This window comes from Loxodonta africana, chromosome 1 (assembly GCF_030014295.1).
Source record: "Loxodonta africana isolate mLoxAfr1 chromosome 1, mLoxAfr1.hap2, whole genome shotgun sequence".
Taxonomy (NCBI): domain Eukaryota; kingdom Metazoa; phylum Chordata; class Mammalia; order Proboscidea; family Elephantidae; genus Loxodonta; species Loxodonta africana.
In genome coordinates this window covers 210684953-210973310 of record NC_087342.1, presented here as the reverse complement: position 1 = coordinate 210973310, position 288358 = coordinate 210684953, and the positions used below count along the sequence as shown (strand labels likewise).

Sequence of the window (288358 nt, the reverse complement as noted above, 5' to 3'; positions counted from 1 at the left end):
TAAAAGAACATTTCAAGATCTATATTGAAGTACAAAGCTGTCGGTGATAGGATAATATCCATACGCCTACAAGGAAGACCAGTTAATACGACTCTTATTCAAATCTACACACCAATCACTAAGACTAAAGATGAGGAAATTGATGATATTTTATGAACTTCTGCATCTGACATTGCTCAAACATACGGAAGTTGGAAAGAAAGAAGGATTGGTACTTGGAAAATAGGGCCTGGGTGAGAAAAACGATGACAGAGATCACGTGACAGAATTTTGCAAGACCAAGGGCTTGCTCATTGCAAATACATAAACAGAGAATAAACACATGAACCTTGGTGGATAGAATACACAAAAACCAAATCAACTATATTTTTGGAAAGACATGATGGAGAAACTCAATAACATCAGTAAGAAAAAGGCCAGGGACCAACTGTGGAAAAGCCCATCAATTGCTTCTATGCAAGTTCAAGTTGAAGCTGAAGAATATTAAAACAGTTCCACAAAAGCCAAAGTACAATCTTGAGTATATCTCACCTGAAATTGGAGACCATCTCAAGAATAGATTCGATGTATTGAACACTAAGGACCAGACACCAGACAAGTTGTGGGATGACATCAAGGACATCTTACATGAAGAAAGCAAAAGGTCATGAAAAACACAAAAAAGAAAGAAAAGACCAAAGTGGATGTCAGAAGAAACTCTGAAACTTCATCTTGAACATAGAATAGCTAAAGCAAATGGAAAAAATGATGAAGTAAAAGCTGAACAGAAGATTTCAAATGGCAGCTCAAGAAGACAAAGAGAAGTATTCTAACGAAATGTGCAAAGACCTGAAGACAGAAAACCAAAAGGGAAGAACATACTCAGCATTTCTCAAGCTGAAAGAACTGAAGAAAAATGTTAAGTCTCGAGTTGTAATTTTGTAGGATTCTATGGGCAAAAAGGAAACCCTGGTGGGGTAGTGGTTAAGTGCTACAGCTGCTAACCAAAGGGTCAGCGGTTCGAATCTACCAGGCGCTCCTTGGAAACTCTATGGGGCAGTTCTACTCTGTCCTATAGGGTCGCTATGAGTCGGAATCGACTCGACGGCACTGGGTTTGGTTTTTGGTTTTGGTTATGGGCAAAAAATTGAACAATGCAGGAAGCATCAAAAGAAGATGGAAGGAATACATAGAGTCACTGTACCAAAAAGAATTTATCAACATCAAACCATTTCAGGAGGTAGCATAAGATCAAGAACTGACGGTATTAAAGGAAGAATTTCAAGCAGCACTGAAGGCATTGGAAAAACAAAGCTTCAGAAATTGACAGAATACCAATTGAGATGTTTCAACAAATGGATGCACCGCTGAAGTGCTCACTTGTTTATGCCAAGAAATTTGAAAAACAGCTGCCTGGCCAACCAACTGGAAGAGATCCATATTTGTGCCCATTCCAAAGAGAGGTGATCCAATAGAATGTGGAAATTGTCGAAAGATATCATTAATATCACACACAAGTAAAATTTTGCTGAAAATAATTAAAAAGTGTTGCAGCAGTACAGCCACAGAAACTGCCAGAAATTCAAGCCAGATTCAGAAGAGGACGTGGAATGTGGGATATCATTGTTGATGTCAGATGGATCTCGGCTGAAAGCAGAGAATACCAGAAAGATGTTTACCTGTGTTTATTGACTATGCAAAGACATTCAACTGTGTGAATCATAACAAATTATGGACAACACTGGAAGAATGGGAATTCCAGGTCACTTAATTGTGCTCATCCGAAACCTGACATAGACCAAGAGGGAGTCATTGAAACAGAACAAGGAGATAATGCATGGTTTAAATTCAGGAAATGTGTACATAAGGGTTATATCCTTTCTCTATACTTATTCTATCTGTATGCTGAGCAAATAATCCGAGGAACTGGGCTATACAAAGAAAATTAAAGCAACAGGTTGGAGGAAGACTCCTAAACAACCTGAGACATGCAGATAACACAAACTTGCTTGCTGAAAGCAAAGAGAACTTGAAGTTCTTACTGATGAAGATCAAAGACTGTAGCCTTCAGTATGGATTACACTTCATCATAAAGAGAACAAAAATCCTCACAAATGGACTAACAAGCATCATCATGATAAAGGGAGAAAATGTTGAAGTTGTCAAGGATTTCATTTTACTTGGATCCACAATCAACACCCATGGAAGAAGCAGTCAAAAAACAAAAGTTGCATTGGGCAAATCTGCTGCAAAAGACGTCTTTAAAGTGTTCAAAAGCAAAGATATCACTTTAAGGCCTAAGGTGCACCTGACCCAAGCTGTGGTATTTTCAATTGTCTCATACGCACTTAAAAACTACAATGAATAAGGAAGATTAAAGAATTGACGTGTTTGAATTATGATGTTGGCAAAGAATATTAAATTATACCATGGACTGGCAGAAGAATGAACAAATCTGTCTTGGAAGAAGAACAGCCAGTATGCTTTTTAGGATTGAGGTTGGCAAGACTTCGTCTCAGGTACTTTGGACATGTTATCAGGTGGGGCCAGTCCGTGGAGAAGGACATCATGCTTGGTAGACAGTCAGCAAAAAAGAGGAAGACCTTCAATGGATGGATTGACATGATGTTTGGCCATAACGATGTGCTCAAACATAGAAAGTTAAGGCCCCTTAGATGCCCCTATTATGCTTATTTTTCAGGTTTGAATGGAAGAAATTGCCTCTTCCTGTAATAACCTTAAAAAAAAACCTACCTTCTAGATTCAAACTGCTTTTCTAAAGTGATGATTTCTCTTTCTGGAGCATCCTTCCTTGTTCTAAGCATCTTGGTCTTGTATGTGATTGTTGTTATTGTTAGTTGCTGTCAATTCAATTCTGACTCATGGAGGCCCCATGTATGCTGAGTAGAGCTGCTACATAGGGTTTTCAAGGCTGTGACCGTTTGGAAGCAGTTTGCCAGGCCTGTCTTCCAAGACACCTCTGGGTAAGTTTGAACTGCCAACATTTTGGCTAGTAGTCAAGTGCTTACCATTTGTACCACACCCAGGATCCAACTCCCCCCACCTCTAAAAAATTCTGAGGTAGGTTTATGTAGCAGATGTCTATGCTGACCAACTTCCAATGACTTCAGTCTTTGATTCACATTTGATACTAGATGAATGATTTAATCACTTGGCTTTTTTTAAAGATCAGAGTTATTTTTATGAACAACATATGTTAAAGCAAATTTAATCTCACACATAGAATCTATACAAACAAATAACTTTCCTCACAGTCCCTGATTACAGTCTACTTGAGAAGCCAAGACTAGCACACATAAATTAATTATGGAACAATGTAAGGGTGCTAAGCTAGGTGCTAAATCAGAAGATACTGCCCGTAAGTAACCAAGGAACACAGTGCAGCATGAGAAGAATGAAGGCAGCAGGTGTCACTGGTCTGTGAAGGGATAGCCTTTGAGGATCAGAAGGATTTAAATAGAAGGAAAGAAGGGAGGCCATGTAGGTGAGGGGAATAATCAAATAAAGGCAAAAAGAAAAAAATAGTAGGGATATGTTGGCGGAGGGAAGCACAATTAGGAGATTTGCCTGACAAACATATGGCAGAAAGTGATGCGAAATAAGGTCGAATAAACACAAGTCCAAATTCTGAAGGGCCTTACCTACAGACATCAGAAATTTAACTTTAGATGCTAGGACATAAGTATTATGTGTTGACGATGTTTGTTAATAACTGAGTCCAACCAATCTGAATTCAGCATTGATTTATAGTAATGTTACAGTTAGGTCCTTGTGTAGCGCAAATGGTTAAGCGCTAGACTACTAGCCAAAAGATAGGTGGGTCAATCTCACCCAGAGGTGCCTCGGAAGGCAGCCTGGTGATCTGTCTCCAAAAGGTCACAGCCTCGAAAACCCTATGGAGCAGTTCTACTCTGCACACATAAGGTTATCATGAGTCAACTGCAGCTAACAACAACAATGTTCCAGTTATTGTCCCAGTTAGAAACAAACAGTTGACTCAAAGAGGTAAGTGAGGTGAGTTTCATTAAAAAATTGGATGGTTTAAGGGAAAACAAAAAGTTATGGAGAAATAGCCTGGCATTATATTACTACCCCTGGGGTCTCCATGAGTGAGGGGTAACTCGAAGACAGGTAACAACAACAGACCTTGGGGTCAAAGGAAGGAAAAGTTAAGAGAACCCTAAGGAGGTGGTTGTTGTTAGTTGCCATCAAGTTGATTCTGACTCATGGTGACCCCATGTGTGCAGAGTAGAACTGCTCCACAGGGTTTTCAAGTCTGTGACCTTTCAGAAACAAGTCGCCAGGACTGTCTTCAGAGGTGCTTCTGTGTGGGTTTGAACCACCAACCTTTCCAGACAGAAAAACAAACCAACACTCAAGCACCCTAGAGATGAGCAGGGAGAGAGCCAAGCAAAGATGCCCTCCTTCCTTACTCTGATCTCCTGCCGCTACCTCCCATGGCTGAAACCAAGCAGAAGCTGCATGATAAGAAAGCCCTTCCATGCAGACATAAAAGTCAGTGTCTCAGGCACCCAGAGCAAAGGAGGAGAATGGATCTCAGAGGCGAACAGAAAGTATCCAGCACAGATGATAACCCTGAGTGGGTTTAAGGCAAATACATTTTCTGTGGACCAATAGTGGTTCTATCTGATTGACAAACTCTTCATAACAATTATTCCCTAAACCAAAGCTCTTGGGAGCAGAGACCTGCTGATAATAAACCCCTTAGAAACTGAAGAGTAAACACCACTGTCACTAATCTGGGGGCAGGCTGGGACTATTCTAATCATGGCTTATCATTAACAACCCTGGGGCAAAGCCGAGAGGGCACTCAGAAGGGAAACCAACTGGTGGTCAGTAGCTTCCTCTTTCTAAGAGAAACACCTGTGAGGGTAAGAGAACTAGAAGAACTCAGCAAAGAAAGAGATGTTATTTCATTTCCAAGCTTCTTCTAGGGTATCGTAAGCAACAGTGAGCTCAAAAGTTATTTGCAAAGGAGCTGGCAACATTTCTTTAAGCCAGTGTAACCTACCTCAGATTGAAAATGATCATGAACAGTGTTTTTCTCATTTTAAATCAGGGGTTTGAGGTTCATTTGTGAGAAATCAATGTAACCACATTTATCCTTGGCCTAGTATTGAAAAAAATATATATATAGTTACAGTAAAATGATTTTAGTCTTTTAAAATTGTGGGTAACATGAGTGATTCTGACAGAATGGAAATTTCAGACTAAGTGTACGAAATTGCGATTCAGTAATGATGTGGAATTTTTTTTTGGGGGGGGAGGTACATTTAATCTAAAGATGCATAGATAATCTCCGTACAAAAATGTAATTGTGTTCCCATAAATGATGTGACTCTGAAATTGTCACAGGGTGGGCTTGATTGCATTTTTATCACCCAGCACATTCTCAGTCCTAGTTAAATGTACGTTGTGAAATGTACGTTGTGAAGGCAGTGGCTTAGGACAGTGTTAATGACAGCCAGCCTGGGCAGAACACTACCCTCCCATTTTTCCCCTTAGGAGAAACGGCTTCCAACGTCCATTTGAAATCCCTCTTAGTCTCTTAAACTGTTTTCCATTGATGGCAGCAACTGAGAAAGGTTTTCAGCAAAAAAGAGTCAAGTCAAACCAGTTTTGCATACAACAAGCATATAAATTGGCTTTGAATTTAGAAGCCGTGTTACAAACTAAAAAGGCTGCATTATCCTTAATCGCCCCGTGTGTATGTGTGTGTGTGTGTGTGTAGATGTGTGTGTGTGTAGAACAGTTCTTCTAACACCTCTGCCTCTACCAGAACACAGATGACCTTCAATCAGGGACAGTGGAACGGGTGAGAGGTACCGTAGATGCCTCTACAGTCCCCCGCAGATACTGTTTCACAAGAAGACTGGATAGTCTGAGTTACTCTAAAATATGCTATAAAAGAATATGTACAAAGTCCCACAAAGCATATAGAATATTTTAAGAAAATACCTTTAATAAACGATCCTTGAATAAATAATATGTTCTTTTAAAATGGAGCCCTGGTGGTACATTGTTTAAGAGCTTGGCTGCTAACCGAAAGATTAGCAGTTGGAATCCACCAGCTCCTCCTTGAAAACCAAAAGGGACAGTTCTACTCTGACCTTCAGGGTCCCTATGAGTTGGAATCAACTCGACAGCAACAAGTTCGATTTTGATTTTCTTGCAAAATGAAAATATGGGGTTAGAACACTATATCTTGAAGCTTAAGAAATTCACACACTTTTTATTGTGTCTGCATAAGAAAAAGGTTCTACAGAATAGAAATGAGGACAAGAAGAGGAATAAAGGTAGGTCCCTGTAGGTGCCTCTTGAGCTTTGATGCGGTTGGCTCAGTTCAAAGGTAGATCTTGAAGTGAGCGCTTCGTAGTCTCCATCTCAGTTAGATTTGGCCCAGAAATAAGTGGCTGTCCGACCTGCTTTGCTGAGCCCTGGCTCAGAAGCTAGGCAAACAGAAGATATTCCATGGCAGTGCTGAAGGGGCCAGTCAGTCTGGAAATGCTTTACTTCATTTTGTAACCAGGAATGCGGTGAGAAGTGGTGCATCATAAGATCCCCACCCCCATTCTACCTTGCTTTAGGGAGGCCACTTAACACTGAGCACTCACAGTCCCTGGGAACCATAATGTATTATCCTTAAGATGCAGATGTGTCCTTTGCTCAATTTTCTACATATGTTTTAGGTAAGTGAATCACCATATAAACTTTCCCAGACCTGTTGTTTAACCTTGAGGTAGAAACATGTGCTTCAAGGTCTTTGTATCTCAGCAATGTTTCCAATTATCCAATAGCATTCCACTGATAGAGCATCCATTTAGGAGACTGTTTGGGGCTGTGACTTATTTGACTATTGCTCTGTGAACCCCATTCTCAACCATGCTAAACAATTCTAGAGGCCTGGGCAGGATAAGTGTGACAGTAACCTGCGACCACCTGTGGTTTTGTTCCACTTTGAATAGGAACATCACAGGCTGGGACTCTCAGGTCACACTTGAGGTGTGGAAGAACTAAACCTGAGCCTGCACCTCCTCCTCCTTCCCACAAGTGCTCCAATGTATCTGGTCCTGTGTGCTCTCCAGGTCTCTGGGAAGTGGTAATGGGGAAGAATGGGAATAATGGGAAGTGTAGAAACATAGCTACAAATAGAAGGATCACAGCTCACTTGACTGCTGGAAGGCATAGGAAGTATTCATCTTCTCAGTAGAAAATTTCTACAATCTGACCCCCTAAAATCCTGGAAAATTTTCTCTCTAGTCATAGAAAATTCCTACTAAATTTCTGGAATACATTTGCATTTGAATCCCTGTCAGATTCTATCAATTATAATTCTGAATTCAAAAATTAATCAGAGATTTTGACAGAAATTCCCAAAGTATTATGGCTATGGATTCGTAAGAAGCAAGCTATAGCTGCACTATGGCTGGATTTAGATAGAAATTCTGACTTTTTTTTTTTTAATGAGATCAAGAACCATAGATGTGTTGACCTCTTGTGAATTCCATAGCACTTTATATTCTCTATCCCGTATGTCACGGATTGAATTAAGTCCCCCCAAAAATGTGTATATCAACCTGGTTAGGCTATGTTTCCCAGTATTGTGTGGTAGTCCTCCATTCTGTGATTGTAACTTTATGTTAAGATTAGGGTGGGATTGTAACACCACCCTCACTCAGGTCACCTCCCTGATCCAAGGTAAAGGGAGTTTCCCTGGGGTGTGGCCTGCACCACGGTTTATCTCTCAAGAGATAAAAGGAAAGGGAAGCAAGCAGAGAGTTGGGGACCTCATACCACCAAGAAAGCAGCACCAGGAGCAGAACATGTCCTTTGGACCCAGGGTCCCTGCACCTGAGAAGCTCCTAGACCATGGGAAGATTGAGGACAAGGACCTTCTGCCAGAGCTGACAGAGAAAGAAAGCCTTCCCCTGGAGCTGACACCTTGAATTTGGACTTTTAGCCTACTTTACTGTGACGAAATAAGTTTCTCTTTGTTAAAGCCATCCACTTGTGGTGTTAAAAAATTTTAATGTTTGCACCAGTTACTGAGATAACTGCACAAGGCTGCCCATAGCTAAAGGCAACTGGTCTGGAGATCAGCCTTCCAGGGCCCAACCTCCTGGGAGTTGCAGAGAGTGGTATCTCGGTACACTGCTGAGCAATCTCAATTCCTGCTCAATAATGTGCCAGAGACTCTGGCTGAGAAACTTTGCTGCAATTTTACTGCTTAATTGTCTGTTTCCCCCCTAGAGAAGGGCAGGAAAGGGAATACATTATTCACCATTGGATCCTTCTAACAGCACCTGACATACACCAGGGATTCCATTAAATGCTTGTTGAATGAATGAACACAAATCCATTCCTTTTGTCAAACTATTCATGCCTTCCTTGAAGCCAGGCTGCTGTGTCATCAAACCCCTGTCTTCATCAAGGGCCGTCTTCAATTGGCTGACTAAACTCAGGTTTTGTAGAACAAATGATGTCCTCCTTGCTTCGTTCCAGCTGTATCTGCCCATGTGTGTAAAAAAAAAAAACAAACTTCCTTTAACAGGTGAAGTTTATCTATTTCAATTTGTAGGAAAAAAAAAGTTAACACCTTTCAATTGTTTAAACCTTGTTAAAAATTAGGACGACTCCTGTCTGCACCCCTAATAATATTCACTGATCTGTTGTGTATCTGTTACCATTAAACTATCATTTCCTTCCAGGCAGGAAGGTGTCTAATTTACATCTTTGCATTCCTGGTGCCTAGCACAACGCCAGGCACATAGTCTGCGCTGCCTAAATGCCTATTGAAATGAACTCTTTCTGGGCTTTCAGAGCCCCTTCATTGACTGCAGAGAAATGGAGGGGCTGGCCATTTATGCCATTGTGAATAACCAGTGTCCCTCTTGCATGTGTATGGTGTGGAACGCTGATCGGTGCACAATGCCCTGCAAACAGATTAAAAGTGTCATTGTGAAGACAACTGAATTGATTTGATGACACTTTGATCCCAATCGAGGTGAGGTTCATTTAAACTGTGACTGCTTAACTGCCAAATCTGATTTACCTTTTCTCTGGCTGTTGTGTGCATGCTGGCTTGGGAAGTGAGCTGCCTTTGCAGTTCCTCTGACATCATGGGTTATTCCTACATCTAGGTGTTTCAAGAGACAGTGAAAGCAGGTAACACCTTTTATTACCTACATTGCCATCTCCCTTGATTCTCAAAGCCTAGTACAACTCCTGGATGTTGTGGTTGTATGCTGTCTAGTCGAGCCCGACTCATAGCAACCCGATATGACAGAGTAAACTGCCCCATAGGGTTTCCTAGGCTGTAATCTTTACAGAAACAAATTGTCAGGTCTTTCTCATGCAGAGCCACTGGGTGGGTTCAAACCACTGCCCTTTTAGTTAGCAGCCAAATGCTTAACCTTTGCGCCACCAGGCCGCCCTGATATTCTGCCTTAATTCTAAGAGCATGACAAATAGATACATTAATAGAAGTGCCATGAATCTGACCACCCAATAATATTGAACATGCGTATGAGGACCCCAGAGTTTTATGTCAGTCATGATAGGCTACAAAAACAAAGTTCATTTGTTGTTAAACTGCATGTCATCATGGTCTGGCAAAGGGGTTCTCCTCTTCACAGACACTCAGTAACTGAGGCTGATGGATGCTTCATCTTGATACATGCTTCTCCAATGAAGAGGCAGAGAAGAGAGAGCATGCCAAACCACATTCTGGTTCTTAAAGCTTCTGGCCAAATATAACACACGCTCGGTTACAGATCAGATGTGTAATCTGTACAGTTTTCATTGCCTGATTTTCAGAAGTAAATCTCCAGGTCTTTCTTTCTAGTTTGCTCCTTCTCCTTTGCTTCCAATCTTAGTCCATGAGACCACCATCCACTCACACATTGTCTTAGTTACCTAGTGTTGTCCTAACAAAAATTACCACAAATGGGTAGCTTTAAAAAACAAAAATTAATCTTTCCACAGTTCTGAAGGCTAAAAGTCCAAATCAGGGTCTTGGCTGTGTCAGTTCTTTCTATGGGCCTCTCTCCTGATCTCTGGTGACTCCCGGCAATCCTTGGCATTCTCATTGGCTTCTGCCTTTGTGTGGTGTCTTCCTCCTATGTGTGTCTCTGTGTCCTTTCTGCTCTTTTTATAAGACACTACTCAAAAGAGATTAGGCTTGGGACCTGTCCTACTCTGGTATGACTGCATTAACATAACTAAAAAAAGTCTCTACTTCCAAACAGGGTCATATTCCTAGGTATAGGGGTTTTGGGTTTTTTTGGGGGGGGGGGTTGGGGTTTTTTGGGGAACACAATTCAACCCATAACATAGAGTGAGAAATCTGGGCTTTACCCTTTGTTCTTGTCTGTCTCTTTCCCAACATTCATTGTGGCCAAGTTCTGTCAATTCTACCTTTTAAACAGCTATTGAATCTATCAGTTTCTTCCAACATTCTCAATAGGGCAGTTAAAGTTGTCTTTCAAAAAATACACAAAAAAGGGAAAGAAAGAAAAGAAGGAGGGAAGGAGGGAGAAGGAAGGAGGAAAGAAGAAAGATAAGAAGGAAAAGAGAAAAGAAAGAAACACTTGAAAGCCTTCATTGGCTTGCGATAGACTCGGGCCTTTTATTACCTGTTCCTGCTGCCTCTCTGAAACCGTTACACCTCTGCAGCTCTCTTTTCCCTCCTTCCCACCCACCATGGCTAACCTGTTCATCCGGGCTTACTCCTAAGCATTCTTTAGGTTTTAGCTTAAATGTCAAGTCTCTGAGCTCACCCCCACACTCCCACCAGACTGGGACAAGCACACCTGAGACTTACTTCCATAACCCCCTGTACTTCTCTTATCATTACAAGTAGGAAATGTTATTATATTTGGACTCAGACTGGTTATGTTATGCATCCCTATATCCCCAGGGCCTAACATTTTGTGAAATGTTCAACCAAAAGTTATTGAATTTGTAAAGTAATAAATGACTAAAAGGACACTGAACTCTCATGACCTCTGTATAGAGCTTTTGTTTTTTAATAGGGATCAAAGCTTTGATTTAAGAGGTGCAGCTGTGATTGAAACTGGGAAAACCCAGTGCCGTGGAGTCGATTCCAACTCATAGCGACCCTATAGGACAGAGTAGAACTGCCCCATAGAGTTTCCAAGGAGTGCCTGGTGGATTCAAACAGCTGACCTCTTGGTTAGCAGCCGTAACACTTAATCACTACACCACTAGGGTTTTCTGAATCTGTGAAGGATGTGGGAATTCCCTGGATCCTAATTTTTTTACAAGAGTGAGGGTCGAGGTGTGACCAGCATGAGTGGAAGTCCTGCATATTCCCTGGGCACTCCCCTCTCCTCCTCCTGCCTGTCTTGGGACTTCATGGAGAAGGAAGCATTTGTCAGAAATTTTAGAAAAGGAGTTGATGTGTAGATAAGTCAAATGCATTGTTGAGGTAACTTAAATATCAGAATTATTTGCCCCACTGAATATTTCAAATATGAAACAAAATATCTTGACTTTAGATTCTTTAGGAGCTATGTTGTGGTTGTTAATTGCTGGTGAGTCAATTCTGACTCATGACAACCCCCTGTGTTACAGAGTAGAACTGCTCCATAGGGTTTTCTAGGTTATTATCTCAATAGAAGCAGATTGCCAGGACTTGTCTTCCATGATACCACTGGGTGGATTCGAACTGCCAGCTTTTAGGTCAGTAGCCAATTGCAAACCATTTGCACCACCGAGGAACTTTGTCTTTAGATTCTTCAGAGGCTTCAGTAAGAACTATACGGGAATATGTGATTCTTACCAAGTATGGCATTCTGATTGATCAAGTATTCTCATGACTAACCAATATTTCAACCTTTTTCTGCAGAGGAACCCTTGGTCCAAAGGACATGCTCTGCTCCCGGCGCTGCTTTCTTGGTAGTATGAGGTCCCCAACTCTCTGCTAGCTTTCCTTTCCTTTTATCTCTTGTAAGATAAAAGGTGGTACAGGCCACACCCCAGGGAAACTTCCTTTATGTTGGATCAGGGATGTGACCTGAGCAAGGGCGTTGTGTCCCACCCTAATCTTCTTTAACCACAATCTAATCCTGCCTCATTAACCACAGGCAGAGACTAAGATTTACAACATGTAGGAAAATTATATCAATCACGAAATGGAGGACAATAACACAATACTGGGAATCATGGCCTAACCAAGTTGACACATATTTTGGGGGGACACAATTCAATCTGTGACAACAGGTAAGTTAAGGATTTTACCAAGCCCAAAACTTGTTGCTATCTAACTGATTCCGACTCATAGCGACCCTATAGGACAGAATAGAAGTGCCGCATAGGGTTTCCAAGGAGAGGCTAGTAGATTTGAACTGTTGACCAGGGTTTTCTCTGTACAGGTAGAGTGACTAAATTATCATCTTTAAGATATAACACATTTGAGTGTTTTGAGTAAAATACAATACCTTTGACAAGTATATGGGATATTGGGGCAATAGCATAAAACAGGACTCTCCAAGAAAATCCAGGGCATAGGTTCACTCTATGAATAAGGCACATGAAGCACACAGAGGAAAGAGTAGTCAGTTTTATAGACTGATGTCGGGAATGATGTCATTAGATAATTTTTTGAGCTGAGGCATAAAAGACGAGTAGATATTTTCAGGTGGGCAATGGGGAAAGTACTTTCCAAACCATGAAGGCAAGTGAAGAGAACCGCTAAGGTGTGGAGAATATGGAATAAACAGCAAGTAGCTCAGTGGAGTTCTGAAGAAAGGAGGTAGGGGATGAGCCTAGAGTGTTAGGCAAGGGCAAGACCATGGAGGCAGGACCTTGTATGCCTTGCTAGGGAGGTTGGACTTTCTCCAGTACTCAATGGAGAGCCACTAAAGAGATTTAAGCAGGAGAATAACATGACTGCATTGGAAATTTAGAATTTTAGAAACTTACTCAGGCAGCAATGTGGAGGATGAATTAGAGGAAGATGGAACATAAAGCTGTAAGTATATTTCAAGTTTAAGGATCCTTTTTGACAGCCATTTGAGATTAATACTTACACAAAGGTAACTCGTATTGGCTATCTACCACGTTCCAGCTTTTAATGAATATTTCCCCCAATTAATTCTGACAACAATGTATTATTTTCTCCATCTTACAGATGAGGAAACTGAAATTCAGACAAAGTAGCACGCCCATCAACAGAATCAGGATTGGAATCCATATATATTTTATTCACGGCCAGCGTTCTTTCCACCAACCACACATCAGTAAGTCTTTAATATTGTGCCGTGTACACCACAGGGAAGTCCTTGGTAGATGGAATGTTGTCTTTAGAGCTCAAATGGGAAGTCCAGGTTTTGAATTCTGGTCGCCTGTGGAGCAGCTGCAGAATTACTTGTAAATAATTGTTTCTCTTTAGTACTGAAAACAATTCTGAGTTTCTCGGGGGTTGGAGTGGAGGCTTTCATAACATGAAAATTTATTTAAGGCAAAGGAGTTTGTTTTTGTTGAAATGTCAGCGTCAGAATACATGCGAGCGTGAAGACATGCTGATGTGGCTGCAAATGGCAGGTTGGCATCAGAATATTTCACCCAGTCTTTTAGAGAATGGTCTTTCTGGTTGGAAATCAGAAAGTGGCCAGGACATGTGGTTCATAGTGGAGAATTGGACAACCCTTTTGTCCAGACCAGAGGTTACAAATTGAAGGCCAGAAGTTTTGCAAATGAACTTTTGTTGATCTTTGAAGTGTCTTCTAAAATGTTTTGAATTATTTGACGTGATTTTAAGATCAGAACATTTTTCATAGATTTCCATCATATCCTGGAAATTCATAAAAACCTGGCCACACAGGACAGGCATCTTAGTTGGGGCTAAGTCAGCTACCCCTTGAGATGGAAATTCAGCTCTGTTCTTTCCCACAGCCCTCACCATTGTCCAATGTATTGTACTGCAACTCTCTTAAGATCTGTAAGCATGTGAGTTTATAACCCCTGGCCTAGGTCTTTCTTTTATTAATTTTTTGTGATGTTCTCAGTTTCATGGTTTGATGGCCCTAGTGCTTAATGATCAAATAATCCAAATGGAAAAGCCTTTTCAATTTTTTTTTTGGTATGTTGTTGTTAGTTGCCCTCAAGTCAGCTCCAACTCATGGTAACATTATGTAAAATAGAAGGAAATATTGCCTGGTCGATCCTGTGCCATCTTTCATTTCCTTACTCTTAAAAAAAAAAAACTAGTAGGCACACAGTCAAGACTTCAGTCTCAAGGCTATTTACCCTATAGTAAAACGGGTTAATAATATTGTAGACTAAGGAGATTACCAGGGGAAAAAAGAACTTTGTGATTTAAATAGAGTGCAAATCTTACCAGCACTCTTATTTATCCTCAGAGAGCACCTACTTCTAGACTAAGGAGATACCAGGGGAAAAAAGAACTTTGTGATTTAAATAGAGTGCAAATCTTGCCAGCACTCTTATTTATCCTCAGAGAGCACCTACTTCTATGCCTGAATGCTGCTCTATGCCATTCAAACTGAAGGAAGTAGATAGGAAGATAGCGTTCTTTTTATTCCTTTCATCTCCATGTCTTTGGGGCTTTTGTGTTAACACGTAGCTGTGATGCCAACAAACACCAACTTGGAAGATTCCAAAGGTTTTCTTTTCTTCCCTGCCACTCTTCAAAAACATCCCTCTTCCTTTTGCACATTTAAAAACTAAAGCCGAAGCTAGCACTTCAAACTTCCTTTAGCAAGAGCCCTGTTTCTTTTCTAGTCATGTGTCTTACTTTAACTAAGCCCCCAGAGCTTGCCAGCTGTCTCTCCTCATTGGGTTTGAGCTGGGGGAGAGAGAAACGAAGCAAGTTTTGATTGATGAGATCTTATGGGGATGCAGAAAATATTTCCAATTTTAATTTGTTAGGCTCATATTGACAAAGAGACCGTAAGATCTTAAAAGCTTACTTTATTCACATATTTTTTGGCCAATGAACAGTATCACCGTTGCCAAGTAAAAATGCTTCCTTTATTTCTCTCACTTCTGCTGACATAGAAATTTTTTTGGGAAAGGCTTAATTAGAATCAGATCTGGGCAGAACTGTTGATAGAGACAAGGTGCTTGGTAGCTGGAGCTTGTTTTTGGATATTTCTCTGGTTTTGTTCTAGATGGGAGTGAGGAGGCACAGTCCTTTGGCACTAGAGAGCTCTTCTCCACACTGGAGTCCTTTCACTACTGGGGAGAAAGTAAAAGCAGAGCTGTATGTACTATTCCTGCCAATATGGATGTTGCTGACCTTGGAGGTTTCAAAAGAATAAACTTTGTTTTATGATTCTTGGAAGAGCTTCTGCAGTGAAAAAAAAAATCGAATTCCTGATGAATTCTTTAGAAAAAATGATTTTTGCAATCTGTTTAGCTCTGTACTTGCATCCAGAAGCGAAAGAGTTAAAGATGCCTAGAAAATAAATACCTTCTATAATCATGAGTTTGGGGGAAGATGTGGGTGTATCTATTTGATGCTTGCCAGCTCTTGCCTTTCTGTTTACTTCCCTCTTGTGCAATCGTTCTTCATGATGCTCTTGTTGATGATAACATTTAATGAGTGCCAAAAATATGCTAAGTCCTCAGTGGTACGTAGAATGAGCAAGGCTCTTTCTCTGAGGTTTGATATCAAGACACAATAGTGGAGAAAAATGAAAGACTAAACCTGAGCTATAACCATAGAATTATAAAATAGATTCCACCAGCCGTTCTCAAAACACCACCAAACAACAAAAGAACCCTCCCCAAGGAAAAAACAAAACTCAACCCACAATGAGTCTCATTAATTGATAGTCAAACCCAAAAAAACCAAATCCAGTGTTGTTGAGCCAATTCTGACTCATAGAGACCCTACAGGACACAGTAGAACTGCCCCATAGAGCTTCCAAGGAGCACCTGGCAGATTCGAACTGCTGACCCTTTGGTTAGCAGCCGTAGCACTTAAACACTACGCCACCAGGGTTCCCCCCAATTGATAGTCAGACCACATATACTAGAAGATATGGAAAATACCTTTTCAATGAATATGTGCTTGTAATTTATTCTTTTAACATTTAATTAGTATTTATTGCATTGTTGCAAAGTCCTGGGATAGGACCTGTGTGGAATAAAAATTTGTTGCCATGATGTTCCTGACCTCAAGGGATTTTCAATCTGGCAAGAAAGGAAAAGATAAAATATACACAAGATATCTGTTGATTAGATAACACCAACATACTTAGTAGGAACTCACTGACTCCCATTACCCAAATAAACCAAACCAAACCCATTTGCCATCTAATAGATTCCAATTCACAGTGACCCTATAGGACCGGGAAACTCTGGTGGCATAGTGGTTAAGTGCCATGGCTGCTAACCAAAGGTCAACAGTTCAAGTCCACCAGGCACTCCTTGGAAACTCTGTGGGGCAGTTCTACTCTGTCCTATATGGTCGCTATGAGTCAGAATCGACTTGACGGCAGTGGTCTATAGGACTGAGCAGAATTGCCCCGCTGGGTTTCCAAAGCTGTTAATCTTTATGGAAGCAGACTGCCACACCTATCTCCCATGGAGCAGCTGGTGGGTTCCAACTGTTGACCTTTCAGTTAGCAGCTGAGTGCTTAACCACTGCCCTATCAGGGCTCCTCCCACTACCCAAGCACCATCTGTTTCTCCTCATTCACCACTAACTCACCTTGGTTTAAAACACATCATCTTTCCCCTCATTCTTTGTTCTGGGGTTATTGTAACTTTTTTGACACTTGCTGTTGCGTTGACTCCAATTCATGGTGACCCCGTGTATGTCAGAGGAGAATTGTGATCCACAGAATTTTAAATAGCTGATTTTTGGAAGTGTATCATCAGACATTTCTTTTGAGGCACCTCTGGGTGGATTTAAACTTCCGACCATTCAGTTAGTTAGCTGCTGAGTGTGTTAACTGTTGGCACCAACCAGGGACTCTGAAGGGCATGTAGGAGTTGGGAACATGAAAGGAACTAAGAACGTTCTGGGGAGTGAAAGTTCACACTTGAGGTAGGGAGGTTAAAAGTTAAAGAAATAATGGCACATTTGAGGAAATGAAATGTGTCCCTGTGCCTGAATGATGGGTTATAAAAAGGAGGAGGCAGTGAGAGACAGGGGTGGGGGTGGGGAAGTTGCGGCGGGGGTGGGGGGGGAATGTAGGCAGGCTCTGGGAGGTTATGTGAAGGATTTTATATTTTCTCTGTGAGAATAATATAAAGCCACAGAAGGGTTTGGGAGGTGTGTGGCAACCCTTCACTCTTACCACTTTCCACACCATAACTATGTGGAAGTAAATGTGCCCATAGGACATTTTACTCTCTTTTAATAGCATCCTACTATAATTTCAACTTTAGGTATATGTTATTAAGAAAAAGATTTTAGGGTTCAAAAATGTGGCAAATTGAGTTAACCCAGATATTATTTCTTTTAGATAAACATGTCTGTGCTGGATAAAATATTTAAAACAAAATTATAATACGAAACCATCAAATTACAGAAGTGGGAATTTTAAGTCAAAGCAGTGAATGTATTTGTTGTTAGGTGCCCTCCAATCGGGTCCCAGTCATAGTGACCTATATACTACAGAAAGAAACACTTCCTGGTCCTGCACTGTTGTCACAATCTTTGTCATGCTTGAGCCCATTTTTGCAGCCACTGTGTCAATTCATCTCATTGAGGCCTTCCCCTTTTTCAATGACCATCTACCTTACCAAGCATGATGTCCTTCTCCAGGGAACGGTCTCTCCTGATCACGTAGCCAATGGATGTGAGACAAAGTCTTGTCATCATTGCTTCTAAGGAGCACTCTGGCTGTACTTCTTCCAATACAGATTTGTTCATTGTTCTGGCAGTCCATGGCATATTCAGTATTCTTCAGCAATACCATAATTCAAAGGCATCAATTCTTGTCAGTCTTCCTTATTCATTGCCCAGCTTTCATATGCATATAAGGCAATTGAAAACACCATGGCTTGGGTCAGGTGCACCTTAGTCCTCAAGGTGACATCTTTGCTTTTTAACATTTTAAAGAGGTCTTTTGCAGCACATTTGCCCAATTTAATAAGCTGTTTGATTTCTTGACAGCTCTTTCCATGGGCATTGAATGTGGATCCAAGTAAAATGAAATCCTTGACAACTTCAGTCTTTTCTCCATTTATCATGATATTGCTTATATGCCCAGTTTCGAGGATGTTTGTTTCCTTTATGTTGAGGTGTAATCCATACTTAAGGCTCTGATCTTTGATCTTCATCAGTAAGTGCTTCAAGTCCTCTTCACTTTCAGCAAGCAAGGTTGTGTCATCTGCATATCTCAGGTTGCTAATGAGTCTTCCTCCAATTCTGGTGCCCTGTTCTTCTTCATATAGTCTAGTTTCTCCGATAATTTGCTCAGCATACGGATTGAATAGGTATGATGAAAGGATACAACCCTGATGCATACCTTTCCTGACTTTAAACCACACAGTATCCCCCTGTTCTGTTCAAAGAACTGCCTCTAGATCTATGTAAAGGTTCCTCATAAGTACAATTAAGTATTCTGGAATTCTTGTTCTTCTCAATGTTATCCATAATTTGTTATGGCCCACACAGTTGAATTCTTGCATAGTCAATAAAACACAGGTAAATATCTTTCTGGTATTCTCAGCTTCAGCCAAGATTCATCTGACATCAGCAATGATATCCCTGGTTCCACATCCTCTTCTGAATCCAGCTTGAATTTCTGGAAGTTCCATGTTGATGTACTGCTGCAAATGCTTTTGAATGATCTTCAGCTAAATTTTACTTGTGTGTGATATTAATGATATTGTTCGATAATCTCTGCATTCTGTTTGATCCCTTTTCTTTGGGATGGGCACAAATATGGATCTCTTCCAGCTGGTTGGCTAGGTAGTTCCCTCCCAAAATTCTTGGTGTAGATGAGTGAGCATCTCCAGAGCTGCATCCATTTATTGAAACATCTCAATTGGTATTCTGTCAATTCCTGGAGCCTTGTTTTTCACCAATGCCTTCAGTGTAGCTTGGACTCCTTCCTTCAATACCATTGATTTTTGATCATATGCTACCTCCAGAAATAGTTGAAAGTTGATCAATTCTTTTTTTTTTTTTTTTTAATTTTGCTTTAGGTAAAAGTTTACAGCTCATGTTAATTTCTCATTCAAAAATTTATACATATATTGTTTTGTGACATTAGTTACAGTCCCCACAATGTGGTAGCACAGTCCCCCTTTCCACCCTGGGTTCCCTGTGTCCCTTCGACCAGTTTCTGCCCCTTTCTGCCTTCTGATCCTGCTTTTGGACAGAAGCTGCTCATTTGGTCTCATATATCTGGTTGAACTAAGAAGCACATTCCTCACATGCATTATTATTATTATTTTTTTACAGTCCTGTTTAATCTTTGTTTGAAGAGTAGGCTTCAGGTATAATTTCAGTTCTGGGTTAACAATATGTCTGGTCGCCATAGTTTCAGGGGTTCCTTCGCTCTCTGTTAGACCATTAAGTCTGGTCTTTTTATGTGAATTTGAGTTCTGTTCTATATTTTCTCCTGCTCTGTCAGGGACTGTCTGTTGTGTTTCCTGTCAGAGCAAGAAAGTCTACCAATTCTTTTCGGTACAGTGATTCTGAGCATTCCTTCCATCATTTTTTGAAGCTTCCTTTGTCATTTAATATTTTCCCCATAAACCAAACCCCTATCTCATTGCCATTGAGTTGATTCCAACTCATAGCAACCTTGTAGGACAGAGTAGAACTGCCCCATAGAGTTTCCAAGGAGCGCCTGGTGGATTTGAACTGCCGACCTTTTGGTTAGCAGCATTAACACTTAACCACTATGCCACCAGGGTTTCCATTTTCCCCATAGAATCCTTCAATATTGTAATTTGAGACTTGGTTTTTTTTTTTTAGTTTTTCAGCTTGAGAAATACTAAGTGTGTTCTTCCCTTTTGGTTTTCTGACTCCAGGACTTTGCACATTTCATTGTAATACTTTACTTTGTCTTCTCAAGTTTTCCTTGAAATCTTTTGTTCAGCTCTTTTACTTCACCATTTCTTCTGTTTGCTTTAGCTACCATATGGTCAACTATATGCTATATGTTGTAATTATATGCTATTGTAAGTGTGGCAGGGCAGGGCTTCCAGCTCAGGACTAAGTCCTGCTTAGGTTCTTACCTTCTTCTGACCAAGAATGACCAGGAGAGGCTCAGAGATTCCACACAAAGAGTAAAATGCTCATGAGGGAAAGAGGGAGAGGGGTTTCCACCTATGCTAGCCTCCAGTCTCTCACTGGACAAAGGATTCCCTAGGGCTTATAAAAGTTTTTAGGCTGGAAAAAGGCATTATCTTTATTCATTAGATGGGATAAGACTTCCAGAAGAAGGGGAGGGATTATGAAAATTAAATATGTGCACAGTTACAATTCAAGATGGACTTCCTCGCAGAGGTTGCTGGAACCAAGATGGAGTTTGTCACAAAGGCTGCTGGGAGGTCAAACAGGACTTATTCTGGGGTGTTGTACATGCATGATGCCTCTGGATCTTGGTCCCAGCCCCGGCGAGGAGTCTGTGTTCATGTTTGTCTCATGTAGAAGGTCATTCATAGGCCACTTTGATCTTTACTGCACATGCTCTGCACCTGGTGAGGCCTTGAAACACAACTCAGAAGCTTTATCAACTACACTTTGGTTAAGCACACGGGGACTTGAAATGTAGCCCCTTATCTTGTCTAAGCACCTAGTTTGTTAATCACAAGTAGTTTTTGGGCACCAACAGCAAAAGTTATATGGTGGTCTGCACTTAGTTTTAGATTCAGAGACTATTTAATTATAGCTGGTCAAGCACACAGGGACTTGAAATGTAGCCCTTATTTAATTCAGCCAGCCAGATCTCTTCCCTGTCTCATAAGTACAACAAGAATGCTCCTTAGAAGCAAGATGGCAAGACTGCATCTTACTGCTTCTTACATATTTTGGACATGTTGTCAGGAGGGATCAGTCCCTGGAGAAAACATCATGCTTGGTAAATAAAGCATCAGCAAAAAGGAGGAAGACCGTCAATGAATTCGACTGACACAGTGGCTGCAACAATGGGTTTAAGCATAACAACGATTGTTAAGGATGACGCAGGACCAGGCAGTGGTTCGTTCTGTTGTACATAGGGTCACTATGAGTCAGAACCAACTCAATGGCACCTAGCAACAACAAACTGTATGTTCAAAAGCAAGTTTCAGAGTCTCTTCTGACATCCATTTTGGGCTTTTCTTTCTTTCCTCTCTTTTTAATGACTTCTTGCTTTCTTCTTATATGATGTCCTTGATGTCATTCCATGACTCAAAATGAGAAGACACAACTGCAAACATCCATTAATAATGAGAATGTGGAATCTAGGAAAATGGGAAGTATAAATCTAGGAAAATTTGGTAGTTGTCAAAAATGAAATGGAACACATAAAGATCAATATTCTAGGCATTAGGGAGCTGAAATGGACTGGTATTGGCCATTTTGAATCAGACAATCATATGGTCTGCTATGCTAGGAATAACAAATTGAAGAGAAATGGTGTCGCATTCATTGCCAAAAAGAACTTTACAAACTCTATCCTGAAGCACAACACCTTCAGTGATTGGATAATATCCACACATGTACAAGGAAGGCCAGTTAACATGACTATTATTCAAATTTACACATCAACCACTGTCTTAGTCATCTAGTCCTGCTATAACAGAAATACCACAAGTGGATGGCTTTAACAAAGAGAAATTTATTTTCTCACAGTCTAGTAGAATAAAGTAGGCTAAAAGTCTAAATTTAGAGCGTCGGCTCCAGGTTAAGGCTTTCTCTCTTTGTCAGGTCTGGAGAAAGGTCTTTCTCATCAATCTTCCCCTGGACTAGGAGCTTCGCTGGGCAGGAACCCTGGGTCTAAACGAAATGCTCTCCTCCAGGTGCTTCTTTCTTGGTGGTATGAGGTCCCACTGTCTCTCTGCTTGCTTCCCTCTTTTATATCTCAAGAGATTGCCTCAAGACACAATCTAATCTTATAGATTGAGTCCCGCCTCACTAACACAACTGCCACCCATCCTCCTCCCTCATTAGCATCGTAGAGGCAGGATTTACAACATATAGGAAAATCACACAATACCAGGAATCATGGCCCGGCCAAATTGATACTGACATTTTTGGGGCACATAATTCAATCCATGACAACGCTAATGCCAAAGATGAAGAAATTGAAGATTATTACCAACTTCTGCAGTCTGAAATTGATCAAACATGCAATCAAGATGCACTGATAATTACTGATGATTGGAATGAGAAAGTTGGAAACAAAGAAGGATCGGTAGTTGGAAAATATGGCCTTGGTGATAAAATGATGCTGGTGATTGCATGATATGCTTTTTCAAGACCGATGACTTCTTCATTGCAAATACCTTTTTTCAACAACACAAGTGGCTTCTGTACATGTGGACCTCATCAGATGGAATACACAGGAATCAAATTGACTACGTTTGTGGAAAGAGATGAAGAAGCTCGATATCATCAGTCAGAACAAGGCCAGGGACCAACTATGGAACAGACCATCACTTGTTCATACGCAAGTTCAAGTTGAAGCTGAAGAAAATTAGAGGAAGTCCACTTAAGCCAAAATATGATCTTGAGTATATCCCACCTGAATTTAGAGGCCATCTCAAGAATAGATTTGACCCATTGAACACTAATGACTGAAGACTAGACAAGTTGTGGAATGACATCAAGGAATGAAGGTATTAGCTGATGCCAAATAGTGTCCCTTAACTTTCTTCTTTGGTTCCTAGCTTTCAGCGCTGGGCTTGCTCTGTCCAGTCTGCACTTTATTCTGGTTTGCCCTTGCAATCACTCTCCAATCGAGGACAGCCTCTTTCTGAACTTCCCGTTCCATAAATCTGCTGCTAGAGAAAGAAGGACAATAAAAAATTTCTCTCCTTCCTTGTCAAAGTAAACCAGATTTCTCTCTTAAAAGATGACAACCCAGGGAGATTATAAAATTATACCTAGTACACTGCCCACCACTCCCTACTTCCTCTAATCGGTAACGATGGCCTGTCAGCAACATGCACTTAAATATAATTTGGAGAAAATTGATTCCTTAGCTCTGTTACCTGCTCTTACAGGGACCTTCACTTCTAATCAACCTTGAACCGCTTGGAACTGCATAATCTTCAAGCCAGAGTCTCAGACAGGGAAGAATAAAAAAAAAAAAAAAAATCTTTCTTCACTCTGTCAACTCTCTAAATCAGAAAATTGTATGCCTTCACTAACCTATTTCTGTTCTGTCCCTGAGAGCAGCAGAATCCATCACAGCTGCAGCCTGGAAGGGGAAGTGTCCTGAGTACAAACAGCTGCTTCCCTCTTATACCCGAAGACATGCGGAGGAATTTATAGAGCCTTACTGGCCAAGGCAGGGATTCAGCCATTTTCCTGAGAGACTCCCTTACCTCTGTCTTCCCACCCACCTTCCTCTGATCTTCAGCTCCTTAACAGGCTGAGCCACACTGGGTGGTCCCCTGCTGCCCTTAGGCTTTCCTTCTTCCCACAGTCTTTTGGAAACAAGATAGCTTCCTGGGAATTCTTGTGACTGATGAAAAGCTTCCCACAACCGGATATCTCTTCCTGGTTCTCACCTTGCAAGGTGAATGCCTGTCCTCTCCATCAGGAATACATCTTCTGGAATGTCTGAACTCTCCTACTGGTTTCCTGCAGAGGGTCTTGGAATGAAGAAAGCCACTAGCAATAAGGCTGTTATCTGCCAACCTTGCCCATCCCACTTCCCACATTGGAACATTGTGCCAGGTTATTTCATCATGAGGTCTTGTTACAGTATACTCTTCTAATGGCATCAAATGTCCCAAAGACAGTCAACCAATGAATTAATCATCTACTATATCCCCATGTCCTAGATGCTGGGAATATAGAACTGATATGATACCTATGTTACTTTGTTTTACTTTCAGGAAATTAATTTTTATCTTTTTATTATAAAAAAAGTCAGTAGTAAAAAAAAATAAGGCGATTGATATAACACTAAGGAAACACTGGGAAACCCTGGTGGCATAGTAGTTAAGTGCTACAGCTGCTAATTAAAAGGTCAGCAGTTGGAATCCACCAGGCACTCCTTGGAAACCCTATGGAGCAGTTCTACTCTGTCCTATAGGGTCACTATGAGTTGGAATCAACTCGACAGCAATGGGTTTTTAAGGAGACATAATTGTCAATAAATATCAACATTTTGCCAAATTTTTTGAAGGCCTTACATTGTTAAGAAAAAAATAAATGTTGCTGATAGAGTTGAAGACCTCTCCCCCCTTCAACTCATCCCAAATGTAACTACTAGCCTAAAGATAGTGGTCATGTATTTATAAAAAGTACCGTTTTGATTTTTTAAAATATGACAAAATGGTATATATTATATATTCTCTTGGACATTGCATCTTCCATTCAAAGTAATATTTTTGACATTTATGCAAGTTGATACATGTAATATATTCAATACTTTACCAGTTGAATATTATTCTGTTTTATGAGTTTGCCATGATTTACCTTTTCTTCTTTTGATAAATATGTAGTTCCAATTTTTTGCTACTAAATACAGTTCTCCACTTTAGTGAATAAGATAAAATCCAAACTTTTTGACATAGGGTATAAAAATCTTGATGACTCAGGAAAGGCTTAATTCCTTACCTCCACCCTGTGTTTCTATCACACAGAATGACTTGTAGTTCCAGCAACCTGCTACATTCTTTTCAGCCTCTGTGCTTTTGCGCATTCTGTTCCTTATCCCTGAATTGTTGGCTCCTAGAAGGCTCAGTTCATTCAGCAACATTTATTGGATATTTATCATTTTCCAGACACTGTGTTATGAACTGGAGACACAGTATCTTGTAAGACATTGTATCTGTCCAGGAGATTGCTACAGTTAAGTGAGAGAAGCCATCAGTAAACAGATCATTTACAATACAAAATACTGAGAGTCGTGGACAGTCCAAGAGTTGGAAAAAAGCAGAGGAGGGGTGTCTACCTCAGACTCAGAGGGTCTTAGAAGATTTCTAGGTTGAAGAGATCCAGAGCTGATTTTTAAAGAACTAGATGAAGGAGAGGAATTGGAGAGTATAGTCAATGTTTTGAGGAACATTGTTGAATAGAGGAACATAGAAATATTGCTGTATGGGGGGAAACTGTTAGAGGAATGGGTCAAGAGAGGGTTTTTGTTTTATGATGGAAGAAATAAAAACATGTTTGTATGCTGATGGGAATGATCAGTAAAGAAGCAGTAATTGATGTGAAGAGAGAGGGGAGAGTTGCCAAAATGCTGTCTTTGAGAGGACCAGGGAAGGTAGGATCCAGTGCACAAATGGAGGGCTTGCTCAGAGATTGGAGCTGGGGCAGGGGGGCGGGGAGGGAAGGCGGGGGTAGGTACAGCTACAGTAACTTCGCCTCACCTTCCTATCTCATATATTCCTTTTCATCTTTTGAAAAGCCCTTATTGTCATCTCCTCAGCAGAGATAGAGCTTTAGCTTTACCCCTATGAGCAGAAAGATCTCAAAAATATATCTTTGGAATAAATAAGAAATGATGTATGACCTACAGACTGTCTGCCATGTGTAATACTAAGACACAAAACATGTGTCCAAAGGAAATAATGGCTAAATTACAAATTATCTTTGCAACAGACTTGTTCATAAGCTGAGAACTCCCTTTAAACTTCTTTTTGAAAACAAAAAAATTTAAGCGTTAAATATATTTAAACAATTTTGCGACTTTTGGGAATGTTTTCAAAAGCTGCTCATAAAACTGTCTACTTTAAACAGTTGCTGTCCTGTTATACAGAGAAACCATCAAATTTTGAACTTTTGAGTATTTACTATGAATAATTCCTCTAAGGAAAATATTTTTTAAATAGAAAGATTAAATTATAATCATTTTATCGTGATTTGTTTATAATAATGAAAAGCTGGAAACAAAGAAACCTGTAAGAGGAAATGAGATTAAAATGTTCATTAAATACTATATAGCCATTGGAATTAATGACTGGAGAATAAGCATATTTAATGACAAGAAAAGCAGTTTATGATATATTTTTAAGTTAATGAAATAGTTTACAAATCATATGTTCAATATTTGTTTGGGGGAAAATATAGATTTATGAATTGAAATAATAATAAAAAAAGGCCTGGAGGGATATACACAAAATATCATATGATCTTCTGTACATGCTAGAATCATGGGTGGTTTTTTGTTTCCTTGTTATTTTCTTTTCCTTTTTTTTTGGAAATCTAAATTTTCTAAAAAAGGTAATACTTGTGATGAAGAAAAATGTTATTTTTAATTACAAGAAAAGAGAGAGAGAGATTGGCTGCTTATTCCACCTACTCATACAGCCAGCATTATGTCTGCATGGTCCAAAGTTCTCCATCAACATCCTCCCCCCATCACAGGCAAAAAGCAGTTAAAACTCTTCTAAAATAAAATACTATTCATCCAGTGTTAACATTCATCTGGGAGGGGTGCAAAGATGTGGCAAAGACTTTTAATTTTCCATTTTCAGAATAGGATATTTACAGGTGGTCTGGACATGTCAGGAGTAAATATTCATGACCAATGGGTGTGCCTTTCCAGAAAAATCCTTGGTGACAACGCGGCTGTGTTTCTTCAGGTGGTGAATTACTGTTCATTCATGATCTCAGAATATTTCATTTTCTCTAATCCCAGCATGAAGTTTAAGAAGTAGCCTTCAGTTTTTCAACTGACAGAAGAGGAGATTTAAACTGGTGAACGCAGTATGTCTGTAATATAGAATTGATAGCATTTCCAAATGGGTTCTACACTGAAGAAGTATTAAAAGTCACTGCCATTAGTGTTTTCCTGTTCGGCTGGTTATAGATGAAAGTAACATCTTCAGTTTTATGTACTTAATGTCCTCCGTCTTCTTATCCTTAATTTCCACAGTAATCTTCTCCAAAATTAGCCTCCAATAGAGCACAAGCTTCCTCTCCAAATTTAGCCTCTATTGGCACTAAAATAGCAACTTCCCCCCCCCATCTCTTCTTGGTCACAATCAGAGAGGAGAGAATTCAGTAAAATTCTTCCCTATGAAGAGCAATTCCTTTGGGAAAAATAACAACTCCCTGGAGATGTTTAACTGGCAGTTTAACTATTAATAATTTATACGATCACTTATCCTTCAGCCCTAGAATGAACTTTAGCTAAGTGTGGGCTTCTCTAGAGGCCAGGTGATGGAGGAGGAGGCCATCAGTGAATTTCATTCTGTAAGTTTTTTTGGTTATTGGTGCTGAAGTGAATGCCAGCGTCTGTGTAATAAAAAATAAAATAAGAATGTAATAAGCAAAAGCTCAACAACAAAGTGATTTTTAAAAATAAAATGAGAGTCAGGGCCAAGATGGCTGACTAGGTAGAAGCTACCTTGGATCCCTCTTGCAACAAAGACTCAGAAAAACAAGTGAATCGATCACATACATGGCAATCTATGAACCCTGACCATCAAACACAGATCTAAAGAGTCGACCTGAGTGACGGAGACTGAGAATGAGCAACCACGGGGAAGCAATGCGTGCTTTCAGAGCCTGGAGCCAGCGTCCCAGTCAGAAAACCTTGGCGCCAGGCTTTGGAATGGGCGCAGGGGAGCTGAGCACAGCTTCTGAGACAGCACAAGCACAGGACATGGGCCTGACCCTCAGGGGCAATCTCGACCCAGCCAATGCACACAGGCTACACACCCCTCGGGAATCTCAGATAAAGCAGTCATCTCCAAGCAAGATAAGTAAGTTTGTCTATATTCCGGGGTGCTACTCTCTCCTATCTATCTGATCCCTCCCCGTCCCTTCCCTGATGGCTTCATTAACATTGGAATTTCCTGAGCCAGAGAGTGAAGTGCTCTGCGGTTTTTTTTTTTTTTTTTTTGGTCTTTTCCTAACCCATTCTCCTGGTCTGAGAGAAGCAGCTACAAAAAGCAGCTACCAAAAATCCTTCCCTGACTTCCTGAAATCGGACTAAAAATACAGAACCAGCTCCAGCCAAGCATATGAGATCCACAGTCTTGGGCTTTCATCCCTACAGGGAACAAGATGGCTATTATAATGCAAAGGCAATTCTGATAGGGATCTGATTATAAGTGTTTTAGCAGATTACTGGAAAGACAAATTTCCCAGGTCTGATATCTCTGTGTATTAAACAGAGCCCTCACTGACCCACAATGGGGAACTGAGGGCTGAAGCTCCCCCCAGACCACCTAGCCTCTTGACTTAGGGGTCTGAGGATGGTGATACCTACCAATCTGTAGAGGTACATGCATTGGGTGCCTAAGGTACAGCTGCAGAGCCCACCCACCAAGGTGCTTTAGGAATAGAGACACACCTACCTCACTGGCACTTGGGGGAACCCTGTCAGCACCCTGCCCCCCCTGGAGTGTGACCCCCTGCTGCTACTAGAATCTGGTGCACACAACTATCACCACTACTCCTCTAGGGTGGATAGGTGACAGTCTGCACCATACACTTGGTGACCCAAAATCAGATTCTACTCAAGAATAGTGAATGGACTCTTAGGCTTATATATCTGGTAACAGCCCAAACCAGCTAGGAATAGGACATAAGAGATTCAAGTGCTACAACAATCAAGACAGCACAATCCAGTAGCTCATCTACATATATTGAAAGAAAACAAAACAAGATAAGCCTCAGTGAGCAAATATAAAATAAATCATTACAATATCTTATAGATGGCTTGGAGATAGCAGTCGATATCTAACCACATAAAGAAGCAGACCATGATTGTTTCTACAACTCCCCAAATTAAAGAATCAAAATCTTTCCCAAATGAAGATATGATCCTGGAATTGCCAGATGCAAAATATAAAAAACTAATTTACAGAATGCTTCAAGACATCAGGGATGACCTCAAAAATGAAATAAGGCAATCTACAGAAAAAGCAGAGGAACACACTGATAAAGCAGTTGAAGAAATCAAAAAGATTGTTCAAGAACATAGTGGAAAAATTAATACGCTGCAAGAATCCCTAGAGAGATAGCATTCAGAAATCCAAAAGATTAACAGTAAAATTACAGAATTAGACAACTCAATAGGAAGTCAGAGGAGCAGAATCGAGCAATTGTAATGCAGAGTGGGGGACCTGGAGGATAAGGGAATTGACACCAATATAGCTGGAAAAAAAAAATCAGATAAAAGAATTTTAAAAAATGAAGAAACCCTAAGAATCATGTGGGACTCTATCAAGAAGAATAACTTGCGTGTGATTGGAGTCCCAGAACAGGGAGGGATAACAGAAAATACAGAGAGAATAGTTGAAGATCTGTTGGCAGAAAACTTCCCTGACATCATGAAAGATGAAAGGATATCTATCCAAGATGCTCATCGATCCCCATATAAGATTGATCCAAAAAGAAAATCACCAACACATGTTGTCATCAAACTTGCCAAAAACAAAGATAAAGAGAAAATTTTAAAAGCAGCCAGGGATAAAAGAAAGGTCTCCTGCAAAGGAGAATCAATAAGAGTAAGTTCGTCACTACTCAGCAGAAACAATGCAGTCAAGAAGGCAATGGGATGACATATATAGAGCACTGAAGGAGAAAAATTGCCAACCAAGGATCATATATCCAGCAAAACTCTCTTTAAAATATGAAGGTGAAATTAAAACATTTACAGATAAACACAAGCTGAGAGAATTTGCAAAACCAAACCAAAGCTACAAGAAATACTAAAGGAAATTTGTCAGAAAAGCAATAATATCAGATACCAGCACAACACAAGGTCACAGAACAGAGCATCCTGATATCAACTCAAATAGGGAAATCACAAAAACCAATTAAGATTAATTTTAAAAAGAAAAAAATGCTCAAAACAGGGAATCATTGAAGTCAATATGTAAAAGATCACAATAATCAAAAAGAGGGACTAAATACAGCAGGCATAGAACTGCCATATGGAGAGGAAAACAAGGCAATATAGGACAATACAACTTAGGTTTTTACTTAGAAAAATAGGGATAAATATTAAGGTAACCACAAAGAGGTATAACAATACCATAACTCAAAATAAAAACCAAGAAAAACGTAACAACTCAGCAAACATAAATTTAACTATTATGAAAATGAGGAACACACAATTTACAAAGAAAAACTTCTCAGCACAAAAAAGTAAGTGGAAAAATGAAATTCTCAACAACACACAAAAAGGCATTAAAATGGCAGCACTAAACACATGTATAATTACGTTGAATGTAAATGGACTAAATGCACCAATAAAGAGACAGAGAGTCTCAGACTGGATAAAGAAACACGATCTGTCTATATGCTGCCGACAAGAGACACATCTTAGACTTAGAGACACAAACAAACTAAAACTCAAAGGATGGAAAAAAGTATATCAAGCAAACAACAAGCAAAAAATAGCAGGAGTAGCAATATTAATTTCTGACAAAATAGACTTTAAAGTTAAATCCACAACAAAGGATAAAGAAGGACACTACATAATGATTAAAGTGAAAATTGACCGGGAAGATATAACCATATTAAATATTTACACACCCAATGACAGGGCTGCAAGATACATAAAACAAACTTTAACAGAACTGAAAAGTGAGATAGACACCTCCACAATTATAGTAGGAGACTTCAACACACCACTTTCGGAGAAGGACAGGACTTCCAGTAGGAAGCTCAATAGAGACACAGAAGACCTAATTGCTACAATCAACCAACCTGACCTCATAGAATTATACAGAACACTCCACCCAACTGCTGCAAAGTATACTTTTTTTTCTAGCGCACATGGAACATTCTCTAGAATAGACCACATATTAGGTCATAAAACAAACCTTTGCAGAATCCAAAACATCGAAATATTACAAAGCATCTTCTCAGACCACAAGGCCATAAAAGTGGAAATCAATAACAGAAAAATCAGGGAAGAGAAATCAAATACTTGGAAACTGAACAATACCCTGCTGAAAAAAGACTGGGTTATAGAAGACATTAAGGATGGAATAAAGAAATTCATAGAATGCCACGAGAATGAGAACACTTTCTATCAAAACCTCTGGGACACAGCAAAAGCAGTGCTCAGAGGTCAATTTATCTCAATAAATGCACACATACATAAAGAAGAAAGAGCCAAAATCAGAGAACTGTCCCTACAACTTGAACAAATAGAAAGTGAGCAACAAAAGAATCCATCAGGCACCAGAAGAAAACAAATAATAAAAATTAGAGCCCAACTAAATGAATTAGAGAACAGAAAAACAACTGAAAGAATTAACAAAGCCAAAAGCTGGTTCTTTAAAAAATCAACAAAATTGATAAACCATTGGCTAGACTGACTAAAGACATACAGGAAAGGAAACAAATACCCCAAATAAGAAACGAGATGGGCCATATCACAACAGACCCAACTGAAATTAAAAGAATCATATCAGATTATTACGAAAAATTGTACTCTAACAAATTTGCAAACCTAGAAGAAATGGATGAATTCCTATAAAAACACTACCTACCTAAACTAACACAATCAGAAGTAGAACAACTAAATAGACCCATAACAAAAGAAGAGATTGAAAAGGTAATCAAAAAACTCCCAACAAAAAAAAAAGCCCTGGCCCGGATGGCTTCACTGCAGAGTCCTCCACTACTACTAAAGGTATTTCAAAGCATAGAAAATGACAGAATACTACCAAACTCATTCTATGAAGCCACCATTTCCCTGATACCAAAACCAGGTAAAGACATCACAACAAAAGAAAATTACAGACCTATATCCCTCATGAACATTGATGCAAAAATCCTCAACAAAATCCTAGCCAATAGAATTCAACAACATATCAAAAAATTAATCCACCATGACCAAGTGGGATTTATACCAGGTATTTTTTTTATGCAAATCTGGTTTAATATTAGAAAAACCATTAATGTAATCTACCATGTAAACAAAACAAAAGACAAAAACCACATGATCTTATCAATAGATGCAGAAAAGGTATTTGACAAAGTCCAACACCCATTCATGATAAAAACTCTCACCAAAATAGGAATTGAAGGAAAATTCTTCAACATAATAAAGGGCATCTATACAAAGCCAACACTAGTTTTTTGTTTTTTTTTTTATACAAAGCCAACAGCCAACATCACCCTAAATGGAGAGAACCTGAAAGCATTTCCCTTGAGAATGAGAACCAGACAAGGATGCGCTTTATCACCACTCTTATTCAACATTGTGCTAGAGGTCCTAGCCAGAGCAATTAGGCTAGACAAAGAAATAAAGGGCATCTGGATTGGCAAGGAGGAAGTAAAATTATCTCTATTTGCAGATGACATGATCTTATACACAGAAAACCCTAAGGAATCCTCCAGAAAACTACTGAAACTAATAGAAGGGTTTGGCAGAGTCTCAGATTATAAGATAAACATACAAAAATCACTTGGATTCCCCTACATCAACAAAAAGAACATCGAAGAGGAAATCACCAAATCAATACCATTCACAGTAGCCCCCAAGAAGATAAAATACTTAGGAATAAATCTTACCAAAGCTGTAAAAGACCTATACAAAGAAAACTACAAAGTACTACTGCAAGAAACTAAAAAGGACCTACGTAAGTGGAGAAACATACCTTGCTCATGGATAGGAAGACTTAACATAGTAAAAATGTCTATTCTACCAAAAGACATCTATACATACAATGCACTTCCGATCCAAATTCCAATGACATTTTTTAATGTAATGGAGAAACAAATCACCAACTTCATATGGAAGGGAAAGAAGCCCCGGATAAGTAAAGCATTTCTGAAACAGAAGAAGAAAGTGGGAGGCCTCACTCTACCTGGTTTTAGAATATATTATACAGCCACAGTAGTCAAAACAGCCTGGTACTGGTACAACAACAGGCACATAGACCAATGGAACAGAATTGAGAACCAGATATAAATCCATCCACATATGAGCAGCTGATATTTGACAAAGGGCCAGTGCCAGTTAATTGGGGAAAAGATAGTCTTTTTAACAAATGATGTTGGCATAACTGGATATCCATTTGCAAAAAATGAAACAGGACCCATACCTCACACCATGCACAAAAACTAACTCCAAGTGGATCAAAGACCTAAACATAAAGACTAAAATGATAAAGATCATGGAAGAAAAATAGGGACAACCTTAGTAGCCCTAATACTAGGCATAAACAGAATACAAAACATTACCAGAAATGATGAAGAGAAACCAGATAACTGGGAGCTCCTAAAAATCAAACACCTATGCTCATCTAAAGACTTCACCAAAAGAGTAAAAAGACCACTTACAGATTCGGAAAGAATTTTCGGCTATGACATCTCCGACCAGCGCCTGATCTCTAAAATCTATATGATTCTGTTAAAACTCAACCACAAAAAGGCAAACAACCCAATCAAAAAGTGGGCAAAGGATATGAACACGCACTTCACTAAAGAAGATATTCAGGCAGCTAACAAATACATGAGAAAATGCTCTCGATCATTAGCCATTAGAGAAATGCAAATTAAAACTACGATGAGATTCCATCTCACTCCAACAAGGCTGGCATTAATCCAAAAAACACAAAATAATAAATGTTGGAGAGGCTGCGGAGAGATTGGAACTCTTATACACTGCTGGTGGGAATGTAAAATGGTCCATCTGGCATTTTCTTAAAAAATTAGAAATAGAACTACCATACAACCCAGAAATCTCACTCCTCGGAATATACCCTAGAGAAATTAGAGCCTTCACATGGACAGATGTATGCACACCCATGTTTATTGCAGCTCTGTTTACAATAGCAAAAAGCTGGAAGCAACCAAGGTGTCCATCAACGGATGAATGGGTAAATAAATTGTGGTATATTCACACAATGGAATACTACGCATCGATAAAGAACAGTGATGAATCTGTGAAACATTTCATAACATGGAGGAACCTGGAAGGCATTATGCTGAGTGAAATTAGTCAGATGCAAAAGGACAAATATTGTATAAGACCACTATTTTAAGATCTTGAGCAATAGTATAAACTGAGAAGAACACATACTTTTGTGGTTACGAGGGGGGGGAGGGAGGGAGGGTAGGAGAGGGTTATTTACTGATCAGTTAGTAGATAAGAGCTACTTTAGGTGAAGGGAAGGACAATACTCAATACACAGAAGGTCAGCTCAACTGGAATGGACCAAAAGCAAAAAAGTGTCCGGGATAAACTAAATGCTTCAAAGGTCAGTGGAGCAAGAGCAGGGGTTTGGGGACTATGGCTTAAGGGGACTGCTAAGTCAATTGGGAAAATAATTCTATTATGAAAACATTCTGCATTCCACTTTGAAATATGGCATCTGGGGTCTTAAATGCTAACAAGAGGCCATCTAAGATGCATCAATTGGTCTCAACCCACCTGGATCAAAGGAGAATGAAGAACACCAAGGTCACAGGATAACTATGAGCCCAAGAGACAGAAAGGGCCACATGAACCAGAGACTTACATCATCCTGAAACCAGAAGAGCTAGATGGTGCCCGGCTACAACCGATGACTGCCCTGACAGGGAACACAACAGAGAACTCCTGAGGGAGCAGAACAGTGGGATGCAGACCCCTAATTCTCATAAAAATACCGGACTTAATGGTCTGACTGAGACTAGAAGAATCCTAGCGGTCATGTTCCCCAAACCATCTGTTTGCCCAGAACAGGAACCATTCCGGAAGACAACTCATCGGACATGGAAGGGACTGGAAAATGAGATGCTAATGAAGAGTGAGCTACTTGTATCAGGTGGACACTTGAGACTGTGTTGGCATCTCCTGTCTGGAGGGCAGATGGGAGGGTAGAGAGGGTTAGAAACTGACAAAATGGTCATGAAAGGAGACACTGGAAGGAGGGAGCAGGCTGACTCATTAGGGGGAGAGTAAGTGGGAGTATTTTTTTAAGTGGGCGTATGGAGTAAGGTGTATATAAGCTTATACGTGACAGACTGACTTGACTTGTAAACTTTCACATAAAGCACAATAAAAATTATTAAAAAAAATAAAATGAAAGAGTGAGAAGAATCTGTATATTCATAAAGTGGGCATGAAATTATAAATATTCAGGGAGTAAGTGTCAGAGAGAAAAAGATGAAGTAGGACAAAATTACCAGGTTAGCACGGATGTCTAGCTAATTGAGAAAATGCTCTAACTAAAGAGGAGTCCCTAGGTAGTAAAACAGCTAATGTACTCAGCTGCTAATCAAAAGACTAGTGGTTCACCTCAGAAGAAAGGCCTGGTGATCTACTGATGAAAAACCAGCCATTGAAAACCTCATGGAGCACAGTTCTACCCTGAAAATGGGTTTGCCATGCGTCAGAATCAACTCACTAGCTACTGCTATAACCAAAGGCAGAAATGTACAAACTAAAGATTTACAGAGCTTCTTCAAAGAAGACAATTAAGGAAAGAGCCCAAGAGAGTCATGAAAACCCATTGTAATAAACGGTCAGATATGGCACTTTTTTCTACCCATCAATGGAGAACTTTATAGTTTGAAGGTAGGAGGGAATACATACAGGAGGAAATATATTTCATTGGAGGGAGTGAGGTTTTGGAGGAAGAAAAATTTGAGAGTTGCCTCCTAACTGTGATTGTTGGGGCAAGAAACCTACCTTCCCACCCGGTATCTTTGCTTTCTTTTACGTAAAATGGGCATGTCAGCCCCAACATCCTTGGAGTTTTATTATCTCTGAAAGTAGGTAGTATAATGCCAGACATGTGATCGAGGCTCAACAAGTAGTACCTATAATTATTTCAAAGGATTTACAAACCTTGAAATATAGTTTCCTGTGAGATGTTCAGTGACTCTGATTTTGTGGAATAATATAATGTCTCCACATGTTTGACTAATGTAGCCAATTTTTTAAACTTTTTTTTATTAATAAACTAATATGATAAACCCATTGCTGTCCACTCGACTGCAATGCATAGTGAACCTATAGGACAGAATAGAACTGCCCATAGGGTTTCCAAAGCTGTAAATGAACAGAAGCAGACTGCCACACCTTTCTCCTGTGGAGTAGCTGGTGGGTTTGAGCTGCTGACCTTTCAGTTAGCAGCCAAGCATTTAACCACTGTGCCACCACGGCTCCTAACTAATGTAATATACAGGTTAATTAATAAATAATATGTTTTATCATCAAGCATCATAATTTGATGTTAAATATTGTTGAATTTGTTCCAAATGTTTATCTTTTTTATATAAATTTAAGAACAAGACAGAAACCAGAATGGAGATATGGGCAAGGGTCAATAATGGAGGGCAGGCAGAGAATGGTCATGGTCTTAGGCTCTGGTGTCAAACAGGCATGGTTTGAAACACTGGTTCTGCCCACTTAACCCTCTGGGCAAGTTGTTTAAATTCTCCAAGCCTCAGTTTCTTCAACTGTGTAAGTAAACATAGTAAATATTAGCTATTGCTATTAGTAATTACAGTATCAATGGTTGACCAAGAGTGGAAGGTACTGGAGTCTAGCCTTTGCCTTGGCTGATGTAGATAGATTTGTAGGTTGATGATAAGAAGTTGGAGGATACAAAATGGGACATACAAACAGGCATTATGTTTTCAGTTATAAGCTTGCTTTTCTCTGGCAATCTTGATTAGGTCTTGATACTCATTTAATATTAAATAAATATGTATTGACACATTTTTTTTGAGTTACTCTTAGGCACAGTGAGGTCTACAAAGATGAATGAACCCACACACTGCCTTTTTGAAGCATCATCACAGAGATATATCCAGGGGTGCATGTATATTGATACCTGTGAGAAAGCAGTAGGTACCGTAAGAGAAATATAGCCAAAAACCGTGGAGTTTAGAAAATTATTTCTAGTTGAAAGGAATATCTTTTATTTTTTAATTCCCCTTCTGTTTTTTTGTTTTTAATACAACAAAAGCTATTCAACATACGGACCAGGTGAGATGCAGACAAGCGCTCTGTTCCAAATCAATCAGGGGACGTTTGGGCACAAATTAGAACCATGTCATGAATAGCAAGCACCATAAATCAATATTTGGTTTCTTTTCAATTTAAGCTACGAGAATCAGTTTGCATGATTGAGCAGAAGCTCCAATATAGTACCAAATATACCGATGGAACAGGCAAATCAGAAATTTTTGTTCTAATTCAGTTATCTCATATTTGATTAACCTCAAGAGAAGAAGGAGCTAATAGTACCAGAACTTCCGAAATTTGACTGGAGCTATCATCCAAAGATTAAGCCTTACAAATGATGATTACAGAGAACTGTTAGTCAGGTATCACTATTGGTCTATATTCACCTGCCTGGAAAGCAAGCTGCCCCAAGGATTCTAAACTCACTTTCATGCATAATGTGGTATGTAGCCTATTGGGAAAAAGAAATATAACCTTAATTTTAAGCAGGCTCTCTTCTCTCAGAGAAAGTGTTTCTTATTTTGAACGATGATTAAAATGGCATGATTTTCTGTACTTGGAAAAATTAACTGAACAATGAAAGAAAGTCTTTTTCACAGATCTATATTGTTTGTGGCCTATGAATCCTCTAATAGATTGTTTTTTGATGTCATCTCTGAGACTCTTTAAGATTTCATAACTATGATCTAGTTTAGGCCACTTGAAGTATTCACTTTTAGATTAGTGGTTTTTAAACTAAATCAAAAGAAAAAAAATCAGCTGGGAAACTGGTTAGTGCAGAATGCCCTATCCCCATTTCCAGGTAATCTGATTCAGTGTGTATTCATTGGAACCCAAGAGCTAGTATATGAAGTCATTTTGATGCAAGACTGCACTGGAGAAACCCTGTTGTAAATTTTCTAAGCTTGATACATGTCACTCATCTGTCAGTTTCTCATACTATGGTGGCTTTGCATGTTGCTGTGATGCTGGAAGCATTTCAGTTAAAAGCAGGGTCACCCATGGTGGACAGGTTTCAGTGGAGCCTCCAGACTAAGACAGACTGAGAAGAAGGACCTAGTGATCTATCTCTGAAAAAAATTGGCCAGTGAAAACCTTATGAATAGCAGCAGAATATTGTCTGATATAGTGCCAGAAGATGAGCCCCCCAGGTTGGAAGGCACTCAAAATATAACTGAGGAAAAGCTGTCTCCTCAAATTAGAGTCAACCTTAATAATGTGGGTGGAGTTGAACTTTCGGAACCTGCATTTGGTGATGTGGCATGACTCAAAATAAGAAGAAACAGCTGCAAACATACATTAATAATCAGAATGTGGAATGTACGAAGTATGAATCTAGGAAAATCGGAAGTAGTGAAAAATTAAATGGAAAGCTTTAAGATCAATATCCTAGGTGTTAACCTATTGAAACCTATTGCCATCCAGTAGATTCTGACTCATAGCAACCCTATAGGATAGAGTAGAACTCCCCCATAGAGTTCTCAAGGAGCTCTTGGTGGATTCGAACTACTGGCCTTTTGGTTAGCAGCTATAGCACTTAACCACTACACCACCAGGGTTTCTAAGCATTAGTGAGCTGAAATGGACTTATAACGGCCATCTTGAATAAGACAATCATTTGGTCTACTATGCTGGGAACAACAAATTGAAGAGGAACAGAGTCACATGAATCCTCAAAAAGAACATTTCAAGATCTATCCCGAAGTACAATGGTGTCAGTGATAGGATAATCTCCATATGCCTACAAAGAAGACCAGTTAATACAACTATTATTCCCAAATTTACACACAAACCACTAAGGCCAAAGATGAAGAAATTGAAGATTTTTACCAACTTATACAGTCTGAAACTGATCAATCAGGATGCATCGATAATTACTGATCATTGGAATTTGAAAGCAGGAAATGAAGAAAGATAGGTAGATGGAAAATATGGCCTTGATGATAGAAGCGACACCAGAGATCTCATGATAGAATTTTGTAAGGCCAATGACTTATTCATAGCAAATATTTTTTTCAACAAAATGAACAGCAACTATACATGTGGACCTCACTGGATGGAATACACAGGAATCAAATCAACTACTTCTGTGGAAAGAGGTGATGGAAAGCTCAATATCATCAGTCAGAACAATTGTTCATATGCAAGTTCAAGTTGGAGTCGAAGAAAATTAAAACAGGTCCATGAGAGCCAAAGTACAACCTTGAGTATATCCCACCTGAATTTAGAGACCATCTCAAGAACGGATTTGACAGCCTGAGACCAGAAGACCTAAATAATGCCCAGCAATCACTGATGATGGCCCTGACAGGGAACACAGCAGAGAATCCCTGATGGGACAGGAGAACAGTGGGATACAGACCTCAAATTCTGATAAAAGGACCAGACTTAATGGTCCAACTGAGACTAGAAGGACCATGGAGGTCATGGTCCCCATACCTTCTGTTAGTCCAAGACTGGAACCATTCCCTAAGCCAACTCTTCAGACAGGAATTGGACTGGACTATAAGACAGAAAATGATACTGGTGAGGAGTGAGCTTGGCTTAAGTAGACACATGAGACCATATGGGCAGCTCCCGTCTGGAGGGGAGATAAGAAGGCATGGGGGACAGGAGCTGGCTGAATGGACGGGGGGAATACGGGGTGGAGAGAAGGAGTGTGCTGTTTCATTAGGGGAAGAGCAACTAGGGGTATATAGCAAGGTGTATATAAATTTTTGTATGAGAGGCTGACTTGATTTGTAAACTTTCATTTAAAACACAATAAAATAAAAATAAGAACATATTTGACACACCGAAAACTGACGAATGAAGATCAGAAGAGTTGTGGGAGGACATCATACATGGAGAAAGCGAAAGGTCATAAAAAAGACAGAAAAGAATAAAAAAGACCAAAGTGGATGTCAGAAGAGGTTCTGAAACTTGCTCTTCAACATAAAAAAAAGCTAAAGTGAAAGGAAAAAATGGTGAGGTAGAGTAGCTGAACAGAAGATTTCAAAGGGCGGCTTGAGAAGAAAATGTAAAGTAGTATAATGAAATGTGTAAAGATCTAGAGTTAGAAAACCAAAAGGGAAGAACATGATCAGAATTTCTCAAGCTGAAAGAACTGAAGGAAAAATGCAAGCCTTAAGCTGCAATATTGAAGGATTCTGTGGGCAAAATACTGAAAAACACAGGAAGCATTAAAAGATGATGGAAGGAATACACAGGATCACTGTACCAAAAGGAATTGAGCAACGTTCAGCCATTTCAGGAGGTAGTAGATGATCAAGAACCAATGGTACTGAAGGAAGGACATGAAGCTGCACTGAAGGCATTGGTGAAAAACAAGGCTCCAGGAATTTACAGAATACCAATTGAGATGTTTCAAAGAATGGATGCAGCAATGGAGGTGCTCACTCATCTATGTCAAGAAATTTGGAGGACAGCTGACTGGCCAACCGGCTGGAAGAAATCCATATTTGTGCCCATTCCATAGAAAGGTGATCCAACAGAATGTGGAAATTATCAAACAATATCGTTAATATCACACACAGGTAAAATTATACAAAAGATCATTCAAAAATGATTGTAACAGGGAACTGCCTGAAATTCAAGATGGATTCAGAAGAGGACGTGGAATGAGGGATCTCATTGCTAATGTCAGATGAAACTTGGTTAAAAGCAGAGAATGCCAGAAAGATGTTTACCTGTGTTTTATTGACTATGCAAAGGCATTGGACTGTGTGGATCAGAACAAATTACGGATAACATTGTCAAAAATGGGAATTCCAGAACACTTAATTCTGCTCATGAGGAACCTGTACATAGACCAAGAGGCAGTTGTTTGAACAGAACAAGGGGATATTGCATGGTTTAAAATCTGGAAAAGTGTGGGTCATGGTTGTATCCTTTCACCATAGTTATTCCATCTGTGTGGAGCCCTGATGTGTAGTGGTTAGGTGTTTGGCTGCTAAGCGAAGAGTCAGAAGTTTGAATCTGCCAGCACCTCCTTGGAAACCCTATGGGACAGTTCTATCCTGTCCTATACGTTTGCTGTGAGTGGGAATCGACTCTATGGCAATCAGTGGGTTTGGTTTGTTTTTTTTGGTTTAGGCTAAGCAAATTATCCGAGAATCAGGACTACATGAAGAAGGACACGGCATCAGCATTGGCAGCAAACTCATTAACAACATGCGATATGCAGATGACACAACCTCGCTTGCTGAAAGTGAAGAGGACTTGAACCACTTGCTAATGAAGATCAAAGACTACAGCCTTCAGTATGGATTACACCCTTAACATAAAGAAAACAAAAATCCCATAATTGGGCTCTTAAGCAGTATCATGATAAATGGAGAAAAGACTGAAGTTGTCAAAGATTTCGTTTTACATGGATACACAATCAATGACTATGAAAGTATCAGTCAAGAAATCAAACAATGTATTGCATTGGGCAAATCTGCTGCAAAAGACCTCTTTAAAGCATTAAGAAGCAAAGATGTCACTATGAGGACTAAGGTAAGCCTGATCCAAGCCATGGTATTTTCAATAACCTCATATGCATGTGAAAGCTGGACAATGAATAAGGAAGACCGAAGAAGAAGAATTGATGCCCTTGAATTATGATGCTGGCCAAGAGTACTGAACACACCACAGACTGCCAGAAGAATGAACAAATCTGTCCAGAAAGAAGTACAAGCAGAATGCTTCTTAGAAGCATAGATGTTGAGACTTAGTCTCATGTGCTTTGGACATGTTATCAGGATGGACCAGACCCTGGAGAGGGACATCATGCTTGGTAAAGTAGAGGGTCAATGAAAAACAGGAAGATCAATGAAAAAGGAAGGATTGACACAGTGGCAGCAACTATGGGCTCAAATACAATGTTTGTGAGGATAGCACAGGACTGGTCAGTGTTTTTTTTTTTTTTTTTTTTTTTTGTACAAAGGGCCCCTACGAGTCAGAACCAAGTTGATGGCAACTAACAACTAATAAGCTTGATGCAATAGCCTCTTTTAATTAAAGGTCTATTAAGTATTTTCTTCCTGCAGTTTCTGGGGCACATCCTGTGCCCATTCACCAGCAAGTAAATTTTTTTTAGTATGATAGCCTTTTCACTGTTTCTTGAAAATGCCACTCATTTACAATAATAGCCTAGGCTGTGAAAGAAAAAATATTCTTTCTGTGAAACTCTTTCTAAATGCTCTAAGTTAGTGGTCTTCCAAGTAGGTGCACTAACTCTAAGGATTACACAAGATGGTCCACTGGGATAGAGGAAAGAATTAAAATTTCTGTCTATGCTTGCTCAGCTGCTAACCAAAAAGGGCTGGAAATTTGAGTCTACCCAGGGGCACTTCAGAAGAAAGTCCTGGCAATCTACTTCCAAAAATTCAGCCATTGAGAACCCTGTGGAACACAGTTCTACTCTGACACACATGGGATCACATCGACAGAAACTGGTTTGGTCATTTTATTGTTTTTTAATTTCAATGTATTAGAACAACATGCACATTGCTTATAAGTCAGTAGATGTACATACTGAAGGGTGCATACTCAAACACTTTTTCCTGGTGGGAATGACTAAGAAAGAGGTTGGGAACCAACTGCTCTAATCAATAAAGTCTTCATTTTCCTAAATTATTATTGGCTTGCATCATTGCTTATGTTTAAAGTGTTTATGTCTTATTTTCCCAATTACAATGTAACCTAGGGACTGTTTATGCATACCCCCGTCTCCTAATAACACTTAGATTTATTCAATTAGTAGGTATTAAATAACTATTTGGAGATTCCCTGATTTGTCTCATGTCCTTCATTCTATTAATCCTGTAATTTCCATGCGATTGGTAGTACCGCTGACTCTTTCACATCTCTTTGTTTTCATGTGTTCTGCCAGCCGGAGCTACTCGTCATCCACATTCCCTTCTGATGAACTTAAATAGCTTCTTTGTGGCTCAGCTTCAATATTACCTGTTCTTGTGATGGTTTTTCCACTTTCCCAGCCTCAGTTAAGCTCAGTTGTGTTCTGGGTTCTCAGGTAATCCACATATAGTGCTGTTATACTAATCTTCCAGCTGTGTACAAAGCTGAAATCTCATTTGGTCTCTGAATTTAATGAGGGCAAGGCTTATGTCTGGAAAATAGGAGACACTCAATAAAAGTTGATTGAATGATTGAGTAATGAAGAGAGGACCAAAAGGAAGAAAAAAAAAAAAAAAGCTGTGCTTTTATCCTTTGTCTGAAAAAAAAAAAGCCAAACCTGTTACCATCAAGTTGACTCTAACTCGTAGAGACCCTATAGGACAGAGTAGAACTGCCCCATAGGTTTTCCAAGAAGCAGCTGGTGGATTGGAACTGCTGACCTTTTTAGCAGCCTGACTCTTAACCACTGTGCCACTAGGACTCCATCCTTTGTCTAGGGAGATTAAAAAAAAATCTTAGAAAAATGTTTACAAGTCTAAAAGAGTAGTTACCATTATCTAATCACCTTTTGAAAGATTTTCACAACCTCTTTGCATTTCAATGTGTGAATAAAGAATTACTGTTCTAGAGCTAAACAATTTTAAGGCAGTGCTGGAGTTCAGTTTCCTTTCATAGGCAGCAATTTATAAACAATTACAAATGAGAAATGCCCTGAGGGATGCACAGGTAGCCCAGCCTGCTGATAAGCTTATATGGTGATTTCAGAAAATAAATGGATGAAGTCAGCTCTAAATGAAGGCAAAAGGAATAACCTGAATCAAAGCGCATCTTTGTGGAATAGATATTCTTAAATGGATCTCTCTTCAGCTTTTCTTTCCTTTTTATGTGGACATTTTGAACACAGCCTTTGGAAGTTCTTATTCCAAATATGTTTTTAAACTTTCTATTTCTTAACAGCTGAGAATGATCCCACCACATTAAGTTTACATTTCCAGAATGATTCCTAATGTTCTCGAATTGTTATACTGTAATCTATCTCTGGAAACGCTGATGGCATAGTGGTTAAGAGCTATGGCTGCTGACCAAAACATCGGCAGTTCAAATCCACCAGGCGCTCCTTGGAAGCCCTATGGGGCCATTCTACTCTGTCCTATAGGGTTGCTATGAGTTGGAATCGACTCAACGGCAACGGGTTTGGTTTTTTGGTTTAGTTTAATCTACCACTAAAACTAATGAGATGGTTGTTACTGTTAACTGCCATCCAGTCAGTTCTGACTCATGGCGACCCCATTGTGAACCATAAAAAACCCATTCAGCTTTATAGAACACAAATACTTCCACTGACTGACGTGGTAGCTGCATATGAGGTACCCTGGCTGTGAAGATAACCCAGGTCTCTCAAGTGGAAGGTGAAAATTCCACAACTGAACGGCCATTGCACCCATCTAATGAGATTACCAAAGACCATTTGGATCCAGAGAGTGATTAGGAGGCCTGGTTTTACCCAAGAAAAGGAGGACAAAGTGTTCTGGTCTTTATAGTTAATGACAAATAATGAAAAAAATAAAATATGTATATTATATATATATATTTTCTTTTTTTACTAGTCTAGTTACTGAGACAATTAATGGAGCCATGAAAAGTAGCTATTCAAAACTATTTGTCCGTTATGGCACTGGCACTGGGTAATAAATTTAACTCTCTTAGTTCCATGGCCAAGTGCTTATCATGGAATAACAAAATACAGGTCTCAGTCACCTATCTTACTCCAGAACATTTGAAAAAGCAAAATTTGCAAGGAAATGCAAGTATGGCTACATTGACTGCTCTGATATCTTGTCTGACACATTAAGCATTAGGCATCTAAATCTAAATCTCACTTCGGTAATTTATTACCTATCCTCGTTGCATATTTGAAATTAAAATAATAACATAGTGCAAGAGAAAGAGAAATATAAAGTTGTAGCTGTATTTCTCCCTCCCAGATGCTGGAGATTCAGAAGTTAAGAAAACAGAAGTCCCTGCCCCAAGGAGCTTCTTGTCCCGGGAGACAGGAAATTAGGAAATAAACAGAATAACAAATACAATCATTTCAGACATGAGAAACAACATGAAAGAAACCGGGTGCTATGAGAGAAAGTAACTATTGAGCATGTGGGTTGGGGAAGTTGGGTACTGCTTTGATATTACGGTTAAGATGTGCTGATCTGAGAAGAGACTTGAAGGAATTAGCCCTATGAAAAGTAGGAGGAAGGCATCCTATTATCAAGGCCGTATTGGTGGTACCCTGATGGTGAAGTGGTTAAGAACTTAGCTGCTAACCAAAAGGTCAGCAGTTCCAATCCACCAACCACTCCTTGGCTACCCTGTGGGGCAATTCTAATCTGCCCTATAGGGTCACTGGTCAGAATTGACTTGACAGCAACAGTTTTGGGCTTTTCTGTATTGGTGGTGCAGTGGTGAAATGCTCATCTGCTAACCAAAAGTTCAGCTGTTCTAACCCACTAGCCACTTGGTGGGAGGACAATGTGGTCACCTGCTTCTGTAAAGATTACAGCCTTGGAAACCCTATGGGGCAGTTCTACTCTGTCTTATGGGGCCACTACAGGTTGGAATCAACTCAATGGCAATGGGTTTGATTTTTTTTTTAATGGAAGGTGTTTTGGGTTGCTAGTGTAGTTGCAGCAAAATGAGCAAGGGGTGGGGGCGCATCTTAGTTGTAAACTAAGCATTAGGAAATTATTTTGGAGAGAATGGCATGACCTGACTGACATTTTAAAAATACAAGTTATTAAAAGTATTTGGCAAAAGTTTGGTCATAAACAGGATATTTACCTAGCCTCAAATATCCTCTCAGGGATTACTTATTACAAAGGGAAAATGGTGACTTTATAATGGAAAAACCTGGAGGAATCTACTTTAACTGATAATAGTTAACATCACTAATAATGAAATAAATAGATATCATTTCCCACCTAATACAAGGCACTGGGGACATAGCAACATTTACGCCATGTTTCTAACAATGCAAAACCTGAATCTAATCATGAATAAAGAAAAGATAAACTCTCAGATTTATGAATATGCTCAAAAATAATTGACCTACAATCTTAAAAATATGTTAATGTCATATTAAAAAGAATGCCTGGGGAATGGTCAAAAAAAGAAGAAAAAAAGACAATTATATATGATGTGCGATCCTGAGATTGAATGCTCAATTAGGGATGGGGGGGTGGCTATAAAGGATACTATTGGGACAATTGGAAAATTTTAAATATAGATTATTAGATAATGCTATTGCTATCAATGGCATAGTGGTTAAGTGCTACGGCTGCTAACCAAGGGGTCGGCTGTTTGAATCGCCAGGCACTCCCCGGAAACTCTATGGGGCACTTCTACTCTGTCCTATAGGGTCGCTATGAGTCGGAATCGACTCGATGGCAATGGTTTTTTTTTTTTTTTATCAATGTTAAAGTCCCAAATTTCTTCATTATTTAGTAGTTATATAAAAGAATGTCCTTATTTTTAGGAAACGTACACTATTTAGGAATAAAGAGGCATGATGATTACAATTTACTCCCAGTGGCTTCAGAAAATTTAAAATTATGTATATATATGTACACACACATGTATATATGAAAGAGAGAGAAAGCAAATGCAGCCAATGTTAATGACTGGTCAATGGCGTGAAGTCTGATAAGTGTTTATTGAACTGTTGCAATTCTCCCCTGTTTGAAATTACTTCAAATTAAAAAGTTAAAAACACAACCACTCTGGCTACTGTGTGGAGAATAGATTTTAAGGATTTAAGAGTAGAAGTTGCATGGCCAGTGAGGCGGCTATTGAAGCCATCCATTCACATAAATGGTAGTAGTGGGTTCAGCCAGAGTGATGGTAGCAGACGTGAAGAGAAGACGATGCACTTGTGATACGTTTTAGAAGTATAATCAACACAATTTACTCATAGATTAGATATGGGAGATAAAGGAAAGGGAAAAAAATGTCAAAAAGTCTTGAGTTAGCAATGAATGGTACTACTTGTTAATATGAGGAGACAAGTGAGCACGTCTGTAAACTGAAGGGGATGCTCTCAGGGAGTGGGAGAAATCTACAATACTGGAGAGAAGGGATAATTATAGGGGAGAGAAAATGGGATTGAGGACACGAATGGAGGGATTGACCCTTTTTTGGAGCAAGGACACTCCTGCTGCTGTCATAGAACGAGAATATGGATACAGATCCAGGCTGGCTTGTAGATTTATTGGTGGGACGTTGAAGGAGTTCACATCTGATTGCTTCTATTTTTGAAACCAAGTACGAGGTCAGGTCACCAGTTGAGAATAAGGAATAAAAGAGGTTGCAGGAAGTTTAACAAGATAGGATGTTAAAATGAAGTAACATTTAACTGTCAATCTCTTTGAAAAAGGAAATGAGCAATGAAGACAGACTATTAGTCCCATTTTTTGTGAAGAGTTGTCCCATTTTTGTCTTTCTGCTTAGGAAGAGTCTGGAATTTGGACTCAGACAAATCTAGGTTCAAACTTTAGCTTGATCACTTTCCAGCTGTGTGGTTTTGATCAGCATTTCTCAAAAAAAACAGGGATGGGAAAACCTACTTCATAGTGTTGTCCTACGAGGAATGCATGACTTAGTATACACAAAATGCTTACCACTCTTTTCATCATACAGCCAATGACTAACACATGGTGGCTCAAAATGAACACCCAGCATTTCAGAGCGAGTTAAAGAGCACCCAGAGATTATACAATTACGGGTCTAAAAATCTAATATCTTTAAGAGAAATCCAGATCTGATCCTTTTTCCTACAATCTTTCTCCTAACAAGATATTTCATTTATTTTAATTGAGATATAAGAATCCTAAGAAGATTCTGGGCTTACATACACACACTCTGGAAGAGAAAAACCTACCAAAATTGATCCGGAATTGATACAGATGTTAGAATTAGTAGATAAGGACATTAAAAGAATCATCGTAACTATATTCCATACGTTCAAAAAGTTAAGTAGAGACATGATTTAAAAAAGGACCAGCTCCTGCAGAGTGGATAGCTTCTTCGGCTCCCGGCTTCTCCAGCAATCAGCTACAGCAGTACATAGTGGTCACTAGCATCCAGGAGAGGGCCGTTACCCCTGAAAACCCACAGGGGTTCGTAGAGGAGTGCCTCCAGAGAGTTCTCTCCCATTGAACAGCTTTTCCCAGCACTCCAGAGGACAGATTTCCAATAAGTCCAAGGAGGCTGATTTCCATTTATAATCACCAAAATCTGGAGTAAATTATCAATTCTGCTGGTGTAGCACCACAGTGACTTCTCTGTCCTCCAGTGAGCCAGGGCCATGCCTTCTCCAACAAGTTTCAGATCCCAGCACAGAGACGAGGCCCTTTTGTGGGTGCCCTGTGGATAGTGGCTGTTCCTTATATCTGCTATTCCTATTCTCTTTAGAGTAATCATTGTTTTCAGTTGCTGCAAAGTCAATTTCAACTCATGACAACTCAATGTATGCAGAGTTTAGAATGTTCCATAGGGTTTTCAACGCTGTGACATTTTAGAAGCAGATCTCCAGGTTTGTCTTCTGAGGTGCTTCCAGGTGGATTTGAATTGCCAACCTTTCAATTAGTAAGTACTCCAGCTCTTAACCATTTGTGCCGGGGACTCTAGCCAACAACTCTTTATTCCAGTCTCCTGGCAGAGTTAATACTTCCGTATATTAAACTTCCCCTGTTCAAATTATTTTGTGGTTTCTCTCTCCTGATTGAACTCTGACTGATATAAGAGGGAAAACTTCCCGACTTATTCTATTAGGCCAGCATTATTCTGATAACAAGACCTAAGAAAAGTATCACAAAAAGGGAAAACTCAGAGATCAATGTTCCTCATGAACTGAGATAAAAGCAAAATTTTAGCAAATTAGACACAACAACATATGAAAAGAATAATACATTAGGACCAACAGTGGTTCATCTGAGGAATGCAAGGTTGGTTTAACATTTGAAAAGCATCTTTGGTCATTAGGGAAATTCAAATTAAAACCAGAATTTGGTAGCTCTACATACTCATTAGAATAGCTAAAATTGAAAAAAGACTGACCACACCAAGCAATGGTGAGGATATAGAAAGATGGAAACTCTCCTACACTGCTGGTGAGAATGTAAAAGGGTATAACCGTTTGGAAAAGTTTGTCAATTTCTTAAAAAGTTAAACATACATTTTCTATATGATCCAGCCATTCCATACATAATTATCTACCCATGAGCAAAGAAAGCATTTGCCCATAGAAAGTATTATAAACAGATGTTCATAGCTGCCTTATTTGTAATAGCCAAAAACTAGAAACAACACAAATGTCCATTTGCTGATGAATGGATAAACAAATTATGGTTTACCCATAAAATAGAAGACTATTCAGCAATAAAAAGGAATAAATTATCAGCATGTACAACAACGTAGATGAACGTCAAAAGAATTATGTTGAGTAAAGGAAGCCAGACAAAAAAGAGTGCGTACTACATTAATTTTGGAGCCTTGGTGGTGAAATTGGGAAACCCTGGTGGCCTAGTGGTTAAGTGCTACAGCTGCTAACCAAAAGGTCAGCAGTTCAAATCCGCCAGGCGCTCCTTGGAAACTTTATGGACCAGTTCTACGCTGCCCTATAGGGTCACTATGAGTCGGAATCGACTCAACGGCAGTGAGTTTGGTTTTGGGTTTTGGTGGCGAAAAGATTAAGAGCTCGGCTGCTAACCCAGAGGTTAGCAGTTCGAATCTACCAGCTGCTCCTTGGAAACCCTGTGGGGGCAGTTCTACTCTGTCCTATAAGGTTGTTAAGAGTCAGAATCGACTCAACAGCAATGGGTTTTATATAATTTCATTTATATAAAATTCTAGAAAATGCAAACTAATCTGTAGTAACAGAAAGTAGAGCAGTCGTTGCCTGGGATAGGAAGTGGGGTGGCGAAGGGGTGGGGAAAGGGTGGGAAGGATGGGCTACAAAGGGGCAGAGGAAATTGTAAGTGTGAAGGATAAGTTCACTATCAAGTTTGTAGAGATGATTTCCTGGTCACAACTTATCAAGTTGTACATGTTAAATATGTGCAGTTTATTGTATGTCAATTATACCTCAATCAAATTATGAAGTATGTGTGCATGTCTGAGAAAATGAAAGACTGTAATAAATCATTGAGAATTTTAAAAGCCAAAAATGACTATGGGAATTAAAAAAAAATGATATATATTATTTTTCTTAAAAATTAATTAAAACAAAAAAAAACTTTAGCAAAAAAAAAAAAAAAATCCAAGAAGAACATGTCATCCCACTGGTTTCTGGGTAGATGTTTTTACCTTCTAAGGTAGTTGGAGCCAGGCATACACCTCCAGATTTTATTCACAGCAAATAGTATTTAGGCTAATTTCTCATATACTCCCACATATTGCAAAAAGCTTTATAGCTCTTCATTTTATTCATCTTTGATTCTTGCTAAAATTTTATTGCTTCCCACAACTATGATCAGAGTCAAGTAAAGCCAAGTGACATGAAGTCATGTTATGTGTCAGCCACTGTTTCAGTAAAAGTCCTTACTTCATTGTTAATGGCTTATAAACGCCCTTTTAAATTTTACTGTAGCTCCTTTATGGTAGAATCATCTTTAATCATTCATGATGTAGAAAGAAGAAAGGAAAAGTCAGACCTCCTTAGGCTCAGTATTGTATCAAAATGAAAAATGGCATATGAAATGTACTTAGCAAATTGTCGAGCATTGTGAAACCATTAGTTTTTATTGTTATCTGTTTGTGTGTGCCAGCGAGTGCCTGTCCACCTGTCTGTCTGTAAGCACTGCTCCACTAGGTGTCTGTTCCTAGGTGATGTTTGCACCACAATTCCTGCCAGTCTGTGAGCTCCATGGGCCATGGATCATGTTTACTCATTGCTTCCCCCTGACTGAAGTAAAACAATAATACTGACGAACATAATGATAATTATGTATTGAACAGTAGTCTGTGCCAGGCACTGGGATAACCATTTTATATATATTCTCCCATTTAATTCTCACAACAATCAGAAGATACTATTATTGAGCCTATTTTACAGATTAGGAATTGAGGCTTAGAGAGCAAAACTAATTTGCTCAACAAAAGGCTTCAATAGACACTTCATAAAAGAAGAATACACTGAAGTCCCAAAAGCAGAAAAATGGACTGCTTCCCACAAATGCCCACCAAGGTGCTAAACATACAGTAGGCACTCAGTGGTTATTTCCGGAATTGAAGAGACTCGAAGCTTTCGTTAGGAAGAGAGGAAGGTTTCATTGTAATATTTTTTGCGTGGCGACATGCCCTTGCATGTTGCTTCCTTAGCACAGGGCAATGCAACTGAATTTCTCTGCAGCTTCCTGAGAAATTTCCCACTGCATTTGACTGTGTATCCTCCCGTTGCCAAAAGACCAGATGCTCTTTCTTTGATCTGTGTTTGTTTGGTAGTTGTATTGTGCATGCTATTAATTGGTCAATTGGGACTCAAAATATTTATTCCTTCATGATCCAAGCAATACTAATTCTTTCGGGGGCAGAGAGTAGTTGATGATATATTTTGGCTTGAAGACCTTATTCTGTAAAAGATCAGACTGTTTACATTTGTCTTTTAAAAAGGCTAGAGGTCAAAAATCCTCGTTTCTTTTTCTCATTTACATTCCACCATCCCACCCCTAGCCTGAGAAATCATGAAAAAATTCTGCACATGATATGTGACTAAATGTTCTTATCTCTTACATAATAATAACTTTGTGAATGGTACATATATGTATGGTGTGTATGTGTGATTTGTGCTTGTTATAAAAATATTCTTTACTTGACATGAAGGTGTATTAATTTTTTTAACAATCCTGTTCTTTGGAAACATTTTTGGAGAAAACCTTACCATGTCATGAATGCTTACTGTGTGTGAGGCCCCATGTTAGAGTTTTAAATAATATCTATAATCCTATGAAAAATAAAAAGAAAATTCAGGGTCAGAGAAATTAAGGAATTAGTCACATTATAATTGGGACAATCAGGATTATTCGATTCCAGTTGTCTCTGTTTTAACATTTGGCTCTAGAGTTGTAGGGGTTAAAAAAAATTCTATTCTGGGGAAGTTGCTGCTTTCTGATTCTCTTAACACACTTCCTATCTTAGATTTTTCTGTTCTCTTCAATGTTAAAACCAAAAAAACAAACCCATTGCCGCTGAGTCAATTCTTACCATAGTGACTTTATAGGACAGAGTAGAACTGCCCTACAGCATTTTCAAGGAGCAGCTGGTGGATTTGAAAGGCAGGCCTTTTGGTTAGCAGCCAAACTCTTAACCACTGCACCACCGGGGCCACTCCATGGAAACCTTATGGGGCAGTTCTACTCTGTCCCACAGGGTTGCTATGAGTTGGAATCAACTCAAAGGCAACTGATTCTTTTCAAAGTTAAGAGAGACTAGAGCTAGTTTTGAAAATTATTCAAAGCTTAGTTCTGATGAAATGTTGATCTAATAAGAGCAGAGTTGCCTAAACTCTTTACTGGCTGTTACCCAGAGCAAAGCTCTGGGACAGAGTGGAGCAGACTAGTGTGGGGGCACCTTGGCAGGGGCTCTCACAAGCTTTCTGGGGGCTGAAAGTATTGTGATTGCCACTTTGAAGCCCCTGTGATTCTGCTCTGGAAAGGCAGGGTAGAAAGACAGGAAGGCAGTCAATAGAGAAGAGATCCATTAAAAATAGAAATGGTGATAAAAAACCAAACCTATTGCCGTCAAGTCAATTGCAACTCATAGTGACCCTATAGGACAGAGCAGATTTGCCCCATAGAGCTTCCAAGGAGCACCTGGTGGATTCGAGCTGCTGACCTTTTGGTTAGCAGCTGTAGCACTTTACTGTGTCACCAGGGTTTTCAGAAATGGTGATAGTGATTAAAAAAAAAAAAATCAAAATGCAGAGTGCATAAGGGTTGGAGGTCAATGATATGTTTCAACAGCTCTTTTGGGCTTCTAACAGGGTATGGCTTGGTTTGCCCTGCGAAGGGTGGTTACAGCATAAGTCAGAGGCAATGCTCACCTTGCAGAATGCATTATAAAACTTGCTCTTCTGCCATAGGTGATATCTCAACAAAAAAAAAAGTGACAGCAAATTTCTTCAAGGAAGAACCCTATGGAATGAAATTGATAGAATAACATGAGAGAAGATAGTGGACAAGTTTATGTATCTTCTCTTTTATAAACTACATTCCCAATACATCATAGGGTCACCTCATTTCACCAATAAATTTAGTTATAGGACACAAGGGTGCCACCACGAGTTTTTGGATGGGAAAATTCAGAAAATTTAAATAGGTAAATTGGTCAAATCCTTACATGGGCTTATGGTAGGAACACAGGTCTCCCAACCCCGGACACTGTTGGTTAGCAGTTGGATTTAGTGTGTTTCCCTCCTGTCAGGAGAGGTTGTGCAGTTACTGTGGTCTGTAGTGCTTGGCCACTCTGGAGTAAAATGTCATCATTGCTTTGAATTATCATCATCACCAAAAGATGGTTAAGACCCTAAAGGGAAGCGTGTTGTACCAAAATAATTTAATAATTGTCTTTAAGGAGATGAATTATCTTCTCACACCAAGCTTCTAGAAATGAGACTCAAGCACTACCACTTCCCATCCTGACAATGATTTCTCATGTCAACGACACGGTTCTCTGAATATTTAAGTTATTATGAAGGAAGAACTAAGGGTCCACTGATATCTTTATTGCTATGGAAGGATTTTTGACATTGAGAGTTGTCATGTCTCTCTTATCAGGGTCCCACTGGAAAGAGGAAAAATACATTTTTACTGTTCAGGTCAATTAGGTCAGAAAGAATCTTTTGGGTTAACCAGCCTGACTCATAATGCTTGCTATAGGTACCCCAAAAATGTGTTGATTCAAAGAATTTTGAATTGACAGAAATTGGTATCAACAGGCTGCCCTGAGTCCTGGCAAAGTCACACTGCCCAGTAGACGTACTGAAAGCAGACTCATTACCTGAAACAAGAGGTGACTTTTTTTCTATAACTTCTCACCTCTTGCAAGTGGGAATGTTAATTATTCCAGCCTTTCTCTTTCTCTCTCAGAAAAGAGAAATATTTTAATCATTGTAGAACATGATTCAATGAATCCCCCAGATTCAGGTCATTTTTACTTATTTGCCTTTGGAAGCTTAGATGAAATGTTTCTATAGTGACTGATTTGTTAACCTGACCCAGTTTCTCCGGCTGAAGTAGAACACAGTTTGCCAGGTCCCTGAGAGACAGTGGATAAAGTGGTTCGAGTTCAAGTACTGGAGTCAGACTGACTTGGACTCCACACGCCATCTCTGCCACACGCTGGCTTGTGGACACGGGACAGTTATATAATCACTCTGAGCACATTTCCTAATCAGCAAAACTGGCATAACAAGAGTACATAGCCCTTAATGATTTTTCCTTAAGATTAAGTGATATAACACCTGGACGTGCCTAGCAAACGGTACGGTCTCTATAAATGTTGGCTATTATTATTACTGTTGTCCAAATTAGAGGACTTGATAAGGTTTCTAAGGAAGAAAGGGACTATCCCAGTGTAAAGGGTCAAAATGTGTCTTGACTGATGTAACTGGAATTGGGGTGGATGAGATGCAAGCGAGGTCAGAATAACACCTGGAAGGGATTTGGGAGTAAACTGGTCAAAGTAGGAGTTGCAAGTGTGACCTAATCAGGTTATGAGCAGTAAGTGCCAGAAAATGGCACTGGCTGATGTAACTCACTGAGTTGATGGAGACACGGGCTTAGGAGTAAGTAGGCAGGGTCATGGGGAGCCCAGGCTGTTGTGAGCTGTGGTTGAGTCAATTCAAACCATGACAATTCCATGTGTGCAGAGTAGAACTGCTCCATAAAGTTTTTTTTTTTTTCCCCATTGTGCTTTAGGTGAAAGTTTACAGCTCAAGTTAATTTCTCATTCAAAAATTTATATACATATTGTTTTGTGACATTGGTTGCAATCCCCACAATGTGAGAGCACGTTCTCTCTTTCCACCCCAGGGTTCCCTGGGTCCATTCATCCAATTCCTGTCCCTTCCTGCCTTCTCATATTGCTTTTGGGTTTTCAAGGCTGTGACCTTTCAGAAGCAGATCACCAGGCCTGTCTTCTGAGGCATCTCTGGGTGGGTTCAAAGCACCCTTTCAGTTAGCAGTTGAGCACTTACAGAAGGGTTCAAAACCACTGCCTAGAACCCACTTGATGATGCCACCTAGTACTGAACACCAGATATGGCCCTGGAAGCCCAGCCTTTCTTACCCTTGAAAGTGCCTGGTGTTGTTAGCTGCTGCTGCAAGAACCAAATAGTTCTCCCTCTGCCTACTTCCTTACATCACGGAAGAGGCAACAAGCAGAACCCAAGAACTGCTCCCTCCCAACTCTAAGACTAGCTCAGGGATACCTCCATCTTGTAGATAAGGAAATTGAGAGACCAAGGGCCTCTCTCTGAATTTCCACGGCTAGTTAGTGGCTAAGTTGGGACAGACCTCAGGTTTCCAGAATCCTAATAAGTCTTTCCTCCTTCCCTCCCTCCCTCCCTCCCTCCCTCCCTCCCTCCCTCCCTCCCTCCCTCCCTCCCTCCCTCCCTCCTTCCCTCCTTCCTTCCTTCCTTCCTTCCTTCCTTCCTTCCTTCCTTCCTTCCTTCCTTCCTTCCTTCCCTCCCTCCCTCCCTCCCTCCCTCCTTCCTTCCTCTCCCTCCCTCCCTCTCCTCCCCACCACTCTTCTCCCCTCTCTTCCACTTCCTTTCCCTTCCCTCCTTTCTTCCTTCTTTCCTCACCCCAAAGCCCCTTTAGAGTTCTGGATTAGTAGGTCTGATTTATTGAAAAAAACAAACAGTAGAGCAAGCTTGTTTTCACTTTCTAAATGGAAGTCAGTTCCACCCATAGGTGGATGATCTCCAAATGTAGGAAGGGCATTGAGATGCTAACCAGATGAAAAACTTTGAAAGCTGTCAGTGCCTGTAACAGGATTAAATCCTTGTTAGGGTGTTACTAGAACAGGGGTACCTGTGTGAATCATTCTGCTATGTGATTCATGCTTAGAATGTAGGTGGGGGAGGTCAATCACTACACCAAATGAGTTATTTACTGCCTGGAGCCCATTATGGTGAATTTGCTCTGTAGACCTCTGGATTGTCCATATGGAAACCCCTCAGCTGTCTCAATGTGCACTCAGAAATGTTTGGTGAGAGCTGGTTTTGACTTGTTTGGGAATTAAAGCAGTTTCCTTGATCTAGATGGTTTCTAGAATGTTCCCCAGAAAATGTTATAGGGCTTTTCAATCTGGAAAAAGGAGATGCCTGTAAGGGCAGGCATTATTGCTGCTATCCTACCACCTCCAGTCACAGCCAGAATACTTCAGCTCTCATGTTTGGGGGCAGCAGAAGAGGAAGTCTTCGAATCTTTGCTTTAAAGATGAATCTATTTACTTACATTTAGTCTAAATATGTAACTTAAAAGTAATTTTACCAAGTGTTGATATCAAAAATCTACCAAGTGTATTGATTAAAATATAAACATACGGTTTATAAAAAATTAATATAATTTTATAAAGGGGGATTTTGAAAAATAGAGTAAAGGAAAAAAATTCATAATCTTACCATTCTAATAAAACCACTTTGGGTCTTTTGGCCTATTTTCTGTCATAGATCTTCTGTTGTTCAAAGCCATCTGTTTGTTCCCGAGAATTTTTCTTGTAAGATCATCTCTGGTTGCATGTGTGCACTGAGGGGGTGTGTAGAAAGGGAACCAGCCCTGGGTGTTGGCAACATGTAGTAATGGATGTGAATGCAAATTCTGCCCTTTACAAAGGCTGTAACCTGAGCAATCCATTGACCTCTGTGAGCCTCATCTGCAAACTGATAATAATACCAACTAATAATGCCAACCTTGCAGAGTTGATACGAGAATTAATGGAAAGCAATAGAGCAACTGGTAGAATAGTGGATACACACACACTCACACACACTGAAAGAAGAAATAGGGATAACAAAGATCTTCACTCATTTCTCTTCTTCCATGGAATAGGCAACTCCTGTGAATGAGCCAAATTCTAATGGAGTTATGTTTATTAGAGATTAAAAAACCAAACCCGCTGCCGCAGTTTTCAATTCCAACTCCCAGCAATCCTATAGGATAGAGTAGAACTATCCTATTAGGTTTCCAAGAAGCAGCTAGTGGATTCGAACTGCGGACCTTTTGGTTAGCAGCTGAACTCTTAACCACTACACTACCAGGGCTCCTTATTAGAGATAGTGGCTTTTATTTAACCAATATTTAAATATGCATCTTTGTGTCAAGTACTGGCTTAAGTGCATAATAAATATTAACTCATTTATCCTCTTACCAACCTAGGAAAAAAAGTAGTATTATTTCACAGAAAAGGCCCCTGAAGTACAGAAAATTTAAGTCACATATTTTGGGTCATACACTTGGGATTCAAATACAGCCGGCTGAACCCAACCAAAGTCCATATTCTGAACCTTCATACTATGCTGTTCTTTGAGTTCTGAAAACAGAAAACAGTAGCCCTGTTCCAGCCCAGTACTGTCCTTGGACCTGGCATAATCATTCTTCTTAGGTGATAGCCTGAGCTATTGTTCTCCTCTGCTGTTGCTCGGTGCTGTCGAGTCAGTTCCAACTCATAGGGACCCTATGTACAACAAAATGAAACACTGCCTGGTCCTGCACCATCCTCACGTTGTTGTTATGCTTGAGCTCACTGTTGCAGCCACTGTGTCAGTCCATCTCATTGAGGGTCTTTCTCTTTTTCTCTAGCCCTCTACTTTACCAAGCATGATGTCCTTCTCCAGAGACTGATCCCTCCTGATAACATGTCCAAAGTATGTGGGACATAGTCTCACCATCCTTACTTCTAAGGAGCATTCTGGTTGTGCTTCTTCCAAGACAGATTTGCTTGTTCTTTTGGCAGTCCATAGTATATTCAATATTCTTCTCCAACACCACAATTCAAATGAGTCAATTCTTCTTCGGTCTTCCTTATTCATCGTCCAGCTTTCACATGCATGTGAGACAATTGAAAACATCACGGCTTGGGTCAGGTGCACCTTAGTCTTCAAGGTGGCATCTTTGCTTTTTAACACTTCAAAAACGTCTTTTGCAGCAGTATTGCCCAATGCAATATGCCTTTTGATTTCTTGACTGCTGCTTCCATGGGTGTTGATTGTGGATCTAAGTAAAATGAAATCCTTGACAACTGCAATCTTTTCTCCGTTTATTACAATGTTGCTTATTGGTCCAGTTATGAGGATTTTTGTTTTCTTTATGTTTAGCTGTAATCCATATTGAAGGCTGTGGTCTTCGATCTTCACCAGTAAGTGCTTCAAGTCCTCTTCACTTTCAACTAGAAAGGGTTGTGTCATCTGCGTAACGCAGGTTGTTAATGAGTCTTCCTCCAATCCTTATGCCCTGTTCTTCATAGAGTCCAGCTTCTCAGACTATTTGCTCAGCATACAGGTTGAATAAGTATGGTGAAAGGATACAACCCTGACATACACTTTTCTGACTTTAAACCATGCAGTATCCCTTTGCCCTGTTTTAACAACTGCCTCTTGATCTATGTACAGTTTCCTCATGAGCACAATTAAGTGTTCTGGGATGAAATCATCTAAAAACCAATTCTAAACTTGTCATCTTTCCTAAGGGCTTTCTCAAAGTTGGGCATTGCAGAGCTGCTTTGCAGTCTGGGTAGGCTTGTGCAAAGCAAACCAGAATGAAGATGCATCCACATTGAAGCCTGGCCCTTTCTCGGGATTATATGCACTCCCTGAAGCCATTTCCTACACCCTGTTTAAAAATAGATAGGCAATAAAACAATCTAAACATTCCTCAATTAAGAAGACAAGATAAAAGAGTAAAGATCCACCAGCCAAGACAAAAACCCAACAGCACAAAACCATCATGAGTTCCTTTAAATAAAAATTTAAAATATCTGAAAACAAAAGAATACGTGTTGGATTGATGCAGGCTCAATGCAAGGACTGCTTCCTGTCAAGAGCCTGAAGGTGTAGAATTCTGGATTGGAAATCCCTGTGGGAGAAACCTTAGGTTGAGAAGTAAGTGTCTTCAGGGAAAAAATGCAGTTTTCACTGGCGTGGGGGAAGGAGATGGTGAGGACCATTATACCCTAAGGCAATGTGTTCTTTTCCTCAAGAAACCTGAGAACTGCTGCCTCCCAACTCTCAGTCTAGCCCAGGAATGCCCTCATTTTGCAGATAAGAAATTGAGAGCCAGGGGGGCTCTCTCTGAACTCCCACTACTAGCTAGTGGCTGAGTTGGGACAGACCTCTGGCCTCCAAAATCCTAATAAATTCTTTCAACCTTCCTTCCTCTCAACTCTTTTAGTTTCTTTGTTAGTAGACTGGAGAATGTTAAATTCTTCTCTGGGAAACTGTCACTGTTACCCATTTTTCGTGTAATAATAATTTTAATTTTAAAAAATTGCTGTCAAATCAATCCCAACTCAGGGTGACCCCATGTGTGTCAGAGTAGAACTGTGCTCCATAGAGTTTTCAATGGTTGATTTTGGGGAAGTAGATCACCAGGCCTTTCTTCCAAGGCACCTCTGGGTGGACTCAAACCTCCAACCTGTCATTTACCAGCCACATGTGCTAGCCATTAATACCACCCAGAGTCTAGTGTGAGATGTGTTATATACATTATTTCTAATCTTAATAAAAATACTTATAGGAGTAGATATTTTTAAGCTCATTTTATAGATCAGGAGAGTGAAGCTCTCCGAGATAAGGAACTTGCTCAGAGTCACACAGTAGGCCCTAGAGTCACCAAAGCCACAGGTGCCCACCCTCTGATCCATTTTGATCTGATAAATGCACATATCTTCCCCTCCTGTTCCCCACTGTGAAGAGGGCTAGCATTCTTCAGCATTTATTAGCTCTAGAATTACCAGTTAATACAAGTAGGAGAGCTGAAGTCAGAATGGAGACACACATGGAGGCAAAATCCATGTTCCTTCCTCAATACCATGTAGCTTTCCCTGGGAACTTGGAAAACTTCTGGGCTTGGTACAAATTTAGTGTTTGAAGTAGTGTGCTTATAAATACCAAAAAACAAACTAAACCCATTGCCATCAAGTGGATTCTGACTCATAGTGACCCTACAGGACAGAGTAGAACTGCCCCACAGGATTTCCAAGGAGCAACTGGTGGATTTGAACTACGAACCTTTTGGTTAGCAGCTGAGTTCTTAATCATTATGCCACCGAGGCTCTGGTTGTAGATAGAACTATTTAAAACAAGACTAAATGGTTATTTCTTTTGAAGCTTTCAACTTAACTGAATCTAAGGAGGTATTGCACACTGGTTTCTTTGTCTATCTGTGAGGCATGATGGGAAAAAATTATTTTTATGATGTATCTGGGCCTGAAGTCATGGTGCCAAATGGCTAATGAATGAATAAGCAACATGAAGCTTAAAGAAGAGTGGAAACCGAGAAAGCAGAGTGACCTCTCAGTTATGATGTAATGTCCCCCACTCAGCCTATAAAACATCTTCAGAATAGGTGTTTTATGGAATGGCAAGACTTGGAAAGCTCAGCACTCAATGTGTCCAGGCATCTCTCAACCACATGTCATGAAGATCCCTTTAGACCAGAGTACTCTGAGTTATTCCCACCACCAAGTAATTAAACCTTCTGATATTCCCTCTTCCACGCTTACTCCTACATGGTTTTGTTAATGGGAACACGAGACACTGTAATGCTTTTAGCAGCTCCAGGTGTGGGGTATAAATCTATCTGCAGGAGCTGGAGACAGGCATGGAGGAAGAAACCCCTTCATGTGCATTTGAGTAGCTCTTTCAGGAAGTGAGAAGTCAAAAATAAAGACAAAAGAATTTCAGCTTGTCTCTGGTGCAATTTAACAAAGAAGTATCCATAGAAATGGAAATTGTGAACTTTGTGGTACTTGGTGCTCTTCCAGAGTTTTGCAACTGGACAGGTATCTACTAATTATCTGAATCATTACAGGAGCTTGCTCAAATTCATTTGCCAAATGCCCAGCATTGTGCCAGTATTAATTCTTGACACATTCTTTATCATACCATGCTTCAATTGGCAGTGGCATCATTCTGTCCTTGCATGTTGGTCTTTGTACTTCATGTCTTGAGAGTTGAGCTTCTTTGTGATGGTGCAGGGGCAAGAGGAATGGAACTAGAGTTAGATTCTGACCCCCATCCACTTGTCAAGCCTGGAGAATTGAACAGCTGCATTCCCTTCAGATCATAATAGCCCTTGAGGTAGAAAACTTTGTAAGGGTCAGTTTTGGACTTCAGAGTCCTGCTTCTGAATGCTTCCGTTTTAGGATACAGAAAGTTGTAGAAAGTCACTCCAAATCTGAGAATGAGAAAATCCAGATATTGCACAAAAACATTTCTTGAATCCATCGGGTAGCTTAGATTGTAAGCCGAACAAGTGAACTGATTGTCAAAAAGTGACTAGACTTATTAGGAGAGGCATGACAAATGAACTGTTTCACCTTTGGCAGAACACAGGAGGAAAAAAGGGATTTCCATAAAAGAAGATGTCTTAGTCATTTAGTGCTGCCATAACAGAAATACCACAAGTGGATGGCTTCAACAAAGAGGAATTTATTTTCTCACAGTTTAGTGGGTTGCAAGTCCAAATTCAGGGTGTTGGCTCCAGGGGAAGGCTTTCTCTCTCTGTCGGCTCTGGAGGGAGATTCCTTGTCCTTAAACTTCCCCTGGTCGAGGAGCTTCCCAGGCTCAGAGACCCCGTGTCTAAAGGACACGCTCTGCTCCTGGTGCTGCTTTCTTGGTAGTCTGAAGTCCCCAACTCTCTGCTTGCTTCCCTTTCCTTTTATCTCTTGAGAACAAAAGGTGGTACAGGCTCCCTTTACCTTGGATCAGGGTGGTGACCTGGGTAAGGGTGGTGTTACAATCCCAACCTAATCCTTTCAACCACAAGAAAAGCACCATGAGAAAATCACAAAATGGGGGACAGCCATACATGGCCAAACTAAGCTGATACATTTTTGGGGGGACATAATTTAACCCATGACAGAGGGTCAGACAAAATCGGTGAAAATTAACAAAAACCAAAGCCCCACACAAAGTAAGCTCACACTCACTTGAAGTTTCATCTCCATAGGCCTCCACTGGGTGTTATGAGACGTAGGGTAAGAGGAGCCCACTGTCAAGGAATTTGAAGACTGTGGTACATGAAAGTTTACAATAGTAGCATAAAATATGAAACTGAGTGCAAGGACTGATGCCATTGACTCAACCCACCACACTTTTGCCACACAGAAGGTGTGTTCATTGTTGTTGTTGTGTTGTTAGGTACCGTCGAATCAGTTCCAACTCATAGCGACACTATGTGCCACAGAACAAAACACTCCCTGGTCCTGCACCATCCTCACAATCATTGTTATGCTTGAGCCCATCAATCCATCTCGTTAAGGGTCTTTCTCTTTTTCTCTGGCCCTCTACTTTACCAAACATAATGTCCTTCTCCAGGGACTCGTCCCTTTTGATAACATGTCCAAAGTATGTGAGAAGCAGTCTTTCCATCCTTGCTTCCAAGGAGCATTCCAGTTGTATTTTTTCCAAGACAGATTTGTTTGTTCTTTTGGCAGTACATGGTATAGTCAATATTCCTCACCAACACTATAATTCAAAGGCCTCAGTTCTTCTTTGATCTTCCTTATTCATCGTCCAGCTTTCACATGCATGTGAGGTGATTGAAAACACCATGGCTTGGGTCAGGTGCACCCTAGTCTTCAAGGTGACATCTTTGCTTTTTAACATTCTAAAGAGGTATTTGCAGCAGATTTACCCAATGCAATGCGTCTTTTGGTTTTTTGACTGCTGCTTCCATGGGTGTTGATTGTGGATCCAAGTAAAATGAAATCCTTGACAACTTCAATCCTTTCTTTATCAAGATGCTGGTCCAGTTGTGAGGATTTTTGTTTTCTTTATGTTGAGGTATAATCCATGCCGAAGGCTGTGGTCTTTGATGTTTATCAGTAAAAGTCCTCTTCACTTTCAGCAAGCAAGGTTGTGTCATCTGCCTATCACAGGTTGTTAATGAGTCTCCCTCTAATCCTGATGCCCCGTTCTTCTTCATATAGTCCAGATTCTCCGATTATTTGCTCAGCATACAGATTGAATAAGTACGGTGAAAGGGTACAACCCTGACCCACACCTTTCCTGACTTTAAGCCACGCAGGATCCCCTTGTTCTCTTCAAAAGACTGCCTTTTGATCTATGTACAGGTTCTTCAAGAACACATTTAAGTGTTTTGGAATTCCCATTCTTTGCAATATGATCCATAGTTTGTTATGATTCACACTGTCAAATGCCTTTGGATAGTCAATAACACACAGGTAAACATCCTCCTGATATCCTCTGCTTTTAGCAAGGATTCATCTCACATCAACAATGATATCCCTGGTTCCACATCTTTTTCTGAATCCAGCTTGAATTTCTGGCAGTTCTCTGTCATGGTACTGCTGCAGCCGCTTTTGAATGATCTTCAGCAAAATTTTACTTGCATGTGATATTAATGATATTGTTCAATAATTTCCACATTTGGTTGGATCACCTTTCTTGGGAATAGGCATATATATGGATCCTTCCAGTCAGTTGGCCAGGTAGCTGTCTTACAAATTTCTTGACATAGATGAGGAGCACTTCCAGCACTACATCTGTTTGTTGAAACAGATCAGTTGGTATTCTGTCAATTCCTGGAGCCTTGTTGTTCACTAACGCCTTCAGTGCAGCTTGGACCTCTTCTTTTAGTACCATTGGTTCCTGATCATATGCTACTTCCTGAAATGGTTGAACATTGACCAATTCTTTTTGGTATAGTGACTCTGTGTATTCCTTGCATCTTCTTTTGACACTTCCTGTGTCATTTAACAATTTTCCCAGTAGAATCCTTCAATATTGCAACTTGAGGCTTGAATTTTTTCTTCAGTTCTTTCGGCTTGAGAAATATCGAGCATGTTCTTCCCTTTTGGTTTTCTAACTTCAAGTCTTTGCACATGTCATTATAATACTTTACTTTGTTTTCTCGAGCTGCCCTTTGAAATCTTCTGTTCAGCTCTTTTACTTCATCATTTCTTCCATTTGCTTTAGCTACTCGACATTCAAGAGCCGGTTTCAGAAGGAAAGGTGTATTCATTACTAGGTGTTAAATACTGTTTACCTCAGTTTTTATCATTCTGCCACACACGATGTCTGGCATTCATGAAAAAACAAAAAACAAACAAACTAGAACAACAACAGAAACTATGATGCATCCTCATCTATATCTATATCTATATCTATATCTATATCTATATCTATATCTATATCTATATCTATATCTATATCTATATCTATATCTATATCTATATCTATATCTATATCTATATCTATATCTATATCTATATCTATATCTATATCTATATCTATATCTATATCTATATCTATATCTATATCTATATCTATATCTATATCTATATCATCTATATCTATATCTATATCTATATCATCTATATCTATCTATATCTATATCTATATCATCTATATCTATATCTATATCTATATCTATATCTATATCTATATCTATATCTATATCTATATCTATATCTATATCTATATCTATATCTATATCTATATCTATATCCATCCACCACAAGGAAAAATGTTCCATTGTTAAGAGATGAATCAACTCTAGCACAAGTCTTAGAGATGATTCCGATGTTAGAACTATCAGAGAGAATTGTTAAAATAACTATGACTGGCTTCTGGGCTTAATGGTATAAGACCCTAAGAATAGCCTTTCTGAAGAAAACCACTATAAAAGTTACAACTAATACAAAAAGTAAGTACCTGAGCGTAGTGGAGAGTGAACAGAAGCAGAGAGACTCTGCTGCATGTGCATCTTTGTTTAAAGGAGGAAAGATGGAGATAAAAGTAATTCCTGTCCAGCCTAGCATTGGTAGTTTAGTGGTAGAATTCTCACCTTCCATGCAGGAGACTCAGATTCCATTCCAGGCCAATGCACCTCATGTGCAGCCACCATCCATTTGTCAGTGGAGGCTTGTGTGTTGCTATGATGTTGAAAAATATTTCAGCAGAGTTTCCAGACTAAAATGGACTAGGAAAAAAGGCCTGGCGATCTACTTCCAAAAACCTGCCAGTGAAAACCCTATGGATCACAGTGGTCCAAATCAAAACAGATCATGTGGATGGTGCACGACCAGGCAGCGTTTAGTCCTGTTGTGCATGGAGCTGCCGTAAGTCAGAGGCCAACGTGGCAGAAACTAACAACGATAAGACGTTAAATTCAAATTGTGACCACAGCGTGGTGGTGGTGCATGTGGAAAAACCTGGGGTCTTCCTGGGCTGGAAAACCAGAAAAGTGAAGTGGGGAAAGCATGACTGCTGAAGAGAGTGAGGAGATCCGAGGAGGAAAAGAGCCAGAGGAGGCATCTCCAGACCCGGTCTACCCACACCTCTGACTGACCTCTCAACCATTCATGCAAAACAGACTCAACATTGCTCAACAAAAGCCAAAGATCTGGATTGAAATCAGAGCTGCTGCCCAAGAAACAGAGTTTGCAGTTTATACCGAGCCATGAATTTTACATTCTCCGTTAGAGATTTGTTCTGGCGATGTTTTAAAGACTTGGGGGGATATTACATCATCGCTGACAGGTCATGCTGCTTTCTCAGTTTCCATTCTCCTTCAAGCTGCATTTCACTCATTCATTCATTGGCCGTTTGGAGCCATGACTTCATATACACATGTGCATCATAAACAAAGAAGCCAGCATGGAACACCTTCTTTTTAGTTTTGTCTTGAGAACACATTCTATTTTCTTGGTCCTTTAGGATTGTATCCTGAACATAAATGGTAATTTATGGAGATACTGTATTCTACCTTTTTTTTCTTTTTCTCCAATGAGTATTGTTTTCTTCGAACAATGTAACTTACAACATCAACAGATATATAACCAGAATGCTCCTTAGAAGCAAAGATGGCAAGACTGTATCTCACACAGTTCGGACATGTTATCAGGAGGGATCAGTCCCTGGAGAAGGACACCATGCTTGGTAAAGTAGAGGGTCAGCGAAAAAGTGGAAGACCTCAATGAGTTGGACTGACACAGTGTCTGCAACAATGGGCTCAAACAGAACAATGATTGTGAGGATGGCGCAAGACCAGGCAGTGTTTCGTTCTGCTGTACATGTGAGTCAGAACTGACTTGATGGTACCTAATGACAACAACAATAGGCACTGTACTGGGAGCTGGGGATATAACAGAGATTATGACAGAAAAGAACTTTAGCCTCATGGAAAGAGAGAAAGAAAGAACGCAGACAATGAATAAGGAAACAAATAGGTAAAACATCAGCGATTGTGATTACTGCTATGAAGGGAATAAATTTAATAATATACTAGACAAGGGATAGGTGAAATTTCTGTAAAGAACCAGATAGTAAATATTTTAGGCTTTTCAGCTATTCAACTCAGCCACAGTAGCACCAAAGTAGTTATAGATAACACATAACACAAATGAGTATAGCTATGTTCCAATAAAACTTCATTTACAAAAACATGGTGGGCCGGTTTTGGCCCATGGGCCAAAGTTTTCCAACTGCTGTACTAGTGAATAAAGCCCACTTTATTCTCTCTACCTTAGACTGGGTGACCAAAGAAGAGCTCACTGAGGAGAAATATTTCAGCTGAGACTTAAGGATGCAGCCATGCCAGTGCGTTCTGGGAAAAGAAGGAGTAAGCACAAGACTTCTGAAAAGCGGAAAATGTTTGGGCTGTTCCATAAACTTTCAGAAGGCCAGGGTGGCCAGTGTGGCGGATTAACGTTGGAAAGCAGACAGGGACGATTAGGAAGGGTTTACAGGTCAGGGTGAGGAATTTAGGTTTTCTTTTAAGCGCAAAGGGGAGCCACTGAAGGGTTTTAAAAACAAAGTGATGTGATCTGACTTGTTTAAAGGTCACTCAGTTGGCTGTGTGAAGAAGGGATTGAAAGGTTACAAGGGGAACAGTGAGGAAACCAGTCTGGCAGTGTTTGTAAGAATCCTGCAAGAGACTGTTGTGATTTTTACTTGTTATTCATATCCTTCTGTTACATGACTACTATTATTTGCCCTGTCCCTCAGTGGTGCAAATGATCAACCCACTCAGCTGTTAACCTAAAGCCTGGGGATTTGTATCCACCCAGAGAAAGGCCTGGAGATCTACGTATGAAGAATCAGCCACTGAAAACCCTTTAAAGCACAATTCTACTCTGACACATGTGGGTGGACATGAGTCAGAAGTGACTTGACAGGAATTGGTTACTGGTTATTTGCCCTATAAGGTCTTATCGTTCCTATGAAGGAGTTAGTTATTACCCAAAATTAAAATTTAGGAACCTAACTTCTCCAAGGTGATGGATACCCAGGAGCTGTGGTGCATACCCAGGAAGGCAAATTCTAGAGTCTGTCCTCTTAGCTACTCCCCTGTACTCCTTTGACCTAAAGTTGCCCTTCTCACCACTGCCTGTGGCTATGTGGTTGGGTGGTTTCCAGAGCTCTTTTGTGCAGTGGTTAAAAGCTTGGCATCTAACCAAAAGGTCAGCAGTTCAACTCCACCAGCCACTACTTGGAAACCCTATGGGCGGTTCTACTCTGTCCCTTAGGGTGGCTATGAGTCGGAATTGAATCGATGGCAATGAGTTTGGTTTTCTTTTTTGGCCAAGTTTACCGCGATTCAGCCGTAAGCCAAACCAACCTTGGCTTTTGGTGCTTACTGGGGCCCAAATCCTAACCTTGGTGCTAAATGCAGGGGAGCCAGTGTTCTCCATAGACAACCTTCTCATCTCTGAGTGTGTGCGCCAGAGGGTGTTCAGAGCTGGGACTGGGTTATGCGTTGATGGGCACTGTAAAGCATGACTGTATGTCTTACACAGAAGACAGTGTGTGGAAAATATTGAAAATGCTTTCAGTATCAGTTGCCCTTTGCTCTTAATGACTGACTGCACCAGAGCGTCATCACCTTCAGGACTTAACCTTTACCAAGCACCAAATGCTTCATGCGGTTATAACTATCTCACATTGAATTCAATGCATGTGAAGAATATTGAATATTTAGAACTGGAAGGTACTTGTTACATCATACAGACTGGCAGTTTTCAAACTGTGCTCTGAGGAGAAAGAACTAAGATTCAAGGGGAGAAAGAGAGAAGCCCAAGGGGGACAATTCTCTTTCAACTCAAGAAGTTTATTTTACGTATTAAACTTCTGGATAAGAGTTTATTTGTGGGAAAAAAAAAATCCACTGGTAAAAATGCTTGAGTCTACTTACCTAGTCCAATATTTTAATTTTTACAGAAAACTAATACAGGTCTGCCGTTGCTGGGTTCGGGGCAGTCAAGCGGATTCCAACTCACAGCGACGCCATGTGACGCAGTAGAAGTGCCCCATAAGGTTTTCTTGGCTGTAATCTTTTCAGAAGCAGATCGCCAGGTCCTTCTTCCATGGAGCCATTGAGTGGGTTACAACTGCGGATCTTTTGGTCAGCAGCTGAGCGCTTAACCATTGTGACACCAGGACTCCTTAATAAAGGCCTAGAAATATTAAGTTATTTGCTTAAGAAACACAAGCAGTTAGTGACAGGAAAAGGACTAGAACTCTTAATCCCTGAATTTGTCACCTTTAGAATCAGTGTGGTGCCATAAGAAATACAGAAAATATTGGGTTGACTGACCAGGATCTAACTATTATCAGTTGTATTTGAGCAAATTACTTAATCGTTAGGTCTCCTTATCTGTAAAAAAGCCTTATTTATTTTTTGTTTTCCTTCCTTCTTCTCACTATAATATTTTCTCTCAGAAATGTGACTTCGAATGAGGCAAGGAAGGGTGAGAAGAAATGAAAACCAACAAGGTTGGGACAATTTTTTTTCTTGCGTGTCCGTATCACTTTGCCAGAACTACGCTCCATAACAGCGGTGTTTTTGTCTGCTTTGCTAACCAATGCATCCCAGACTCTAAATCAGATCCTGGCACATAGTAGGAGCCCCATAAACATTCAGTTAGCATATGCATCTGTTGTTATTTGTTGTTGTTTTCTCATCGATTGCGACTCACGGCAATCCCATGTGTACAGGGTTTTCAAGGCTGGGACCTTTTGGAAGCATATCATCAGGCTTGTCTTTTGAGGTGCCTTTGAATGGGTTTGAATTGTCAACCATTTGGCTAGTAGTCAAGTGCTTAACGGTTTGTTCCACCCAGGGACTCCCATATGGGGTCACCCTGAAAGAATTAACCCATCTGTGGGGTTGCTGGGAACCCTGGTGGAGTAGTGGTTAAGTGCTATGGCTGCTAACCTAAAGTTGGCAGTTCAAATCCACCAGGCGCTCCTTGGAAACTCTACGGGGCAGTTCTACTCTGTCCTATAGGGTCGCCGTGAGTCGGAATCGACTGGACAGCAATCAGTTTTGGTTTTTATAGGGATGGGGCTAGGTTATGAGTCCGAATCGACTGGAGGGCAGTGGGTTTGATTTTGGCTTTGGCCAGAAAGGTAAACTATTATTAATGTTGCATCGCCCTCTGCTGGTAATATGAATAATTACATTTGCATCCATGAAAATGAAATCCTTGTTAACATTGCTTTAACACCGTTTAGAGAAATGTGAGACTCTCTTATGTCTTTTATATTAAGGTTTAAAAAATGATGTTTGTATATCAGAAAACCTCTTTATTTCCGATGCAAGATGGCGAAATATGTGCCCTCACCCACATTGAAAAAGCCAACCAGGCCCAGGAGGGAAAGGCTCCAAGCTGAATGTAGATCCATCAGGAGGGTGAAAAAACAGAACACGGTGTGGGGTGCCTCCTCGTGGATTTTCAGAGCCTTTGCTCCGAAGCAGGCATAAAGCTGAAGTGCCATTGGTGAGGTGGAGTCCCTTCCCTTCCACAGAGAATTTTAAATAAACTGTGAGACTCCTGAACATCTGGAAAAATCCCAAAGCTCGTATGCTATTATGCCTGGTCCTTTAAAAACAAGATCTCTTGGCATGTCCACATTCTTCCCGTCGCGTTTTATGAAAAATAAAAAATTTTGACCATATTTTTTTGGGGGGGGGCGCAGTTTTCTTTTTTCTTATTAGAAGCCAGGGTATGTGCTGCCATATGGGATTTCTATGGACCTCAGTTTTCTCCTATGAAATGTGAATTGTTCTAGAGAAACTCTAACACAACTTATAGCTCTGAAAACCAGGAAATCTGATAAGCATTTCGGTTCTTCTGATCCAAAACTGACCTCTCCATTTTCCACTATGCAGGATGCGGGTACCTGAAATGACCTTGAATTTAGGTGTTAAAGATAGCTTTAAAAAAGTTTGTTCTGCTTCACAGTTTTCCCTCCACACAGTCCTAATCTGGGACCTAGAATATAAGGATTCTATCTTCATGACCCCAAAGGCAGAAAGTGTTTCTGTCAGGGCTTAACAGACCCTGACATTTTACTCAAGCACTTCATATCCTACCAACTGGTCATCTTATTCTATAGTAAGATATTTAGGTCTACCCTTAAGACAGCTTGAAGAACTTACTGATGAAGATCAAAGAGTACAGCCTTCAGCGTAGATTACACCTCAACATTAAAAAAAAAAAAAAAAAAAACCTCACAGCTAGACCAATAAGCAACATCATGATAAACGAAGAAAATACTGAAGTTATCAAGGATCTCATTTTACTTGGATCCACAATCAATGCCCATGGAAGCAGCAGTCAAGAAATCAGATGATCTATTGCACCGGGCAAATCTGCTGCAAAAAATCCCTTTAAAGTGTTAAAAAGCGAAGATGTCACCTTGAAAACTAAGGTGCGCCTGACCCAAGCCATGGTATTTTCAACTGCCTCATATGCATGTGAAAACTGGACAATAAATAAGGAAGACTGAAAAAGAATTGATGCCTTTGAATTATGGTGTTGGCAAAGAATATTGAATATACCATGGACTGTCTTGGAAGAAGTACGGCTAGAATGTTCTTTAGAAGCAAGGATGGCAATACTTTTGTCTCAAGTACTTTGGACATGTTATCAGGAGGGACCAATCCCCGGACATCATGCTTGGCAAGTAGAGGGTCAGCGAAAAAGAGGAAGACCCTCAGTGAGATGGATTGACACAGTGGCTGCAACAGTGGGCTCAAACATGGCAACGATTGTGAGGATGGTGCAGGACTGGGCAACATTTTGTTCTGTTGTACATAATGCCAACTCGATGGCACCCAACAACAACATAACAAGGGCCAGAAATGTGACTCTGTAGTTGTAGCTCAGACGATGGTAGTCTCTATCTCTCCTTCTGCCCAATGAAATACAACCCATTGCCCTAGAGTGTATTCCAACTCACAGCGACCCTACAGGACAGAGTAGAAATACCCCCATAGGGTTTCCAGGGCTGTACATCTTCACAGAAGCAGGTCACCACATCTTTCTTCTACAGAGTGGCTGGTAAGTCCAAACCACCAACCAAAAGTTTAGCACAACCGAGTGTTTAACTACTGCGCCACCAGCACTCCTTCAACAAAATACACCAAACAAAACCAAACCCACTGCCGTCGAGTCGATTCTGACTCATAGCAACCCCACATAGCTTCCCCTAAATGGTTTGTGCTTGACTGCTAACCTAAAGGTTGGTAGTTTGAATCCACACCTCGGCACCACAGAAGAAAAGGCTTAGCAATCTGTTTCCATTAAGATTCCAGCCAAGAAAACCCTATGGAGCTCAGTTCTACTCTGTAGCACACGGGGTTGCCATGAGTCAGGACGGACTTGATGGCAATAGATTTTAACTGTCCACCCCTGCTGAGGCCCAACAGGGGGCAATGGAATCTCTGAGACTCCAATAGAATGTTGGTGGGCTGGTGGACAAGAGGATCCCCATTATCCCTGATAGAGCAGTGGGTGGAAGGGCCAGTTAAAATTCTTAAGGCAGGTCTGAGCAAGGTGGGGTGGTCGAGCTAGTTCAGGAACCCCAGGGGAATATGGAAACATGGTGATAATTTTTAAACTGTAAACCTACTACTTTAAGGTTCTACTAGATTATGTAAGACCACATTTAAATACTCAAAACTTTAACAACGAATTTGTGAATCTGAATTTCTATGAAGGTATCTTGGGTTACCATGTCATTGTGTGAAGAGTCAAGGGCTAGTATTACTTTTTAAACTTTGGATTATAAAATATTTTGAACCTATCTGAAGGTAAAGAAAATATTAAGGTGAATTTCCATGTTTCCATCACTCAGCTTCAACATTATTAACATTTTGGCAATCTTATTTTATCTTCCCCTATATGATTTTTCCCTTTCTCCTTCTCTCTCTGTTTCTCTTCCGCCCTCCTTTTCCCATTCTCTCTCTTCTGGAGCAAATCCCAGATTTATTATTTCAAGTGAAAAAACTTCAATATATATACAGTAGGCTGAATAATGCCCTCTCCGAAGTTGTCCACAGCCTAATCCTTGGGTTTCTGTAAGTATGGAAATATGTTACCTTACACAGTAAAAGGAACTTATAAGGTATAATTAAATTAAGGATCTTGAGATGGGGAGAATAGCCTGGATTATCCAGGTGGGTTCAATGTAATCACAAGGGTCTTTATAGAAAGGAGGCAGTAGGATCTAAGTTAGAGAAGGCAATGAATTAACAGTTTCCTGTGGTTGATGGTACAGACTGATTGCAAAGGGCCTGAGCAGTCTTTTAGGATGATGGCAACATTCTGCATCTTGTGATGGTGGTTACATGGGTTCATTCTTTCATCAAATCTCATTGAATTGATTCACAAAAGCAAAGAAAAATAGATACAAGAAGTAGAAAGATGAACTGTAATCAAAGTATGAAAAAAAAAAATCCAAAAATAAGAAACCCTGGTGGTGAAGTGGTTAAAGGATCTGTTGCTAACCGTAAGGCTGGCAGTTCCAACCCACCAGCTTCTCCATGGGAGAAAAAAACCTGGCGATCTGCTTCTGTAAATACTAAAAAAAAAAAATACTACAGCCTTGAAAACCCTATGGGGCAGCTCTACTCTATCACACAGGGTCTCTACGAGTTGGAATCGAGTCTACGGCAACTGGTAACCCAAAAATGGAACTGTGGCTTTGAGGAATGGTAGGTTCTCCTCACAGGGGATTTCCAATTAGGACTCGGGCTTACAATGACAGTCGACAATAGGTTTTTGATCATGCTATTGAAATTCGGCAGTCACAGACTGAATTGTTTTCCATCAGGGCAGAATTTTAGGAGTATTCTCTTGGAACGTGGGTCTCCTTAGAAATTGGTCGGCACTGGTGTTATACTCAAAAGGTTTTACCTCTGCTGGCTGCTATCTACCTACAAACAGAAAAGCATATTTACATACGAAACAAGCTCAGATGAACCAGGCCTCCCCAACTTTAACAATTTTAACAGCATGGCCCATATAACATTAATATACAAAAACAAGTAGCTACATCTCCAAAGAGCCAGTAGGTTCCTTGGAAAATAACTCTTAATGTCTTCAAATTCTCTCCTGGAATGTTCCAGGACAGGATCCAAATACAAGGCTGTGATGTATATGACTCAAAGCTAAATAGGTTGGTTGGATGAGTTTATTCTTTTGTTTGGAGGGATCACCCAATTTTATGAGAATTATAGTCCAGGGTTTCCGTGAGTCAGAATAGACTCAATGGCAACAGGTTTTTTTTTTTTTTTTTTACCAGCAGGACAGTATGTGATTCTGGGATCACAGGCTGCTTTCTCTGCTCACACCTCTATTTTTAAGCCCTTTGTATAAGATACTGGATTTTGGAACCAAGCGATCTGTAATGAGACAAGAGAAGGAGTTAAAAAACAAACCATTTCTCTTTCCACAAAATATGTTTATTACAGGAGGAAGGAGTTCCAACTTCCTGTAAAGCAAGTTCTCACTACCATACCATATATTTTATAACACCATTGGTAACATATCATATGTAATTCCTTTTTTTTTTTTTTATGTTAAGGGTTACTTGTGTAAGAGTTTGGCAAATATGGGTCCAGAAAATGCTTTGATTGCTTTCAGGCCAATGGAATAGTATTATTTTTATTTATTAAACATGCCTAATTTCCTTTCTGCATAATGAAGGAAAATTGCCCTGGATTATTCCAGGCTTTATAATTGTCCAAACATGACCAATTTCTAATATTTACTTAAATCTTAATTTAAACTGCTTGTGGCATTTAGTTCAAATCCTGCATAGCCCAAGAGAAATATGTCTCTTGGAGGAAGAATGAAGGCTATTCCTTCTTTTGATTATTGATGGCATTGTAGAGGAAAGGAATTCTAAGTTAAAGGTGATCTGGTCATCTTATTGTTCTTGTGCCAAGAAATATGGCACATGGCTCAGTCTTCATAATTTACAGTGTTTAGCTATTTATTTAAAAAACTGTTTTCTAGTAGAGTATTCTTACATATTCAATCTTCGGTTCATTCTCTCTGGCACAGTTTCAATTGGCTTTGCAGTTTTGACTTGGCAGATTTGGAATTTGAGGTGTCTATCCAAATGCAAATGAAAAAGGAAGGCGGAAGAATTGATGAATTTAAATTGTGGCATTGGCAAAGAATATTGAATATACTATGGAAAGGCAGAGAACAAACAAATCAGTCTTAGGGGAAATGCAATCAGGATGCTCTTTAGAAGATTGGGTGGTGTGACGTTGGCTCACTTACTTTGGACAAGTTATCAGGAAAGATCAATTGCTAGAAAAGAACATCATATTTGGTTAAGTAGAGGGTCAGTAAAACCCTTAATAAAATGAATTGACATAATAGCCACAGAAAGGGACTCAAATATACCAATGATCACACACATGACACAGGACTGGGTACCATTTTGTTCTGTTATACATAAGGTCACCATGAGTTGGCATGACTCAATGGCAACCAACAACAACAATCCAGATGCATGAACTACCCCTTCTGAATGTTAGCTGTGTGCAGGCTGAGACCATCACCCATACCACCACTGTCATACAACTTTTCAATGTCACTGCTCATTTCTCTTCATGATTTAAATCTTTAATAAACATATTATTGTGTTTTTTGGCATAAGTATAGAGATGTCATCAAAATTGAAATCGATAATATTACATTCCATTCATTTCTTTTCTAGACTCTCTCTTCCACACTTTAAAGACCTACTCATTTAAAAACACAATAAAACAACAACAACAACAAAACACACACAGAGAAAGAAAAACATTTTTGTTGCCTACTTTATGCCAGACCCCAGAATGGGCCCTGAGGACACATGACTGCTAAGACACAGCCACTGTCTTCAGAAACTCATGGCCAAAAGGGAAGAAAATATGAGGTTATGAAATCAATTACAATGTTAAAAATATATAATTAGTTTTATATCCTGCATTTGTTTTGGGCAGCATTAGCTTCCATAATCTATTTTGGCCTGGCAGGCAGGAAATTCTCTTAAGAGAAGGACACAAAATCTTATAGTCGTTATAGAAGGCAAGATAGTGAGCGTACATGGGAAATGAAGGATCAGCAAATTTCAGAACTGTGTTCATATCAATGTGGACAGGACCAGGTATTATTTCACTCTGTTGTACGTAGGGTCGCTATGAGTTGGAAATGACTCAACAGCACCTAGCAACAATGAAAAATAAGAAATGAGGCTAGGATGCAGGCAGGAGTGAGGTGAAGCCGTTGAGCACTGGTATGACCTGATCAGGTTTATGTTTTAGAAAACAAAATCACTCTGGCCTTACAAAAGATGGATTTCAAGTGTGGATGAGGTAATATTGCATTCCATTCATTTCTTTTTTGGTCTCTCTCTTCTGCTTCTATAGGGTTGTTATGAGTCGAAATCAACTCGACGGCAGCGTGTTTGGTTTTTGGTTAGAGCGAGCCAGAAATTAGTTAAAAGGCTAGTGTAGAAATCCAGGGAGAAAATAACAAAGGCCACTCAGGCGGTAGACTTACAAATGATTTTTGCAATAGAAGAATCTAAATAATATGAAAGTAAAATAGTATCAAAATGGAGAAAGAAAAGTGGTACATATGTTGAAAACCTAGAAAATTTTTTAATGGAGCCCTGAACCACATATTGCCTAGTTTCATGTTCTTATTTATTCATTTTATAGGGAAAAAGAATACTGTTATATTTGATGACCATTTTTCCCATGTAAATTCTGCCAGTAGTCATTAATTGCATTTTCTGTAAAATAGTTGCTTTTTGCTTAATGATGGATGAAACATAAATTGTGTATTCTTCTACCTGAAGTTCTGTTGTTGCTGCTGATTTAGGGCCCCTGCTGGTTTACTCTGCAGTTCTCTAATCAATTTAAAAGGATGTATTCCTCAATATCATCAGTCAGAATGAGGCCAGGGGCCAAATGCAGAACAAGCCATGAACCGTTCATATGCAAGTTCAACTTGAAGCTGAAGAAAATTAGAACAAGCCCACAAGAGCCAAAGTACGAACTGGAGTATATCCCGTCTAAATTTAGAGACCATCTCAAGAACAGATTTGATGCATTGTACACTAATGACCTTAGACCAGACAGTTGTGCAAGGACAACATACATGAAGAAAGTAAGAGGTCATTAAAAAGACAGGAAAGAAAGAAAAGACCAAAATGTATGTCAGAAGAGACTCTAAAACTTGCTTTTGAACATAGAGTAGCTAAATTGAATGGCAGAAACGATGAAGTAAAAGAGCTGAGCAGAAGATTACAAAGGTCAGATCGAGAAGACAAAATAAAGTATTACAATGAAATGTGCAAAGACCTGGAGTTATAAAACCAAAAGGGAAGAACAGAATCGGCGTTTCTCAAGCTTAAAGCTTTGAAGAAAAAATTCAAGGCAATATTGAGGAATTCTACAGGAAAAACCTTGAATAATGCCAGAAGCATCAAAAGAAGATGGAAGGAATATACAGAGTCACTGTACCAAAAATAGTTGGTCGACATTCAGCCATTTCAGGAGGTAGCATATGATTAAGAACTGATGGTACTGAAGGAAGAAGTCCAAGCTGCGCTGAGGGTATTGGCAAAAAACAAGGCTTCAGGAATTGATGGAATACCAATTGAGATGTTTCAACAAATGGATGCAGCCCTGAAAGTGCTCACTCGTCTATGCCAAGAAATTTGGAAGACAGCTACCTGGTCAACCAAATGGGAAAGATCCATATTTATGACTATTTCAAAGAAAGATGATCCAACTGAATGTGGAAATTATTGAACAATATCATTAATACAACATGCAAGTAAAATTTTGCTGAAGATAATTCAAAAATTGTTGCAGCAGTCCATCAACATGGAACTGCCAGAAACTCAAGCTGGATTCAGAAGAGGACTTGGAATGAGGGACATCATTGCTGATCTCAGAAGGATTTTGGCTGAAATCTGGGAATACCAGAAAGATGTTTACCTGTGTTTTATTGACAATGCAAAAACATTTGTCTTTGTGGCTCGTAACAAATTATGGATAACACTTTGAAGAATAGGAATTTCAGAACACTTAATTGTGCTTATACGGAAACTATACATAGAACAAGAGGTAGTTGTTTGAACAGAACAAGGGACTATTGCATGGCTTACAATTAGGAAAGGTGAGCATTAGGGTTGTATCCTACCACTATGGTTATTCAATCTGTATGCTGAGCATATAACCCAAAAAGCTGGACTACAGGCTATCTCACTTTATTGTGCTTTGCTTTATTGTGGTTCACAGACATTGTGTTTTTTACAATTTGAAGGTTTGTGGCAACCCTTTGTCAAGCAAGACTATCAGCTTCATTTTTCCAATCGCTTGTGCTCACTTTGCATCTCTGTGTCATGTTTTGGTAATTCTCAAAATATTTCAAACTTTTTCATTATTATTATACCTGTTACAGTGATCTGTGATCAATGATCTTCGATATTACTATTGTAATTTCGGGTGTGCCACAAACCGCACCAATATAAGACAGTGAACTTATTGATAAATGTTGTGTGTGTTCTGACTGTTCCTCCGACCAGTCGTTCCCCCATCTATCTCACTCTCTTCATGCCTCACTACTCCCTGAGATACAATATTGAAATTAGACCAATTAATAACCCTACAATGGCTGCTAAGTATTCAAGTGAAAGGAAGTGTCGCATATCTCTCACTTTAATACAAAAGCTAGAAATGATTAAGATTAGTGAGGAAAGCATGTCAAAAGCCGAGATAGGCCAAAAGCTAGGCCTCTTGTCCCAAATAGCGAAGTTGGAAGTGCAAAGGAAAAGTTCTTGAAAGAAATTAAAAATGCTACTCCAGTGAACACACAAATAATAAGAAAGTGAAACAAACTTATTGCTGAGATGAAGACACTTTTAGTGGTCTGGATAGAAGATAGAAAGTTCCCTTAAGCCAAAGCCTAATCCAGAGCAAGACCCTAACTCTCTTCAATTCTGTGAAGGCTGAGAAAGGTGAGGAAGCTCCAGAAGAAAAGTTTGAAGGTAGCAGAGGTTGGTTCACGAGGTTTAAGGAGAGAAGCCGTCTCCATAACATAAAAGTGCCAGGTGAAGCTGCAGCAAGGTCCTGAAGATCTAGCTGAGATACTTGATGAAGGCGGCTACATTAAACAACAAATTTTCAATGTAGACAAAACAGCCTTATATTGGAAGAAGATGCCGTCTAGGACTTTCATAGCTGGAGAGGAGAAGTCAATGCCTGGTTTCAAAGCTCCAAAGGACAGGCTGACTCTCTTGTTAGGGGCTAATGCAGTTGGTGACTTTAAGCTGAAGCCAATGTTCATTTACCATTCCAAAAATCCTAGGGCCCTTGAGAATTATGCTAAATCTACTCTGTCTGGGCTCTATAAATGGAACAACAAAGCCTGGATGACAGCACATCTATTTACTACATGGTTTACCGAATATTTTAAGCCCACTGCTGAAACCTACAGCTCAGGAAAAAAGATTCCTTTCAAAATTGTACTGCTCATTGACAAAGCACCTAGTTACCCAAGAGCTTTGATGGAGATGTACAAGGAGATTAATGCTGTTTTCATGACTGCTAACACAACATCCATTCTGCAGCCCATGGATCAAGGAGTAATTTTGACTTTCCAGTCCTATTAAGAAATACATTTTATAAGGCTATAGCTGCCATAGATAGTGATTCTTCTGATGGATCTGGGCAAAGTAAATTGAAAACCTTCTGGAAAGGATTCGCCATTCTAGATGCCATTAAGAACAGTCATGATTCATGGGAGGAGGTCAAAATTTCAACATTCACAGGAGTTTGGAAGAAGTTTACTCCCATCTTCACGGATGACATTGAGAGGTTCAAGATGCTGTGAACATTGTTGAAATGAAAACGAAGGATTTAGAAGATTACATAAACTTAGTTGATAAAGCAGTGGCAGGATCTGAGAGGGTTGACTACAATTTTGAAGGAAGTTCTTCTGTGGTAAAATGCTATCAAACAGCATCGCATGCTACAGTGAATTCTTTCGCGAAAGGAAGAGTCAATCAATGTGGCAAACTTCATTGTTGTCTTATTTTAAGAAATTGCCACAGCCACCCCAACCTTCAGCAACCATCCCCTTAATCAGCCAACAGCCATCAACATCAAGGCAAGACACTCCACCAGCAAAAAGATTACGACTCACTGAAGGCTCAGGTGATGGTTAATATTTTTTAGCAATAAACAATTTTTTAATGAAGGTATATATATATTTTAGACAACGTTATTGCACACTTAAAAGGCCACATTATAGTGTAAACTTAACTTTTATGTGCACTGGGAAACAAAAAATTCCTGTGACTCACTTCATTGAGATATGCATTTTATAGTGGTGGTCATGCCTATCTCCAAGGTATGCCTGTTGTCATGGACTGAATTATGTCCCCCCAAAAATGTGTGTATTAACTTGGTTAGGCCATGATTCCCAGTATTCTGTGGTTGTCCTCCATTTTGTGATTGTAATTTTATGTTAAGAGGATTAGGGTAGAATTGTAACACCACCCTTACTCAGATCCAACGTAAAGGGAGTTTCCCTGGGTGTGGCCTGCACCACCTTTTATCTTTCAAGAGATAAGACGAAACGGAAGCAATCAGAGAGTTGGGGACCTCATATCACCACAAAAGCAGCACCAGGAGCAGGGCGTGTCCTCTGGACCCGGGGTCCCTGTGCCTGAGAAGCCCCTCGACCAGGAAAGATTGAGAACAAAGACCTTCCTCCAGAGCCAACAGAGAAAGAAAGCTGTCCCTGGAGCTGATGCCCTGAATTTGGACTTTTAGCCTACTTTACTTTGCTGGAACAAATTTCTCTTTGTTAAAGCCATCTACTTGTGGTATTTCTGTTACAGCAGCACTAGATAACTAAGACACCTGTATATGAAAAAGAACATGACATCAGGCTTGGAGGAAGACTCATTAACAACCTACAATATACAGATGACACAATCTTGCTTGCTGAAAGTGAAAAGGACTTGAGGCACTTACTGATAAAGATCAAAGACTACAGCCTTCAGTATGGATTATACCTCAACATAAAGAAAACAAGAACCCTTGCACCTGGATCAATAAGCAACATCATGATAAACAGATAAAAGATTGACATTGTCAAGGATTTCATTTTACTTGGCTCCATAGTCAATGCCCATGGAAGCAGCAGTCAAGAAACCAAACGACATATTGCATGGGGCAAATCTGCTGTGAAAGACCTCTTTAAAGTGTTAAAAAGGAAAAATAATCACTTTGAGGACTAAAGTATGCCTGACTAAGACACGGTATTTTCAATTACCTAACGTGTATGCAAAAGTTGAACAGTGAATAAGGAAGACCGAAGAAGAATTGATGCTTTTGAATTTTGGCTTTGGCGAAACCACAGAGTGCCAGAAAAATGAAAAAATCTGTCTTGGAAGAAGTACAGCCAGAAAGCTCCTTAGAAGTGAGGACGGTGAGATTTCATCTCGTATACTTTGTACATGCTATTATTAGGAGGAACCAGTCCCTAGAGAAGGATACCATGCTTGGTAAAGTGAGCAAAAAAGAGGAACACACTCAATGAGATGGATTGATACAGTAGCTGCAATAGTGGGCTCACGCATGGCAATGATTGTGAGGATAGTGCAGGACCAGGCAGTATTTCGTTCTGTCATACACACGAGTGCTGTAAGTAGGAACCAACTCCAGGGCACCTAAAAAGAACAACGATCCTTTGCAGACATTGAGGTTTCAGCGGTAGAGCTCTTGCCTTCCATGTGGAGGTGTTTAATGGACCTCATGCATAGCGACCACTCTTCTGTCAGTGGAGACTTGTGCGTTACTATGATGCTGAACAAGTTTCAGTGGAGCTTCCAGGCTAAGACAGACTAGGAAGAAAGGCCTTGCAATCTTTTTCTGAGAATCAGCGCATGAAAGCTCTAAGGATCACAATGGTCTGATCTGCAGCTGATCATAGGGATGGCACAGGACACGGCAGCATTTCATTTTGTTGTGCATGGGGTCACCATGAGTCAGGGGCCGACGTGACAGCAGCTAACAACAACATTCCTTTAAGGAGTAGACAAATTCCTAGACAAGCAATTAATTATGGGCTTAACACCTAAGCATATTACATCTGCTTTCATTGATTTAGGAAAAAGTTAAGGGGCAGTGCTTACAATATTCTGCTGTGATCCATAGGGTTTTCATCTGCTACTTTTCTGAAGAAGATCACCAGGCCTTTCTTCCTAGTCTATCTTAGTCTATAAAAAAAAAAAAAAAAGCTCCACTAAAACCTAAGGACCACAGGTGACCCTGCTGGTATTTGAAATACCAGTGGCATAGCTTCCAGCATCATAGTAACACACAAGCCACCAGAGCCTGACAAACAAACTGACAGGCTGGTAGTGGATTCCAAGATATAGGAGGAAAAAAAATATATATTTGTATGAGTTGTCATAAAGATTAAAAAAAAAAAAAAGCCCACTGCCATTGAGTTGACTCTGACTCATAGCAACCCTATAGGACAGAGGAGAACTACCCTACAGGGTTTCCAAGGAGTGGTTGGAGGATTTGAACTGTCGACCTTTTGGTTAGCTGCTGTAGTTCGCTCTAGTTCTCAACCACTGCACCATCGAGCGCCATATTATAAAGATTAGGACAAAAAACAAATCAATAAACAAGAAAACTGCCTCAGACCCCTCAGAACACATGCCTCTGCACCTAGGGAATTCTAAAGAGCATTTTAGTGCTGAAGGAGCCCTGACTCCATCTGCCCTTTGAGCTGGGGGCATGGGAACACAAGATGGGGCAAGAATTTCTAGAGAAGGAGATATAAAGTGAAAGGAAACTCTGCTTTCTGCTCTCCTGGGGAGTCTTTGGCATCTGAATGTAAAGATGGCTCAGTGTTTGGTTTCTATTAATAAAATTTCCATAGATAAGACTAGACGTGGATTGGTCGAAGAAGCTACACAGAGAGATTTTTCTAGACTATTCAAAAATAAAAAGGAGCTGAGGCCAACTCCCTGCCTTTATAAGTGTCCTAACCTGTACCCGTTGCCATCGAGTCCATTCCAACTCAGAGCTATTCTTTAGGACAGAGTAGAACTGCTCCATACTGTTTCCAAGGAGTGCTTGGTGGATTTGAACTGCCGACCTTTTGGTTAGCAGCCATAGCTCTTAACCACTATGCCAACAGGGTTTCCATAAGTGTCCCAGCCTAATAAAAATGAATGAATTAAATTGAACACACATTAATGGAACACCAATATGTGTAAGGTATTGTGTTAATTGCTGCATGGGACACAGATGAGCAATAGTACTATACACAGGGCCCTAGCAGTTGGGGCCTAACTAATTCTTTAGTTTCATTTTTCACCATGTTCTCCTCTGACACGCTGTCAATCAGCTATACTGAATTTATCGAAGGCCTCCAATAAACTCAGAGTTTAATTAATTCCTGCCCTTAATCTGCTTAGCAGGCTCCGTGCTTGCACGTCGCATTTTAAAGTTTATCTCAGAGAATACATCCTACCTGAAGCCCTATCTGATCACTCTTCCATCTAGAAGTGATTGTCCCCTTTCTTGCTTTCACTGTTGCCCTTTCGCAGTGGGTTTGTATTATAGAAACACTTAGCACACAGTGAAGTATTACTTGGCTCCACTCTTGACCCTGTATTAGTTCTTTTCATCCCCTACCAGAAAAAAATGAATCTACTCATATATTTTAAGGTTATAGAGGCCTATCACTAAAATAGAATTGTGTATACCTTGAAAGTACAAAGAACCGCAACACTGAAAAAATATTTCCACCTATTTCCCCACTTAAATCTAAGAAGGCAAATAACTTGACTTGTCAGACATTTACATATTAACTGTTCTGATTTCATGTGCTGGCACTTGGTCTGTGGTTCCACCGTACATGTATCTACCTCAACACCGTAAAACCTTTATTGTACCTACTTGCTTATCTGTCTCTTGTACTGAACTATATAAGCTTCTTGAGTATACCACCTGTATTTTTATCTGCTTGACTAATATGGCACTTGGTACATGGCTGTATCATTGACAATAATAATAATCATGGAAGCAGAGATGACCCTATGAGCTTTATGTATATTTATTTGATCCTCGCAATAACTGTATGACAAAAAAGTATTTTTAAAAGGAGGAAACTAAGGTGCTGGTTAAGTCATTTGCTGATTTTCTGATTTATGCCTGTTGTTTCCCTTTACATAGTGTCCCAGTTTGGACAATAAGCTTATGGTTATTTCAGGCATAACCAAAATTCAAACCTAGGCAATGGGCTCCAGATCTCTGGCTCTTATCCTGAAATGGATGTTGAATGAATGAATGGTTAAAATTTAGTTCCTGCATTATAGAAGCTTATAGTCTTAATAGATTAGAAAAACTCACAAATGACTATAATACAGGGTGAAATGAAAAGGACAAAAAGAAAATAATAAGTTATGGGTGTTTCATGGAAGAGGAATGACATTTGTTTGGTGGCAGGAGATACTTCATTTGAATAGGAAGCATTAGAAATCGGGACTGTCTTAGTTACCTAGTGCTGCCATAACAGAAATACCACGAGAGCATTGCTTTAAAGAATAGAAATTTATTCTCTCACAGTCTGAAGGCTAAAAGTCCAAATCAGGGTCCCAGCTGTCGATTCCTTTCTTGTTGGTAGCCCTGGGTGTTCCTTGGTTACTTGGCGTTCCTTGGCTTACAGACAATCCTCACATGGTGTCTGTCTTCTCCCCATGCGTGCCTATGTGTCCATTCTGTTCTCTCTCTCTCTCTCTTTTTTTTTTTAATGTGCTTTAGGTGAAAATTTACAGAGCAAATTAGTTTCTCACTAAACAATACACAAATTGTTTTGTGACATTGGTTGCCAATGCCACAATATGTCAACACTCTCCTTTTCTTGACCTCGGGTTCCCCATTTCCATTTGGCCAGTTTTCCTGTCCCTTTCTGCCTTCTTGTCTTTGTTTTTGGGCTGGTGTGCCCATTTAGTCTTGTACACATGGTTGAACTATGTGTTATTGCTTGTTTTATAGGCCTGTCTAATCTTTGGCTGAAGGGTGAAATTCAGGAATGACTTCAGCACTGAGTTAAAGGGTGCCTGGAGGCCATACTCTCAGTTTGGCCTTTTTTTGTGAAAGTCTGAATTTTTCTCTCACTCTGTCCAGGACCCTCTGTTATGATCCCTGTCAGAGACATTCTGCTCTTTTTTATAACTCAGAAGGGATTAAGTTTAGGATCCAGCCTACTCTGATACAACAAAAGAAAACCCTTATTTCCACACAGTCATGTTTACAGGGACAGGGGTTAGAATTTCAACTAGTTTATTTTGGGGGAACACAATCCAATCCATAACAGGGACCATCTGAAGTGGGGAGAGCATGAGAAAGAACATTTCAAGGCAGAGAAAAGAGTGTGCCTGAAACCAATGGATAGGGGAAAGATAAGACATATTTGGGGGAAATGGCTCAGCTGGACTATGGGATCTATGTATTATGGAGAGCTTGAATTCTAGGGAAATGACTCTAGACTCAATTTCATAGGCAGTGGGGGTATATACCTAGAGCCGAGATTTAGGAAACTTAATCAGGTTGATGTGTGTATAATGTCCACCAATCGGTGGACATACCATATGGAATACTCAGTAAAAGTTGGCTGGATGAATTACAGAAGATATACAGCTTTACAAATGCAGAAGTCAAAAACAAAGAAGAAAGGAAATGCAGAATATTTTTCCACTCAAGTTGGTTAACAGTAATGTTGTTGTTGTGAGCCCTCGAGTCGATTCTGACTCATAGTGACCATATAGCACAGAGTAGAACTGCCCCTAGGTTTCCAAGGAGTGGCTGGTGGATTCGAACTGCCGACCTTTTGATTAGCAGCCTGTGCTCTTAACCAGAGCTCCAACAGTAACTTTAAGTTTCACAAACTCTTTGCTAGAGAGACTGATAGGATGTGGATGATTTTACAAGCGAATAGAAATTTATGTGCAGGTTAAGTAGAGAATATTTTCTGCTATTACTATGGTTATTCTGGAAACCCTGGTGGCATAGTGGTTCAGTGCTATGGCTGCTAACCAAGAGGTCGGTAGTTCAAATCCTCCAGGCGCTCCTTGGAAACTCTATGGGACAGTTCTACTCTGTCCTATAGGATTGCTATGAGTCGGAATCGACTGGACAGCAGTGGGTTGGGTTTGGTTTTTTTGTATTATGGTTATTCTAGTAGTCTAGTTGATTTATATTTTGAAAACTGATCAGGGCAGAGTAGGGTAATGACTCTTACTGAAGCATGACAATCCCACTGAAAGTAGTAAAACTGAAACGTTTCTCATGAACCAGCAGTGAGTGAAAATGAAATCCTCATAAGGGTTGGAAAACTTTAGCCTAAGCTAGAAATCAGCATTCTGAAAGAAAAATCACCATAAACCTTGGAGACAGCGTGCAGTTAGGTTTTTTTCACTAATACTTTGGCAACATCGACAGAACTTTGCTGAGATTTTATGTTTAGTTTGGTATTTGAGAGCCCGGGCTTTGAGGACACAGAATTGTCTCTGGCACCACAGATACCAGTTTTCACCAGGAACAGCAAAAGTTGGTAAAAACACATACTTCTGCTTTTAGTTTCACCCAGGCAGACAGAAGGTAAAGTCTAAGAATTTTCTGAGAGCACTGCAACAAATACAGAGAGGCCTGACTCTACTCTAGAAGGAAAACAAAGGGTGTGTTTTGCCTGAAGCTGAAGGATTCTTCAAGGTGAACTTCAGCATATTTCTGGAAGGAAACAGTATATATTTTAGGGCCGCAGACTCACTAGACTGAAGTTCCTCCCCTCCCTCACCAAGTTTAAGTTCAAATTCTTGTGTGAAAAGCTAGTAACTTTATGTAGGTATGAGTAACTCTTTCCTTAATAATCCCAATTTCAACAGTCATGGTAAGAGGGCCTTGAGAGTGGCCCATGACTCTATAACTGAGAATTTGACCTACTAGAAAATGGTGATACTAATCCAGGCTATGATACTTTTATAAAATACTTTCACATATATTATCTTAATTGACCTTCGCAATCATATCAGTAGCTCACCAGTCATCACCATCACCATCATCATCATCATCATCATAACCATCATCCTCATTTTACAGACCTTTTGGTTAGCAGCCATAGCTCTTAACCATCATGCCACCAGGGTTTCCTTTTTTAAGCTCTAGGAAGTGTTAAAAAAGTGTTCACCTTCCAAACTATCTTGACCCAAGGTGGGACCAAGAATGGGAAGAGATATATGAAGTGGTTAATCTCACTCCACCCTGGAAAAATGTCTTGCACAATCTCTCTCTCTATTCATTAAACCAGATGCTGTTGAGTCAATTCTGACTCGTGGTGACCTTATGTGTGTCAGAGTAAAACTGTGCTCCAAACAGTTTTTAGTGGCGGATTTTTCATAAGTAGATAACTAGGCCTTTCTTCCACGGGCACCTCTGGGTGGATTCGAACCTCTGATCTTTTGGTTAGTAACAAAGTGTGTTAACCGTTTGCACCACCCAGAGATTCTGATGATGAAGGCAGATGCATCTATATTAGAAAATACGTTACCTAGTATATATGTTGTGCTATATAATGTGTATACATATACATATATAAACATATAAATTTGCCTTCCAGGCCCTCAAGGAGACCATTTTCAAATGCCTGAACAATGTGGAACAATTTTTAAGAGAAGGAATATTCCATAAAGGCAAACAGTTCATTTTCCTGAATTTTAGGAAATAACACCTCTATAATTCAGGAAACACTGGATCCTGTTCCCTTCCTACCCCCGCCCTGGATTTACAGAGGTCTGCACTAACAAGAGTTTAGAGGGAGAGATTAGAGGACAGTGGGTTTGTCCTGCCACTTTGTTGTGGCTATGAAGAAAGCAAACTCTGTATACCATAATTCTATCAGAAAGCCTTTAGAGGTCCTGGGAGTCACCCTCACAACAGATCAAATTGGTGGGTGAAAAGGGCAACTGAAACCAAGGAGAGGCCCTTACCGTGGCCACTTTCGTCCCCAGTACATGCTAAAAACTGAGATATGGACACATTTCAATTCAAGGATTAAGGGAGGGAATAGTTCCCAAACTTCAAGTGATTTCTTAAATAAAATAGAAAATAGCAGAATAAGTATTAAAAAAAAGATTCTTTGAAGAAAAAAAAAATCCAAGTGAATTGGGAATTGCTTGGAAGAATGAAAGCCACAACCATGTTGGCAATCCGTTATAGCTTTTGTGGACAGTGAAAAAGAAAGAACAGCGCTTCGTAACTACAAACTGATTTTTCTGCAATGTGGCGAAGGCCTAGTAAAATATTTTCTAACTTTTATGTTTGGAGTGCTGGCTTGAAATTATGCCTGACAAGAAAATGGCCTTTTTACAATTCTGAGTAATGTAAGCAAAAACAATGACAACAATAACAAAAGCACTGCACACACACACACACACACACACACACACACACACACACACACACCTACCTTACGGTTAATTACCAAAAATTCTGAGGAAATGATCTTCACTATTTTCAGGTTAAACTGTTAACTAACCACTTGCCGTCGAGCTGGTTTTGGCTCCTGGCGACCCCATGTGTGTCAGAACTGAACTGTGCTCCCTAGGGTTTTCAACGGCTGACTTTTCAGAAGTAGATTGCCAGGTCTCTCTTCAGAGGCTCCCCTGGGTGGACTCAAATCACCAAACTCTCAGTTATTAGTAGCTGAGGGCATTTACAGCTTGCGCCTTCCCGGGACTAGAAGTGAGCTTATCAAGGAATTGACAATTTCTGTTCTCGGTAAAAATATATGGTTTTGTTTTCTTTTAAAGATCTAAGCTAGGAACTGTATCGGTCCCTAAGTCATCCAGGCATCCCTCGCCTCTGCTCCACATGTTGCATTGCCATAAAAAAAAAATATAGATGCCTCATTATCATGACGCCTGGGAGCTCATGTTTGATGCAACACACGTGGAGATTTCCCAGGGCTGTTGAAAGGGAATCATATGAAATGGTATCTTTTTAAAGTACTTCTTTGACCTTTGGCAATGAGTTCCATGCTAAGAACTGCCCTCTTATGTCCATGCACACAGCTTCTTCTGATTGGAATGCAAACCTGGTGCCGCATCCTGGGGTACAGCCTGCCTCTGCTGTGGGGCACATGCACACACCTTTATAAATGGAGCCTATTGCTTTTGCTCTTCTCATTCGCTCAGCGAGAGTCCTCTGAGGACAATTCTTGGCCACCGTCAGATCTATTTTGCTCGCTGTCTTCATAGCCCCGGCTGATCTGTTTCCTTCTTCCCCTCCACTCCCTGCCATGAACTGTACACTGTGTTGTAATGTACAGCTGAGGAGGAGAAATGGGATTTTTGTCCCCATGTTGGGGATCCTTAATTCCACAGAGTTGCTAAAAGAAGTCTGGGATTTTCTCACTGATTTTCGGAATGGGTATTGCCTTACTTCTGGAGCCATCTTCTCTTTTATCCTTAGAAGACGTGTTTCATGCCCTGATAATACTTAACTATGCATATAGAGAAGGCAATTATTTTGGAAAGAAAAACATACAACACATGTATTCCCTTGCAAAATTCAGGTTGAACAAGGTCCAGGGTCTTGCTCTGCATTTAGCATTTAGATTTTTGGACTCTGTGTTTAAATGGAAACTACCAGCATTTTTATACTTAAAAAAAAAAAGGTAGAATTATGGACCTAAAAAATACTTTAGCTCCTAATCAACCTCCCTATTTTAAAGATAAATAAACTGAGGCCCAGAGCAGATAAGTGACATGCTAAAGTCACACTGCATAAACCATTACCAGCCACACAAATATTTCCTAGAAATGATTCCAGTGACCTTTCTTCTATACTATCTGACTCTTTCAGAGTGAGGGAACAGTTGGCTTTAGAAAAATGGAATCAATTCACCTTTCTAGATCTTGAACAATAGTAATTCTATAGGACAACTTCCTCTAGTTCTTCCTTACTAATTAACAGAACTATAGTTTAATAGATTAGCTTCAGGCTGTAAGATGGTTTTCTGACTTGCAGAAATTAATAGACAGATAGCAATAAAACTCAGGTTAATACGCTGATTGTGACCTCAGATGTTTCTTTAATTGCAACGAGTTAACCAGAACAAAAACAGATTTAACAGATGTGCACAAAAAGCAAGTCTAGTAAACTCTGAATTTTTGTTCTGAAATTACAACTGTCCTCGCGCCCTAACAGTCATTCAAAGAACCTGATGAATTTATCAAACAGGGATGAAAAGAAATAATTTTGAAATGTTTTTTCATAGTCATGTCAATTGCTTAACTTGGGATGGTTTCTAAAACATCTCGATTTTACATAGTTGAAGTGGATAGAGAAAAATATGGAAAATTACAATTCACAGTTAATCTCCAAATGTCACTGTTTATTTTGAAGTCTCTGTCTTTCTAAATCTCTGGCTAAAGGTAATACAAGTGACACAAATAGTTAATGCCCAGTGGCTACCTGAAAGATGGGTGGTTTGAGTCCAACCAGAGGCACCTCAGAACAAAGGCCTGGCTGGCGAACTACTTCTGAAAAATCACCCACTGAAAACATGACGGAGCACAATTCTACACTGACAAGCACATGATCGCTATGAGTCAGAACTGACTTGACCACAAATGGTATCTTGTACCTGGTGTTTGTCACGCCTGTGCCCAACAGTGGTAGGATGGTGCTTGTTAGCAGTTCACTAGGGTTAGCTTGGTATTGTTCCTGGTTGCCCAGCATTCAAGCTAGATTCTCTAGCCATCTTGGGTTTCTGTGAATATGGCAGGTGGCAAGAGAAGTATGATACTCAGATCTTTCAATGGAGAACTTGATGTAGCAAATGAAATCATTCAACAGCATCCAGATATGGTGCCTTGGGATCTGCTGCAGTGTTAAGAGCTGAGGACATGCTCTCCCCAAGGAGCCCTAAGCCAATAACTGAGCACACTGGAGTATCAGGGCTTGTCCATTTCTATCCAGTGCAGGACTCTTCAATGGGCAATCTTTGTGCTGGAGCTCTCTATTGGGCTGGCCAAGACTTTCTCAGATCTGCATTGAAGTCTGAGGTTCTTCCTACCTGAACCTCCTTCCTTCCTACTCTCCTTTCACAAGTGTAAGACCTGCAGCAGAACCTCAGATCTCTTGTTGCCTACTCCTGCTTCCTCCCTCCTTTATCTTTCACAAGTGTTATCCTCAATAACCACCACTCATCTGTCAGTTTGTTGTACCATGGTAGCTTGCATGTTGCTATGATGCTAGAAGCTACCCCACCACCAATATTTCAAATACCAACAGGGTCACCCATGGTGGACAGGTTTCGGTAGAGCTTCCAGGCTAAAACAGACTAGCAAGAAAGGCCTGACAATCTATTTCTTAAAATAAGTCAATGAAAACCCTATGGATCACTATAGAACATTGTCCGATATAGTGCCGTCTAGATTGGAAGCACTCAAATTACACAGTGGCCATTATATATCAAGTATCACAATGACTATGAAGATGGTGCAGGACCAAGCAATGCTTTGTTCTGTTGAATATGGGGTCCCCATGAGTCGGAGCTGACTCATTGGCAACTAACACAAAAACAATCCCCAATAAACCACTTGTATTTCTAAGTCCATCTTGCTATCTGCTTCTTGTATAACTCAAATTGACACAACAACTAACACTTTTAGCTTTCAACACCCCTTAACAAATGATTTTTTTGCTTAATCTGAAAGTTGCAGTTGAACACAATCTAAGAATCTGGTCTGAATTAGCATCTTTGTCCTTCTCCCCATCCACAGTTACTACTGAATGAGTGAGCCTGGGCAGCCATATTTATACATGTGTTCTTTGACTAGGGTGTTAAATATAAGCCAATCAGGGGATCTTTCTTAAGAATTTAAAGTAAAGAAACTGCTTATACGGTAATGAGAACTGGAGCTGCAAGTTCATATTTAAGGTTGAGGCCAGAATCGGCACCATGCTAATTTCAAGCCTGCTATGAGGAATCAGAAACTAAAGTCCTTAGAGAGGAAGCTCATCTGCTGTAGATAAGGAGAAACTAGCAAAGATGAAAAACTACAGCATTACAAAGAAACTGGCTGTTGGATGACTGTACAGTTCCCTCAATCCTGGGTGCGCAGCTGGTTGCTGGGCTCCTTGAGGCCCCTCTGTGCTCCTACATCAAATCCCCCAAAATTAAAGCCAGTTTGAGTAATAAAATGGTTCCCAGGACAACCGCTCAAAAGCAGGTTTCTCCACTCATTCATCTCAGCCTGACCTTTTTCTTTTTCTGGAAACAGTAAAAACAATTTAGAGTTAATAGCAAATGGAAACCTTTTTGTTCTTATCCCACTGTCTGCATCATATAAGGTGACATAGCACAATTGAGGTAAATGGTCTTGAATAGCATAATGCTAATACTTTCTTTTTTCTCCTTTTGCTTTGTATTTCTAGTCTATGTTCTCACAAATCCACTAAAATCCAAAGTACTTTGAGATTTCCTTTTCTAAAATACAAAATGCAAGTGGCCAGACAAACTCCGAATTACAATTCATTTCAAATATTGCCTATGAAACTGACAACTATAAACATAGCCCAGTGCATCTGATCTTAATATTAACAATATCCTTCAGTAGAAAACAAACACATACAAAAAAAAAAAAAAAACCAAGGTGTCAAGTTCGGGACACTGCAGGCACTTAACGTTTATTGCTGTTAAGTGTTAATGCTACACAAAGCATTAACTTTGACAGCAATCGTTGAATTTCAGATCTTTCCAGATAAACCAATTATTTTTTTTTAATAGTTTCAAATGTGTGAGATCTGTCAGGTCGATTGGTTGGTGAACTTTCTGTAGAAAGGCTCCGTGTTTTAAATTTGCAACTTCTCATTCTCTATTCACTGGGTTGTAGTTACCTAGTGTACTTGATTGAGCCTCGGGACCATGAAGCAGGAAAATACAACATTCTAGAGGTCCTTCTTTTGCTCCTAGAGTACTTATACTTTTTATCTTATTGGGTTAATTCCTTACCCAGTGTAATCTGGACCACAGAAATATCAATATATGAAACTAAATTTAATGAGAATATCACCTGTTTTAATGGTTGCAGCAGTATATTGACAGGGAGCTGCCAGAAATTCAAGCCAGACTCAAAAGAGGACATGGAACAAGGGATATCATTGCTGATGTCAGATGGATCTTGGCTGAAAGCAAAGAATACCAGAAAGATGTTTACTTGTGTTTTATTGACTACGTAAAGGCATTCGACGATGTGGATCATAACAAATTATGGGTAACGCTTTGAAGATTGGGAATTCTAGGACACTTAATTGTGCTCATGAGGAATGGGTACGTAGACCAAGAGGCAGTCATTCAAACAGAATAAGAGGATACTGCATGGTTAAAAATCAGGAAATGTGTGTGTCATGGTCTTATCCTCTCACCATACTTATTTAATCTGTATGCTGAGCAAATAATCCAAGAACCTGGACTCCATGAAGAAGAATGGGGCATCAGGACTGGTGGAATACTCATTAACAACCTGTGATTTGCAGATGACACAACTCTGCTTGCTGAAAGTGAAGAGGACTTGAAGCACTTACTGATGAAGATCAGACTACAGCTTTCAGTATGGATTACACCTCAACATAAAGAAAACAAGGATCCTCACAACTGGATCAATAAGCAACATCAGGATAAATGGAGAAAATATTGCAGTTGTCAAGGATTTTGTTTTACTTGGATCTGCAATCAACACCCGTGGAAGCAGCAGTCAAGAAATTGAACAACGACTGGTCTGACAGAGACTGGAGGAACCCCCGAGACTATAGCCCCTGGACACTCTGCTAACCCAGAACTGAAACCAGTCTTGAAGCCCACTTTTCAGATTAGACAGGCTTATAAAACAAACAAAAAAATAACACAAGTCAGAAATGTACTTCTTAGTTCAATCAAATATACGAGACCAGTTGGACAACTCCTGTCCAAAAGCAAGACAAGGTAGGAAGGAACAAGAACTGGATGAATGGACACAGAGAACCCACAGTAGAAAGAGGGAGCATGCTGGCACATTGTGGGAATTGCAACCAGTGTCACAAAACAATATGTATATACACTTTTGAATGAGAAATTAATTTGAGCTGTAAGCTTTCATATAAATCATAATAAAGGAAAAAAAAAAAGATGAGGCATGCAAACAAGCAAGCACATAGGAAAGGGAAGACAGCACATGACAGCCAAGGAACCTAGGAGTGGAAGCTGAAAAGAGACAAGAACCTTCCCCCAAAGCCAGCACCCTGAATTCGAACTCCTAGCCTCCTAAACTGTAACAAAAGAAATTTTTGTTCATTAAAGCCAAAAAAGAAAGAAAGAAATCGAATGAGGTATCGCATCAGGCAAATCTGCTGCAAAATGCTTCTTTAAAGCAAAGATGTCACCTTGAGGACTAGGTGAACCTGACCGAAGCCATGGTATTTTCAATAGCCTCATATTCATGCAAAAGCTACACAATGGATAAGGAAAACTGAAGAAGAATCGATGCCTTGGAATTATGGTGTTGGCGAAGAATACTGAACACACCACAGATTGCCAGAAGAACGAACTAATCTGTCTTGGAAGAACTACATTACCAAGCATGAAGTCCCTCTCCAGGGACTGGTCCCTCCTGATAACACGTCCAGAGTATGTGAGGTGAAGTTTCACCATCCTCGCTTCTAAGGAACACTTTTCTTTGGTAAAGTTGTTGTTGTTATGTGCTGTTGAGTTGGTGACTAATAGCAACCCTGTAGGACAGAGTAGAACTGCCCCATAGGGCTTCCACGCAGCTGGTGGATTCAAACACCTAACCTTTTGGTTAGCAGCCGACCTCTTAACCACTGTGCCACCAGGGTTCCTGGTAAAGCAGAGGGTCAGTGAAAAAGAGGAAGACGCTCGATGAGTGTCTTCACACACACAGCACAGGGGATGCAACAATGGGCTCAAACATAGCAATGATTTTGAGGATGGCACAGGACCGGGCAGTATTTTGTTCTGTTGTACACAGGGTCACTATGAGTCGGAACTGACTGGGTGGCACCTAAGAACAACAACATCACCTATTTTATTCTGGTTGACATCCTAAATTTATCGAAATCATTTTATCTCACTCAGAATGAAAATAAGCCAAGCCCACCAAGAATAATTTCAGACATACTCCAAAAGCTTTTGACTCTGTTAGAGTCTAAAGATTTTGGAGTATGTCTGAAATTATTCATTATCCATTTATTCACAGGCATTTAAAGAAATTCTTGACCAATAAGGTTTGAGAATTTAGAATATTGTTTGGTTATGACTTTTCAAAACACAGCTAATAAAAATATTTTAATGAGCTAATTTGGAGGCTCTGCTTTTTTTTTTTTTTTTACTTGTAACAGTTTCTCCCCGAGTCCAGTCCCCTTTCCTTCTAATTATCCTATCAAAGTCACCTTCCTAAAGCTCAACCTGGATATGGTTCCTTCTATGCCCAGAAATCCTTATGCCTCCCTACTACCTGTGTGGTGCAAATGGTCAATGCATTCAGCTGCTAAGTCAAAGGCTAGAGGTCTGAGTTCACCCAGAGGTGCCTCGAAGAAAGGTCTGGTGGTAATACTTTTGAAAAATCAGCCACCAAAAACCCTAGGGAGCACAGCGCTACTCTGATACATACAGGGTCGCCATGAGTCGGAGTCGACTCAACGACAACTGCAAGCGCCTACTCAGCCTGAAACTCAAGGCTCTTTGCCCCTCTCTACAACTTCTTTCCCACATCTTGAAGTTAAGCCAACTTCAACTACTTTCCACTCACTGCTCTGGACTTTGGAGCCCTGGTGGCACAGTGGTTAAGAGCTCAGGCTGCTAACCAAAAGGCTGACAGTTCAGATCCACCAGCCACTCCTTGGAAATCCTATGGGACAGTTCTACTCTGTGCTATAGGGTCACAATGAGTTGGAATCAACTTGAGGGCAACGGGTGTGGTTTGGTTTATGGGCCCTGGGCTTTCCAACCTCTATGCCTGGAATGACTATCCCCAAGAGAGGCTTATCAGACCACCGCTCGTGTCTTGCTAGTCCAGAGCCTACATCTGAAGCTCTCTCGTAGCATTATCCTGTCCTTGGATTCTCTTCTTTCATGAGGCTGTAGGCTCTTTGAAGACAGCTAGGTACTTGGATTTGAATCCTGCACTTTGTTTTTCTATGACGCCAGGCAAGTTATTTACCATCATTAATCACCGGCTTCCCCAAATGAAAAATTAGTATAACAATATTTCCTCATAGAATTGTGGTGAAAATTACATGAGATAGGAAGTAGGAAGTGTCTGGTCCTCAAACATATTAAAGAATTTGATTTTTTTTCCTATCAAATTCTAATTAGTCAATTTAGATTAGAGCTGCCTGTGGTAAGACAACATGTCATGTCTTTTACTTTTTTGGGGGGGAGGGCAGGCTAGTCAGAATCAACTCGATGGCACTGGGTTATAGAACATAAATGCAAACATTTGAATATTTCACATTAATTCTTATTTTTCTCAAAGAAAAGCATTACTTTAATTATTCTTCCTAGCAATGAAGAGGGAAGGAGAGAAGCATGGAAAGAGAAAAAAAGGGAGAGAGAGGTGAGGAGTGAGCAAAGCAGGCAGATTGGGGTAGGGAAGAGAGAGAGCCAGAGGGAAAGGTAAAGAGATCTGATGCTTTTATGTAAGAGAAATGGAATGTTATTCAGCTGAAAACACAGAAGTGCCTCCAAGATACCGTATTTATAAAACCCCATTCCTTCAGATTTCAGAAATACTGTAAACACATCAGCCTGCAGACCAAACAAGTGTTTCCCAACTACTCCCTGCTGCCGCTCCCAAAGCTTTCTGAAATGACCTGCCCATAAATACTGCAGATGAGCCCTAAGCAACTGCTTGTCTGTTTTCTTAACACGGCTTGGCCAGGAGTTGTGGAGGTTGGCTCAGCAGTGCCTGACCAAAGCGCCTCACAACTTAGCACTGGGCAATACACTTTGCTGATTGGGGCTGTGAGCCAAATTGGGCCTTGGCTTTCTGAAGAAAAGAATTATCCTAAATAACCACAGTGAAAGGAAGAAGGGGAGGTTCTGTTCTAGTCATGCAAATGAATTTGGCTAAATGCTATCAAATTTAAGCCTCCGACAATAAAAAAAAATAGACACCATAAATTCGAGAAAAACATCCCAGCTCCTAATTTCTACATAATGTTACTGATTTGGTTCCCTTTTGGGGATGCTGAAGACTTCCCAAAAAAGCAACCTGCATTACTTTTAATCTCCCACAGAGCTTGGCTCTACATCAGTCACACTAAGAGAATCTAAAAACCTCAAAACGCATTAATCTCCAGTGAACTAGATTTTTGTAATATATTTCTAGTGTTTTGGCAAAGTACTCCCATGTCACTAACTTAATTGGTGGCAGGTTATTTTCCAGTTGCCAAATAAGCTTTTCCTATTGAAGAGTCCAAAACAAAAACATTCACTCATAAAGGAATTTAATAATTTGGAACATGAACATTAAGTATTTATTTGAAAAACATTTTCCATTTAAGTTAAATGGCAAATCAGGTATAGTAGCTTCTTGCTACTCATTCTAATTTGCACTCACAGTCATTTTTATTCATCATATTCAAAGACATTGCTACAGAAAACTATTTCACAAAGTACTCAGAAAAATATATACAGTCTCTCCAATAGAAAGTTAATTAAAATAACAAAGCCAGGTGATATAAAGATGAGATATGAAACAAGTTGACATGTATAAACACAAATAAATAAATCTGTACATATGAGTCTTCGCCAACAATGGACAAAGAAAATCTACATGGCAAGCCAGGGTAACAACAAAGGAAAATATCTCAGGATCCTAGAGTAAGACTCTATCTAACACGATGTAGTTTAAAAAAACAAAACAAACAAACAAAAAAAAATAGTCTCTGAATTGATACTATTCTCAAAGTTAGGTTACACTACATTGTGGGTGTTCCACTAAATTCATGTCTTAAAGGCAGGCAAAAGCTGTTTATTTGGAACTGAAGGTAGAACTTGGTTGACTTTTTCATCTATTTGCAAATGTTTCTATTCAGCTGAGTCTTCATTTCCTCACCTGGATACTGAAAATTTCTGAAGTGGAGCTGACATTGTTGTCAAATATGAAAAAAAGAAAAAGTTTTCCCAGATCTGGGTATGATTAGAAACCAAAAACAAAGTCATTTTTGAAGTGATGCCTTAATTACTATTAACTAAGTAAGCACTTTGTGCATAAATCTCAAAGGAGAAAGCTAATTAAATTCTATCATGTATCCCTAAGGTTTGGGGGAAAGTATATAAATATTCAGTGAATATTTAGGACTAACTTTCATCTATATGTAACCTCCGCCAAAGTAGCCTGTAAATATACACCTATAGAAAAGGGTCTGGCTCTACTATAGTGAATCTTACAGACTTTAAGATTTCCTACTCTCTTCTTCTGAATACAACCCTCCCCTGTTAAAACCAAGCTGGGTAATGCTTATGTCTTCAATGGTGGTGTTCCAGACTACTGCAAAACCGAATGGTAATAAAAACTCACCACCACATCACGTCGTCTTTCCTCCGAGCCTGGCAAATAGCTTCATGATGGATAAGTGAGAGACCCGTTGACGTGCTGCGTAGCCTGGAAGCTCTCCTACGTCTCATACTGAGAGCTAACTTTCTATGCAGAGCGAAAGGCCTCTAAGTGCTCAATTCTGGCCTCCGCCTTTCAGCAGATTGGTTTAACCAGTTATTTCTTCTTTTTTCATCACTTACGCTGCAACCTCCCAGAGCCTGATGTTTCCCAGAGCAAATGCAGAGCTTTCTACTGGACGGATTTCTAAGAAACTGGACACAACTCCATCATTTAAAAAAAATTAAAATGTGGTCTCCTATATATTCACAAGCAGGAACGCACTACTCAGGATAGTTTGAGAGCTACCTAAGCTGCTTAATTTTATACATGGCTTGTGTGCAGCAGCCTAACCCATAAATAACACACTATTTCTCCAGCCAGACCTCCTCAGGCTCTTACATAATACATTCAGAGGACTTATGTACAACTAGATTTTAGAACAGGAATTGTAGACTCGCATGTTTGACCTCTTGGTTATGATAAATCACCTATATGTCTCAGTCTCTATTTCTCGGAACAAAACTCTTGAAAGGGGAAGAAAGAGGCTTTTTATTTGTGTGATTGGAAATGTTTCAGCAAGGACAGGACCATAAAGCCTTAATGACTGCATGTCTCCTAAAAGGGAGAGAGTATTGTACACGTGGCAGGCCTGCTGGAAACTCTCCTTCCTCGCATGAGCCTGTGGGCTCAAGACACATTAAAAGAGCCAGAGCAGAGGCAGTACAAATTCATTCTTAAACACCTATTGGGAGAGCCACATTGATGGAACATCAACCCTAGACTTGACTCAAATGTATAAGATTCAATTCTAATTAATGATGATTCTTAAGCCTGGTGTCTTGGGTATCTTTAAGGCATATGAAGGATAAATTAAAGATTAGAAATTTCTATAGCCTCATTTTACCTAGGCCAAGATTTTGGGAAAGGTTTCTTTCTTAAGTTGTGGTCCAGAATGTTCAGCATTTGGTATGACCAAAAACCTTTTTAAATCTTTGGGTCAGACATTAAACATTCTTTTCAACATGTGGCTGAAATTTCATTGAAAAAGAGAAAATGCTACTGTGATAATAGAAACCAGTACTGGGATGGGACTTACGGATATTTGAAATATTTGTGTGCTTTTTATTGTTGAGAAAGATGGAAGAAATAACTACATCCAAATCTAGCTATTAGGTGGGGGATGAATGAGCTCTAACCTAGGGTTAGTTTTACCTTCACCTCTCCCTTGTCCTCTGGTTTTAATGTTCCCCTCTGAGTTCTGATTAGTCTGACTGAATTTTTTATATATATATATATATATATATATATATATATATATAAACTCACATTCCTTATAGCTAATGAGTCACATTTCTGTCTGGATGATGGTTTTAGAGATTGTGAAATACTTCCCCATGGAAGAAACACACTGAGCAGGTGAATTTTGCCTTTCACAAAAGCCTTCTTAACAAAAATATTCCTCATAGAAATGCAGTTACCTAGGTACTAGCACATTTGTATCTTTTTTTTTTTCCACTGCATACAGATCTCCACGTTTCTACAGGGTAGTTCCTTCTCTTTATATTACAGACATTAAAACTTCGTGCTGTGGCTGAAAGTGTCTGACATGATGATATTTTTATAGAAGTTATCTGAATGGGTGTTGCAATAATCCTTGACCTTATCAATGACCTGATGGACAGGGATGATTGATGTTTGTTCTCCATCAGCATGGGTCAGTTTTGATGAGGACTTTTCCATGAATGCACTGTCTGCAAGAAAAGATACAAAAAAATTAGGCTGCGAGAGGAGCCAGTGACATGCCTGACGAGCTGGTGACATGCCATACTGAACACTTCCATTTTTCCATTAAAGAAGTACGCAAAGGAAATGAAGCACTGGCTCTTTCTTAAGTGGGTAATATGCAGCAATAAAATTCCAGGTTTTTCATCTTCAAAGTACATTCCTAATATTCACTAAATGTTAATTTGCCTCCTAGTAATTTATGTTGGGGTTTGTTTTAAGAAATGTTCTCATAAATGGTATTTTTTTGAAGAGTTAACAAATTAAGAAAATCAGAAAGTTACTTCCAAATTAAAAAAAACCAAACCCACTGCCGTTGAGTCGATTCCGACTCATAGCAACCCTATAGGACAGAGTAGAAGTGCCCCATAGAGTTTCCAAGGAGCGCCTGGTGGATTTGAACTGCCGACCTCTTGGTTAGCAGCTGTAGCACTTAACCACTATACCACCAGGGTTTCCGCTTCCAAAATATATGTGACAAATGGCTCAAAGAAGAGGTGATGGATTAGAGAATGAATTAAAATATTCTCAAAAATTTATGGAAGAAATAACATGATGTCTGAGAGATGTTTTCAAAATAATACAGGGAAGGTAAGAAGGGGATAGGCTTATAAGAGTTGATAGGCACAAGCTGATTAATTATACTAACTTCTCTAGTTTTATATATGCCTGACATTTTCATAGTAAAATTTTTTTATAAAAGTAAAATTTAAAGGATTTTGGAGAATAAAAGTGAACACAAATAAACGTGAAAGGCTAATCTGAACACATTTCCTCATGGTTTTTAGCTTGTGGAATAACTGGAATATAAAAAAAAGGCATCTTTTAAATTTTTTTTTAATTATAGAAATAAAAATTCTTTTCATCAAGAACACTTTGAATAAAAATATATCTGTTTTATGAACTACGCTACAGCCTCAGGATAATATTACTACAGACAGCAATAATATCAGAGCAATTTATATATAATAATAATAGACCACTATATTTTAAATTTCTGTTCTGAATTTTTCAGTGCTATATTGTTTTTCTAAACCCCAAAGCTTTCTAAAATTGGCTCAGATAGTGCTCTGAAATTTGCTCAAGTGCCATTATCTATAAATACATATAGTTGTCTTCATGTACCCTGGGAGCATCTTCTAAGTACCTGCCCTCCCTCCTCTCCCGACACTCTGGAGGGAAATTCTACCCTAAGATTAACCACAGAAATTTCACACTGATGACAAAGCTAATATGACCTTTTACAATGTGCTCAGTCCCCCCAGTCATATGCTCTCTGTTCAGTACGGAAAAAGCAGAAAATCCATCCTGAAAAGATGACTTAAGGAAACATGGCTCCAAAATTGCAATGTTCAATTTGTTCAATATGTTTCCAATAAGCTGGACCTAGCATGTGATGAAACAAAATCCATCAATAATTGGTCAAAACCATCATCATTATATGTTGTCTTTGGAAGCTATTTCAGTTGTCCAGCTGTTTGCCTTGTGTTGGAGGAGATACTAAATATAAAATGAGGGCTAAAATAGAAAATGGTGTTCTCATCCCACATTAAAGGAAGCAAAAGAGAGGAACAGATGATGATTCATGGAAACACTGTGCAGACTGAAACATGGTGGAAAGATTACGTCCCAGCGCTGGTGAGGCGTTCCTGGGATTCAGGATATAAAGCACCCTCCCCACTCTGCTGCCAGCAAGCTGATCGATTCTGTGCTTTCTTCCAGCTCATATATTCACTAGCCATTGGTTTTCTTTGGGGGATTTTTCTAATGACTTAAATCCCAATAATGAACAATTTATGCTTCATATTTTTAAAAAACCACGCATCCTTAGAGAAAGTTCAAGGATATACGCATTTGTATTCATGGACAATTTCCAGGGGCATGTACTTTCAGAGATTTTGACCAGCAACATCCCAAAGATGTGATCCAATTTTATGAGTCTTCACAGTCTAATAAAGTAAAAGTCTGAACAGGGGCTGCATTTCAATATTTATGGCATTCCCCGTCTTCTCATTAGACATTCAATTACGAGCTACAAGTTAGAATCGACTGGACAGCAACAGGTTTTTTATCTTTTTAATATTGATTCTGATTAAAGCTGGAAGATTGAAAACCAGGGGCTAGGGAAATTAACTATTATTTGACCTATGCTAAAATTTCAAGCAGATAAAAATCCTCGAAAAGCAGGCTTGGAATTGACAATTTCTCTTTTATGACTTCTATGAATGTACCATGACATATCCAGTAACCCATAACAACAATGGCAAGTAGAGAATTCCACTTCTTTCTTTAACAAACCTTCTCTCAAATGCTGCTTTCTGTCATTACTTTACCTGACATGTGACCCACTAACTCCAGGGCATGGTACATTTCCTAGAAGGAGCGGCTTGCAGACACCCCATGCAGACAAGAGCCAGCACAGCACACTACCATTTGCAATCTCAGAAATTCCAATTCAGTGCAGGAATGTCATTGTGCTAGCTTAGAAATATCATAAAGAAAAAGCAATTTTGCTGGTGCAGCAAGAGTCTTAGCTTAATCCATGCAAAATATTCTCTTCACCTTGTAAAAAATTCATGCATTCAAAAAAGTAATGAAAGTTTACCTGGATGATCCACTTTTGTTGAAGGAATGCTCTTAGAAGACATTATCTACACCATAAACATATGAATGTCTAGATCAATTCCAAGAAATAAACCAACTAGATATTCATGGTGATATGCAGTGACTCTTTGCATACCAAGTGGTTCCAAATATACCAGCAGACCCGTTGAGAACTGGCCAAGTACCAGAAGGCCACTGGGAAATCAGATGACTGAAAATCATAAAATATTATCCCATAGAAGTCAAGTCATAGCTGGCTCTATCCTTATGCTAGCTGACAAGAACCCATCTAGCCCCAAGAGTTTGTTATATGAGAAATAAAAACAACCATATATTCTTTAAAGAAAAAAAAAATCACTCTGAAAAGTAAAGTTAACCTTTGGTAGCTCAATTTCTGCATCTCCTCTTTTATTTTCTAGTCAATTTTCTTTTCTTAATAATTCCAAAGTTCCCCACATTCCAAATTGTCTCCCTTGCTATCTTCTCTCCCCCATTTCACAGTAGCATTTCTTCGGGCTAACTATTCTCCAGTGTGTTAAGAAGAAAACAATTCCTATTCATTCATAATTGACTGATAATGAGGTGAAATGACTATCTGATTTTAAGTTTGATTAAGTAAAAAAAAAAAATCATGTATTATAAGAAAAGGATATTCTGCGCCACAGAACCGCCAAGTAAGCAGACTATTGTAGATTAGAATAAGGTGCCTGTCATCAATTTTCTTACATCAGGTATCCTTAAGCAAGGGTACACAGAACTCTGAAATTTAGGCAAAACTGGGTGCATGACTCAGAGGCTGTGCCTTATTCTGGAAGAATAACTTTCCTTTGACTCTTAAAAATGCCCTTGACTCCAAGAAACTTTTAAGAACTGCTGTCCTAAGCTTCTCCAAGTTTCAGATCCTTCTTTAATTAATTTCAGAATTAACCAACTCCCTAAACACTCAAACTTTTTTTCCACAGTGCCATCATAAAGACCAGGGCATGGCTGCTCCAATGGCAAGGCAGAGGAAGTGGTGCAAGGTGGGTAGGGTCATCTATAACTCAAGTGTTTGCAATATGGGCATTTATAGATCCATTACACACCACATTCTTCACTACCTATTTCCAAAACATCAAATATTAACCTCTTCTGTTCCACTCACTTCTGCTCATATTTAATAGCCAATTTTTTTTTAATTTCCATTTTTCTTTTGGAAGAGTTTTTAATTAGGAAAGTGCTGCATGCTAACAGTTGTCTGTTAGAAGTTTATTTAGAATTTAAAAGTAGTGATTCTGTTATTTCTCGTTGAAGTTATTAAAAGATTATACCTTTTCACACCACTTACTGGCTAACAAGCACTGCAAAAAAATTCTTTACTTCCGTGTTGTTGCCAGTATTGTTCATACACATGCTCAGTGGCAGAACTTGTAGTCACAGTGAAGTCACATGACAAAACAGGGGAGGAACAAAGGCTGTTTGTACCACTTGTACTTTCAGTCTTGTACCACTTTCCAAATATTATGCTCTCTATTCTTTCATATTTGATCAGCGATTTAAACAGCAACTGCCAATAATACCATCCAATGGTTCAGAACATAAGTCCTAAATGTAACCATATGTGCTGGATGGTGCTTCTCCCTGTTTCTATGCCATTTTGTCATGTATCTTTCGTGGCAGCCTGAAATAACTGGCAACTCAATCTCCATATTTTTAAAATAAAAAGACAGAACTTTTAAACAAAATACTGTAATTTTCGCAGAAAACTGAGCTTGGTATCAAATGATATTACAGTAACATTCAGAGTTGATGATATAGACTTGGTTGTAAAATCAATAGACAAAATATTCACAAAGGTGCTGGATAAAGTCTTAAAATAGACTATGATTTTCGTAAATCTAAAAGAAGCACCCTATTTGGCACTGTGATCCATTAAACTTCAGGATATGCCGATTTTCTCAATGAAATTATAGTTAGAACCGGAGAACATCTTTACTATGGCCAGAGTGACTCACCAGTGTGGCTATTCCTCTTGAAATAGGTGGTAGAACTGGATTTAGATTTGGATGTAAGGTAGGTTGAGTTGGAACCAATGGAGCTTGATGACAAAGATTTTCCTAGATTATCAGAACTTTTCTTGATGATATTGGTAGCTGTCTTACTCCAATCTGAAAGAAATGACATCGCTCTCCATCAATCTGCTTTATGCACAATATGCTCTGCTTTGAAAGAACATCACTGCATTATTTAAGTAACTTATCTGGAGCATTTGATCTTCTGATATGCTGTCAATGGCTCAGAGAAGAGACTTACATATAAACAATATAATAAACCGAAGAAACAGATAAATTTCTTCATTTGATCCTGAATATATGTTGTTGGGAGCCCTGGTGGCACAGTGGTAAAAGCAATTGACTGCTAACTGAAAGGTTGGTGGTTTGAAACCACCAGCAGCTCCATGGGAGAAAGATGTGGCAGTCTGCTTGCCTAGAGATTTACAGCCTTGGAAATTCTATCGGGTCACTATGAGTAAGAATTGACTCGATGGCAGTGGGTTTGGTTTTATATGTTGTTTAAAATCCCACTTTAACTGTGAAAAAAAAAAAAAAACACTATGATTTTAAAAAAAAAAAGTAGCCACTGAAGGCAAAAATAAACAATAAAAGGGTAATATTTTTCCTTCAGGTATTTTTTACACAGAAAAATCTCTCTGCCTCATAATGCAATTGGGGAATCTTAAAATTTTGAAAACATGGGTATGGTATAGTGGAACTTCTTGATATCTGAGGTGTTACATCAGACATAAAACCATGGGGAAGTCATTTAACCTATCTGGACTTCATCTTTCTCCTTTGCCCAATAGGTGGGTGAGGTCTAAAGTCTTCAGATCTCTCCTAGTCCTAATATTCTAAGATTTCAACAAAGCAGCTTTACATGCTCCAACTTTATAACTTGCTACCGTTGGGACTAGATAGCTCTAATGATAAAAGACCACATGGCAAAAAGTTCCAGAGTACTTTTAGATATAAAAACAAATGAACAACATATGTTCTTTACCTGAGTTGTCAGCTAACCGAAATCTCCCACAACAGAGATGTCGCCTCCACTGTTTCTGAACATTCTCTTTCATAGCACAATGGAAGATAAATATAAATAAGCCTGTGGCAAAAGAAGATATAAATATTCAAGTCAACTGCTCCATTTTTAAAGATAAATCTTATACACTACATGGATTCATTTTAAAATTTTTACACACGAATCACTAAGAAACAAACAGCTTAAGAAAATGAATCTTAAAATATGTAGTAGAAGTTTTGATCCTTTAGAACAGATTACAAAGGCTCTAACAGAACTATAATGACAACAAATAATTACATGGCTCTGATTCTGTCTTTGCCTGTTCTGCTAAGCATTCGTTATGACTTAACATAAAATTCAAGGTGAAATAAACAATATTCACTTTAGAAAGCACTTACTATTTTCCTTATATTTGTTTTAAAATCATCTAAAAACTTCAAACGATTTAGAAGAGAAAACAGAAACACTCATAAGCTAATCATCTATTTTCAATTTGTGTTTTCTGAGCTATTTCACGTATATATTTTATTATGGTTGTAATCATAGTGTACTCGGTTGAGCCATAGAAAACTGGTATTTTTGTAGGGAAAAAAATGAATAAAAGACAACAAATTCATGTGGCTCCATCTAATATTTTTACTTCCTGACCTGCTTTAGTTTTCCAACATTTTAACACTGAAATATTTCCATATTATGGTCACTCCCAGTGCCTATAAAAAACTAATGGTATCACTTGTGCTTTGGAAGTCAACTTTTCAAGGATTTTCCTTCTGCAATTGAACTATCTCCTTGCTACCTCATCCCTCTATTCCTCTATCCTTGGCTATTCCCATTACCTTACAAACATATTCTACCGAATATCTCTGAAATACGAACCAAAAATTCCTCCCTCAACCTCCAATCTTCTTTAAGCTTCAACATCTCCATTTCCTGTTTCAATAAAACTTTTGAAATGGTTCATTTTTGCTGTTTCCACTTATTTTTTCTCAACCCACTCACAAATGGGCCACAAATGGTCTTGTAAAAATCACAGTGACTCCCATATTGCTCACTCAATTTTCCATTCCGGTTATACTAGACTTCTCCCAGCTGCACTCAACATAGTCAACCATTTCCTCATTCTTGAAATACGTTTTTTCCACCACTTTTTTTTTTTGTTGTTGTTGCAAATTTGATCAGAATTCCTTCTTGGTCTCCTTAATAAATTCCTGTGCTTTACCTTTAAATGTTGATGTGTACATGTGCTCAGTCCTTCGATCTCTTCTACAGTTACACTGTTCCACGGAGTTCTAGTCTCATGCAGGCAAATAGTGTAAGTACTATAATGCTGATTTTCACATTCATCCACACTCCCTCTTATCCTCCCCACCACCATAATTTGAACTTATGGGATGTCTTCACTTGGCCGTATCTCCTCTCAACAGCATCTCAAACCCCAGAGTCCTAAACGGAAGTCCTCTCCCTCACTACCCTCAAACCACACTTGCCCTTCTTCTGCTTCTCAAAATATCAAGCTTATTCCTGTCCAATACCTCTTTGAATGCTGTTCCTTTGATCTTTCTGTAACAGGTTCCTACTGTCATTCAAGTCTCAGGTCAATTGTTAACTCCTCAGAGAGGCCATCATTCAGCATTAATTTTTGTTTGCTTACTTTTAGCCTCCAGTCACTCTCTTTCATATACCTATTTTCTTCACAGCACTAATGAGTACCTGATACTCTTGTATTCCTTATTCATTCATTCACTGCTTTGCTTGACAGTATCTTGCTAGTAGGTAACAGGCTACTAGTTTATTATATTAAGAGAACAAGGGTTATTATAGTAGGTAATAACAGGGATGTTCATCTATTCGATGTTCTGTTGGCCGGTTCCAGAACAATGCCAAGATAAAAGCTGGAACACAACAAATTTTTTTCTTCTTAATTGTGCTTTAGGTGAAAGTTTACAGTTTAGGTTAACTTCTCACTCAAAAATTTATACACATTGTTTTGGGACATTGGCTACAATCCCCACAATGTGACAGCATACTCCCCCTTTCCACCCTAGGTTCCCTGTGTCCATTCCTCCAGTTCCTGTCCTTTCTTGCCTTCTCATCTTGCTTTTGGACAGGTGGTCTCGTATATTTGATTGAACTAAAAAGCACATCCTTCATGTGTATTGTTTTTTGTTTTACAGGCCTGTCTAATCTTTGTCTGAAAAGTGGGCTTCAGGAAGAATTTCAGTTCTGGGTTGGCAGCGTGTCCAGGGGCCATAGTTTCAGGGGTTCCTCCAGTCTCTCTCAGACCCGTAAGTCTGGTCAGTTCACGTGAATCTAAATTCTGTTCTACATTTTTCTCCTGCTCTGTCCAGGACTGTCTGTTGTAATCCCTGTCAGGGCAGTCACTGGTGGTAGCCAGGCACTATCTAGTTCTTTTGGTCTCAGGCTGGTGGAGTCTCTGGTTCATGTGGTCCTTTAGTTCTTTGGGCTAGTATTTTCCTGTTGTCTCTGGTTTTCTTCATTCTCCTTTGCTCTGGGTGGGATGGGACAAATGGATATATCTTAGATGGCCGTTCATAGGCTTTTAAGACCCCAGACACTACTCACCAAAGCGGGATGTAGAACATCTTCTTTATAAACCATGCTATGACTTTTTTTATGACGTAGTTTATAAATCTCCCCAGAGACCATGGTCATCATGCCCCAGCCCCAGCTAATCAGTCCCTCAAAGTGTTCGGATGTGTCTAGGAAACTTCTACGCTTTTGTTTTGGTTGAGTTGTGCTCATTTTTCCTATATTGTATGCTGTCCTTCACTTCACTAAAATTGACACTTGTCTACCATCTAGTTCGTGATTTCCCGTCCTCCTTCCTCCCCACCCTCCTAACCACCAAAGAATGCTTTTTTCTGTGTGTAAACCTTTTCTTGAGTTCTTGTAATAGTGGTTGTCTTAGTTATCTAGCACTGCTATAACAGACATACCACAAGTGGATGGCTTTAACAAAGAGTTTATTTTCTCACAGTCTAGTAGGTTACAAGTGCAAATTCAGGGTGTCAGCTCCAGGGGAAGGCTTTCTCTCTCTGTCGGCTGTGTAGGAAGAAGGTCCTTGTCCTTAATCTTCTCCTGGTCGAGGAGCTTCTCAGGCTTAGGGACCCCGTGTCCAAAGGACACGCTCTGCTCCTCGTGCTGCTTTCTTGGTGGTATGAGGTTCCCAACTCTCTACTTGCTTCCCTTTCCTTTTACCTCTTCAATGATAAAAGATGGTGCAGGCCACACCCCAGGAAAACTCCCTTTACCTTGGATCGGGGAGGTGACTTGGGTAAGGGTGGTGTTAAAATCCCACCCTAGTCTTCTTTAACATAAAATTACAATTACAAAAAGGAAGACAACCACAGAACACTGGGAATCATGGCCTAACCAAGTTAATGCACACATTTTGGGGGGGACATAATTCAATCCATGACAGTGATCTCATATAATATTTGTCCTTTTGTGACTGACTTATTTCACTCAGCATAGTGCCCTCCAGATTCATCCATGTTGTGAGATGTTTGCCTGATTCCTCATTGTTCTTTAGTGTTGCACAGTATTCCATTGTGTGTATGTACCATAATTTGTTTATGCATTCATCTGTTGATGGGCATTTAAGTTGTTTCTATTTTTTGCTATTGTGAATAGTGCTGCAATGAACATGCGTATGCATGTGTCTATTTGTATGATGGCTCTTATTTCTCTAGGGTATATTCCTAGGAGTGGGAGTGCCGGATCCTACGGTATTTCTACTTTCAGCTTTTTAAGGAAGTGCTGTATCATTTTGCAAAGTGGTTGCACCATTTTATATTTCCATCAGCAGTGCATATGAGGAACTCAATGAATTTTTGTTAAGTGAATTACTATAACCATGATTAATCAATCCTCTATTGTAGTTAACTGAACACATAATGTATATTTCTAATGCATTAAATGTGTTTGGGGATGGGGAGTTAAGAACAAGAGAATCCAAAAAAAACAGAAATTAAGGGGTGATAGGAATACAATGAAAATACACTTAAGGCTTAAGTTTCTGAAAAACACGTAAGCAAGTTGCTGAGGTACTTCCCTGGTGATATACTATGTCTATATAAAGGAGAGGTTTTTGTTTTTGTTTTTAATTGTGTTAAAATATATAAACATAAAATTTGCCATTTTAGCCATTTTTAAGTGTACAATTCAGTGACATTAATTACATTCACCATGTTATGCAACCATCACCACTCTCTACTACCAAAATGTTTTCATCACTCCAAACAGAAACTTGATACCCATTATGAAATAACCCCAGTCCAGCCTCCCTCCAGCCCCTGGTAACCATTAATTTACTTTGGTCTCTATGTACTTGCCTATTCTAGGTATTTCATATATGTGAGATCATATAATATTTGCCCTTTTGTGTCTGGCTTATTTCACTCAGCATGTTTTCAAGGTTCATCCATGTCATAACTTGCATCAGAACTTCATTTCTCTTTATGACTGACAAATATTCCATTGTAGGTATATATCATATTTTGTTTATTCACTGATCTATTGTTGATAGACACTTGGGTTGTTTCCACCTTTTGGTTATTGTAGTTAATACTGCAATGAACACTGTTACACAAGAATCTGTTTGCATTCCTGCTTTCAAGTCTTTCTTGGCATATAGGAGCAAGCACTTTCACCACTGCATCTATTTGTTAAACACTTCAATTGGTATTCTGTCCGTTCCTGGAGCCTTGTTTTTCACCAATTCCTTCAGTGCAGCTTGGACGTCTTCCTCCAATACCATTGGTTCTTGATCATATGCTACCTCCTGAAATGGTTGTACATCGACCAGTTCTTTTTGGTACAGTGACTGTGTATTCCTTCCATCTTCTTTTAATGCTTCCTGCGTTGTTCCATATTTTTCCCACAGAATCCTTCAATATTGCAACTTGAGGCCTGAATTTTTTCTTAGTTCTTTCAGTTTGAGAAATGCCGAATATGTTCTTCTCTTTTGGTTTCTAATTCCAGATGTTTGCACATTTCATTATAATACTTTACTCTGTCTTCTTGAACAGGTTTCACAGACAATGGTACATAAATTGGATTAAAAAATCTGACATATCTCCTCTAAAATTATGTGGTAAAGAAGTCATTTAAATGCTCTATCTCCCATTATGAATAAACGGGATAAAATTAGATAATAAGCATGAGAAATTAGAATTCTTAGTAATGAATATATTTTTAAATTCCAAGATAATATATTTATACAAATTCTTTAGCCCTGAGATAGTTTTCCATTTCCAATCAGGACAGAATTCTCATAATAGGTTATTTTACTATTTGTAGTAGCTAGCCTTTTTTTTTTTTTTTTACATGAATTTAACTTAGTCTGGCAATAATTACTGTACTAAAATTCTTTTAGAATAAAATATCCCTTTTATGGGGAAATCAGCACAACTTAACCACAGCAAAGTCACAGAAGCTTCATATACACATCTAAAGTCCCTAAGGGACCAAGTTACTGAGCTGAGAGCTGTGGATCATGGTTTTGGGGAACACCTAGCTCAACTGGCATAACATAGCTTATAAAGAAAATGTTCTACATCCTACCTTGGTGAGTAGCATCTGGGGTCTTAAGAGCTTGTAAATGGCCATCTAAGATAATCATATTGGTCCTACCCCATCTGGAGTAAAAGGGAATGAAGAAAACCAAAGGTACAGGGAAAGATTACCTAAAGGACTAATGGACCAACTACTACAGCCTCTACCAGACTGAGTGCAGAACAACTACATGGTGCCCGGCTACCACCACTGACTACTCTGAGAGGTATCATAATAGAAGGTCCCAGGCAGAGCAGGAGAAAAATGTAGAACAAAATTCAAACTCACAAAAAAAGACCAGACTTCCTGGTCTGACAGAGACTGGAGAGACCTCGAGAATGCCCCCAGACACGCTTTTAACTCAGTACCGAAATCAGTCCTGGAGTTCACCTTTCAGCCAAAGATTAGACAGCCCCGTAAAACAAACAATATACACGTAGTTCAATCATGTATATGAAACTAAATGGGCACACCGGCCCAAAAGCAAAGATGAGAAGGCAGGAAGGGATAGGAAAACTGGACCAATGGAAATGGGGACCCCAAGGTCCAGAAGGGGAGGGTGCTGACATATCCTGGGGTTGGCAACCAACGTTACAAAACTATCTGTGTATTGTTTAATGAGAAAATCATTTGCACTGTAAACTTCCACCTAAATCACAATAAAAAATAAATAAATAAAATATCCCTTTTAGAGTTCAGCCATGGAAATGTGGAATAATACACATGAAAGCACGGGAAGAAATTCTAACCACTTCAAGAAAGAGGAGCAGAAAATGTAGCAAGAAGGCAAAAGGTGTCAGATGCTAAAATGAGAAAAAAGAAGCTATTCCTTCTTTAGTTTTCAGGTTTTTTTTCCCCCATCTAATAACAGATTTTAAATTGACGGCAGTGGGTTTAATAACAGATTTTGGTGCCAGAAGGAGAACTACAATTATAAAACTTTAGAGTTCTACACTGGCATCCAAAGGAATTTGTCTTATTTCCCACTCCTGTCCCTGCTCTTTCTATCAAATTATTTATTTTCCTTTGAGGACCTTTGTATCAACCATACTGCATTTCAAAAAGTTTCTTCATAAAACCCATTGTCATCAAGTTGATTCCAACTCACAGTGACCCTACAGGACAGAGCAGAACTGCCTCATAGGGTTCCTAAGGCTATAATCTTCAGGGAAACAGACTGTCACAATTTTCTCCGAAGGAGCGGCTGGTGAGTTCGAACAGCTGACTTTTAGGTTAGCAGCCAGGTGCTTAACCACTGCACCACTAGGGCTCCTTCATAGCACCACGGAAAATTATGTTCTTCTATCTTTCTGGAAAGGGCTTTTTAAGTGGCGACCTAGGACTATGGTCTTCATGGTAGTTTTATTTAACTGATCAAGGACTAGGGAAGGCTGCCCCATAAATTTTGGAAGCTAAAATAATCCAAATGATTGAATTCACACCTAAAACTTTTACTTCATCTTAACAGAGTAGTGCTAGCTTCATGAAATCTTTTTATTTCACAAAACAGAGCTCACAATGGTCCTTTTTTTTTAGTGAATTTTATCCTGAAAAACCACCACTCTGAGGAATCTGAGTCAAAATTCCTCAGCAATCGTTTCTTCAGCTTGATAACTGCCTAGATTCTTTATTTTACCTATATGAACGCAAGTACCATGCCAGACCAATAAGAAAAACAAAACCTTAAACACACTTTAAAGAAACGCATTCCTAACCAGTCTCCTATCTCAGCCCACTCATCTCTGAATTCTTAGTGAAAGAACCATCTTTCACTAACCACAGGTATATGATCTTTTTTTTTTTTTAGACCAAGATGTGGGCTCAAGATGTCTTAATTCTGGGTACCTTTTGAAATTTTCTCATTTAAAAATAAATAACACTTTTCAATTGTGATGGGGGAAGATGGTTGCAACTATGTGGGGCAGTGAGCTTGCCCATAGGTATTATCAGGGATGGACATGTAATAAACTCCACTTTGCCAAATCCTCCTAGAGAAGCATACAGGCCAAGGCTGGTTCAGCGGAGATGGTGAAGGGACACCAAAGAGGGTGTTCTAAACTTAAGGGTGAGAAACACTGTGAAAAGTCTCATCAAGCAGCTGGATTTGATTTCTGTTATCTAGTGAAAGCACTTACATCATAACACACTCATTTAGCATATTATTTTCACTGTAGATTGTTTGGGCTTGTGTTTAATCTTGGTCTTTGTATGGGTTATTTAACTATTACTTATGAAAAAAAAAAACCAAAAAAATAATAACATCAATCCTTTGGCTAGCAATTTGGCTCCCACATAGAACTCATTCCCTTTGCTTGAGTCTGGCAATACTATGCGGCTTTCCAAGGCAGATGTAAAATAAGTAGCTAAAATGATGTTCTCAGATCTTTAACCTGATTATTGGAAGCTGAAAAAAAAAAAACTACCAGAAAGTTTCCCTTGGATATGAAAATGAATGCTAAATACAGTAAAGTTCAGGACAGCACATGCTGTCATTCTTTTACTACTCTAAAAGGTCATTTCCAAGGAGCCTAGTAGGGAAACCATTTTTTTAAAAAAGGCTGGGGTCCTCATCACCTAATGAGTTCTTTACCAACAAAAGGCCATGGACACTTTCAGCAGGGTTACATCAATAAATTCTGACAAATGGCCAGCGTCCACCTTTTCTTACCCTCAAAATGATTAAGGGATGATTTTTTTTTTTTTTTTTTAGCGATCCAGAGACATGGGAAAGGGAAAGACTGCACACATAGACAGCGGCGGGGAAGAGGGACAGAACCAGGGTAGGTAGAAATGAAGAGTGATTGGTGACTCCATAACACACCCAGGAAGACAGGGAGTTTTAGTGGGAAAATCAGTCAAGAATTAAACCAGATGCTTGTACATGTTCCAGGGAACTGATTTTTGACAAAATTGGACTAGATTACCTGTGAGCTCCCTATCAAGCTGATGTCCAAATCTCTGAACAGCTACTGTGTTCTGCTGTTCACAGATGTAGCTGGCTGACTGCTGGGCTGGGGTCTTTAAGGCTTTATGGTTCTTTATAGAAACTTCTTGATCCTCCTTTCATACTACCACAGTGCCCTTTAGAAAATGACTTCCCTGTGGCACGAAATGAATTCCAAAGAATGTTTCCAAAGGATGTTTCCCTGCAGTGTGTAAGGTCTCAGCCAGTACGATGTCAAATGTTAGGGGTGAAAGGTGATTTATCCCTCTTCCTTGTTGCCAATTCAGTGTGTGTCCTGTAGACGTGATTATGGCACAGCTAAACTTTCATGAGGCTCCTAACTCCAACTTCTTGTGGCAAGGGAGGTTAGTTGACATTTAACATATTTTACACTTCATCATTTGTTTAAATTTTCTTAGCTTACCAGCAGGATTAAAATCATAATCGTGATAAATGAATTTACCTAAATAAATTTTGTTGAATAAGGAAAGAGACTGTATTTTCCTTTATTCACTAAATATATATTTACTAACTTCTTTTTAATGGAAATATTCACTTCCTAGAAACTTTGCAATAAAAAACTGAAAAGGCAGTAATTTGTTTTACTTTTCTGCTTTAGCCTTGACCTCTAATAATGTGCTTTTCTATTTTCATATATGCTCTACTGTAAACATTACATTGTCAGAATCTAACTGATCTTGGGCAGGTCATTAACTTTTCTTAACTTCAGTTTTTTTCATCTATAAAATGGAGAAAATACTCGCTTTCTCAGGTCTCTACTTTTCAGATTTGCTGCAAGAATTAAATCAGATCACAGATGTATATGAAGGTGCCTTGTAAACCACAATCGATCTGACAGCAACTCGTTTGACTTCTTTTATATATGTATATGAAAATATATATATGTATTTTAATTAAAAAAAAATGTATGGAAACCCTGGTGGCATAGTGGTTAAGTGCTATGGCTGCTAACCAAAGGGTTGGCGGTTCGAATCTGCCAGGTGCTCCTTGGAAACTCTATAGGGCAGTTCTACTCTGTCCTATAGGGTTGCTATGAGTTGGAATCGACTCGATGGCACTGGGTTTGTTTGTTTTTTATTTTTTAATGAAAATATATGTTTGCATTTATTTTTATACATACATTTACTATTATTTTATTTGCAATAGAGTCAGTTTTGACTCATGGCAACCTCATGTATGCCAGAGTAGAACTGTGCTTCATGGGGTTTTCAGTGGCTGACTTTTCAGCAGCAAATTGCAGGCTTTTCTTCTGAGGCACCTCTGGGTGAATTCAAATGCCTCGCCTTTCAGTTACCAGCTGAATGAATTAACCACTGCACTACCCAGGGACTCCTTTTTAATATATAGACTATATATATTTATGTATCTGTACAAGTACATGTGGATATAGACACACATATATTTCCAAGAATCCTGAGATTTTTAACATGTTAGAACCAATTTTTTAAAGAAATAAATGAGAAAAGAAATCTGCTATCAAAAGCAACTCATCTGATATGCCGTGACGTCAGTGTAGACTTGTCAGCCCACAGAGCCTACACCTCTATAATACTGCAGAGTGACTCACGGTATTCATAAGTAAGACCCTCCTGATATTTAGATGCTCATCTTCAAGCTAAATCTGAGAGAGATGAAAACTTGTTGGGCCTAGAGTTAATTTTCAGAATATTGTTTAACATTCCAAATCTTTTGACTATTGCCAGTTTTATAATGATAGGCTTCAATTAACTATGATACTACATTAACAAGAACTTTTATCCTGATCATTCTAGAAAAATGAGTGTACTTTAACATCCAAAACCAATGATGAGTGTTTTAGTAGTGGCATATTTCCTAAATTTCTCTTGACTCAGTTCACGTCTCCCAAGCCCCCTCATCCCCACCATGGTCTAAAACACCACATCACTATCTCGGACCTGGGCCACTACAATATCCTCTTTTCTCTACAACCACTTTTGGGCTGCTCTAATCCATTCTTCACACTGTGTCCAGCTTCATCTTTACAAAGGAAAACCTGATGTCGCTCTACATACCTAAGACCTTTCAAGCACTTCCCACTGCTCTTACAAAGATCTAAGTATGGGGCCTTCACAGTGTAGCCCTGGCTTCCCTCTTGCACTAACTCCTTCTGCTACTCTTCTGCTCATTTTCTGATCTTTGTCTTAATGCCCTGAACACATGCTGTCATCACCAACTATAGTAAATTTTGCATAGGAAATGTTCTTGACCCGAAATATTCTTTTTCCCACTCCTACTCCCATCTTTCACCTAGTTAATTCCTATTCTTTCTTCAAATTTCAGCTCAGACATCACACGGGCTTTCAATATTCCCAGGCAGTTTTTATATTGTGATGTATGTGATTAACATCAGTCTCCCCACTAGATCATAAGCTTCATGAGTTCAATGGACCACATCAACTTTTTGCTGGAATACAGAATGTCAGAAAGAAAGAAAGAAAGAAAAAAAAAAAAACCAGATACTATCCAGTTTACCTAAATACTACCTGAATTCATTTTACATTCACTGAATTACTTCTTTAAATTGTCTAAGTTCTACATGCTTCTTTTAATAAAACAATACTTCTTACAAAAATAAAGCTTCTTTTGGAAGGTTCAGAAAACTCACCAGCAAAAAAACCATTAAGTGACTTTGAGTAGCATCCTGAGAATTTTTTTTGTAAAGGCCTGGCCAGTAAGCAATTGTCAGTAGACTCATGAGCTCTGTATCACTGCATTTTAAATTTCCCTTTTTTTTGTTGTTTTGGAGGTGTTTTAAATATCACTGATGTGCAGAAATCTGTTCTGAATTTATACAATTTAAAGTCAGTCTTAAAACTCAGTGATTTATGAAGAACTCTGACTTGATGATGGTTTACAAAATTTTTCCCTCCTGAAGGAGACCCATGCTGGGAAAAATAAAACATCCCAATTCTCATGAATGGAAACAGAGCTGAACAGACGACTGTAGCTGTTGAAGGTTACAGAAACTGCCAGGAAATTCTAAAAGCAAAAACAGGGTTGGGCTAGTTGACCCATGTGCCTTTCATATATAATACTGACATATAAAACCATGGAATTTCTAATGTTAATGGACATTTTTGTTAATATTTAGGCACTTTTATATTGTATATTATAGAAGAGGTTAGATAGAGAAATAATCACTTTAAAAGGCTAGATCCCAATTAAGATGTATTCATATGCTACATACACAGTTTCCACCTTTGGGAGGTATCACACACACCTATTACTGTGGTGTCGATTCCGACTCATAGCGACCTTATAGGACAGAGCAGAACTGCCCCACAGGGTTTCCAAGGAGCAGCTGGTGGATTCAAAATACTCACCTTTTGGTTAGCAGCCGAGCTCTTAACCACTGGGCCACCAGGGCTCCTCTGGAGGAATACATGACATTTATTGTCTTATTTATTGAAGACAATGAGCCCACATCTTTCCTCTGTTATGAGAGAATGAACCTGAGTGAAATCTGCTGAATTAATGGTGGCAAAAATAGTTAAGCACTTGGCTGCTAACCAGAGAGGTTTGCAGTTCAAACCCACCCAGTGGCTCTTCAGGAGAAAGACCTGTAGATCTGCTTCTATTAAGATTATGGCCAAGAAGACCCTACGGGGCAGTTCTAGTCTATCACGTGCGGTTGTTATAAGTCAAAATTGACTCGACCGCATCTAATTGCGTAACAACATGCCAGAGGAGTCTCAGGTTGGATTTAAGGGCATTCCTGAAGTCTCTCCCTCTCTTCATCCAGCAATCAAGTCATTCACTTAATAAACAATTTTTGAGTGCCCACTACATTACAGATTTTTTGCCAGAGGTCACAGACTAGTTGGGGACCAAGGAGGATAAGCAGATAGTGCAATACAAAGCAAAAAACACTTCACCGAAGGTAACTACAGACTTTTCTTAGAACACACCTGTAGGGGACACCCACATAGGCACTCATTTGATAAGTAGTCCCAGTGTCATCTTTCACACTTTCTACCCCAGCTCAGATATGTTCAGCTTTTATCAGCTCTTCCTTTCCCACGTACCCACAAGTGCAGGACCAGTAGCTTCAGTTAAGCTGGCAGTACTGCCCTATTCAGAAATATTCCAAACATTCATTTTTTTTTGGAGTGTTGGCTTCATGGTACCCCTAAACATTAGGGAGTTTTATCAACATCATACAGTATATTCAATACCTTAGAGAATATCATTTAATTAAAAAAAAAATCATTCATATTCATTTAAGCTTAAAAGATAATTCCATTACGAAGTATACTAGGAACCCAGGATCATGAAGAGGGTACAGGGCTAGGCAACATTTTGTCCTGTTATACACGAGGTAGTCACGAATTGGCACTGACTTGAGAGGAACTAACAACAAGGGTACATATATGGAATCAAAAGCATGACAGTAAGATACTTGAAGAAAGCCTTTTATTTTTGTAAAAAACAGGCCACTGGCAAATGTTTGTTAAACTGTTGAACTAATTTCCATATCTCATGAAAAAAATGAGAGTTTTGAACTAGAGTAGTTATTTAACTCCAAGAGCCAAGTGATCAAGGTGAATTACTTCTGCCCCTGAATTGGAGTCTAAAAATTCTTCCGGTCAAGGATGGTAAACCTACATGGAAAAAGTTTCCATGTATAGCACCAATACCCAGCCAAACTGTGAAGAAGGTAAAAATTGTCTGTGCATCCCTTTAAACCCCCTACTGGGCTCTCAGCTAGATACTTCTCTGGGTCATATTCACTCACACAACAAGTAATTATTGAGTGCCCACTATCTGCTCTGAAGTGTTCTAGGCATTTGGGATACATCACTAAGGGAAAAACAAAAATGAACCCTGGCATTCTGCCTCATTTATCCAAAAACATTTTATATATCCAACCATCCATCCATCCATCCATCCAACCATCCATCCGTCCATCTGTCCATGCGTCTGCCCACCTGTCCATCTGTCCGTCCATCCATCCATCCATCCATCTCTATCAGTGTGTACCAGAAACTATGCTCAACACCTGGAATAGTGATATAGAAACTTAGCATGGCATCTGTCCAAAAGGGAACCTGTTTGCAAATACATTAAAATTAGCAGAAAATTCTCAGATACCACTTATCTTACCTTGTAATGAGTTGAAGATGGAGAAGAGGTACATGAAAGGGACATTTAAGGGTCCCCAGGCAAAGAAAGCAAAGCCCCATGTCATGCCCAGCAGGAACGTCAGGCTAACCACACTGCGCAGGTTCCTCAAAACCTCTTCCCTCAGGGTCCGGTTGCTTCTCTTGCCATTCCTCCCACAGATCTGTACCATGACTACAATGAACATGGCAACATTCAGGAAAAACATGACTCCAAAATATCCAGCACAGGTCACATAAAATATGACTGGATCCTGAATCCAACAGCTGAAAACAGGAGAAGAAACACAAAAGAAAAAGATTTATTACCATGTTCTGTTTACCCAAGACTTTTCCTTGCTTATACTACTGCAGATTTCATGACTAGGGTTCTCTCAAATGCCTTTAGAAGTTAAATTTGCTTCCCTGGGTCTTAGTTTCTTTTCCAATCATTTTTCTTTCTTTTTTTTTTTTTGATGACCTTTTTTTCATCTTATTAACTAGTCATTTAAGCCAAGAGTTAAAAGGAAAACTAGGTGGCTTCTTTAATTCTAACTAGGTGTAAACGTTAACTGGTTCATTCCAAGCTATTTCTAACCCTCTTTTCTCTTGTGTGTCTGTAGTCTAAAGAATGAGAGAGCTAAGTGCTCATTTCCCCAGCCCCTTCTGAATTTACACGTGACCATGTGACATTGTTCTAGAAAATGACATGAAAAAAGTCTCCTAAAGGCTTTTCGGGAGAGCTATTTTTGATGGAAGGAGCCCTGGTGGCTCGGTGGTTAAGTGCCCGACTGCTAACAGAAGGTCAGCAGTTCAAACCTACCAGATACTCTGCAGGTCAAAGATATGGCAGTCTGCTTCTGTAAAGATTACAGCCTTGGAAACCCTATGGGTCAGTTCTACTCTATCCTATGGCATCGCTATGAGTCAGAATCAACTTGAGGGCAACGGGTACTTCTGATGGACTTGGCTGGCAAAGTCTTTATTCCCTCTCCTGCTTCAAACATGAAAGCAAAGCTCCAGAGTTGCAGCAGTGAGATTTTATGTCCATGAAAAGAGACCAAGAGAGCTGCAGAACTACTGGCCCCAACATTTCCAGCCACAAAATCTATGTAACTAGTTGCCTACATCCATGTCCTTATCGTGTGAGGAAAGTAAATTCCTACTTACTTAAGCAACACGTACTTGTGGGTTCTATTACTGGAGACAAATTACCTTTTATTAACATAGTTGGTCCAGTTGAGCCAAGATTTTCATACAGAACTATGCTATTCTTATACTGAAACTTCTCATGTAAAATTAAAAATTTTACATTGATTATAGTGTCCTTTACAGACGAAAAAGGATATATTTGACATTTGGAATGATATGGAGATCAGGTAAGAGATGAAAGTAATTTTAGAACTGTACTATGTGTAATGTGTGCTATGAGTAAAGTTGACTCATACTGTAATTTGCAGATCTCCCAGTTCCTAATTAATGCCATGGAAGCTCTGACCTAAAAAAAAGCCCACTGCTGTCAAGTCGATTCCGACTCACAGTGACCCTATAGGACAGAGTAGAACTGCCCCATAGAGTTTCCAAGGAGCGCCTGGTGGATTTGAACTGCTGACCTTTTGGTTAGCAGCCGTAGCTCTTAACCACTACGCCATCAGGGTTTCCACGTGAAATCTTAGGTGTCTCAAAAATTACATGAATTATTTAAGGCAATTAAATTGTTTAAAATTCCATTGTAAATGGTCATCATTTGGGGTAATACCTTCCACAGTGGAACATGGCTTCCATGAAGGAAAAAGATGTGTCTTGAATATCGTTGGCTCCTAGGACCTAACATGATTGTTGGCATATAAACACTCAATACATGAGAGTTGTTGATGACACAGTAATTTAATACATACTACTGTAATGTCCTGTAATTGTTGACTAACACAGCTTTTAAATCCCCTTATTTAGAATGTGTTAACTAACTACTACTATTAAAATAGCTCATGAGAAAGGTTTCCAAAATAATACTGCTTGTCCCTGGAGCTGAACTTTCTTTATACATGGAAGTCTCCTGGAATCCCTAATCAGGATCTCTTGTTTTCTCCTAGATCTTGTGGTGTCTTTTTAGTGCTACATTAGAAATATAAAAGAAAGGAAGGCCATGAGGGAATGGGGTAGATTGGATAAAAAAGTCTTATCAATCTATGAAGTGTGCATAAAAATGTGGCACCACTGATCTGGTCTCAGGATAAGCTCTTCATTCAGTAATTCAATCAATCAACAAAAATTTATTGAGCATTTACCCTGCATTAGATAAAATATGAGAGACTGCCAAAAAATGAATATAAAACTTTAACTTCAATGGTATCATAGTCTGATGGTAACTTTACAAATTATTCAGGAACTCACTGATTTCTACATTCTCTGAGTTTCTACAGAGCACTCAAATTGGCACTGAATCCCTCACTGTCAGGAACTGCTATTTAACTCTCTTGAAGACGTGTGTGGGTTTGAGGAAGTAAAAATATTATGGAAAATCCCTAAATAGAATGGGTCTTCTGAGGCTGGAAGATAAATCTTAGGCTTCTTCTGAATTTTCCCAGATGGCATAGTACAATGCTAATATGGAAAAGTAGCTCAAGCATGTTCAGGGCATTCATTTGAATTAATCTGTGGTGTTGCGGAGACCTTGGGAAAGTCATGCAAACTAACTTCAACTTTTTTAAACGAGAACTTCACTGCTGCCATGGAAAGTTATATCAAATGTTAGGAAACACAGGACGCTTACCCATCACAAATACATTCCCTATGAGCTTTTATTACTTACAATTCATCACCTTGTTCTTTTCCATAACTTTCTTTTCCGTAGACTTCATTTTGGTTTCTGCTCGCAAGGACAACTGATACCACTAAGGCAGGCAAACCTGTTGTGAAGAGACCATGATGTAAACAACTCTGCTAAAGCCGCTGGAGCAGCTTTACAAGGCTGATAAGGGCAAGGGGAAAAATGAAAGAAATATACTCCATATAACACAATTACATATTTCTTAGAAATGGCAACTTGATTAAGAACAACAAAAACAAAATTCAATTGTAATTCAACTCTAATCGGCAACAATTAAAAAAACAAAAACAAAAACAACCCAAGCTCTTAAATGACAGATATTGAGTTATTCTGTTTGCTTACTGGTACCCACTAGAGAATCCAGAGCCAGATTTAAGTGGAATCCAGCCCTAGAGAATGTGGCTTCCTCTATGTCCTGTCAGATTGCCAGAGTTCAGGCAGCTAAGGTAAGCAAAATAAGGCAGCTTCTTTGCCCCTTTCTATATAATGAAAAATCTTTAGAAAAAGTGGGGGAACAACAATGGAGTATAAACTCTTTACAGTCTTATCTTTTCTCTCAAGACAATATATAAAGTATTTCCATATACATTTCAGCGGGGAAATGCGATACCACCCTAATTCTTTAAAAAACACTTCTATGACCTTCTAAGGTGGTGCTGAGTGTCTCGGAAATGTCCACTTGCAATTACTCGCATTCCTATACGGCCATCTGAAAAAGACATTTGTGAGAAAGCACCAGAATTCTTGGCCCAATATGAAACCCAGATAAAGAATGGAGCCCAGTCAGGAGATCCTGAACAGGCCATAATACAGCCCTACACGTCTGGCTGAGGACTCATGTTAAAAAGTTCAAGGCAAGAATTTTGTCAACATTCTGATTGCACATATAAAAATAATGTTCCGCCTCTGGTTCTCAAGACACAGGCTTCTGTCTAGGGGTTTAAGTATCACCAAGAGTCTGAGCGGGCCTTTGTATTTTAAAGCAGAATGGAAATGCACCACTGTCTGCCAGCTGCTTCTTTGGACTTGGGTGGGCTGGCTCTGGGACACAGGAAATAAGTCTGCAGTGACTCAGGAGCAAGGGCTTTTTCCTTTACTACTGAATTTAGTGAGTACTGTTGAGCAGTTTTTAAAAATACAGTTCTGAGGGTGCTCTTTCCTTAGGGTAAGTTTCTCTCACCCACATCGTTTTCAACTATAACATTTCTCCTAGATATTCTTTAAAAATAAGGGGTTTCCCTTGCAATTTTCATAATAGGGGGAAAAAAAAAAGTTTGCAGGAGGCTTACCCCAGCCAATGATGCAGAATTTTAGTATGTATCGGCGAATGTAAGTGTTAAATACTTTAACCAGAGCAATGTACATGTGAATGGCTTCTAGCCCCATCCAGGTAAATGTTGCTAGAAGGAAAAAATGCAACAAGGCTGCCACAGCAGTGCAAAGTCCATCCACATCAAAGGAGGTGATCCAGCCATCCAAGAGGAAGATCAGGTTCAGGAACAGCAGTGCTGTGCTCAGGTTCATCAAGATTTTGGAGGGGTAATCCCTTCGCAATTTTCTTAAAAGAGAAAAAAGAAAGATATATGGGTGCTAATTTTGTAAATCCACCACCCATCTGTCAGCTTCTCATACTGTGGAGGCCTGCATGTTGCTGTGATGTTGGAAGCAATGCCACCAGTATTTTCAAACTCCAGTAGGATCACCATAGTGGACAAGTTTCTGCAGAGCCTGCAGACTAAAACAGACTAAGAAGAAAAGCCTATCTACTCTCCCAAAGATTAGCCAATGAAAACCTTATGGATCACAACAGAACGCCGTCCAACTCATTTCCTTTGGACACATCATCAGGAGAAATCAATTGTTAGAAGAGGACAACGTGTTTGGTGAAGTAGAGGGCCAATGAGGGCAAGGGAGACCCTCACTGAGACGGGCTGACACAATAGCCCCATCGCAGACTCAAATGTGCTGCCAATCGTGAGGATGACATAGGACCAGGTAGGTTTTGTTCTGTTATACATAAGATTGCCACGTGTCAGAGCTGACTTGACAGCAACTGACAATAACAATATTATAAATAAATCCTTAAGGCAGAGGCAGTGAGTTCATATCCTGTACAACTTGGCAACAGGCTGGTTAGCACCATCTTTATGATGTAATGACACTAGGAGAAAGGCCAAAGATATTTATGAGTATTTGGCAAGTTATAAAGATTTTTTCAATATTAATTTTATTTCAAAACTAATTCCAATTGATTATTAAATTACCAATTAGTTTTAACAGATTCATTTTTTCATTCCAGGAAAAATTCTAGAGTTATAAAAAAGACATTTTTGTTTAAAAATTTTTCTAAAATGCTTTGAAGTTTCCTGATTTTTGATCAGTTAAGGATCCATCTTTTTATTTCCTGTTTGAGGACTAATTATATAAGATTTGTGAAGCAAATAATTTCATGTTTTACAATGTAAGAAGCATTTTATACAATTCTTATTTACTTAAATATTAAGATTAACTTCTAACAGGTTTAAACGTACTTTAGAAGTAGAAATACTTAATAATAAATTAGGACTCCATTGCTGAAAATTTCCTATTGCATGATATATCTTATGAGAAAGCTGAATATTAAAATTGAACTACTCTACATGATTCGGTAAGTGTATAGCTGCTTTTAAAAACAGAGGCGATTTTCTTATTCACATTTTGGAACCAACTGGGTTTAAAAGATATAAAAATACTTACTCAAAAGCAACATATGTCAGGAGAGTTGCTGCTGAAAATATAGCAGATATTCCACATCCAATATAGGTGAGGAAGGTGAGGACTTTAGTATTTCTTGCATCTAGCTGTGAGGCAGTTCCTTGAAGGTCCTACACAAAACATAAGAAGCAGCTTTGAGAATCTCTCTTTGAATGAGAATCGTGTTTGATTTTACTAGAAAGTTTATTGCTAATCTTACAGTAGGTAAATATTTGGGGTTAAGAACAACAGCGTGAGTCAATATTGAAATTTACACTTACTGCACTCTTGTGAGTCACCGCATAAAAAAAAAGTAGTACTATTAACAGCTGCAATTTTTAAAAAATTATTACCTTGCTACCAAGGCTCTTTCCACACTAGTATAACTTGAAGAAGAAAACCACCCAATACCGCTACGGAAATTTCGAAAGGAAGTAGCTGCCCTGAATAACAAATTAACACGACCATCCTTAACACTTGCAGGGTTGGAAGCAAGAGTACAAAGAGAGGCGGCTGTGGTCCATGTGTCCAATACCTGGGGTCCTGGGAATCCTTGTCCTTACGGAGGGTCTCAACTAGAAGACAGCCAAAAGATGGCGCCGGTGCTGGGTTGCCTAGTACTAACGGTGGTGTTGAGGCTCTTGCCCATGGCCATTTCAAAGCTTGGTATGCAAAGGGTAGGGCAATCTTTATTTTTTTAACATAAATGCATTTTTGGGTCATGGGTTTCAGATCCCTAGAGTCCCACAAGGGTGCAATTTAAAGTGTTAGGAGTTGTCGAGGTGGAAAAGAAATTAAATGCTGTTGAGCATTATTAATATGAAGCATTAATTTCACTGTGTTGAGCAGGCTTGCAGTTTGGGGATGTTAGTAAAATCTTTTTTTTTCTTATTGTTCCCTACTACACTGTAAGTATAAATAATGTTTTTGGGGAAAGGTGTGTGTGAACACGTGTGTACGTGTGTGTGTGTGTGTGTGTGTGTGTGTTCTAACAACCAATCTTGGACATTCAAAAGAATAAACAAATATGACTGCAGTCTGCACTGACCCAAAAGGGACAGAATCTCTATGTTCACCCAGGTCTGCTCTGATGAACAGGCCCCAAAGGCATTTTCCTATAATTCAGGCTTCAGGAATGGGGGATTGGGATAGGGGTAAATCCTGAGATAAAACCGACCTCTCAACCATGCAGATGTTTGAAAATGGAACCTTCTTGGAGAAGAGACGTATTTCAAAAGGACCACCCAGTTTAATTTTAGGTCTTAAATTGTGAAAAAGAAAAATTTTTACTACATTTTATAATGTCTTCTCATTACATGTTTTAATTTAATTTATACCAAAATGTCAATACAATATGCTACTCACTCAAAGGCCTTGAGTAAATGTGTTTGTATTTGTGTATACTTGTATGACAAGAACTGGGACTCAGTTCCAGGTTTGGCTGAGGTAGTAAGGAACAACTACAGTACCCTGTGACATCCAAATAATGCATACAGTGATTAAGTTCAGCAGATTCAATCAGATCTGAAGGCACTTCTCTGATCATCCTCTCCCGGGGATCCCTCGAAATACTGGGAGGGCATGAGGCTCTCATGGCATATGGAATTGGGTTTAAGTCACTGTCTGACTCACAGATAGGTGACATCCAACATTTCGATTACTCCAGGATTGCATTCGGCCAGAGGCATGGAATTGCAGTCTTGAAAGATCACCAAGCAACTTGTCATTTCCTTTTGAAAAACCTATGGCTCCTATCTAGGTAAGGCTGTTGACTTGCAAGCCACAATTAAAGCCATAGTTTAAAATATAAACTACACAAAACAACAGTAACACACAAACAATTCTCATGTTGTTTTGTACTTTCAAAGAATGACAGATGTGAAAATATTTATTCCTTTGAACGAGCCAACATGAAAATGAACTCATGCTAAAAATATGAAAATCAGTTTTATCACAAAGAAATATAGCAGAGGACATTAAATTCTTCATATATCTCTCTATTAAACAATATGCTCATGGGCACGGGTACGTATTTACTAACTTTTTGTGTGGTAAATGTGTCACGAGACAAGATGTACTGTGGGAATAGCTTATGCAAGCGAATAAAGAGTTTGTAAATCAAGAAAGACTCTTAAAATGTTGGTGGTCTGGAAGAGCTGAAAGGATATGAGCACGCTGCCAGAACGGATAAATTCTGGGAAGTTTTTCTTCCAGCAATTATTAAAAAATGGAAGATTATCACTAAAAACGCATCTCTCTGTACACATGCAAAACTGTTTAGTCAGGCAGCTACAGAGAAAAAAATAAATAATCGCAGACTTCATAATAAAATTTATTTGAACGATATGCAAAGAAAATGGCCAAAGTTATGGGAAGCCAAACTCTGGTTGCATGTAAATCACCTCTGAGTAGTGAATTTTGTTACTGTTATCAGTTACTCTGATATCTACTTAACTAATATTAGACTTACTATACACACATTTCGCACACACACAAACACATACTTGAAATAGTTAAATTAATCTGAAGCTTAATTATAGACCTGGAGTTTAATTATAGACCTGAATGAGTCATCACACAAAATAGGTGTTGTCTGAAAGAATGCTTGCTGTAATTTTTTGTGAGAAACAGAACATGGGAGAAAACTGAGTTTTGTTTTGTTTTACTTGGTTGGGACAAACATGTTGTCATTTAATTGTTCATTTTCATAGTCTGGCAGTAAAGAAAGAAATATTTCTATTTTGAGCAAGTTAAAAAGCTATTTTCTCTGATTTGTCACCGTTTCTAGTAACTTGTTCTTATCCCTCACAGCATTTATGTACTGGATTGTCAGGAAAATTACAACTTGCAGAGTTGCTGTATGACAATAGACATTAACATAGGCCAAGTAGGTTCATGAGCCAAATGCTACATCCCACAGTTCCTTACTGCTTCCTCCCAGTCCCCACAGGAGGAAGCATATAAGGAATAAACACAACCTGATATCTGTGATTCTAATTAAAAAAGTATTATTGCCTCAGCACACATTACTCCCATATTCTGTTAAAAAACAAATATATATTTCCCCTTTATGGGAAATATAAAGAAACAATGGGTATGTTAGAATCCTCGAGGGTGCACTGGGCACTAGGAAAGTGTTCACAAAAACCTGAGTGTATCAGATATAAGGTAAAGGTACATGTCTATGGGAATCAACTTGATTGTAACTCTTTTTTTTGTCTGTTTGGTAAATATCCATGGATGAATTCAAATAAGTCACTGGATGTGGGTGGGTCTTGAAAATTTTGTAGACTGAAAAATTATGTTGATGTGATGCAATTTTTGTTTGTTTGTTTAAAACTGATAGGCTGCCTAATGAGGTAAAAACAGGGCCATGGGAAGGAAGGAAAGGGAGGAAAGGAGGGAAGGAGAGAAGGAGGTAAGGAGGGAAGGGAAGGAAGGAAGGAGATGAAGGCCTAGCAGTGTGAGAAACTCCACACTCCTCATCTCTTACAGGACTGAAGACTCCATTCTAACCCTATTTACTAGTATGCCCCGATAGACGGCAATCTCCATCAGGGGGTCAGTTGGAGTCAGAACTGTACCATCTAGCACAGTACCTGGGACAAAGTCACATTCGAAAATATTTTTGATGATAAGAAAGAAAATTTTTCATCAGAGTTTTCAGTTGTCTTTGATGTTAGTAAAACCCAACATTTCAACATTTTCCTCTGCTTTCTCTCTCTCTCTCTCCCTCTCACCCTGCCTCAGCCTCTCCCTTCCCTGCTCTCCTCCTCAGCTTCTTCCTCTTCCCCTCTTCCTGTCTTTCTCTATTCAAGGGTCTTTTGGTGATTTTCTTTTTTCTGGGGTTATTTATCATCCATGTAAGTGCTAGGAAAAAAAAAAAAAAACCCCAAAAGGTAGGGTTCTTTTCTACAATTAGTTTCAAATATTTTTTAATATATAATCTCTGCTAATTATCTTCCACACTTAAGAATCAAGATTCAGGGTACAGATGAAAATTGTTGGAAATAATGCCCATTAACACATAATCTAAAAAAAAAATGACTCACAAAATGAGGTATAACCTTCCAAACCTGTGTAATATCAGAAGTTTAGAAATTCCTTACCATCAAGACTCCAAAGTGTGTGAGGTGGTTACACAGGCAAACTGTCTCGCTCTCATCTGAACCTTTGTATGCAATACATCCTGAAGTGTTCCATCCTCCAAAACCTTTTGTAGGAGGAAAGTGACAAACAGTGTGAAAATAATAGCAGGTCAGTTCCTTCTCTATGATGTATGAGACTTTCATTATGACAATATACCTCCATCTCTTCTGCCTTACAGAAATTATCTTTAAAACTATTATTTTTTTAAAGCTAACAAATGCTCAGAATAATTTAGATTCACGGAATCATGGAAGGTTAGTGCTAGGTGGGCAGTTAGAGATTATCTAGTCACTGGTTTAAAGCCATGTTCTGCAAGTTTTATTCAAGTTTACTTTTTAATATATTTTAAAGTAAAGTTCCTTTAAAAAAAAAATACTCATTCTCAAATACGTTACATACTAACTTCACTCTCTGGAGATCAACACATCAGTCCCTAGGGTCAGTCTACCTTTTTGTGAAGACAGCAAAACAAAGACGGTCTGCTTCCTTGGAATACGCCATGACGTACACAGCAAACATACATGGTGATAACCTACTCCGAAATGCCTTTAACACATCTCATCTGACATTAATAGTATGATATGGAATGTGAACAACTTATTTATTGTCAAATATTGGCTCTATTTATTTGAAGAATATATTCAGGCCATGAGATGGTAACATTTTCAACTATGTATCTGAGTAAGTCAGCTTCGTCTCAGAACAGTGCCTCTAAAACCCAAAGCGATAACAACAATAAAACTGTCTAACTGCAATACGAAATGTCAAAAAGATGGTTTTGCCCACTTCAGACTAGATTTTCACCAGGAAAACAGGCTGTACTAGCGCCAATATGGATTTGGCCCCAATAATCCCAACACAGGAACCCGGAAGAGAAGGTCACCGTTAGGGGCAGAGGTGGGAGGTTTCATCGCTGTCCTTCCCCTTGAAGAGATTTCTGCACCTTAAGCCTAGTGATTTGTTTAACTTTGCCTTCCATTCTTGATTGTCAAATGTCATTTTGGTGGCAATTCCTTTCTTTCAAATAATAACCATCCTATATTTACATTCCTTTAGCATGTTCTCCCCCCCCCCCCCGCCCCATAATTTGAAGCCTGGAAGCCTGATTTCAAATTGTATGCCTAAACCAAAAAACAAACAACAAACCCACTGCAGTCAAGTCGATTCCAACTCATAGCGACCCTATAAGACAGAGTAGAACTGCCCCACAGAGTTTTCAAGCAGTGCCTGGGGGATTCAAACCGCCGACCTTTTGGTTAGCAGCCGTAGCTCTTAACCACTACACCATCAGGGTTTCCACTGTATGCCTAGTGCAAGTCAAATAACCTCCCAAGAATTTTATCAGAAGAATGAGATCAAGTATATACCTTAGGTCATCTGAAAATGGAAATAAAAATGTATACTGTATTTTACAAGTTAATTGAAATGAAAGAGGTTGTTGGATCAAAAAAAAAAAATTCTTAGAATGCATAAAAAGTTACAGAAATTAGAACTGACTTTCCAAGCTACCTCAATTACATTCTGCAGCTCCACTGCCACTGAACTTAGACTATGGCTCACTCTGGTCTGGGGTAAGAAAAAAAAGGAAATGGGGGTGTCTAGTAATGTTTAAACCTCCGTTCTCTATATTAAGACAATCCATATTTCAAACTTACTGTTTTTGTTCAGATCCCAGAAGGCACAGATGGGATGATGTACTGCCTATATTAACATAAGCATAAACAGGGAAAATTGTGTTTAAAATAATTTTAAAATCATATGATTTGAATATGGGAAAAGAGCAAAAATACTAAGGTTTTCACACAGAAATACCAGCATTAGCCATGCCAATACCACCTGAAATCGTAGTCCATCAAAGTGGATCTCCTCTATTAGAGAGACTTCAATTGAAAATCAACTCTAACCTCATGAGGAATCATATTAGCCCTTTATCTGCGGATTACTATGTATGTCCCATCCTGGGTAGGTGGTGCAAACAATCTGCACTAGACTAACTAAAAGGTCGGTAGTTCAAGTCCATTCACTGGTGTCCCGGAAGAAAGGCCTGGTGATCCCCTTCCGTGAGATTATAGCCATTACACCATATGGAGTGCAGTTCTACTCTGAAATATGTGGGGCTGCCATGAGTTGGAGTCATAGCAATGGATTAAAATGCTGATTCTACTATCATTCTTAGCATTTATAAAAGGTCTTTACACCATAATTTCACTTCATCTTCAAAATTCTCCTGTACAGAGGAAGCAGCTGAAATAAAGCAGGTCAAAAGGTAGGACAAGGAGGCCTCCGAGAGTCAGTGACAAGGCAGGGCTAGTTCTTAGATGACCTTAGTTCTAAGCTTTAGCCCTTATCATCAGCAAGTCATACTGTTCTCACCTGCTCATTTCCTGCATGTCTTCCAGCCTGTCCAATAAATGGCAGACTCATGACCAGAACCCACTAGAGATGAGGAAAAAACCTTGGCTTGGGCCTTCTTGGACAATGTGAACTCCCATTTATCAAATAATCGGATGACAGCCAGGGTAATGCGGTAACAAGCAAAGCAACACTTGCAAAGATTTTAAATAACAGCTAATGGCTCAAATTAAGTCACCCCTTCCCTGTTTCCCCTTTGCTTTCCCAGTTGTGGTTATCTTTGACTTTAAAAATACAAAGAAACCAACCAGAATCTTTAATGCAACATTGTGCAACTGCCTCTGCACCTAATTTATTTGAAGAAATATACTGCTGCCCTTTTCTTCATTCCCATTCTCCTTCCATTTAACCAGTCCTAAAACAAACAAAAATAAACAGTTGCCATCAAATTAACTCTACTTCATGGTGACCCCATGTGTATGAACGTAGAACTGTGCTCCATAAGGTTTTCAAAGGCTGATTTTTCAGAAGTAGGTCACCAGTTTAACCCTACAACTCAAACAAGTAGAAAGAGAGCAGCAAAAGAAGCCCTTGGGTACCAGAAGAAGGCAAGTGATAAAAATTAGAGCAAATTAAATGAAAACAGAGAATAGAAAAACAATTGAAAGAATTAACAAGACCAAAAGCTGGCTCTTTGAAAAGATCAACAAAACCAATAAACCACTGGCCAAACTGACAAAAGAAAAACTCGAGAGGAAGCAAATAACCTTAATAAGAAATGAGATGGGCGATATCACAACAGACCCAACTGAAATTAAAAGAATCATAACAGAATACTATGAAAAACTGTACTCCAACAAATTTGAAAACCTAGAGGAAATGGACAAATTTCTAGAAATACTCTACCTACCTAAACTGACACAAACGGAAGTAAAGCAACTAAATAAACCTGTAACAAAAGAAGAGATTGAAAAGGTAATTTAAAAACTTCCCCCCCCCAAAAAAAGCCCTGGCACTGATGGCTTCACTGGGGAATTCTAACAAACTTGCAGAGAAGAGTTAACACCACTACTACTAAAGGTATTTCAGAGCATAGAAAAGGATGGAATACTCCCAAACTCATTCTATGAAGCCAGCATGACCCTGATACCAAAACAAGGCAAAGCACCACAAAAAGAATTACAGACCAATATCCCTCATGAACACAGATGCAAAAATTCTCAACAAAATCCTAGCCAATAGAATTCAACAACATATAAAAAAAAATAATTCACCAGGACCATGTGGAATTCATACCATGTATGTAGGGATGGTTCAACATTAGAAAAGCAATCAGTGTAATTATCACATAAATAAAACAAAAGACAAGAACCACATGATGTTATGAATCGATGCAGAAAAGGCATTTGACAAAGTCCAACACCCATTCCTGATAAAAACTCTTGGCAAAACAGGAATAGAAGGGAAATTCTTCAACATAATAAAGGGCATTTATACAATGCCAACAGTCAACATCATCCTAAATGGAGAGAGTTTGAAAGCACTCCCCTTGAGGATGGGAATCAGACAAGGATGCCCTTTCTCACCAATCTTATTCAGCAGTGTACTGGAGGTCCTAGCCAGAGCAGTTAGGCTACAAAAAGAAATAAAGGGCATCCAAATTGGTAAAGAAGTAAAAGTATTCCTATTTTCAGATGATATGATCTTATATACTGAAAACCCCAAAGAATCCTCAAGAAAACTACTGGAACTAATAGAAGATTTCAGCAAAATATCAGGATACAAAATAAACATACAAAAGTCAGTTGGATTCCTCTGCACCAACAAAGAGAACGTGGAAAGAGAAATCACCAAATCAACAGCCCCCAAGAAGATAAAATACTTAGGAATAAATCTAACCAGAGATGTAAAAGAGGTAAACAAAGAAAACTACAAGACATTACTAAACCAAGAGAGACCTACATAAGTGGAAAAACATACCTTGCTCATGGAAAAGAAGACTCAACATTGTGAAAATGTCAATTTTACCCAAAGCAATCTACAAATACAATTCTGATCCAAATTCTAAAAACATTTTTTAATGAGATGGAGAAACAAATCACCAACTGCATATGGAAAGGGAAGAGGCCCTGGATAAATAAAGCATTACTGAAGAAGAAGGACAAAGTGAGAGGTCTTACACTACCTGATTTTAGAAACTATTATACTGCCACGGTAGTCAAAACAGCCTGCTACTGGTACAATAACAGATACTTAGACCAATGGAACAGAATTGAGAATCCAGAGGTAAATTCATCCACCTATGAGCAGCTAATATTTGACAAAGGCCCAAAGACTATTAAATGGGGAAAAGACAGTCTTTTTAACAAATGGAGCTGGCATAACTGGATATCCACCTGCAAAAAAATGAAACAAGACTCATACCTAATACCATGAACAAAAACTAACTCAAAATGGATCAAAGACCTAAATATAAAATCTAAAATGATAAAGATCATGGAAGAAAAAATAGGGACAACAATAGGAGCCCTAATATATGGCCTAAACAGAATACAAAACATAACTAACGATGTACAAACACCAGAAGAGAAACTAGATAACTGGGAGCTTCTAAAAGTCAAACACTTACGCTTATCAAAAGACTTTACCAAAAGAGTAAAAAGAACCTACAGATTGGGAAAAAGTTTTTGGCTATGACCTATCTGATCAGGGTCTAATCTATAAAATCTACAAGACACTGCAAGACTTCAACCACAAAAACACAAATAACCCAATTAAAAAATGAGCAAAGATCTAGGTCAAGAAGGGAGAGTGTTGACATGTCATGGGGTTGTTAACCAATGTCATAAAACAATATGGGTACTAACTGGTAAATGAGAAGCTAGTTTGTTCTATAAACCTTCATCAAAAGTACAAAAAAAAAAAAACTGTAAACCACTGGGATTATGCTAAAAAATCATGGAATGATTAAGTTACAATATATCTATTTCCTGGATTATCCTATGGCCATTACAATGATGTTTACAAAAATGTTATAGCTTGTAAACATGCTTATATTACATTATAAGCATGTATTTACATGATACTAAATTGTATAAAATTATGAATATATCTATGTATAATAAAAACAAACAAAAAATGAAGAACATTATTTAATGCCAAAAAAAAAAAAAAGGCAAAGGATATGAATAGACATTTCACCAAAGAAGACATTCAGGTGGCTAACAAATACATGAGGAAATGCTCACGATCATTAGCCATTAAAAAAAAAAAAAAACAGCGCCGTTGAGTCGATTCTGACTCATAGCGACCCTATGGGGCAGAGCAGAACTGCCCCATAGAGTTTCCAAGGAGCACCTGGCGGATTTGAACTGCTGACCCTTTAGTTAGCAGCCGTAGAACTTAACCACTACGCCACCAGGGTTTCCTATTAGAGAAATGCAAATCAAAACTACAACGAGATACCATCTCACCCCAACGAGGCTATCATTAAGTCAAAAAACACAAAATAATAAATGCTGGAGAGGCTGTGGAGAGATCGGAACACTTACGCACTGCTGGTGGGGGGAAGGGGGAAATATAAAATGACACAACCACTTTGGAAATCAATTTGGTGCTTCCTTACAAAGCTAGAAATAGAAGTACCATACAATCCTGCAATCCCACTCCTTGGGATATATCCTAGAGAAATAAGAGCTCTCATATGAATATGTATATGCCCACCCATGTTCACTGCAGCACTGTTCACAATAGCAAAAAGATGGAAGCAACCAAGGTGCCCATCAATGGATGAATAGATAAATTATGGTATATTCACACAATTGAATACTACACAACGATAAAGAACAATGATGAATCTGAGAAATATAACATGGATGAATCTGGAAGTTATTACGCTGAGTGAAATTAGTCAGTTGCAAAAGGACAAATATTGTATGAAACCACCATTACAAGAACTCAAGAAAAGGTTTAAACACAGAAGAAAACATTCTTTGACAGTTACAAGGTGGAGAAGGAGGGGAAGGGGATTTCACTAACTAGATAGTAGACAAGAATTACCTTGGGTGAAGGGAAGGACAACGTACAATACAGGGGAAGTCAGCACCACTGGAATAAACCAAAATCTAAGAAGTCTCCTGAACATGACCAAACACTTCGAGGGACAGTGTGACAGGAGTGGGAGTCTGGGGACCATGGTTTCGGGGGACATCTGGGTCAACTGACATAGCAAAGTTTATTTAGAAAATGTTTTGCATCTCATTTTGGTGAGTGGTATCTGGGGTCTTAAAAGCTAGCGAGCAGCCATCTAACATGCATCAGTTGGTCCCAACCCACCTGGAGCAAAGAAGAAGGAAGAACACCAAAGACACAAGGAGAATATTAGCCCAAGAGACAAGAGGGGCCACATAAACCAGAAACTCCATCAGCCTGAAACCAGAACAAGACAGTACCTGGCTACCACCAATGACCTCCCTAACAGGCAAAACAGCAGAGAGTCCCTGACAAAGCAAGAGAAAAGTGGGGTGCAGAACTCAAATTCCAGTAAAAAGACCAGACTTGATTGTCTGATTGAGACTGGAGGAATCCCAGAAGACATGGCCCCGGACTCTCTGTTAGCCCAGAACTAAAACCATCCCTGGGGCCAACTCTTCAGACAAAGAATAGACTGGACTATAAGACATAAAATGATACTCGTGAAGAGTATACCTCATAGTTCAAGTAGATACACAAGACTAGATGGGCAGCTCCTGTCCAGAGGCAAGATGAGAAGGCAGAAGGGGATTACAGCTGGTTGAATGGACATGGGAAATCGAGGGTAGAAAGGAGGAATGCGCTGTCACATTATAGCGATGACACCTAGGGTCACATAACAATGTGTGTATAAATTTTTCTATGAGAAACTAACTGGAGATGCAAACTTTCACCTAAAGCGAAATAAAAAGAAGTAGGTCACCAGGCCTTTTTCTGAGGCACCTCTGGATAGACTTGAACCTCCAACCTTTTGGCTAGCTGCCAAGCATGTTAACCATTAACACCACCCAGGGTTTCCTATCAAGACCTAAAAAAAAAACCCAGGGTTTCCTATCTAGACCTAAAAAAAGACCCAGGTAAGACTAATTCCTCTGCAGCTGCCATATTTACTGTGATGTTAGAACACTACTTGACTAGCTGTTCCTTCCCTTTCTGAAAAATTGCCCCCCAAAGAAAAGTGCAATTATTTCTTACCATGTAGGGAAAAAGCCTCGTAATTCTCTGAAATAATCTGCCTTCTATCCAATTGCTGTGTAGCACTATCTTACCTGAGCTCTTGTATGTTTGATTATAATTCGAACCGGATCCTTCAGATCCTGGAGAGTGATGTTTCCAATACTGCATGCCATCACGTAACTCACTAAGTTGTCTCTTTGGGAACCTACATCCTTTTAAAGAAAACAACAAAAAAAATTACATGTATTTTATGTTGGTGTTCCAAAACGAGCAAAGTGTCAGAAATTTTTGCACTTAAGATCTTCAATTACAGAGGATCCTGTTTATAAGATCAAATTACTGACTTTCCTGAAGGTGCTTTGCTATTTCCCTTATTACAATAAACACATCATGGGAACATTATGAGCCAATATTGTAAGGCAATGTTCATAAAACTTCACTCTTGATTGCTGTGACTGATGTCAGCCGATTAATGTCTAAAACAATGCAGACTCATATAACATAAACTCATAAAAAGCTGAGAAACAATTAGATCATTTCCCTACACAAGAAAGTAGATGAAGTTGTTTTCCTTTAGAGAAGTATGAAGGAAATATGGTGCGAAAAATACAAAGCAATTCATCTTTCTACTCATGCCAATAGCCTGACGTGTTGACTTATACCTAAATATAATTTACTGTATCCAAGTCCTGTCCAGAACTACTACTTTCTTGCTCTGGTTGTATCTGTGCCAGCATCTCCAGATCCCATGTCAGAGATAAGGCTGCCAGGAAATCAAATTAGGGAGTCTGGGCTACAAAATGATTTAGACCAATAAGGCTTCTCTCCAGCTAGTTCATTTCTACTTCTTTTTATCCCTCTGTGTTTCTTTTCAAGCCTCACGAATTTCTCTATCACAGTTTACAAATTCATTCTTTAAAAAGAGGCTTTCATTTTAAAAGGACCCATATTTTGTTTATCTGGTCATCTGCTGATGGACAGATAGGCTGTTTCCATCTTTTGGCTACTGTGCATAGTTCTGCAATGAACACTGAATGTAGTACACACCTACAGTGGAATATCACTCAGCCACAAAGAGAAATGAAGTCCCGATACATGCTACAACATGGAAAAACCTTGAAAATATTATACTGAGTGAAATAAGTCAGTCACAAATATTATACGATTCCACTTGGATGAACTATCTAGACTGGGCAAGTGTATGGAAACTCTGGTGGTGTAGTGGTTAAGAGCCACAGCTGCTGACCAAAAAGGTCAGCAGTTCAAATCCACCAGGTGCTCCTTGGAAACTATGGGGCAGTTCTACTCTGACCTATAGGGTCGCTATGAGTCGGAATCGACTCGATAGCAATGGGTTTGGGCAAGTGTATAGAGACCTAGAGTATTCGTGGTTACCAGGGGTGGATAAGACAGAGGCGGAAAGGGGGACTCGCTGATCAAGGAACACAGAGCTTCGGTTAAGGGTGATGAAAAAATCTGGAAAAGGATAACGTAGTGGGGATGGTTCAACAAAAGATGAATGACATTAATGTGACAGAACAGCACATATAAAAAATGTTGAAATTGTAAATGTTTTGTTACATATATATTTATCACAATTAAAAAACCACTCATATCTTATATACCATATGGGGAGTTCCACGTTGGTTGTTATTGGTAGGTGCCGTCGAGTCGGTTCTGACTCATAGCAACCCTATAGGACAGAGGAGAACTGCCCCATAGGGTTTTCAAGGAGAGGCTGGTGGATCTGAAGTGCCTATCATTTGGTTAGAGCCAAGTTCTTAAACATAGGACTCTTAAAAATTTTTTATTCTGCCATAAATTTAACTTTTACTTACTTTAAAAACTAACCTTATGCTTCCTAACAACTTTGATGAGGAGATACCAAAGGAGAAGGAAAAAATGTCATGGATAAGATAAAGCAAAAACTTAAACAATAACAGATTCTTAAGCAACTCTTAAGAGTTGTCTCGAACCCCTCCCAGCCTGCAGGGCTCAAACTCTTCTCTGAATTGGTCCCCCTCTTTGTAACATTCACATTTTGTGACACCTCCTACATTTTTTGTAATTTCTTAAAGGTAGCATTGTTTTAAGCCTCAAATAAAAATAATTTTAACAAATAAGGTTTTTTGTGTTCACAGCTAAAAAAATCCCTCAGGGCAAAAACAATATTTTACACTTTCAATCTACTCAAAACTTTCATATGGCTTGTCCCCTAAAACATAATTGCTGATACATTTTAAAATTTTGGAATTAATTACTGTAAATGATTCCATGGTATTTCCTTTGGGACCTGTAACCTATATGTCACCATCCCTCTACACATGTCATACAGGGCAAATCTACTGGCCTTGAGATTTGCTATTTTCTCTTACTTAGGTCACACCGTTTGATATGCACCAGTATCTTCAATTACTAGGTGGCTTTTATTTTTAAAAAGGGGCTCTGAAACTGCTCTAGATTGAGTTATGGTTTCAAAGGCAAACAGAGGTCACCCTTGTTTGCTGGCAGTGGATTTTCTAGTATCTAGAAATGATGCCAATAAAAATGATAATATGTGCTCAGCACAATGCCACCCTACTCTGCGGATGTGAGAAGGCAAGAGGTCATTTGAAATACTAATGGGAAAACTGATTAAAGCCAAGAATGCTGCTTATTATGTAAACAGAACTTCCTGCCAAATTACGAAAAAAAAAAAAAAATCCTTTCCTTTGGTTTACAATTTCTTTAACTCCGAAGGCCTGAAGGGCTGGAGAGCATAAAATATTTAGGAAAAGGAATAATAAATAACTTTTCACTAATTCAATTTCTAATTGTTTCATGTAAGTCTTGCCTAATTGATTTACTAAAAAGAAACTAGAATAAACATATCCTGATAATAAGCATATTATTATCTATAATACCATGTTTAAACAATTACATTAAAAATTTTCATTTTTAATAGTACAGTAAATTAAATTTTCTATAGTTCCTGGAGCCCTGGTGGCACAGTGGTTAAGAGCTTGGCTGCTAACTAAAAGATCGGCAGTTCGAATCCACCAGTTGCTCCTCGGAAACTCTATAGGGTCGTTAAGAGTCAGAATTGACTGGAGGGCAATTTTTTTTTTTTGGTGTATACCTCCTGATACATTTAAAAAAAATCTGCCCTTTTTATTTTTGCCTTTGAGCAGAGGACTTTCATTTGCAATGGAAATAATGCTTTATTGAACACTTACCTGGAAAAGTCCAGTTTTATTAAAGAAAGTAAACTGTGCCCTTTTAACTAATGCAGAATCTTCTTTACTTAAATTCTCAAGTAAGTTTGGTGGCAAAATTACGGAAGCCAATGGATTCACTTGTCCACTTTCAAAATCCATCTGTGACACACACACACAAATATATTGGTTAAGTAATCACAGTTCAACAACAATGATCATTTTACTCCACCTGCCTGAGTGAAGGGAAAGAGCACCTGCAAGTATCGAGTTAGCTAGGACAGCAGCTTCTCTTTACCTCTAAGCAGTCACTCCCTACTCCTTGGGCACTTCCCTACAGGCCGAGCTGTACGTCTGATCTGAGTTTTGCACATGTGGCAAATGAGAAAATGCACTGATTTTATGAGTTGGGATCGAATCGACGGCAATGGGTTTGGTTTTGGTTTTGGAACCAAAAAATGTACAATATGGGAGACCTGGATTTGTTTCCTGGCCAATGTGTCTCATGTGCAGCCAGCGCCCATCTATCAGTGATGGTATCTTGTTGCTACGATGCCGTACAGGTTTCAGTGAAGCTTCCAGACTAAGACGAACTAGGAAGAAAGGCCTGAGGACCTACTTCCTAAAATCAGCCAATGAAAACCCTATGGATCACAAGGGTCTGACCTGCAGCCCATCAGATGCGTGGCACAGCACGGAGCAGGACCGGGCAGTTTTGTTCGGTTGTGCATGAGGTCACCATGAGTGGGGGCCACTCCACAGCACCTAACAACAATCACGACTGATTATCTACAAATCAGTAAATATTTTTAAGTGTAAGGAGTAGATTTATCCTTAATAGAATTTGAGGTTTTCTCAAAACCCTTATTGAAAGATAGATATTAGCTACGAAAAATGGAATTTAGTTTCTTTGACTGCAGAGAATGAGTTGCTCTGCAAGGAAGAAACAACTGAAGTTATCTGACACTTTTGGGCATCATTTTTCCTGAATCCACAGCTGAGGTCAGAGGGTTTTCCTGTGAATGGGCTTGCAATGAGACTGAGGCTGACTGCGTTTTCACTTGTAGGATGTGAACTATAATTACCCAAAAGAGCCTCTAGTCTAAAGGAGGAAAAAGCTCTTTCTGGTATCCTAATTCCAGATTTTTTATATTTTCGTTTGATTTAGCTCCACAGCTAAAGAAATGTTATGCTCCATATATATGGCCTCCCAGGTCAAGGATGACGTTTCATTCATTTTATTTGCCCTGGTGGATAGCATTGTCTGGCATATAGTAGGAACTCGAAAATTATTTGCTGAAGTGTCTCTTTAACAGGTCAAAGAGGCTCTCTGTTAATGGGGCCCCAGCTTACTTGCCCCACCCTCCTCCATCACTGGTTCTTGAAGTGTCATCCTTCGAACAGCAGTATCAGCAATACCTGGGGACTTTTTAAGAGTGCAAATTTTGGGGACTCAACCAGGACCTACCGAATCAGAAACTCTGGGAATGTATAGTTTAGCAATCTGTTTTAGAAACTCCTACAAACCAAAAAAACCAAACCCACTGACATTGAGTTGATTCCGACTCATAGCAATCCCATAGAGCTTCCAAGACTATAATCTCTATGGAGGCAGATTGCCACATCTTTCTCCTGTGGACCTGCTGTGGTTTCAAACCACTAACCTTCTGGTTAGTAGTCAAGTGCCTTAACCACTATACCACCAGAGCAAGTCCTCCAGATGATTCTAAATCTCAGTTTGAGAACCACTGCCAAAGAGAAAGCATCATGCGTCTTCCCAACTTTGGGTCCTTAATAAAACCCTTCTTCTTGAACAGATCCCCACCCCCTACTCCTAATCCAGGGATCCCTACTCATGCTTTAATACTCAGCTCCAGTTTCACCTCTTGTGAAAGGCAAGCTGACCACCCCTATCACTGAGGTTATAAAGGTATGCCTCTTCTTGCTTCCACAATACCTCATGGCTACTTATATCATTTTTTTTTTCTTCACAAAAATAATAACAGTAGCCATAAAAAGAAAACAAAAATCGTCCCAACTGAGCCAATTAACATCATGATAAATGATGGTGATATTGAAGTTGTCAAGGTTTCTGCTCTACTCAGATAAAAAAATCAACGCTCATGAAAGCAGTCAAGAAATCAAATGACACATTGCATTGGGCAAATCTGCTGCAAAAGACCTTTAACATCTTAAAAAGCAAAGATGCCACCTTGATGACTAAGATGCACCTGACCCAAGCCATGGTCTTTTCAATCACCTTATATGCATGTGAAAGCTGGACAATGAAGAAGGAAGACTGAGGAACAACTGATACATTCATACAATGGTGTTGCTGAAGAATACTGACTATACCATGGACTGCCAGGAGAACAAACAAATCAGTCTCAGAAGAAGTACAGCCAGAATATTCCTTAGAAGTGAAGATGGTGAGACTCTCACTTAGTTTGGCCATGTGACCAGGATGGACTAATCCCTTGAGAAGGTCATCATGCTTGGTAAAGCAGGGGGGCAGCAAAAAAGAGGGAGACCCTCAATGAGATGGGTTGACACAGTTGCTGCAACAATAGGCTTGAACATTAACAATGATTGTGAGGATGGTGCAGGACTGGGCAGTGTTTCGTTCCGTGTATATAAGGTCCTGTGAGTTGAAGCCAACTAGAAGACACCTAACAACAACTGCTATCACTAATCTTAGCCAAAGTTCAGACCTATCTGCCACCCCCTGGACCAAGGCCTACTTCAGTTAGCAACTAGTAGGTGAACAGCAAGTTTTTATCTGTCTACTTAATTAATTAATTAAAGAAACCACTGGCTCATTACCTGGAAATATGATTCATTATTGCTTGGAAGACCAATGCTAAAATTTGAAACTATGTTTGTTCCTGGGGGCAGGGATGATACTCCAAGAGCCAAATTCCGAGTTGTAATATTCACACGTGATGTGCTAGTTAGGTCTATCTTGAACGCCAATTCATCAATTGTTTTTAAAGCTCTAAAGAAATGACAAATAACAACACCACTGTTAATTTGACACTGCACACACATGGTTTGCTGTGAGGCGCAATACAGATTAAAAAAAATCACCTATAAATTTTCCGATCTTAACATGAATAGCCACAAAATTACCCCAGACCAAAACAGTATTAGTTCAAACAGACTCATACGGGTAGATCTATCCTCAAGAGAAATATCTGCTTTTAGGAAAATCAACAATTAAATCATCCTGAACAAACAGTATGTTTTTCACCTTTGTCTTTCCTTCTTCATATGAAAAATACTTTCCCTACATCCTAATTTTGTTGGGAGAATCAAAGGAAATGTGGCAAAAGCATGTTTTTGAACTGCAAGACACTAAAAATGTTTGAGGGTACATTGGAGAACACATTTTAACAAATGTACATTTTTCACTAAGATAATTTGGTTGAAAGGAAGGAAATAGGAAAAATTAAACATCTTGGTATTAATACATTAAATGAAGTAACTAGGTACAAATTGAATTGTAGAAATACAGGTACATTTGGACCTTGCCCTAGGAGTTTCCATTTCAGAAGTACAACGATCACATAGCTGTGGCAGTTCTGTGGCATGGCTAACGCACTTATAGTGACCAAGTTACGCATGCCAGAAGCCAGGCCTGTTGCCATCGAGTCAATTCCGACTCATAGCACAAGGGAAGTGAACTGAATGTTTGCTGAGTGTCTCCTTTGCGAGCAAAAAGAAGTATCAGAAATTAATCTTTATGACAGTTTGTTCATCTTTTCAATTACTCTGGTTTTTCAAACTTTCAGACTTTTTCCAACAAAAAAATGAAAAAAAAAAACTGTGCTTTTTGGGGGCTCTTTATATGTCTTGCCTGGTGACAATTTTAATCATTCTGTAAATTATACTTTAAAAAAAAAAGGACTTTCATTGATGATGTTCTCTTTGTGAATGATACTGGAAAGTATCTAGATATTTTACTTAAGAAATTTGGGCACCAATCCTTCAGATATGTGAGAAATTATATAATACTATATTTCTCCAGGAACCCTGGTAGCGCTGTTAACCAAAGGGTCAGCAGTTTGAATCTACCAGCCTTTCCTCGGAAACCCTATGGGGCAGTTCTATTCTGTCCTATGGGGTTGCTATGAGTGGGAATCGACTCAATGGCAAAAGGTTAATGGGTTATATTTCTCCAATAAATTTCAATCTCCAAAAAAAAGGAAAAAGAAAATACTTACTCAGAAGAAGACTCAAGCAAATCACTGTCTGAACTGGTTAAGATATTAGAAAATATAGTCATTAAAGTTGAGCCAAGTGTTATATCAATATTTTCTTCATTATTCACAATTCTTTTCACATACTCTACAATGCTGGTAATGTTGGCTGAGGTTAAGTTCTGTCCTTCACCAGTCAAATTTAAAATTGTATTGACATTATTTAGGTCATCTAGAAAAAGCAGAAGAAACAACATATGAAGCTTTATCTGTGGGTTTCGAGCATTTACAGGAATCTACAACACAGTGCAATATTTCACTTCAGAGTTGAAGCCAGAAAGTGGGTTTCCTGTGTGTACTCCCTTATCATATCTTCACATGGCAAGACTATTTCTTTACAGCGGCGAACAGAGGCTAACGTCTCTCTTTAGTGACATACATATCATGCTTTTAAACATCTTAAGCAAATAAGTTGGAAGAACCAATATTAACACATTGTTCTAAGAGAATGTCCCTTGCATCACCGAACAAGCATACATTTGCTGTTCAGAAATAATGCAAAACTACAAAACGCTGATACAAATACAAACTTATATATTATTTTTAATCTCCTCTAGAATTTCCCGTTTTGAAATTGCCCTTCAGGATGTTGAGGTGTTACTAGTTAAATATAATGAGGGAAAAAAAAAAAGTGTCTTCAACCTTAAGTAAGTGCAGCAATCATTTGCCTAACTTTTCCTATTAAAATAATGTCACACAGAAGGAAACATGTTTGAAGAGGATGGAAACCACGAAGCATGAGGTCACTTCATTTTGTCTTTGAGAACTGAAGGAAAATTCCTCACTTACTTGAACAATTGGAGACATCAGGAACCCCCCAGTAGGCTAAAGATGCATTGGTAAGATTGCGGTGACTATGAAATAAGAAAGTATATTTCAAATATTTGACACAAATGACATAATAATTGACAAAATTAGTTAATAAGTTTTAGAATTTACCTTGATATCTGGGAAACTTCCATTTGAAAATGAAATTGTAATGCATTGAAATAAAACTCATGCTAAAAATTCTTATTGGAAAAAATCATTCGCATGCATCATAGAACCAAAACGCCAAAAAAACCCAAAAACGCTAGCATCCTAAATACTGTATCCTACCTAGGATACATGACATTACCAAGGTTAAACAAAGGCACATCTGGTAACAGGGGTCAAGCACTGTTTCACAAACTTTCCAGGTATAATCTGATTTTAATCATTACATAACTCTGTAAAATAGATTATAATTCACATTTTATAGATAAGAAAATAGATTTAGATAGGCTAACGAATTTTCTAAGGCCTCACAGTCAGGAAGAGCCATGTCTGTAAGTCTCTAAGACCCCTTCTTTCCTCCCTAAAACCAAACCAAACCCACTGCTGTCAAGTCGATTCCTATAGGGTCACTATGAGTCTTTCCTCCCTACCAAGTGTCAAACAAACCAATAGGTGCAAAGTACTTACACTTGGGCAGTTTCTGAATTTCCCCCAAGAAAACTCTAATTAGAGGTAGGGGGAGGGTGGAGAACTAGGTATGGCCTGCTATTTGATGAATCTTCTCCAATAGTTCTGGCTCTGAGTTTTTTGTTAAACATTTAGGGAACATATGCCCAGTCTCCATCAGAAGACTGCCCCCAATTGGATCTGATCTCTATTCACTCTTTGCCACTTCTTTCCCCTTCAACAATAATTGCCCCAAACAGTTAAAAGGTCCTGGAATTTCAGGTGCAGGTACCAAGGCTATGAGCTGATTCATCTCTAAATACTTTGCCTTGCTGTGGAGCCACTCTCTGGTTTCCAAATTCTTGATCCTTTGACTGGAGAAAGTTAAACTAGCATGTTGCTGGGAAAAAAACACAGCTTTTCTTAGTAATCTATCTACCTCATCTTTATCCCTCATGGAGTATATAACTAAAGCATACACAGAGAGATTCCTGCCCTTTTCCCCAATCAATATGATGCATGGGAACTACTGTGCAGTACATGTGATAAGGACTGAGCTGTGTCCCCCAGAAAAATACATTGAAGTTGTAACCCCTGAACTGAATGTAACCTTATTTGAGGAAAGAGTTTCTTTGCGGATGTTATTGGTTAAATTAATGAAGTCATGCCAGAGTTGGGTGGGTCCTAATCCTAATCCCTTCTGAGTGACATTTTATAAAAGAGAAGGACAGACACAGAAACAGAGTCACACACAGGGGGAAGACACCATGTGAGGATTCCTCTACAAGTCAAGGATCATTAAGAAACACCAGGATTACCAGAAACTAGGAGAGCAGCAGAAACCCTGGTGGTGTAGTGGTTAAGAGCTATGCTGCTAACTAAAAGATCAGCAGTTTAAGTCTACCAGGTGGTCCTTGGAAACTCTATGGGGCAGTTCTACTCTGTCCTATAGGGTCACTATGAATTGGAATCAACTTGACAGCAATGTTTTTTTTGTTTTTTTTTTTAGGAGAGCAGCATGGGATAGTTCCTCTCTCAAAGCCCCCAGAAGGAATCAACATGGCTGAGACCCTGATTTGGACTTTCAGCTTCCAGAACTGTGAGAAAATAAATTTCTGATCTTTAAAGCCACCCACTTACTGGTATTTTGTTATGGCAGCCCCAGGAAATTAAGACAACATGTAATATTGGGAAGGTAGATAACATGGAGCTTTTTTTTTGGCAAGAGTCAATGAAATTCTTACCATGTCCGTGAAGCATAAAAACCAGGTTTTCCATTACAGGGTAGAATATATTCAGAAGGTCGGGTGGTGGGCCATAGATAGCCTTTGGGGTCCTCATCGGCAGGACATATATCTATGTGAACATAAGAAACAATACAAGATATACTGACCTATTTTTTTTACATTACTGGTGGCATGATGAGACCAAAATGAAAACACTGGTGATTAAGTTTTTTTTTTTCTCATACAATAAAAAATACTAGTTTTTAGATGTTCAGAATTTATGAAAATTTAGAAATTGGGAAAATAAAATATTAAACACATTCCAGATACAAAAATAATTATATCTTGCAAAACCATTAAATAAAAAAAAAACACATTTATGCAGATACAAGCTAAACATATATTTTCATTTGAATGTAAATCATCAGTAGGTAAAATTAATGAGATACGGTTTTATTCAAAATACATATAACACTACACAAAACAAAAACAATCCTGAAAAACTCAAAATGTAATCTAGTCATTTTCAAACAAGAAAGCCTATAAAATAGTGCATCAATAGTGTTTTCATTGAGTTACGGGCATATTTTACGGAAAAATTTCTAGCTATTCCAAAAACCTCTTCTGCCCAGATGTTTGGCAGTGGAATGGCAAAAAGATACCTGTGGACCAACTCCAAATGTCATACCCACACACTATCCTCAATCATTCCACCTCTTTTGTGAAAACTTTCTAGATATATCTTAATTTTTTGTTGTTCTTCTTCTTGTGGTTTCAATTAAGCCTGAAAATATAGTCACACAAAATACATATTATAATAAAATTAGTCACTTACCCAGTTGCCTCACATTCACTGTATATAGCCTCAAGCCCTCATCCAGGGACTCGTTATTTCTTAAGAGCTTCTGCTGAATGGTTTTTCCTTCTAAGCTGACATTGTTGGTAGCATTGTAAACTAGAAGGGCCCAAATCACCACCCTAAAAAAATATTTCAGGTAGAAATTGTTTTTGGTGTTGTTGACTGGTTGGGTATTTTGGCGAGAAAACAAAACACTTGGATGTGGTAGTGAGAGTAATCACCGTTATGTGCTGAGACTGAAGAGATATGCCAAGGCACACATAGATTCTCTCTGTTGCTGCATAAATTATGTTAAAACTTTTTCAAAATGAATATATATTGTAGGAGATTGCATGTAGAATTCTGTTTCCATCAGTTATTTCTTTCCAGCTACAGTGTGCATACCCTTCACCCTCCCAACTCCAACACTAAGCTTATGCTGGAACTTTATTTATTCTCAATGTCTGGCCACATGAGAAAATCCAAGATAATCACCATGCCTTTTTATTTATCTAGCAGAAAACAGCATACTGTTTAATTGATTTAGCAGATGTTTATAAATTATCATTATTTGCTACAGAACTTTCTCAACTTTACTTCTTATTTATGAGATGGTCTTAAATGTTTGAGGTAGAGAGCTAGGTCTACCTGGATAAGAAAGGGAGCATTACTTTTGAGTTGAAAAAACAACAATGGCATTTTATTGACTCTGGAGAACCTGGATTTCCACATATAAGGTTATAATACCACATATGCTCATATTAATTAATAATTCAACACAAGTCAAACACCTAAACAACTAGTATGAACTAGGCAATGGGCTAGAAGTAGAGACACAAAGATTAGAGAATTCACTGGGACATCAAACAGCACTAATGTGATAAAGAGTCGCTAAGAGACTCAGAAAAAGCAGAACTAAAAATCAAGCAAGTGCAGGCTTTCTTTACGTCTTATCTTCTTGTCATAAGAGGCTCTGGGAAACAGTGACAAAATCTTCAAATACACTGTGTAATGCTCAATTTATGTATGTGAGCAAATTAACATGAGACAATCAGAGCAATGATGGAGATTAAAGGGCTTTTAACGATAACTGAAACTGTAAAATTATTTTAAATCAACCTAAAGGCCCAATTTTCCTGAAATTTAATTTCTGATCCAATACAATAAATTTTTACTCAATTATGATGCAGCTGAAAAAATACATGTATATCTTATTCATCTTTTGGCATGGAAATGTATAATAATAACAGGAAAAATAGGAACAAAAAGATATCTATATCCATTTCTATCTATCTGTCTGTCTATCTGTCTATCTGCTAGAGCATTACGCTAACACACATAGGGTAGTCATGCATTGTAATAAACCCAATGGCAATTGGTTTCAATCTATATTACAAAAAAAAAAAAAAAAACATTCTTCATACCCCCAAATGATAGCACTACACTGTTGAAAAACATCTCAAGAGGGGCCTCGTTAAGTTTCTTGCCTACATTTTTCTGGGACTAGTGATACTGAAATTCATCAAAGGAAATGTAGAAGCACAGATTAGTCTAGGTGGATAGGGCTAAAACTGGTGAAAGAGTGAAATTCACATCACTCCATTTCTGCTCAGAAATATTTTAAGTAATATTTTATAGCATATATTCATAAAAAGGTGATGCTTGCTTGTGGTTAATTCTACACCGTTTATGATAAAAAAAGTTTTTTTTCAGAAAAATTCAAATTTCAATGGATCATTTTTTAAATTATTTGTGAAGAGGGTTTTTGTTTACAAATGTGTAACAATTTTTTTTATGATTGTGACATATGATTTTCCATCTCCTTTAAGCACTTATAAGTACTTTGTAAGGTAAGAAGTTACAAGTGAAGTACTCAGAATATACTCTGTGATTGTGTGATTGGTCAGCATATTCCTGAAGAAGGTTATAGAGTATCTGTCCTTGCAGGATTTTTAAAAAGAAAATATCTCTCTGGGAAGCAAAGGGATATATCCTAAAGGCCCTGTCAAAATTTTGGCTCTATAATTTGTAGTAGCATGATTTTGTGTTCCAGTGTGATCACAGCTATGCCAATAGAAGAAATCAAAACTAGTCAACTCTGACATAAAATTAAATGACATTATATTGTCAGGTACAGGTGAAATTTATTTCCTTATATGTCAAGGCTCTGGGTTTGCAACAAAACTTTCATCTTCTTCATTTACTGAGGGGAAATGAATAATATGATATAAGATACCATCAAGACACATGCCAAAATCAAACAGCGATAGCATTGTTTCTGAAATAGCTGTGGAATGATCAATGGAGAGGCAGTGGCGTGTTTTCCTTTAGAAAAGTCTGTGAGTATCAATTAACAATGAAATAGTGAGAGGACTAAAATATCTGTGGTGCTAAAAAAAAAACCCAACAAAGACAAAAAGTGAAATATTTGCTATTCAAGGTTAGATGAAATTAAAGAATAGCTCTATTTTGTTCCCCTATATATCTATGTTAATCTCAAGGACAGGGTGCTCTATTATTCTCATAATTCACTCTGGAAAGTTATTTATCTCTAAAATGATCTACTGCTTGCTGTTCGTATGTAACCCATGTTTCAGGATGAGATAAACATAGACGTGATTATAATGGTGAACTGTGGTACCTTACTAATTTCGTAAATGCCCTACCAAAAAGTATTCTTTGATGACATTGTTGTTTGAAGATAAGCTTTGCCACCCCAGTTACTGAGAGCTTACAACTGGGACTGTCACCTGCTACTTCTCTTGCATACTGAGAACACAATTAGCATAACGAATTGTGGATAGTATCGAATATCCAAACTCAGCAATTGAAGAATAGCCATGTATTTTCACTAGTCTTATCTGTGTGTGTGTATGTGTGTGTGTGTGCTTTCCCCTCTCTCATCCTGAAAATTGAAACTATTTTATGGTTCTACAAAGTCAAGTTCTATCTGTTGTTATCATCAAACACTCTATTTGAACAAACCAATCTCTGTGGCTTCGGTTTCCTGCCTGTCTGGACGATAGAGTATGATAACATAATCTGAAGCCATGGTCTGTGTTCAGTGATACAATCCAATTGAAAAGGAAAAGTGTAGAAAAAGGAGGTGTGAGTAAAACTGGTGAATGGTGGTTTTGAGAAAAACAGTGAGAGACTCTAAAGACTCATCAATGAGTACAAGAGAATAGAAAAAAAAAAAAGAGGGGGGAAAAGGCTGCAAGAATATTAAAACAGCATCGAGAGTTCACACCAAAGGAAAACCAAATGTGTGGATTTTCCCATATACATTGTCTTAGTTCATTCTCCCTATAGCTTTCTGTGAAATGACCCATTGGGTTCGACAGATTAGGAAAACTGAGGTTCTATGAATTTAAATGTCTTTCAGGCAAGAGCTTCTGCATTGGTGATATATACTATTGATGGCTGATCTTAAGACTATAAGGTAGTAGAACCACAGTAAATAAACTAAAAAGGCAAGCCTGACTTCCTGAAGCTGGTGCATCATTTGGCAAGACCCAAAAACTAGGGCTGCCTCAATTGCCAGACAAATTGTGACAGGTGCTCGGCTGGAGCCATTATTCAAGGCCAAGTATGATGCAGCAGTAAGGTTAGAAAAAAAAAAAAAAAAGGTTAGAGAAGACATTATTTGGCTAAACAAAAAACCAAACCAAACCCACTGCCGTCGAGTTGATGCCGACTCATAGTGACCCTATAGAACAGAGTAGAACTGCCCCATAGAGTTTCCAAGGAGCGCCTGGCAGATTCAAACTGCTGACCCTTTGGTTAGCAGCCATAGCACTTAACCACTACGCCACCAAGGTTTCATTATTTGGCTAGAAAGGGAAAAAATCCAGTTACCACAGAGAATACATAAATGGCATATGCTCTCCAGACCATAAAGGAAAAGGAGCAATATCAGAAAATAAGAACAATTTTCTCTAATCTGATATCTCAATCCAGTCTGTTGACTTTATACAAAAATGACAAGTTTCAATATAACTTTAAAAACATTTCTTTTCTGATGCTGAATAAACCTAAAACCTACTGCCGTTGGATGCTGAATAGAAACAGGAAAAAAGAAAAACCCTGGTAAACACTTACATGAAATTTTATTTTTATCTTTAATACCAAGAATAAATCACCAGAAAAGAAGCACAATCCATCATCATGATTATATATAACTAACATCAATTTAGTCCATTGAAACTCAGCAAAACTTCCAAGAACTTTTGCTTTTAAACTGATTTTTCTTTTCCTTTATTCTATAGAGATGCAATGTACTACATGAACACAACTAAATTTATTCCATTTGGGAGTTTAGGACCCCCCCACCCCCAAACACACACTACAGCACTTTGAACAGTTGGCTCTTATACAACTGGTAATATATAATGGACACCCTGGTGGCATAGTGGTTAAGTGCTATGGCTGCTAACCAAAGGGTCGGCAGTTCAAATCCTCCAGGCACTCCTTGGAAACTCTATGGGGCAGTTCTACTCTGTCCTATAGGGTCACCATAAGTCGGAATCGACTTGACGGCACTGGGTTGGGTAAAAAAGGGTTGGGTATATCCTTTAAATTACCTGCCTAAGTCATGACCCTGATATAAATTTAAAAATGGAGACCTCAGAGAATTAGCTGATAGCTTTGAAGGGTAAAGATATTTTGGCACTTATTACCAATATTATTAGATGCACAGAAGCCTTTCAATTAAAAGAAAATGATAAATTATCTGTTTTTACTTTGAAGGTCTCCCTGAAATTTCAAATGAGGTAATGGGTTGTAATAAATAAATTGGAAGGACTAAAAATAACAATAGACATTGCAAATGTTAACTTGTCAGTTATTTTCCATCAGATGTACATTTCCACACCCACTCTGTTATATTAGGGTTTTAATTCACACACACAGACACACACAAATGTTCATTAGTGCTAAGGAATGCCTTGAGTGTGGTACATCATTCAATTTTGCTGTCCTAAATCATCGTTTTTACTTCTCTACCAGATAGTCAAAACACAGACAGGAGTAAGAATGTTACCCTTTCTGTAAGACTTTGTCACTATTACCTTGAATCATCCTCAATGCTTCTCCTGACTTTAATCTTGTCCTCTCCAGTGCTCAGGTGAAGACTGAAAAACACAGATCCATATACTCATTACCATTCTCATGCGCCAGACACATCACCAACAACAAAACTTGGGGAAGCAAAAGAGAGTAGCAGAATGGACATTCCAAGCCAGCGTTTCCAAATGTGTTCTGAGATTCTAGTTCTTTCACAAGCCTGAGACAAAATGGCTCCATGGTCATACATAACAGGGCAAATCTGTGTTCTGTTCTCTCTTGAAGATTCACAATGTATATTAGTATATTCAAGAATCCGAGAAGTCCTCATAGAAAGAAATCTGTTTCATTTTGTTTAATAATGTGTTACTGAGCTTACCTGGCCATGGAACCCCTTTTTCTGTGTTAAGAGTTGTCATATCTCTTGGGTCCATTGAATACAAATATAGAGTTCATGAAATACACTATGAAAAACTTTAATTTTAAAACTGTATAAACAATGTACAGATGAGGATATGGGAATGATACTACTGGCTGGAGATTTAGCAGAGGATTTAAATTTAGAAGGGTTTAAATTTAGACAGAGTTTGAAAAGCTAGGTTGTGATCAGACTGCAAATGTCTTATATTGAGAACAGCTGGCTCTAAACTGGGGCACATGCAACCCAGGGGGGCTCTAGATGATCCACTGGGGTATGAGAAGAAACTAACATTACTTCTATTTATATTTAATTGTTCTTTAAATTTTTGATATATTATAATACATAATATATATCAGTTCAGTAATATACACACAATTTATTTAAAAATACAAATACATTTTTGGGAGGACATGCTAATTTTTTTTTTAAATGCTAGGGATGTATGATCAAATATTTTAAAAGTCATTACTACAGCACTGGCTGTGGAGCCCTGGTGGCAGAGTGGTTAAGCATTAAGGCTGCAAACCAAAATGGTCAGCAATTCAATCCACCAGCTGCTCCTTGGAAACCCTATGGGGGGCCGTTGTACTCCATTCTATAGGGTCACTGTGTGTCAGCATGGCCTCCATGGCAACTTTTTTTTAACTACAGCCTTGAGGTTTCCTGTGCATATAGAGTTGTTTTAGAAAGATTATGACTATGGTCCATGTGTGTATGCATCTAGAATTGTGTGTATGTGTGTGGGGGTACAGCCAGAGAGAGAGGGAGAGAAAGAACTGAGTTAGACACAACTTTTTAAATATCTTAAATAATTTACTCTGTCATTTACCTTATATTAACCACATAAACAGTGTAGTTCCAATTCTGGAAGGTTGAATTGAGCTGAAAAACACAATGGGAAAGGGTGCGTTTTCAGAATTTCTTTTTTTATCTGAGTCAAGTTTCTTCCCTCCCAAAAGATAAGCTGTTATTGGAATAAGACCCTGGGAAAATCCTGGAGACCTAGAGGAGTCAAAGGTAAAGATAACAGTTACTGGATCATTGTATGCCAGGAACTTTGCAAATGTTATTTCTTTCAATCCTCACAACACTCAGTGAGATACGAATGATTTCTCCCATCTTATAGATGAAGAAACTGAGTTTCACAGAGATGAAATAGCCACCCAATTAAGAAGTAGCAGATCCCAGACTGAACCTGTCAGTCTAGAAACCCTATACTTCTGTACGTCATGGTATCATGAATCTATTGTGACTTTTATATTATCTACAAAACTGAGAACTGAGTTCTAACAGTATGCCGGGAAGATCGGCACAGTAAACACCTCTTATATTCTTCATTTAACAAACACTGAGATGCAATAAAATATGCTTTTCTGGTAATTACCATCGCATAAAAATACCTGTAGTAAGAAAACTAGAAATTAAAAATAAAATATTAAACAAGCAAAAATAAGTTCAATATTATTAAGAATTATATTCATTATTATGTGATTACTTAACAGCCTTTATGGGCCTCAGGAGCAGACCTCTGTAAAGAGGCAATGGATTCCTTTCAACAGGAATAACAAGCTTCTATGACTCAGTGGCACTAGGTGTTTGTTTTTACACTGCATTAACCAAAACCATCACAAACAGGATTTCTTTACTGACTCAAAATGCTCCTGTTTATATATCATATCCAGAGTTCTTTACATCTTGTTTCAAACACACATTTTGACTTCATTGCAAGTCCTTCTGATACTGAATGTCAATTTTAGAAAATGCTGGCAAAAGCACTGAATTATTTTTTTAATTGTAAATTGTAATAGTATGAATCAAGAACACCACTTGTATTTTCTGTATTATCAATAGTCTGCTTTGATATTTTGCATCTTAAATGAAAAGGGTCCAGTGAAATTTAGCTTCAGACGAGAATGATTCTGTATTTAAAACCATGCAATATAAAAAAATATAAATGCAAAATTATACCTTGTCTAAAGTATCAGGCCCTTCAACAAATGCTAACTTTCAGGATTAATAATATTATCATCACTGGGTTTAGAATTTAAACATTCTAAAACATTTAAATTAGTGACTAAAGTTTCACTCCCCAAAAAAGCCAACAGCAGCATTTCTTTGACTTCTATTTGTGAATTTTATTCTCCCTCCTCCAATTTTACAATGGAGTTTCTATTTTACATACTATTGTTTCCTGTAGTCAACTTGTTATAAAGGGTGTTGTCTTTAAAAATAAGGCTATATTTCTCCCTCATTTATTCCTCAAATATATAAAAACCCAAAAACCCATTGCCGTTGAGTCGATTCCGACTCATAGCAACCCTGAAGGACACAGCAGAACTGCCCCATAGAGATTCCAGGGAGAGCCTGGTGGATTCAAATTGCCAACCTTTTGGTTAGCAGACACAGCTCTTAACCACTATGCTACCAGGGTTATAAGAAAGAAAATTACTTCACCATAACTTCTGAATGTATGGTTGAACTTTCTTTTGCTACTGAGGAAAACTTTATCAGCTATCTACTGTCTGAGATAATCATTTTTCTTACTTCAGAACAAATACTCTAGCAGCTTCATTCACACAAAAACAAATAGTCACACTAGATAATCTTACATAGAAAAAGCAGTGCAAAATCCCCACTGTATGCTGTGGGTAGAAAAAGAATTAAGAGAACAATAGAAACCAGTGGAATAATAAAATTTTTGTTATTGGTATGGAGAAGAATATAGAAGGGAGAAAAAAAAAAATCCCAAGATTGTGTTTCCAAAGGAAAGAAGGAAGTTTTTTTTTGTTTGTTTGTTTGTTTTTTAATTGGAAATTACCAAAATTTTCATCAATAGAAATTGGTTAAATAAATTACAACCTAAATGTTCATCAACAGAAGGCTGGTTAAATAATTTACTGTATAGCCACATAATGGAATAATACATACCGGTTTAAAAAAAAAAATGTTGAGTTCTGCCTGGTACTGTAATGGTTGAAATATGATATTATGCATTTATCAAAACTCACAGAACTTTACAACAAAGAGTAAACCTTAATGAAAACTAGGGACTTTGGTTCATAACCATGTATCAATATTGGTTCCTCAATTATAACAAAAGTATCACAGGAACGCAAGACGTTAAAAATAAGGGAAATGGTGCAGCAGAACACAGAGGATGTATGGGAACTTTGTACTTCCCATACAATTTTTCTGTAAACCCAAAACCACTCTGAAATAGTGTATTAAAAAAAGGTGAAGAAGTTCTCTGTGTATTAATATTGAAAGTCTGGTAATAAAAAAAATATGATGTAGAACGATGTGTAAACTATGTTACCTTTACTATACAAAAGGAGGAAAAACCCCCCAATCTAGAGTCTTATTTGCTTTTATATGCAAAAAGAAACTCTGGAAAAACCCAAGATAAACAGTGATTTCTAAGCAAAAGGGTTCCAGGCAGCTCAGCAACAAGGATCAAAGGGAGACCTGTATGATATATCTTTTTAGGCTTTTTTCCATTTTTGAACCAAACACCCAAAAAATTAAATAAAAAAAACAGTGTTGAAAACATATGGATATAAGTAAAGATTTAAAGATACCTATTAAAATTCATTTAAATTCGTGTAGTACTTTTACTTATGATAGTCTGTTAGATTCCATTTTCAATCCTTCATTCAAATGTACCTCTCTTATGCATATGCAATGCACCTCACTTATTATATATCTATTCACATATTTTAGAGCCCTGATGGCACAGTGGTTGAGCATTCGGCTGCTAACCAAAAGGTCAGTAGTTCGAATCCACCAGGTGCTCCTTGGAAAACCTATGGGGCAGTTCTACTCTGTTCTATAAGGTCACTACGAGTCAGTATCTACTCAATGGCAACTTTTTTTTTTTTTTGGTTATTCACATATTTATAATAAACAGTACCAGTGTTTCAGTATGATCTGTGGATTCACGTGTTTCAACTCTGTGTTACTGCTGATTTCCAGAGGTTAAATATTTAAAACAAAACAAAGAAATTTTAGAAGTTCGCTTACCCATTCTGCCACCTTGCTCTGTACTTTTACCTCAGGGTGACGAAGGATGTTTTGAATCACTATGGAAATTCTATAGACAATTCCATCTGTCCATTAGAAATAGGATTTGATCCGTTAATTACATTTTTAGAGTCATATAATTATCATACAATTTAAATTTACAATGACATATTTCATACAATCTATAGAAACACCCTACTCCTAGGTATACAAAATTTTGAGATATTTTTATTTTATGCTCAGTGACCTTTGCAACTTCTTAGGAAGAGTATAAATTAGTTTATTCTTATAGGTAATTTATTGCTCCTCAATTATCACCTGTATGTATTTCTTCATATTTTTTACTTCTACAAATTTTACTTTTATAAATTCTATAAATCTGATACCTACTGTCCATAACAGTAGTGATTTTTAATGTACAATTTGATTGCTTGTAACGAGACATTATCTTTTTTTTTTTTTTTCTGTACATTATAAAGAATGATAGAGTTTGGGATGTTAAAACTTGAATGAAATGATGAGCCAGAGTTAACCTAAAAAAAAAAAGTTAAGAAAAATAGGCATACACATACTTACTGCCCTCAGCCCCTTATTCTTCCTTTAAAAATCCTCTCCCTTTAGCAGGAATACCAGTTCCCAAAAACTCAATATAATCATGGAACACAAAATATTACTAGCAGCTTCTTCAAAGAAAATTCATTATCATGATGATCACATAAAGATTTTTTTATTGCAATCTGACTTAAAATATCTAAGTTTCCTGGCATTTTAATAAGTATTATTGGTATCATTTGTATGACAGCAAATTATTGTTTTGGATTATTTCCTCTCTCCAATTTTTCCCTCTCCAACAAAGCTATTCGGTTGGATATCATCAGATTTTTCACAAAAATATTACCGATGTGGTCATTCATACCAGAGCAGAAGAAAAAATATTTCTGAATAAAATTTTAATGGACTAACTTGCTCTATGAAGAAAATCCTATGTCTGTGTGTGAGAAGGGTTTTGATTTTCTCTTTTTGTGGCAATCCTTAAAGTGCCCTGATTTTTTTTAAATGAAAATCAAACTCACCAGCCAGGGTTTGCTAAATCTCTCTAGTTGGCATTATGTGAACTTTTGTCAAAGTAGCTGCTGAGAAAAATAACCTTTTAAAATATGATAAGGTATAGGCAGAAGAAAATTATTTTCAATCTCCATTATTGTCAATCATCTTTCTTCAAGCTTTTGTTTATGGAAGTCTCAGGTAAAATACTCAAATAAAATGTAGATGTATATAATTAAAACAATGTTAGGGAGTGGATTTAATGAAAATTGTGGGGAGATGGCAGAAAAAAATACAAAAGTGTGCCTTTGGCAACTGCCAAATCTACCAAAAAGCAAATTCCAGGCCCACTACAAAAAGAATGTCTTTCCAGTAATGGAATCAGAGTCGCACGCTGAAGAATAGAAAATGCCACTCCAGAATGTAATAATATACATAAAACTAATACAAGTTCAAGGACAGCTGAGTTTAATTCATGCAGACCAGGTTATTTCACCTTGTGAAACTCTTCAGGTATTTTAATGATCTTCCTTAAAAAAATGTGCTATTCCTTTAAAAAAAAATTTCCTGAACTAAAAATGACAATTCCTTTAGAAAACCCTTTTACACATAAACCTCATCATAATGAACCATGGACACTGTGGATGACCGACAGGAAACTGAAGTGTGAGAGGTGGAGAGTTATTTCAGGACCCTCTGCGTCTTCTGTGAACGTTCACTGATGGTAGTAGAGTAACTGACAAGGTACCACTAGATGGAGACCTAAAGCATGCTTTTGGTATAATAAGAGTATTCTTTCCTTCTCTTAGGAAAATACTGCAAAATAGTAAAAACCAATATGTTGAATCACTTACGCTTCTGAAGCATTCCAAAAATTAAAGATACTTTTCTTTAAATTTTAAACATTTCCTGACTCACAATTCATTGCTTTTATAAACGAGAAAGACACTGCCTTCAAGTCAATTCCGACTCACAGTGACCCTGTAAGACAGGACTGCCCCATAGGGTTTCCAAGGCTGTCAATCTTTATGGAAGCAGGCTGTCATATCTTTCTTCCTCAGAGCAGCCGGTGGGTTTGAACCACCGACCTTGCAGTTACCAGTCAAGAGCTTAACCACTGGACCACCAGAGCGCCCATCCAATATTAAAAAAACAACCAAATATTGGACATAGCTAAATCAATTTATAAATATAGTATGCTCCCTAGAGTCATATTTCTTATAACAAATATGTTTATATCACAAATAACCTAGCATGTTATATTACAGAGTCTCCCACGCTATGAACAGTTTTCAAGTAGTCTCTTCCAGATGCCTCAGAATAAGATTTCATGCATTTAGTCAAAAATTACTCAACAGTCTACTTTTTTCTACTTATTAAAAATGTTGAATTATGTAGTCAACAAGTAATTATGAAAAATGTTCAAGAGTGAATCCGCAGAGCAAGATTAAAAAAAAAAAATGTTCACTGAAAGGGTGGTGAGATGGATATGGGGATTGCAGCAAAATACCTGGGCTAATCATTGTCATCAGAGAAAATACACAATTAAAATAAACTGAGAGTGGGGGGGGGGTTTCCCTGTTGTCACAGCAGTCAATTTGTCTTCTCCAATAGATGTCATAACTACTGTGTTGTCTTACTATAAAAGCTATTCACAAATCTTCATGTGTTCCAGAGACTTTAAAAGATATATGTATTATCCTAATAACAGCAACCATGCCAGAAAAAAAAATCATGATAGACATTTCATGCAAAAAAAGGAAGTATATATTCATCTTCCAATCAGATAACTCTTCCAGCCAGGCATAACTTCCAGAAGGAAACCACTGCCTGCCATGACAGACATGGCATCAAAACAGTGCTCCTTTCTCTATATCTCTTCAATTAATCCTTTTTTTTTTTTTTTTGACTTCTTAATAACACTGTCTTCAGAATTTCTTGGAGTATATAGAAATGACACTACTTTATCTACTGTATATTAAAAGGTATGAAATACAGGTTTGAAAATATAGATGTTAAAATATAAACTAAATGTTACTTTAGATTCAAGATTATATCTTAGACTGGTGATGACACAATGGTATATATGCAGAGGCATTTACAATATGGCTGGAGTCCTGCTGATCCTACACACACAATTTCTTTCAGATAGCTGGCATAGGAAGCTAGATTGAGTGCTGGATTGACCCAAATATGCTGACAGTAAGTTTGTTATTCAAATAGGTAAACAAAAATGGGAAACTAATAAGCTAATGAACTAGGAGAGTTATAATTTGTACTTGTAAACTAGGTTTTTAGAACAAATGATTTTAGAACAATTAAGAGTGACTTAATTAACAATTAAGTCCTGACTTGGGTTGCTTGCGCTGGCTTAAGTTTACTATTCATCACTGGAGTGATGTTTCAGGCATAGAAAATATGACTTGGAACAGAAATAATATTTAGTTCAAGAGCTTTTCATGGGAATATAATGGAAAAGGTAGGAAGGTTCATTCTTTGTGGGAATACCTAGGTTGATTATCCATTATATCCTAAAACACTGTTTATGAAAAGTAGCTTAGAAGATAAGATTTTCTTAGTTTATAGTCTGAAGTATCGGATAATAGTCCAGTTGAAAATTATAAGAACTTTACATAGAGAAATAGGAACACTTCGTAAAAGCTGGGAAAATTGGCTTCCAGAAGCTGCCAAGGTAAGTGAAACTTTTTGAGTGAAGTCTGAAAGAAAGATGATCTTTGTATGAATTACTGTTACCTCCCTAACTCTCTGGTTGTCAGGAATTTATTTCTTCTCTGTCCCATCAAGTGGATTAATAGGTATTTAACTGGAAAACATTATTTTCTCCCTTACCCACCAAAATGACATTTTTTAAAGACACATTTATAGTTTTCTTTTAATTTTCTATATCGCAATTGTAAGTTAAATTATATTTTATAGAAAAATAACAGATGTTATTGATATATTGTAGAACTATATCTGATTGTGAAACAATCTCAACCCTTCCCTCTCTCCCCACCTAGACAACATTCCTGGGGGACTCAATAAGCCTCTTTTGAGTTCAGAGTTAAAAAACTGAATGAAGTGGAGAACATCTTTAATAGTTGTGTCTATATTTCTTACAGTGAATAAAATGGAATTCTCTAACCTATCAATCAATTCCATGACAACTAACAAGTGAAAAGTAATTCTCTTTTAAATTACTTCAAATCTGATCACATCAAAGAAAAACCCTGATTGTAATACTTTTTTACTCTCCCTGTTAAAAAAGATAATGAAGAGTTCTGAGACATAAGTAGGCAATAGAGTATTGGGAGAAATCAAAAACATTGTTTTCATCATTCTTTTTCACTTTTACTTTCTACTTTATAACAAGTTGTGTTGGTTTCATTTTACAATAAAACCAAAAAAACCAAACCCATTGCCATCGAGTCAGTTCCAACTCATTGGGTCCCTACAGGACAGAGCAGAACTGCCCCATAGGGTTTCCAAAGAACGGCTGGTGGATTCGAACTGATGACCTTTGGGTTAGCAGCTAAGCTAACCACTATGCCACCAGGGCTCCATTTTTTTGTTGTTGTTGCAAATAATGCACCCATGCTTATAACATGCGTAGTACATCTAGGAAAATAACGCGCAAGTGGGTTGCACTGTTGGCAAAAACATATAACGCGTGTATTATTTGCATAAAAATCCTGTAATCAAAAACACTGAAGTAAAAGAGTGAGTCAATTTAGTAAAAAAAAAAAAAACCTAATAAGCAAATAGTATAGGTAGCTCATGGATGTGGTAATAATTGTTAAGATGGCACCCAAATTTGAGTATACACATTTGAGAATATTTCTACCACACATTAACCTTTGAATATTTTTAAATGCTACAATGAATTTTTTATCAAGAATCATCTCAATTAGATTCTATTTTTCTTTAATGCATTCAAGATAAACCAGTTTAACTGTTTCTAACGTTTCCTTGCTTTGTTGAAACTCCAATCAAAGTTATGACGCAGAGAGAGATGGGCTGAACAAGGCTCTCTTCAAAAATGTCTGAAGTGACATGACTGAGTGAATACAGCCCCACTCCACCAAGTCAAGGACTCTGAAGCATCATATAAATGTTCCTGGGCAGCAGAAGATGTGCCAGTCCCGGAGGGAGACTGCCACAGAGGCTCTTTGTATGTTCATACAAAGACTGAAATACTGAGTTAGAATTATCATATTCCCATCTGCTGGCTGTAGGCCATGTGAAATATGCACTGGAAAATCCAGCTGCTGTTGCTTTCTTGGGGTTGCTGGAATTTTTGCTCCATCATAAATCTCCTTGGTGTAACTACCAGAATAACTATAAACGCTTCTCTGAATTGGTGTCTTTATAACCCTAATGAAATTTATGTCTACATTTAATGTAAAATATTCCATACTTCCAATTTAAATATCCTTACAGAGGAAGTCGATGTACCCCCAAAGCCAAAGGAAAAAGTGAAGTATGTGGGTTTCTTTATGCTGGGTTTAGGGCCCCTCGTGACACATTACAGATGTCTTTGCCTCACAAGCTAAGTGACAGGGATTAAGAAAATTCCTCTAATATCTCGTATTTGAGAATAATACTGTATTCAAGACAATGGCGTGGTCACCTGATTGGAATGTCCCTTTATTAGAAAAAACCAAAATCACAAACTCTGAATTACCAAAAGGCTACATATGTGGTACATATAGGTAGAGAATCAAATAATAAATCACATGATTTCCCCCCTGCTCATTTCTTACATTATACAACTGATATAGTTTCAAATTACAAATAATATAAATAGAAAAGTACATAAGAAAAAAGACATAACGTACTGGCAGTTACTTGAATTTTAGTCATTCAAAAATTGATTTATGATTTAGTTGATATATAATCACATTCTCACCATTATTCCTCAACAAATAAAAAACCAAGGGCACTACCATGGAAATTGGTTAAAATGTCCGAAATGCCTCAGTATAAATAGTGACTTCATTGAGATATTAAATGACTGAAGATTATTCAGTGTTTTGAAATTATAAAATTCTTTAAAGAAAAAAAAAAAAACTAGCTTCCTGAACAGAATAATCTCACAAAACTATGAAATCTCTAAAAGAACAGTTGTATTCACAGATCTCTATTACAATGCAAACTAATTCCTTTTAATTAAATATCTTTCTCTTAAAACGTCTTTTGAAAGAGATTTTTGTTACAAGGGTAGGAAGGAGAGTAGAACTGAAGGTATATTCATTCCACTGCTCATAAGAACAGGGAACTCAAAGAGTCAAGTAATATTTATATATTTATATATTTATTTAACTAGTCTTGCAAATGTACAAATACACTTAATGAATCCCAACATCTTGGACAACAAACTTGGTTGGAATAGTAGATACTCTCATCCTTTGAACACAATTTTTTATCACATTAGACATATTACAAATATAAAAGGTGATGATGATATCTTACCATTCTTTTGTTTATCGACTCTGTTAGTAACAGGCATGTTAGTGGAGACAGTGGGTGGTGTAGGACTAGGAGAGTTTACAGTAGCTGGTAATAAAGACGAGAAAGATGTAATTTTGCAAGGAGCACATGACAGTTAATATGGATGAGCAATCTACAATTAATATTTATAGAGGAGGAATGGGAACCATTACTTGGCACTGAACACAACAGCCTCCCAGGTTATAATGCATAAAATGTAGCAATGCTTTCTTACAGCACATTAAGAATCAGTTCACATGGCCTTTGGTGTCATATTGTACAAAATGTCTGGCTCTAGCACAGAGAGACTGGAGAAAGGACATTTAGATTCTAAATGCAGGCCTGTCATTGTCAGGCCAATGACCACCCAATGACCACACAATAAATTACTAAACTTTTCTCAGACTTAGTTTTCTGAGTTTGCAAAATGAAACAGTTACAGAAGGCAGTTTAGAGAACCTATCAGCTTGAAGGTATTTAAACTATGTTAGGTCTGCCTGACACTGCGATGACAGAAATAAAACTTTAAAAGAAATGTTATTTCTTCTTGAGAAGATAAATGTTAAAAAAAAAGGGGGGCGGGAATAAAACACATAACCTAAATCAATCATTTAAAGATACAAATAAGTTTACTAAACTTGATGGATTAAAAAGGGTTTCACAAGAGCAAGCCTTACAGGGGGAGACATTTTCAAAGCATTATGTCATAGCTATGGGTTTTCACATTATTAAAACTCTGAAAACTTCACATAATGCTTTGATAATATCTTTCTAAGGGATACTGGAGCAGCCATGTAAGTCGTAAAATAAATGACACACATAATTTAAACTTAGATTATTTTAGGATAACATTTGCATTAGACATACATTTGTATGTACAAGGATCATTTATTTTTGTATCACTCTTAATTTTTAAAAAATTACCCACCTTAAACCCTGGTGGCATAGTGGTTAAGTGCTATGGCTGCTAACCAAGAGGTATGCAGCTCAAATTCGCCAGGTGCTCCCTGGAAACTTTATGGGGCAGTTCTACTCTGTCCAATAGGGTCGCTATGAGTCAGGATCAACTGGACAGCAATGGTTTGGGCAGTGGGTTTTAGAACATTTAAATGATTATGTAGAAAATTACCTTCTAAAAGACTCTCTATAAAATACTGAATTTTTTTATTCAAAACATGTATCCTTAACTAAGATCATTTTCCACTCCCAAGAAATATAAGAATGGGAGATCTTTTTAAAAATCTTTATTTTTCTTTTATTATGAACAATTGATTGTGTTTACATTAATGTAAAATACATCAATGAACATGAAAATTCCTTTTAGACATTTAAAACACAAACCAAAAAAAAAAAAACCCACTGCTCTCAAGTTGATTCTGATTCATAGTGACCCTATAGGACAGAGTAGAACTGCCCCATAGAGTTTCCAAGACTGTAATCTTTATGGAAGCTGACTGCCACATCTTTCTCTCGCAGGGTGGCTGGTGGTTTCGAACCGCTGATCCTTAAGTTAGCACCCAAGCGCTTAACCACTGTGCAACCAGGGCTCTTTTTTTTTAAGACAAAAGAAATAAGAAGTCTTGATACCTGATCCTTTTACATATGAATCAGTATAACAGGTATCTCAGGTTAAAAGAAAAAAAATCACTTCAGATCTTGAACTCAATAAAAATAAGGTTTTTTTTTTCCTATAACTATTTTAAAACCACAGAATATATGATATGATGACATCTTCATAGGGTATTTATCAATATATTAGAGAAAGTGTCTCAATAAAGGGCAACAAAGATCAAGCTCTGTTACATCCCCTTCCTCACTTGCCCTACTCACCATCTTGAACCATAAATGAGAGCTTAGGTTTCTACACTTAGTCCCACTTCTAATCTGTCACCTTCATGCTGTGATCCTCTTAATAAAAGATCCAGCTTTTACAAAGGCACGGTCATGATTCTTAATGTGGTACATAGAACATGCCACTTCATAAAGAAGCATTCAGTAGAATAAATAGATGAAAAAGGGTCACAGGTAATTAGAAGGAACAATGATAAAACTAAAGTCTAATATTTATATTATTTAACAATTACTAAAAACAACCCACTGCCGTTGAGTTGATTCCGACTCATAGCGACCCTATAGGACAGAATAGAACTGCTCTGTAGAGTTTCCAAGGTTACATGACTTTAATTACATACTATTTAGCATATAATGATTTAGTACATAATATATAATTAGAACAGTGATAATAATATAATCATTATGTTTTATATTTAATGTAATTATATCAATATTAGCTTAACAGATATATTTCTATCTTAGTATTTAAGTTAAATTTTGCATTATAAATTCTCATACCCTTTTCTTACACTTAATTGAGTATTCAACTTAATTATACCATTTTCCACTTGTTTTAGGGACATGAATATTTCTTTGGAATACCATATGTCAGTATTTATACTGGACCGGTAAAATATTCTTGGTAAGAAATAGAGGGAAAAAATAAAATAAACCCCTATTCAATAGCATATAATCATTATGTTTAAAAAATTCAGTGCTTTATGGAAATGTGGTCATCCAGTGTGTGAATGCCTTCTTTCTCCACACTGTATGTACCATGCACCCACACAACTAAAACACATCCAGAAATTCTTCTGTTTTACTGGTTTCTGGCTTTCCCAGTGAAAGTTAAGATCAAAATCAAAACAATGACAACTACATCATACAAAACAGAAAACAGGCTCCCGAGGGCAACGACGGTTCCCTACCTTGGCAGAGGGTCCCCAGGTCCACACAGCTGGCTAGCTCTGCTGCTGGGAGTGGGATCAGGTAGGAACCTTAATCAACAGAAAGGGGTTAAACAAGTTTGACTTATGATCTGGCAACATTATCCAAACAAAATCCTGAGTCATATGGTTGGTGTACCAGGAGCTAGGGGAAAGTCAACCAGTACTGCTCCAACAACGTGAACGTCGCTTAAGTTCTCTGTGTCTTAAGTTTCCTTAAATGCAAAATAAAAGTGTTGAAATTGCCCTCAAAGTCTTCAATTTTATGGGGCATGCACACATGAAAGGATAAGAAGTAGTATTGCCTCTTAAAGTTTGTGTAAAAACCATGGCGCCTTTTTCCATAATAATTTATATGGTTCTGGTGGAAAATCATACAAATGAAGTAATCAAGGATCCATTTGAAAAGTGAACTTGGATATTATTAATTACTCATCGAAGGCATATTTTTGGTTCATTAGTGCTAGCATATGCTATTTGCAATTCCAAGAGTGTTTTTGTGACTTCAATTCAGTGTCTCTTTTTATCTCAAGCTTTTATTGACACCCTCAGCGGGAAACCAGTTTTGGCCTGATTTTCTACTAGGAATTTTCTACAAGGTGGGTGTTCTCTGTTGTACTACATCTCCCTCTGACAATTAACAAACTTTCACAGACTGAGGCTTGGAGAAGATGGGCTCAGCTTATCACAAAGCATCCTTCACCATTAATAAAGACATGGGAGTGAATACAAATAAATAATTTATTTTGTTTTTAAATTTTAAAGGACATTTCTATAATGGAAACCCTGGTGGCGTAGTGGTTAAGTGCTACAGCTGCTAACCGAAGAGTCGGCAGTTCGAATCCACCAGGTGCTCCTTGGAAACTCTGTGGGGCAGCTCTACTCTGTCCTATAGGGTCGCTATGAGTCGTAATTGACTCGACGGCACTGGCTTTGGTTTGGTTTCTATAATAGTGATTTTATCCTAATGTTTAAACATTTCCTCAAACTTTCCTGTGAGAACAGCACATGAAGAAAGAGCAAGTTCATGAGCTAACAAACGATGTCTAATTAGGTAAATGAACGTATAAAGGCAGAAAGCAATCCAATGGTTTAACGGCATTATCAGCAGGCATAGTTTTGTCATTCTTGATAGCCTTAGGTACCTGGCCCATAGAAGGAATCATATTGTGTAAGACAGGTCCAATCCTACGGGCAAGTCTATGATGTTAACTGTCCAACCAACCAAGCTTTGCCTGTTCATTCTATAAACATTGACTCGCTGCCTACAATGTGTAAGGCACAGGGGCTAGAAGACAGTATTGCTCGTCTCAGGGAGCTCTTGTCTGGTAAGTCAGAGAGGTATGAGTGGGAGGTAATAGGAGATGATTTCACACTTCTCTGAGTACTGTAAATGAAGTGCTCAGTGGGTGATAGTGACCTAAGGAAGGAAGTGATCAGAGAAGGGTAAACAGGAAAACGATCAAAAAGAAGGAGACCTGTGAGGCATATGAGCAGTCACTATACTGAATAGGGGTTAGGTAGAAGTAATACTAGCAGACAGAATACCTGCAACCTGTGCCAAGGAAGCACTGCAAAGTTCTGGGAACCCAAGTAACTTGGCATTGCTGGCATATCATAATTGCAGAAAATTGGTAGGAGGTATGGAGATATTGGTAATGGGTAGCTTGTAAAGGGCCTGATTAGAACGTAAGCACCAGCAGTTCAAGGACCCTGTGTCTTTTGTCACTGGTGTATGGCCCACACATAGTAGGTGGGTGCTCAATCTTTACTGAAAAAATTATTGAGTACATTATGAATGACTCCTCAAATTTAGAACTCTGTCTTAACGTCAGTGGGAAAAAAATGAAGGGAAGTTAGGTGAGAAAGTTGGATTCATATTTTAGTCATTTTTCATGTACCACAACCAACTAAAACGAAGAGATATAGGAAGCAGGAATGACACTAATATTTCAGGTTTGATATCACGAGTACAATGAGGATGGAAAGAGACAGATACAAGAAATCTGAAGATAGAATTGTAAGATTTAGTGATTAACTGGAGAACAGGAAAAGAAAATGAACACCAGAAGATGTCTTCATGGTTTCTAACTTAAGAAACGGGCACATTATGGTATCATTAAAGATAGAAAATACTGGAGGAAGAGCAGACTCAGATGTGGTATGGTAAACAGTAAGTTCAGACGTGGAAACTGGTATCTGTGTGACATTTAGATATATGGATTTTTGTACATGTTTTTGAAAAAAGTCTAGCCAGGAAATACTCAACAAAAGCTATAGATGTGTCTGGGATCTCCAGGGCTAGAGGGCAGATTAAAAAGAGAACAGATGGAACCATGGAGACTCCTATATTTAAGTATCAGATATAAGGAAACAAGCTAAGGACTTGAGAAGGTAAAGGTGGAATTGTAGAAGGTGATATTGCAGAATTCCAGTGAAGGATGTTTCATGAAGGGTGTGGTGACATCAAGTAGAAAGGTCAAAAATGCTAAGGACTGAGAAGACCTTTAGTTTTGCAGTTGGAATTCTGGTAGTAGCTCTAGAGAGATTAGGTTAAGTAGTGTGGGAGTGATGAAATGTAGACTGCCAAGGTTTAAGGAAGAAGAGAAAGCATGGCTATGAAAGGAAGCCGAGAGATAGGGAGGTACCTAGAAGGGGATTTTTTAAAGATTGATGTCTTAACCAAGTACACTATGGGAAAAGAGCCCTTGAGGAAGCAGAAATTGAAGCTACAGAACCAGCCTCAGACAGAACTGTGGTATAATTTTATCCTGAATGTCTTCTGCCCATTATTTTGTCCCCATCATACTTAACTTAAACCCTTTTCTTGCAGAATCTCATTTCTTCATAAGATACTTATATTTTAGTAAGGGACTACTGAAAACTAAAGAGCCTTTAGAACTCAAAAGGACCAATGAAGTCTCAGCCACTGTGACATGCAGCAGAGGAGACCCTAGGATGGTGTTTCCGTACTTCTCAAATTACACACAGTGTTGGCAGTCAGAGGCTCCCTAGGCCATGTCTGGCACTGATACAATATCTCTGGAAGACAAAGGGAGATAAGGGGACCAAGGTGTGAGAAAGTTTTTAGGCTAATGAGATTTCTACTATAGTATATTAAAGACCTTAGAGGTGGAAATAAGGAATGAAATCAGAACAACTATGATTTGGAGACATTTTACAAGTATCTTTTATATTTTACAATTATTATAAGTAAAATTATTTCTGGAAGTGATTTATGCTCATAAGGAGTTAGGGCATCTTCAAAGAAGAAAATACATTATAAAGGGTTTATCTTTTTATTATTTAAAAAATGATTTAGGAATCTAAAAACCATATATCCAATGATTTGGGGGCCAATAATAATCCAAATTTTACAGCAGGGAAGGACAAAACTGCAATAACAGAAAATGAATGAAAGGGTAGGAATCCAAAAGCTGATAAAGCCTTAGGAACTAGGTGTAAAATTCTGGAAGTAAAAATAAAAGAACAAATCCAAAAATTTTTAGTACAGAATAACAAAGTTGGGTACGTACGAACCAAGCCTTATCTCTACTCCACAGTGGCTAATAAACAGAAGTGCTTAATAAATGCTTGTTAAATAAATGTGACTTGTTTGAACTTGGACTACTCACTGGGTTATACTGTACCACTCCTCAGGAAAGAGCAATCATCAGTAAAATAAATAAAAATGGTACAGAAGGTACTGTCTGTTCTTTGTGAAAATTGATGGACATTAGCCAGTATCTAAACTTGAATCATAACACACGCAAATACTTGTACCTATAATTAAAGGGTCCACTAAGGCAACAGTCTATCCAAAGGGGTCTTAAAACTAAATGTTTAATAAAACTGTTCTAAGAAAAACAATGTTGCTATAAAATTTTAAAAAACTGCTAAATAAAACATTTCCTTTTGAAAAAAAGAACTGACAAGAAAAGATTAACCATGTAAAAAAAAAAACAAGCCTGTTGAAACTTCCTTAATTAAGGTATATTCCCCAAATATGATTAGAAAAGTATAGGGAAAAAAACCCAACTTTGAAAATGCTGAAACAGTTATTAATAATAAATATAACTTATTATTAAGGCTAGGATAGTTAATATTTGACATAAATGACAGGGCATTTTAATATTAAATGCAGTCAGTTCTGTCCACTGTCTTATTTGGCAATTAGTCCTTGGCAAAGCTATTAACTTTCTATCACAAGTTGACCCTGAAATAAATGTTTACATTTAATCATCACTGTCAGCCCAAAAGAATATTAGGAATGAAATTCTATTTTCCCATTGGTTACTGTACTGACCATTAATAAAAAAAAAAAAAAACCATTAGTTTGTTGGAAATTACTGTTACACCAAACAGCAAGCTACAATGTTTTGGAAAAAAGAAAGGTTAAAAAGTTAATAGAGCACACTTTTCTTTTTTTTTTAATTGAAGTTCTGCTTAGCTAACAGGCCTAGATATGATCTCTGTTACAGGTATTTCCTGTCAGTTAATAAGTGACTTGGGTTCTTCAACTCCCAAAGCTGATGATTAAGCAACAGGAAATTCCCCCATTATTACTCCTGCAACACATTCCAGGATATCTGAATGTACAGAATGGGGGTGGGTGTTCAGTGTCATCTTGGAATGTCTAGAAGGCCACAATAAAAATTAAAGGGAGTATTTTACCACAATAAAAATAAATAAATAAACAAATGGACTCAAATATATGGACTCTGGGAACTCTGGTGGCGTAGTAGTTAAATGCTACTGCTGCTAACCAAAATGTGAGCAGTTCAAATCCACCAGGCGCTCCTTGGAAACTCTATGGGGCAGTTCTACTCTGTCCTATAGGGTTGCTATGCATCAGAAGCGACTCAATGGCAATGGTTTTTTGTTTTGCTTTTTGGTTTTATATTGACTCTGTTAAGGTTGTGCTTCTCCATTGATTGAAATCTCTTTGGAACCAATGGATGATTAAGCTACGTGAGTGAGCATGTATTTGATGCATCCTGGGTTTGGGAAAGGAGTCTTAAGGACAATGTTAAAGAAAATGGGAGGACTTCCAGATAAAGACACTGGACAAGGAGACAGCAGACGTGTGTTTTAGCCCACCTATTGCCTCGGGTCTGGACAAGACTTTTATTTTTGTCGATGCTTCAGTTTTCCGTCTATATGAAGAGAAGGGTGTGCCCTAGATTGGGACTCCCAAACATAAATGCTCAGAGGGGCCAGAGGCAGTCTAAAGCCAGAAATGGGGCTGACGTGTGAAGAATAGGGGAGTGGTAAAGGCTATGGTAAACTAGAAAGCCCCTTCAAAAGCAGCAGTCTGTACCTTGCTATCAAATCTTAGAGTGAGAGAGAATATTGGGGAACATTCATAGCTCTTATAAAACTCTTTAGTCTCCCTCTGGAATAGGGTCATGGTCTACCCTCTCTCCAACAACAGACAAGGAAATATCTCTCAAATGATGTCACTAGTAGGTTGCTCAACATGTGCGCAGTGCTGCAGGCCACACAGAGAGATGGGCGACCCACATGGACAGGTAGGTAGGTAACAGGAGCTCCCCAGGCTGGAAGGATGGGCACAGGCTCAAGAAGCTGGGGAGATGGTCTCAGGTTTTCCCAATTTGTTCAAAGTGTTGTAAATGAATTTCTGATAATATTTCCTCCAAAGTCAAAGACAAATTACTGTTGAATACAAGGCCTCTTCTTCCCTCTTTTATTGAAAGTTATTTCTGTGCCTAAAGAATATATATTATCAACAGCTTATATCTAGTTACATGATCTTCAAAATCAATAATGGAGATGCTACTTTTTAATCAGTCCTATAATAAGAACTTCCAGAATTAACTACACACATAGAGAAAATCTCATGGAGGTCTATTTTTAATTTAATTTCTGTTGCATAGAATTATTTCTCTAAATATTTTGCATTCACCCATTTCCAATAATATCACATATAAAGTTTCTCAAAGATCAACCAAAAAGAGGATTTGAAACAAATGACAACAGCTCATTTTCAAACCAATGGAGGAAAAACTGCAAAGACAAAATTGATGATGGATTATCATGATTTTTCCATAAAATCAACAGTTTTAATATTTAACACTGGCTGGATAAATATCATTCTTTTAGGTGGTGGTTGTTTATTTAAATAATGAATTGCAATTTCATTCCAGAATGATAAAAATTAGCTTATTACTATGTTGCTTTTGTGATTAAAAACAGTAACTTCTTTATATATTAATTTCTTCTAATGGTTCCTATCCCACTGCTAACATTTCTATTTCAGAAATGATAATTTATACATAACTGCTATGTTAGTGATAAACTGTGTGAAAATTTGTGAAATAGGGAAAACTTGAGAATGGTATGAAAGGTTGAAAAGCTTTTATTAACCAAGGCTTGTAACCAAAGTATGCTATGAAGGTCTGAGCAAATCACATTTTAAAAATTACAGTAGCTCATTAGTAACAATTGTGTGTGTGTGCAGATAAAATTTCTTGTTGGCAAATACATTCATAAAACAATCCTGAAAGAAATGGGTGAATATGCCACAGACTTACCGCAGCTCAGGTTGTTTTCAGCCTTCAGAGCTAGGGTTGGGATATTCCAGAAATCATTCTGCCAGTCAACCACGTTCCCTTTCACATTACAACTGAGGTTGGAGAGGGTTTTGGAATTCATAGTAAAATTCCAAAGTCGAAAGTTATAAATGTCCCCTTTTAGAGAGGCAATTTCATTTTGATTGGAGCCCAACAATAATTTCCCATTCCCAGGAATAACTTTGCTAATGGTAGAATCACATGGAACTATTTCATAGTTTCTTTTGAAACTGACACCAACAGAGCCCAAGGAATTATTCCAAACAATGCAGAGCTGCTCAAAACTTTCTGTGAAAATGTCTTCATTTTCCTTGACAGGTAATACACTATTAAGGGAACATTTCAAGCCAGAAATAGTTAGAAAGTAGTCACGCTGGTCCTTTCCAAAACTGAGCAATTGTGTGAAGGATGCATCTGAGTAGGAGAAAGCTGTCCAGTCATTGTCTTCATTGCCAATTTTGGTTGCTTCAAAGCAGAGTGAGAAAGCACTGAGCTCTGGAATGGAGACACTTTTTGCAACAGATACCTGGTAAGCATCTAGTGTCTGGGGCAAAACGACCTTTTGATTCCTTAAGGACACGGCAACTATAAGAAAACATAACAGCAGAGGGAGAATGTTAATTCCAGAACATTGCCTAATGAGATGCAAAAAGTCTAATATACCAGACCACTCCATCACTCTCTACTAATTAATGTTTTACTCATCCTTTGCCATCATTCTCCTTTATTTCTGTGTCTACCCTCTCTATCATCAACCCACTACCAATAGTATTATACCAATAGAAGGAAGAATAAAAGATACATTTATTGCTACTGTATGTGTCAGGCATTGTTGAATGCTTCTATAAGCATTATCACATACAGTCCCTCACACAATAACTCTGCATATTAAGTTATCACTGTCTCCATTTAATAAATGAGGGAACTGTGATTCAGGGAAGTTTAATGTCGTTAGGTATTAAGCAAAAAACCTAGGATTCCAAGTTATTTTGCCTGACTCCAAAGACCATGGACATTCCCTTATAACACACCGACCTCTTACTTAATTTTAAATTTTTCTACTCTCTACATACACTAGTAACTCTATGATAAAAACACAGTTTTAAAAAATCAAAAATTAAAAAAAAATTTTATTAAATTGTATCCAAAAGGATATTTAGCAATATGAATCCAGTATTCTACATGCATTAAAAATCAAAAAGTGCAGAAGGAATTATATCCATCAACATTTTATTAGTGGTAATGGCTGGGTGGTGGATGTATAAACCTATCGCCGTCAAGTCGATTCCTACTCCTAGTGATTCTATAGGACAGAGCAGAACTGCCCCACAGGATTTCCAAAGAGCAGCTGATGGAGTCGAACTGCCAACTTCCTGGTTAGCAGCTGAGCTCTTAACCACTGCACCATCAGCTTGCTTCTATTTTTTGTTTCCAAATTTTCTATATTTTCTAATTCTTAAAATATTACTTAAAAAATTAAAGCATGTATGTTTTAATTAACCACACATATACCTATAGTCCATCACACAGTAAATAACTCCATAAGCAAAGCACACAATTGACACTATTAATGACTAGCCACTGTCATAGTTGTGTCTCTCATTTCAGTTTTCTCTTTTTGTACATGGCATCTATTTAAGAAGCTCATGAGTTAAAAAAAAAAAAAAGTATAACTAAACCTCATAGCCTTGAATCTTGAAAAAGTTTTCCTTAACCAAAGACAGGTTTTGGAAATAATAAGATCGTTTAAATGTTATTATGTGCAGAATCTGGAAATCACATTTTAATAAAAATATGCTTTATTTCCTTTAATTAATCATTTTCAGGGGATTTTCCTTGAGTTACATTATTAGCTGGTTATTAATAGGCCTTTTTATTTTAATTTACAGACTAATTTTCTATCTTTGTCCCTTCGCAGAGTGCTTTAAAAGGGCAACATCTTAAAAGCCCAAAATAAATGGATTTCTAAATACGGATGTTTTAAATTATCAGTGGAGACATGTTAGAAGTACAGATTTTAATTATTATCAGTGGAATATCTATTGTGTATCCCAAACAGCCTTTAAATATTCTGCATATAAACAATATAAAAGAATTCAGCTCTACTGTAACCAGGTTTTGTATCTGGTAACTATATACTGCTAATGAGAATGCTCCAAAAATATTAACAGATTCTTGCCCTCAAATCCTAATCATAATCATTCACACTCACATAAAAGAGCATAACCCTGTCTTCTGGTTCTTGTGTTTACTGTAGAACATGTTAAATGAAAGCAGAAGGTTGGCGCCGCCTTTGGTTTACATACCTCTGGTGTAGCTGGCATTGAAACCCTTCTTCTGGATGCTAAAGTCACTTGAAAAGGACACATGCATCTCATTTGCACTTGAGTTAAATGACAGGCCTTTGGCAGTTGCTCCACAAAATTTAGTCTGGCTCTCTCCATTATCAAGGGATAATGAGTCATAAATGCAATTGGGAGCTTCTTCAATGTCGAAGTCATTAAACGTTATCTGAATGATGTAGCCGGTGGGGGCCCGGAGGGTCCACATACAAGCCTGGCTGTTAGGGTAGTCGTTAGGATAGCATGGAGAAGTAAAGGTCCCAGAAGGGTTGGACAGGTCGACCCTGCAGTTGGCACATCCCCACGCTGCTGGCCAGACAAAAGAGAGACAAAGGCTGGGATCAGATGCGTACAATAAACCAACCATACCACACACTGGGGACTGTCATCAAATGGTAAACATTTAAAAATACCAAAATACAATAAGGAAAACGAAACCATCTCAAGGAGAAAGAGATACACCAATAGAGCAACAAAAAAGTAAAAAAAAAAAAAAAATTTTTTTAGAACAATGATTCTTAAACCTGGGGGTGGGTGGGAAGTTACATACTGTGAGAATCTGATGAAAGCTATGAGAAATCTATCCCGTAAAATGCAGACGAATCACCACACTCTGCATACAATTTCGGGGAATAGAGAAGACCTCAGGAGCCAACAATGGATTTCACATAGATCCATAGATCTGGGCTAAGAATCCCCACCTACTCTAGAGAACAACTGAACTGGAGCAGAGGAGAGGGGTACAGAACCATAAAGGTAAAGCTCAGTTCAATATTTCAAAATCACAGGCATAAAGGAAGAGAAACTCTTGGGATATAAATGTTTAAACACAATGCTACCACTCAAAGCAATACGCAGGTTATCTTCTGGCAGATTCTAATTTTCTAAAATTCAAATCAATAGCATCACCTTGTATGTGTGGAATATTTATAGTTTTGAAAGTACTTCCACTTATCTCATTTGTTTCTCATCACTGATAATTATGTACTGGTGTGATTATCTCATTTACTCATTTGTGTAATAAATATTTATTGCATGCCTGCCAAGTGCCAGGCACTATTCTAAACAGTATATACCAATGAGCACAAAAGACAAAGTCTATCTCAATGATGCTTACACTTCAGTCTTGGATCTGAAGACAAACAAATAATAATACAAGAGAATGACAGACAGGGATAAGAAGTATGAAGGAAAGTAAAGCAAGGCACAGAGTGTGTTATGAGATGGGTGGAACACTGGGGTCCTTAGGGAAGGCTTCTCTGAAGAAGTGCCATTTAAGTAGAGATGCAACTGAAGTGAGGTGTGGGCTATGAGCACATCTAGGGGAACAGCATTGCAGGCCAAGAGAACTGCAGAAATAAAAACCCATTTGTAAATTAATGTTGGTTTCTCTCATTGAACTATAACTTCCATGAGGGTAAGGATAATGTCTCCTTTGCTCACCTCTATATTCCTAGTGCATAAGGTACATTTGCAATAAGTATTAATTGAATACATGTATGAAAGAACCTTCTCACAGAGGAACATGTTTTTATCCCATTTTCACTGATGAGAGCAATAGGGACCTTCTCCCTTATTGTTTATCTAAGGCCTAGCTACCAGCTGGAACCGGAAACCAAGGTCTGTCTTCCAGTCTAGTCGTGTTTTTGCAATTAATATTCACCTTGCTTTTAAATCTTTGTAAAATGAAGGCACTAATCTCATTTACCCAACATTCTGGATAAATAAGCTGCCCCAATGGTGATGCTTAATAAAATATTGTCAAACCATGTTAACCGAAATCATCCTAAATTTGTTGTGTGCCTCCCTCTCCTATGGAGTTGAGTAGAATGAAAATGCAATTACTTTTCCTGAAAAAATGGTAGTTATTACAAATATTATTATTCTATGATAGAGTGATGTATTTAAGGACTCACTGGATGGGTTAGGCTGCTCAAGTTAGGTTTTTCTTCTCTTGTGGCTGCCTTGTGTTATACACTGTTTGTCTTGCCCAACTCTGCTCCCCATCCCTTCTTTCCAATTCTCTTCCTCTGCTCTTCCTCCCTAGGTCTCTGACATCTCATACAGGGCAAAGGTGGACAAAGGAAACAAATTAGGATCAGAATCAGTTGCCATATGTCTTCTCTTATCCTTTTAGAGAGCACCATGTTCTTCTCCTTTGCAGCAGATGTGTTACTTCCCTTTGTGAGGCTATTTGATTATTGACTCTCTTCTACCATTAGTGCATAAGCTCCACTCACACAGGAGATATTCACCATCCTACTCCCCAGCACCCCACAGCACGTCTGGCAAATAAGAGGTCTTCAGTAAAGATTTATAAAACAAATGATTAAATGAGTAGTTTAAATGAATGGACACATACCTAAGTTAAAGACTGAATAAGCACAATGTATGACATATTCCAGTAAATTCTAAGATTGAGAAAAAAGGTAAAGAGTGTGTGAGCACTAGAACATCTGTTTGGACTGGAATCGGGGCTCTTTCTTCCAATTATTTCACTCATAGAACAGGACTGAGAGCCTCTCTGACCAGTTTAGTTTCTTGTTACTGAATCTGGGCTCAGAAGAGAGAACTAATTCTACCCACATAACAATAATGTATCTAGTAATAGGCACTTAAAAAAGGAAAACAAGACACAACAACGTGCCTTATCCTAACATGTAGGCAGGCAGAGGCGTTTCTTCCAAAATGAGATGTCATTCCCTAGATCCAAGACCCAAGTAGTGTTCGTAACCCCCTTTACCTGATATTTTTGCCAAATCCCTCCCTATGAGCTGAATGAAAGGGATAAACAAATGGAATATATAAGTAAAGGGATAAATAAAAAGGGGAAAATCAATTGGACTGATAACACTATGTAATCTTGGGCAAGTTAATCTCTCTGTGCATTGGTTTCACCACCCTTACCCTGGTGATAGCAGCACCCACCTGCCCAGGTTGTTGGGAGGACAGAATAGGTTAATACTGGAAAAACCTGGGAGCAGTGTCTGGCACACAATTATCATTATTTAACTGTTCACTTGCTTGGTAAACTAGAGGGTCAGTGAAAAAGAGGAAGGTCCGCAACAAGATGGATTGACACAGTAGTTGGAACAATGGGCTCAAACACAGCAACGATTGTGAGGATAGCACAGGACCAGGCAACATTTCATTCTGTTATACACAGGGTCACTACGAGCCAGAACTGACTCAACAGCACCTAACAACAAGAATTGTTTGTTATCACTAATTATTATTATGACACAAAATCTCTGTATCAACAATTTAATAGAGGAAAACAGCACCGCACATCAGTAGAGTATCTTTCCCCCAGACACTCATTAGGATGGAAAAGGGGAAAGGGAACACAACCATAACATGCACACACAAAAAAAACTGAAAGCATTTTTCTAATTGGCTCTCATCTATAGTAGCCAGAAAGATCCTCACAGCATTTAGTAATAGAGCTATTAAATAGTAATTATTAGCTGACTTGGATAAAACAGCAGTTAAGCTAGGTACTGTATCATCATCGTGTTTATTACACTTCACAGTAAAGGGCTTTCACCTATATTATTCCCTTTGACATCAGAACTCCCCTGGGAATTGCTACTTTCTCCATGTTTAGATGAAACAAATGAGGCTATTACAGATTACATAATTTTCTCAAAGTGATGCATCTAACTGATTGCAGAACCGAGTTTCAAACTAGCTCCTCTGAAAGTAAATCTAATACAATTTTTTTTGGGTGGGGGGGGAGTTGCCACAATTAAACAGAAGACAAAGAACGAAGTGGTAAATACCAGTACTGTTTTAAGAGGTATTTTTAATAAGGCAATTTCTTAAACACAGTGTTATCACCATAAAGTTAACATTTTTTTAAGAAACTAAATATGAAATATTTTAATTGAGAATGTTAGGCACTCTGGAACACAGGGCTTTGGATTTGTCTGTTTGGAGCAATCAAATGTCACTGCTAATTAATTCTTCCATCATGAGCTAGTCTGTGAAGATATATGATCAATCTGTTCTCTCAGAGGCAGAGCTATTTAAAGACAGAGGTATTTCAGTTCACTGAATGAAGCCTTGGAAAAAACCAGCATTAACGTATCTTTTAGAAGTTACCCAACTCAAAGCATCTGGCTCAGATGTTTTCAAAGACAGCTACGATAACATATTCATACCTATAATTTATAACAGCAAAGCTTTCAGGTTACCCAACCAAACATAAAACCAATTTCCACCCTCAGCTCTTACCTATGCATGAGAATATTTAGTATTACTTTCTTTATTCATGCATATTTTCATAAAGGTTTATTCTTCAATAAAACTCAAATCTCAACAGGAAAACCTCCCAGTCATGCCAAAGCCCAACTCAATTTATAAAAAAACATTTAGATACACCTTTAATAATCATTATCTGTGGCTTCCTTATCTCAGAGATTTGAGTTCTTACTCCACCCTTGCCGCACGTACTTTCTGTAAAGTCCAATACCGTGTTTTTAAAATTATTCTAAAACAGAAGTTTTGGATTCCATGAGATAAATAAAGATAGAAATCAATTTTAACTGCTTTCAACATGAATCTGTGATGGAGTAATTGTCTTTGCTATACAGTGTTAAACGGGTCAACATTAAAGCCTCTAAATTAAATCTTGTTCTTTATTTAAAATGGGAATGAAACTATCTCTAATGGATGTGATGGAAACTGGCTGGTGAAGATTGTCTCCAGAAAAGTTAACTAAGTCACCTGCTCAGTTTGCATCTATTCAAGGTTATTGTTAAAATTACTGATGTGAACCTAATAAGCTATAATGAGTGAAGGGCTCACTTGTGGCTTAAAAAGGTTTAAAATATTCCGTAACCTTGGTAGTGTCTAAAGATTAAACCTAAGGGCCAGCAACTGGAGAATTCTAGGACCAGTTCTAGTGTCCAAATCTTTACAGAGCCAGGACAACCACACCATTTCTCTAGATCACGTAAAGCACTGCCAGATGTAACATCATGGAAATGCAAAATATAAATAACGTTTAGACACTGGCACGTATTAAATGACTGATAATATACAAAGTAAGTAAGTAAATTTAAGTGATTCCAGGCCACTATGCAGATTTTTCAGGATGGAAAGGAATCTGACGACAATCTGGCCGTGACATCTGCGATTCTGTTAATGTGACAGACTTGGCACGCGTCCTCACCCTCCTTCATCACTCCTCCTCAAACTCTGCACTCAAAGATAGCATTTCCATGTAGGGGAGGGTCACTTCTAAACCAGGATTAAACCAGTTGCTGTTGAGTCGATTTGACTGGTGGCAACTCCCCGTGTGTCAAAGTATCACTGTGCTCTACAGGGTTTTCAATCACTGATTTTTCAGAAGTAGATCTCCAGGCCTTTCTTCTGCAGTGCCTCTGGATGGACTTGGAACTCCAACCTTTTGGTTAGCAGCTGATCTCGTTAACTGTTTGCACCACCTAAGGGCTCCTTAATAAGGGTTATAGTCATTCTAGTCTCCCGTTAGAAAACCAGCAGTCACCCAAAGATATCAGTTCAATCCCAAACCCCTCCTTAAACACTGCAGGGTCAACCAGAAAACTGTCTGATTTCCCTCTGTGATGGTTCAACCTCCAAATGTTCTTTGGAACTACCATCAATAGGAAGCTACTGCAATGACTTAAGCATGAGTTCAAAAGGGTATGACTTTACTTGAATTAATTAATTTTGACATAGATAGAAAACTAACAAAATGTTTAACTGAAGGTTTCTTGGTGATGCACCATTAAGCTGGAGGCACCATTAAGCTTGACAATTTTTAGAATCTCTGAAGATATTCACATGAACCACACCCTCAAACACATTTCTGTCTTCTGTAATATTGCTAAAAAAGGTCTGGTCTTTCCATAATCACCTTGGCATGAGAACCTTCCATATTTAACTGCAAAAGATAATACTTGCTGAAGACCCAAACAAGTGAACTGTTGTAAATCCTTCTAGAGTCAGCTTTTTATGTAGACATATATCCCTTGCAAAAGGATTAGACACACATAGCACATGTGCGTGCATACGCATATACACACCCACACACAATTTCATGGGAAACTGTTCTCTCTTAAGCAGTCGTTAAGTCTTTCTCCAGCTGTTAAAAAAAACAATCTAAAGGCAATGGAATTTTATTTTTTTAAGTTTAGTAGTCTATCACCTACCTCCTGGCTAATTCATTCAAGTCTCTTATTCCCTTTTACATTCTTGCTCTGCAAACCCCCAACTCTGGATTAATCTAGCCAGTGGACCTTCTTGTTCTCTACCACAGTTTTCTGAGCACTACTGGAAAAGAATTCACAAAGCCGTGCAGATTACTTATCCTAAAGAGGTTTCCATTTTTATCTCACTCACCTTCTGCAATAGCTGATGCCTCTAACCACTTCCTGTTTCTTCAGAGTCTCTCCACTCACAGTTCCCTATTTTCTCCTTGTTCTCCTCCTACACTTCCCTCCGCCCCCTCTGGGGCTCCCTTCCTGCTTGTCCTCACAATCCTCACTATTCTAAGTGTAGTCCTAAGACCAGCAACATCAGCATCAGTTGGTAGCTTGTTAGAAATGCAGAAGCGCCCAAATCTACTAAACAAAGTCTGCAATGTAACAAGATCTTCACATGTAGGTGATTCATAAGCTCATTAAAATTTGAGAAGTTTTATATGAAGGCGATTCATCAACACACTAAAATTGGAGACGTGCTCCTTTAAATAACAATAGTCCACGGAAGCCACTCACAATCTCCACGCCTACACCTTCTGCCAAGAGGATCTGACTCCTCCCACAGCTCCTGCTGTCATATTTGTATCACTTGACCCATGGGTGGACAGCTGACCTGAGGGGAACCTAATCATGGACTTGACTAATCAATCAGTCTCTCTCTTTCTCTGGGAATCTGAAGCTAGAGACACAGAAAATTTATGCAGAGAATGATGAACAACAGGATGCTGAAGCTACATCAACTCAAAAATAGCACCTGCTTTTGCCACTTAAAAACACAGGAAGCTGATGGACAGAGAAAAGAGAAAGTGTGGAGAACAGAGAGAGGAAAGAACACTGGACCCTTGAGAAATAACCACCCCCCCCCCCAAAAAAAAAGACCCAGTGCGCTCATAGAGAGTTTAATTCCAGACATTTCACATCCGGTAGTCAATGGGAGAAGCTGTGTGGCTTCTTAAACATACCTTCCCAGTTTTTCGCTCAATCCAGTTTTAGTGGAGTTCTGTTCCTTGCAACCAAGCGTGCCTCAAGCCAATATTCTGCAAGGCTCTCCTCTCTCTACACTCACTCTCTTGATGGTTTCATTTGAGCAAAGCCTTCAATATGTCCAAATGCTGATGACATGTATGTTCTACTGTGCATCACACCCACACGTGTGAATGTCTACCCAACATCTCTACATGGATATCACATGACCCATTAATGCAACCACCACTCAAAAAACAATTTGTTTTTATTCTCCTTATAACTATTAGGAGCATGACCATCTAAAGCCATCCGAGCTAGGATTCTGAATATCCCTTCTCTTCTCCTTCTCCCACACCATTTCAAATAGTTTATCAAGAGCTGTGGCGTATAATTTATTAAATATAGATGACTGCTTAGTTTAAGTTTCTCATCTTTTCCTTCTGGGACAATTCCAAAAGCTCAAAAACTAATCTCCTTGTCAATAGTCTTGATACCTCCAACTCACCCTACAAGAAAAGATCTACCTAAAATGTAAATGCAGGTATTCAAGTATGTTTTCTCTAACTCAAAATCTTCACTGGGGTCTTACAAGCACAGCTCTTTTTCATGACACAGACCAAATCAAAAACCAAACCCACTGCCGTCAAATCTATTCAGACTCTGAGCTATCACATAGGACAGAAGAGAACGACCTCAGAGGTAGGGTTTCCAAGGAGTGGCTGGTGGATTCAAACTGCCAACTTTCTGGTTATCACCTGAGCTCTTAACCTCTGTGCCACCAGGGCTCCATGATTCATATAGCATTCCATATTTGCCAGGTGAAAGCAAAATAATCGAATTAGTGTTTTAGCACAGTTATTTTTAAAACCTCACATACATAAAAAAAAGAAATGGAAGGATGGCATAGGACTAAGCAGAATTTTATTCTGTTGTACATAGGGTCGCTATGAGTCAGAACCAACTTGATGGCACCTAACAAGAACATACATAAAAAAGCAGAGAACTACCAGTGAGCAAGACCCTTTTAAGAACACTGCAGCCTAAAACTCCAAAGTACTTGACAAATGCCAAGAAGACAAAAGACAGCTACCTCGACAGCTTGTTTGTGGCAAGTGTACAGCAGTCATGGTAGTAAAAAAAAAGGGAAGATTAATTCTACAAGAACTCACTGAAGCAAAGCCTAACTGTTTGTTGGTGGGTAAGATATAAAAGCAGCAAAGTGACCAATCAGGTGTTTGTCTGTCTTGCTCTGATCTTGTGTAAGTTGTCTTTAATTTCTCTGATCTCTTGTGTAGTTTCCTAAAGGCAGACTGAGGAAGCTACAGAAAAGTAAACACCCACCTAATGTTCACTAGAGAAAAAAATGTTCACTTTACTTGAGAATGTCACAGAAAATCTTTCCATATGGATTATCTAGGCCGAGTTGCAGAGTAAAACTGGTTTATGTTGGCATTAACCAGAAAAATATTGCTAAATACTACCAATGTAAGTAGAGGATGTCTTAGCCTAATAAAAGCTAATTATGGTTCTAATACCTAATAAAAGCTAATTATTGTTCTAATACTTTTTCAGCACATGAATGTAGCTAATGAGATGCCCATATAAAGTACCAGACCTATACTTGGCTCATAGCAAGATGCTCCAATATTAGTTTTTAGTGTTGTTGTGATAGTCATTGTTATTTAATAGAACATGTTAGCCATATTTCAGTCCATTCATTCACTGAATTTTCTGGACCTTAACTTCCATTCCTTTTCAGTTTTCTTCTAGATGTTTTTACATATGGTTACCAGAGGGCAGTCAGAAGGGGAGGTCAGAGTAAAACCAAATTTAAAGGTCACTGAAGGTTATTGTTTCCTGTTTATTCCATGTTATGTGGTACAGGTGAATAACCTGAAATTAATAGCTAGAGTAAGTTCTGGTTTTACAGACTTACCCTCCCAATGACTTGGGAGAATGTATTGTGAAGAAGATGGAAGAAACAGGATAAGTATGCATCTTAGCTCAACTTTTCCAAATGAGCCTTTAATTTGAGGGTATCCAAAAAAAAATCAACTCAGTTGTGTGACATAATTGTAAGCAACTTAAATAGCCAAGGTTTGGAGTAACACAAATTATAGATGCAACTGCCATAATTTTGTCTCTTTATGGAATATTTTTATATGTAGACATCACACTAATAAGAAAGAGTTGATGTAAATATTCCATAATACAAAGGCACAGCCAATACAGGTTGAAAGCAAGTACAGCTAATGGTCAGCAAACATCCTGGCTTGTGTGGTACATTCCCGCTGCTCAAGAAAATTTCCACATCTTGCTAATAGTACTTATTGTGCCATTTTGAATATTCCTGGCTTAGAATTATGGAGCAAGCTGTGACAGATTTTGAAGATTTAGAGTGTGGGTACGTCAGGGAAAAAAAAAAAATATCTGCTCTTTTTTACTTAATATAGTTGCTTTAGTGTGTTCTTGATGCCTACCAGCTTACTCTACAGGGAAAAAAAATAGTTTATTACTTTTGTAAAGTTAATCTAGCCATTGAGAAGTAAGGCTGAATTCTGGCTTACTACAACATTGCCAAAATGTTTACCTAATTTTAAATTGCACTGGATGAGGGATGAGGGATGAGGTGATGTAGGTACTGGGGTTATATAGCCTTCCCAGGCTGTATATATGGAGGGAACTCACTCAATTCCTCTACATTTAAATTGCTTCACGTATGCCCTAGGGGTCCTCCACGTCAGTCCCAAGCCTACAGCAAAAACACACCTGAAAAAGTTCATGAAGGCCACCAAATTTATAATTATAAGTTCCAGAGGAGTATAAAAATCTACTTGCTCACTGTCTTCTTTCAGCAAGTCATATTTTTAAACTTAAAAAAAAAAAAGGTGGAATGACTTGTTATAGGTGGGTGAGTAAGGTCACACCTGCAGACAAGTCCGAGAGAAGGCCAAACCACCCAAAGTGGGTGGGCTGGGTGGTCTACCGAGCAAACAGGCAGTGTGTTTCCAATAGGAGACACAGGCCTGAGAACAGAAGCTAGTCAGTGTTGGAGAGGTCTGAGCTGTGGCAAGCTCACTGTTGCTGAAGCGTGTAGGAGTGTTTGCACCTCGGACATCTGTTTCCCTCGCTGTGGAGGGAGCTGAACAACCATTTGCAGTTTCTGTGAAATTGGTTCTATGCTCTTGATTATGATGAGCCTTTGTAGCGTTGAGAAAGAGAGAGAAATATTATTTTTGAATATAGATTCCTTTCATGATCTCATTCAGAACATCAAGTAGGAAAGTTTCGTAGGGAACTATCTAAAGAGGTTATTTTAAAAATAATAAAAAGTATGTTATTTTTCTGGTTTAGCACAAATGATAACATACGATTTAATCACCCCACTCTCCATTAAAACGATACTCACAGGCAGACTGAGCCCCAGTGGTTACTGAAATTATATAGGGAGATACACCTTACAGAAAAACTACAATGGAAAATTCCAAAAAAGGCAATTTGGGATTCTAATATAAATACAAAGCTTTAGATACCTATATATGGGTCTCCTAAGGAATGTATATGATAGGAAGACTACGTTGTATTTTGCCATCAAATTTAAAACAAGAAAAGATGAGAAATCTTAGGTTTTTTAAAATCATTAATTAATGAAAATAAATAGGAGCTGTTTGATATTTGATCTTTCTGAACATTGTTCGCTAAGATAATTTGAATTGAATCTTTTAACTACTCAAAATAATCAAAATGATCGTCTTTCCCCTCCAACACAATGAGTTGACTCTCAGTTTTTAGGATGTGCAAGATACCACACATTTTCCTGAAGGATCACCCTCTTTAACTCTCAGGGCCACTCCAGCCAATGTGGTACAGCTCTAAATGCAAGGACCGCTGGCATCACTATGAAAAATGGAGGGAAAATCAATGTTAAATGAGGTTTTAATACAACAACATTTTCTTGTAAAATTATGTTCACAAATAGTTTACATATAGGTGATTTCTCCCCAAAGGAATATATTTTTTTAATTATAAAAAATATTTTATCTCTAATACATCCCTTTATGGATATTATTTTATGACATTAAACAATGTTTCTTCCTATAAAACATAAGTAATGATTCAAAAGCCAAAAACACAGATGATGCTCTTTGGTCACTTTTGTTTTACAGCAAACATAATTAATAAATATATGTGTCACACTGAATTTAAAATGCAGGGCAAAGCCCTTGGCCAAAACACAAAAGAGAATATTACTAGTGATTGCATTTAAGGCTTAAGGTATAATTGCCAAACTGAGGTCAATTTTTGGCTATTAACAACTCAGATATAGAAAACTCACTTTTCACAGAAGAATATGAGAAGAATAAAACCATCCAGGGTAGCTTGACCTGTCATTTATTCTGTTCCCTATTTTTCGAGATTTGCTCACAGGAGAGGTGAAAATTGAACCCTGTATTCCATATACACTAATTTGGAGACAAGTCTGTTTCTCTTTGAGCTGGCTTCTGAGTGGCTCCTATCTCTACATCTTCCAGCTGCACTCAGCATGTAAAACCTCCATATACTTGGCTGAAAATAGCTCGCTGCCTGGCTGGAACTTTCTGCACAGTGTTTCAGTGAAAGGCACTACTGTCCTCTTAAACACATCACTCAACAATTAGATCTGAGCTGCAGAAGCAAAAGACAAAGGCAGCACTATATCCTATCTGGTTCTATCAACTCCCTTCATGACGTCATTGTTAGGTACAGCCTTCCAGCTCAGAGTTTGATTTTTTACACAGTGTCAGTGATGTACGCCCCACATTCTCATCCTGGAGTGCACGCTTTTCAGAAATATAAAAACTAAAGGCTTTGGAACAGCTCAAAAGTTAGAGCAACTTTTGTAACAAAGTTGTTAAGAAAGGCGACTTTTCACGTTAATAAAATTCTAATGAAAAAAAGTATATCAAATTCTACTCTATTTGGTACAAAACCCAAGTAACACAAATGTGGTAATCCCTTCACTGTCTTCAGGGGATTAGAAAAACAAGAAAGTGAAAATAATGCCAAGGCTCAGTTAATCTGATCTAGGATTTTAGGGGAAGGCCGGGAGGGAGACATTCTACACTGTTTGATAAATGGTTGTGCCTGAATCACAAGTTTGGCATCCTGTTATATATAATTGGTATACGAATAGCACTATGGTTGATTAAACCCTCATATTTTCCCCATGGCCTCCTTTAGTAAGTGGTGGTGACTAATACAGAGACGTAAAATCAAAGATATAATGGACATAGCTTGGGTGGGAGCCCTTTGTTGTCTGCTTCCTCTTTGATACCTTAAGTTTTATCCAATAAAAATGCTAAGAGAGGGAAAGAAAAAAAAAAAAAAGCAAGTGGATATCTCTAAGATGACCCACTTATCTAGAGTTCATATTGCGACAGTACACAAAGTTACCAATTTCCCTTAAGTCCACAGAGGGAAAGGCTTGGGGTTTGTGGAGCAGGGAGGAAAGGAAAATCTTGTGCTACACCCTCTGAAATTTAAGACTATTTTACTTGGCACCCTTCATCTAATTTTATTTGCTTGCTTTCCTTGTCAGATCTTTTTCTTGATTAAACGCCATAAATTCATAAGATGAGTCAGGTTCAGAAAAGTAAAGAACAAAATAGGATGAATTTTTACATATACAGTCATCCCTCAAAATCCGCAGGGGATTGGTTCCAGGACCCTTGGGGATACCCAAATCCTTGGAAACCCACGTCCCTTAAATAAAGTGGTGTAGTCCTTGCATATAACCGATGTACATCCTCCCATATACTTTAAGTCATCTCTAGATTACTTATAATCCCTAATACAATGTACATGCTATGTAAGTAGTTGTTTCCTCACAATTGAAGACTTGCTCTGGAAGGTACCCTTTCTCTTCTATGAGTTTCTTGAGCTCTTCTGGGAATGCTGATGCTACCTGGGCATCAGCTGATGCTGATTCTGCCATGATTTGAAGTTCTTGAGGCTGGAGCACTTTACAAGCCTGGAACTCCTTCTTCTTGCTCTCCTCAACCCCTCACACTTAGCCTTTGAAGAATTGCTTTGACCACCTCATTGCTTTTTAGGAGGCATTCTTTCACAGAAACAAAGAGTGAATGCAACACAAGTAGCGAACCAATGAGACACAAGACAGAAATTTGTATGGTAGAGAGACTGATCAAGTTGCTTGTTTCTTCCTCCTGCTGGTCATGATAAAACTAAATTTCATTCTAGGATAAGATTATATTTGATTTCGTATGTTTGCCTCACTCTATTCAATCTATCTATATTTATTGAGCATATACTATGAATGTATAAGGCACACATTATAAATATTAAAGAGGAAAAAGATTTACTCTGTGGAAGACAGGAAGCTGCAGCAAAGGTACCGTAAGTCTTCCAACACAAGCAGGTGGCTATACTTAAGGCCAATTCTGCTTCTTGACATTATGCATTGTTTGATGTTGAACCACCTGGACCTCCACCATCGCTAACATTTGGTAGGGTTATCACCACTGGTAGAAAGCTTCTAGTTTACCCACTTCATATTCCTCATTTTACTGGAGCAGACACTAAAACCCACAGACACCTATTATCTTGCCTGAGAACATACAGCTAATTGGAAAGAAATGGAGGCTCAACTGGGTTTCTAACTATGATCAGTGCAAATATCCTCTTAAATATTTGTATGTCTGTATTGCATTTAAATACAGAAAATAAATTTTGTTGTGCTTCAGATGTCTCAAGCCCTATGCTATTATTATCTTTCCATATGTAAACTATATTCTTACAACAATCTTACAAAGTGGGTGGCGTATCACCATTTTATAGTTGATAAAACTGAAACTTCTGCACACAATTTTCATAAATTGACTTCCTTATGTAATAGAGTCCATGAGCTTCTGAAAGTAAGGGGTCACATCTAACTCAATTTAGTCAATTACATGCTAAATCTATATAGTGGTGGTGGTACTGGTGGTCACAGTAGTAATAATGACAATGAATTCAATCTTCAAATTTCCACCAGAATCAAAGGATTATAAGGAACCTTTGAATTGAGATGCTGTCCCTTCCCCCCCACCCCCACTCCATCTATCTTATCAGAAGCAGCAGCATTATGAAAACATGGGCTTTGGAGTCAGGGAGACCTGACATCTGTATGTGATTTGGGATAAGTTATTCAATCTCACTGAGCCTGTTTCTTCTTAGAACTAAGAAGACATTACTTTCTTTTTATAGTTACTGTATGGATCAGTGACACCTACACAAAGTGCCTTGTGGAATAGCTGACAAAGTGTAGGCACTCAATTAATGATGGTATAGTAGCTGCTTGGCTGCACCAGCCAGGATCTCCCTTTTCCCCTTTTCAGGACTGTACGTACTCCCTCAGCTGCTGAGAGTGCTGGCCACTGACAGTTCGACGTTGAGTCTCCCTCAGAAGATTGCCATCAGCTGAAGAGAGAAGCCTTACTCAAAGTCATACTCCCTTCCCGGGGCACCCCCATCCAGTGACTGGTCAAATGGGTACATAAGGTCCACTTCCTTGCCCCTATCTGGGCAAATCTGATGAGCATCCCAGCTCCAGAACTGCCTGTTCTATCTGTTGAGACCATCGTTGTGACTGCATCATAGCCCAACTTCCCCAGCTACCCTATTTTCTTCTTTTACTTCCTCCAGAGGCATTGAACCAGCATCCTCCTGCATACTAAACTCCACCTCAGAGTCTGCTTCCTGGGAAACCAACCTAGCACAGGTGGACACTGCATTGTCTTATGCTTGAATGAAACAATGGGCACTGATGATACTAGTAAAGAAATCTACATTCAAACTGCAGTGCTGCAGTGAAAAGAACACTGAAGTGAGAGCCAGAGGATCTAAACTTTAGTCCCAGTCACTACACAGGTATACTGAGTTAGTTTCTTGTTCTGTTTTAATGTTTTAATATGTGATGTCTTTACAACTTTGACACAAAGTATAGGCTCCTTCATTTTGGCACCTCCCTTTATGCCCAGCAGAAACCCTGGTGGTGGAGTGGTTAAGTGCTACGGCTGCTAACCAAGAGGTCAGCAGTTCGAATCCGGCAGGCGCTCCTTGGAAACTCTATCGGGCAGTTCTACTCTGTCCTATAGGGTCACTATGAGTCGGAATCGACTCAATGGAAGTGGGTTTTTTTTTTTTTTTTAATGCCCAGCAGTGCCAATATTTGTTCCAGGCCAAACAAACAAAAATTACCTATAGCGCAAAAAAGACAGTAGTTATATTTTCAACATCTCAATCAATACACAAGCCAAAGATGGCTACTTTGGTCATGATTTTATAAAACAATTTGGAACGCAGAACTTTGCAGATTAACCTAACCAAGTGGAATTTCATTAAATAATGTATTATCTAATACTAATCAAAACATAGTTGATAAATAAAATTTCCTATATTCCTATTCTAGCCCTGGTGGCACAGTGGTTAAGAGTTCAGCTGCTAACCATAAAGGCTGGCAGTTCTACTCCACCAGCCACTCCTTGGGAACCCTATGTGGCAGTTCTACTCTGTCCTATAGGGTCGCTATGAGTAGGAATCAGCTCGATGGCAATGGGTTTTATATTCCCATTAAGATTTAAAGTAATCCTTAGGAAACCAGTTCTTTATTTTAATGAAGTCCTAATATTTGAAAAGAAAATTCAAGTTCAAATATGGCTTTGCTCAAGACCCATGGATTTTTTGAAGCACAAAGAAGAAGTTAAATTTAGTTACTGAAGGGCACTCTGTATTCACACTGAGGTGACAGATGCTTTCAGAAGATGCTAGAAATAAACAGAGGAGGGAGTTCTTGGATGTAATGTAGAGAATTAGAAAATGATATTTTCCTGTATCCTATTTCTATCAATTTAAACATACACATTGTTTTCTCTGGAAAAAATGACCTATTTCATGCCTATATTTGTATTTATCTCTTTTAATCTGATCTTTTAACATTTGATGCTGAGTCCAAGTATAAGAAGGTTCAGTTGATCAAAGCTAGATTATTTTCATATTCTCTTTGATGTATCTCTGGAGGGCTTAACAAACACTATTTTAAAAATATACTGTACTAGAACATAAACCTATCACTCATGTTTGTTTTTTCTTGAATTTCTGGTAAGCTGGGTGGTGTGATGATTCTCAAAACCTTAATTCCACCACTCTATTGCCATGTAGCTAATGGGTTCAGAAAACCCAACCACAAAAACATAATCACAGTAGCGCTCTGTAAAGAGGTACCTGAAACTTCATTGATTACGACACTTAAAATGTTCCCTGTGAAGGTCAAATTCAAAACATATTTATGAAAAATAAACCTTTATGTTTAGATTTTAAATCTGTTGGCCAGAAAAAACATGGTAGTTTGGTCCAGAATAAGGGGGAAAAAAAAACCTAACATAGGAATCCAGGAGAATACTTAACTACTTTATTCAAGTAGTAACTCTTGTCAGCACTTGGGAGTGAGGTCCTAAGTTCTCCCAGAATTTATAAACCAGACTGTACTTTGAAGTGTTAAATTCTAACTCTTTTGCATTGATGCAAAATGGCATAGTCACCTTAGAAAAACAGAATCTTTGTGAGAAGACTAAGACTTCACTGTTATCAGATTGAATGTACAGAAATACATTGAGTATGGTAACACAGAAAGTCTAAGAAGTTAATGGTAGTGCCAATCCAAGCACTATAGTGGGCCAAGAAAAGAACCCCAGCAAATGACCCATAGCTTATGTGCTACCAATAAGGCCAAGTCTCTCATAGGATAGATACATAAGACTTAGTTTGAGGACATTAAAAACTGGATTCATCAGTCTTCTAATTGATGCCAAGATCATTATTCGGTTTTCCACATGGGCAGACTATTTACTCTCCTGGTTCCTCTGATAGACATTACTCATTATAAATGAACAAATTGGCTAATTAAAATTTGGTTTCTTAGGTAGGGAGATATCCCCATCATGGCATTGTGAACGAGGGTGAAAATAAAAATATTTAACAACCAGTAATAATCAGGCCTTGGATCCTGACCAGCCTGAGTGGATTCTGACCAGTGTGATGAACCATGGTAAATTAGCTATAGATGTGAAATTTCTGCACTTCCCTTTGCTTTTAAGTAAACTTACAGTTACTTGTTTAACATCTCTCTTAACTTTTATCTACACTGTGAGCTTCATGAGAGCAGGGACTAAGTCCTATTTACTACTGTATCTCCAAAGCTGAGTATAGTACCTGGCCCAATTATTTATTTACAAATAAACAACAAAACAAGCAAACACACAAATAATACTTACGTATAATAAATCCATTGGCTTGGATGAATCTACTCTTAAGAGATAGATCCACACTCAGAGTAAGTTCAAAATGAAACGTCTGAGCCTCCAAGGCTGAGCGCTGGCACAATTTCCCAAGGCGAGGAGTGGCCCTCTGTGAGACCTTCTTGTCAGGGTTCTGATGGGCAGCCCACTAGCTTGACTCTAGCCCTGCAAACACCACGGGTGTTTTTCCCACAGAACCTACAGTGAGATTATCAACATAAAGAATATGTCTGGAACAATTCAACCCCTAAGAATCCAACCTCTAAAGCTAAAGGCATCTACTTCTGTCTTCCTAAAAACAACTGTACATTCTCTGGGTTCTCAACACAAATATAAGACATGACAACCACTAACTAATAGATTGATGTAATAAACCAGTTTAGCTGCAAATTAAAGTTCGGCTAGTATTTACAATTTTGATGACAGAAACAGTCAACATCAACCATATAATTAAAAATTTTTCTTTTTAATTTATTACAATTTAGCTCTAGACTATCATTTTGTTATTTAAAAAATATATTTTTAGTTGATGAAACTGTTCATAAATTTACATAAAACATAAAATAAACTGTCTTTGAGAGTATTCAGCACGTTCTGTTGTGGGAGAATCTAATATTTATGATAGTCTGTTTCCTTTGCTTTTGAATGTCAGAAACACCCACTAAAAATTCATTTAACTGACATGTAAACCAGAAGAAATATTTTGAATTCAAACATAGTTGATCATGATGTGAAAAGGACTTCCAAACTAAAAGCAAGAGATTTAATATAGTGTTTAATCTTATATTTACAAACCAAACTTTGGTTCAGTATTTTCATTATTTATACAATATTTTTAGTGATCAGTCAACAAGTATAAGCAGGAAAGCCTTCACTATGACTGCCAAGAATACCAAGATATTTTTTGAAGTTACATACATTTTTTCCTAGGCTGGATAAAGGCGTGGGGGCTGTTTCCGTAAAGACTACAGCCAAGAAAACACTATGGAGCAGTTCACCACGAGTCAGGGCCAACTCAATGAAAACTAACAACACTACCAACGTTTCCTGATGTAACACTAAAGAACGATTAGAGACAAAAAGACAACTACTTTTTTTTAAATTGTGCTTTAGGTGAAAGTTTACAGAGCAAATTAGTTTCCTGTTTAATAGTTTGTACATAAAGTGCTCCATGACATTGTCTGCATTCCCCACAATGTGTCGGCACTCTCCCCATTTCTGCCCTGGCTTCCCCGTTTCATTTCGTTTTTCTACCCCTTCCTATCTTCTGATGCTTGCTTTTGGGCAAATGTTGTCCTTTTGATCTCATATGACTGACGTTCCTCTTGGGTGTTATTATTTTATGGCACTGTCTACTGTTTGGCTGAAAGGTGGTATCCAGGAATGGCTTCAGTTCCAGGTCAGAAAGATATTTTAGAGCCATAATCTCAGGGGTTCCTCCAGTCTCTATCAGATCAGTAGGTCTGGTCTTTTTTGTGGATTTGATTTTTTGTTCTTCATTTCTCTCGAGCTCTATCTGGGACCCTCTGTTGTGATCCCAGTCCTAGCAGTCAGTAGTGGTAGCTGGCACCATCTGGTTCTTCTGGTCTGGGGGTTGTGTAGGCCGAGGTTCATGTGGTCCATTAGTCCTTTGGACTAATTGCTCCCTTGAGTCTTAGGTTTTCCACATTCTCCTTTGCTCTGGATGGGAAGAGACTAATAGTTTTATCTTACACTTGCAAGCTTTTAAGACCCTAGACACTACTCACCAAAATAGGATGCAGAACACTGTTTTTATGAACTATGTTGTGCCAATTGACATAGATGTCCCTGAGTCTATGATCCTTTGCCTTCCAGCCTAGGAATGCAAGGTATTTGATTATGTATAAGAAGATGCCCTGACTGTGCCCCTTGTGTGCTCTATTGTCTATATTAATATATAAACAATACCTACAGTAATGTATGAAGAATTATCCACCACCAAAACTGTATTTGCAGATTGGTGTGATCCCTTAGATTCTCTCACACCTCTTGACATATCTATCTACCTCTATATTTATTCGTAAATTAGTATTTGCTAATATTATTGTTGCAAGATTGTCTATGTTATAGTAATTATCATTACTGTTGTTAGGCGCCGTTGAGTTGTTTCTGACTCACAGTGAACCTATGTATAAAAGAATGAAACATTGCTCGGCACCATCCTCACAATTGTTGTTATGCTTGTGCTCACTCTCGCAGCCACTGTGTCAATCCATCTCGTCGAGGGTCTTCCTCTTATTTGCCAATCCTCTACTTTACCAAGCATGATGTCCCTCCTGCTAACATGTGCAAAGTATGGGAGACAAAGTCTTACCATCCTTGCTTCTAAGGAGCAATCTGGCTATACTTCTTCCAAGACAGATTTATTCGTTCTGACAGCATTACCCAACATTCTTCACCAACACCATAATTTAAGGCATCAATTCATCTTTGGTCTTTACTCATTGTCCAGTTTTCGCATACATATGAGGCAGCTGAAAACATCATGGCTTCGGTCAGGTGCTCATTAGTCCTTAAAGTGACATCTTTGCTTCTTTAACACTAAAAGGGTTTTTTTTTTGCAGCAGATTTGCCCACTGCAATGTGTCATCTGATTTCTTGACTGCTGCTTCCACAGATGTTGACTGTGGATCCAAGTAAAATGAAACCCTTGACAATTTCAATCTTTTCTCTATTTATTATGATGTTGCTTATTGGTCCAGTTGTGAGAATCAAGTCCTCTTCACTTTCAGCAAGCAAGGCTGTCTTATCTGCATATTGCAGGTTGTCGATGAGTCTTCCAATCCTGACGCTCCATTCTCTTCATATAGTCCAGCTTCTCGAATTATTTGCTCAGATGGAGTAAGTATGGTGAAAGGATACAAGCCTAGCACACACCTTTCCTGATTTTAAACCATGCAGTATACTCTTGATCTGTTCAAACAACTAACTGCCTGTTGGTCCATGTACAGGTTCCGTATGTGCACAATTAAGTGTTCTGGAATTCTCAGTCCTTGTAATGTTGTCAATGATTTGTTATGATTGACAGCCTAACGCCTTTAAATTGTCAATAAAACAGGTAAACACCTTTCTGGTATTCTCGGATTTCAATCAAGATCCACCTGACATCAGCAATGATATCCCTCATTCCACATCCTCTACTGTATCTGGTTTGAATAACCATCAAAAATGCTTTTTTTTTTCTGTGTAAACCTTTTCTAGTTATATATATATATATATATATATATACACACACACACACACATATGTATGTATTTATATATACATACATATATATGTTTCATACAATATTTGCCTTTTTATGATTGACTTATTTCACTCAGCATAATGCCCTTCAGATTCATCCATGTTGTGAGATGTTTCTCAGATTCATCATTGTTCTTTATTGTTGCATAGTATTCCATTGTGTGTTTGCACCACAGTTTATTTATCCACTCATCTGTTGATGGGCACTTAGGTTGTTTCCATCTTTTTATTATTTTGACTATTGCTGCAATGAATGTGGGTATGCATATATCTATTTGTGTCACTGCTGTTATTTCTTTAGGGTACATACCTAGGAGTGGGACTGCTGGATCTCACGGTATTTCTATTTCTAGCTTTTTAAGAAAGTACCGTACCATTTTCCATTGTGGTTGTATCATTTCACATTCCCAGTAACCATGTGTAAGAGTTTCAGTCTCCTCACCTCACCACCACTTGTTATTTTCGGTTTTTTTTTTTTATTAGTTCCATTATTGTTGGGATGAGATAGTGTCTCATCATAGATTTGATTTGCATCTCTCTAATGGCTAATGAACATGAGCATTTCTTCATATGTTTGTTAGCCACCTGAATGTCTTCTTTGGTGAAGTGTCTGTTCATGTCCTTTGTCCATTTTTTAATTGGATTGTCTTTTTGTTGTTGATGTGTTGAAGTTTTCTATAAATTTTAGAGATTAGACCCTAGTCGGATATGTCATAGCCAATAAATTTTTCCCAGTCTGTAGGTTCTCTTTTGGAGGAGTCTTTTGATAAGCGTAAGTGTTTAATTTTTAGGCGGTCCATTTATCTAGTTCATCTTCTGCTATTTGTGCACTTTCAGTTATGTGTGGTATTCAATTTATGCCATATAATAGGGCCCCTAGCATTGTCCCTATTTTTTCTTCCATGATCTAAATAGTTTTTGGTTTTGTATTCAGGTCTTGAGATCTATTTTGAGTTCGTTTTGCACATGGTGTGAGGTATGGGTCCTATTTCCTTTTTCTACAGATAGACATTCAGTTTTGCCAGTACCGTTTGTAAAAGAGACTGCCTCTTCCCCATTTAGTGCATTTCAGCCCTCTGTCAAAGATCAGCTATCCATAAGTGGAGGGATTTACTTTTGGGTTCTCAATTCTATACCATTGCTCTATGCATCTCTTGCTATACCAGTACCAGAATGTCTTGACTACCGTGGCTGTAGAGTAGGTTCTGAAATCAGGTAGTGCAAGGCCTCCCACTTTGTTCTTCTTCTTTAATAATTAATGCTTTACTTGTCTGGGGCCTCTTTCAATATAAAGTTGTTGATTAGTTTTTACAGTTCGTTAAAGAATGCTGATGGAATGCAGATCTGGATTGCATTATATCTACAGATCGCTTTGGGCATTATTAATATTTTCATAATGTTAAGTCTTCCTATCTTTTTTTAAGTCTTCCTATCTATGAAGACAGTATGTTTTTCCATTTATGTAGGTCTCTTTTGGTTTCTTGAAGTAGTTTTTTGTAGTTTTCTTTATACAGGTCTTTTACATCTCTGGTTAGATTTATTCCTAAGTATTTTACCTTTTGAGGGGCTTTTCAAAATGGTATAATTTTCCTGATTTCATTTTCAAAGTTCTCTTTGTTGGTGTAGAAGAATCCAACTGATTTATGTACGGTGATCTCGTATCCTGCTACTTTGCTGAATCCTTCTATTAATTCCAGTAGCTTTCTTGTGGACTCTTTGGGATTTTCTAAGTACAGGATCATATAATCTGTACATAAGGGTAGGTTTACTTCTTCCTTACCAATTTGAATGCCTTTTCTTGCCTTATTGCTCTAGCTAGGATTTCCAGTACAATGCTGAATAAAAGTCACGATAAAGGGCATCCTTGTCTGGTTGCCATTCTCAGGGAATTCTTTCAGTCTCTCTCCACTGAGAATAAGGCTGGCTATTGGTTTTGTATAAATGCCCTTTATTATGCTGAGAAATTTCCATTCTATTCTTATTTTGCCGAGAGGAATGGGTGTCGGACTTTATTGAATGCCTTTTCTGTGTCAATTGAGATGATTATGTGATTCTTTCATTTATGCTGTGGATTACGTTGATTGATTTTTTAATGTCGAATCATCCTTGCATATCTGGTAAGAATCCCGCTTGGTCATTATGTACTATTATTATTTTTATCTGCTATTGAATTCTGTTGGCTAGAATTTTTTTGAGAATTTCTGCGTCCATATTCATGATGGTTATTGGTCTGTAATTTTCTTTTTTTGTGAGGTCTTTTTTTTTTTGTGCCTGGCTTTGATATCAGGATTACGCTGCCTTCACAGAATGAACTCAGGAGTATTCCTTCCTTTTCTACGCACTGATGTAGTTTGAGTAGTACAGGTGTGAGCTCTTCTCTGAATGTTTGGTAGAATCTTCTAGTGAAGACCTCCTGCCCGGCAAGAGCTTTTTTTTCGGTTAGGACCTTTTTTCTTACTTCTTCAGTCTCCTCTTTTGTTGTGGGTCTGTTCAGATTTTCAACCTCAGTTTGTGTTAGTTTAGGTAGGTAGTGTGTTTCTAGAAATTTGTCCATTTCCTCTAGGTTTTCAGGTTTGTTGGAGTAGAGTTTTTCATAGTACCTGTTATGATCCTTTTTATTTCAATTGATTCTGTTGTAATGTTATCCATCTCATTTCCTATTTGGTTATTTGCTTCTTCTCCTGCTTTTCTTTTGTCAGTTTGTCCAGTGGTTTGTTGATTTTATTGATCCTTTCGAAGAACCAACTTCTGGTCTTGTTGATTCTTTTTTTAATTTGTGTACTGTCTTACGCTTCACCAAAGTTACCAGTTATCTATTGTCTAGTGTTTTTCTTGATTCTTTCTACTGTTTTTCTGTTCTCTGTTTCATTTATTTCTGCTCTAATCTTTATTATTCATTTTTCTGGTGGCTGTGGGCTTCTTTTGCTTTCTCTTTCTATTTTTCCATGTTGTAGGATTAACGTTTTGATTTTGGCCCTTTTTTTTTCTTTTTTTGTATACGTTTATTGCTATAAATTGACCTCTACATAATGCTTTTACTACATCTCAAAGGTTTTGGTATGTTGTGTTTTTGTTTTTGTTTGGTTCCAGGAATTCTGTAATTTCATCTTTGATTTCTTCTATTATCCAGTGGTTTTTAAGCAAGATGTTATTCAGTTTCCATGTATTTGATTTTTTTCCCCCTTGCTCTTTCTCTTTTGGACTACTTTTACAGCATTGTGATCAGAAAACATACTTTGTATTATTTTGATGTTTTGGATTTTCTTGAGGTTTGCTTTGTGGCCTAAAATGTGGTCTATTCTGGAGAAGATCCATGTGTCCTGGAAAAGAATGTATACTATGCTGCTTTGAGTGGAGTATTCTGTATATGTCTATGGTTGATCGTGGCATTTAGATCTTCTGCGTCTTTGTTGAGATTCTCTGTAGTTGTTCTGTCCTTCACTGAAAGTGGTGTGTTGATGTCTCCTACTATCATTGTGGAACTAGTTCTCTTTTCAATTCAAGGGATTTGTCTTCTATTTCACTGATTCTGTACTCCATTGATTCAGTTCCACTCCTATGTCCTTCTATTGAGTTGCCTATTTCTGAAATTTTATTGTTAATTTTTTGGATTTCTAGTTACTGTTTTTGTATGGTTTGTAATTGTTTATTTATATTGTTGTCCTGAATTCTTCTATTGTTTTGTTTGGGTTTTCTTGATCTCTTGGAGAATCCTATATATTAAGTCTTTTGAATTCCTTATCAGGTAGTGCCATTACCATTTCTTCTTTCAGGACTGTATGGGGTGGCTGGAGCGGGCACAAGCCTCAGGTTTTATGGGGTGTCGGGGTGGGGGGGTGAAGCAGGGGTGATGCTACCAGTCCACAGGTGACTGTTAGGAGGGTGTGCCCCTGTCCACTAGAGTGTGATGCAGGGTATGGTGTGCCACTGGTCCTCAGACCCCCAACACAGGTGGCTGGAGTGAGTAGGAGGCACCACTGGTCTGTGAACCCCTGGCACAGTTTACTGGCCATAGGAGCAGAAGCCTCCAGTTTGCAGGCTCCTGGCACCAGTGGCTAGGTGGAAAGTAGGTACTTTTGGTCTATGCGTCCCCAATGTGGGCAGCTGGGCTTAGGAGCAGGCACTACTGGTCCTCAGGCCCCGGCAGAGTTGGTTGGGTGGAAGAGGGATGCCATTGGTTCTCTGGCCTTTAGCACCAGAGGCCAGGCAGATGAGCAGACACCACTGGTATGGGGACCTGGCTCAGGTGGCTGAGCTTAGGGGTGGGTGCCACCATCCACAGGCCCCTGGCATGGGTGGGTGGACAGAAGAGGTGATGCCACCAGACCACGGGCTCTAAGCACCACTGAGTGGGCAGAAGAGGGCTAGATAAGCAGATGCCAGGCCGATAAGCAGACAACACCATTCTGGGGACCCCAGCTCAGGCAGCTGGGCTTTAGAGCAGGTGCTGCAGACCACGGATGCCCCCAGCATGAGTGAGTGGGCAGAAGAAGGGGTGACGCCATTCCACGGGTCCCTGGTGGTGGTAGCCAGGTAAAGAGGTGTGTACCGTCTGTCCATGGGCCCCCAGCTCAGGGGGCGGGACAGTGGCAGGTGCTGCAGGACAGTGATCACGTGTTGGGGGGGACACTGCAGGTCTGTGGGCTTCCAGCAGGGAGGGTGTGGTGGGTAAGGTGAGTGCACTCAACTTTTACAGGGTTGGGAGCACTCCTGAAACTCTCTGGACGTGGGTGCAGAGTTGCTCCTGCTTGGCTGTACCAAGTGATGGGGCCTTCATCTGGGAATGCTGCTTATGTTGTCTAAGTATGGGCGCTCTGTATAAGTTAAGCTGGCAGGACACTGGTGATCCGTAATGCTCGGTGTTCACTATTTTTGTACAATCTCTCCTTCCACTTGGCACTCAGTCCAATTCTTCAGCCCTGCTTTTGATGCTCAGGGTTCCAAAGCTGTCATCTATATCTGATTCGCTTGTTTTCTTGGGTCTTTGCTGTAGAAGGGACATCATGATGCATCTGACTACCCTGCCATCTTGGACCACTCCTATGACAATTACATTTTTATATCAAAAACATTCTTAACACCTCAATGAATCTGTAGTACACATGTCTTTTCTCCACCACTTTACAGGAAATTTTTCAGTCATGCAAAGCTTTAAAAAATAAGGAGTGAATATTCCGTGTCTCCTCTGGCCTTCATATTCAACAATATTTTACAATCCAAATATTGAATGACCCATAATTCTGACATTTATTTGGGCTGCTTGGACTCTCAGCTCTCCAAATCCTCCATCCATCCTCCTGTTGTGTCCCACTTTAGGACACATGGAATTATTTGAAGCGGGAGGAGAAACTGTTCATTTCCTAATATCCTCATCATCTAAAGAAATTTTAAAATATGTTGTAGTCCTCAATCTATCTCAGCCCAAAGACGATGACAACTTGGTAATTACAATGTTAGATTCAAACTGAGTGTCACCACATTAGAAATCCTGAAAGTAGAATGTGTGCGAGTGTGCATGTATGTTTGTGTGCTCCATGTATCTACTCTATAAATTCTCACCTACCTAACTATTGCTTCAAATAGAAAGGAAGCAGAAGCTTTTTCTTTACAGTTTCAAGGCAACCAGCTACATTTACAAAAATTTTTTGGAGACCGTAATGCCTTTTACTATATTGCATATTACCAGAGGTCTAACGAAAGCATCATTTAACCAATTAATTGTAAAAGTTATTAAACTGAATGGGCTTGGAAATCCCTTTCCTGTAGTCCTAGCAATCACAACCCTTTAAATATTCTCCCACACTGTTTTCTTTAAAATATGTTTGTAAATAAATGTGGAATTAATTTTGAACAAACTCAAAGGATACATCGTATCATATTTTTTTAAGACTGGATATTTTGCCATGTACATTTAAAACACAGAAGGTAAGACCTAGCATAGCTATGCGTCCTGTGCTGAAATGCACATGAAATATTTAGATTGTCTTAATAAAGAATTTCAAAATATCCTTTTACTGCAAAATCATTGTTTAAACAAAAACTTATTTACACTGATCACTGCATAGTTTTTCCTTTTTTTTTTTTCTTTTTGCTTTACAATTTTGAGCTCGTGTAATATTTTTCTTATCACTAATATTTGGAAACAAAACAATCAGTGACACCATCAAGAGAAGGATATTTTTTCACTTTTCACAGACTAATAAATCCAGAATAATAAATCATGTATTAGCATGTAAGCTGGTGAGTACCCTGTCAGCCTTCCAAGCAAAAAAAGAAAAAAAAAAAATCCAGTAGGAACTGTAACTATTGTTCAACAGAGATATCTTTCATACATTTCATTTAACATTTAGATAAGATCTAGGGATAGGAATTCAGTGCTGTAAATTTCAAGTACAGTGAAGTATACTAAACAAAACACTCTGGGATATTATAAATCTTAATGTTTCAATCCAGGAGAATATAAATTGAGACCTTCCTCTTTCTGAATTCTGAATCTTGTATCAGATTGTTCACACATGAAAAAGTCTTGACCTGTGTACTAGTTTAAAATAAGTAAGTGAACTGCAATTTCTCATGGCTTTGGATTTTGTTGGTTATACATTATTTTAACATCATTTTGTTTGGAAGCTGAATGTATTTTCCAATATGCTTGATTCTTGCCCTCCTCTTCAGTGGTAATTAAAACATTATAACTCATCTGTGTTGTTCTGATCTAAAAAAAAATCTATAATTTAAAAATTCGTAATTTTATCATCTTAGGAAGAATCTGAACTTGTTTGTATATAATGAAAATACCTATCTCTAAAAACTATTTATCTTTTTGCTTTCATAGAACAATTTCAGAAAATGAGTTTACAAGGAAAAAAATGTAAAATAAACAGCAAATAAAGATCTTTAGTCAAAAACATTGACACCCCTCCTCATTTTTTTTATTAAAAGACATAAGTGTGATTTTTCTGAATCTGGTAAAAAGTACACAGTTTATGATTTCTTTGCTTAATTAAAGATAGTTCACCATCTCTGGCTACTGAATTTTTTTTTTAAAAAGATATTTTGTTATTTCTTATTTCCAAGTGCTCTTATTACCCCAAGTAATCAAATAAATTCTAGTTAAGCTCTTCATGAATATGAAGACTGCATATGCATGGATTTAAGGAACACAAAAATTATTAAATAAAAACAGAAAAAGTAGCAAATACAATTTTTATAGCTGTCGAAACCACAAATTTCCTTTTGCACAGAAAATACACAGATTTATATTTTTACACAGTTTACCATAAAGGTTTCATTCATATTTATCTGGAAATTATGTTGGGGCACATACAAAAGCAATGGTATTATGAGTAAATGGTAAGTCCGATTTCATCTGTATTTCAAATTTTACTGATCTAAATATATTTTAAAATAAATAAATAAATCTTTTCCATTAGTTTTCCTCCTGTAAGTAACAGAATATATTTACTGCGGGAGGATAATGACTTATGCCAGATGAATATAAATGAAAGGATTTCAGTGATTTTTCTACTCTGTGATAGACAGGTTTTGGTATGGGGTTTTAATAGTATTTAAACACTGTTTATGTTTACAAATTAAAAAAAAAAAAAACGGATACGAAAGCAGTGGAAAAAATACCACTGTCAGATTTTGGCTTACTAACTCTGATTTGGGTAAAACACAACTGAAATGGCCGTTAACGAGAAAAACTTTTATATCTTTATTTAGATGGTAAGGCCCCAGTAAGAACACTCAGGAAACTACAGTTTCCAAAAATTGTTTTTCAAGTTAATGGTAGGGCTTATTTCTCACAAAGCCCTTTTTTAAAAGAGTATGCTAATTTTCCTTGATTATCCAGGATATTATAATTTCTCATTTTGAACAACAGTCAGTACCATACCACAAGCATGGATTGGGAAAGTATAATGGAAACAGATTTCTTCTGGAATTTGACTTTTGGAATAAATACTTGAGATAAACTTAGTTTTCTATATTTTTCCTTTCAACAATTTCCTCTAGCCTCTGGAGATTTTTTTTTTTTTTCTTCCACTAGGTTATACTGCGCCTCTTCATCACTACTGTTGATGTTGTTAGGTGCTATCAAGTCGATCCCAACTCACAGTGACCTCACGTAACAGAAAAGAACTGTCCCATAGGGTTTTCTAGGCTGGGATCTTTGTGGAAGCAGACTGCCACATCTATCTCCCGTGGGGCCTTTGGGTGAGTGCAAACTGCCAATCTTTCTGTAGGCAGCTGAGTGCTGAACCATTGTGCCACTAGGGCTCCTTCACCACTACTACCTCTCGTCAACACTCCCACTACCCTATTTGCCTTCCACTCTACTTTAGTCCCTCTTTGCACACTGGTCCTTAAAGCATAAAGCCCTATAACCAGCTGAGTCACCAAATGATGAAACTGAGGCTGTTTCTTAAGAAAGAGGTGAACTGCACCAAAAAGTGTTTCTACAGTAACCTTAAAAGGCAAACCTTCTAGGCATGGGGTGTGTCTCCAGATTCCTCTTTGGACATGACTAAACAAAACAGTGTTGGGGGCGTTTCAATTAGTGACATTCCAGATTGATTAAGTTTTTTCTGTTTGTTTTAATTTGGTATTCAATGGTAATATACTCATAGAATTATAGAATTCTAATTAGAATGGGAGTCCCTGGGTGGTGTAAATGGTTAACACGCTTGGCAGCTAACTAAAAGGCTGGGGGTTCCAGCCCACCAGAGGCACCTTAAAAGAAGTCTGACAATCTAATTCTGAAAAATCGACCATTGAAAACCCTGTGGAGCACACTCTACTCTGACACACACGAGTCACCATGAGTCTGAGTCAACTGACAGCAACTGGTGACTAGTAATTGGAATGGACTTGGCATGCAGCCCATTGTTTCATTTTGTAATTGTGAGTTTTGTTAAATGGGTTTATACAATGTATAAATACACACTTATGATTTTTATATACTCTGTAACCTTATATACCTATATGTATATGCATATAAGCAACTGTAAATTATAGGAGTTGAATTCACTCTCTGGGAATCAAATAAATACGGGGTAATTATGACTAGAAAGACTAGCATATAGTAGGCTTCCGTAAGTATGTGCTAATGTACCAACATTACACCTCATACCCATGGAAGCAGTAGTCAAGAAATCAAGCGACACACTGCATTGGGCAACTCTCCTGCAAAAGACCTCTTTAAAATGTTAAAAAGCAAAGAAGTCACTTTGAAGACTAAGGTGTGCCTGACCCAAGCCAAGGTGTTTTCAATCACCTCATATGCATGCGAAAGCTGGACAATGAATAAGGAAGATAGAAGAAGAATTAATGCCTTTGAGTTGTGGTGCTGGTGAAGAATATTGACTATACCATGGATGACCAGAAGAATGAACAAATCTATCTTGGGAGAAGTACAGTCAGAAAGCTCCTTAGATGCAAGGATGGCAAGACTATATCTCACATACTTTGGACATGTTATCAGGAAAGATCAGTCCCCAGAGAAGGGCATCATCCTTGGTAAAGTAGAGGGTCAGCAAAAAAAAGGAAGACCCTCAGTGTGATGGACCGACACAGTGGCTGCAACAATGGGCTCACGCATAACAAAGACTGTGAGGGTGGTGCAGGACCGGACAATGTTTTGTTCTGTTGTACATAGGGTCACTATGAGTTGGAACCGACTTGACAGCACCTAACAACATAAAAACAACAATATACCAACTGCTACAAATCTACATTTCCTCGTGGGAATACATCTGCATTCCATTTTGTCCTCTTTTCAAAATAACTTGCAGCAGTTGTTCATATGTGAGTACAACAGCGGTTGTTAATCTAACTCCCACTTCTAATGTTTCCCTTTCCACAGATGTGGAGTTGTTTACAGGAGAGACAGCCTGATCCCACTGGGCATATAAGTTACTGTTAATATGCAATACTTATCATTAACAAGACAAAATAAAAAGCTAACTTTATTAAGGATGGCTTAGCACTGTCTAACTCTGCATCTAATATTTGAGAGCTTTTCTGTCTGTGAATCAGGAGCCAGCATTTCAAATGCCAACCACACCTGCAAAACACATGCATAACAGTGTAACACAGAAGGGAATATTTATCCTATTATGTCAAAGAGTATCACACTATCATAAAGCCAAAAAAAAAAAAAAATTCACTTGGTTTCTAAAGTTTCAGTGATGTAAGCCAATCCAGAAACAATTATCTGGCATTAAATACAGAGTGGTAATGAAAAGATTCAGTAGGTAATTTCATAGTGGTTTTTCTTGTGTACTTCCAGTAAGACATGTAATATTCCTTAGAGTCAAAACATCCTAGGAGCATGGACAGTCTCGAAGAAGGCCTGCTCCTGATTGCCAAGTGTGACAGAACACTTCGTGAACCTAGTCCTTGACACCCCAAAAGGATTATGCTGTTTTAAGACAATGTCAGTACATATAATGACAAATCTGGGTCCTCCAGCAAAGCAGAAGTAGAGAAAAAGGAGACGACCAAGCTCGTATCAGTACTTATTCTTGGCAATGCAGAGGGAGAGGAGGGGTTCTAATTTCAGCATGATTTCTAGAAAGCTCTGAGGTCAGCCCTGATAAAAGGACACTTGACAGTGCCTAAGTCAAACCCTTAATTTCAATGTCTCACGCCAATTTTTACAGTCTGCTCGGCATCAGCTCCTTTGAAGGCACTTGCATTGTTGTCATGTCTCCTAATGCCAATGGGCAGTTTATGGCATAGAAGGGATTCTCCACTTGGCTGTTCCTGAATGAGTTTTAAGCAGTTTTGTTAACCTCCTGCAAGTGACTGTGAAATCTTGTGTATAGCTAGCACCAGATTCTCAAAGGGGTTCCCACCTTTAAAAAGTGTAGAATCAATTAAAAAATAAAACAAACCACTGCCATCAAGTCAATTCTGACTCATAGCAACCCTATACAACAGAGTAGAACTGCCCCACAGAGTTTCCAAGGAGTGCCTGGTAAATCTGAACTGCTGATCTTTTGGTTAGGAACCAAACCCTTAACCACTACACCACCTGGGTTTCCAAATCAGAGTGTGTGTAACCCGTTGCCGTCGAGTCAATTCTGACTCATAGCAACCTATAACCAATACACTATGAATATATATAAATATTCAGATTGATAGCTGAGGTTTGTACAATAGCTGACTAAAACAGGTTACAAATCAGTAAGCTCTCAGATGTGAAGATTAACAAATATAAAGATAACAAAATTTCTTACATTAATTTAGAGTTATTTACCATGCCAGTCATATACAGTGAGATATGGAATGTGTATGTGTGTGTGTGTGTGTGTGTGTGTGAGGGGGCTGTGCCGGAAATTTAACAAACTTCTGGAACAATGTGGTAAAACGAATTACTTAATATGGCCCTTCTAGTCATGGCCTTTGTGACTCACACACAATCACTGACTGGGACTGTGCAAATAAGCTATATGGAAGCTTTGATGGTTGGGGTTATGTCAACTTGGCTAGGCCATGATTCCCAGTATTGCGTGGCTGTCCTACATTTTATGTATTGTGTATCCTCACCTCTACATGTTGATGAGGCAGGATTAGTGTAAGGTGTGGCCTGGGTCGCAGCCTTGCAGGAGGGTGAGGCTCAAGCCCCACCCTTGCTAAAATGATGTCCTTTCCTGGGGTGTGTTCTGCATCTAAGATATATGTGTGTGTACTGGCAAGGCTTGCTCTCTCTGCATCTGGATTCTGTGTCCAGTTTATGATCAATTGTTCTCCCCAGAGACCTGCTGTCTGACCTGCTGATTCTGGGATTCTCTGGACTCTATCACCCCTTGGGCCAGCAGCCTATCAAGTGACCTAATTCACCAGCTTCCATAGTCTTGTGAATCAGCAGCCTGAGGTTTGAACTCCCGGACTGGGTTCGTCAACTCCTGCACCCACGTGGGTTGGGAGAAGCCTATGTCCAGCCCACAAATTTGGGACTTGCCAGCCTCCACAACTGCGTGAGCCATTTCCTTTATACGGCTCGTGAGTTCTAGGACACACTGCAGCAAACTAGGGAACCCAAAGATGGGAGAGAGAGAATCGAGGGGAGAGGGTGTAGCTGGTGTTAGAGATGATGGAGTGGTACAGCAGCTTGGAAAAGTTGGACATTTGAGACATCTTTAACCTCTGCCTCATAGGAACCAGCTTTGTGCTGATCCTTATAAAATAAAATATTGGTTTAAACAACTATTTAGCCATTGAGAAAAAGGTTTATATTTGGGTTGTTTCTAATTTTGTATGGATGGTTGGCTGTATGAATGATAAAGAAAATACAAATATTACAATCAGAAATGATAATTTAAATGGTTTAATTAAATATCAGATATGACCAGAATTTTACTTAAATTGTTTTAGACCATAAGATTATTTTAAGTCAAGAGATATTAACTACATTACAACCATTTATGAAACAGTAACTACCATAATAAAAATTGTTGTGAACTTTCTATATTAAAATTAAATTAAAGAAAAATTAATTTGAGTATATTTAGAGTTTCATGGCTAAGGTGCATTGTCCTGTATCAATGTAAGGCTATTATCTGTTATTACAGATATTTGTTTTAAATATACTATAGTTGCCACCATGTAATAGATGAACTATTTAAACCAAAGACTGAAGTTTCAGCTAAAACATTTATTTCCATTATACCAGACAGCAATACACCAAAAAATTAAAATTTTAAGTGCTCCCCAATTACAGTCCTATTGTATATAAGACTATAGTCAATTTAGACCAAAGGTCAGTCTTAAAACAATGCTATCCAATGTATACTTCAGAGATAACTAGAAGGTCCCTGCTAATATGTGCCAGCTCTCCAAGAGAGAAAAATTGCAACAACAACACAGACCTCCAGTGGAGATTGATCCAAAATGACAAATTTAGGCCTGACCTAGAGTCTTTACCCATAGAAGTCTGAGCTGCAGTATGGAAAAGGTGCACAGTTCATGCCTGAGCACAGAAAGGCACTGCTATCATTCATAAAACAAACAAATAAAAAATCCAAACCTGTTGCCATCCAGCCAATTCCAACTCATACAGACTCTACAGGATAGAGCAGAACTGCCCCATAGGGTTTCCGAGGAGTGGCTGATGGACTCAAACTGCTGACTTTTTGGTTAGCAGCCAAGCTCTTAACCACTGGGCCCCCGGGGCTCCACTATGACCCATAAGGCGGAAAAAAAAAGAGAGAGAGCATAAAAATTCACTTCAAGTAACAAACAAAACTTTGGCTAAATCAATTTCTCTGCTTTTTGTTCCTTCATATTTACAAAATTATACAGGTGCACCTAGAGTTGAAGGAATCCCTTAAAAGGTAGTTATATTCTTCCACGGAAACTGCTATCTCAGCTTTTTCCTTATTTCCCACCCTCTATGGTCTCTCTGAGGATCACTGTATGGATTGAATTGAGTACCCCAAAAAAATAAGCTGAAGTCCTAGCCTCTGGGTCCTGTGAACGTGACCTTATTTGGAAACAGGGTCTTTGAAGATGTTAACAGCTAACATGAGGTGAAACTGAAGTAGGGTAGGTCCTAATCCAATATGACTGGTATCCTTATAAAAGGGAAGAGACAGACAGATACAGAGGAAAAAACGGCCATGTGACGAAGGAAGCAGAGATTTGGAATGATGCATCTACTGGCCAAGGAACATTGAGGACCACCAGCTATCACTAGAAGCTAGGACAGCATGGAACAGATTCTCCCTTGGAGCCTTCAGAAGGAATGGATGTGGTTGAGACCCTCCACCCTCTACAACTGTGAGAAAACAAATTTCTGTTCTTATAAGCCACCCAACTTGTGGTACTTTGTTACAGCAGTACTAGGTGGCTAAGTGGTTAAGAACTCAGGCTGCTAACCAAAAGGTCAGCAGTTCCAATCTACCAACTGCTCCTTGGAAACCCTGTGGAGCAGTTCTACTCTGTCCTATAGGGTCCCTATGAGTCGGAACCAACTTGAGGGCACACAAAAACAACAACAAGATAACTAATATGGTCACTGATCACATTTTCTTGAAACTCTCTTTCTCAATTTCCCAAAAATACTTTTTTTAACCTTATTTACAAAATACTCTTTTAATACCACTTCCTTTGGTTACTTTTTCCTTCTATTCTCTATATTTGGCTGTTCCTTAAAGCTCTGCTCAGCTGTCTCTTTGCCTTTTTCCTTTCCCCAGATAGTTACTCCCTTGGAAATTTCTTGATTTCAGTTCCACCCTCTATGTAAATAACTCCCAAATCTGTGTCTCAAATCCTACCCTCTGTCCCATGCACAGTTCTGCATCTGAGGCAGCCAGATGAACATACCAACCTGCTTTCCCACTGATATCCTCCAAAAGCTTTCACACCCTGTGTAAACTCTTCCCTCTGCCAGAATAATACTAAATGCAACTGATAAACTCTTGTGTAAATGTATTTGTGTCTACTGCAAATCCCTTTATTCATTCTATTGGGATTGTAAATACTCCCACAGGCTTTATACACTATGACTTTGAAAAGAAGCTCATATTTGGATTATTTTCCTCTAATATAGATTATTTTGAATTTCATTTGACTGCTTCCTTTGAAAGGACTGTTAACCTTATTTCATAAACCCAAGTTCCTCCCTGAATATATTAAAAGATATTTATGAAACACAATGAAGGTTTTTTTTTTTTTTCTTCTGAATATGAAATAGAGATAAGGTATAAGTAAAGTAGTCATAGAATCACATATTCTTGGCAAGGGACATTCGTGTTCATCTGATTCATATTCTGACCCAATACTGGAACCCCTTGATAGCACCCCTGACAATTTTCTAGCTGCTGCCTGCCTCTCCAGAGAGGAAATTCATTACTCTGGGGAGCTGAACATTCAATTGTTGGCAGCTCTTATTGTTAGAAAGTTCTTCCTTAGATTGGGCCAAGACATACTTCCTGGTAACTTTTCCTCATTAATCCCAGCTCTAGCTTTGCAAACACTTGGGCTTCTTCTATTTCTGGAGAGTTAGGTAACAGGACTCCTACAATCTGTTAATGCTTGCAAATCCACCTTATTGTTTTATGGGGCACAGGAAGGTATACAGAGTCTAGATCCTCTGGCTGCTAAGGGGTGTAAATACATACTTACCATATCTAGTAATGCGGAGTTTTGCCTTTCTTTCCTTTTCCTTATCACTTTCTTTGGTCAAACTTACTCATTTTGATTCTCTGCTTCTTACACAAAATGTTATTCTTTCTAGCTTCCTTCCTGGATTATTTCTGCCTTTTTTTTTTTTTTTTTAAATCTGGTAAATCTGTAGTTCCTTTAATGACCATCTTTCTACAAGTTCATGTTGAACTGTCATACGTTGGTGCTCGCCTTGGAAACACACCCTGAAAACTAGCACAGAACAAAATGACCTACCCATTCATCAGGAGTTATTGGAAAACCCACTTTCCTCCCCAGTCCACAATCTGTTTATATCATTAACTGGTGATAATTTTTACCAACTGTCCTTCAGCAAACATTAGTGTACCCACATATCATTCCTTGGCAAAGATTTTATTCAGCAAAATCTATTTTAATTAAGAGGAATGATAGTGTAGAAAGAATATAGGCCTAGAAACAGACGGTCTGAAGTTAAGCTCGTCCCTGCCATTAAATTCCAATGTGATGATGGGCAAATCAATTACCTTCTCTGTGACTCAACTGTCTTGTCTCTAAATAATAATAAACTACAATGTACTGGTGACATCCATCATATTGTTTCAACCTTACCACAGTGTCACACAGATATTAATCCCATCCTTCAAAATCAGAACATCAGGCAGCATTTCCAAGTTCCCAGAGCTTGAAGCTTAAGAGCGATGATGAAATCATGATTCCTTTTTACCCAACTCTAACACCCATCCTTTAGTACACCACACATTAAAATGAGGAAGAACTAGCTTATCTATCGTATTGAATTATTCTGATGACATGTGCAAACATTTTGGGAAGAGTGAAATAGTTCAGAGCGGATATAACTCTGACCAACAATAAATACACTTGGTGATGAATTAAAACAAGTGAGTCAACACACAGTGCCCTTTTTTTAACCATCTGGGCTTCACATTTTGTCCAACATTGTTCCCTGGGTGAGCTGGATCAGCAAGACACTGATTAATTGACAAATACAAGCAAGAAAATAATTTAACATTGTCTCAATCAAGTATTGTATAGTATTCTCTTTGCTCTGAAATTTGAGGCAAATGACAGGATACTTTTCTGCTCTTATCACCATTTGCATAATAGAAGCCTCCAACCATCTCTACTCTTAGCTTTTAAAACAGTTTCAACACCTCTGAGTCAGTAAGGTAAGTGCCAGGCTATTTTTATGCTCAGTAAATTTCCTAGTGTAGCCAGGTTGGGATGCTAACAACAGGCAACACGCTGGCACTGCCATATGCTTAACTTGCCAGGCATCTGGATATAAGCCCTTCCCTGGAAGCTTCAAGAACTCCTATTGGCCTGCTCCTCTTGCCAGAATTCCTGGGCCCAGATTACATTCCTTTACTTGCTTCTTAGGGGGGACCTCAAGCAGTCTCGCTAATTTATGTCGAGCAATTTATAGAAAAGGAAGACCTAAAGAAAAATCCAAAGGTACACAAAACCGATGTCTATAAAATGAACAATTTTTTATCTTATATCTCTCCTGCAAAAACTATCATTCTTGAGTTGGTAAATAAAAATGTTTAATGTCCACACAACACCCAATCTCCACAGCAAGATGTACAGGAAAAGGAGATCATTTCCTAGAGAAACTGCCTTGGAATTACATAAGCTAACAGAAGCCCACATCTGCTGAACCCCAGTCTTCCTTCACAAAGGAGGCAAAAAACATCTTGGTTAAAAACAGTTTAGTGGAGAACAGAGGAAGTTCATCAAGTCAATACTTTACAAAATGTCCTTTTACTAATGATGAAAAACTTTCCATTTCTATGTAATGTTGCCCAAAACTTAGGTATGTTTAAGTTTCTTTGTGAATTAAATTAGAAGCAATATCATGAATATCCAGGATATGCTATCTACTCATCACTATGCTAGCAAGCACAGCCTGTCTGCTGAGAATGTGTGTATCCAAGTCTTTCACAAGTATGGGAACCAATTATACATAAAGAAAATCATTTAAAGTAATCAACAATAGGTGATCTACTCATATTTTGATGTTAAATTCTGTTCCATCTACTTTACGAAGAATTAGGAGCCATATCTGTATTTATATACGATTTCTCTGTTTCTGAAATGTCAACAATGGTATATTTTAGACTTGACAGTGTTTTATTCTAAAAATCTAAAGATCTTTATTGCATTTTCCCATGGTAAAACTCTTCTTAATATGAGATATCAATGCCATACTGAATTACAAAAATGCTGTTAACTCATCTGAGGCAGATAACATCACTTCACATCTCATTAAATACGGCCTAACATTCTAGACCAAAAAAAAATTAATATGAAAACACACCAAATTCCACAAGCTGTGAATTAAGATGAATAGTTAATGCGGAGAGGTGGGGGGGGCAGTGACACATATTTTCCTACTGAGTCAAAAAAAGAGTCAAGAACACACTAAAAAAAAGAGCAGTTTACAAAAAAGAGAGGAGACAGCAAGAGCTTTCACTAACTATTCTGTTCCATTAACTCTGCCAAAAGTGATCAATAATGTTGCTTTAAAATTGAGAACGTTAGCAATCCAGAACTATAGGGTGCAAATGCTGATGCATTTCAGGACTATGCCATCAAGTAAAACAAATCAAGGTCAAGTTAATGACATTTCTATAAAGTTGAGTCTTCAAGTTCCTTTCAGGGGGTCATGTCATTGCTGGATTCCCATTGCGTTTTCGTCATCCAGCATGATGATTATACTGGCAAACCCAGAACAGAGGGATCTCTTTTCAACTCGGACTTAGCACGATGAGATCACAGAAAGCTCACACAAAGCCCATGGGCTGCAGGACATGTTTCACTAGGCCTAAAAGACACTGCCCTTTTCACTGTGGCTTTTCTTTGAACTGCTCACTTTAAAGGAGCCATAAGATTCAAGGGAGTGGGAGGGAAAGACAGTGGGAGAATGCAGGAATGAAAGAGAAGAGGGAGCATATCTCCTTAGAATCAGAAGGGCAGGGATGGCAAAGGTTATATCTTACCAGGAAAATGCTCAAAAATCCCAGACAATTGAAGAACACTAGTCTGATGGCTATTTTTTCATTCTTCCACTAACTACCCAATTTTCTATAGAACATCCATGTCATTCACACCCATTTCTAACCCTAACTCCAAAGGGAACTCAGCCTCCCTGGGCCCCATCTGTGACTTCCAAAACAAAGGCAAGTTCAGCTTCTGAGCTCCCACAGACAAAAGTATTGATCAAGCCCAGTTATATGAATGAAACTTAGAATTTTTTTTTTTTTAAAACAATTCTGCATTTTTTTACACAGGCAAGAATTCTATGCTTTAAGAGTAATACGCTGCAGTTCTCTGGCGTATTGTAAATTGGAAATTCATTTTGCAAGCTCAAAAGAACAGGTTTTTATACTCTGAGAATGAAAATTCAAGGAGTAAGTTTTAAATTCCTCCTCCTCAAAACCCCAAATTAATGACCATCAGGGAAAAACACAGATAAAATATTTTCAACTTTCAGCCCACTGAATGCACCCAATACTGCAATATTATAATCAATCAAATGTGTCTTCTGCTCAAGCGTATTTTCTTTGTTTTCCTGAGGGGAAAATCAAGGCATCAAAATTCTAATACATCATCATCTATTTCTTGATCTTGAACAGTGTATAAGAATTGCTGAGTCCCAAACCAAGCCTGGTGACCTAGCATATTACACTGGGCACTAAGGGAAATCCTTTTTTAATATCATTTTCATGATTAACGAATATTACTACATTTACTCCCACATCTTTCTGAGTTGCGTAAGAACCTCTGGCTGAGAATATCATCAAGAAAAAAAGTGTTATCACCACCTAGCTTCCCCCCACCACCCTATTTTCCTTTTAAAACAACTCTAATGGCAAATAAAAGACATCTTGCAGCAGAACATGTTTTGTTCCTTGTCAGAGGCTATAAAACCTAAATAAAGGGTAAATAAAGGACCAAACAACTGCTGACTCTGGGCTGCAGTGAAGACGAGAGAAGTTCATTGCGGCCTCACAGATCTAACCTTTGCACAGCTGCCTTTCCCCGCCATCTTCTTTTCTAGCCTCTTCCTATTGTAGGTGGCAGATACATGGCTATGGTCATCTCGGTGCACTTGCAAACTGAGGAAGAGGAGCAAGAAATCATCTAAGGAGTAAACCAGGAATGCTTTAGCTGCTCTGCACTTGAGCACCAACGTGTAAATGAAAATTCACCCTCTGAATATATGAATACCTTTCCATTACTTAAAGGGCCTTTGATTTACCCTTTGTGTCGATCACAAACAAGCAAAGACTCAATAATGGTAGCTTTTCTGCAAACGATGATTATTCTCTGAAAGAAGGAGGAACTGATTATTCCCTGAAGAAGCTGTAGATTAAATTCACTTTGTGAGAATTTTCTTTTAGTAAGGATCACGAACACCTCAAAGGTTAACAAGAACAGATGTTAAGGTTGCTGAAGATAGTGGATGCTCAGGCGCCAGCTTCCCTGTCAAAAGTGAAATACGACGAGGGAAGTGAAGAAAATTACATTCAAATAATTTTTTCTTGCAAAAAGGTTCCCTTTCTGGTTTTTATAAGAATAAACTGCAAACAATATTTAGAAAAAAAAAATTGCTAATGAAACATGCACATTATGGGTTATCCCTGAAAAATCTTTTATATCTCATCTGTTTCCCTGAAAGTTCCTTTTTTCAAATCCTTGGTTGAAACTTAAAATACTATTTTCCAGAAAAATATTTACTTACTCGCCATGCAAACCACTGTGCTGAATAATGATAACAATTATAGCTAACATTTAATTGGTGCTTTCTAATAAGTCAGTGGCCATGGAGTCAATTCTGATTCATGGAGACTCCATGTGTATGAGAGTAAAACTGTGCTCCATAGAGTTTTCAATTCTAGTTTTTCAGAAGTAGATAGCCAGGCCTTTTTTCTAAGGCCCCTCTGAGTGGACTCATATCTCCGACCATTCTGCTAGTGGTCAAGCATGTTAACAGTTTGCACCTAGGGACTCCTATAGGGTCAGGCTCTCCTAAATACATTACATGAATTCTCTTATTTAATTGTCACAGCAATTCTAGGAGCCAGGTACTAGCATGGTTTCATTTTACAGGCCCTATAACTTGCAAGTCATTGAACCAGTTTTCAGCTCATGTAGTTTGTCTTCACAGTCCACATACTGAACCATTACATGCTACTGTGGGGATGTAGACATGAATAAGAACAGCATTACAAATGCTGGATACATTTCTTAGCTCTCATAGAAAAATATTAAGCTATAATTAGCCTGGATTTCATTTGTGTTGAAAAATAGTTTAGAACACTTGTTCTCAAACTTTAGCTAACATCAAAATCACTTAGGAGCCTTGTCAGAACAGATTGCTGGTTCCTACCCCCAGTTGGTGGATCTCAAAAATCTACAAGCCTACCAAGTTCCTAGGTGATGCTGATACTGTTGGTTCTGGGACCAGAGCAGTTTAAGAACCATTGGTTAAAAAGTTTTACTATGGTGATAATTATAATTGAAACATAATGAAAGAAATTTTGTTGAGTACTATCACAGAATAAATATTATGGTTAAAAAATGTACCCTGATGTACAACCAAACACCTCAGGGGATTTAGTTCCTTGATTTGAAGGTTTAGGGTCAGGGTTTCATGTAACAACCCAGCTAATTGGCCAAATAACATGTTTCGTGCTTCTGTTCTACCTCCTAGTTCACTGTGCAGTTTCTGGGGTCTTAAAAGCTGGCAAGTGGTCACCCAAGGCACACTTGGTCTCTAATCACCTGGAGCAACAGAGCAGGAAGGAGGGTCAAGAACAGGAGGAGGATAAGGAATGTGTGGCCAATTGCCTCCACAAACAACTACCTCCTTTGCCATGAGACCAGAAGAACTGGATGGTGCTGCCCGAATACCATTACTGGATATTTTGATCAAAGATTCCACAGAAGAATCCTGATCAAAAGGGGGGAAATGCAGAACAGAATCTTGAATTCTTAGAGACTCTACACTTTCTGGAGCCATGGAGGGTAGATGAACCCTTGAAACTATTGCCCTGAGATAATCTTTAAACCTTAAACAAAAAATATCTCCTGAAGCCATCTTAAAACCAAACTATAGTGTATCTTAACTAGTAAAAAAAGGTCTGCTTTGAGCATTATGTTGTTTTAAGAACTATCTATATGGGATCAAATTGACAACAGCAGCTCAAAAGATTAGACAGAAGCTTAGTGGGCTGTGAGTTAATGAGTTAATGTAGTGTTAATGAGGTAGGAACAACTCAGAAAAGGACAGTGAGAACAGCTGTACAACTCAAACAATGTAATCAATGTCACTAAACTGTACACATGGGAACTGTTGAACTGATCCATGTTTTGCTATGTATAGAGTCAACAATAAAAAATATTTTTAAAGTAAAAAACCCTGACTCCAATTAGAGAAGAATAATCATGCAATCACTCGAAGGTCTGTGGATATCATAGCCTTTGCTTGGTCTATGGGCCCTTTGGGGATTTACTCTAACATAATGTAAAGAGTCAAAAGAACTTCACTCTGGTTCTGATTCTGCATCATGGTTGTTTAATTATCCTTAACATCAAGAACTATTCTTAATGTTTCCTCATCTGTAACACAGGACTAATGATTCCCTTGTTTTTCATTTTTTTTGGGGCGGGGGAGGTTGGAATATTTTAAGACCCTAATAAGCAACTGAATAAAAATACACAAATTAAAGTAGCATTACTGTAATTCTGATCAAGTTTGATATAACCTCAAAACATAGGACTTTGGGGGTTTTTTGAGAAAATTGAACTTTATACTAGATTATCATTATTGATCATTATAATGAGTCATGATTAGAGGTATAGTTTAACTCCAAAGTTTAAAAAGAAAAGTCAAGGAATTTTCTTAAAGCGTTGGAGAAAAAAATGGAAGAAAGAATTCTGTGGGAAAATTCTAGAGTTTATCCTTAAAAGTTTACTTTATGGATGTATTAATTAAAATCGGTTTGATTTTCACATTGTGCTCAAAACAGAAACAATGTTTCCTACTATCAAATATGGACTTCACTTGTTAAGTTTCAATAAGGGGATTTTCCACTTTATAAATAATATTGCTGTTATGGTACTTCCAGTTTCTCCTAGTCCTCAAAAACTTATTAAAAAAACAAACAAAAAACAAAACTAACTAAATTCCTCTTTGTCTTTTTTTTTGTGTACAGTTATTCTAGTTGAAGCCATGGTTCATTTACCTCATCCCTTATTTTATGAGGCTTTAAAAATTAAAACACTGTTAGAAAAGCCATTAATACCCCAATGATGACTGCATTACATCCAAAAACAATTAATAAAGTATAAATACGCAAAGTATTAGGGCAAGCTGGGATACTAGTCTTCCATAATCAGACCAAGATGAGAAATTATACTTTCACAATATCCATGATTTGATACTGGAAGATATTTTTGGATGCTGTCGGTTTCTGCAAGAATGATCTATGTCAATTAATCTAAGAAGAATTCTTAAAATATAAATATTTTTAAATAAAAAGCAAATATATGCAAACACAAATCCTGTAAGTCTATAAAAAGAGTTTACACTCAGCTAACCATTCACCTTTCCCCCTTCACACACACACACACACACACACACACACACACACACTCACTCTTAACTCTCTCACAACTTGATTGTAAGGCCCTTTCCACGGGTGCTTCTACGATCACTTCAACCATGAGGTCTCCATCTCCACCTAATAACTGAGTTTTGATAACAGATGATCTCAGCCTCATAGAATGAGCTTGTCCCTTGCGTCGTTAATTTAAAAGAACAGTGAACAGTCAAGGGGTACATAAGAACAAAACAAACTCTGTTCTGTACAAGGAGCCAGCATTCATCATGATACCCAGCTTGAATCACATTCAAGACCAATTAAAAAAAAAGCAAAAGGCTGACAATTACGATTATATTGCATACTGTAAATAACTAAGCCCACTGAGATATGCCAATTATTTTTCTAAAATTCTAAATTCTAGTTAATGTTTAATTCCCATTTATTTTTATATGAGAGCTTTGAAAATTTACAAGTGGCAGCAATTTAGGGAAAGGGAAACCCAATGACTGAGAATCACTTACTAAGAATAACCTTTCTTGTCAGGAAGGTGTGCAGAGAAGCAAAAATTGTAGCTCTGAATTTGGCTTGATGGATACATACTGCTTTAAACCAGCCTGCATCATTTTTCTAGAAGCAACTTGTTTAAAATTAAGTAGAATTATTTTAAAGATGTATTTCTTTTTTAAATGAGAAATTATTCTTAACCCTCTTACTATGTTAAAATTTGCATACTACCTCTCAGTTGTCTACATGCATGCATATTTTACAAATATAGTATACCTAATATATTTTTTTTTTTTATATTTAGTGGAATACTGAATGTACCATGAAGCGCCAGAAGAACGAACAAATCTGTCTTGGAAGAAGTACAGCCAGAATCTTTCTTAGAAGCAGGAATAGTGAGACTGTCTCACATACTTTGGACATCTTTTAAGGAGAGACCAGTCAGTGCAGGAGGACATCGTACTTGGTAAAGTACAGGGCCAGCAAAAAAGAGGAAGACCTTCAACTATACGGATTGACACAATGGCTGCAACGATGGGCTCATCAAGCACAACAACGATGGTGAGGATGGCATGGGATCAGGCAGTGTTTCCTTCTGTTGTACATAGTAGGGTCACTATGGGTCAGAACCGACTCGACGGCACCTAACAACAACATTTAGCACTGACAGTTTGTTCATTATACCAGTCCCTGTGTGTATTTCCACATGGTAATTGTAGTCATTTTGCTGTAATGCATAAAATTATTCTACATTAATGGCATTTTACATTGTTCTTTTTTTCTACAATAGACGGTATTAATGGATGTCTTCATGTGTGATGTCTTTTGCTTTTATTACTTATTTTCTTAGACAAATCTTTTGGGAATTAATCAAAAAGTATAAGATCATTGTCATGGGTGAATACAGAATGATTTTTTTTAATCAAACGTATACATTTTAGTATAATAAATCTACTAATTATAAGAGAGATAAATACTTTCTTAATCTACAGATAGTCATTTAAACAGGAAGCATAACAACTTGATAAAAGTTTGAAACACTGAACTACATCATATTTCTACATTCATGAACACAGTTAAGCATATTTTAATTTGATTTTAATAAATAGGGCAGAGAAACAATGAATTCAGAAATATTTGGTCTTAAAAAGTCAAAAACTGAAGTTCAAAATGTACTAATTCATTAAGCTGCAAAAAATAAGTTTCAAGTCGATTATACAGAATTTAGAATTCATTTTCCCATGGAAATTGCATCATAAAATTCAGTTAAAATCCCAAGCCAACTCATAACATAGCTAAAACAGGATTAACAAGCAGTCCAGAATCCCAAATCCACTTGCACCCTGAAGTCTCAGTCCAAGAATCTGCTCAATTACGGCTCTCATGGGAGATTTAAGAGTATGGGGGTAGCACTGGGTAGAAGCTCTAGAACTTATCCTCTGCTCCCATGGACAGGAAAAGGGAGGTGCATTACAGTGGAGGGATGTGCTGGGAGCATAAACCTACCCCAGGAATAGTTCAGGCAAGAGAAGAGAGGAAGAGGTGAACTTTATGACAATGGCCTTTTAGACATGTTGTTTGTTAAGTTCTGGGTTTTTATGTAACTGATGTTTTTCTTAGGTACTATATAAATTTTGGAAGCCCTGGTGATGGACAGCTGCTAACCAAAAGGTCAGCAGTTTGAATCCACTAGCTGCTCCCTGGAAACTCTATGGGGCAGTTCTACTCTGTCTTATAGGGTCACTATGAGTTGGGATCAACTCAACAGCAATAGGTTTGTTTTTTTTATTTTGGGTATATAAATTTATGTATATAAGGTTTAAGGGCTTGGCTGTTAACTGAAAGTTAGCAGTTCAAACCCACTCAGCAGCTTGGTGAGAGAAAGACCTGGTGAGCTGCTCCTGCAAAGATTACAGCCTAGAAAACTCTGTGAGGCAGTTCTACTCTTTCACATGGGGTCACTATGAGTCAGAATTAACTCGACAGCACCTAACGACAACAACAATCAAGAGAACCAAAATGTATTACAGAATGAGCCACTAGGGTTTGCAGCTCTCTGAATACTTCAAGGAAATCTGCTCCAAATCTGAAATGTATTGTGCCTTGGTCTACTCGTTCACAACACAGCTTCTCTACCCTTCACTTCACACCCATAGAGTGGATGGGTTACCCTCATCACAAACCATCTCCCTTCAAATAATTTGCTTTAATTCATTCTTACTGCTGTACCTACACTCTCTTGGCTTCATGAGGAATACAAAACTGAAAAAGACATGATCCCTAAATTTAGGTACTTACAATCAATAAGAGAGAAAATACAAACATATTAATAATCATAAAACACACACACAAAAAGATGTCAACAGGTTGACTCTGACTCATGGTGACCCCATGTGTGTCAGTGTAGAACTGTGCTCCACAGGGTGTTCAAAGGCTATGTTTTTGGAAGTAGATCTCTAGGCCTTTCTTCTGGTGGGCTCGAACCTCCAACCATTTGGTTAGCAGCCAAGCACATTAACCATTTGTACCCTCAAGGACTCTAAAACAATAGGGCAACAAAACATGACTATAAAATGCTATAGAATTCCAAAGGAAAGATGGAGAAAAACTGGAGACTTAGAAAATACTTCTCTGTTCCATTTCTACCCAGTCAAACGCTATCCATCAAATGGTTACGTGAGTATATAACTCAAAAACCCATTGCAATCAAATTGATTCCAACCCATAATGACCCTATAGGACAGGGTGGAACTACCCCACAGGGTTTCCAAGACTGTAAGTCTTTACAGAAGCAGACTGCCACATCTTTCTCCCATGGAGCGGCTACTGGGTTTGAACCACTGACCCTTCGGTTACCAGCCAAGTACTTAACCACTGCACCATCAAGGGTCCTTAGAGTGGTATATACATACGTGAAAATTAAGAAAAAAAAAATCTTTCCAACCTCATTTTAAATGCTCCCTCCATAGACAAGCATTTGACATAGGTCTTGAAATGGGGAAACACTTTATTAGGTAGAAGGGGAAAGGAGTTTTAGGTTAAAGGAAAGTGTAAAGAAAGACTTAGAGGCACAGAAGTACACAGAGTGTCAGAGAATAATGTTCTTCAATTTGTTTATTTCATAGATTACACATACAAGGAAGTAGTAGAAATTGCTTAGAAAATATACATTGAGGACAAATGGTGAACACCTTGAATGCAATCAGTAAAGACACTATTTAGCTTATCCGCTGAAAGCATTTCAAGGTTCATTTGCATAGCACATTCTCAAACTACATGTTAAAAAATGTTTATATGAAAGTTGTTTGTTGCTATATTTCATAAGAATTCAGGGGACAACAACAATTTTTCTATTATTACAAAATTTGAAACAAAAGGCAATGAGAGGTGCATGAGAATAAAAGGCATTCAAAGAAGATAAAGGATACAGGAAATACTCTCAGATTTAGGGTTGGATTGGATCTTATGGAGGTGTTGCAAAGGAGGAAACAAAGATATCTTTGAGAGGAGGAACCAACGTGGTGCTATAGACAGAAGCACCAAGCTGTCCCTTTACAGCAAAGACTCAAAAAACTAAGTAAAATAGACAAACATCAATCTTGGTGCCCTAAACATCAAATGAAGAGATAAAGAACTCTGCTAAGCACCGAACAGAATAAGAAACTGACAGCGAATAGAGAATGAGGATACCAGTGGAGGTCCCCTATCTGCTGATGCAGCACGGATACACCATCTTGGACTCCTGTCAGAAATTGGCGGACAGGGAGCACGTGAAAGGAGCTTCACAGAGCTCCCAGCAGGAGACAGAGCATCCAGTAGCTAGCAATATATGCTTTCCCACCCCCCACCTTTTTCCCACCCATGGCCCCCACTGCTTCCTAGCTGACAGGAGTCAATGGGCCAGCCAAGAGCTGCGGACTTCATGCCACTGTTTGGGTTCATCCTGCCCACATCAAAGCGTGCTGGATGGGGAGTACAGGAAAGCAGTTCTACAGAGCTCCCAAAAGGAGGCAGAGCAACTGGTAACCAGAGATATACGCTTTCCCACCCCTTACCCTTTTTCTCCCCCATTCAGCCTCTACCGCTTACCGCCAGCCACAGTCTCTTGGCCAGGAGGCACAAGCTTCGGGTCTGTGCTGCTTGGATTCACCCCGCCCACACTGTCTGGCTGTCTCAGTGCCATTTCTTTGTTGCTGGTGTTACTTTTCTCCACTTCTTTTGGTTTCTTCCCAGCCTCCCACCTCCTTCCCCTCCTTTCTCTCAAACACTTGCCCCCTGTGACATCTTTGCTTCTTCTTGAGAGGTTGTGAAGCAGCACTCGGCTGGGGAACTGCTTCTGTTTCATGCCACCACGCTGGTGGGATCCCCAGGGCCTCTTTTGTAATGCTTTGTGTTTCTGTTTGATTCATTTTTTCTATTCTGATTTGTTTTGTTTGTTTGTTCTTTTTTTTTTATTTTTGTGACTTGGGAGCCCCTTCTAGCCAGGCTGTACTGCACAGCTTCAGAGCCACTTCCACAATCTACAAAGCTGCACCGGTGAGATCCCTTGGGTGTTTTTTCTCTTTTAATTCTTTTTTTTTTTTTCTTTTTGCTTTTCTGTTTTGCTCTATTTCTTGGTTTCTCATCTGTCCATTCCAACAGCAAGCTCCCTTAGCACTCTTTTTTTCTGTGTGTTTGTTTTTTGGCTCCTGTTTCTCTTCCTCTCTATCTTCTTTCCCCTATCCATCTTAGCTCCACACATAACAACCTGCCTCCTCCTTCCTACCTATGTGCACTATGCAGAACAGGCACGGCCTACTGGAACCTGACCTGCACTGACTCCCAGCCCACCCTATAGGCCCTACTACCAGCCACAAAAAACCCATCCCAACCCCTTCCCTTCAGCTGGAACTGCCCTGCTACACCATAGCTGAGTAACTGACCCTGCCCATTGGACAAGGAGGTGAAAAGTATCATACCCACAGACAAGAGGACAATGAAGAACGCACAGCCCGCCTGCTCAGACATAACCAAATAAAACAAAAAAGTAGGATGAAACAAATCTACCATCAATAAACAGAGAAAATAACTACTGAATGTCCCTTAGACAACAGGCAATATCAAAACATATTAAAAAAAAAAAAAAAAAAAGGACAGGATGGTTCCAAGTAGGCATACAAAATAAAACGCCAGATGACATTCCAGCAGAAGAAAAGGAACAACGACTACCTGATATGGAATTCAAATCTCTGATATTCAGAGCTATCCAAGAGTTGAAGAAAAAAGCAGACAAAAATGAGGAAAAAATTGACAAATTCATGGAAAAGGCAGATAAATTCATGGGAAATACAGATTAAAAAATGAAAGAATTCAGTAAAATAACACAGGAGCAAAATGCCAAAATAAATCCACAACTAGAAATTATACAAAAACAACAATTAGAAATACAAAAGGTAAAAAACAAGATTTCAGAAATGGACAGTGTCATAGAAGGGCTGAGGAGTAGGTTTGAAACAATGGATGACAGGGTCAGCAAAATTGAACACAAACACTTGGATACAACTTTGAGGATGAATCAGAAAAAAAAAAAATGAAGAAACTCTGAGAATTATGTGGGATAAAATCAAAAGCAAAAATCTGCAAGTGATCAGAGTTCTACAACAGCAGGAGAAAGTGGAAAACACCGAGAGGATCATTGAAAAATTGCTGACAAAAAACGTCTCTCTTATCATGAAAGATGAAAAGGGGATTATCCAAGAAGTTCAATGAATCCCACACCGGATAGACCCCAAAAGAAAATCACCAAGTCATATCATAATCACACTTACTAAAACCAAAGACAACGAATCCTGAGAGTAGCTCAAGAAAAATGACAAGTCACAGACAGAGGGGAAATAGTAAGACTAACCTCTGAGTATTCAGCAAAAACCATTCAGGCAAGAAGCCAATGGAATGACACACATACATAAAACCTTGAAAGAAAAAAATTGCCAACCAAGGATAATATATCCTGCAAAACTCTCATTCAACTATGATGGTGAAATTAGGACATTTCCAGATAAACAGAAATTAAGGGACTATGTAAAAACCAAACCAAACTTACTGGAATTATTAAAGGGGGTCCTTCAGTTTGAGAACAAACATTAGACCACAACCTGAATCTAGGTTGCAAGACTGTACCAGCCAGATACCAACCTAGGAAATGAACTTTTAAGGAATATACAACACCAAGAGAATTACAATAGGGAACCAGAGAGGTTAATCTGTAAATGATAACAATGCCAGGACAATAAAAGAGGAAATAAATGGTATAGGTATATAACTTTCTAATGGAGAGGAAAGCAAGGCAATACCAAGTAATAATAGATTGGTTCAAACCTAGGAAGGTAAGTGTAAATTTCAAGGTAAGTGCGAAGAAAGTTAACAAACCTACTCATCAAAATAAAAAAGAAAAACAAAGTCTCAGTAAAAACAAAAAATACAAAAACAAAAGAAATGAAAAAAAAAAATCCACAAACAAAAGAAACTCAGCACAGAAGAGTAAGAGGAATGAAGAAAATGTCAACATCATCAAAAAAAAAAAAACCTACAAAATGACAGCAATACAGTCACATCTACCAATAATTACACTCAACGGAAATGGCCTAAATGCCTCCCTAAAGAGACAGAGAGTGACAGAACAGGTAAAAAACAAAAAAACAGGATCCATCAATATGCTGTCTACAAGAGACACACCTCAGAAACAAAGAAATAAATTCATTAAAAATCAAAGGATGGAAGAAAACATATCAAGCAAACAGCTACAAAAAAAGAGCAGGAATCTCAGATAAAATAGACTTTAAAACAAAACCCACCATAAAAGACAAAGAAGGGCATTATATAATGATTAAAGGGACAATCTATCATGAAGACTTAACCATAACAAACATCTATGCATCCAATGATAAAAGGGTTCCAAAATACATAAAACAACTCTAACAGCACTGAAAACAGAAATTGACACTTCCACGATAGTTGTAGGAGACTTCAGCACACCACTCTCAGTAAAGGACAGAACATCTAGAAAGAAACTCGACAAAGATACAGAAGAGCTAAAGGGCACAATCAGCCAACTTGACCTCAAAGACACACATAGAACACTTCACCCAAAAGCTGCAATATACACATTCTTTTCCAACGCACACGGAACATTCTATAAAATAGACCACATTTTAGGCCTCAGAGCAACCCTCAACAAAATCCAAAACACTGAAATAATACAAAGTATCTTCTCTGACCACAACACCATCAAAGCAGAAACTAACAACAGGAAGAAGGAAAAAAAATCAATTACATGGAAACTGAATAACACCCTGCTTAAAAACTACTGGGTAATAGAAGAAATCAGAAACGGAATTAAAAAATTCCTAGGATCAAACAAGAATGAAAACATATCATACCAAAACCTTTGGGATGCAGCAAAGGCAGTCCTCAGAGGTCAATTTATAGCAATAGATGCACACATCAAAAAAGAAAAGACAAAGTCAAAACATGAGCTACACAACTCGAACAAACAGAAAACAGCAAAAGAACCCCACAGCCACCAGAAGAAAGGAAATAATAAAGATTGGAGCAGAAGTAAATGAAATAGAGAATAGAAAAACAATAGGAAGAATCAACAAAACCAAAAGTTGATTCTTTCGAAAGGATCAACAAAATAAACAAACCACTGGCCAAACTGACAAAATAAAAACAGGAGAAGATGCAAATAACCCATATAAGAAATGAAACAGGGACATTATAACAGACCCAACAGAAACAAAAAGATTCATGGCAGAGTACTGAGAAAAACTATACTCCATCCAACAAATCTGAAAACCTAGAGGAAATGGACAAGTTTCTAGAAACATACCCAAACTAACACAAACTAAGGATGAAAATCTGAACAGACCCATACAAGAGATTGAAAAGGTAATAATAATTAAAAAAAAAAAAAACTCCCAACAACAAAAAACCCTGGCCCAGATGGCTTCACTAGAGAATTCTACTAAACATTCAGAGAAAATCTTACACCAGTACTACTCAAACTATTTCAGAACATAGAAAAGGAAGCAATACTTCCAAATTCATTCTATGAAGCCAGCATAACCCTGATACCAAAACCAGGCAAAGATACCACAAAAAAAGAAAATCACAGACAAATATCTCTCATGAATATAGATGTAAAAATTCCCAACAAAATTCTAGCCAATAGAATTCAGCACCATATCAAAAAAATGATACACCACAACCAAGTAGAATTCACACGAGGCATGTTATGCAAGGATAGTTCAACATTAAGGGATCAATGAGCGTAATCCACCACGTAAATGAAAGAAAAGAATCCCATGATCATCTTAATCGACGCAGAAAAGGCATTCAGCGAAGTCCAACACACATTCCTGATAAAAACTCTCAATAAAATAGGTATAGAAGAGAAATTTCTCAACGTAATAAAGGGCATCTATGCAAAACCAATGGCCAACATCATGCTTAATTGACAGAGGCTGAAAACATTCCACCTTGAGAACAGGAACAAGACAAGGATACCCTTTTTATCACCACTTCTATTTAACATTGTTCTAGAAGTCCTAGCTAGAGCAATAAGAAAACAAAAAGAAATAAAGGGTATCCAAGTTGGTAATGAAGAAGTAAAACTGTCCCTGTGTGCAGATGATATGATACTGTACATAGAAAACCCCAAAGACTCCACAAGAAAACTACAGGAATTAATAGAAAGATTCAGCAGAGCAGCAGGATACAAGACAAACGTACAAAAATCAGTTGGATTCCTATATGCCAATAAAGAGAATGACTAAAAGGAAATCAAGAAAACAGTATCACTTATAATAGCTCCTATGAAAATAAAGTACTTAGGAATAAATCTAACCAGGGATGTAAAAGATCTATACAAAGTAAACTACAAAACGCTACTGCAAGAAACCAAAAGAGATCAACATAAATGGAAAAACATACCATGCTCATGGATAGGTAGACTCAACATTGTGAAAATGACAATTCGACCTGAAGCAATTAACAAATACACTGAAATTCTGATCCAAATACCAACAACATTCTTTAGAGAGATAGAAAAACTAATCATTAACTTTATATGAAAAGGGAAGAGGACTCAGATAAGAAAAGCACTACTGAAGAAGAAGAATGAAGGACTCACACTATCTGACCTCAGAGCCTACTATACAGCTACAGTAATCAAAACAGCCTGGTACTGGTACAATGACAGATACATTGACCAATGGAACAGAACTGAGAACGCAGATGTAAACCCATCCACCTATGGTCACCTGATCTTCAACAAGGGCACAAAGTCCATCAAATGGGGGAAAGAATAAAGAGTGCTGGCAAAACTGGATGTCCATTTGCAAAAAATGAAACAGGACGCAGTATTTCACATGATACACAAAAACTAATTGAAAAGGAATCAAAGATCTAAATATAAGGCCAAAAACTATAAAGTTCATAGAAGAAAAAATAGGATTAGCACTAGAGACCATAATACATGGCATTAACAGGATACAAACCATAACCAACAACACACAAACTCCAGAAGATAAACTAGATAACTGGGATCTTCTAAAAATTCAACACTTATGCTCATCAAAAGACTTTACCAAAAGAGTAAAAAGAAAACCTACAGACTGAGAAAAAAATTTTGGTTACTACGAATCAAAGGTCTAATCTCTAAAATGTACAGGAAAATCCTGTACCTCTACAACAAAAAGACAAATAATCCAATTAAAAAATTCAAAAATAGGCAAAGGAAATGAACAGACATTTCACCAACGACATTAAAGTGGCTAATAGAACTTGAGGAAATGCTTTCTATCACTAGCCATTAGAGAAATGCAAATCAAAACCACAATGAGATACCATCTCATCCTGGCATTACTAGCTCAAATCAAAAAACAGAAAATAACGAATACTGGAGAGGCTGCTGGGAGATCGGAACTCTTATATACTGCTGGTGGGAATGTAAAATGATACAACCATTTTGGAAAATGATATGCCACTTCCTTAGAAAGCTAGAAATATAAATATCGTATGATTCAGCAATCCCACTCCTAGGAATATATCCTAGAGAAGTAAGAGTCATCACATGAATAGACATATGCACACCCATGTTCACTGCATATTGTTCACAATAGCAAAAAGATAGAAACAACCTAGATGCCCATCAACAGATGAATGGATAAATGAACTATGGTACATACACAAAATGTAGTATTAAGCAACAATCAAAAACAATGATGAGTCTGTGAAGCATCTCATAACATGGAAGAATTTGAAGAGCATTATGCTCAGTGAAATAAATGAATCACAAAAGGAAAAATATTGTATAAGACCATTACTGTAAAGACTCATGAAAAGGTTTACACATGAAAAGAAACATCGTTGATGGTTATGAAGGGAGGGGAGGAGTGAGGATGCAAAAACACTAAATAAGACACAATACTGGGGAAGCCAGCACAACCTGAACAAGGCAAGGTCATAGAAGCCCCATAGAGACAAACAAACTCCCTGAGGGACCAAACTGCTGGACTGAGGGCTGTGGGGACCATGGTCTCAGGGAACATCTAGCTCAGTTGGCATAACACAGTTTATAAAGAAAATGTCCTACATTCTACTTTGTTGAGTAGTGTCTGGAGTCTTAAAGCCTGTGTGCAGCCAACAAAGACACTCCACTGGTCTCGCCCCTTCAGGAGCAACGAAGACTAAAGAAAACTAAAGGCACAAGGCAAAGATTAGTCCAAAGGACAAATGGACCACCACTACCATGGCATCCACCAGGCTGAGTCCAGTACAATTAGATGGTGCCCGGCTATCACCACTGACTGTTCTAACAGGGATTAGAAGAGAGGGTCCTGGACAGGGCTGGAGAAATATGTAGAAAACTCTCTCTCTCTCTCTCTCTCACACACACACACACACACACACACACACACATACACAAAACAGACTTACTGGCCTGACACCCCAGTGATGACAGACACTGGAAAAACCCTGAGATTATGGCCCCTGGACACTCGTTTAGGTCAGTAATGAAGTCACTCTAGAGGTTCAACATTCATCCAAAGATTAGACAAGCCCATAAAACAAAATGAGTCTCAAGGGGCACAACAGCCCGGGGGCAAGGACTAGCAGAGAGGAAGGGACAGGAAAGCTGGTAATAGTGAACTCAAGGTCGAGAAGGAAGACTGTTGACGTGTCATAGGGTTGTTAACCAATGTCATAAAACAGTACATGTACTAGCTGTTTAATGAGAAGCTAGTGTGGTCTATAAACCTCCATCTAAAGTAAAATAAATAAATAAACCAAAAAAAAAGGTTCTTGAAAGTTTGATTTCGAAGGGAAGGAAAATGGAGATATTATGAACACACTGAAGCCAGGAAATGCTTAGATTGAAGCAGAGATTAGATGGCTACAAGGATATCTATTAGAAGTTCTCACCAACCTGTACTTTTGATTCCTTAATCTACTCTCATGACTTCCTCCATAAAACCTATGAACGGTTCACAGCAATCTGAACACTCCAAGCTAGTAAGTCCTGTGGACTTCTGCTCCCACCAGCTGAGTGTATGCTTATTGGATTGTGCCTGTTCCCAAACCTCTTCGCCAGTTTTACAGGATATCAGTTACAAAATCTGTTATATTTTACAAAAGCCAGTAAAAATACACAAGAATGTATGGTTCTATGAAAATTTAGTTTAAGGATTAGGAAAGTTTTTATAAAATTGAACAAAAATAGCTGTTGGATTAAATATGGATAAGACAATCTTTAATGACTGATGGTAAAGTCGTAAAAATAAAGATTCTGTATTCAGGTTACTTCAGAAGCAATATCCCTCCACTGTAATGGAATTAAAAAATAATAATAATTGATGGTGCATTATGGGTATGATTTCTGTAAGAAAGACAACACTGAGCTCCAATTAATGGATTTATCCTCAAAGAAAATGGCTTGACAAAAATGAAGGAAGCCCTCAATGAAGTGGACTGACACAACACCCACAAAGATAAGCTCAAACACACCAATGATCATAAAGATAACACGGGACCAGGCAACATACTGCTCTGTTATCCATAAGGTCACCCACCATGAGTCAGAGCCAGCTCAAAGGCAACTCACAACAAAATTATCACGTAGGCTTGGCCCCAAGACAGCACCAATACCTTAATACCATATACGTATTTAAAGAAAAAAAAAAAATGTTACCCTATTCAATGACTACAGCCAATGATATTTTAACTTTTAGGACAGAACCTGCACAGCAAAGTACCGAAATCAGCTTAATTTTAGACCCATGTGTAACTTAAGAATGAGATCAGGGTTTAAGATGTAAATGGTGAGCCTCATCTTCTTGTAACATTTATTAATTTTTTTAATTATGTTACTTTTTGCCGTTTCGATTCACTGAGTTACACACAGTGCTTCCTCAAATGATCCATCCAATAAGGGTCTATTCACGCCTTCATGAGAAGTTTTTGTATGACCTGTCCGTCATCTAGGATCTTAATTAATATTAACAGTTGATGATTGAGTCTCATTATTTTGCTTCAATCAACAGGCACATTCTCATCACACCCTTCATAAGCAAAAAAAATAAAAAGTGACCTTTATTCAAGTTTACAGTCATAGCAGGTGCTTCTGAGACTATCTTGACTGATCCTTTCAACCCACCACTCTCAGTCCATAAGCAGAGCAGACAACTGACTCCTCGGAAGCCACTCACCAGGTGTGGAGTGGAGTCTACCCCAGGTTAGAATTTTCAAGTGTTTGATTGAAATTTACTTTCTGGCTCATGCTTTGTATTTTCTAAGCAATCAAACTTATAAAAACATTTATGGAGTTTTTCAGTAATATCATCAGAGCTTGTGAAATGAGTACAGACTGCTTTATAATGAATAATCAGCAGCTCTATTTAACACAAAATAAATAGAAAGGCAAGACAAACATACAAAAACGACAAGTAAATTTTCTTGGGCCACCCTTTCTTATCTTTCATTTTATGAATAGTGACAAGCCAATATCAGTAAGTCTCCTGTAAGGCCTCAGTTAAAAACAAAATCCAATACACATATGAAAAATATAACTAATATTTAAAAATGATATTCTGATAATTGCATTACTTTTCGGTGTTACAGTGGAAGAAAGATGCTCTCAAGGAAAGGAGCTGCCAGGCAAAGACATAACCTGGAATTTTGAATGTGTGTAGAGAGGCTAAAGAAGAGCTAGATGAAAGTTTATACTGGAGCTAGGTAAAGTTTACATCCTTGAAGACATGTCTTCCCCCCCGCCCCCAACCAGGGGACTAGAGACAGAGAGAAGAAAATTCTTAAATACTGCAAAAATTCGAACTGATCTAATTAATACAAGTATAGTTAAAACTCAATATTCCTTTCCTGTTGGCAGGAAAAAGCAAATATAACAAAGAAGTTGCGTTTCAGAAAGGTATTATTTAATTACTGATACAGCTAGTATAATTCTTATAGTTCTCGGGTATTGGGATTCTGTTTACTGTAGCCTATATTACTGCTATTTTTTTTTTTAATCATCTGGGGCTTTTTTTAAATTGAGGTATAATTTACATACAATAAAATACACAGATTTTAAGGACATAGTTCAATGAGTTTTGATAAATGTACACCCCACATACACACACACACACACACACCATAAATCGAAACTTGTCAACTCATCCCCAAAACATAATAATCTATTTTTTTAAGAGCGAAGAAGTAGAAAATCCAAATGTAGGTTACTCTTTCAAGACATTCAGAAATGAAGGGACTCACAAATGAACATGATAGCATAAACCAACAGAAGGGTTGAGAGGAGGTGGGACGCTTTTGTTTGTTCCGAATAGAGACGACTTAAATATATGTTTGTGGGCTAAGCTGGAGAACATATAAGCTTAGAGAAAAAAGTTTAAGATACAGGAGATGGTGAGGATAACTGTTGGAAAAGGCCACCAAAGGGGGAAGGGAAATAGCTAAAAGAATTTTAAGTATTCATATTTTTTCTACTTTCAACAAAAAATAGATTTTAATAGTGATGAGATTAGTTTGACATTTAAAAAAAATGTGTTGCCACGAGAAGCTCAGTCTTGGAGCACCTAAAAAAGCAAAAAATAAAAACTATTCTGGTTATTATATTCATTTAGAGTGAACACTTTCTTTGGTACAAATAATTATGGTTTCATGAAATTTCTTTCTTCAACAACTCGTTCTTCTACAGATAGAAGTAAATACCCATTAACCTGTTGCCCTCATGTCAATTCCTACTCATAGAGACCCTATAGGACACAGTAGAACTGCCCCATAGGGTTTCCAAGGAGTGGCCGGTGGATTCAAACTGCCGACTTTTTGGTTAGCAGACATAGCTCTTAACCACTATGCCACCCAACATTTTACCTGGGCTACCACAAATTTTTTCTCTTAAATAAGTTAAATATGCAAAGCAATCCTGTTTATATTTGCCTAGCAAAAAATATAAAAATTCTTTTATTTTTACATTCATTCAATATTTCAGACCCTAGTATCTGGCAGGCACTCTAGTTGGAATTGACTTGACAGTAACGGGTTTGGTTTTTTGGTTTTTGATATAACATTAAAAATGCAGGGAACCATGAAATACATAAGTTTAGAGCTATAGACTCCATTCTGTGAGCAACGAGAATTTTCAAGGGCCCTGACTCACACTGTGGTTTAGCAGAAACACTGGCCACAGAGAGACCAGTTAGGAACTCGCACAACACATCTGGTAGAGATGAGAGCCTTGGGGACAGTAGGTGCAAAGACAGAGAAGACATTATTGATCTAGATTCAGCAACTCTTGGTCATAAATAAATGTGGATCTGAGCAAGAAAGAGAAGGCATCAAGGGCGCCTGGAGTTGTATTTGTGTCTCCAGCTATCCAATATGTATATCAATGCTGTTCACCACTGAGGAAATTAATGCTGCCATTTCAAAGCAAAACAATATGATATGGAAAAAGCATACCATGCAGATTCAATAAACAAAAACCTAAGTATGATGCTAAGGAAGTTCTTAGCCTCTGTGTCCTTCAGTATGTGGCTTTGACTGCACAAAACTTACTGAATTATAGCTAGTGGCTGACACATCTATCTACCCAATGGGCTGGAAGTCCTCATTCTGCTTTGTCAGCATAATCTCTCACATATTCCACTGGCCTCCCACTTCCCTGTTTGCCTCATTGCTTGCTCTCTTCTGTACAGACCCTTCATTCTAGTTACAGGAAACCTTTATCCTTATACAAAGTGATTTTAGTGCGTCTATGCCTTTGCCCTTGCCCTTGCCCCTTAATTGGTATAAATCACTCCTCTCCATTTCCATACTCTTTTGGCCTGACAGTGGCCCTGGTAGCACTGTAGTTAAGTGTTCAGCTGCTAGGTGAAAGGTAGGGAATTTGAACCCACCAGCTGCTCCATGGTAGAAAGATGAGGCAGTCTGCTTCCGTAAGATTACAGCCTTGGAAAACCATACGGGACAGTTTTACTTTGTCCTACAGGTTTGTCATCAGTCAGAACCGACTCGATAGTAACGGGTTTGGTTTTTAGGTTTTTGGCCTGGTGATCTGCTTCCATAAAGATTATAGCCAAGAAGACCCTATGGGGCAGTTCTACTCTGTAACACATGGGGTCGCCGTGAGTCAGAATTGACTACTTGGCAATTGGTTTTTGGTTTTCCGTCTTCTAGCTTTTTGTTATCATCAGGGGTGATAATCGTTGTGTACAAACTGTTCTCACAGTGACATCAGCTTTTACAACTAGCCATCCAATCTCATCACAGGGAAATCTCTTAAGATGGTCAGTGACAATATCAGACCACTGTTCAAATATTTTGTTCATCACCCTTGCTACTGGAATATACATTAACATTACCTCTTCCATGAAAACTTTTGAGATTTCTTCTGCTATCCCTTGATACGACATCTGAAATTCTATTAGATCACATATCACAGTGCATTCTACTTATTTGTCTCATATCAGCCTCCCCATCCAAACTAAAACTCCTTGACATTAAGAAATAGGATTTAGCTTTGCACACTTAAGAATGTGAAAAGAGTCTGAGCTGTATGTGTGTGTATGACACACATATACACATACATATGGAAATGCATATATACACACATATATATTTAATGCTCACATATTATTACATGACCCTTTGCTTTTGAACAAGTCTATGAGTAGCAAGACTAATTCTATACTCTCTGTGACTCCTTTAAGTACTCTAATGCCATCAGAAATATTGAACATACTTTAATAAAATTGGGGGTGGAAGTAGGCTCTGAATAAAAATACCTACTCTTAGATCGACTTGATGGCACTAGGTGCTTTTACTCTTAGATCAGCTAGATTGACCCTGCTATGGGAAATCCAAAGTGTCACTTGGGAAGCTTGAATGCAATTCAGTTCACTCACTCCACATTTGCTGAAAACCTCTTCTGTGGTAGCACAATCAGTCGTGTCATGTTTGTAAACAGATGCCAACTTAAAGAAATGGCTTAAAATTCACAGGGCACATTCTTCTGAAACACTTAATAAAAAAATGAAAGACCTCACCACTGTGTGTGCGTGCAATATGCTAAACATGTAAGCAAGTCAGATGATAAGACTTAATGAAAGCCCTACTCAAACACCAACTAAAGTATCAAGACCCACAAAGCTGGAAGGAAAAAGTCCTACACCAATTTAGCAAAGGCACTAGAAAAAAAAAAAAAATGAGAAGACTGATAGCGACCCTATGTCGGAATTGACTCGACGGCACTGGGTTTTATGAGAGAAGAATCACAAACCTTACTGTTTATTGGAATATGAAGTCTGCAATAGTATTGTAACAAAAAGTTTGTGGTCATGAGTTTCCTACAAGTAATAGATTTCCAAGCTACCATTCTAAATAAAGAGAGATGAGATTAGCAGTGCAAAAAAAAAAAAGCTAGTATTGACCTACAGTGAGCCAGCTAGGAGACAACTGGTTGTACAGTCTGATCAAGAGACCTGAGGAAGAGGTAGGGCCACATTTCTACAATGTCATACTTGGAACTCATTCTCTCCAGAAAACTAACTCTAAGGCTAGTTATCCCTTCTTGTTATTGTTATTATTATTAGGTGCCGTGGAGCCAGCTCTGACTCATAGCAACCCTGTGCACAACAGAACAAAACAATGCCTGGTCTTGTGCCATCCTCACAATTGTTGCTATGCTTGAGCCCACTGTGTCAATCCATTGAAATCAATATGGTCACAAACCCTAATCTACTGCCTTACAATTCTGTTCAATAAAGCCAGTAACCCAGCAAAACTACCAGTAACAACTATGTATAATGCCAAATTGCTGGGCATATATTTAAGGCAAATACACAAATATGGTTTTGGTGGGTTTACACACACATATATATATATGTAAAAACCCAAACCCAGGGCCATCGAGTCAATTCCGACTCATAGCGACCCTATAGGATTGGAGCAGAACTGCCCCAAGAGTTTCCAAGGAGCGCCTGGTGGATTTGAACTGCTGACCCTTTGGTTAGCAGCCATAACACTTAACCTCTGCGCCACCAGGGTTTCCAATACATATATATACATATATATTTATTTATATGAAGGGAGAAAACACAAAAGGAAGGAAGTGGATGTGTTTAAAGTAGTGATTAATACTCCCATTCTGAGTATTTTCTTTTTCCCAGATCTGTATTTTATTTAAACAATTATCTTTAAAGTTTTGACCAGGTAAAGGATCCTCTAAAACGTTCCTTTTGTTTGAGCATTTGCAAACAATATGAACATTAGTTCATTCTCGTGGCTCTGCCCAGGACAATAATAGTAATTAGTGTAGTTTTATAATGAAAGGGAAGAACATATTCCGATTTTCAAATGGCCTGGGATGATCACAGCCAACTTAACAGAATTCGTCATCCAGGCTCTAGTGTGAACACTTTCTTTCTTTTCTTTACCCACACCTGCAGGACTAAGCTTGGAGCAAGACCTGTTAGAGGGAAGCATCTTTTCTTTACTTACAACAGTTGATTTATTGGAAAAAATTTTGTAATTAAAAAAAAAATTCTATCATTCTTTAAATAGCAAGCTTAAGATGATGATTTAGGGTGCCTTAAAAAAAATTTTTTTTTTTTAAACCAAGATATTTTGACATAAAATGTATCAAAATTACAACTATTTTCTTGAGAGAGCTCATGCAAAAAGGCTAATTGGCTGTAAAAATTTTTAATGATTTTTGAACAAGCAACCATAGAAATATGGTAGTAACATAGTCCCCAATAGTCTACTTTATTTCTTCTCTGGGAGTATTTTTTTTTTTTTTAAAGAAAATGGTAAACAAGGTTAATCTGAACAAGGGATTGCCACAACCCACGTGCTGGCAAATGGTCTTGGTTTTCCGTTTTTTGTTTTTATCTTTTTTCAGGTGTTTAATTATCTTAATTTAATGGAGGAGAAAGGATGTTTCTCTATAATACTATGACCCCATGCACATTGTGGGATTAATATATTTCCTCATCTACCCTCCATGCTTTCCTTCCCTGTTGCTTCACCCTGTAAAATGTATTTGTTCATTAAATCTGGAATAAGTTTTGTTTTCTTTTTCCCCTTTTGGTTCATCTCCATTTTGTTCTTTTCCGCATTCTTTCATTATTGAACACCTTGAAATTGGAATAATAATGGTGCTAAAAACTAGTATTCCATTTGTTGAAAATAAAAGGAAAACTCTTAAGGAATCAGTAATTTGCAAGTGGAGGAAAATTGTTTTACCTGCCAACGTCTCTCAGAGTTGACGTTTACTTAAAAAAGTCTAGAGTTTTCCACATCTACTTTGTCCAAGAAAATACCTGTTCCTTCTCTAGTTTGGTATAAAGAGTAGCTGTTAAAATCAAAATGAAATGCACACAGAAACTTTTGAGCCAAAACAAAAGTATGTGTGCTTTAAAAAGCAGACTTATAACACACACACACATCCCATGACTAAACTGTACAGTGAGGAGGCCTTCAAAGGTTCTATCACAAATTCTTTCTCAATAGTAAGATTCCTTCTTCACGGCCAGATATCCAGTGATGAGGAATTGGATGGACAGATGGCTTTATTTTTTGCCAATCACTTACTTTTACCTGTTTACCAGTTGCCATCAAGTCAACTCCAACCCATGCCAATCCCATGTATGTCAGAGCTCCACAGGGTTGACTTTTTGCAAGTAGGTCACCCGGCCTTTCCTCCAAGGTGCCTCTGGGTGGGCTTGAACCTCCAACCTTTTGGTTAATCACTGCACCACTTAGGGACTTCAATCAATTACTAGGAGGGACTTTTAGTACTTATGACATTCTCTCACTGGTCTTGTTCTGCTGAAGTACTTAGAATAAGTCTGTTGGCATTTGGAAATGACCACTGTTCAAGTATGTACAATCTTATTTCTTACTAAGCGTTCAGCACTCCAAAGTAAATGTGGTGATACTCTAATTTTTTTTTTTTTTTAAATTCAGCAGGACTCTTACTTTAACAAAAAGCACCGACAGAGAAAAGCAGCGATGCTGTGGCTGATGCAAAGCTGGGGAGTCCAAAGCTGCAGCCCACCCTCACAGAGGCTTCACATCACCTAGCTGAGATAGAGATGGCACTTAAACATTCCTCAGAGTGTCCTAGACTCATCCAACCATCCTGGTCTGCCTCGTCTAGATACTCTCTGTTTATCTATTCTCCTTAAAACATGTTAACCATGCCTGCAGACAAGCGTGAGCTGATCAGTGAAGGACCTAAGTGTGTCACTTTCACTGTCGCCACATCATTGCTTACTCATTTGAGACTGTCACTGTGGTGACAAGGTAAGTCACCCCCATTCTACATGTATGTACTTGATTTTATGATCCTGATAATAGGGTTTCATATTCACCTACATTGATTTCAGACCATCCAAACGCGTATTGGGGAAATTATCTGGGAAGACGCCTCAAAGAAATACAATGCACAACCTCCCAGGTGTTGTTTATTCAATTGCATGGGTCTGTCCAACCTGAAGTCTGAACGGGAAGACAGCCCTTTCACTGAAAATGTTAGACAGTAATTTGGAACACTTCAACCTTGATCGAAAAAATATAGGATTTATCACTATATGCAAAATAGTTTATACATCAGAACCTCATTTTTTCTTTTTTATGTAAATTTAGTAATATGAAAGAAACATTAATGCTAAAATGGCTAAAAAACACAGGCAGATTTGTAAAAGGATTATTTTTCTATATGTTTGAAAGATTTTTGATCAAATATGAAAAAATATGCATAAAGAGAATACAGTCATGCATCATTTAAAGCCCACATTACGTTCTGTGATACAGGACATTATGTAACTTGGGCATTGCGCAAACACCAAACACCATATAATATACAGGCAGTGCTTGGGTTACGAATGTCCAACTTACGTATAATCCGTAGTTATGAACTAACCCCCGTTAAAGCCTCTTGTATTAAACACTTGAGGTACATACAGTGGTTTGTAATAACAGATGGGCACTACTTTACAATGCATGCCAAAACATTTTTATTATTATTACTGTATTATTATGTTAAAGATGTTTTATCTATGTCCCATTCTCTGATCAGGGTTTCTGAACCTACGGGACCATGGACATGTATGCCGTTGGACACTCCCCAAATGGACATTGGGCGGTTTGTGATTGTATGTCTATTTAACATATATTTAAATACACATCACAATGTAACTGACACCAGAGAATGATTGCTCATTATGTGGTTTGCAATTGCTGCTAACCTAAAGGTTGGCAGTTCAAACCCACCCAGCAGCTCTGAGGAAAAAAAGGCCTGGCAAATTGCTTCTGTAAAAATTACAAGCCAAGAAAGCCTTATGGAGTAGTTCTACACTGTAACACATGGGGTTGCCACGAGTCAGCAGCTGACTCGGGTGGCAGCTAACAATCAAAATGATCACGAGAAAAATATACAAACAACAAAAAAAGCACAAAACCCACTCTGCCCAATCACCTGCCTTCCAGAACTATGCTGTGCTATGGGCTAGAAAGTACACAATTCAGGTCAGACTGTACTTTCAGAAATATTTCCCCTTTTAGCTGTAGATGTATCATAGATATTAGAATTAACACCGAACCTCAAAACAATCTGCTGCTATCATCGATTTTCAGGAGAGAAGGAAGACTCCTCCCGCAGCGCTCGTGACTAAGGCTATCCTGTGTGGAAAAAGGCCGCTGGTTGCCTAGGAATTCACCGGCTCTTGGCAGTTTGCTTCCCACTCTACTTGAAGCCATAACCCTCTGTCTGCTTGGGGTATTGTTATTCATCTCCAGAGTCCTGGACTGTCACGACACACAAAGAGAAATTATTTCAAATGCCTTTCAGAGATTCTTATCAAGTGGAAAAAGACTCAGAGTTAAAAGTTACGTGACTAACGGTCAGGTAACATTCACTTCTATAATTTCACTGGCCATTTTTTTCAATGTGGTTGGATTTTTTTTAACCAAATAAATTTATTAGTTTTGGTTTTTTTTCCCCCCAAACTACCAAAGTAATACATGCTCATTTTAACAAGCCAAATAATTCAGAAGTGTATAAAGCTCTGTCTTCCCTTCCTTCTTCCAGCCCCATGCCCCTGAGATAACTTAGTATAAAAGCCTACTATGTATTATTCCATGTTTTATTAATATGCTTATCCAATCTTATACAAACATACATATAAATAATACATCCCAGTTTTTAATAACCTATTATAAAAATGGGATAATCTTAATATTGTTTTTTGTTTGTCTCTGTGCTTGTTTTTTGAGTTTCCCTAAACTGCTGGCGCTTTGGCTTTTTTTTTTTTTTTTTGGTGAAAACATTCACAACCAAAGAGGTACCATTTCAACAATTTCTACATGTACAACTCAGTAATACTAATTACATTCTTCAAGATGTGGGACCATTCTTGCTGTCCTTTTCCAAATTAATTTGCTTTTTAATTTAACACTATTATCATGGGCATCTTTCCAAGCCAATATATTCATTTTGACCACACTGTTTGAATGGCTGCACAGTATTTCATGGTATGACTGTAATTTATATAACAAGTTCCCTGTGGATGACTCTTTTCCAATTGTTTGCTATTATAATGCTACAGCTAACATATGGTAACATATTGCTCTACATATTTATTATGTTTTTATTTCTATAAGACAGACATCTACATATGGGAGTAGTATGTCAAAGAGTATACACATTCTTAATTTTTAAAAAACTGTTCTCCAATTGCCTTCCCAAAAGATTAAGCCAACAACTTTGATAATACTGGATATTTTCAACAACATTGTGTTGTCTTAATTTGTATTTCTGTGGGATTGGTTTAAATATTCCATTGTTATATTACTGTAATTATTATTATGAGTTATATTCATCACTTGTCAAGAGGCAATGAGTTGTTTTTCTATGTTAGCTTTTTTTTCCAACTTGTCTTATTATTTAAATTTATTGTGCTTTAGGTGAAAGTTTCTACATTAGTTTTTAAAATCCTAAAGAACAAAAACCTATACTGTTTGCTTTTTAAGTGCCCTATGAAAATACAAACGTTAACTTATCCATTAAGAAACTTAACACTGCAGTTCTACTATATGAATTAAATTTACAGAAGCTATCCATAAGATTCTATTCTAATTTATAATCATTTGAACTGTGTCAATTTTAACAAACAAAAGAGGTTTTGCCCATTCTCCAACCTAGTTATCCCAGTCAAATTAAAAAAAAAAAAACACTGACAATCGAGAGCAAGCCACACCTCTGCAGGTTACTACTAAAGGGCAAAGTGATAGAGGGGCTGAACTGGGGGAGACCTTCTGCAGTTGCCATCAAGTCGATTCTGACTCATGGTGACCCCACGTGTGTGTCAGAGTAGAACTGCATTCCACAAGGGTTTAGATGGCTGATTTTTCAGAAGTAAATTGCCAGGCCTTTCTTCCAAGAATTGGGGGATAGGGAAGGCTTATCTTTGGTGGTAATATTCACAATGAGATCTGAATGTCAAAAAAGAATCCAGCATGTGAGAGTTAGGGAAAAAAAGATACTAGGAAGGCCCAGTGAAGAAACAGAAAAGCCAGTGTGTCTAGAAAATATGAGGGTGAAAAAGGACAGTAGGACAATAGGATGGATTGCAAAGACTGAGGGAGAAGACAGGAATCAAGTGTCCTGTTGGAGTATGCAAAGCTTGCGATGTCTGTTATATATATGAGCCCTGGTGGCAGAGTGGTTAAAGGTCTGCGATTTGAACCCACCAGCTGTTCCACAGGAGAAAGATGTGGCAGTCTGCTTCCATAAAGATTTACGGCCTTGGAAACCCTATGGGACAGTTCTACTCTGACCTATAGGTTCGCTATGAGTTGGAATCGACTCAACGGCAATTTTTTTTTTTTTTTAATGCTTTGATTTACACAAAAATAAGACTTTGAAAATTAGATCTCTCTAAAGTTGTAGTGTGCATTATTTTAAATATGTTGAGTTCACTGTAAGGAATCTCATGCTGAGCTCTTATGAGGCAAAAATTATATATTAAAATGCTAACAATAACTCCTAAGGTATTTTTGTGAGTTCAGATATTTATGTGTTAATTGGTAGCACTTTAAGTGACCCATGGCTACAGAGAAACAGATACAAAACATTCTAGCTTTATGAGTGAACACAGCAAATTTTCACAAAACGTTATGTAAGGCACACAAAGAATTAGGTAATGAGAGAAATAAAGTTTAAAAAATTCTTATATGAGATAGTAGCTTACAAACAAATCTAAGTACTTTGAGAATGCATGCCTTCTTAAATTTTGCACTCTAAGTGCTTCTCTTGCCTCAACCTAGTCCCAGCCCTGTTGATTCTTTAACTAGTCTAAAATACGTGTATTGTTTCACTTACCCAAATGATTAAACTTCTGAAATGGGCATCTATCAATGAAAATGCTGACATCTAAAATTGCCAATTTGAGCTGGTCTGGTTTGAAGAAGCCTTAAAACCAAAAGCAAACCCAGTGCCGATTCCGACTCATAGCGACGCTATAGGACAGAGTAGAATTGCCCCCATAGAGTTTCCAAGGAGCACCTGGCGGATTCGAACTGCCAACCCTTTGGTTAGCAGCCATAGCACTTAACCACTATGCCACTAGGGTTTCCTGAAAAAGCCTTACATACTTGCAAAGGTAAAAATAAAAAACCAGACCTGAGCAGACTGTAATCTCAGAGTTAATCTTGCCTCTTGTGACTGGCTCAGAGAAGAGCACTTTCAAAAAGTAAGAAAAGTGGCTCCACACCATACATCACACAGATTCCGTATTTCTTTCTTTTCAGGTCTCTTTATAAGTTTATTTTCACTTTCAAGCAATGACTCAGTATCAGAAACAGTGACTTTCCAATGAAATCGAAACAAAGACCAAAAAATTCCTCCAAAGATCAGTTTTGTGTGAAGTCACTAAACAAGTGCCAGAGGTTTTCCTAAGTAAGGAGCTGAAAAACCCTTCAAATACTTGGTGGTTTGGAAAAATAAGTACCAACATATTAAAGGCAAGTTGAATATCTTGACCTATGAAAAAGCAATTTAAGTAGAGAATTTATCCATATGATTATTTAAAAGCATAATTTATAGGTATACATATTATAAATATGAAATATAAAAAACCTTGATTAAATCCCAAGTAATAAAGTGAGTAGTTATTTTCTTGACATTTTACTTTTATTCTTAAAAAAAAAAGATAGTAAACTGAATCAATTCAACAGGAAAAAAGTATAACAGAATGGACCGAAGGGAAATGGCAGTTTGCACGGTGACAAAACCAAGTAATGAAGAAAAGCTTTACTTTTTAACACCATTCACAATTCTCAGGCTCTGACTGGCGTATTCATACAATTACCTGTTTACAGAAAATTTAGTTTCAACAACAGCTAAAAGGACCATGTTTCAAAATTCAGGGAAAAAACGTAATAACAAAAACTAGATATTTTGATTCCAGAAAAATCTGTATTTTAAAATTAACTTCTTCATACCAGTTTAAGTAAACTAAACTGTGTAGCCTAAAGACGTAATTTCAAATTCCTATTTCATACTGTAACACGCTAATAAAATGCAAATGAACTTAAATGGCAAAGTCTATACCTTACATAAATTACTACATTAAAAAATATATACATATTGCCATCCAGACTCACAGCAACCCTATAGGACAGAGTAGAACTGCCCCACAGGGTTTCCAAGGAGCAGCTGGTGGATTAGAACTGCTGACCTTTTGGTTAGCAGCCAAGTTCTATATAACTACACAAAAACAGAAAAAAGAAGGGAATTTAGTGTGTATATTTATTCAACAGAAGAAAGAGCTAGCACTTACTTCACGTCAGATATGTACTATCTCATCACTCAATATGGGCTAGATAAATAAATAATGCTAAAATACAATGATATTTTAAGAAATATATTCATCAGAAAATAAACCAATGATTAAAGTAATAGTATTGACATAGAACTCAGAGAATATAAAGAGGCGATGGACAGAAAAACCTGTAAGGACAGAAGTAGAATAATATCCCCATAAATAAAGCTGAGATGGCTTAAATAAGCAGAACACTTAGACTGAAAGCAATGTAATCATCATCAAATTCAGGGCTGAATGTGAGAGTCTTTCTTACCTGAGTGAGGGACACATACGATATATAAAACAAGTAAGAATAGAAGAGGACCTGGCTTCCATTTCCAGCGATAGCTCCACATTCGACCTGCGTGAAACATCCTGCAAGGGAACAAAGTAAGACTCAAAACACTTAGCACTCAGTAAAGCATCATGGCATTAATAGTAAAAGTAGGTTTTCAGCAGGAACTGTAAAACAGAAACCTTCTTCAGTTTTGCTTCCAAATAAAGAAGAAACTTCAGAGATTATAATGAACTTATCATTTCCTCTAAGTTATTACTTAACCTGTGGTCATAGTTGATTCTGATTCATGGTGAACCCATGTGCTGCAGGGGAGAACTGAGCTCCATATGGCTTTCTTGGCTGTAATCTTCATGAAGGAGACTGCCAGGCCTTTTAACTGATGTGCTGCTGGGTGGGTTCGAACCACCAACCTTTTGGTTAGCTGATGTTGTTAGTTGCCATCAAGTCGATTCCGACTCATGTCGATGCCATATTGTCAAGTGCAAACCATTCTGCACCCACCCAGGGACCTTTAAGTTAGTTAGGCAAAAGGTAAAAACAAAATGATGTACAGTAAAACCTGTGAAAGCCAGAACCTATGTAAGGTGGAAACCTGCCAGAGAAGGAAAACTCAAAACTAACAAGGTAGGATTCTTAGCAGAAAGCGATAGTAGGCATCCTGTCAAAGGCAGAAAACTTGCAAGACCTGCAAAAACAAGGCAGTCCATCAGGTTCCAGCTCTCCCAGGTTTCACCATATTTTATTTGCTAACTGGTCCTACCTTCCTTACCAGAGTCTATATAATAGGTGATTTCTGCATGAAGATGGGAAATATTCAGGCAATTAAAAAAGAAATCATTTGTTTAAAAAAAAAATAGAGCAATTTCAGCTTCAGCCTCAAAAGACACAAGCCTACCTGGGTAGCAAGAAGAAGATGTTTATATCAATCTCCCCTATAAAACCAAAAAACCCACTGCCGTCGAGTCAATTCCAACTCGTAGCGTCCCTATAGGACAGAGTAGAACTGCCCCATAGTTTCCAAGGAGCGCCTGGCAAATTTGAACTGCTGACCTCTTGATTAGTGGCTGAAGCACTTAACCACTACGCCACCAGGATTTCCATCTCCCCTATAGAGTCCCAGAAATTCTGACTTTAAGAAAACATTATCATATTATAATATCTGCTACTTTACAAATGGAAATATTAAAAATAAAATTAAACTATTCAAGCTCTCTTCTTCCCCCTAAAATGAAGCATGGAAGCACCAACTTAAAAAAATAGATTAATTTCTTGATATTGCAATAGCTATCAATGTTTTTAAATGGCTGGTAGACCTGGTTGTGCAGTGGTTAAGTGTTCGGCTGATAACCAAAAGGTTGGCAGTTCAAATCCAGAGCTGCTCCTTGGAAACCCGATAGGGCAGTTCTGCTCTGCCCTATATGAGTGGGAATCTACTTGATGGCAGTAGGTTTTCTGGCCTAAATCTGTATGAAATATAATTTTCACTTTAAACATGAAACTACTGTAAAGAAGAATTATGAGATTTTTCAAAGCACCACCCCTCCATCTAACATCATTTACTAGTTTCTGTAATACTTGTGGTCTACTAAAAAAAAAAAAAAACCAAAAACCAAATCTGTTGCCATCAAGTCGATCTAGACTCATAGCAACCCTATAGGACGAGTAGAACTGTTCCAAGGAGCAGCTAGTGGATTCAAACTGTTGACCTTCTGGGTAGTAGCCTGACTGATTTAGAGAGGAGAATCCGTATCATCTTGGCTCAAAGCAATGGTGAGCTATCTTACATTGACTCAATACCATCAAAGGGGGCAAGCCAGCAAAGGGGCTCCAAGAATAAGTCAACTGCCGTAAGGGACCATCAGTGGACTGGTTAACCAGAGAGTCATGAAGTGGCCAGGCAATGAAGTAACAGTAAGAACTCTCCAGAACATCTTAAGATCTCCAACAAGCAGGTGTTACTTTTAAAATAAAGGGTAATTGACAGTCATTTTATTTCTATAAAGAAAGGCAAATAACAAGATACTTTGGGGTCACAGTAATACCTTCTTTACCTGAAAGTTGCTTATCTGGGGAAAAACATGTAACACTAAAGAGAAAAACAGAGAAGTAGGAAGAAAAGACTAGATTAAGCTAAAATAGATATCAAATAATTCCTGAGCTGGACTCAAGCTTTTATTTCAAATCTGTCTCTTACTGTGGGAAACCATGTAGTAGCAAAGAGAACAAGGCAGACCTGGGATTGTCATTTGTCAACTATGCAACCCTTGGAAATTTTACTTGACCGCCTTGTGCTTCCTACTCCTCATCAGTAAAACAGGAACAGTTCTTGTATCTACTCCATAGAGCTGCTGAGGTAATTAAGAAAGATAATGTCTTTCAAAACTAGTGCATAATACTCAGCAAGTACTCGATTTACCCACTGCCATTGAGTTAATTCTGACTCATAGGGACCCTATACAACAGAGCAGAACTGCCCCATATGGTTTCCAAGGCTGTAAATCTTTATGGAAGCAGACTGGCACATCTTTCTCCCCAAAAGCACCTGGTAGGTTCAAACTGCTGACACTTGAGTTAGCAGTCCAGCACTTAACCACTTCACCACCAAGGCTCCTACTATCATCCTAGGCATTCTAATATCAGCTTGGTTATCCAGTCTGCAGTGAAATTAAAAGAAAAGACTTAAACAAGAAAGGAAAACGATATACCAACACCATGCACCTAAATTTGTAGCCACGTTCAGAATCTCTTGGGAACAAAAATGAAATTCATTATTCACACCTGCCAGACACACAGAAATTTTCAGTAGTGTCTGAAACTCATATCAGGGCTTCATATTCACTAAAGTTCCAGCAGAATGCGTTCCCTACTGGAAAGTTAAACTAACAAAAGGCTAAGCTCTCAGGACTATTTTTTTTTTAATGGAAGGAATGTTTTCAAAAACAATCATCTAAAACATTTGAAATTAAAAGCATTTTCACTGCTTATAAGAAGCAACATGTTATAATAAATAATAATACTAGTAAACATAATAACGGACATGAGCTCTGAGGTGGCACGTACTTATATCCCGGTTCCCCAACCAACTGCACGGTTTAGAGGACAAATACCTATTTCTTCTGTGAACAGAATGCTATTCACCACAAAGAACTAGGTAACACTGCATGGCACTTAGTAAAAAAAAAAAAATAGTAGGCACTTTAAAAAGGACTGTTGTTCTATACCATCAAGTCGATTCTGACTCATAGTGACCATATAGGGCAGAGCAGAACTGCCCCACTGTGTTTCCTAGGCTGTAATCTTTACAGAAGCAGATCACCAGGTCTCTTCTTTGGAAGAGCGTCTGGTAAGTTCAAACTGTTGACCTTTCGGTTAACAGCGGAGTGCTTAACCATCACACCACTAGGACTCCTTTTAAAAAAGGAAAACTACCATTAAGTAATAGAAACCCTGGTGGCATAGTGGTTAAGAGCTACAGCTACTAACCAAAAAGTTGGCAGTTTGACAATAAAGATCATGGAAGAAAAAATAGGGACAACGTTAGGAGCCCTAATACAAGGCATAAACAGAATACAAAACATTACCAAAAATGATGAAGAGAAACAAGATAACTGGGAGCTTCTAAAAATCAAACACCTATGCTCATCTAAGGACTTCACCGAAAGAGTAAAAAGACCACCTACAGACTGGGAAAGAATTTTCAGCTATGACATCTCCGACCAGCACCTGATCTCTAAAATCTATATGATTCTGTTAAAACTCTACCACAAAAAGACAAACAACCCAATCAAGAAGTGGGCAAAGGATATGAACACACATTTCACTAAAGAACATATTCAGGCAGCTAACAGATACATGAGAAAATGCTCTCGATCATTAGCCATTAGAGAAATGCAAATTAAAACTACGATGAGATTCCACCTCACTCCAACAAGGCTCGCATTAATCCAAAAAACACAAAATAATAAATGTTGGAGAGGCTGCGGAGAGATTGGAACTCTTATACACTGCTGGTGGGAATGTAAAATGGTACAACCACTTTGGAAATCTACCTGGCGTTTTCTTAAAAAGTTAGAAATAGAACTACCATACAACCCAGAAATCCCACTCCTTGGAATATACCCTAGAGAAATAAGAGCCTTCACACAAACAGATATATGCACACCCATGTTTATTGCAGCTCTGTTTACAATAGCAAAAAGCTGGAAGCAACCAAGGTGTCCATCAACGGATGAATGGGTAAATAAATTGTGGTATATCCATACAATGGAATACTACACATCGTTAAAGAACAGTGACGAAATCTGTGAGACATTTCATAACGTGGAGGAACCTGGAAGGCATTATGCTGAGCGAAATTAGAGGCAAAAGGACAAATATTGTATAAGACCACTATTATAAGATCTTGAGAAATAGTATAAACTGAGAAGAACACATACTTTTGGGGTTACGAGGAGGGGAGGGAGGGAGGCTGGGAGAGGGTTATTTACTGATTAGTTAGTAGATAAGAACTACTTCAGGTGAAGGAAAGGACAATACTCAATACATGGAAGGTCAGCTCAACTGGACTGGACCAAAAGCAAAGAAGTTTCCGGGATAAACTGAATGCTTCAAAGGTCAGCAGAGCGAGGGCGGGGGTTTGGGGACTATGGCTTAAGGGGACTTCTAAGTCAACTGGCAAAATAATTCTATTATGAAAATATTTTGTATCCCACTTTGAAATGTGGCATCTGGGGTCTTAAATGCTAACAAGTGGCCATCTAAGATGCATCAATTGGTCTCAACCCACCTGGATCAAAGGAGAATGAAGAACACCAAGGTCACAGGATAACTATGAGCCCAAGAGACAGAAAGGGCCACAGGAACCAGAGACTTACATCATCCTGAGACCAGAAGAACTAGATGGTGCCCGGCCACAATCGATGACTGCCCTGACAGGGAGCACAATGGAGAACCCCTGAGGGAGTAGGAGATCAGTGGGATGCAGACCCCAAATTCTCATAAAAAGACCAGACTTAATGGTCTAACTGAGACTAGAGGAATCCCGGTGGTCACGGTCCCCAAACCTTCTGTTGGCCCAGGACAGGAACCATTTCTAAAGACAACTCATCAGACATGGAAGGGACTGGACCATGGGTAGGAGAGAGATGCTGATGAAGAGTGAGCTACTTGTATCAGGTGGACACTTGAGACTGTGTTGGCATCTCCTGTCTGGAGGGGAGATGGGAGGGTAGACAGGGTTAGAAACTGGCAAAATTGTCACGAAAGGAGAGACTGGAAGGGCTGACTCATTAGGGGGAGAGTAAGTGGGCGTATGGAGTAAGGTATATATAAGCTTATATGTGACAGACTGACTTGATTTGTAAATGTTCACTTAAAGCTCAATAAAAATTACTAAAAAAAAAAAAGTTGGCAGTTTGAATCCACCAGGCACTCCTTGGAAACCCTATGGGGCAGTTCTATTCTGTTCCACAGGGTTGCTATGAATTGGAATCGATTCGATGGCAACAGGTTTTTTTTTTTTACCATTAAGACAATAAACTTCTGTGACGTGGGAAGTTCACTCATTTGGAGAAAGGGGCTCATTTCCAACGCTGCTACATGAATGAGGTGTTTCCCATTCATGCTACAATGAGTATGCTTCTAAAACAAAAGCACAATTATATATCCAACGAAGCTTTGTGCTGGAAGAGGCAAAGATGAACTACAACCTCATTTCACAGAGAAGGAAGCTAGGCTCAGAGACATAGGACATATCAGTCAAACCTGGCTGCCAGCCTTACACATATTAACGGAAATAGCGGTCCAAGGAACTCACAGCTTTACTCTTTGTTGTTCTTGTTGTTAGGTGCCATTGAGTAGGTTCCAACTCATACCGACCCTATTACAACACTGCCCCATCCTGCGCCATCCTCACAATCGTTATTATGCTTGAGCCCATTGTTGAAGCCACTGTGTCAATCCACCTTGTTGGGCAAATCTACTACAAAAAACCTCTTTAAAGCGTTAAAAAGATGTCACCTTACTCTTTGTGGTACATGACAATTCTTTATTATCAATATGTGAATAATGGTTCCCTCCCAAGTATACGTGCTCTCTAAACAATACTCAGGGATCCATGCCCTTAGCTTGGCTACACACAATGCTTCCTATTTTATTTGCTCATGCAACTTCTCCTTTGCTACAAAAGATTCTGATGTTTACTGATTCTATATTCAATCTTGAAATTGTTTTACAAAAGCTGCCTGCAATTCTATCAGGTGATAGCTACAAATGATGACAAAGGGTTTGATGTGTTCCAGTTCTCAAGACTCCATCACTTTGCACAGAAAAGGAACCCAGGACAGGGTAACCCTTTGTAACCAAACATAAACCATATGACGCACCAACTTTCACCCACTTTACTGTTTACCAAAGAACAGAAACAAGTAAATTAATAATAGAACAGAGGAAGGACAGTACTGTGCGTCTTCTCAGGGGATCACTTAGCAAAGACACGTCCCTGAGAGTTAAACCATTTCCTCACAAGGATGGAAAATCCTGAACAGGGTTACTAAGGTTCTAAACAGGAACTATAAAAAAACTACAATCTTGTGTACAGTTTTGTTTGTGAACTCAAAGTTCTATTAAAAAAGGGCAGAAATATTTTTATATAAAGAGTTTGACTTCCAGAACCTGAAAGAAATTTAAAGATTATGAGAGCCAAAGTACGACCTTGAATATAGCCCACCTAAATTTAGAGACCATCTCAAGAATACATTTGACACGTTGAACACTAACGACCAAAGACTAGACAAGTTGTGGAATGACATCAAGGACATCATGCATGAAAAAAGCAAGAGGTCATTAAAGGCAGAAATGAAAGAAAAGAACAAAATGGATGTCAGAAGAGACTCTAAAACTTGGTCTCAAACATCAAGTAGCTAAAGCAAAAAGAAGAAATGATGAAGTAAAAGAACTGAACAGAGGATTACAAAGGGTGGCTCAAGAACATAAAGTATTATAATGACATATGCAAAGACCTGGAGATAAGAAAACCAAAAGGGAAGAACATGCTCAGCATTTCTCAAGCTGAAAGAACTAAAGAAAAAATTCAAACCTTGAGTTGCAATAGTGAAGGATTCCATGGGGAAAATATTAAACAATTCAGGAACTATCAAAAGAAGATGGAAGGAATATACAGAGTCACTATACCAAAAAGAATTAGTCAGGAGGTACCATGTGAGCAGGAACCAATGGTACTGAAGAAGTACCAAGCTCCACTGAACACACTGGAGAAAAACAAGGCTCCAGAATTGATGGAATACCAATGGAAATGTTTCAAGAAACACACGCAGCACTGGAAGCACTCACTCATCTATGTCAAGAAATCTGGAACACAGCTACCTGGCCAGACAACTGTAAGAGATCTGTATTTATGCTTATTCCCAAGAAAGGTGATCCCACCAAATGCTGAAATTATTGAACAATATCACTAACATTGCACACAAATAAAATTTTGCTGAAGATCATTCAAAAACGGCTGCAGCAGTATATGAACAGGGAACTGCCAGAAATCCAAGCCAAATTTAAAACAGTACGTGGAACCAGGGATATCATTGCTGATGTCAGATGGATCCTGGCTGAAAGCAGAGAATACCAGAAAGATGTGTACTTCTGTTTTATTGACTGTGCAAAGGCATTCGACTGTGTGGATCATAACAAATCATGGATAACACTCCAAAGAATGGGAATTCCAGAACACTTAATTGTGCTCATGAGGAACCTGTACATAGATCAAGAGGCAGTTGTTCGAACAGAACAAGGTGATACTGTGTGGTTTAAAGTCAGGAGAGGTGCGCGTCAGGATTGTATCCTTTCACCATACCTCATCAATCTGTATGCTGAGCAAATAATCAGAGAAGCCGGACTCTATGAAGAAGAACAGGGCATCAGGATTCAAGGAGGGCTCATTAACAACTTGCATTATACAGATGGCACAACCTTGTTTGCTGAAAATGAACAGGACTTGAAGCACTTACTGATGAGGATCAAAGACCACAGTCTTCAGTATGGATTACATCTCAGCATAAAGAAAACAAAAATGCTCACAAATGGACCAATAAGCAACATCATCATGATAAACAGAGATAAGATTGAAATTGTCAAGGATTTCATTTTACTTGGATCCACAATCAACACCCATGGAAGCACCAGTCAGGAAATCAAAAGACACATTGCATTGGGCAAATCTGCCGCAAAAGACTTCTTTAAAGTCTTGAAAGGCAAAGATGTCACCTTGAAGACCAAGGTGCACCTGACCCAAGCCATGGTGTTTTCAGTCGCCTCCTATGCATGTGAAAGTTGGACGATGAATAAAGAATACTGAAGAATAATTCACACCTTTGAACTGCGGTGTTGGATAATAATATTGAATATACCATGGACTGCCAAAAAACAAGCAAATCTGTCTCAGAAAAAGTACAACCAGAACGTTCCTTAGAAGCAAGGATGGCGAGACTACGTCTCACATAGTTTGGACATGTTGTCAGGAGGGATCAGTCCCTGGAGAAGGACATCATGCTTGGTAAAGCAGAGGGCCAGTGAAAAGAGGAAGACCCTCAATGAGATGGACTGACAAGTGGCTGAAACAATGGGCTTAAGCATAACAAGGATTTTGAGGATGGCACAGGACCAGGCAGTATTTCCTTCTATTGTACATAGGATTGCTATGAGTTGGAACCTATAGGATAGCACCTAACAACAACAACAAACTACGTGCCCAAGATTACACAACCAGCTGTGGGGAGAGGGAAGGACAAAAGATCATCTATGTCACTTGGCTTCCAGCCCAGCTCTCCTTTGTGAGAACCAAGCTACCTCTATTGCAAACTTGCTCCCCTTTTCAATCTGTATAGGCTACAAAATACAATATGCAGAGTACTGTTAAAGGAAACTTTAGAATTTAATCCTTTTATAAGAATTGTTTTAAATATGGGTATGACCCCTTGTAGATGTGACTTTATCCAAATGCACCACTAAAATAATCTACCATCTCCCGTCTGTCTACTCCTAGTGGCTTCCCCAAAAGTCACAACTTAAATAGAAATTAATGAAGAAATTTTGAAATTAGTAACGTAATTGATACGGTACTAATTCTATTAAAATCACCAACAATCAGAATTAACTTCCTTCCCCATGTCCCAACTTCATTTCTATGGCAAATCTTTTCATAAAGCGACATGAGGAATGCCAGAGAGAATACCTTAATACCTACAGTACAGTGAAAGAACGGTAATTTGGTTTATGCAAGTCTGCTTATAATTGTATTTCTTCTTCTGGTTAAAGATCATGTTCCTAAGCCTAAGCAATGAATAAAAGACGAAGTGCTATTCTATTACTCAATCTAAATCCTTTAATTAAGTTACGTTCACCCCACCCTTCAAGAAGGCCAATAGATGTAGTCTTCAAATCTGCACACATTTTAACTTTACTGAGTCATAATACGCATACTTGGTTTGTACCACAGGTGAGTGATTAAAAGTCAATCTTGAGAAATACACATATACACAAATGAGTACCTGTTATGTCCTGTGTCAACTTGATAGTCCTAACTTGGTTAGGTCATGATTCCCAGTATTGTATGATTATCTGACATTTTGTCATCTGATGAGATTTCCCTATGTGTTGTAAATCCTATCACTATGATGCTGCTGAGATGGATTAGTGGCAGTTATATTGATAAGATCTACAAGATTAGATAGTGCCTAAAGCCAATCTCTTTTGAGATACAAAAGAGAGCAGTGAGACAGGGGGACCTCATACCACCAAGAAGGCAACACCTGTGGACCCGAGGTTCCTGCACTGAAAAGCTCCTTGACCACAGGAAGACTGATGATGAGGACCTTCGTCCACAGTGACAGAGAAAACCTCCCCTGGAAGAGACACCCTGACTTTGGACTTCTATCCTACTAGACTATAGGAGAATAAATTTATCTTTGTTAAAGCCATCCACTTGTGGTATTTCTGTTACAGCAGCACTGTATAACTGGGGGATTTTGAATAGAGAGGTGGACCGTATCAATATCCTGGTTGTGATGCTGTACTATGTTGTTGTTAGGTGCCGTTGAGTAGATTTCCAACTCACAGCAACCCCACATGACAGACTGGAACTGCCCCACACAGTAATCTTTACAGAAGCAGATTGCCAGGTCTTTCTCCCACAAGCAGCTGGGTCGGTTCGAGCAGCCAAGCACTTAACACTGCACCACCAGGCCAGGGCTCCTTTATTGTACTATTCCATTGCCGTGGAGTTGATTCCAACTCATAGTAACCCTGTAGCGCAGAGCAGAACTGACCCATAGAGTTTCCAAGGCTGTAATCTTTATGGAAGCAGACTGCGACAGCTTTCTTTCACAGAACAGCTGGTGAGTTCCAACCTCTGACGTTTCGGTTAGTAGCCTAGCACTTAACCACTGCACTATCAGGGCTCCTTTATTGTACTATAGTTTTGCAAAATGTTGCCATTCAGGGAGACGGTAAAGGGTACACAGGATCTCTCTGCAGTATTTCTTACAATTACATGTGAATCTACAAATATCTCAATAAAAATTTCAATTAAAAATGTCAACCCTGAAGCCTTAATATATGTAACTGATATAACTTACTCTCAGGTGGCTTAGAGAAAAAATGATATATATGTTACACAGTATATATAATATATACAAGCATTTGAAATATGGTATTGGTAAACAATAGTGAATATAACATGGACTTCCAGAAAAATGAACAAATCTATCTTGGAAGAAGTAACGCCAAAATGCTCCCAAAAAGAAAGGATGGCGAGACTTGGCCTCAGTTACTTTGGATACGTTATCAGGAGGGACCAATCCCTGGAGGATAACATCATGCTTCGTAAAGCAGAGGGTCAGTGAAAAGGAAGAAGACTCTCAACAAGATGGACTGACACAGTGGCTGTAACAATGGGCTCAAACATATCTACTATTATGGGGATGGCACAGGACTGGGCAGCATTCATTCTATCATACATGGGGTTGTTGTGAGTCAGAATCAACTCAGCAGCACTTAACAACAACAACAACAAATTTCGAGAGAGATGTGGAGGGAGGAAGGGAATGAAAACAAAAGGGGAAAATATTTACAACAGGTGAATCTGGATAAAGGCCATACAAGCGTTCTTTGTACTCAGTCTTATAACTTATCTACAAGTTGACAGCATTTATCAAAAAAAGTTAAATACGCACACGTTTACACTGAAGTTATCAGTGTTTATCTCATGATGCCCTCATCAGTTTTGAGTACTATTGCGTTAATCACTGTGAATTTGATAAAAGAAGTATGTCTCATTTGGATTTCCTTCATTTGGATGGGTAAGTTCAAGTCATTTGTGTTGTTTTCTATTACAGTATAAATAGTTCTCTTAGTGATTTGTAATTTTTTAAACTAATTTCGATGCTAAATATGTTAAGCCTTTGTCATATTTGCTACAAATGTTTTAAATACATTAACCTTGAAGGTTTTCCTTTTTTTTTTTGGCATTACAAATAATTCCATCCTAAGTAATGTGTATAAAGTAAAGATGATACTCAGGAAGCCACATCCAAATTTTACTGACATTTTAACTGACTCAATTACTCAGTATACGTCTTTTGTAATAAATGCTACCCAATTAGAAATAAAAATGGAGACACAAAGTTTTTGCCCCTGCGCACCACATTCATTGAACAAAGTATTTTTCTATTTAGTCTAAATCCTAAATTATCTGTACAGACTCTTAATCATCCCATCAGAGACATGTAAACTCTTTGTAAGACACTTAGCGCAGTCAGAAAAATGGTCAGGTTTAAGGAAATACTTGTCAGTTTATTTTAAATACATAAACTGATTCTCTCCAAATCATTACTTCCAGAAACCACAGTGACGTGTTCAGTAAGGCAGTACAACTACAGGCTTCTAACACTTCCCATAAGCGAAGAAACAATAGCTGCATTCACCATTCACACTGGAAGAGTACAATGTCATGTAATTTATATAAGCCATAAATGGAACAGTAGCTTCATGCAGCTTGAGACCAATTAATGCAAGTCTTGTACATCTATTAAATTTCTTAGTGTATGACAAATATGCAGTCACTACAACTTCAAAACATTTAGAAAGTCTATAATTTCAGAATGCGAGTATAACCACACATATACACACATCCACAAGGGGTAAGGAGAAATATATTTATAAATAGTTTCTGTACTTGAATCTATTAAAATTAAGATTTAAAAGATTAAAACTTAAAAGATCGTCCCCCAATTTAACATTTTTCAATAAGGAATATTTACCTTGGAAAAGTTGATATTATTTCCGTATGTTCTGCTCTATGGACTTTAAACAAAAAAAAAAATATAGCTAGAATCTCGTAAGCAAGGAAAAGCTTTCAATCTAAATAACTCAATAAGGAAACTCAAATCAAGATACTAAACAAATATTTATAGGACTGAAAATTCACTTTTTTACTCTATAATGAAATAGGAGTTTTTAACCGTGTGGAATTCAAATGGACTAGTATCTTTATGTTTGTTTTCACATAATTTAATTTCATGATCAGGAAATTTTTATAAACCTGTTGACCTTCTACTTTACAAATTGGTATCTTTTTTTTTTTTTTAATATCCTTTCTTCTCCAATAAGACCTAAATACCTACAGAAATTGAAAGGAAGCAAGACAAATACCTGCTGTTAAAAACGCTACTATATTTTCAGAAAAATGTGAAGTTTAAAACAAACTCATATTCATTTCAAATGTGTCGCCTGTATGTGAGAACAGGTCTTATATGAGATTGTTGGCTGCTTCCCAAGATAAACTCTTTCAAGTTATACCTTGCTGATTCCACTGGCATCAACGAAACTTTAAAATTCACAGGTGTGTAATTACTCCACATGCAGTTTTAACAAAAATAAGGAATTCCTTTGTAATTATACTGCACACTACCAGGAACAGAGTAGCAGAATGCTAGCCTTGTGGACAGGACTTCTTTTTCTCTTTTAAAAATGTGGGCCGGTGGGGAGAGGAGGGGGCAGGCAGCGCTGGGAAGGAGAAAATGGGCCTTGAGGTGCACGTCTTACCCCAGAAATTATAGCGAAATAGGAAATTCCTCTTCCAGGAGTTGGGAGGGGGGAGGGTAAAATACCAATTTCTAGAAAATTCTGTACCTTAGTGGAAGGGGGTAAAATGTCTGTCAGGCTGTCTGCCCAAGAAGAAATAAAATATGAGAGAGAAAATTACATATTTCAAGAAAAAGCAACTTCTTAGTTGGCCACAAAAATAAGCTTGGAGTTTTTGAGAACAACCTTCTTTTTTTCCATTCTGGAAGGCCAATTGGTGCTTGGAGGCCCTTTCCCGGGTCGCTCTCAGGCCCTTTACCACTGACATAATTCCACAGGAACAAAACCTTTTAGGTTACCATTCCATCACCCGACACCCCCCAACCTTTCTAATTAGGTACCTTCTAACAGGGCCCCTCACAAATCTATAAAGTACACAGAGAACCTTTTCGCTGCGCTTTTTTCTTTTTTAACCACTCAAACAACCCAATGTTCCAAGAATAACTTCTACAGTCAGGGTGACAATGTGTAAAGTCAACATTTTCTCCACATACTAGTATCTTCCAAGCCCCCAGTGTTGATCCAGGAGAGCGCTGTCTTGGCACTGGCGGTCCCTTGGACCTAGGAGCACTGCCTGTTATTCCTTGCTGAATTTGAATGGAAAACATGTTTCCCCCATTCTTGAAGCCTTGCCCTTTTTTTTTTATTATTATGCTTTACTCCTTCCAAATGTGAGGTTTACCTTTTGCAGGAAAAAAGCTGCACACACATGTCACAGTCTGTTTGGCAACACCATCTCACTCCTCCTCAGTGCCTCCAGGAGCCAAACTGAAGACAAACCGGTTTACTTTGTCAACGCAGTTGAAGTCCTTAGAAAATCATTTAGTTGAAAGAAAGAAAGAAAAAAAACTACCGATAAAGGTGTGAAAGAATTCTGAGCTGAAAGGTGAAACTTACATGTTGGCATTACTGCGCTGAGGTCCCCCGAGGCCGCAGGATCATTCTCCACAACCTAGCACCACCTTGGCTTCTGGTTCCACAAAGAGGAGCCCCGGCGGCTGGCACGGGCGCGGAGGCTGGACTCTCCTTTACGCGATCTCTGCCGAGTTCATCAGGCTTTCCCCGAAGTCGCTCCCACCCACGCTCTGCCCTGCGCAAGGTGGACCTAGGCGCTGCAGCGTTCGAGTGCGGCTCCTCTCCCGGGTTTCCCCAGCCCGCCACGGCCAGGGGGCAGGCAGGTTCCTCCTTACAAGGAACTTCAAGAAAAGTTAGAGCGAAAATGTGGAGGAAGTTGGTCTGCCTTTGAGCTGGTGCTGGGGGTGCTCTGGGCCGAGCCGGGTGGGAGACGAGGATGAGTGGGTGGAGGGGGCAGTGTCGGCAGGTCCTCGCCCCTAGCTGGCTAGAGGCGGGCTCGGTCACCCGTTTTCTTTCTCCCGTCCCCGCCGCGGGCTCAGGCTGCTCTCCCGGGGCCAGTCACGCCGCCCGCGCTTCCGGCCTTGGGACCAGGCCCGGGACTCGGGCTCAGGTGCGGCTGCCGGGCTGCGCGGGCGTCTGCTGGGCTCCGCGCGTCGCGGCCGAGGTCATCCCGGAGGCACAGGGCCCCACCCAGGACCGTCGCCTCGAGCGCAGAAAGACCGCCGTCCCTGCGTGGCGAGGGAGGCGCTCGCTGGTCCCCGCGGTGATAGGAAAGTTGCGTGGGCTGGTGGGGGTGGGAGATTGGCGCAGACCCGAGCTGAGCTCCCGGGGGAGGGAGGGTTCAGGGCAAACCCGGAGGGCACCCGAAAGCCGGGAACCCTTGAACCCTGGGGACTCTTCGGGAAAGAATTAATAAGCTCGGAGTGCCGGCGCCTGATGTGGGCATCTCCTCCCTGCCCGCGGGGATTTCGCGCTCGCGGAGCCGATCTCCCAGCCCAGTCGAATCCCCTCTCAGGCCCCTCTGACAAGTCCGAGAGCCATTGCCTTGCTCTTCTCTTCTTCCCTTTTCCTTTATTTTCTTCTCTACTCTTCTCTTTTCTTTCTTTCGTTCTTACCCTGCCTCTCTCTGACTTGCTCTTTTCCTTCCTTCCTTTGGTTCTTTTGTTCTTCCTCTTTTTTTTTTCCTAATACCCAGAGTGAAGGGACAGCCTGTCTTGGGAGTACACTTAACCACCCCGTGCTATCACTCCATCTCTTCGTCTCTGAAGAGAGTAAGAGTGGAGGGAGGTCACCCCAGGACCCCTTTTTTAAACCAAGGACGAAGACCAGTGTTGAGTAGGCTGTGGAGGCTGCAGGGCCAGTGTACCTATGCCCACCACGACAGGACACCCACTGCCTTCTCACACTGATGTGCTGATGCCTAAAGTTCCACAAAGAGATGGTTTTTTCTGGTTTAAGGCTTTGTCTTCTGTTTAAATGCATCTAAATTCTCCAGGGAGTGTTAACACTTGGAACTTTTACCACTGGGGCTGGAATTGTTCAAATCCCCTCTGGAAAGAAGGATTGGGGGGTGAGATATAAGGTAGAAAGAGCCTCAAGCGTCTGGGAGAGGGTGCAGTGGGATTACATGGAAGCAGAATTTGGCAGGACCTGTGATGAACCACCTCATCCACAATTTTGCCTTGACCCCCCTGCCTAAAGCTTCTGTTTTTTCCCCTGGGGCTTAGAAGGGTAGGGCTAGGTAATGAACTCTCCTTTAAAATCTGCTCCATAACAAATGAAAGTGTATTAACAAGGGGCTGGAAAGATAGTCACATAACATTTTATTCAGTGGGATTGATTTATAAGTGCAAATCTACTCACCCATTGGGGAAGGCCCACTGCCTGGTCTCCCCCCAAAAAACCAAAACCATTGTTATGGAGTCAATTCCAATTCATAGGAGCCCTATAGGACAGAGTGGAGCAGCCCCATAGGTTTCCAAGGCTGTAATCTTTACAGAAGGACGTCTGGTGTCCCAGTGGTTAAGCTCTCAGCTGCTAACCAAAAGGTCAGTGGTTCAAACCCACCAGGCCACTCAGCTTGAGAAAGGTGTGTCAGTCTGCTTCCATAAAGATTACAGCCTTGGAAACCCTATGGGGGCTGTTCTACTCTGTCCTATAGTGCCACTATGAGTCTGAATCGACTCAATGGCACACAACAATATTTACAGAAGCAGACTGCCATGTCTTTCTCTCACTTCAGGAGGGGTTGGTGGGTTCGAACCACCGACCTTATGCTTAGCAGCCTAGCACTTAACGACTGTACCACCAGGGCTCCTTTCTGGTTTCTAGCACTCCTATAAAGTAGCTACCTGGCAAAGGGATCTGGACAAATGTCATTCAGGTTGAGAAGTGAGAAAAAGAACACACTTAGAAAGAGGCTCCCTTCCCATTGCTTACTGCCAGAGTTAATCCACAGAACGCTAGAGGCAAATCTTCCCACGCCAGAGCTGTATACACATCTGAAGACAGAGCAGCCCAGCTTGCACTGCACAGTACACCCACGTGCACACATGTACACACACACAGGTCACACACGAAAGTGCCAGAACAATTATTTAACATTGATTGGCTTGCGATAGAGAACTGTTGCGGTGGAGAAAAAAGAGGTAGAGCAGGATTTTAACAGAGACAGCTAGCTACTGGCAGAAAGGAAGCTGGAACTCAGCCACCAAATGCAGAGGGCTGAGAATCTAAGGGAGTGTTCTCCTTGTGACTTTTATCAGCACTCATTTTGATGAGTAAACAGTATGATTACTAGAGAAATTGAGTCATTTAAGGGAAATCAACACTACTGACTCAAGCCTCACCCAAGCCATGGTATTTTCAATCACCTCATATGCATGGGAAAGCTGGACAATGAATAAGGAACACTGAAGAATTACTGATATCTTTGAACTATAGTGTTGGTGAAGAATATTGAATATACCATGGACTGCCAGAAGAACGAACAAATCTGTCTTGGAAGAAGTATAGCCAGAATGGTCCTTAGAAGGACATGTCATCAGGAGAAACCAGTCCCTGGAGAAGGACATCATGCTTGGTAGAGGGCCAGTGAAAAAGAGAAAGACCCTCAACAAAACAGATTGGCACAGTGGCTGCAACAATGGGCTCAAGCATAGCAACAATTGTGAGGATGGCACAGGACTGGGCATTGTTTCATTCTGTTGTATACGGGGTCTCTATGAGTCAGAATCGGCTCAACAGCATCTAACTACAACAACACTACTCTGCCTAACTCTCTCATGTTACAGATAGGGAAATGAGACCCAGAGATGCTATAAGGGCTGCACAAGCCAGCTAGAGGATCTAGAAACCAGGTCTCCAGACATCCAATTCAAGTCAGTCTCTATTACACCTGATTGTCTCAAAGAAATTCAAGTTCTACTCGGAATTATTTTTAAAAGAATAACATTTATTATTTCACAGTTTTTGTGGGTCTGGAATCTAGGTGCATGTTGGGAAAACGGGGAAAGGAGTCTATTGCTCAGCATGCAGACCCCACCTGGACTTCCTAATCAGAAGCCTTGGGCCATGATAATAGGGTCTGGGAACTAAGTCTTTCTTTCTCTTCCAGTTTTTTCCCCTTATCGGGGAAACTTCCTCCCAGTTCTGGATACACAGTAAACTTTCCTCTCTGCTCTGCACATGTGTGCATTGTGTGGCACACAGCCAACTACATTTTTATGTCTGTTCTTTGTGGGAAGGGAGCGATACCCCTCACCTGCTGCACAAGAGGGGTGCATCAGAACATCAGCTCTGAGCCAGCTGTCAGAGGGAATCCACTGCCGTGGGGGACTGGCACCACAGGTGAAGCTGACCTTGCTCTGTCTCTTCTTTGTGTGGATAAAGTGTTGTTCCATTGAGTGCCTGTCTATATACATCTTGATTTTTGTCAGCGACCCTGGACCTTGGCTTGACAGCACAGCTTAGTTCAGGGTCTCTCACAAGACTATAGTCAACCTGTCACTGAGGCTGCAGTTTTATCTGAAGACTTGACTGGGGGAGGATCTACTTCCAAGCTTATACATATGGTTGCTCCACCCATAGAATTGTAAAGCTAGAAGGAACTAGGAAACATAAAGGCACACCAAGAAATACAAGTAAATGAAATGAATGTTCATATATCTAGAAGATATGTTCTATTATATTTCAAAATGTTTATGAATTTATGTACCAATATTTCCATATAATTACATAAATCATAGGTAAAATATTTCAATGGATCAATGCCTTTCATTGGTCAGTATGTTGGTAGAATCTGTGTATTTTAACACTTCTGTCCTCAAACAAAGGATTTGTTCTTTTTCTCTGAAACAGGATGCTGTGTGGTGCAAAGTACAAGATCTTTTAATGCAGTAGATCTATATGCAAAACTTGGCCCTAAAGTTTGCTAGCACTGTGAACTCTGCCAGTTTACTTAAACTATGTAAGCCCAATTTGTAAAATGAGAATAATAATACTTATAATGTTTAACTCATAGGATCATCATGCAGATCTAATGAGATAATACACACAGGGCATCCGGCACATTTCCTGGAATTTGGTAATGTTGATTATCCTCTGCCTGCCCCATATATATCATCCGAAAACTGAAAGTGCCCAGGACCACATTCCTCTGCATACAGGAATCCTCTGACAACATTCCAGACGAAATGAGTATTAAACATCTGCTTGAATCCTTAACATTGATAGGCACTCAACTATGAGAAACTTCCTTTTCCTGTGGATTGAATCAAACATTCATGCCATCAACTTCCATTCAGAACAAAGGCATTCTATCTTCCACAATAAGCCTTTCAAATATCTGAAAACAGCTATCATCTCTCTCCTTAGCCTTCTCTTATTCAGTCTTACCCGAAACCCATTGCCGTTGAGTCAATTCTGACTCATAGCAACCCTATAGGAACTCAGTCTCACAGCCCCAGTTATTTTAACAATTCAATGTCTTGCTCCTCACTACATGTGTGGTGCACCCTTTCCTATCTACATGAGAATCATTCAGCCCTTCCTACAAGGTACTTAAAATGGACTCCACACCTCGTCTCTGATTGCAGTGGGATTCTCACCTCTCCTAAGATGGGTATTATTCTTCTGTAGATGAAAGATAATATTGACCTTTGGGCAGCCATATAAAATATTTCTAAGAGGGGGTAGAGCCATAATAAATTGATCTTCTACTATGTATTAGGTAGTATATACTTTTCTTTCATAAATCAAGTTGCCCAAGAAATATAGCATAATTTTTTGTAATTCAACCCACTTTGTGTTTTAATTGTTCATTCTGCCTTATTGTTAATCAATTCAAGTCCAACCCTTTCACCAGGCTTGTGGCTTTCACCAGCCAAGGTCCATGGCCACCAACAAAAAGCAAGACTTATACACACAGTCAATGGATGGAACAATGCTAAATTCACACAGGGAAGAGACACAGGAAGTTCAGCTTTACTTGTGGTGCCAGGTCCCCCTGGCAGTGGGTTGCCTCTTGTAGCTGGCTGAGGGCTGATGTCCCGCATGCACCCCTCTTGTGCCACAGGTGAGCGGAAGCAACATGATCCCTGAGTCACCTGTGTCAGCAGATATCATTCTGTCTGGCCCCAGTCATCGGTCTTCACGGGTTGCCACTCTTGTCATTGAGGTATCTCCATTTGGTGGCTTTTTCAACCTCTTGACTCCCTGCTGGGCCACCTTTGTCTTCATAAGTCTAGTCCCTCCAAGCACCCCATCTTTCTCTGGGGCCTTGACTCCTTCCTGGGACATTACCTGAGGGCAGGGGGCAGGGCCCCTGTCTGAAGCCACTCAGCTCCATGCTCTCATAGACCCCCTCTCTCTCTTCCTTCCCTTTCTAGCTTGAGAGAGTGGAGAGAGCTGCTCTTTCTCTGCTGTCTCATACATTTTATCTGTACCTCAACTTTCCTCAATTCCCTTTTTTTTTAAGGTTATGAAAAACCAATCCAGACATTCTGAATGTTTTCCGTTTCTACTCTGCCACATTGTTCCTGAAGGCTATGAGCATTCTGCTAGAAGCTTGAATAGAGAGAAGGAAAAGAGGAAATAGAGAGAGAGAGAGAGAGAAAGGTAGTGTTTCAAAAATATCATGTTTCCACTAATTCCAAAATTCTGAAATTATCATTCTTATTTTAAGGATAGGAAATTGAAGTTTAAAATGGCTAAGTAACTTACTGAAGACCATACAACCAGCAAGGGGCAGGGCTGAGCCCACGCTAAGGTCTGAGTGACTTCCAACATGGTGCTCTTCCTTCATAGAATGAAAGTCTGCACTATTGACCCCAAGTCTTTTCATATGAACTGCTGCCAAGTCAGAAACCCCAACCTGCACTAAGGCAATTGATTCTCTGAATCCATGGTCAGGAAGAATAGCAAATTTTATTACAAAGTAATTCCCAACTAGTGTATCAGTTTGTAGAAATCAATTTGAAATTTGATTCCTTCATCAATCTTGTTAACAATCTGTTCCAATTTTTGTTACATGCAAATTTAATAAAGCTGTTTCCTATATCAAGGTCATAAATGACAGTATTGACCAGAGCAAAGCCATTATGGAATGCCAGGAGAGGATTGCCTCCTAGTGATACAGATTTACTGACAAGCATTCAGAGGCGGTGAGACAGTTTGTACTCTACCTTACTTTACTCTCATCCAGTACATTTTCCCTGACTGGATCCCCAAATTATCATAAGAAATTATATAGTCAATAAATTTGTATAGCTTTCATATCCTCCTGACCTACTAATCTAGACATTCTGGTTACCAACCCAAAACATGAATTTGAGGGCCTGATGTGTTCTTGATGAGCTCCTGCTGGCTCTTTGTAATCTACTCATTCTTTTCCAAGTGCTCAAAAGCCTTATTGACAAGAAACATTTAGTTCTCTAGGTTCTATTTCCCACAACTCCCCCTTTTCCCTTAGAAAGTCAGAACAAATTATATACTGTTTGAAATCTGACATGACATATTTCTGAGCCCTGTACCTACAGATTGGTAATAATAGGCTGCTATTTTTTTTTTTTTTATGAACTTCATGTCCTAGAGCTCCTCAGTCTCCCACGGATAATAAAATTATTAATATCAGCAACTAGTACCACCATATTTTGTGTGCCCTGTGAATGTGACACTTTACTAAGATAATTACATATAGCACTTCCTTTAATCTTCACAACTGCCTACAGAATCAGAAAAGTGGTCTAAAGAAACTAAGATTTTAACTACTTTTTTTTTCCCCCTCTGACTGGAACACCATACTCAACCAACCAAGCCAGGTCCAGATGTACTTGCCTGGAACATTTATACAGAGGTCTCAGTGTGCAGTCTGGTTAAAGGAAATGCCAGGAAAAAAGACTACGACCTATCTGTCAATTCGTCATATTATGGTAGCTTGCATGTTGCCGTGATGCTGGAAGCTATACCACATGGTGGATAGGCTGAGACAGAGTAGGAAGAAATATGTAGCAATCACCTTCCAAAAATTAGCCAGTGAAAACTCCATGGACCACAACAGAATATTATCTGAGAATTTGACTTGCTTACTTTGGACATGTCATCAGGAGGGATGGCTAACTGAAGGACATCATGTTTGGTAAAGTAGAGGGCCAGCAAAGTCTAGGAAAACCCTCAATGAGATGGGTTGACACATGGCTGCAACAATGTACTCAAATATACTGATAATCATGAAGATGGCACAAGAACAGGCAACATTTCATTCTGTTATACATGGGTCACCATGAGTCAGAACCAGCTTGATGACTAATGAGAAAAACAACCCACAGAAAGCACCTCAGAGAAGGTAACAATTAAGATGAGAGCATATTGACAAAATGGAGACAGTTGTGCTAAAATTTATGGCCCAGCATTCAAGGCAGAAGGATATGGCTACTACAAATGTTGAAAGCAGCAACATGTTTTAGCATGTTTGATGCGGGGGGAAAGGCAAGTGTGGCTGGGGCACAGTGGGCAATGGGGAGAGGAATAGAAAATGAGGGCAGAGATGCAGGCAGGGGCTAGGTTATGTAGAGTCTTGTAAGTCAGGATACAGAGTTAGAATTTTATTTTAAGTAGCATTGTACACTGTTAAGGAGTTTAGACAGTGAATTGACAGTTGGATGCTGCGTTAAGAATGGATTACCACCCACCAAAAAAATGGATTAGAATGGATTAGAGAGGGGCAATAATGGAAGCACAGTGACCAGTTAGGTGGCTATTACAGTAGCCTGGAGTGGAAGGTAAAGTTGGCTTGGGTTAGTGTTGATAGTAAAAATGGAGAGAAGTAGATGGATTTAGGATAAACTTTGGAAGTTAAGTTGGCAGTACTTGTGATAGTTTGGATATAGGAGGCTGAGGGAAAGAGGCTTCAAGGAAGACACCTGGGTTTTAGAATTGAGCAGATGTATAAAAAAAATAGGGGGTGATATATGAAGGTATACATTGTATAAGGGATAGCAATGGAGGAAAGGGAAACCCTGGTGGTATAGTGGTTAAGTCTTATGACTGCTAACCAAGAGGTCGGCAGTTTGAATCTGCCAGGCACCCCTCGGAAACTCTATGGGGCAGTTCTACTCTGTCCTATAGGGTTGCTATGAGTCGGAATCGACTCGACAGCAGTGCATTTGGGTTTGTTTTTTGTTTTTAATGGAGGAAAGGGGACATCTTAAGTTTGAGAGGCCTATTCTGTAGACATCCAAGTAGAGATATCAAATAGGTGATTGGCATATGCTTCTTAGTTTAAAGAGCAGATTTGGGAATAGTCAGCATACATGGCATTAGAGAATGAATCAGAAAAGTATCCATGGAGACATATAGAGAAAAGAAAGGTGTTTTTAAAGAGGAAGAGGAGATAAACCAACACTTAAAGAGGAAGAGGTGCCAGCAAACGTGATTGAGAAGGAGTGGCTGACAAGGTAATATGAAAACAGAAAAATGTGTTTTCACAAAAGCCAAAAGAAGAACATGCTTCAAGAAGGAGGAAGGGCTCAGCTGGGTTAAATGCTGCTGAGAGATAGAGATGATATTGTTGACATGGATTCCCTGGCTGGCACAAATGGTTAAGCACTCAACTACCAGCCAAAATGTTGGTGGTTCAAACCCACCTAGAGGCACCTCAGAAGGCAGGCCTGGTGAGCTGCTTCCAAGGTCACAGCCTTGAAAAACCCTATGGAGCAATTCTACTCTGCACACATGGGATTGCGATGAGTTGGAATTGATGGCAACTAACAACAAGTAGCTTTGATAGGAGTAGGATGAATGGAGTGGTGGGATCAGAAATGAGAATGGAACAGCTTTCGAAGAGAATAGGAGATGAGCAATCAACAATAGTCAACTTTTTCAAGAAATTTAGCTCTGAACCTGAGCAGAATAATGGAACATGATGTTCTTTGAAAAAAGTATAGCTGAGATGTTTTTCTCTCTAAATGGAAAGGCAAACACATGTTTGCAGATTGGTAGAAATTATTAAAAAAAAAAAAAAAAACCTGATGATAATGGGGGTAATTGCATGAGTGATGTCCTTGGGAAGTAAAGGGAATTGAGGAGGAATCCAGAGTGCACGTGAAGGACCTGATCTCTAATAGGTACCACCACACTATCCTGGAATGAAGTCTGCAGGATATTGGTTTAAATGAGTGATTATAATGACCAGGATCAAGACGAAGGTGAGCTCATGATAGGACTGATGGATGGTTAAACCATCTATTGAAAACCCTTAATAAGATCAAAGACCTGTCAGAATTTATATGAAAGAGCAAGTGAACTGGAGGGATAAGAGGTGTAATAAACATTGGTAAAGCTAGGATCAAATTTTACCCATTAGCTGTTAATCAGTGGTCATTTGTCTCTTGTCCTGATTGGGAATGACTCAATCCCTGTAAAGTAGAATATTAGAAATAACCTGGGAAAATAGCATGGAAGGTGGACTCCTTCCCACGTCACTGTAACAATGCTGCAAGCATATGTACCTGAGAAACAAAGTAAGGGCAACATCATGTACTATAAAAGGATCCCAGGGTGATTTGGATCTTCATAAAAATTCTTCACTGATGATTCATTAAGAGAACTTCCCAGGTTCTTATTGTGCTGAGCATCAAACAGGAATTCTACCAAGTATTTACTTGCTTTGCTGTGAATATCAAATACACTAACTCCCTCATTATTTTTCCTTTTGAAGTTTCTGGTAATCCTAGATTTGGGCTTTCGTGAACTGGGGGCGGAGAGAATGGGCTGGAGGTTTTTCCATTATAATGCAGGTCTTTTGATATTTCATTGTTTTCAGTCACCGTCCCCTCCTCTGGCCCTGGAGGCTGGAATCTGGAGCCTCTTTGGTTTAGTTTCTCCAGAGAATACTCTCTATTTCCTACCAGGTCAAGAAGGGTGGTTGCCTCACTGTCTGAGTTAGGGGTGGACTTTAGACCTAGCTGTTCCTTAGATAGATCCTCAAGCAGTCACTACTACCTCACCCCTGACTTCTGAGGACTTTTGTGCCTCCATTTCCTGAGCTTTTCCAGGTTCATGAGGACACGTCTGCTTGCTTTCCATTGATCTCCTGCTCAGCAAACACTTAGGTTTGACTTCCCTCTTCTACGTCATTCTCCTTGTCTCTATTAGCTTTCCAGCTTCATATTTTCATCTTTAGAGTTACTAATATCTCCTGGTCCCATTGAAGATAGAGTTAGTTTGAAAATAGACAAACATAATCATGAAAAATAGGCATCACGTAACTGCTGGGTTAAATGGTGACAAATGATTCTTTAAGAACTGAAGAATACTGTATAAAATTGAGCACTTGCATTGAGTATTAATCAGTTGTGAGAAATGTCAGAGCTTAGTACATTTGTTCTGGTTTTTAAATGGTGATTCTTAAAAAGCTAAAAACTACAGTTTAGCTTTTTAGGAATCACCATTTAAAAACCAGAACAAATGTACTAAGCACGGACATTTTTCCAAATATATGAAATCCGTATTATTTTGGGGCTAATTGAATTTTATACTCTGAGAAAAATAACATCTTTATCATGTCATAACTTTTAACTAAGTGCATTTCTTTTAACATTGGTAGAGTCAATCTCGCATTCTTATTTAGCATACCTATACCCTGGTGGCATAGTGATTAAGTGCTACAGCTGCTAACCAAACAGTCAGCAGTTCGAATCCGCAAGGTGCCCCTCGGAAACTCTATGGGGCAGTTCTACTCTGTCCTATAGAGTCTCTATGAGCAAGAATCGACTTGACAGCACTGGGTTTGGGTTATATCCTGTAACCCTGTCCCAGTTTATACATAAGGTTCAAAATATAAGGATGTCAATGGTGATGGTAGTCAGCATTTCCAATCCCAGTTTTTTAGGGAATATCTACATCCTACTAAATCTTATTGCAGTGCTACTAAATGGTTCTAAAATAACCAAGACTTATGCCAAACTTCATGCCAGAAAATGTAAAAAAAAAAAAAACTAGCAAATTTCTCGCATTCCTAGAAATACTAACAAACTTCGCAAAAAGAATGCTGACCCATCAAACGTGCACAATATACAAAATTCTTGTATCAGTCTAGAGAAAAAACTCAACGGAGGTATGAGTTTGCTTATATAGTCAGCATGGTGAACTTAGGAAGGATGATGTTGACATCAGAATTTCAAAATTCACCTTTTCCTCAGCAAAATGACTCCTAGATCAACTAAAATTTTTACTGTTTGAAAAGATAGATTTAACATCATGAAAATGTAATTCCAATTACTTTTCAGTAAAAGATATCTATTCATGTGTTAACTCCAGGTCTTTGCGCATTTCAGTATAAGTTACTTTGTCTTCTTGAGCCACCCTTCTGTTCAGATTTTTACTTCTTCCTTTCTTCCTTGTGTTTTAGCTCTTCTATGTCCAAAAGCAAGTTTCAGAGTCTCTTCTGACATCCATGTTGGTCTTTTCTTTCTTTCCTGCCTTTTTAATGACCTTGTTTGGAAACAGGGTCTTTGAAGGTACTACCTGTTAAGTCAACATGAGGTCATACTGTAGCAGGGCGGTCCTCATTCAATCTGAGTGGTGTCCTGTAAAACAGAAGAGTGGCAGAGAGACAGACAGAATCTGTTCCTGGCCTTAGTGATGCCCCAGAATGGATACATTTCAGGATGTGACTCTCTCTCAATTAAAAGAAATTGTTTATGTATTGAGGATAAACTAAGGACAGGTAGAATTGATTCTGGTGAATTTTTAAAACACCATCAGCTTTTGATAGCTTGGTGTTTCCATTTGTACGGTGCAAAGGTAAAAGCCAAGTGAACTGGACTTTTGACCCAGCTGAATCAGAGTATTTAAGCCACAATAATTTGTGAGGAATACCATCAGCAACAGCACTATGGCTGCAACAATAGGCTCAAACATAGCAATGATTGTGAGGATGACACAAGACCAGGTAATGTTTGGTTCTGTTGTTCATTAGGTAGCTATGAGTTGGATCCAACTCCACAGCTCCGAACAACAATACCACCGCCATTATCATCAGAAAATCTCCTTTCCATTTTCTATATGACAAGAAAGATACAAGACTCTTGTTTTTGTGACTTCTCTAAAGTGCCATCTCCATACTTGTCATTTGTGTTATACATATGTTTTATGGTTTACTTCTCTGAGTTTGGAGGGTGTCCTGCCAGAATCACATACAAGGTAAAAAAGTGACCAATAAGCTCAAGCTTTTTGAAATGAAGTGACAGAGGGCTTAGAAACATGGTAAGACTGGCAGAGGCCATGCTGATTTCATTTGTAGGTTTACATCCCCTGTGCTACGGCACTGGGTGCTACTCCAGCTCTGGTTTTGGTAACAGAAAATTGAGGAAGTCAATAATAATTGAAATATTTCAGATTTTAATTTATATCATAGAAACTTTTGCTGCTTGTATATTCAAAAAATGTACAAACTAGAGAAAAATAGAACAAACTCAACTTGCCTCACTCTTTTTATGTCTCCATTCCAAAAACCAGCCAGCACCAAATATTTGAGGGGGAAAAAAAAAACAAACATGATTGGAATGATTACAATGCTACCTGGTAGAGGAAAGTGAACTTTTGAAGAATTAACAGAAAGCAAAAGCTCATTTCCAATAAAAACTTTTGTTTTGTAGGCTGTTTTTACATGCCACAGAATGAATAAGTACGTTTAAAAAGTGGCAATAAAGTTAAAGGAGACAAGAAGGAGGTGCCTGCCATGAAAGCCAGAACTATTCTCTATTCTCACACAGACAACTGCTAATGGTTAAGTAGTTTTAGGAAAAAAAAAATATATATATATATATATTTTTTGACTTGGAAAATTCTAGTACATTTGGGCATGGGCAATTATGTCTAGAATCCAAATTGATTCAACCTGTGAAATATTTTTAAAACTGAATTTCATTAAAAACTTTTTTTATCAGTACATTCAACATTACCCATAATCATTTTTCTTAATTACTTCTTTGCCATATTAATGAATTTTATAGTCAGTTTCTCCTTATTAATTCTAAAAAGCATGACTGTTATCAAAGAAATCATCGTTCATCACAAATCAATTTTAAACTACTTTATCAATATCCATATACAAGTATATATCATTTAATAAAGCTAATGTTTAAATGTCAAATACTGCCTATGATACGGAGTTGCCAGTTAGTATACATACGTGTATGTATATATATATATACAGTTGTCACTTGGTATCCCAGGGTGGATTTGGTTCCAGGAACCCTGCAGATACCATAATTTGTGGATGCTCAAATCTCTTACATAAAATGGTATGGTATTTGCATATAAATTACGCATGTCCTCCCATATACTTTAAATCATCTGTAGACTACCTATAATACCTGTTGTTGTTGTTGTTAGGTGCCGTTCAGTTGGTTCCTACTCATAGTGACCCTGTGCACAACAGAACGCAACACTGCCTGGTCCTGCGCCATCCTTACAATCACTGTTACGCTTGAGCTCATTGTTGCAGCCACTGTGTCAATCCACCTCGTTGAGGGTCTTCCTCTTTTCCGCTGACCCTGTACTCTGCCAAGCACGATGTCCCTCTCCAGGGACTCATCCCTCCTGACAACATGTCTAAAGTAGGTAAGATGCAGTCTCACAATCCTTGCCTTTAAGGAGTGTTCTGGCCACACTTCCTCAAAGACAGATTTGTTCGTTCTTTTGGCAATTCATGGTATATTCAATATTCTTCGCCAACACCACAATTCAAAGGCGTCAACTCTTGTCCAGTCTTCTTTATTCATTGTCCAGCTTTCACATGCATATGATGCAATTGAAAATACCATGGCTTGGGTCAGGTGCACCTTAGTCTTCAGGGTGACATCTTTGCTCTTCAACACTTTGAGGAGGTCCTTTGCAGCAGTTTTTTCCAATGCAATGAGCCTTTTGATTTCTTGAGCGCTGCTTCCATGGCTATTGATTGTGGATCCAAGTAAAATGAAATCCTTGACAACTTCAATCTTTTCTCTATTTATCATGATGTTGCTCATTGGTCCAGTTGTGAGGATTTTTGTTTCCTTTATGTGGAGCTGTAATTCATACTGAAGGGTGTGGTCTTTGATCTTCATTAGTAAGTGCTTCAAGTCCTCTTCACTTTCAGCAAGCAAGGTTGTGTCATCTGCATAAGGCAGGTTGTTAATGAGTCTTCCTTCAATCCTGATGCTCTGCTCTTCTTCATATAGTCCAGCTTCTCGTATTATTTGCTCAGCAGACAGATTAAATAGGTATGGTGAAAGAATACAACCCTGACACACACCTTTCCTGACTTTAAACCAATCAGTATCCCCTTGTTCTGTCCGAACAACTGCCTCTTGATCCATGTAAAGGTTCCTCATGAGCACAATTAAGTATTCTGGAATTCCCATTCTTCACAGTGTTATCCATAGTTTGTTATGATCCACACAGTCGAATGCCTTTGCGTAGTCAATAAAACACAGGTAAACATTCTTCTGGTATTCTCTGCTTTCAGCCAGGATCCATCTGACATCAGCAATGATATCCCTGGTTCTCTTCTGAAACTGGCCTGAATTTCTGGCATTTCCCTGTCAATATACTGCTACAGCAGTTTTTGAATGATCTTCAGCAAAATTTTGCTTGCGTGTGACATTAACAATATTGTTCTATAATTTCCACATTCAGCTGGATCACCTTTCTTGGGAATAGGCATAAATATGGATCTCTTCCAGTCAGTTGGCCAGGAAGCTGTCTTCCATATATCTTGGAGTAGATGAGTGAGCACCTCCAGCGCTGCATCTGTTTGTTGAAACATCTCAATTGATATTCCATCAATTCCTTTATCCTTGTTTTTCGCCAATGCCTTCAGAGCAGCTTGGACTTCTTCCTTCAGTACCATCCATTCCTGGTCATATGGCACCTCTTGAAATGGTTGAATATTGAATAATTCTTTTTGGTATAATGACTCTGTGTATTCCTTCCATCTTCTTTTGATGCTTCCTGCATCGTTTAATATTTTCCCCATGGAATCCTTCACTATTGCAACTCGAGGCTTGAATTGTTTCTTCAGTTCTTTCAGCTTGAGAAACGCTGAGCATGTTCTTCCCTTTTGGTTTTCCATCTCCAGCTCTTTGCACATGTCATTATAATACTTTACTTTGTCTTCTCGAGAGGCCCTTTGAAATCTTCTGTTCAGTTCTTTTACTTCATCAATTCTTCCTTTTGCTTTAGCTGCTCGATGTTCAAGAGCAAGTTTCAGAGTCTCCTCTGACATCCATCTTGGTCTTTTCTTTCTTTCCTGTCTTTTCAGTGACCTCTTGCTTTCTTCATGGATGATGTCCTTGATGTCATTCCACAACTCGTCTGGTCTTTGGTCACTAGCATTCAATGCGTCAAATCTATTCTTGAGATGGTCTCTAAATTCAGGTGGGATATACTCAAGGTCATATTTTGGCTCTCATGGACTTACTCTGATTTTCTTCAGTTTCAGCTTGAACTTGCATATGAGCAATTGATGGTCTGTTCCATGGTCAGCCCCTGGCCTTGCTCTGACTGATGATATTGAGCTTTTCCATCGTCTCTTTCCACAGATGTAGTCAATTTGATTTCTGTGTGTTTCATCCGGTGAGGTCCATGTGTATAGTCACTGTTTATGTTGGTGAAAGAAGGTATTGCAATGAAGAAGTCATCGGTCTTGCAAAATTCTATCATTCGATCTCCGGCATTGTTTCTATCACCAAGGCCATATTTTCCAACTACTGATCCTTCTTCTTTGTTTCCAACTTTCTCATTCCAATCACAAGTAATTATCAATGCATCTTGATTGCATGTTCAATCAATTTCAGACTGTAGCAGCTGATAAAAATCTTCTATTTCTTCATCTTTGGCCCTAGGGGTTGGTGCATAAATTTGAATAATAGTCGTATTAACTTGTCTTCCTTGTAGGCGTATGGATATTATCCTATCACTGACAGCGTTGTACTTCAGGATAGATCTTGAAACATTCTTTTTGACGATGAATGCAATGCCATTCCTCTTCGAGTTGTCATTCCCAGCATAGTAGACTATATGATTGTCCAATTCAAAATGGCCAACACCAGTCCATTTCAGCTCACTAATGCCTAGGATATCGATGTGTATGCATTCCATTTCATTTTTGGCTATTTCCAATTTTCCTTAATTCATACTTCGTACATTCCAGGTTCCGATTATTAATGGATGTTTGCAGCTGTTTCTTCTCATTTCGAGTTGTGCCACATCAGCAAATGAAGGTCCTGGAAGCTTTACTCCATCCACATCATTAAGGCCAACTCTGAGGAGACAGCTCTTTCCCAGCCATCTTTTGAGTGCCTTCCAACCTGGGGGTCTCATCTTCCAGCACTATATCAGACAGTGTTCTGCTGCTATTCATAAAGTTTTCACTGGCTAATGCTTTTCAGAGGTAGACTGCAGGGTCCTTCTTCCTAGTCTGTCTTAGTCTGGAAACTCAGCTGAAACCTGTCCTCCATGGATGACCCTACTGGTATCTGAATACTGGTGGCATAGCTTCCAGCATCACAGCAACACACAAGCCCCTACAGTACGACAGGACTGACAGACACCTAATACAATGTAAATAGTTGTTAATTCTTACACTAAACGTTTAATGCTTTCTCAACCTTTACAACTACTTTATCATGAACCAGAGAAACCGTTTTTGCTGTTGTAGGGCAGCACCCACCACTCATCTGTCAGTTTGTCATACTGTGGGAGCTTGTGTGTTGCTGGAACAGACAGGGTGACCCATGGCGAATAGGTTTCAGCAGAGCTTCCAGACTTAGACAGATTAGGAAGAAAGACCTAGCAGTCTACTTCTGAAAAAATTGGCCAGTGAAAACCTTATGAACAGCAACTGAACATTATCTGATATAGTGCAGGAAGATTAGCCTCTCAGGTTGGAAGGCACTCAAAATATAATTGGGTGAGAGCTGCCTCCTCAAAGTAGAGTCGCCCTTAATGGTGTTGATGGAGTAAAGCATTCTGGACCTTCACTTACTGATGTGGCCATGACTCAAAATGAGAAGGAACAGCTGCAAACATCCATTAATAAAGTGAAACTTACAAAACATAAATCTGGGAAAATTGCAAGTCATCAAAAAATTTAATGGATGCGTGAAGATCAGTAAGTGTTAGTGTGCTGATATGGACTGGTGTTGGCTATTTTTAATTGGACAATCATATGGTCTACTATGCTGGGAATGAAAAATTGAAGAAGAATGGCATTGGATTCATCATCGAGAAGAACATTTCAAGACCTATCCTGAAATACAATGCTGTCAGTGATAGGATAATATCCATATGCCTATAAGGAAGACTAGTTAATAAGACTATTACTCAAATTTACGCACCAACCACTAACTCGAAAGATGAAGAAGCTGAAGATCTTTACCAACTTCTGCGGTCTAAAATTGATCAAACATGCAATCAAGATGGATTGATAATTACTGGTGATTGAAATGAGAACGCTGGAAACAAAGAAGAAGGAACAGTAGTTGAAAAATATGGCCTTGGTGATAGAAATGATGCCAAAGGTAGCATGCTAGAATTCTGGAAAACCAACAACCTATTCATTACAAATACCTTTTTTCAACAACATAAATGGGGACTATACACTAGGACCTTGCCAGATGGATTACACAGGAATCAAATTAACTACCTCTGTGGAAAGAGACAGTTAAGGAGCTCAATATCATCAGTTAGAACAAGGCCAGGGGACAACTGTGGAACAGACCATCTATTGCTCTTATGCAAGTTCAAGTTGAAGCTGAAGAAAATTAAAACAAGTCCATAACACCTAAAGTACAACTTTGAGCATATCCCACCTGAATTTAGAGGCCATCTCAGGAATAGACTTGTTGCATTGAACACTAATGAATGAAGACCAGACGAGTTATGGGATATCATCAAGGACATCATACGTGAAGAAAGCAAGAGATCATTAAAAAGATAGGAAAGAAAGAAAAGACCCAAATGGATGTCAGAAGAGACTCTGAAACTTGCTCTTGAATGAAGAGCAACTAAAGTAAACGGAAGAAATGATCACATAAAAGAGGTGAACAGAAGATTCAAATGGAGGCTTGAGAAGACAAAGTAAAGTAATGAAATGTGCAAAGACATGGAGTTAGAAAAGCAAAAGGAAAGAACATGCTCAGTATTTCTCAAGCTGAAAGAACTGAAGAAAAATTCAAGTCTCGAGGTACACTATTGAAGGATTCTTTCTATAGGCAAAATATTGAATGACAAAAGAAGTATCAAAAGAAAATGGAAGGAATACACAGAGTCACTGTACCAAAGACAATTGGTGGACATTCAACTACTTCAGGAGGTAGCACATGATCAAGAACTGGTGATATGGAAGGAAGAAGTCCAAGGTGCACTGAAAGCATTGGTGAAAAACAAGGATCCAGGAATTGATGGAATGCCAATTAATATATTTCAACAAACAGATACAGCTCTGGAGGTTCTCATTGTCTATGCAAAGAAATTTGGAAGACAGCCACCTGGCCAACCAACTAGAAGAGATCCATATTTGTGCCCATTTCTTTCTTTCAAAGAAAGGTGATCCAACAGAACACAGAAATTATCAAACAACATCCTTAATATCACACACAAGTAAAATTTTGTTGAAGATAACTCAAAAGCCGTTGCAGCATTACATTGACAGGGAACTGCCAGGAATTCAACCCAAATTCAGAAGAGGACATGGAACAAGGTATATCATTGCTAATATCAGATCCATCTTGGCTGAAAGCAGAGAATACCAGAAAAATGTTTACCTGTGTTTTATTGACTATGCAAAGGCATTTGACTGTGTGGATCATAACACATTAAGGATAACATTGCAAAGGGTGGGAATTCTAGAACACTTAATTGTGCTCATGCAAAACCTGTACATAGGCCAAGAAAGCAGAAGTTCAAACAGAAAAAGTGGATATTGTGTGGTTTAAAGTCAAGGTGTGCATCAGAGTAGTATCTTTTCACCATACCTATTCAATATGTATGCTGAGCAAATAATCTGAGAAGCTGGACTAAACGAAGAACAACGCATCAATCAGGATTGGGGGATGACTCATTAACAACCTGCTATATGCAGAGGACAAAACCTTGCTTGCTGAAAGTCAAGAGGACTTGAAGCACTTACTGATGAAGATCAAAAACCACAGTCTTCTGTATGGATTACACCGCAATATAAAGAAAACAAAAATCCTCACAACTGGACCCATAAGCCACATCGTGAAAAACGGAGAAAGATTAAAGTTGTCAACGATTTCATTCTACTTGGATCCACAATCAATGCTCATGGAAGCAGCAGTCAAGAAATCAAATTGCATTGGGTAAATTTGCTGCAAAAGACCTCTTTAAAGTGTTAAAAACACTACGTCTCTCTGAGGACTAATGTGCACCTGATCCAAGCCATGGTGTTTTAAATTGCCTCACATATGGTGTAATGGTTAAGCACTATGGCTTCTGACCAAGAGGTCGGTAATTCAAATCTACCAGGCACTCCTTGAAAGCTCTATGGGGCAGTTCTACTCTGTCCTATAGGGTCATTATGAGTTGGAATCAACTTGACATCAATGGCTTTGGTTTTTTTTTGTTTTTGAATTATAGTGTTGGTGAAGAATATTGAATATATCATGGACTGCCAGAAGAACAAACAAACCTGTCTTGAACTTGGCCAGAATGCTCCTTAGAAGTGAGAATGGTGAGACTTCGTCTCACACACTTTGGACATGTTATCAGGAGGGACCAGTCCCTGGAGAAGGACATCATGCTTGGTAAAGTAAAGGGTCAGCAAAAAAGAGGAGCTGGATTGACACAGTGGCTGCAACGATGGGCTCAAACACAGCAATGATTGTGAGGATGGTGCTTGCAGTGTTTCATTTTGTTGTCCATAGGGTTGCTCAGAGTCAGAACCGAAGCGAAGCCACCTAACAACAATAAGGGGCAGCGATAACACTTCCATGAACCTCAGCATCTTTGTGCTTGATTGTGCAAATGCTCAACTCATTCTTACAGAACTTACTGCCCACTCCTCCAGCAAGCAAAGTCCCGCTTTTCAAAAGATCTAAGATTTTTATTTTCTCGTCTAGAGATAGTACTTTATGCTTCCTTTTAGCCTTCAAGGAATTGCTTTGACGACTTAATTGCATTTTAGGAGCCATTTTTTCACAGAAACAAAAGATGTACACTACACATAGCAAATGAAGGAGACATGAGGCAAACAATGCTCAGGCAAAGAGTGCTGGAGAGAGACTGAAGCTCTGTGAAATGGCAGGAGCCTACAGCAGAGCATGCGTGCACATCACTTCATTAGTGTGTGTTCAGCATAGTGCTTGGGAAGGCAAATCCAAGTTTTGGTTTTTGGGACTTTCTTTATTATTTTCTCCAAATACATGCTTTTGATGCACAGTTGGTTGAATCTGCAGATAAGGAACCTGCAGACACAGAGGACCAACTGTGTGAACTGTGTGTATGTGTATGTGTGTATGTGTATATACACATATAGGTATTACATGTATATACAAGTATATATATATGTACACATGTATATGTATGTATGTATATAAAGTATGCATGTACATATGTGTATGTAAATTAGTGCCCTCGAGTCGATTCCAGCTCATAGCGACCCTATAGGACAGAGTAGAACTGCCTCATATAGTTTCCAAGGAGCACCTGGCCGGTTTGAACTGCTGACCCTTTGGTTAGCAGCCGTAGCACTTAACCACTAAGCCATAAGGGTTTCCTATGTATATAAAAAATATATATATGTATGTATATACATGTATGCATATGTGTATGTACATATGTGTGTGTCTATATATATATATACTCATTGATTTAAGTAAAAATCTTTGCCAAAAAATGATTCATGTCCATGAGCACATAATCATTTTTGTTATTTCCCCAAGTGAACCTGAAAAACAAGTCCTGCTTTCCCAGCCCAATTCAGACTCAGTCAACTTCTACTCTTGTATTCAAGGCTTAGGTCATTGCTTTATGTAGGAACTGATTTCAGTGGAGCCTCAAGAAAACTGTTATTCTATCCTATGTTGGACATTGTTTGGTCTCAGTTTTTTTATCATGACACAATACAAAGTCATATTTCATAATGCCTAGATTTACTTTTCAAACATACTTGAAATGACTACTGTCTCTTAAAGGAGACATTTCCTTTTTTAGTGAATCATTGCAAAGGTAGGCAAAAATAAATATACAATTATTTGCTGTACTTCTGTGAACTCTCAGAGCTATGTTCTTTTTGTTGGGTGCCATCAAGTCAATTCTGACTTAGAGTAATGCTATAGGACTGAGTAGAACTGCCCCCATAGGGTTTCCAAGTTTATAATCTTATGGACGCAGACTGCCACATCTTTCTCCCAAAGAGCAACTGGTGGGTTCAAACTGTAGACCCCTCTCTTAGCAGCCCAGTGCTTAACCATTGTGCAACCAGAGCTCCTTCTCTCAGAGCTATATTAAGCAAGAAATTTAGAATTTCTTCAATTTAATTATTAGCAAAACATTGTTTACTGAGTTTCCAACATACATAGACATGTTGTTAGTAGACTTTGAGTTGATTCTGAACTGCCGCGTAGGTTTTTCAAGGCTGTGACCTTTTGGAAGCAGATCACCTGGCCTGTCTTCTAAAGCACCTCTGAGTGGGTTGAAATCGACAACTTTTCAGCTAGTAATTGAATGATAGTAGGAGAATGACAATCTCTGATTGAAAGGCCAGTTTTTGTGGGTGCGCTCAGAAAAAGCCAATATTCAAATTTATTAATCCTATTTTTTAAATATAATAATGTTTCCTTATTCAATCTAAGTGAAAGGGATAACATAAATAATACACTAATTACGTTTGTTGACATAGAGTAGGTATTCAATAAATTAGTCATTATTATTGTTAACAAAATGTTATAATTTATTTTTATAGTATTCTTTTGTCTTCAAAACAGTCACCAGTACCTGCCATTAAAATAAAGAAATTACTACAAACTTTTTATACATTTCTTATTCTTTTATACATCTAAATTTCTTACTTAAAAAGTAAGCTTCATTCTATCAAATCAAACTTAACCCTGCATTTCTGCCTAACATCATAGATAATTAGTTAACACGTACATACCACATTTTTCTCCTGCTTGTCCACATTTCACTTTGTCTCTATTTTGAAGTTCAGCATTATTCACATATTTTCCTTAATGTTTATTATGGCAAATAATAATATACTAAAAGTAACTACGTATTATATAAATATAAGTGTGCGTTCTATAATTAAGTGTAAGTATACATTTTGAATTTAATCTAATTTTAAAATGTAAGAATATTTTTTTATTTAACTTTGAGATTGAATTGTTAATTTGATTTCTAAAATTAATATTGTCTATATAATCTCTATTAAGTTCCACAATATTATAGCTATAGGAGAATAGTATAAATGAAGGAAACATTGATTTTGGAGTCAAAAGGAATATGAACCTTTGCTATATAGTTGCAGAGAAGCTAAGCCAAGGGGAATATAGCATAATATCTAGGGACATTAAAACAGGACTGCCTCATGCAACCTGCAAAGATGTATCATGACCATTATCTATGCGACTTTAGATAATTAGCCTAATTCTTGTAAAATTGAAACTATAGCAGCATCTATTCCACATAGTGTGTGACTCATTAGATAATAGGTGGGGCAATGCCTTAAAAACTGCAAAATGTTGGGCAAATGTTTGTTATTATTTGAGTCTCTTCCTTGTAATTGAAATTGTTTTCTGATTTCTGGTTTTAAGATTTCAGAATAAATCTATCTCTGCCTTCTTCTTATTTTTTAAAACCAAATGAAAACACAAGAAAAAAAAAGAAAAGAAAAAATCTCCAACTTTGATGACATTAATAGACACTTAGAATATTGAACTATAAAAAAAAAAAAAAGAGTAAAGACCTACACACCATGAGAGAGAGCATCAAGAGAAGACTTTAGACACAGTTGGCAGAGGACAAAGTTCTTCAATGTAAGTAAAAAACTCCAGCGTCAAAACCAATAACCTATTATTTGGAGAAACAAGATTGTGGTAGATAAGATTGTACCCAAAGCATCCCTAAACCCCATTTAACATCACGTTCTGGAAAGGGTGTAAAATCAGAATGAGGAAATGTGGAAATACACCATCTTGGAAGAAGTAGTCTACTTGTATCGCAGTATGGTAGAGAAACTCTCAGTGTTTAATAGTCCTACAACTGTCAAATTTCATCAAGCACAATCAGGACAGACAGATAGACACAGGCAAACACATACATGCACACATCTTTTGTCATAATTTTTTTCTGATGTACTATGGAGACTTCCTACTAACTCAAAGTAGATCATTCTCATATATCAAAGTATACTTGAGGGATTTTCTATAGACAACAGAACTAAATTTAAGCTGTCTTTTGTCAATTTATCTGCTTTCTCAGTTCACTTCCCAGGCTCTGCTACATTATTCTTGCACAACTAATTAAGTAGGACACACTGCCATCATTCAACTATATTAAATGAGTGATCTACAAAGAAATACTGTAACAAAATGATCGATAAAGACATACTAATTTAAGCCAGATGAAGAATACAATTTCAGAAAGATTTTGCCAACTATTTCTCCACAAAAATAAAGAATGTAATGAAAAAAAAGAAGGAGGCTTTTTTAAAACATGAGCTGAGAGCAAAGATACAAGAGCTCTAGGAAAAACATTAAAAAAACAGAAGGTGATGAATAAAATGTTAGAAGAACAAAGACAAACAATGAGGAGGAAAATAGAACTAAAAAAATGCAGATCACATTGGAAGCAGGAAAAAGACTAGAAGCTGCCCAAACACACACACAAAAAAGACACAGAGGAAAGACAATAAGTATGAATAAATTTAAATGGGAACTAGTTAAAAAAGATTTTATAAATATGTTCAAAAAATTAAAGACAATTTCTTCAAATAATTAAAGAAAAACAATACAAACATGTAAATAGAGAGGGATATAAACAGAAAAATAGAAATTATAAAAATCAAGCCTTGAAAATTCTAGATCTGAAAATACAAAATGAAATAAAAAACGACTAGAAAACTCAACTGCTAATTTGAGAAAGCAAAGAAAAAAATATCGATGTACTTGAAGATAAATCAATAAAAATTATTCTATCTGAAAAACAAAGAGAAAGAAAAATAAACAAAGTCTTGGGACAATATCAAGTTGTGCAACACACATGCTGTTAGAGTTCCAGAAAAAGAAAACTGAACAAAGTGGATGGAAAAAAAAAAAAAAAAATTAAGCAATAATGATTGAAATTGTCCCAAACATGTTGAAAAACATTAATTTACAAATCCAAGAAACTCAGTGAAACCCTACTAGAATAAAAACAGGTAAAAATGATACTTGGGCACATGAGATTCAAATGGATGAAAGCCAAAAATTAACAGGAAATCTTGAAAGAAGCAAGAGTAAATGACATGTTTCATAGAAAGGAATAACAATATGATTAAGCTCTGACTTTTCATCAGAAGGAAACCCTTGTGGCATAGTGGTTAAGAGCTATGGCTGCTAAGCAAAAGGTTGCAATTCGAATCCACCAGGCACTCCTTGGAAACCCTATGGGGTAGTTCCATTCTGTCCTATAGGGTTGCTATGAGTCAGAATCAACTCCACAGCAAGGGGTTTGGTTTGGTTGGGTTTTCATCAGAAAGAACGGAGGCTAGAAAATATTGAAATGAGAAATTCAACGTGCTGAAAGAAAAAAATATCATTCAAGAAATCTATATTCAAGGAAAATATTCTTTAAAATTTAAGGTAAAATAAAGACATTTTCAGATTAAAATAATTTAGAGAATTTAATGCTAGTAGAACTTCACTATTTAAGATGTATATACAGATATACAAAAAGAAAGAAAGGGCACCCTACAGGGTAAATTTGTGATGGATGAGTTAATATAAAAATAATATACATTTTTTTATACATATTATTCAAATTTATCCTTTATGATGCTCTTTCTTTATGTCTATCTGTGTATATACATATATTTGAGTTACCATCTGATGTTATTTTCCTCCAGTCTGAAAGACTTTTTATATTATTTTCTTTTTTCCCCCACACATATGGCAGTTTGTCATGCTGTGGGGGCTTGCGTGTTGCTATGATGCTGGAAGCTATGCCACCAGTATTCAGATACAAGCATGGTCACCCATGGTGGATAGGTTTCAGCTGAGCTTCCAGACTAAGACACACTAGGAAGAAGGACCTGGCAGTCTACTTCTGAAAAGAATCAGCCAGTGAAAACTTTATGAACAGCAGCACAGGGGAGCACTGTCTGATGTAGTGCTGGAAGATGAGCCCCCCAGGTTGGAAGGCACTCAAAAGATGATGGGGAAGAGCTGGTTCCTCAAAGTAGAGTCGGCCTTAATGACATGGATGGAGTAAAGCTTCCAGGGCCTTCATTTACTGATGTGGCACAACTCAAAATGAGAAGAAACAGCTGCAAATGTGCATTAATAATTGGAAAATTGGAAATGGTCAAAAATGAAATGGAACTCATAAACATTGATATCCTAGGCATTAGTGAGCTGAAATGGAGTGGTATTGGCCATTTTGAACAGGACGATTATATAGCCTACTATGCCAGGAATGACAGCTTGAAGAGGAATGCTGTTGCATTCATTGTCAAAAAGAACATTTCAAGATCTATCCTGAAGTACAATGCTGTCAGTGATAGGATAATATCCACACACCTACAAGGAAGACCAGTTAACATGACTATTATTCAAATTTATGCACCAACCACTAAGGCCAAAGATGAAGAAATTGAAGATTTTTATCAGCTTCTGCGGTCTGAAATTGATCGAACATGCAATCAGGATGCATTAATAATTACTGGTGAATGGAATGCAAAAGTTGTAATTGAAGAAGGATCGGTAGTTGGAAAGTATGGCCTTGGTGATAGAAACCATGCCGAAGATTGCATGATAGAATTTTGTAATATCAATGACTTCTTCATTGCAAATACCTTTTTTCACCAACATAAACAGCGACTGTACACATGGACCTCACCAGATGGAACACACAAGAATCAAATTGACTACATCTGTGGAAAGAGACGATGGAAAAGCTCAATATCATCAGTCAGAACAAGGCCAGGGGCCGACTGTGGAATAGACCATCAATTGCTCATATGCAAGTTTAAGCTGAAACTGAAGAAAATCAGAGCAAGTCCACTAAAGCCAAAATATGACCTTGGGTGTATCCCACCTGAATTTAGAGACTATCTCAAGAATAGATTTGATGCATTGAACACTAATGGCTGAAGACCAGATGACTTGTGGAATGACATCAAGGACATCATACTTGAAGAAAGCAAGAGGTCATTAAAAAGACAGGAAAGAAAGAAAAGACCAAGATCGAAGATGGATGTCAGAAGAGACTCTGAAACTTGCTCTCTAATGCCGAGCAGCTAAAGCAAAAGGAAGAACTGATGAAGTAAAAGAACTGAACAGAAGATTTCAAAGGGCAGCTCTAGAAGGCAAAGTATTACAATGACGTGTACAAAGACCTGGAGATAGAAAACCAAAAGGGAAGAACGTGGTCAGCATTTCTTAAGCTGAAAGAACTGAAGAGGAAATTCAAGCCTCGAGTTGCAAAAGTGAAGGATTCTATGGGGAAATTATTAAACGACACAGAAGGCATCAAAAGAAGATGGAAAGAATACACATAGTCATTATACCAAAAAGAATTAGTTGATGTTCAACCATTTCAAGAGGTAGCATATGATCAGGAACCGATGGTACTGAAGGAAGAAGTCCAAGCTGCTCTGAAGGCATTGGGAAAAAACAAGGCTCCAAGAGTTGATGGAATGTCAACTGAGATGTTTCAACAAATGGATGCTCACTTATCTATGCCAAGAAATATGGAAGACAGCTTCCTGGACAACTGACTGGAAGAAATCCATATTTATGCCTATTCCCAAGAAAGGTGAGCCAACTGAATGCAGAAATTATACACAAATATCATTAATATCACACACAAGCAAAATTTTGCTGAAGATCATTCAAAAATTGCTGCAGCAGTATATCGACAGGGAACTGCCAGAAACTCAGGCCTATTGCAGAAGAGGACGTGGAACCAAGGATATCTTTGCTGAAGTCAGATGGATCCTGGCTGAAAGCAGAGAATACCAGAAGGTTTACCTGTGTTTCATTGACTATGCAAAGGCATTCGACTGTGTGGATCATAACAAATTATGGGTAACGTTGCAGAGAATGGGAATTCCAGAACACTTAATTGTGCTCACAAGGAACCTGTACATAGACCAAGAGGCAGTTGTTCAGACAGAACAAGAGGATACTGAGTGGCTTAAAGTCAGGAAAGATGTGTCAGGGTTGTTTCCTTTCACCATACCCATTCAATCTGCATGCTGAGCAAATAATCTGAGAGGCTGAAGTGTATGAAGAAGAAAGGGGCATCAGGATTGGAGGAAGGCTCAAAAACAACCTGCATTATGCAGATTACACAACCTTGCTTGCTGAAAATGAAGAGGACTTGAAGCACTTACTAATGAAGATCAAAGATCACAGCTCACCTCAACATAAAGAAAACAAAAATCCTCACAACTGGACAAATAAGCAACATCATGATAAATGGGGAAAAGACTGAAGTTGTCAAGGATTTCATTTGACTTGGATCCACAATCAGCAGCCATGGAAGCAGCAGTCAAAAAATGCATTGCATTGGGCAAATCAGCTGCAAAGGACCTCTTTAAAATGTTGAAAAGCAGAGATGTTACCTTGAAGACTAAGGTACGCCTGACCCAAACCATGGTATTTTCAGTAGCATCATATGCATGTGAAAGCTGGATAATAAATAAGGAAGACCGAAGAAGAATTGACGCCTTTGAATTGTGGTGTTGGCAAAAAATATTGAATATACCATGGAGTGCCAAAAGAAGCAACAAATCTGTCTGGAAGAAGTACAACCAGAATGCTCCTGGGAAGCAAGGATGGCTAGAGTGCATCTTCCATACTTTGGACTTACTGTCAGGAGGGATCATTCCCTAGAGAAGGACATCATGCTTGGCAAAGTACAGGGTCAGCAGAAAAAAGGAAGACCCTCAATGAGGTGGATTGACATAGCAGCTGTGACAATGGGCTCAAGCATAACAACAACTGTAAGGATGGCGCAGGACCGGGCAGTGTTTCATTCTGCTGTTCATAGGGTCACTATCAGTCGGAACTGACTCCATGGCACCTAACAACAACAACAACATTTTCTTTTTTATTCTTGGTTTCTTTAAAAAGTATGCATATTTAAGCCAAATATTATACCACTGTATTGTTGGAATTATATATAGATGAAAGAAGGCATGAGTAAACAGAACTATACTCTTGAAAGATTCCTATATTTAATTGGAAGTAATTCAATAATAACTTTAAGTAGATCTGATAAAGTTGCATGTAATTATCCCTAGGGCAACCACCAATAAAATGAAAAGACATGTTAGAAAGTCAATAAGGATTTATAAGGATATACTACAAAATATGAGCTTAAAACAAAAGAAAGCAGCAAATGAAGGTTGTGTAAAGAAACAAAACAGAGACGAAACGAATAAAAAGGCAGCAAAATGGCAGACTCAAATCCCACATATAAATAATTTTATTACTGGTAAATGCAATTTGATGAAACATACAAAATGAAAGCCAGAGATTGTCAGATACGA

General features: G+C 38.5%; 1 protein-coding gene across 8 annotated transcripts; it reads right to left on the bottom strand.

The window, feature by feature from the left end:
* Window positions 1–96685: 96685 nt before the first annotated feature.
* Window positions 96686–259723, bottom strand: ADGRG6 (adhesion G protein-coupled receptor G6). 8 transcript variants are annotated; one of them, XM_023553106.2, is made up of 26 exons: window positions 259138–259723; window positions 245068–245168; window positions 175249–175593; window positions 172904–173527; window positions 166332–166400; window positions 163552–163635; window positions 157036–157121; window positions 153845–153897; window positions 152600–152662; window positions 147528–147670; window positions 146711–146822; window positions 144834–144898; window positions 144009–144216; window positions 142609–142780; window positions 139807–139947; window positions 136684–136803; window positions 130687–130732; window positions 128992–129095; window positions 124886–125013; window positions 123439–123707; window positions 122132–122228; window positions 119324–119607; window positions 105637–105738; window positions 104595–104747; window positions 102602–102647; window positions 99856–99965 (listed from the first exon to the last, which is right to left on the bottom strand). In XM_023553106.2, coding segments are annotated over exons 1-25 (3585 nt in total). In that variant the 5' UTR covers window positions 259140–259723; the 3' UTR covers window positions 99856–99965; window positions 102602–102633. The 8 variants fall into 8 exon arrangements, with proteins under 8 accessions (XP_010587016.1, XP_023408811.1, XP_010587060.1 ...); XM_023553184.2 differs by having other exon boundaries at window positions 175249–175590; XM_010588714.3 differs by lacking the exon at window positions 102602–102647 and having other exon boundaries at window positions 96686–99965.
* Window positions 259724–288358: the final 28635 nt, after the last annotated feature.

Bases quoted from the DNA above. Each gene is read 5' to 3' on its own strand.
- ADGRG6 (XM_010588714.3), bottom strand. The intron at 144,217-144,833 runs GTAAGTGAGGAA...TGCTTTTTCTAG, and splicing joins TGATGTCTCCAATTGTTCAA to ATGACCTAAATAATGTCAAT. The intron at 119,608-122,131 runs GTAAGTAATAAA...TCCTGTTTTCAG, and splicing joins AAAGAACAAGGTGATGAATT to CTGTTGGATTCAGGATCCAG.